The sequence below is a fragment of the Panthera leo genome, chromosome E2 (genome assembly GCF_018350215.1).
Source record: "Panthera leo isolate Ple1 chromosome E2, P.leo_Ple1_pat1.1, whole genome shotgun sequence".
Taxonomy (NCBI): Eukaryota; Metazoa; Chordata; class Mammalia; order Carnivora; family Felidae; genus Panthera; species Panthera leo.
Window position 1 is genome coordinate 14,600,301 of NC_056693.1, and position 251,667 is coordinate 14,851,967.

At 51.3% G+C, this 251,667-nt stretch overlaps 17 protein-coding genes, 2 long non-coding RNA genes and 1 other non-coding gene across 46 annotated transcripts; 8 read left to right on the top strand and 12 right to left on the bottom strand.

Moving 5' to 3' along the window:
• Positions 1 to 6,862: 6,862 nt before the first annotated feature.
• On the top strand, positions 6,863 to 18,835 carry LOC122208710. Its single transcript, XR_006197335.1, has 2 exons — positions 6,863 to 6,927; positions 18,473 to 18,835. It is a non-coding gene; the product is annotated as an uncharacterized LOC122208710 (long non-coding RNA).
• Positions 18,836 to 22,688: 3,853 nt separating this feature from the next.
• Positions 22,689 to 26,858, bottom strand: LEUTX (leucine twenty homeobox). The gene is made up of 3 exons (XM_042920367.1): positions 26,852 to 26,858; positions 23,878 to 24,194; positions 22,689 to 23,154 (listed from the first exon to the last, which is right to left on the bottom strand). The coding sequence occupies exons 1-3, from the start codon at positions 26,856 to 26,858 to the stop codon at positions 22,708 to 22,710; spliced, it is 771 nt and encodes a 256-aa protein (XP_042776301.1). The 3' UTR covers positions 22,689 to 22,707.
• Positions 26,859 to 27,081: 223 nt separating this feature from the next.
• On the top strand, positions 27,082 to 35,552 carry LOC122208709. Its single transcript, XR_006197334.1, has 3 exons — positions 27,082 to 27,241; positions 34,086 to 34,385; positions 35,120 to 35,552. It is a non-coding gene; the product is annotated as an uncharacterized LOC122208709 (long non-coding RNA).
• Positions 35,553 to 46,261: 10,709 nt separating this feature from the next.
• On the bottom strand, positions 46,262 to 47,324 carry LOC122208538 (ferritin light chain-like). Its single transcript, XM_042919701.1, has one exon. It carries the CDS (start codon positions 47,167 to 47,169, stop codon positions 46,423 to 46,425), a length of 747 nt encoding a protein of 248 aa, XP_042775635.1. The 5' UTR covers positions 47,170 to 47,324; the 3' UTR covers positions 46,262 to 46,422.
• A 22-nt stretch (positions 47,325 to 47,346) lies between these two features.
• LOC122208539 (EP300-interacting inhibitor of differentiation 2-like) lies at positions 47,347 to 48,681 on the top strand. Of its 2 annotated transcripts, XM_042919703.1 has the most exons (2): positions 47,347 to 47,640; positions 47,878 to 48,681. In XM_042919703.1, exons 1-2 carry the CDS (start codon positions 47,563 to 47,565, stop codon positions 48,124 to 48,126), a joined length of 327 nt encoding a protein of 108 aa, XP_042775637.1. In that variant the 5' UTR covers positions 47,347 to 47,562; the 3' UTR covers positions 48,127 to 48,681. The 2 variants fall into 2 exon arrangements, with proteins under 2 accessions (XP_042775637.1, XP_042775636.1); XM_042919702.1 differs by having other exon boundaries at positions 47,347 to 48,681.
• Positions 48,682 to 58,196: 9,515 nt separating this feature from the next.
• SELENOV (selenoprotein V) lies at positions 58,197 to 65,584 on the bottom strand. 2 transcript variants are annotated; one of them, XM_042919698.1, is made up of 7 exons: positions 64,545 to 65,584; positions 62,620 to 62,644; positions 62,437 to 62,490; positions 62,244 to 62,318; positions 62,035 to 62,129; positions 61,657 to 61,704; positions 58,197 to 58,319 (listed from the first exon to the last, which is right to left on the bottom strand). In XM_042919698.1, exons 1-5 carry the CDS (start codon positions 65,561 to 65,563, stop codon positions 62,052 to 62,054), a joined length of 1,251 nt encoding a protein of 416 aa, XP_042775632.1. In that variant the 5' UTR covers positions 65,564 to 65,584; the 3' UTR covers positions 58,197 to 58,319; positions 61,657 to 61,704; positions 62,035 to 62,051. The 2 variants fall into 2 exon arrangements, with proteins under 2 accessions (XP_042775632.1, XP_042775633.1); XM_042919699.1 differs by having other exon boundaries at positions 62,030 to 62,129.
• Positions 65,585 to 71,535: 5,951 nt separating this feature from the next.
• DLL3 (delta like canonical Notch ligand 3) lies at positions 71,536 to 79,595 on the bottom strand. Its single transcript, XM_042918968.1, has 9 exons — positions 79,523 to 79,595; positions 79,112 to 79,393; positions 78,204 to 78,258; positions 76,825 to 77,067; positions 75,552 to 75,766; positions 74,445 to 74,667; positions 72,424 to 73,015; positions 72,098 to 72,182; positions 71,536 to 71,753 (listed from the first exon to the last, which is right to left on the bottom strand). The coding sequence occupies exons 1-9, from the start codon at positions 79,589 to 79,591 to the stop codon at positions 71,748 to 71,750; spliced, it is 1,770 nt and encodes a 589-aa protein (XP_042774902.1). The 5' UTR covers positions 79,592 to 79,595; the 3' UTR covers positions 71,536 to 71,747.
• Positions 79,596 to 84,543: 4,948 nt separating this feature from the next.
• Positions 84,544 to 91,801, bottom strand: TIMM50 (translocase of inner mitochondrial membrane 50). Of its 2 annotated transcripts, XM_042920254.1 has the most exons (11): positions 91,659 to 91,801; positions 90,632 to 90,788; positions 90,061 to 90,092; positions 89,825 to 89,846; positions 87,470 to 87,528; positions 87,259 to 87,378; positions 86,765 to 86,869; positions 86,567 to 86,665; positions 86,056 to 86,212; positions 85,638 to 85,744; positions 84,544 to 84,754 (listed from the first exon to the last, which is right to left on the bottom strand). In XM_042920254.1, the coding sequence occupies exons 1-11, from the start codon at positions 91,764 to 91,766 to the stop codon at positions 84,653 to 84,655; spliced, it is 1,068 nt and encodes a 355-aa protein (XP_042776188.1). In that variant the 5' UTR covers positions 91,767 to 91,801; the 3' UTR covers positions 84,544 to 84,652. The 2 variants fall into 2 exon arrangements, with proteins under 2 accessions (XP_042776188.1, XP_042776189.1); XM_042920255.1 differs by lacking the exons at positions 87,470 to 87,528; positions 91,659 to 91,801 and having other exon boundaries at positions 90,632 to 90,719.
• A 1,458-nt stretch (positions 91,802 to 93,259) lies between these two features.
• On the bottom strand, positions 93,260 to 118,709 carry SUPT5H (SPT5 homolog, DSIF elongation factor subunit). 3 transcript variants are annotated; one of them, XM_042918560.1, is made up of 30 exons: positions 118,623 to 118,709; positions 118,288 to 118,365; positions 113,706 to 113,871; positions 110,152 to 110,217; positions 109,603 to 109,614; positions 109,042 to 109,111; positions 108,845 to 108,913; positions 108,681 to 108,746; positions 108,404 to 108,434; positions 107,983 to 108,051; positions 104,598 to 104,849; positions 103,398 to 103,487; positions 103,212 to 103,282; positions 101,599 to 101,704; positions 101,290 to 101,383; positions 101,062 to 101,198; positions 100,496 to 100,651; positions 100,253 to 100,399; positions 99,274 to 99,420; positions 99,061 to 99,186; positions 98,136 to 98,220; positions 97,676 to 97,795; positions 97,491 to 97,593; positions 97,281 to 97,408; positions 97,061 to 97,166; positions 96,222 to 96,380; positions 95,936 to 96,104; positions 95,620 to 95,823; positions 93,765 to 93,860; positions 93,260 to 93,690 (listed from the first exon to the last, which is right to left on the bottom strand). In XM_042918560.1, exons 2-30 carry the CDS (start codon positions 118,360 to 118,362, stop codon positions 93,547 to 93,549), a joined length of 3,264 nt encoding a protein of 1,087 aa, XP_042774494.1. In that variant the 5' UTR covers positions 118,363 to 118,365; positions 118,623 to 118,709; the 3' UTR covers positions 93,260 to 93,546. The 3 variants fall into 3 exon arrangements, with proteins under 3 accessions (XP_042774494.1, XP_042774495.1, XP_042774496.1); XM_042918561.1 differs by having other exon boundaries at positions 118,630 to 118,694; XM_042918562.1 differs by lacking the exon at positions 109,603 to 109,614 and having other exon boundaries at positions 118,623 to 118,658.
• Positions 118,710 to 119,531: 822 nt separating this feature from the next.
• Positions 119,532 to 124,746, bottom strand: LOC122208593. 8 transcript variants are annotated; one of them, XM_042919811.1, is made up of 6 exons: positions 123,708 to 124,746; positions 123,411 to 123,584; positions 122,318 to 122,476; positions 122,150 to 122,194; positions 121,097 to 121,224; positions 119,532 to 120,698 (listed from the first exon to the last, which is right to left on the bottom strand). In XM_042919811.1, the coding sequence occupies exons 1-6, from the start codon at positions 123,726 to 123,728 to the stop codon at positions 120,605 to 120,607; spliced, it is 621 nt and encodes a 206-aa protein (XP_042775745.1). In that variant the 5' UTR covers positions 123,729 to 124,746; the 3' UTR covers positions 119,532 to 120,604. The 8 variants fall into 8 exon arrangements, with proteins under 8 accessions (XP_042775745.1, XP_042775743.1, XP_042775744.1 ...); XM_042919809.1 differs by having other exon boundaries at positions 121,093 to 121,224; XM_042919810.1 differs by lacking the exon at positions 121,097 to 121,224 and adding an exon at positions 121,775 to 121,832.
• A 180-nt stretch (positions 124,747 to 124,926) lies between these two features.
• Positions 124,927 to 127,806, top strand: RPS16 (ribosomal protein S16). Of its 2 annotated transcripts, none has more exons than XM_042919816.1 (5): positions 124,927 to 125,037; positions 125,174 to 125,275; positions 127,217 to 127,313; positions 127,420 to 127,467; positions 127,597 to 127,806. In XM_042919816.1, the coding sequence occupies exons 1-5, from the start codon at positions 124,990 to 124,992 to the stop codon at positions 127,740 to 127,742; spliced, it is 441 nt and encodes a 146-aa protein (XP_042775750.1). In that variant the 5' UTR covers positions 124,927 to 124,989; the 3' UTR covers positions 127,743 to 127,806. The 2 variants fall into 2 exon arrangements, with proteins under 2 accessions (XP_042775750.1, XP_042775751.1); XM_042919817.1 differs by having other exon boundaries at positions 127,217 to 127,331; positions 127,364 to 127,467; positions 127,597 to 127,665.
• Positions 127,807 to 131,606: 3,800 nt separating this feature from the next.
• PLEKHG2 (pleckstrin homology and RhoGEF domain containing G2) lies at positions 131,607 to 144,929 on the bottom strand. Of its 6 annotated transcripts, none has more exons than XM_042919503.1 (19): positions 141,327 to 142,275; positions 140,590 to 140,677; positions 139,457 to 139,725; positions 139,275 to 139,375; positions 138,422 to 138,488; positions 138,269 to 138,315; positions 137,878 to 138,028; positions 137,441 to 137,578; positions 137,073 to 137,273; positions 136,521 to 136,613; positions 136,347 to 136,433; positions 135,502 to 135,535; positions 135,308 to 135,409; positions 135,142 to 135,189; positions 135,024 to 135,062; positions 134,843 to 134,859; positions 134,559 to 134,735; positions 133,528 to 134,452; positions 131,607 to 133,448 (listed from the first exon to the last, which is right to left on the bottom strand). In XM_042919503.1, the coding sequence occupies exons 2-19, from the start codon at positions 140,654 to 140,656 to the stop codon at positions 131,824 to 131,826; spliced, it is 4,188 nt and encodes a 1,395-aa protein (XP_042775437.1). In that variant the 5' UTR covers positions 140,657 to 140,677; positions 141,327 to 142,275; the 3' UTR covers positions 131,607 to 131,823. The 6 variants fall into 6 exon arrangements, with proteins under 6 accessions (XP_042775437.1, XP_042775436.1, XP_042775435.1 ...); XM_042919502.1 differs by having other exon boundaries at positions 140,548 to 140,677; XM_042919501.1 differs by lacking the exon at positions 141,327 to 142,275 and adding an exon at positions 144,861 to 144,929 and having other exon boundaries at positions 136,347 to 136,613; positions 140,548 to 140,677.
• On the top strand, positions 142,494 to 142,586 carry TRNAI-UAU. Its single transcript is given in 2 exon segments — positions 142,494 to 142,531; positions 142,551 to 142,586. It is a non-coding gene; the product is annotated as a tRNA-Ile (tRNA).
• Positions 144,930 to 145,636: 707 nt separating the features above from the next.
• On the bottom strand, positions 145,637 to 148,117 carry ZFP36 (ZFP36 ring finger protein). The gene is given in 3 exon segments (XM_042918421.1): positions 145,637 to 146,298; positions 146,301 to 147,204; positions 148,035 to 148,117. Coding segments are annotated over 3 exon segments (975 nt in total). The 5' UTR covers positions 148,059 to 148,117; the 3' UTR covers positions 145,637 to 146,251.
• Positions 148,118 to 153,731: 5,614 nt separating this feature from the next.
• MED29 (mediator complex subunit 29) lies at positions 153,732 to 156,951 on the bottom strand. Its single transcript, XM_042920527.1, has 4 exons — positions 156,637 to 156,951; positions 156,045 to 156,103; positions 155,697 to 155,781; positions 153,732 to 154,047 (listed from the first exon to the last, which is right to left on the bottom strand). Exons 1-4 carry the CDS (start codon positions 156,850 to 156,852, stop codon positions 153,805 to 153,807), a joined length of 603 nt encoding a protein of 200 aa, XP_042776461.1. The 5' UTR covers positions 156,853 to 156,951; the 3' UTR covers positions 153,732 to 153,804.
• A 422-nt stretch (positions 156,952 to 157,373) lies between these two features.
• On the top strand, positions 157,374 to 161,952 carry PAF1 (PAF1 homolog, Paf1/RNA polymerase II complex component). The gene is made up of 14 exons (XM_042920526.1): positions 157,374 to 157,456; positions 158,048 to 158,077; positions 158,175 to 158,267; positions 158,600 to 158,721; positions 158,810 to 158,876; positions 158,969 to 159,070; positions 159,152 to 159,257; positions 159,358 to 159,426; positions 159,511 to 159,614; positions 159,699 to 159,815; positions 159,906 to 160,034; positions 160,999 to 161,104; positions 161,213 to 161,303; positions 161,390 to 161,952. Exons 1-14 carry the CDS (start codon positions 157,410 to 157,412, stop codon positions 161,791 to 161,793), a joined length of 1,587 nt encoding a protein of 528 aa, XP_042776460.1. The 5' UTR covers positions 157,374 to 157,409; the 3' UTR covers positions 161,794 to 161,952.
• On the bottom strand, positions 157,512 to 199,425 carry SAMD4B (sterile alpha motif domain containing 4B). Of its 3 annotated transcripts, XM_042920521.1 has the most exons (13): positions 199,376 to 199,425; positions 185,339 to 185,741; positions 175,758 to 176,228; positions 171,144 to 171,383; positions 170,472 to 170,581; positions 170,246 to 170,332; positions 169,198 to 169,540; positions 168,472 to 168,557; positions 167,865 to 167,983; positions 167,103 to 167,301; positions 166,788 to 166,911; positions 164,523 to 164,606; positions 157,512 to 157,672 (listed from the first exon to the last, which is right to left on the bottom strand). In XM_042920521.1, the coding sequence occupies exons 2-13, from the start codon at positions 185,532 to 185,534 to the stop codon at positions 157,605 to 157,607; spliced, it is 2,127 nt and encodes a 708-aa protein (XP_042776455.1). In that variant the 5' UTR covers positions 185,535 to 185,741; positions 199,376 to 199,425; the 3' UTR covers positions 157,512 to 157,604. The 3 variants fall into 3 exon arrangements, with proteins under 3 accessions (XP_042776455.1, XP_042776452.1, XP_042776453.1); XM_042920518.1 differs by lacking the exons at positions 157,512 to 157,672; positions 199,376 to 199,425 and adding an exon at positions 160,935 to 161,246; XM_042920519.1 differs by lacking the exons at positions 157,512 to 157,672; positions 199,376 to 199,425 and adding an exon at positions 164,156 to 164,313.
• Positions 196,200 to 209,009, top strand: GMFG (glia maturation factor gamma). Of its 4 annotated transcripts, none has more exons than XM_042920528.1 (7): positions 196,200 to 196,337; positions 204,865 to 204,961; positions 205,084 to 205,133; positions 205,972 to 206,021; positions 207,925 to 208,007; positions 208,517 to 208,590; positions 208,774 to 209,009. In XM_042920528.1, exons 1-7 carry the CDS (start codon positions 196,215 to 196,217, stop codon positions 208,843 to 208,845), a joined length of 549 nt encoding a protein of 182 aa, XP_042776462.1. In that variant the 5' UTR covers positions 196,200 to 196,214; the 3' UTR covers positions 208,846 to 209,009. The 4 variants fall into 4 exon arrangements, with proteins under 4 accessions (XP_042776462.1, XP_042776465.1, XP_042776463.1 ...); XM_042920531.1 differs by lacking the exon at positions 196,200 to 196,337 and adding an exon at positions 199,964 to 200,252; XM_042920529.1 differs by lacking the exon at positions 196,200 to 196,337 and adding an exon at positions 204,336 to 204,440.
• Positions 209,010 to 209,087: 78 nt separating this feature from the next.
• Positions 209,088 to 227,429, top strand: LRFN1 (leucine rich repeat and fibronectin type III domain containing 1). 4 transcript variants are annotated; one of them, XM_042920522.1, is made up of 5 exons: positions 209,088 to 210,067; positions 212,058 to 212,248; positions 216,724 to 216,756; positions 219,172 to 221,088; positions 224,250 to 227,429. In XM_042920522.1, exons 4-5 carry the CDS (start codon positions 219,683 to 219,685, stop codon positions 225,157 to 225,159), a joined length of 2,316 nt encoding a protein of 771 aa, XP_042776456.1. In that variant the 5' UTR covers positions 209,088 to 210,067; positions 212,058 to 212,248; positions 216,724 to 216,756; positions 219,172 to 219,682; the 3' UTR covers positions 225,160 to 227,429. The 4 variants fall into 4 exon arrangements, with proteins under 4 accessions (XP_042776456.1, XP_042776458.1, XP_042776457.1 ...); XM_042920524.1 differs by lacking the exon at positions 209,088 to 210,067 and adding an exon at positions 210,177 to 211,009; XM_042920523.1 differs by lacking the exon at positions 209,088 to 210,067 and having other exon boundaries at positions 211,505 to 212,248.
• Positions 227,430 to 233,443: 6,014 nt separating this feature from the next.
• LOC122208532 (interferon lambda-1-like) lies at positions 233,444 to 235,056 on the bottom strand. The gene is made up of 5 exons (XM_042919684.1): positions 234,886 to 235,056; positions 234,617 to 234,688; positions 233,913 to 234,056; positions 233,724 to 233,807; positions 233,444 to 233,629 (listed from the first exon to the last, which is right to left on the bottom strand). The coding sequence occupies exons 1-5, from the start codon at positions 235,054 to 235,056 to the stop codon at positions 233,531 to 233,533; spliced, it is 570 nt and encodes a 189-aa protein (XP_042775618.1). The 3' UTR covers positions 233,444 to 233,530.
• Positions 235,057 to 251,667: the final 16,611 nt, after the last annotated feature.

Sequence of the window (251,667 nt, forward strand, 5' to 3'; positions counted from 1 at the left end):
TAGTGATTCACCAACAGCAAATTGGAAACCTGATGTCCATTAAAAGGAGAATGGTTAGGGGCGCCTGGGTGGCCCAGTTGGTTAAGCGTCCGACTCTTGATTTCAGCTCAGGTCATGATCTCATGGTCGTGAGATCGAACCCCGTGTCAGACTCCACACTAAGCATGGAGCCTGCTTGAGATTCTCCCTCTCTCTCTCAGAATGAATAAATGAATAAATAATAAAATACATGAGAATGGATGAATTGTGGTATATTCGCACAGAAGAGTATAATGTAGCAGGACAGACCTACAAAGGCATGAGGATAACATTGAGTGAATAGACCCCCACCAAAGAACTTTGCTTGCTTGCTTTTTTTTTTTTTTTTTTTTTTAATTTACATCCAAGTTAGTTAGCCCATAGTGCAACAGTGATTTCAGGAGTAGATTCCTTAGTGCCCCTTACCCATTTAGCCCATCCCCTCTCCCACAACCTCTCCAGTAACCCTCTGTTTGTGCTCCATATTTAAGAGTCTCTTATGTTTTGTCCCCCTCCCTGTTTTTATATTAGTTTCCCTTCCCTTATGTTCATCTGTTTTGTCTCTTAAAGTCTTCATATGAGTGAAGTCATATGATATTTGTCTTTCTCTGACTGACTAATTTCACTTAGCATAATACCCTCCAGTTCCATCCACGTAGTTGCAAATGGCAAGATTTCATTCTTTTTGATTCCCGAGTAATACTCCATTGTGTATACATACCACATCTTCCTTATCCATTCATCCATCGATGGACATTTGGGCTCTTTCCATACTTTGGCTATTGTTGATGGTGCTGCTATAAACATGGGGGTTCATGTGTCCCTTCGAAACAGCACACCTGTATGTATCCCTTGGATAGATACCTAATAGTGCAATTGCTGGGTCATAGGGTAGTTCTATTTTTAGTTTTTTGAGGAACCTCCATACTGTTTTCCAGAGTGGCTGCACCAGCTTGCATTCCCGAGGACTTTGCTCTCTTTGCTATTTATTTTTATTTTTTAAACGTTTATTTATTTTTGAGACAGAGAGAGACAGAGCATGAACGGGGGTGGGTCAGAGAGAGGGAGACACAGAATCTGAAACAGGCTCCAGGCTCTGAGCTGTCAGCACAGAGCCCGACGCGGGGCTCGAACTCACGGACCGCGAGATCATGACCTGAGCCCAAGTCGGACGCTTAACCGACTGAGCCACCCAGGCGCCCCTCTCTTTGCTTTTTATCTCCAGCTTCTAGAACGGTGCCTGGCAATTAGTTGGCATTCAATAAACGTGCAATTTTAAGTAAAATTTGTATTGAAGTATAATTTAATTAAATTTGATCTTAAATGATTGAATTTCACAACCCTGGGACACCTTACCCCTGGCTTTCTTGCTCTGTGAAATAATGCATTTCCTTCTGATTCAAGCCCTTTCAATTTGGGTCCTCTTACGTGCAACCAAATGCATCATAACAGGTGACGCACATGGTGAATGAGTTACCGCTAACATTTTAGGGGGTCCTGCTATGTGTCAGGCACTGTGTCGAGGGCTTTACCTGCATGACTTCTTTGAATTTTCACAACACCCCTGTGAGGTTAGTTTTGGGTCCTCCATTTAACTGAGTGCGTCCTAAAAGGACTGCAGATGGTCGTGCTTGGTCTTGCCATCCATTGGATGCCTCCTGGGTCTAGACACACTGCTGTGCCCACCATCACCTTCAAGGAGTTCTAACATTTCAGTCACATATTTAAGATCAAAGGAAAGTTTTCTGTATTCACCTTATAAGAGCCACTGGAGGCATCCCAGTGGTTCCCGTTATCTACAACATAACAAACCACCCCAAATCTTAGCGGCTTGAAACAATTTATTATTATGTCGCTTGCTTCTGTGGGTTGACTGGGCTCCACTGGGCAGTTCTTGCTTAAGGACACTCCTGCCATTGCAGTTGGACATCAGCTGGGTCTGCAGTTACCTGAGTCCTGACTGGCTGGATGTCAAGATGGCTCGCTCACATGGCTGGCAGTTGACATTGACTGTGGCCGTGGGCTGTGGCTGGAGTGCCCATATGTGGCTCTGTTGGGCTTCTCAGCATGGTGGCTCCAAGAGGCAGCATTCCAGGAGTGAGCTTTCCAAAAGACCCAATCAGAAACTGGAAGGCTTCTTACAATCTAGCCTCAGAGGCCCAGAGGGTCATTTCCTCTGTATTCGTTTGGTAAATCTGGAAGGGCAGGCTGGATCCAGGGAGAGGGCACCTGATCATCTCTCTCTCTCTCTCTCTTTCTCTAAATGTTTATTCATTTTTGAGAGAGAGAGAGAGAGACAGAGGGCAAGTGGGAGAGGGTCAGAGAGAAAGGAAGACACAGAATCTGCAGCAGGCTCCAGGCTCTAAGCTGTCAGCACAGAGCCCAATGCGGGGCTCGAACTCACAAACTGAGATCATGACCTGAGCCAAAGTCAGACGCTTAACTGACTGAACCACCCAAGTGCACCTCTCTCTCTCTCTTTTTAAATGTTGATTTATTTTTGAGAGAGAGAGAGTAGGGGAGAGGCAGAGAGACAGAGGATCCAAAGCGGGCTCTGTGCTGATAGCAGAGCCCAATTCAGGGCTCGAACTCATGAACCACAAAATCCTGACCTGAGCCGAAGTCAGACGCTTAACTGACTGAGCCACCCAGGTACCCCCCCCTCCCCCGCTGCCTCCCGCCAATCATCTCTTGATGGGAGAAGACACTCCAGGTGTCTGCTTACATTGACATTTTACAGTTTGTTATGACTCATCACCAGGAATGGCCAAGCATTGAGCCGCATCCTTTCTTCCTTCCCTCTCTCTCCATGGTGCCACTATCTCCAGGGCTTCCAGCCAGAACCTTCACCTGGCATCAGGCCTTCTGTTGGGAGGGCCAGAGGCGGTTTAAGGTTTCACTCGATCGGACTTTTCTCTGATGTCCTTCAGCTTTGAAAATTTTACCTTTTCATTGTTAAGTATTTTTTTTTTTTTTACTAGAGCATAATAATACATGCTATAAAGTGCACAGATCTTAAGTTTAGTGTAGGTGAATACATTTCCACATCCAGCTCCATGGCTGGGACTACTGAGGTGTGCGAGACAGATCATCACCTGTCCTTGTGACGCTCACGGTCAAGTTACTGGTCTCTGAGGAGCGGCCTGGTTCTCTGGGGGTTTTCTAGACAAACCTTCTGGGTGTAGGAAAACAGAAAGCCTATTCAGAACTGCTTTTATCTCCTCCTTCAAATATTTGTATTTTAGTGCATGTCTTATATTGTACATATTAGTATAGTGCAACTTGTCGATTACACACATATAGTGGAGATGCGAACGGGAAACTTCTGGGGGGTATGTGGTCAGAAGGTCAGAGGTCTTCTGGTCTAGAGTTAGGGGGAGACACAAACGTGACAACTGAAGGTAAGGTGGTATTATAGTCGAGGCATCACTAGCCCCCATGGCATTGAAAGGACTGGGGATTGGAAGGGGTGAGGGATGGGGGATGTCGTTGCTGGTTTTCTGGAGGAGAGGACAGTAAAGCTGAGATATGAAGGATGAGAAAAATCTCAAACTTTATGTACAGAGACTCCAGAAATGACATTGTGGTGCAGTTAAAAAAAAAAAATGCAACTTGGGGTGAGTGGGTGGCTCAAGTGGGTGACTGTCTGACTCTTGATTTCAGCTCAGGTCATGTTCTCATGGTTCGTGGGTTCAAGCCCTGCATCGGGCTCCGTGCTGGCAGTGCAGAGCCTGCTTAGGATTCTCTCTCTCTGCCCTTACCCCACTTACGTTCTCTCTCTCTCTCTCTCTCTCTCTCTCTCTCTCTCTCTCTCGTTCTCTCTCTATCTCTCTCAACAAATAAACTTTTTAAAAAAGATATTTTAAAATATGCAACTGGTTGTAAACAGCATCCAGGGTTTTTTTTAATGTTTATTTATTTTTGAGACAGAGAGAGAGACGGAGCATGAATGGGGGAGGGTCAGAGAGAGAGGGAGACACAGAATCTAAAGCAGGCTCCAGGCTCTGAGCTGTCAGCACAGAGCCCGACGCGGGCTCGAACTCATGGACCGTGAGATCATGGCCGAGCCAAAGTCGGATGCTTAACCGACTGAGCCACCCAGGCGCCCCAACAGCATCCAGATTAAGAAACAGTGTGGGTAGAGCACCTGGGTGGCTTAGTCGGTTAAGCGTTCGACTCTTGATTTGGGCTCAGGTCATGATCTCATGGTTTGTGAGTTCGAGCCCCGTCGAGCTCTGTGCTGGCAGCGAGGTGGAGCCTCCTTGGGATTCTGTCTCCCTCTCTGCCCCTCCCCCACTTGCTCTCCCTCTCTCAAAATAAATAAAAATAAACTTAAAAAAAAAAAAAAAAAACAAAAAGAAACAGTGTAGCTAGGTCCCAGAAGCCCCCCCAGCCCTTACCTCCCTGTGGCATATTATAGTTTCTAGAAATGTTTATACCCACGTCTCCTGCTCCACATGCTCTTTGCACAACATGCCACATGAAGAGATGACCACTCCTCTTGATCCTGGGCAGACATTTATGACCAAGAGAGTATGGCAGAAATGACACTATGTGACATCTGACGCCATAAAAAACAGCGCAGTTCCTGCCTGGTTCTCTCGGAATGCTTACCTTTGGAACCCAGCCGGCATGTGAGGGAGACCAGGGTACGTGGATGGCAAATGTGGGAGCCTTCTGGCCAATAGTCGGCATCAACTGCCAAACCTGTGAATGAGGGAGCCTTCAAGATGACCCCAGCTCTGGGGCGCCTGGGTGGCTCAGTCAGTTAAGCGTCCGACTTCAGCTCAGGTCATGATCTCACAGTTTGTGGGTTTGAGACCTGCATCGGGCTCAGAGCTGACAGCTCAGAGCCTGGAGCCTGCTTCAGATTCTCTGTTTGCCTCTCTCTCTGCCCCTCCCCCGCTCATTCTCTCTCTCTCTCTCTCTCTCTCTCTCTCTCTCTCTCTCTCTCTCTCTCCTTCTCCTTCTCAAAACTAAATAAACTTTAAAAAAGAAAAGAAAAGAAAAGATGACCCCAGCTCTGACCACCGTCTGACTATAACCACATGAGAAACCCCAAGCAAAAACTACTTGGCTGAGCTCAGCTAACTTCCAGAAACATGAGTGGTACCAGTGATCCATTATCATTGTCTTATGTCACTAAGTTGAGGGAAGCTTGTTATGTAGGAAAAATAACTGATACACCCCCCCCCCCCCACCGATAACCACTCTGCTGATTGCTAACATCATAGGTTTTTTGTTTTTTGGTGTTTTTTTTGTTTTGTTTTGTTTTGTTTTTGCCTGATTCTTTATATAAATGAAATAGTAAAGTGCATCAACTTCTGGGTTTTCTCTTTTACCACGATCTCTGTGCTTGGGCCCATCTTAAGGGAGTTTTAAGGAGTAGGTACACATTTTGGCTTTCCGGCACCCTGTCCTTTGAGGGTGGTGTAGTAGACATTGGTTATATTGGTCTGTCCAGCCTCCATTCCCTTTTCTGGTTACCCCGAATTCTCATAGACACACACACACACACACACACACACACACACACACACGCTGTCGGTCTATGTTTTGGATGCAGCTGAGCCCATCTCTCTGGGGACGAGCCCGTAACCCAGGCCTGATCGTGAGAATCTTCCACCTCCCTGCCCACAATGATTGTTCAGCAGTGGGTTGGTGGCCCTGGCCTGGCCGGTGAGAGCCCGGGGGGGGGCTGAGATAGGAAGAAAGGGGATCTATCTCCTTTTGTGATGTGGTTCCTGCTGTGGAATCTAAGGCTAGAGCAGCTGGGCGCCAGTGTGAGAGGCAAGCTCGCCTGCAAATGAAGACAACACAGGAAGGCAGAGTGAGTGCTGGAGAGAGTAAGAGAGAATCCAGACCACCTACCTCCTTGGCCCCGGGTCCACGGCAAACTTAACCCGTTTCAGTTACGTGAGCCTATAAGTATCTTTCATACTTAAGCCAGTTTGAATTGGGGTTTTCTGTCATTTGTGGCCAAAAGAGTCCCGGCAAAAGCGGCTGCGCACGTCATTTTCTCACGGAGCCCCGGTGGACATTTCCATTTGCTGGACTCCGCCCTCACGTGGGAAAGGCAGTACCCTCGCTTTTCCTAGTGTGGAATCTGGACCAGGAGCCTCAGCATCGCCCAGGGCCTCGTGAGAAGTGCACATTCTTGGATCCGTCTTTAGGGAACCACCAGCTCTGGAGTGGGCTCCAGCAAGTGTCTTAGAAGCCCTCCAGGGGCTGCGTGCTGAAGCGGGTGGAGCAGAGAGGGCCCCCGCTTGAGGTTCAAGCTGCGTCTCTACCTCTGGCTCTGAGTTTACGGGAAATACGGCGATGATCCTGCTTCACCTTTTCCACCTGTAAAATGATGCACCTCCTATTTTTTTAATGTTTATTTTATTTTAGAGAGAGAGTGTGTGAACAGGGGAGGTATGGGGGGGGGGGGGGGATGGGGAGGACAGAAGATCCAAAGCCAGGCTCTGCGCTGACAGCGATGAAGCAGTGGAGCCCGGTGTGGGGCTCGAACTCACGAACCGTGAGATTATGACCTGAGCCGAAGTCCAGTGCTCAACCGACTGAGCCACGCAGGCACCCCAAGATAATTCTCAGCCTCCTTTAATGATCTGGATCAGTCATTCCTAAGTGAGGATCCACCGGTCACTCTTTTTTTATTTTTTTAATATTTGTTTATTTTTGAGAGAGAGAGCACAGGCAGGGGAGGGGCGGGGAGGGCGGGGGGGGGGGGGGTGGGAGGCAGAGATTCCAAAGCGGGCTCTATGATGACAGCAGCGAGCCTGACGCGGGGCTCGAACTCACCAGCCGTGAGATCACGACCTGAGCCGAAGTTGGACGCTTAACCGAGCCACCCAGGCGCCCCTCCGATTTTGTAATGCTGTTGTGTGGACCGGTGTGTTACTAGAGGTAAGTCACCCGGAAGAATGCCTGGCACCCCGTCCATGCTCGTTAAAGTGAGATCGGTGGTTTTCAGACTTGGTCGCGCATTAGAATCACCTTGGCGGGCTTGTTGAGACATCGATTGCTGGGCCTTCCCCTCCCCTCGGAGTTTCTTGCCTCTCGTTAAAGGGAGCCTGGGAATTTGCATTTTGAACGAGTTCTCAGGCCGAACTGATGCTGCCGGTCCCGGGGACCCTACTTTGAGAACCGCTGACTTAGATGTCACCGTTGCCGGTCTCCAGCTCCCTCTCTGGTGCTTCTGCAGTCACCTCAGGTGCTCTGGAATCGCTCTTTCCGCTGACTCAGGCCTCTGTCCCCCCCTCTCCCTCCCCTCTGGCACCAGTCTGGACAGTTGGATTCTCTGTGCTGGTAATTGGAGCTCCGAGCCCAGCTTTCCGCTGAGAGTGGCCCCAGGCTCCACCTGTTCAGGGCACCTGATTGATGGTTCCATCCACCACAACTGTTCCTTTTTTGGCGGCCTTCAGAACAGTCTCCAGCTTTCTTACATAAGCAGACACCTTTCCTCCCAACCCCGGGGAAGGGGCCACATCACTCCTGACAGCTGTCCGGCTGTCTGTCCACGCCAGCCTCGACCACTCCCACTCACCCAACCCCCATCACAGACATTTCTTTGCTTTGCCAACACAAAGGGCTTTCAAGGCAGCGCCGGGGGCGCCCGGGTGGCTCGGTTGGTTGGGCATCTGACTTCGGCTCAGGTCATGAGCTCACGGTTCCTGAGTTCAAGCCCCACATGGGGCTCGCTGCTGTCAGCGCGGAGCCCGCTTTGGACCCTCTCCCTCTCCCTCTCTCTCTCTCTGCCCCTCCCCTCGCTTGCGCTCTCTCCGCCTCTGGCAAAACTAAACATCGAAAAATAACTAAATTTTAAAAAATAAAGGCAGGGCCAGGCACCTGAGACTAATGTCACATTGTGTGTCAGCTGTACTCAAATTTTTACAGAATTAAAAATTACAAAATAAAGACAGGACCAATCGAGCCCCCTCGGCCAAACTCCTCCGTAACGTGGCCTGCTAGCTGGAGAAAGGAGGTCAGTGCCGCTGGAGCTGAGCACGAAGGGGAGGGTGGCAGATCAGGGCAGAGAGAGACCGATCGTACAAGGCTTTATGTCATGAGAAGAGCTAACAGTTGTAAAATTTTTAAATCATTTTTTAAATTGTATATATTGTATACATAGTACTATATATATACACTATACATATATAAACACATATACATATGTATACTGTATTTACATTATATATAATACTACATAGGATATCGTATATCTTTGTACACACATACTTGCACATTTATACATATCTATATCTATATATAGTTGAAAAAATTATACAGTGAGCACACACGTAGCCACTACACAGGTAAGAAATGGGACATAGCCGGTCAAAATCATCCCTGACACTTGTCAATCCTGGACCAAAAGTACAAATGGAGGCACATGGGTTCACACCCATCTCTTCCCACTTCTGTCCACATCCTGAATCCTTGAGGGGTCATCCATGCATTTATGTGGACACCCTCATCTCCATATGAAAATGTGGTCCATCTCCCAGACCACCTCTTGCCCACCCCTTGGATCTAGAGGCGTGCAGACCAGCATGACCTGGCCTGGGTGTCAGGGGCCAGGTGGGCTGGGAAGAGGCACATACAGGTGCTGGAAGGTTCAGGAACACTTGGCTAGGGGATTCTAGAGAATTGGGTACTCAGCATGGTCTAGAACTTCCCTGTCCAAGAAGGTAGCCACTAGTCACATACGGCTATTTAGATTTAAATTAATAAAATGAAATAAAATTTTAAAATTCATTTCCTCAAAAAAGAAAAAGAAAAATTCAATTCCTCAGTAACACTGGCCACATTTTAAGTGCTCGGTGGCTACGTTAGGCTGGTGTGTATCATACTGGACAGTGCACGTAGAGAACATGTCTATTATTGCAGAATGTTCTATGGGACAGTGCTAGTTAGGAAGGAAGCGTGGTAAGGGTTCTGTAAGACAGGGAAGTATGACCCCTAAACAGCAGGCAACAGAAACTGCCTATGAGAATAAACAGAAATTGGATTTAACAGACAAAGCCTTCAAAATAGCATATGTTCAAATAACCAAGAGGAATCATGATTTTAAAAGTAAAGGGAAGTTAGACAATAATGACTTACCAAATTGAAAATATCAGTTAAGAGTTAGACATTACAGGGGCGCCTGGGTGGCTCAGTTAAGTGTCCAACTTCGGCTCAGGTCATGATCTCACGGTCCGTGAGTTCGAGTCCCGCATCAGGCTCTGTGCTGATAGATAGCTCAGAGCTGGGAGCCTGCTTTGGATTCTGTGTCTCCCTCTCTCTCTGCCCCTCTCCTGCTCACTCTCTCGCTCTCAAAAATAAACATTAAAAAAAAAAAGAGTTGGGCATTATAAAATAGAGCCAAATGGAAACCTGGAGCTGATGGGGCGCCTGGGTGGCGCAGTCGGTTAAGCGTCCGACTTCAGCCAGGTCATGATCTCGCGGTCCGTGAGTTCGAGCCCCGCGTCAGGCTCTGGGCTGATGGCTCGGAGCCTGGAGCCTGTTTCCGATTCTGTGTCTCCCTCTCTCTCTGCCCCTCCCCCGTTCATGCTCTGTCTCTCTCTGTCCCAAAAATAAAAAAATTAAAAAAAAAAAAAAAAAAAAAAAGAAACCTGGAGCTGAAAAGTACAATAACTGAAATGAAAACTCACTAGAGGGGCTCACCAGTAGATCTGAACTGACAGAAGAAAGAATTAGCAAATGAAGATAGATATCATGCATTTCAAAGAATGGAGAGAAAAAAGAATGAAAAAAAAATGAACAGAGAGCCCCAGAAAAATGCAGGACACCATTAAGTCAAGCAATATACACATAATGGGAGCACCAAGAGGAGAGGAGAATAAGGAGAAAAATTACTCTAAGAACTATGTTAAGAAATATATTCTAGGGGCATCTGGGTGGCTCAGTTGGTTAAGCATTCGACTCTTGATTTCAGCTCAGGCCATGATCTGACAGTTCGTGAGTTCGAGCCCCGCAGTGGAGCTGACAGCACAGAGCCTGGAGCCCACTTCGAGTTCTGTGGCTCCCTCTCTCCCTCTGCCCCTCCCCTGCTCATGCTCTGTCTGTCTCTCAAAAACAAATAAACATTGGAAATTTTATTAAAATTAACACAATGTAAGAGAAAGCAGTTGAGGAAGAATAGAGGAGGAAAAAGGATGTGAGACACATCGAATATAAAAAGTGAGAAATACCAGTAGGGGTGAATACTTGCTTTACATTTGTGTGACTAAGGAGTCATTCTCATGACCTCCAGAAGACAGAAGTTCTGTTCCAAGAGAGCTGGATATTTCCACTATCCAGAAACAGAAATAGGCAGGATTTAATTTTTTTTAATAAGACAAAACAAAAAAATGGCAAAAATTTTAAGGTACTGAAGAATATAATGAAAAGCAAAACCAATGAATATATATGTATATGAATATATATGTATATTCATTCTCAATATATGTGTATATATATATATATATATATATATATATATATATATATACACATATATATTCATTCTCAAGTTAGTTAACATACCGTGTAGTCTTGGATTCAGGAATAGAATACAGTGATTCATAACTTACATATGACACCCAGTGCTTATCTCAAAACCAACAATTTTTAACCTCATCTCAAGATCTCAGCCCTGGGTGTACTTGTTGCTACTGGGTTTAACATTTGTTTTGATTACAAAATAATATGCCGTATTTGATCAAACTGAAGATGCCTTGTATTATAAAATACAGCATTGCCCTATTTACCACTAGGAAAGAAAAATTGCTAGCAGTTATGCTGACACAATGCGTTGTTATCACCTACAGTATTTAGCATATATTTACTAAAAGAGCACTTTTAGATTTATTTAGAAAAAATTTTTTTAAGATTTTACTTTTTTAAGTAATCTCCACACCCAACACGGGGCTCGAACTCACAACCCCAAGATCAAGAGTCGCAAGCTCCACCGGCGGAGCCAGCCAGGCACCCCCTAGAAAAAGATTTTTGGGGGGGGGGGGGCGCCTGGGTGGCTCAGTCGGTTAAGCGTCCGACTTCAGCTCAGGTCACGATCTCGCAGTCCGTGAGTTCGAGCGCCGCGTCGGGCTCTGGGCTGATGGCTCAGAGCCTGGAGCCTGCTTCCGATTCTGTGTTTCCCTCTCTCTCTGCCCCTCCCCCGTTCATGCTCTGTCTCTCTCTGTCTCAAAAATAAATAAACGTAAAAAAAAAAAAATTAAAAAAAAAGAAAAAGATTTTTTATTTTTTAAATTATTTATTTATTTTTGAGAAACAGAGTGAGACAAAGCATGAGCGGCGGAGGGGCAGAGAGAGAAGGATATACAGAATCTGAAGAAGGCTCCAGGCCCTGAGCAAGCCGTCAGCACAGAGCCTGATGCGGGGCTGGAACCCACGGACTGTGAGATCATGACCTGAGCCGAAGTCAGACGCTCAACCGACTGAGCCACCCAGATGCCCCGAAAAAGATTTTTTTTAACAGATCGCTCTTTGTTGTCTACAATGGAAAATACAAGCATAATTAATTGGTTAAGGTATATCTACAACTTCCTCATGCTCAGAATCTGATTTCTCCATCATTTTCCCCCAAAATTTTACTGTGAAAATTGTTAAACATACAGTGAATTTGAAAGAATTTTTAAAAAAAATTTTTTAACGTTTATTTATTTTTGAGACAGAGAGAGAGCATGAACAGGGGAGGGGCAGAGAGAGAGGGAGACACAGAATCTGAAACAGGCTCCAGGCTCTGAGCTGTCAGCACAGAGCCCGACGCGGGGCTCAAACTCACGGACCGTGAGATCATGACCTGAGCCGAAGTCGGATGCTTAACCGACCAAGCCACCCAGGCGCCCCTGAAAGAATTTTATAGGGAACATAATATCAACCTAGATTTACCATTCATATGTGTATATATTTTTTTACACCTGATTTATACACAGCTATCCATCTATCCGTCCATCAATGCAGACATTTTGACTCATTTTCTCATCTTCTGACTTATTTTCTGACTTAAGAGTTCTTGATGTTTGTGCTTCCCCGTAAACATCGTCCTTGTGAAATCAAGAGTGTTGTTGACGGAGCATTTCTTAGAAAAGCGCTCAACTTTCTTCCTTTCACTGTGTCAATGACAGGGCTACTGGACAAGAACTGGGATTTGTATTCCTTTTTCAAATGGTTTTTAAGTGATATGTGCTGAAACATTATGGGATACATCAGGACTGCTGTCCAGTGGAGAGCAACTAACTATAAGATGCTCTCAATTACAGGATTAAACCCGATTTGTAGAGATCTTGCAAGGTGAAAAAACAGAGGGGCTCAGAATTAATAAAATCATGTAGACACCACTGATTGAACTCTTAACCGAGTTCACCACTGATTGAACATCACTGTGATGGTTTTCAAACTTTTAATTCTTCTTAATGTTTATTTTTGAGAGAGAGAGAGAGAGAGAGAGAGAGAGAAAGAGAGAGAGAGAAACAGAACATAGGCAGGGGAGGGGCAGAGAGAGAGGGGGGAGACACAGAATCCAAAGCAGGCTCCAGGCCCTGAGCCATCAGCACAGAACTCAATACAGGGCTCAAACTCACGAACCCACGAGATCATGATCTGAGCTGAAGTTGGATGCTTAACCGACTGAGGCACCCAGGTGCCCCACTGTGATGGTTTTCAGATGAGGAAATGTCTCTAAGGTTCTCTGCCCCTCAGTCTCCCTCCATCTAACCCTCATCTCCCCGCCCCCCCGTCTCTATATTTCCCTCTCTGCCTCAATCACTTTCCCAGTGTCCCCCCACCCCCACTTCTCTCCACCTCCCTCTTTCTCTCTCTCCCTTGTCTCCCATCTCTGCAGCTCTCCCTGTTTTGCAGGCTGCCCTTAAGGTAGTTGAGGGTTCTGACTCTCCTCACTGTTCTAGCTCTTTCTTCTCCACGCTGTAAGGAATGGTGAATTTGTGCTCCGGCTTCCTGGCTGGAGGAAGCTGGAGGAAAGGCAGAGGGAGGAAGTGCTAGGATGGTGGGCTTGTCCCATGAATTTGCAACATTTCTATGCCTTTTGAGATGATCACATATTATTTCATCTTTAACCTGTGAGTGAGCCGGGATGCACTAGCACAGTTTGTAATGTTGAGATATTTCTGTATTTCTGACAGCATCCCTATCATTTCTTATGAATTACTGTCTTAAAACATCGCTGAGTTCAATTGGTTCATATTTGACTTGGAATTTTTCCTTCTGTTTTATGAGTGCCATTTGCCTAGTTTTTTATTGTTTCTCTAGGTTTGCTAAGGGAATTGTGCCAACCATTCAAAAGATTTTTTGTAATTTTTAAAAAATTTTTTTTAATTTATTTTTGAGAGAGAGAGCAGGGGAGGGGCAGAGAGAGAGGAAGACACAGAATCCGAAGCAGGCTCCAGGCTCCAAGCTGTCAGCACAGAGCCTGACACGGGACTTGAACCCACAAACCACAGGACCATGACCTGAGCCAAAGTTGGACGCTTAACCAACTGAGCCACCCAGGCACCCCAAAAGATTTTTTTTAGTTTATTTATTTCTTTTGAGACCGTGTGTGTGTGTGTGTGTGTGTGTGTGCGCGCGCGCAGGGGGGGGGGGGGGGGGCAGGGAGAGGGAGAAAAATCCCAAGCAGGCTCTGCACTGTCAGCACAGAGCCCATCGCGGGGCTCCATGTGACCGACCATGAGATCATGACCTAAGCAGAGATCAGTAATGGAAAGCCAACCAACTGAACCACCTGGGTGCCCCTCAAAAGATTTTGGTAGCGTTCCTTCCTTTTTCTATTCTCTGGACCACTTTCTAATCCTAGCAATTCTTTGTCTCACTATATGGTAGAACTGGCTATAAATCATCTAATGTCAATCTTAGAGTGTAGACCTTTTACTTCCTCTGTTACTTCTTTGGTTATTGGTAATTCAGACTTTCTACTTATTTTCATTAATATTTCCATGGAGAAACCCTATTTTCATTTGTTTGCTTGTGTATATTTTGGGGAGTATAAAATATCCTCTGCTCTGTTGGTGCCTGTAAGGAGCCAGCTGTTGTCGATCCTGATTGGGCGGCAAGGATAAGGGGTGGGGTCTTAAGTCCTGATTGACATTGCTGGAAACACTCCCGTAAACTTGGAGAGAACGTCCTCAGGCAAAGCGGGTCGCAGTGGCTAAACACACGCCCACTTGGGTTGACCGACCAGTTCGTAGACCTGGGAAGCAGCGGTCCCTGTAAATGGGGTGGAGGAGTGCTGCCCGCCCGCAGAGGGAATGGAGGACCGCACCATCACGGAGCACCATCTGGCATGTTATGTGCGTCTGGCGCCCTCTGGAGCTCAAATGTGGGTAGTGACCCTAGAGTTAGGCAACGCGGCCTCCACCCAGGCGGCGCCCAAATCTTGGCTACACCTATTATCTCAAACTCTCAGGACCTTGCTCGGTGCCCTCCAGGGTCACACTACCGAGTCAGGGTTCCACCACCAGGACCTCTGCTTGCCCGCGGTATAAGACGCAGCTTCCAATTCGTCCAAGGACAGACACCCCCGTCACACGCAGGGAATTGGTTAAAGGTCTCTCCCCACCACCCCCCGCCCCCACTTTTTAATGTTTTATTTTTCTTCACTGTTCTTACAGCAGAATAATAAGACGAACACGCGTGTATCACCACCCAGTTTAAAAAATACCTTGGGTTTTTGCTTAACCTTAAAAAATTGTTCGTGGGCGCCTGAGTGGGTTGAGCGTCCGACTGCAGCTCGGGTCATAATCTCAGGGTTGGTGAGTTCAAGCTCGGCATCGGGCTCGCTGCTGTCAGCACGGAGCCCGCTTCGGTGTAAGTCTTTCACCTGTTTGGTTAAGTGTATTCCTAAACGTTTTATTCTTTTGTTGCTGTTGTGAGTGGGGTTGCTTTCTTACGTTCTTTTCAGATAGTGCCCTGCCTGTGTGTAGAAACGTGACTAATTTCTGTGTGTTGATGTTCTATCCCGCAACTCGACTGAATTTGTTTATTAATTCTAAACATTTGTCGCTGGGTTATTTTCTACATAGATGATAGCGAAGAAAAACTCTTCTGTTTCTCCTCTGCTCTCAATACTCCGCGTCTGACCCCAGATGTATGTGGGTTTTCCCACACCGAGCACTTCTCAGACCCCGGCCGGGTGTCCTACAATTTAACACAGTTCGGACATTATCTACCTGTCGTAGCATCAGATCCCACAGGGAAAGGTCTCGGTCCTACAAGACTGTCCCCCACGTCCAGCTCCAACTTCAAGTACAAATTGTCACCTGTGCTTCTGACCAACCAGCTAGAAGTCAGGGATTCCCAGTCTCCCTCCGTGGGTTCGATTATTTGCTAGAACTGCTCACAAAACCCAGGTCAACGGTTTACTTATTAGATTACCATTTATTAAAAAGGTTATTGGGGCCCCTGGCTGGCTTAGTCGGTAGAGCATGTGACTCTTGATCTCATGGTTGTGAGGTCAAGCCCCACGTTGGGCGTAGAGTTTACTTTAAAAAAAAAGGGGGGGGAGGGGGAAGAATTAAATGGTTATTAAAGATGTGAATGAACAGTAAATGAAGAGACACATAGGGCCACGTCCAGAAGGGTCCTGACACAGGAGCTGCTGTCCCTGTGGAGTTTGGGATGCTTCATCCTTCTGGCACACGGATGTGTTGTTGTTAACCAACCCAGAAGCTCTCCGAACCCTGTCATTTAGGATTTTTATAGAAGCTTCATTATGTAGGCATGATTGGTGAACTCACTGACCATTAGCAATCAACTTAACCTCCAGCCCCTCTCCACCCGCTAGACGTCAAGTTGTGGGGCTGGAAATTCCAACCCTCTGATCCCAGGATTGGTTCCCTGGCAACCGTCCCTTCCCCACCCCCCAGTTTCCCAAAAGTCACCTCATTAACATAAACTCAGTCTGGTTGAAAAGAAAAGGGCTTTTTAAAAAAATGTTTATTTTTGAGAGAGAGAGCATGCAGGGGAGGGGCAGAGAGAGAAGGGAACAGAGGATCCGAAGCGGGCTCTGCGCTGACAGCGGGGAGCCCCATGTGGGGCTCAAACTCACAAACCATGAGATCATGACCTGAGCTAAAGTCGGAGGCTCAACCGACTGAGCCGCTCAGGTGAAAAGGGCTTGTTTTGAACAAAACACTCATTTCACCTTCAGTGCACTGGGGCTGTATCAGGAACCAAGCACAAAATCCAAATATTAGGACAAAAGACGTGCCCCTAAGGCTCTAACCACTGGTGAAATTACAGGATTTTGAATGCTGTGAGCCAGGAACTGAGGGGGAAGGCTAACATATACAGTTGCCCCTTGAATAACCTGGTTTTGATCTGCGTGGATCCACTTATAAGCTGATTTTTTCATAAAATATATGTCCAGTGCTGTAAATGCCTTTTCTCTTCATTATGATTTTCTTTTTTTTTTTAATTTTTGTTTTAACATTTATTTATTTTTGAGACAGAGAGAGACAGGGCATGAACGGGGCAGGGGCAGAGAGAGAGGCCATCAGCCCAGAGCCTGACGCAGGGCTCGAACTCACAGACCGCGAGATCGTGACCTGAGCCGAAGTCGGACACTCAACCGACTGAGCCACCCAGGCGCCCCATTATGATTTTCTTAATAACACTTTCTTTTTTTTCCAGTTTACTTTATTGTAAGAATACAGTATATTCCACATATACAGAATACGTGTTAACAAAGGGTTTATGTTATACGTAAGGCTTCCGGTCAACAGTAGGTTATTACTAGTTACATTTTGGAGGGAGTCAAAAATTATACACAGGTTTTCAACTGCGTGGGGGTTGGCACCGCTAAGGCCCGTATCGTCCAGGGGTCAACTGTACTTTCTTATTGTACTTTTCACAGGTATCACAATATCACAGTCTACCCCCTGACCTTCGGATACAGATCTCTTAAAGCAAATTGATTATAAAAGTCAAAGGATACTAGCACATTACTAGGGTCCCATTTCAGCCATTAATCCAGTCGAATATATATATGTGTGTGTGTGTGTGTGTGTGTGTGTGTGTGTGTGTGTCAGGGCACCTGGGTAGCTCGGTTGAGCATCTGATTTTTTATTTTGGCTCAGGTCATGATCCCAAGGTCATGGGATCGAGCCCTGCATCGAGCCTGCTTGAGATTCTCTCTCTCTCAAAAAAAAAAAACAAAAAACAAAAAAAAACAGGATATATATATATATATATACATATATATATATATATATATATATATATATATATATGTGTGTGTGTCTCCAGGGCAAAGCTACTCAGGTTTGAAGCTGCCATTTGGTCTTGTCAAGGTTCCAAAAGCAGACACACTCTTGGCTTCACCCAGTCAGGCATCTGGTACAGTTGAGCTAAGAGACAGTATCCTCTCTCGTGCTGAGCCTCTTCCAAGGTGTTAATGCAACGTTGAGTCTCTCCCTCATTGCATAACCTGTGTATTCACTCCTTTACCCTCAGCTGCTATTCCTTCTTTTTCCTTTTATGCCCAAACTTTTCCACCCTTGGAAGGCACCTTGAGTTTGGCCACCATACTGGTCTGGACTGCAGGCAGAAGAACGAGTCCCTTCCCCAAGCCCACCCCTCCAGCGGGCGGTCTCCCCCACCAGGCAATACAGTTGCGTCTGCTGTTAACCCCAGTCTTGCCAGATGCCGTGAGGGCACAACCCATCTCATCAGGCCCTTGGGAATTCTGACATAAGGTTTAAAAATACAGAGGTTCTTAGCGAGGAATCATCCTCTTCCCGGCTTCTGGTGTGGTAGCCCAGGTCCTGTGACTGCGGCGTCAGGTAGGGTACAAACCGTAGAGGTGATATAGAGAAGAAAGTACATCAGTCCCCTCCCCCACCCCCTTTCCCCAGATCCACAGAAAAGCGGAGGGCTCCATCCAGTGGGGACGCTCCTTTAGCCCAGCTCATGTGGAGTCTGAGAACACACTCATGAAGGCGTGCGAACCAGTTTTTCATGCTTTTATGGAAAGCATGCACCTCCGAATTTTGGACAACCAGTGTCCAAATTGCTCATTCCAATTCTCCATCCCGCTAGTGCTCTGGGGAAGAGCTCTCTCTGCACATTGTCAGACACTGTGGGCTGTAGAGTGTGTCCCTCATCTGAAGAAATGACAGTCATCTGTCCACACTGGTGCAATCTTCTAGTTCTCTACGGTGCCCTGAGGGTTAGCCTGCTTCAAGTTAAAGCACTCCTTGCTTGCCGACTTAAGGCCCTTGATTTGTGACAGAATTAATTTGCTTTCTTTGAGATATGCAGACCGCTGGCCTTGGGGAATAAAGGGCCAAAATGTCCCCAGGCCACAGAGGCCAAGCAAGTCGATTTGAAGTCCCCTTAGCTTTCTGATGAGCCCAGCAATCTTTTAGCAAAATGTTTTTCTTTTTCAAGGTCACACGAATGACTTTACTGACCTCCCTCTGCTCCCCTGTAGACTTTGCCCTCCTTTTCGGAAAGAGCAGAGTATTCTCCAATGACCCCCAGGTACCAGAGAACCAAACCTTCTTGCACAACCCGCCCAAACTCCAGGCACCAAGGAACTCGAACTTCTTGCACAACTTCCAAGCTCTGAGATAACTCTGTAGCTGGCATCATCGAGTCCACATGTAATCAAGAAATGTCACAGACCGCTGCATTCCCTTAACCCCTTTAAAAATCTCTGGGCCAGGCGGAAACCTGGGAGTTGGCCTTTGGACAAGAGTCTGCCTTCTCCCCAGGTGGCCAGCCTCCCGAATAAAGCTCATATTCCTTTCCAATAAAAGCTCATCTCTTGATGGGCAGCCGAACTTGGGTTTCAGGAACATGAGCGTGTCCTTCTGCCACGGGGTAGGCAAACCCGGTCCAGAGGCAGTGTCTATTCCTGTCAGATCTCATCTGTAGTCCCCCTCCCCGACCTCCTCAGGGCTCCCAGCATCAGTCTCACTTGCCAGCTACCACCAGGTCCGGACCACCAGGGAATCTGCCATATAAACATCTGCAGGCTCTTGTAGGCAGATAAAACAGCTCTTATTGGCGTTTTGTGCCCAGAGGGTACAAGGGGAATGGGTCTAGATCTAGCCCACATCGGCATTGTTGTAGAAATATCCATTCATCCAGGCGCCCTGGGTGGCTCGGTCGGTTGAGTGCCCAACGCTTGATTTTGGCTCAGGTCATGATCTCACAGTTTGTGGGATCAAGTCCCACGTAGAGCTCTGCGCTCACAGCAGGGAGCCTGCTTGGGCTTCTCTCTCTCCCTCTCTCTCTCTGCCCTTCCCCTGGTATCTAAATAAATAAATAAATAAATAAATAAATAAATAAACATTTAAAAAGAAAAAGAAAAAAGAAATATCCACTTATTGCATGACCACTAGAAGCAAGCATACAGCAATATTCGCTTGTTGAATCCGATCACCTTCCAAATCTGGAAAGGGATTCTTCTGATGCACAACAACGTGTCCTACTTTTATGAACCCCTCAGATTCCCATAGTGATTTCTCTAGGCCGTTCCCCCTATGGGCATCCCTTGATTAGGGGAGGTTTCCATTGCTCTTCTGACTGTACGGCCAAGCCATTGGCCACTGCCCATGGGCAGGGGCCTATTCTACCGTTCAAATCTTCCGTCATGCTAGGAAAACACCATGCAGTTCAGCCCAGTGAGCTGACTTTTTTTTAACTTTCTTCAGTCAGAGAGGCTGTCTTCCAAACAGGATGCTCTCCACTCACCTTGGAACTTTGGTCCACAGTTGAGAGCTGTTCACAGGCACTGTCCAAGTGACACTAGAGTCCGGTGGCTCCTCTCATGGCTCCAAAGTCTCTCCTAGAAGAAAAGAGGCTCTCTCATGTCCCCCAGGCAGCAAGATCCCGTATAAATTATTTCCATTTTATTATGGAACTCTTGTGGGTACTGACATCCCCAGTAAAACATCTCTCCAACATCACCCAAGACATTATGGGTATTTCTGGTTTCTAGAAACCAGAAGGTCCATTAGTGAGAAGGACAGTTTCCGCTGTTCCAATAGCAAACTCATAGGGATAGCAAGCTTTCTTCTGAAATGGGAATCCTCTGGTCCAGAGCCCCAGTTGTCATTACTGAGAGATGCTCACAGGCTTTTGCCAGGAGGTCCAGTCTACACTCCACATAGGGCAATTGCACAGAGAATTTGTACTACCGGCACTCAGCCTTCCATTCCTCACTGTGTGGTCTCGGGCAATCTTACTGGTTCCGGATTTACCACATCCAGTGAATATTGTGGCTGGAAGGGCAGACTCACATGCTTTCTGGTTTACAGTATGAGGTAGGAGAATCATTCCCCGCTCAGACACAACGTCCACCCCATAACACAACCAGGTGAGAAACACCACCATTGTGGAGGAATCCTGTTGAAACATTTCGACGACCATAATCCCACCAACCCTTGTATCTTCACGTTCTCTCAGTCTGATTGTAGCCTGCATCGGATGGATTTTCGTACCCATGTCAACGAGGTCTGGGAACTCCTCCACCCCCCTAACCATTTTAACTTTGGGCTTCCAGGAAGAGGTTGAGCCAAGAGACCTTTTTGTCAATCTTCATCTTGATTAATCTGCCTAATTATTGCCTGAGGCGATTGCAAGGCAGGTTTCTCATTATCATCTTTGACTCTTGGCTTTTAAAATTTCTCCAAACTAAGGTAAATAGAACAAACTTGTTTGGGGCTCTTTAATGTTGGGAGGCCAGTAGGGGGTCCTTTTGGCCTGCCCAATCTTGGGTAGTACTATACTAAAATCTTTGTTTGAACTCCATCAATATCCATTTTATTCATCCCATTTCTTTTTCTTTTTTTTAATGTTTATTTTTGAGAGACAGAAAGCAAGTGGGGCAGGGGCAGAAAGAGAAGGGGACAAAGGATCTGAAGCAGGCTCCATTGCTGACAACAGAGAGCCTGATGGGGCTCGAACTCACGATCTGTGAGATCATGACCTGAGCCAAAGTCGGACGCTCGACTGACTGAGCCACGCAGGCGCCCCTCATCGCATTTCTTAATAAGCACCTAACCAGCAAGGATGTGGGTGTTCATGTGGTAGGTCAGGGCCAGTGTGGATGGGGCTGAAGTGTCAGCTCCTGTTCCAGGGGTTGTTGGTTTGCAAGCTACCCAGGAGCTTGCCAGATATGATTTGAAACCGGCCACCGTACAGAGGGCAAGGAAAGACAGAAGAGGCAGACTACTCCAGATTGGTAAATAGCAGGTTTAATAATGAGGGAATTTACACTGGCTGTGGGGAAAGTCAAGTGGAATGCATGTTCCAGGGACAGGGGAGGGGGTAAGGAGCCTCTGATTGTCAATGTCCAGCTCATGGGTCAACCAGCAGTCTTATCCTTTCTATAACCTCTTCCAACACGGGCTTGGGGGCACGGACTCTAGGCAACTCCATCAGCTGGGATCAGCATGGGTGAACACTGGGTGAGTCCTCAGTAGCAAAATTTGCAGGTGTCCCTGAGGGCCACACGGGCCACTTGAATCCTCGTGGTGAAAGCTGCTGGAGTCTCCCTACTCTCTTTTTCTTCTGAAGTGGGATGGGTGGAGAGGGTCAGGGGTAAGTGCATCACAGCCAAGGAGATGCCTCTTTGGCAACAAACTCTGTAGAACTGGGGATGAGATAAGGTAAAATGCCTCCTATGCTTTTCTATGAGGCCTCAGGTTTTATGTTCCCCTGGGTTGCTGTGCTTCTTGCTTATACTCCAGAGCCCTCTCTGAGATATTTTCATCAGTGAGTAGTTAGTTGTTAAATCATTGTTTTGTGGAGACACAAGTGCTGCGACCTCCTAGTCCACCACCTTGCTAATGTCCCTGTGACTTTTTTAAAGAGATAAAGATGGTCCATGGGGAACAGGTGCAAGAGAGCTTCGTCTATATGGCATTGACTTTAGTTGGAGTGCTTTCATGGAGCTAGGTCAGTTGCAACAAGCTAGCACCCAAGAAAAACTAACTGGTTTCTACTACCATTCTAAAGGCACCTATGACTGCCCTTAATACTGAAATTTGGTTGAGACGGTACTCAGAGTACAGAAGTTACACAGGCAATGATAAGAGGTAGATTGTTGGGGCGCCTGGGTGTCTCAGTCAGTTAAGCGTCTGACTTCTGCTCAGGTCACGATGTCTCAGTTCACGAGTTTGAGCCCTGCATCAGGCTCTCTGTTGTCAGCAATGGAGCCTCAGGTTCCTCTCAGCAATGGAGCATCAGGTTCTGTGCTGACAGCTCAGAGCCCGGAGCCTGCCTCAGATTCTGTATCTCCCTCTCTCTCTGCCCTTCCCCTGCTCATGCTCTGTCTCTCTCTCCCTCTCTCTCTCAAAAATAAACACTAAAAAAATTTTTAAAGGTAGATTCTTTTTTTTTAAGTTGATTTATTTTGAGAAAAAGAGAGAGAGAGAGAGAGAGAGAGCGCATGAGGGGGAAGGGGCAGAGAGAGAAAGAGAGGGAGAAAGAGAATCCCAAGCTAGCTCCATGCTGTCAGCACAGAGTCCAATGCAGGGCTTGAACTCACGATGATGACCTGAGCCAAGATCAACAGACACTTGACTGAACCACCCAGGCTATCCTAGATTTCCTTCGTCTCACAGAGAAAGGCAAATTCCTGGGCTCTGGTCCATTTAGACTTCGTTGACCCATGAAAGGCCTTTGGAAACGTCTCTCAGTTGGTCAGGATTTGGTTCATAGATCTTTCCCAATAAGGGTGGGTATGTCAGCCATATCTCCTGAACTGGGACACCTGGGGGAGAGGTACTGATCTAGATCATCATCCCCAGGTAAGGCATATAGTTGTATAAGTTGATCTATGTCATAGGGAATGGAGGCCCAAGGAGGATCAGGGTCCCCCAGACATATCTGTTGGAGATCATGAGGTGGAGAATCCCAAGACGAATTCCACTTGGAGGGACCAGCGCCTGCAGATTGCTCGCTATCAGGAGACTGAGGTAGTTCATGGTCACAGGCATCCAAAATGCTGGGACTCCCGGGATGAGTGTTTGCTGAAGTTACAGGTAAGGGAGGTTGCTCCTCTTTGATTGAAATCGTCTGGCTTGAGGATTTTAGTGACGAATTTGAATCAGTTTGTTGCTGCTCTTTCTTCCTTTTCACGCGCTGGTTCTTAAACCAAGTCTGGGGAGAGAGGAGGTGAGCAGGTTAATAAGGGGGGGTGGGGGGGCAGGTCTAAAGGGAAATCCTCATGTTTCTCAGGAATTAGCTTCTTTTGGCATGAGAAGGCTAGTGTCTCATCTCTTCATAGTTATCTGAACAAGGGACATTTCCTTCTATCCTCTGCTGTCCTGAGTTCCAGAAGGCAAAGGGAGTGTAAGATCATGACAGAGCACTCAAACCCTAGATCAGGAGGGGTTAAGGCAAGGTGCTTCTGTCTTGGTGGATGCTCAGCATTTTCAGACAGACTTCTGAAGACCAAGGATTTGGAGTGGGAGTCTAGCTTGGGGTGTCTTTGGGATTCATTCGGGGGTTCTCATACCCCGAATACTCTGTGGCAACTTAGTTGCAAGGCATCTAAATGACCGAATGGTCTGATTAGGGAGAATCTAGACATAAACAGGAGCTGACTCCAATGGGCTTATCTGAGATCCATCGCTGTGTAGCATTATGGGTCTGGAGTCAGAAAGGTCTGGGCTCAAATTCTAGCTCTTATGTTTATAATCCTTGGAGGATTCTCTGCGAGCTTAGTGTTCCCTAATAAAATGGATGGTCATAAGAATAAAACCATAAGACATCTGTCTGCGCACATACCAGTTGTTCAATAAATAGGAATTACATGATGACTAAAGTGTATATGAAGCTCTGGGTTAGGTGTGCTGTGTAGACACACACTCAGGGACATACCTTTATCACGGATTCGTCTAGCTGAGTAGATGAAATAAGTTCCATCATGGTAACCCAGTCTGGGTACATGGTCTCTTCGAACACTTGTTTCAGTGCTTGAAGCTGTTCTGCACTAAAGTGTGTGCGCCTCCGGCGAGCATACCTTTGCTCTTCTGCAAAAGGAATAGACACAAGGCTTTCATTAAAAAAAATATATATACATTCAAAGATAAACTTCTTACCTGAGCCTGACCCGAGAGCCAAGAGCTTGGTCTTAAAAGTTGACTCAAATGGATAAAGAAGATGTGGTTTATAGATACAATGAAATACTACTTGGCAATGAGAAAGAATGAAATCTGGCCATTTGTAGCAACGGGGATGGAACGGGAGAGTGTTATGCTAAGTGAAATAAGTCAGGCAGAGAAAGACAGATACCGGATGTTTTCACTCATATGTGGATCCTGGGAAACTTAACAGAAGACCATGGGGGAAGGGAAGGGGGAAAAAAAAGACACAAACAGAGAGGGAGGGAGGAAAACCATAAGAGACTCTTAAATACAGAGAACAAACTGAGGGTTGATGGGGGACAGGGGGAGAGGGGAAAGTGGGTGATGGGCATTGAAGAGGGCACCTGTTGGGATGAGCACTGGGTGTTATATGGAAACCAATTTGACAATAAATTTCATTTAAAAAATTCAAGAGGTAAAAATATAGGGAAAACTCCAATTAATTAATTAATTAATTATTTAAAAGTTGACTCATGGAACCCACTCTTCACCATCTTGCTGGGATTGCTCTGCACCACTGAAATTGTTTCCCCTATGCGAAAATGGTTCAAGCCTGGTTTAAGAGCAAGTAACTGTCCTAACTGTCCACTTGTTCTAGAGGAATATACTAGTTCTGGAAAGCAGTGTGGAGGTTCCCCAAAAAATTAAAAATAGAACTACCCTACAAGCCAGCAATTGCACTACTGGGTATTTACCCAAGGGATACAGGTGTGCTGTTTCGAAGGGACACATGCACCCCCATGTTTATAGCAGCACTATCAACAATAGCCAAAGTATGGAAAGAGCTCAAATGTCCATCTAAGGATGAATGGATAAAGGAGATGTGGTATATATACACAATGGAGTATTACTCGGGAATCAAAAAGAATGAAATCTTGCCCTTTACAACTGCGTGGATGGAACTAGAGGCTGTTATGCTAAGTGAAATTAGTCAGTCGGAGAAAGACAAATATCCTATGACTTGACTCATATGAGGAATTTAAGATACAAAACAGATGAACATATGGAAGGGAAGCAAAAATAATATAAAAACAAGGAGGGGGACAAAACATAAGAGACTCTTAAACATAGAGAACAAACAGAGGGTTGCTGAAGGGGTTGTGGGAGGGGGGATGATCTAAATGGGTAAAGGGCATTAAGGAATCTACTCCTGAAATCATTGTTGCACCATATGCTAACTAACTTGGATGTAAATTAACCAATAAGTAACAATGAATAAATAAAAACAATAAATAAATTAAAATGAATAAATAAATAAATAAACCTACGCTAAAAAAAAAAAAAAAAAAGAATATACTAGAAACTCATAGCCTAGAAAAATGAACCAGACTAGTGGGAGAAAATATATCTTTCCTCGGGGTGCCTGGCTGGCTCAGTTGGTTGAGCTTCGGCTCAACTTCGGCTCAGGTCATGATCTCACAGTTTGTGAGTTCAAGCCCTGCGTCGGGCTCTGTGCTGACAGCTCAGAGCCTGGAGCCTGTTTCAGATTCTGTCTCCTTCTGTCTCTGCCCCTCCCCACTTGTGCTCTGTCTCTGTCTCTCAAAAATAAAGAAATGTAAAAAAATAAAAAAAAAAAGAAAATATATCTGTGAGGACAGTTGGAATTACATAGGGTAGTGACATGATTATCAACGTTAGATTCATTTGAGTTCATATGATTCATAGAGTATTTGAGACTCTGTTGCCCTAATCAGCCATAGACTCAGGGTCACTGCCATCTACACCGGTCAGCATGTGAGATCTTGAAGCTGATTTGGCCATTTATCAATGAGGCCAGTGAGAGGAGCAGGTATGGAGCTCAGTGACCTGAGAATGAATGTTGATTCTCCCATTTATTAGCTCTCTCACTCTGGGAGTATCACTACACTTATATTATTTGCCCCTTTTCTCTACCAGTAAAATGGTCCCATAGTTCACTTGCTTTGGGGAAGAACTGAGTATCCAGAAAGCAAGTCTGTTAATTACAGCCTCTGTGTATAATAGGTGCAGAGCGGGAGTTGTTTTATTGTTTAAAATATAAATGTAAAACCATGGCATCTAGCAATATTCGATCCATTTTCCATAGGAGATTCTGTTTATGTAGGGGGCCCTTATTCTTCATATATATATATATATATTATATATATATATATATATATTCATACATAAAAAAATTAATAAAATAGAGCAAAGAGTCTCAATTTCACTATTAGGTAATAAAGAAATGGAATATGGATCAAATATTAAGTACTATCTTGTATCCACTGCTGAAAATAGGACAGTGGGGTGTACCTGGGTGGCTCAGTTGGTTAAGCATCTGACTTCGGCTCAAGTCATCATCTCACATTTCATGAGTTTGAGCCCCACGTCAGGCTCTGTGCAGAGAGCTCAGTACCTGGGGCCTCCTTCGGATTCTGTCTCCCTCTCTCTCTGCCCCTGCCCCCCTTGTGCTCTCTGTCTCTCTCTCTCTCTCAAAAATAAACACTTTAAAAAAATTTTTTTAAAAGAACATGGAAAAACAAAAACTCACGGTACACAGTAATGGTGGAATCCAGTTACAAAATGTGTTCCAATGCTTCCTGTTGGTATAACCCAGTGGTTCCCAAAACTGACCACTTGGTGTTGGCAAGATGCTACCACAAAGTCTCACCATCTTGCCTCGGCCTGTCCACAGCCCAACTGCTCAACCTCTAGCACTGCAAGCATTTGTTGCCCTTGCCCCAGCTTACCTGCCATAATATCCTTTTGAAATGCAAGGACTCCTTCTGTCGTGTGTTTGCTGAACTTCTGAATTCGGTCTATGTATCTGCTGGGTTTGAGGACTCCCATTTATACAAAATTTTGACGTAGTATAGCCCCTGCCCTACCCCGCCCTAATGTCACACCCTCTGGTAATCCATTCAACACGTGCTCCTTGAGAACCTGTTCTGTGCCCCATGCTGTGCAGGGCCCTGGGATAAAGCGGTGATTCCAGACTTCATCTCTGACCTCAAATGGTGGAGGAAAACAAATGGAAGTCAAAATGGATAAAACGTTCAAAAATTTCACTCTGGGAAAAAGAGAAAACACGCAGGATACAGAGAGAAACAGTAAACTGGGAAGGCAATTGAATCCAGAAGGTGAAGGATGGGCTCTGTGCGTTGGGCAGCTACTGGTGAGACCTCGCAGGGTGGGGATGAGGTTCCGGGGATGGGAGGTGCATGGGGAAGCCCCTCAAACAAAGCAGCAGCAGACAAGGGTCAAGATCTTGGCAGAGCCTAAATGGTAGACATTCTTGTAACTTCTGTTAGAGTTTGGATTTGGGATGGTTGAAAGACCAGGGAGAATTCTGAGCAAGGGAACTTAACCGATACATTGCATTTTTAAAAAACTTATGCCTCCTGGGGTGCCTAGGTGGCTCAGTTGGCTAAGCATCTGACTCTTGATTTGGGCTCAGGTCATAATCTCACAGTCCATGGGTTTGAGCCCCGCATCCATCAGTGCAGTTGAAGCTGTTAGCGCAGAGCCTGCTTGGGATTCTCTCTCCCCTGCCCCACCCTCTCTCTCTGCCCCTCCCTGATCTCTATCTCTCTCTAAAAACAAATAAACTTTAAAAATATCATGCCTCCCTCTTCCCTCTTACCTTCCCTTTCCCTGTTTCTCGGTTCTGCATTTTCTCCACCTCTCAGGTGACCTATTTGCTCATTTATTTATTCCTCCCCATGGTGTTCTTCTCCAAGACAGGCCTTATTCATAGGGGGGGTCTCACTTGATAGGCGAATTGGCTCTAGTTCCTAGTCATCCGCCCTGGAGGCCCCGCACCCATTGTGGACCCAACATCTCTGAAGTGGAGCTGGGACTCTGGCCCTGGCCCATCTCACCTGCCCCCCACTCCACCCTCATCCCTCATCTCCACATGCTCGTCAGCCTGGCTTGGAGAGGTCTTGAAAGAGCCCAAGAACATTGACTCTGGAAACATTGTCGGTAGCCCAAAACGATTGAAGCACCCAACTGTGTCTCATACAAGAAGAAAATTCAGGGAACTTTTTGAAGTGATCAATGGTAGAAACACCTTCCAAATATCTATTCAAAAGGGTAAAAGCAGGCCTTGAATTTTCCATGTAAATTTTAGAATTGATCCCCAGAATCTCCTTGAGAAGCCAATGAGGATAAAAGAGCGTGATGTATTCAAAGGGTATGAATGTCAAAATAGCAGAGGATTTTGCAGGTATTTATGTTTAAAAACAGGAGTGCCTAGACGGCTCGGTTAGTTGGGCATCCGACTTCAGCTCAGGTCATGATCTTGAGGTCCATAAGTTTGAGCCCCGCATTGGGCTCTGTGCTGCCAGCTCAGAGCCTGGAGCCCGCTCGGATTCTGTGTCTCCCTCTCTCTTCCCCTTCCTGTCTTTCTCTCTCTCTCAAAAATAAATAAACATTAAACATTAAAAATAAATAAATAGTAAAAACAGGGGCACCTGGGTGACTCAGTTGGTTAGGCATCCAACTCTTGATTTCGGCTCAGGTCATGGTCTCACAGTTTGTGAGTTGAAGCCCCATATCAGGCTCCATGCTGACAGCGCAGAGCCTGCTTGGATCCTATCTCTCTGACCCTCCTGTGCTCTCTCTCTCTCTCTCTGTCTCAAAATAAGTAAAATAAGCTTTCAAAAAATAAAAAATAAAATCCTGCCCCTTCTTTATTTGTTTACCTAATAGTTATTCAAGTGACTACTCTGCCATGTCTTGTTCTCGTGAATAGAAAAATCAGGATTTGGAGAAATAGAGCTTGTCCTGCCCTCAAAGCACTGGCACCCTAGGGAGGGAAGCAGAAAATAAATGAGCAAACAAACCAATAAATAGTTTCTGGTCGTGATAGATACTGGTATTATGGAGGCCACCAGCGGCACTGGTTAGAGCACATTAGATTGGCGACCCAAGCAAGACAGCTCTGATGAAGTGTCTTTTTTACTGAAGGATAAGGAAGAGCATTCTAAGCAAATGGAACAGCAAACTCGAAGGCTCAGACACATGGAAAACCTGTTGATGTCTGGGTTGGGGGGGGCGGGCAGAAGGGCGCTGTGGAGACAGGGGTCATGGGAGAAGATGAAGCTGGAGAGGCAGACCAAGGCCAGGTCACGGTGAAGGAGTTTGGACTTTATTCCGGGAAGTAGAACACCATTTAAGGGGCCTCTGGAGATCAAGAAGACACCAGTCCACGCTCTTACCATGAGGTACTTGAGAAGTGAGAGACAAAGTAACCTCAATTTGACAGGGCCACACAGGTGCCAGGGGTTCACCTGATAGGCTGGGTCGAGTTGGGGCTGGAAAGAGTTTGAAGTTCACGTCCCTCCCTCAAGATGTTCTCTTCGTGTTCCATCTGCTTTGAGCATCAGCTCCCCTGACCCCGTTCACTAATTTCTCATAAAACCCTCTCTGACCCCCCGGGCCAGGTCAGGACCTCTGTTTTATGCTGCCAACATTCTTGTTCTTCATTATAAACTTGATGGGTTGATTTGCATGGGTTCTGATAACTCCTTCTCTCCCCAGAGATCCTCAAAGCCATGCAGAGGACCCAGCCCATGGTCAGCCCAAAGTCAGGCACTTAACCGACTAAGCCACCCAGGTGCCCCTAATTTAATTTTTAAATTTTATTTATTTAAGTAATCTCTACACCCAATATAGGGCTTGAACTCACAACCCGAAGATCAAGAGTTGCAGCTCTTCTGACTAAGCCAGCCAGGTGCCCCTAGATATAATTTCATTTAAAAATTATTTTATTTTATTTTTGAGAGAGTGAGAGAGAGAGAGACAATGAGAGCAGGGAGGGGCAGAGAGATATGGAGACAGAATCCAAAGCAGGCTCCAGGCTCTGAGCTGTCAGCACAGAGCCTGACGTGGGGCTCAAACTCACGAACTGTGAGATCATGACCTGAGCCAAAGTCAGACACCCAACTGACTGAGCCACCCAGGCACCCCTAGATTTAATTTAATTTTTAATGTTTTCTGAAATTGTGTTCTTTCCATAATTTGGAGCGAATTTGGTTTAATAGAGGTCATTTGTAATCCTGTAAAAATTACAGATGAGTCACACCACGGGAGAGGATAGCTAGATCTTCACCCATTGTATTTACTCTTTCCCAAGCATGTAGAAAAAATACATGGGCATGGGGGACTCGTGGCTGGCTCAGTCAGTAAAGCCTGCAACTCTTGATCTTGGGGTTGTGAGTTCAAGCCCTGTTGGGTATAGGGATTACTTAAAAGATAAAATCTGTGGGGAATTAAGCTTAGGAATTCCCTGAGCCTGCACTGATGGGTTAACAAGGCATAAAGAATCACAAAGCCATAGAATGCTCATACCCAAGTTTGGGTAAACAAGTATAGATAAATAGGTGGGGGTGGGGGTGGGGGAGGGCAAAGGCCCCCAAGATGGAGGGGGTACAAAGGCCTCCAGGATAGAGAGGGTGGGGCAAAGGCCCCAGCACAAAGGTATATGAGGTAAATAAGATTAGGTATTCAGGGCACATACACCCCCTAACTTAGTACTATAGTAGAAAGCTGTTTTCACAGGAAGGAAGGAAGGACCAAATTAGATAAACAGGCAAATAGGGCTATAGACCAATGCGGGTGAAGCTGCCCAGAGTGGAGCTAATTAGCAAAAGAAAGGTGCCTTGTTAATCCTGAGGTTACATGCTCTATCTGTCTTATCCCCTAGGCTGGCTAAGATAAACAGACATGGCCATTAACATCCATCTACCCAGTGCCAGGATTTTGGTTTATATTGACCCAAACCCCTAACACCATATATCTTCAAACCCCCTTTCCCTCATGCCAATGAGTTTATGTTCACAGATCCATTGTCTCTTTGTGCACGTCCATCACGTTTGTAAGCCTTCTGATCTTAATAAATACAGAGCAAGGATCCTTATTCGGGGCTCTTATCTTTTCCCAGACATTAGCCATCTCTCACATTTTAATCCTGCGTCTGCTTTTTTGCTGGACAAGAAAGAACTTTAGACCCAGAGTCTATGACAAAAATCTTGAAAGAAGAAAAAGAAAGAAAGAAAGAAAGAAAGAAAGAAAGAAAGAAAGAAAGAAAGAAAGAACACATGGGGATACTGATCTATACCTTTCCTTTTTTGTGATATCTTTATCTGGCTTTGGTAGCAGGGTCATGGCCTGAAAAAATGTTTTGTAGAATTCAGCAACAAAGCCATCTGGTCTAGGGTTTTTCCTTGTTGGGAGATGACTGATTCAATCTCTTTACTTTTATGGGTTTATTCATATTTTATATTTCTTTTTGAGCCTGTTTTGGTAATTTGTACATTTCTAGGAATTATACATTTCCCCTGGCTTATCTAATATAGCCATATAATTGTTTATAATATTCTGGTATAACCTTACTTATTTTGTTAAAGCTGGTAGTAATGTCACCATTTTTATTTCTGATCTTAGAAATTTGAGTCTTTATTCAAAGTCGGTCCAGCCAACAGTTGGTCAATTTTTTCAATTTTTTAAAAATGTTTACTTATTTTTGAGAGAGAGAGAGAGAGAGAGCATGCAGGGGGAGGAGCAGAGAGAGAGGGGGACAGAGGATCCTAAATAGGTTCCACGCTGACAGCTGCGAACCCAATGTGGGGCTGGAACTCACAAACCGTGAGATCATGACCTGAGCCGAAGTAAGACGCTCAACTGCCTGAGCCACACAGCTGCCCCTGTCAATCTTATTAAAGAACGAACTTTTGGTTTCATTGACGCTATTCTTTTTTGTTGTCTCTATTTCATTGATCTCTGCTCTAATCTTGTCTCCTTCCTTCTGCTAGCTTTGGGTTTAGTGTGCTCTTCTTTTTTTATTTCCCCTTAGCATAAAGCAAGGTTATTGATTTGAGTCAATAAACACAGATAAGAATGCTTAGGGGGCATCTGGGTGGCTCACTCGGTTGAGCGTTCAACTTTGGCTCAGGTCACAATCTTGAGGGTTTGTGAGTTCGAGCCCCGCATCGAGCTCTCTGATGTCAGGGTGGAGTCTGCTTCAGATCCTCTGTCCTCTTCGCTCTCTGTTCCTCTAGCGCTCGTGCTCTCTTTCAAAACTAAACATTAAAAAAAAAAAAAAAATGCTTACTAATGTGATGCTATGTCATGGGTTTTCACTACCCCACTTACCACTAGCAATGGGTCTTTATTGTGACCAGAGCAATAAAATTTCCCATAATAAGGGTCCAGCTGCCTTTTAGGATTTTTCCAGCATCTGCTTGGTTTCCACCCTTCCCTCTTAGCTGTGCAGTGTTTCTTCATACTCTCTGCCTAGGAAAGAAAAGAAAGTATTTTTTCATCTTCTCTCATCCCTCATGTTAAGAAGCCACCCTCTTGGGGTGCCTGGGTGGCTCAGTCTGTTAAGCATGTCAGCTAAGTCTGTCAGCTCAGGTCATGATCTCACAGTCTGTGGGTTCGAGCCCCACCTAGGGCTCTGCACTGACAGCTTGGAGCCTGCCTGGGATTCTCTCTCTCCCTCTCTCTCTGCCCCTCCCCCACATGTTCTCTCTCTCTCTCTCTCTCTCTCTCAAAAATAAATAAATAAACTTAAAAAAAAAAAAGCCACCCTCTTGGCATTAATTTCCCTGCAGTGAGGGTTTGCGAGTGTATGGGTGCTGAGAGGGCTTCGCGGGGGTGTTGGGCCAAAAGTCAAAGACGCCCAGTGGCAGGCAGAGAAAGGTCCCGAGGAAAGGGCTGTGGGCTCACACCCACTTGAAGCCAGCAGGAAATCTGTGCGGCCCTGGTCGCCTCAGTAAAGCAGTAACGGTGCTGTAAAGGTGAGCCTGAGGTTATAACGGGATGCAGATAAAGCCTGATATACTGGCTTCCTTTCAGTTCCTACTCACACCAAGCTCATTCCTGTGCTTGGAGCCCTTCCCATGACAACTGTCCTGGAAACTTCCCAAAATGACATTAACAAGGCAGGGAGAATGTTCTAGATTAAAAGAGACTAAAGAGAGCAACCCTACGGAATGCCCGGCACTTGATTGGATTCTGGGTTTTAAAACTGCTATAAAAGGGGGGCTCCTGGGTGGCTCAGTTAAGCATCTGACTCCGGGTTTCAGCTCAGGTCGTGATCTCATGCTTCGTGGAATCCAGCCCCGAATAGGCTCCATGTGCCGACAGCGTGGAGCCTGGTTGGGATTCCCTCTCTCTCCCTTGATCTCTGCCACTCCCCTGCTCATGTTCAAGCACTCGCTCCCTCGCGCTCTCTCTCTCTCTTAAAATAAATAAACTTTAAATTTTTGTTAAAAATAAAACTGCTATAAAGGACATGCTTTTGGATGATTGGAGACATTAAAAAAATTTTGTTTAATGTTTATTTATTTTTAACAGAGAGAGACAGAGCACGAGTGGGGGAGGGGCAGAGAGAGAGGGAGACACAGAATCCAAAACAGGCTCCAGGCTTCCAGCTGTCAGCACAGAGCCTGACGAGGGGCTCAAACGCACAGACCTCGAGGTCATGACCTGGGCCAAAGTCGGAAGCTCAACCAGCCAAGCCACCCAGGTGCTGACAATTGGGGACATTTAAATGCAGACTGTGTATTCGTCTCTAATTCTTCAGCAGCCTCAGAGCAGAAACGCTAGGGAAGATACAACAATGGGAGCTTAGTGCCGGCCAAGGGGAGGGGATCTGGTTAACACCTTCAGCTAAAGTCGGAGCCCCAGAGGGATACACCCTAGGGGAAGGGGTGTACCAATCAGCTCTCAAAGGAACCAAAGACTGAGCCTGATCAGCTCAGACACTATTTGGATTAAAAGAATCTGCCTCCCCCACCCCCACCCCCCCATTCTCACTGTGTGAGAACCTGATCCACTTGAGACAAAGATAATACCTTTTCAAGTTGGAACTATGCCTCCAGCTCCATGACAAGAGTTAACACCCATTGGGTATTTACTTCATGCCAGATATGGTTCTAAGGTGCTTTCGTATATTATTTCCTTTAATCTCCACAGAAACCCTGTAATGCAGGTCTGGCACTGGTTTTACAGATGACGACCATAAGGGACAGACGTCTCAAGGAACTGGTTCCTACCCCTGAGCTAACAAGTGGCAGAATCAGGTTCTGAATCCAGCCGATGCGGGTCCAACATTTCCCGCCTTAATTGCAATGCTAGTCATGGTTATCAGCCTCTCATCTGATCTTGAGGCTTGTGCATCTTGACTTCTGATCTCATCGTGACTATCGCAAAGGATCACTAAATCTCCAAAGTCAAAGTCCCGCTTGCTCAGGGAACCAGTCCCCTTCCCTCCAGGTAGGTCAGGCGTGGCCTTTCCCCATCTCTGTCAGATCCTAGACCCAGTTCTCAACGTCTCCCAGTGGTGGGAGCCAGGACTCAGTGCCCTGCCCCCCAACACCCCATTCTCCAGGATGTGGTAAGAGGTTTTCTTTCAAATGCACATCGAAGCACGTCACAACCTCTCGTCACACCCTCTCATCACACGCCAGTGTGATATTTCCTTGCTTTATCAGCTCAGAGGACCTAAAAGTAGCAACGGTCACACCCACCACCCAGATCAGACACAAGGAGTGAGTGACAGGGTCACATCTTAAAAGACATTTGTAACAATATCCTTACATAGTACTTACTACATGGCCAAAACCCTTTCCCAATTTCAGACAGCTAAACCAAAGATGTCGGGTATCTGTCAACTGCCGCAGAATTATAATGGTGGCTGTGGGGGAAGGGAGGGTTACTTTGTAATTTGAGGAACGTCGGGTGAAGAGTTGCCCTCAAAGAATGCCTTTTCCTTCCCGTAGGCAAAGATTTATTTGCGAGACTTTTCCAGTTTCTGTGGGCAGACACAAGTCTGGAAATGAATTGTCAGGGTTTTAGACCAAGGAGGATAGCATTTGTTAGAACAAGCAACTCATACACATGGATGACAGTGACCAGACTCCTGTCTTGCTGTTGTTCGAGATAACAAAACAGCAAAGCGTCCCAAAATGTATTGGCTTCAAACAGTAATTTATGATTCCCTCGTCCAGTTTTGCAGGTGTAATACAGCCATGGGTCGTGCACCGCGTGGTTTTTATCAGATCACAGTGGGGACTCAAGTTTTCGGAAGGATACACCAGGCTGGGCTTCCACATGGATGTGTTTGCTCACGTCTCACACTTCACTTGGTATGGCTAGAACACGGCCGTCTTAGACTTCCTCAAATCCCAAGGATCTCATGGTTTCTGGACTTAATGGTGACTGGCTTCTACCACAGTGAGCCTATATGCTATCCAGTCTCCTCCATTTTTCTTGCTTCTTCCAGCTGACTAACCCCCACAGGGAAGTGGGGTTAACACAAATGAAATGTCTGGGTTTTTGTTTTTTTTAAATGGTGCTTTTGTGAATTATCACAGTTTCTTTCTTGAAGCTTGAAACGCCTGGAAATAAAGTAACAGTATATTCCGCGGGGGTTCCCAGTAATACAGTGCCATCATTGACAAAGCACAGCAATCCAGGCACATTAGTTGCTAAACGTCTTCATATTTTCCCAGGACACAAATACAGAGAGAAATGGACAAATCCACCATCACTGTGAACAATTTTAACACATCTCTCTTATAAATTGATAGCTCAAACATGTAAAAGTATAAAATGATTAAGCAAAACAACTAAGGAAATTGGCCTAAGAAAGTTACACAGAATACTGTTCTATCCAACCAGTCTACAGAGAGAAGATAGAATATGTGTTATTTTCAGACGTACACAGAATAGTCACAAAAATTGGCATATGCTATATGCTATAAAGCATATATATGCTTTGCTATATGCTATAAAGCATATATATGATATATGCTATATGCTATAAAGCATATATCAACAAATTTCAAAGTAACAAAATGATTTAGAGTCTAAATTTTTATTTTTTTAATGTTTATTTATTTATTTATTTATTTATTTATTTATGAGAGAGAGAGAGAGAACACAAGTGGGGCAGGGGCAAAGAGAGAGGGAGACACAGGATCTGAAGCAGGCTCCAGGCTCTGTGCTGTCAGCAGAAAGCCCGACGCGGGGCTCAAACTCACCATCTCAAGAACTAGGAGATCGTGATATGAGCCAAAGTCAGACACTTAACCAACTGAGCCACCCAGGCCCCCCTAGAGTCTAAAGTTTTAGAGCATACTCTCTCCCCCCAAATGTATAAATAATGCATGAGTTAGGGAAGAAACATACATTGAAATTAGAAAATAGTTTTAATCAAACTACAAAAATTCTACATATCAAAACTTGCGGGGTGCCAAAAAAGGATTCGTGTGTAGGATATTTTTTTATAACTCCTACAAATCAATAATAAAGTCAGACGACCCCACAAAAATTGAGAAAAGACTGAAGCAAACATTTCACAAAAAAAGTATATCAAAAAACACTGTTCAACCTTAGTAATCCTTGAAATAGAAGTTAAAATGCAACGACATAATATTACACCCCACAACTAGAAAAAAATTAAACTCAGGAAACAAATTGTTGGCACGTGAAGAAATGAAACACTCTAGAGGGGGCGTAAGTGGATACAACTACTTTAGAAAACTTTGACATCAGCTAGTAAAGTTGAAGGTATGTATTCCTTTTGACCCCCAAATTCCATCCTTAGATGTCCCTAGGGAATTTTTAACATGTTCATACAAATATCATTCATAATGGCCCAAAACTAGAAATAACCCAAATATCAAAAAGAAGGGTCACTCCCCATTGCCTCCCACTTACTGATCTTCCCAAGCAAACTACACCCTGAATTTATCAGGATATTTTTATTTAGAGTGTTCCTACCTATGTCTGCAAAACAATGATAAAGAAAATTATAAAACTCATGTAATAGAAGACGTGAATAAGTGGACACACATAGCACATTAGGGGAGGAGAAGAATCCGTTTTAAAGATGCCAGTTCTCCCGCTAAATTCATCCAAGAATATGCATTTCTAAACAAAATCCCAATAGGATTTTTATGGAAATTCTCAAACTGACTCAAAAATTCACACACAGTATGAAAGGCCAGGAACAGTTAAGACCATCTGGAAGAAGAACGAGGGAAAAGGACTCAGCCTTCTCAGATGTCAACAAAGCATATGTGTATAAGTGCCTGATATAATTATAGTAAGATCATTTGCATTGGGGTAGGTAAGCAAATACATTAATACAAGAGAACACAGGGTCCGAACAGACCAAGCAGAGGGGTGGCATTACAAATGGGCCTGGAAGACAGATCCCCTAGAAGCAGCCGGGGCTGGAACTTTGGGGGGGGGGGGGGGCATTACAACAGGAGGTTAGGCAGAGAAGTCTGCTAGAGATTTAGAGTTAAGAGGGAGGGCAAGGGAAGGAGGAAATAGATAAAAGAAAGGAGGGAGGCTGGGAGAAGAAGAGAGGATGAACAGAGGGGCAGAGAGGGAGAGGAGGAGGTGGAAGTGGTTGGAGGAGGGGATGCTAGGGGAGGAGAGGAAGGATCAGGGAAAGAGGGTGGAAGGGAAGGAGGGAAGGGAAAGAGAAAAGCAGGAGGAGAACGGGAAGAGGGGGAGAGCATGTCACAACAGTAGCCATGGAGGGACACTTTTAGGTTTCCAGCATGGAAAGTTACAGAGCTTTCTAAACCAAGCTAGGGACTGAGATCCCATCGTGTAGGTATGTCTTACAAAGAATTAACTTGGCTAGGTTTTAAAATACGAAGCGACTTTTGTCCTTCCTTGGGGGCTGGGGACAACTAGAGCCTGGCCGGAATGTCATCCACGTGCGGATTCGTCTCCCAGGCATGGTCTCCAGGAGGGCGCAAGGGTTAAACACGCACGCGCGCGCAGGCGCACAGGCACGCGCTAACGTGTTCCCACGCACCATGGCGCTGTGGCGTTTTTCTGGTCTTCCCGGGAGCTGCCCAGCGGACCCAGCGGCCTGAGGTGCCCCAGCTGCCCGCGGACAACAGTGTCCCGCGGACAAATGCAGCAAAGGATGACTGCGACGTCCTGCAGGCAGAGGTCCCGATCTTGCTCTGCTGCCCTCTCTCGGGAGACCCCCAGGCAAGCGCAGCTTCTGTTTGGGGAAAAGACGCCCAACACCCGCGGCAACCAGTTAAGAGGGTTTGACCAACCCCGCTGAGTGTTCCTGGGTGTGTGCAGAGAAAGGAAGCAGCCCAGGATGCCAGCTGGCAAACGCGTTTTCCCAGCATCTATCTGGATTATTTTACATTTATCGAAGGTCTCTTTGCATCTGTGGCTTAGTTTCTGGCTGCAGAACTCGGCTGTGATAGGCTCAAAGATAGGGAATAGTCACATGCGAGGCCCTTTACATCATCAGGGAAGGAAGCTACCTTCCGGGAACCTTGCCATTTTCTTTTAGATTCAAGACCATCTCTCTCTCTTTTTTTAAATGTTTGTTTATTTTTGAGAGAAAGACAGAGCGTGAGTGGGGGAGGGGCAGAGAGAGAGAGGGAGACAGAATCCGAAGCAGGCTCCAGGCTCCAAGCTGTCAGCACAGAGCCCCACGCGGGGCTTGACCCCACAGACTGCAGATCATGACCCCAGCGGAAGTGGGTCGCCCAACCCACTGAGCCACCCAGGTGCCCCCAGCTTTTGCCAGGGGCTCCTGGCCGGCTCAGTCAGTTGAGCACCCAACTCTTGATCTTGGGGTCATGAGTTCAAGCCCCATGTTGGAGATAGAACTTATTTTAAAAAGAAAAAGAAAAAGATAGTTGCTTGCCAGTCCTACAACTAGAACGCTTTTATTGGGCGGGTGGGGGTGGGGGGGATATTTTCGATTAAGGGAGAACAATTTTTACACAACTGAAGAAGAGTAGCATCAGAAACGACAGAAAACAGTGGAATACTCGTGGGTCTTTTGAAGCCTGTTTTCAGAAAAATCCTGAGTGATGCAGATTCTTTGCATTGCAGGAAGTATCTCTCCTGTTTGCCTCCCTGCAAAGCAGCTTGGCTTTGTGAGACTAAAACTTAACTCAACAACTTGCCATGTGATATTAACCAAGATGAGGAAAGAAGTGACTACAAGCCCCAACTTTCTAAACTTTTATCTGGAAAATGAGGACTGGAAGGCTTTTGAGAAACCTCCGAAATTTCAGAATTTGTAATCTCTTCGTGTCATAGTCAACAAAGATAATTGCTTCGTGGAAGATTAATTTGATGTTTTCAAGGTATTTAAGACGACAGGTAAAATAAAAATACAACAAAGCATGTATCACATATATTATGTGTTAGTGTTTTCAGGAACATGAAATATGGGAAGGACGTGTTTTTATTTAACTTTTTTTTTTTAAGATTTTATTTTTGGCGGGTGCCTGGGTGGCTCAGTGGGTTGAGTGTCTGACTTCAGCTCAGGTCATGATGTCACTGTTCGTGAGTTCGAGCCCCGCGTCGGGCTCTGTGCTGACGGCTCAGAGCCTAGAGCCTGCTTCAGATTCTGTGTCTCCCTCTCTCCCTGCCCTTCCCCCACTCATGCTCTGTCTGTCTCTCTCTCTGTCTCTCTCAAAAATCAATAAACATTAAAAAAAAAAATTTAAGAAAAAAATTCTTGTCCTCCCTTCATACAAAGAATTTAGATGTTCCATTAATTTTTTAATGCTCTGAAACAGCTTAAAATGCATTGGGGAGGCAAGTTATATTATGGGTCCCAAGAGAGGAATAGACTTGCCATCCACTGACCTCAGGCTTGGCCAGTTTGACTTAATTTGACCAGTGAAGTGTGAGCACTAATGGTGAATGTCACTTCTGAACAGAAGTTTGGGGGCACCCGGGTGGCTCAGTCGGTTGAGTGACCGACTTCGGCTCAGGTCATGACCTCGAGGTTCGTGGGTTTGAGCCCCGCGTCGAGCTCTGTGCTGACAGCTCGGAGCCACAGCGGGCCCAGGGCAAGTGGGCCCTAAACTTCGTAAACCGGCCTAAACAATTGAGCTTGTGGTGATGTACATTACCAGCAAAAGCTGATGGACAGAGAGAGACAAAGTCCTTTTGGGAGGACTTAGTAGGATTTCCCTTTGGAACCCTTTGGAATGGTTCTTTTGGAAGGTGAGCTCTTTGCTTCAGGAAAAATATTTACACGCTGATTGAGAACATCGCACTGTCTGAATTGTTTATGTCGAACTTACTCGTTCCATGCCTGTCTCAGCCTTAGGGTAGCAGCAGGCTTTGCTAACCTAGCTGAATCATCAGGTAATGTGTAGATCTTTTTTTTTTTTTAATATTTATTTATTTTTGAGACAGAGAGAGACAGAGTGCAAGTGGGGGAGGGGCAGAGAGAGAGGGAGACACAGAATCCGAAACAGGCTCCAGGCTCCGAGCTGTCAGCACAGAGCCCGACACGGGGCTCGAACCCACGAACCGTGAGATCATGACCCGAGCCGAAGTCGGACGCTCAACTGACTGAGCCACCCAGGCGCCCCAGCCTATTTTTTTTTTTAATGGGTAATGTGTAGATCTTAACGTTACATGCATTTTTAAAATGTATTTATTTTGAGAGTGAGAGAGAGAGAACGAGTTGCAGAGGGGCAGAGAGAGGGGGAGAGAGAGAATCCTAAGCAAGCTCCAAGCTGTCAGTGCAGAGCCCGACTCGGGGCTCAAACTCGTGAACCTTTAGATCATGACCTGAGCTGAAATCAAGGGTTGTACGCTCAACCGGCCAAACCACCCGGGTGCCCCTGCCTTAAAAGCATTTGAACAGTCGCTCCCGTAAGTTCAATTTGCACGTCACAGTTTCCTGCTCCGACAGTGCAGGTGGACATCTAAAGGTTCGTGGCGTTTCCTTGAATTTCCTCAGATTTCAGAAACCTGCCGGGAATCTTCCTTCACCAGGGCTGCCGAGGGACCCCGGGGGCCACGTGCACTGGAGAGGCGTATCTGCCCCCTAGTGAGGGGCCAAGCTGGAGAAGGAGGTCCTGGCTGCCCAACAACAAGGATGGTGAGAATTTGATGCCCCCGGCTCGCCCACAGCTTTGTCACTCCCTGGGTCACGTGAATTGATTGCTCAGGAGGGACTAGAAGTGAATGTGAAGTCGTCCCGGGTCTGTCTGACTGCTCTCTGCACGGCCCTCCGTAGCATGCCGTCCTCGGGTGGCGTCAGCCCTCGAGAGGACAAAGCAGTCAAGTCAGGGGCACAGAGTAGAGCAGAGGGGTCAAGGGCACGGCCTCTAGAGTCCGATTGCGTGGGCTCACACCCCGATGCTGACATTGGCAAAAGCATGAACCTGGCCATATTTCTGGCCCCTTGGGTGCCTCACAGGTGTATCCTAAACCCTCTCTCCATTTTTTTTTTTTCTCTCCTCTGCTTTATCACCGATGCAGGATTAGATGGGGGCTGGCAGGGGGTGGGGGTGGCGGGTACAGGCCTTTGAGATCCGCGAGAGAAGGAACGAAAGAACCCGGGGCTCCTAGACTCACACACGGGTTCAGGGAATTCATGCCAACGGGAAGGTTCTCAGCTCCCCTGGTGGTGATGGTGACCGTCCACTCACATCTGAGCTCCGGGCTCAGCGGATTTTGGAGAGATGCCCAGCCCCGCCCCGCACAGAGGCCCGTGCAGGAGAAGAGCTTCCGTGGAGAAGGCAGCCGACAGCCAGCTCCAGACGGGACCGACAAGAACACACTAGGGAAAGGGAAGAGTAGACGGAAAAGAGAGAAAAGGATGTTCTTTCATCCCCTTGGCTAATAAAAAAATTAGCTAAAAGGTTCTCATTTCCTCCCACATCTCCGGCAAGAAAAACAACACAGGCCTCCACCTCTCCTGGAATGGGTAGGTCTCAGGGCATTGACTGCGAGAAAAGGGGAAACATCCCCAGGGGAAAACGCTGTTGTTGTTGTTGCCGTTGTCTTTAAATGGTCTTATTCTTTTTCTTAATGGTTATTTATCTGTTGGGGGGGGGGGGAGCAGAGAGAGAGGGAGAGAGAGAATCCCCAGCAGGCTCCACACTGTGAGTGCACAGGCAGATGCGGGACTCAGTCTCCTGAGCCGTGGGATCCCGACCTGAGCCAAAATCAAGAGTCAGACGCTTAACCAACCGAGTCACCCAGGCGCCCCCAACCCAGTTTTGAAACAAGAGAATGTCCTGATTTTTAAAAAGACGGTAGCAGCCCCCCAACTTATCTGCGAGGAAATACGTTCCAAGACCCGCTCCCCCCACCCCCCACCGTGGATGCCTGAAACAGTGAATACCAAACCCAACACGTACGCTGTATGTTTTCCTATGTATGCATACCTCCGAGAAAAATCTGTAAATTAGGCACAGAGACAACAGCATATAATAAAAAAGGACAGGGGTGCCTGGGTGGCTCAGTTAAGCATCCGACTTCGGCTCGGGTCACGATCTCGTGGTCCGTGAGTTCGAGCTCCGCGTCGGGCTCTGTGTTGACAGCTCAGAGCCTGGAGCCTGCTTCGGATTCTGTGTCTCCCTCTCTCTCTCCGCCCCTCCCCACCTCGCGCGCTGTCTCCTTCTGTCTCAAAAATCAACATTAAAAAAAATTACAGTAAGAAAAAAACTTGTTTTAATATTTGAAAACTAAATAATTAAAAACGAATTACCCTCCTGCAATTTTAATGCGACATAAAATTTCACAGCCCGGTATCGTGCCCTTGAGTATTTTCTACATGATTTGTAATCGCTGCAAACAAGCACCTGTCATTTAGATGAACTATGACCAATTTATCCAAGCCCCTGTGTGAGGCATTTTTGTTGAACGGCCCCCAAAAGGGGATGATACAGACCCCAGGCCATGCCCAGGAGAAGCTGGAGATTAAGACGACCTTCATGTTTCTGGCTAACAGGACAAGCGTCCTGTATAGACAACTGTCTTAGGCCATCCAGCTGCATTCCAGAAAGCTGTAGGTTCGGGTCATTTGGAGCCGTGCGGGTATTCTTAGACTAAGGATGAAGAAAATGAAGCGTTTGTGTCACCACCTGGCACCAGAAGGAGGCTCCCGAGAAAGTCTTCGGTTACGGAGGGGAAAGGCTCTGAAAACAGAGCAAGTGTCTGGGGCGGTCGCATGAAAACCCCCCACCAGATACCCCCTTGAAAAAGTCTCTCCTCATGGGGTGCCTGGGGGGCTCAGTCGGTTAGGCATCTGACTCTTGGTTTGGGCTCAGGTCGTGACCTCATGTTTGTGAAATTGAGCCCTGCATCGGGCTCTGTGCCGACAGCACGGAGCCTGCTTGGGATTCGCTGTCTCCCTCCCTCTTTGCCCCTCCCCTGCCCCTGTTCCCTCTCTCTCAACATAAATAAACATTTTTACATTTGTTTCTGTAGGGGCGCCTGGGTGGCTCAGTCAGTTAAGCACCTGACTTCTGGTTTTGGCTCAGGTCATGACCTCACCGTTTGTGAGTTCGAGCCCCACATTGGGCTCCACACCACTGACGGTACAAAGCTCTCTCTCTGCCCCTTCCCTGCTCGTGCGTGTCCTCTCTCACTCTCTCTCTCTCTCTCTCTCTCTCGGTATAAGTAAACTTAAAAATGTGTTTTTAATTTTTAAATCTCCTTTAAAAAACATTCTCTTTATTTTTGTCCTGTAAAAAAACAAAAAAAAAACAAAAAACAAAACTGTGAATCCCCTAATATGAGCTCCTTTAATTGTTTAGTCTGTGGCATGATTGACACTGTCCTCAAATGATCCAGAAATAGTGGCAGCAAGTCAGAGACAAAGATGCTTCAGCCACTGGAAGTACAGTCTTGGGAGCACGAGCCAACCCGGAATCTACCTCAAAGTTTTGCTTTTATCTCCCCACGTGAGCACTTCTGTTCAAGACACTATAATTTTGTTTATAGCCATTCCTGTGCCCAGATAATAGGAAGGATTTTCAACTTCTGCTGTAAGGTCATTTGGGGCCTCAGAGGGCAGGATTATACGTGCCTCCATAGGATTATAGCAAAATTACTACAATTTCTAGTTCCTCCCCTAATAATATATGTTGTTACCTACGTCTGGGAACTCTTTTGTTAAGTATTTGTGATTTTCTGGGCAGCCTGAGAGTGGGAGCACGGACCTGTGGGTCTCCAGCCCAGCCTGGGAGCTGCCTTGAAGGAGCCCCACGTGGGGTGTCTGTCTGGCTAGGTCACTGGAGCACACAACTCTTGATCTCGAGGTTGTGGGTTCAAGCCCCACACTGGCTGTAGAGATGAGCCACACCTAGAGTGATGGCAGAGATTCTGGTGAAGAGCTGTGTTTGAAGCAGCAAGGAGGCCGAATGTTGTGTTTTATAAATGCGATGCTCGGACCAGGAAAATTAAATGAGAACATATAGCTACTCCTTTAAAAAAAAATTTTTTTTAAGTTTCATTTGTTTAAGAAATCTCTACACCCAACGTGGGGCTCGAACTCATGACCCAGAGATCAAGAGTCACATACTCTCCTGACTGAGCCAGTCAAGCGCCCCCAGAATAGCTACTCCTGATAGGGCAGAGAGCAGTGAGTCATTAACGTTACTTGCTGATGCCCGGGAATCACAGCCATCATGATGGGAGTCACCACCAGCAAAATCAAAGAGAGAATTTCCTGGGGCGCCTGAGTGGCCCAGTAGGTTAAGTGTCCGACTTTGGCTCAGGTCATGATCTCAAGGTTCATGAGTTCAAGTCCTGCACTGGGCTCTGTGCTGACAGCTCAGAGCCTGGAGCCTGCTTCAGATTCTGTGTCTCCCTCTCTCCTCTGACCCTGTTACCCTCTGTCTCTCTCTCTCAAAAATAAACATTAAAAAAATAAATTGAGGGGCGCCTGGGTGGCTCAGCCGGTTAAGCGGCCGACTTCGGCTCAGGTCACGATCTCGCGGTCCGTGAGTTCGAGCCCCGCGTCGGGCTCTGTGCTGACAGCTCGGAGCCTGGAGCCTGTTTCAGATTCTGTGTCTCCCTCTCTCTCTGTCCCTCCCCTGTTCATGCTCTGTCTCTCTCTGTCTCAAAAATAAATAAACATTAAAAAAAAATTAAAAATAAATAAATAAATAAATAAATAAATAAATTGAAAAAAAGAATTTCCCTCTCTGAAGTCTTTCCATTAATTAGAATAAAGAGAATGTAATTGGAGAACCAATATTTAAGATGTTGTAATATTATGAGACACATAACAAAAATAGCAATGACTATGTACCTATCAAGAAAATGACCTACTGGGGTGCCTCACTGGCTCCGTCCACGGAGCATGTGTCTCTTGATCTCCACTTGGTGAGTTCGAGCCCCACATTGGGCTTAGAGTTTACTTAAAATTTTAAAAAATGTTTAAAGAAAATTAGCTATTTATAACCACAGTGGAAAACATGGGTGAATCTCATAAAAATAGTGCGTGAAAGAAACCAGACACAAGGGTATACAATTTCAAAAAGTAAGCGAAACTGGCAGGTCTGGGTGGCTCAGTCAGTTAATTCACCGGATTTCTGCTCAGGTCGTGAGTTCTAATTCCTCATCGGGGCTCTGCACTGAGGGGGCGAGTCTGGTTGGGATTCTCTATCTCAAAAATAAACTTAAAAAAATTTTTTAATGAGCAAAACTAAAACACAGGAATGCACCCCCAGGAATAGAACAAAAAGCAAAGCAAGTAAACAATGACCATGAATACCAGGCTAGTAGTTACCTCCCGGTAGAGAGGAGATTCTTGTGAAGGGGGAAGGGTTCGGGAATATGGGGAGTCAATTTCCAGCGGTGGTTACATGGCTGTTCACTTTCTGATAAATCATTCCGCTGTGTACTTTTGTATACAGGTTCTGCATATAGGTTATGTCACACAAATAAGATTTAGAAGAACATAACCGTCCAAGAGTAGCTAAAGAAGTTTTAAAGATAACAAGGGGGTATTATTATAAAGCTTTAATTGTTAAGAGGATTGTTATGGGGGGGGGGGGGGCACCTGGGTGGCTCAGTCCCTTAAGTCTCCGACTTCACAGTTCCTGGGCCCCATGTCCAGCTCTGTGCTGACAGCTCAGAGCCTGGAGCCTGCTTGGGACTTTGTGTCTCCCTGTCTCTCTGCCCCTCCCCCACTCGTGCGTGCACGCGCGCGCGCTCTCTCTCCTTCAAAAATAAACATTAAAAATGTAAAAAAAAAAAAAAAAAGAGAGAGGATTGCTATGGATAAATGGAAAATAAAGAACATCCTCCCCACCCACCCACCCCCAAAACAAACAAAAAACCAAGAATCTAGAATATCTTGGTGTATAATACAGGCAGCGTTTCTGTTTTTCATTGCAAAAAGCTTTATTGTTTCCATTGGGTCGACAGTTTGGGAGAGGGCTCCGTCGTGGTTAAAAAGCTGTTCAGACAAGCCCAGGCAGAAGCCCTGGCACTAAGGGGATGCCAGAGGGGCCCCTCCAAGGTTGCTGGGCTCCAGAGGCTGCTAGTCGAGCTTGAAGGTGAGCCTTTCGAAGAGATAGTCGCCCAGCGCGGCCTGAGGGCCGGCCAGCCTGCGGAGGTTAGTCAGGTGGCTGCCCATCTGCTTGATGAGTTTCACCTCCTCGCCCAGGAAGTGGTTCTCCAGGAAGTCACAGAGATGAGCGTCGGCACGGGCAGAACCCAGGGCACGCAGATCCAAAATTGCCTCGTTCAGGTTCTTCTCCAGGACTAGAGCCGTTTCCATGGCGTCCAGGGCTTTACCCCACTCATCGTGCGACGGCTTCTGCACGTCCTGGAAGAGCGCGCTGCCGCTCCGCTGGTTTTGCAACTTCAAGAGCCGCTGGGCACCCTCGCGCTTCTTCAGGGCTAACTCGCGGAAGAAGTGGCCCAAGCCCTGCAGAGCCACATCGCTGCTGTCGAAATAGAAGCCCAGAGAGAGGTAGGTGTTGGAGGCCCGCAGATGCATGTTGACCAGGCAGTTGACGGAGGCCTCCACCTCGGGGGAATAATTCTGACGCCCCTGAGAGCTCATGATTGGTCGGCAACAAGGCGCTAAGCTCAAAAAACGGTGTTGGTTGGCCCCAGGGGCAGAGGGTGGCTGAGAAGGTGGTTCCGGGGGTTGAGACTGTAAAGGCGGCTGGAGGGTGGTCTGAGGCTGGAATAAGGGGTGCCCCTGGGTCTGGTCAGTCCAAGCTCTGTTGAAGCACGAGGCAGATCCAGCGGACCGCCGGGCGCACTGCAGATGTGGCATTATAATCACCGGAGAACAAGAAGCGTAGAGAGGAGCATGTTGGGTGGAACCTGGGGAAAGCCAACAAGAAGCAACCTTGTAAGACTCTCCTGGGGTAAACGTTAAACTGACTCAAACGGAAAATAGGGACGCGCCCTTCGACGTTCCGTTGCCCGCTCGGGGCCGTTTCGGCTGTGATGACGCTTCTGGCCGCGAGGTGGCGCCTGGCGGGGCACGGGCGCCGGGAATGACGCGTGCGCAGCGCTCCTAGGTGTATCCGTAGGATAAACGCACGCGCCGCGTTCACCGGTGCGCACAGCGCTCGCGCACACGCACTTACGCGCCCGCCCGTAGTCGCGACGTCCCGTTTTTCCAATTTTTCTGGGAGCGGCCGAGCTGACCCCGGGGTCCGAGATGTCCGAGCTGCCCCCCGACAGCGGTGTCCGGCAGACGGACGCGGCGAATGGCCACCGCGACGCCCCGCGGGCGGAGGTAGGCGGCGGGAGGCGGGAGCCGGCCCCGGCGGGGCCTGCGGAGCCCGGGGAAGGTCCGGTGGCGGCGCCCGGGGAGGCCCGCGACGCACAGGTAGCCCGAGTGTTGGCGGAGCCAGCGGAGGAAGAGGGTGCGCAGGCCAGACCCCGATCCCGGCCCGGGAACGGCCCGGGGCTGGCTGCGTTGCCGTACCTCCGCCTCCGCCACCCACTTAGCGTTTTAGGAATCAATTACCAGCAGTTCCTGCGCCACTACCTGGAACACTACCCGATCGCTCCGGGCAGAATTCAGGAGCTGGGAGAACGCCGCAGGAGGTTTGTGGAGGCCTGCAGAGCCCGGGAAGCAGCGTTTGATGCCGAGTACCAGCGGAATCCCCAGAGGATGGATTTTGACATTTTGACATTTACGGTAGCCCTCACTGCGTCCGAGGTCATCAATCCTCTGATAGAGGAACTTGGTTGTGACAAGTACATAAGTAGAGAATAGTCTGGTGGCGAAACTACTGCAGAGGGGAGCCTCTGTTTTCAAGTCTCGCGCCAGTCCTGTCCCTCGATTTTAGAAGGTCAAAGTGTATGAGATAAGGCGAGGCAGAGTTGCGGGGGGAAGGGTGTTTATCGCGACAAAGCCTCAGAAAAGAAATTCAAAGCCTTGTGACTCCTGTAACTGTTGAGTTTGGGGTTGATACAGAGCCTTCTCCCTGTGTTGTGGAAATGACTTTCAAAATTGCTTCACTGAAAAGTGAAGGATAGTTTTCAGGACATTGAGACCCGATGAAGTACTGTGGCCAGTATCGGAGCCCGTGATGACGAAAGAAACTCTCAAATCGTGATGGGGAGGAATAAGGAGCCACGGCGGAGTTATCCCGTGGAGAGACTGGAAGCCTATGGCGAGAACTTGACATTGTCCGAATATGTGCTCTGTTCACGTCAGGTTCAACAGAAGGTTTTAGCACAAGATCGACTTTGTGTTTTGTGAAGCATTTCAAACGGCAAGCAGTGTAACTTGTTGTATATATTACCTGATAAACCTTGTATTCGAGAATATCTGAAGATTCTGGAATTTTTTTTTCTTTCATTTTTAATGTGTTTTAGCTTTTTTTTTTTTTTTTTTTTTTGGTAAACCTATTCAGAAAACCCCCAAAATGTGAAATATACACCGAAAGTTCTTCCATCCCTGTCCCCTCCATCCAGTCCCCCCCACAACCCACATCTGCAAGGTGCCTCTCCTGTCCTTGCCTTGTGTACACACAAGCAAATGCAAATTTGGGTTTTTTTTTTTCATTTCTTCACAAAAGTGGGCATACTTACTGATGTACACGTTGCTTATTCAGTAAGAACGTACCTTGAAGATCCTTCCAAACCACTGCATTGCCTCGTTCTTTCTTCTTTTTCAGAGCTGTGTTCTGTTTCATTCTGTGGTTGATTATGTTGTAATTTACTTACCCAGGAACATATCGATGGGCATTCACGTTCTCCATCTTTGTCTTTAGATTTTTTTATGTCAGAAATTCATTTATTTTAGAAGATAATTCTTAGTAAAATCTAATTTTTGATCCGACAAATTTTCCTTTTTTTTTTTTTAACCTTTTATCGCTTCACCCATTTTCTGTTGGCAAAAAAAAAAAAAAAAAAAAATGGCTGTGAAAGGTAACCTTGTATGCATATCACAGGGCCTGTGCGCAAAAGCTTTGATGGAAATGCCCTGGTCGTGTTTTGCCATCTGTGCAATGGGGCATAGCGTAACCTTTGATGGTGTAATACGGCATTTTTCCTTGGGGCATCTTCTAATCAGCAGCTTCTTAGATTCTTTGTTATGTGTAACATCCATAGTGTGAATTTCCAGAAGTGAGAATTCTGGGCCAGGGTACTCATTGGAAATTGTATCTATATTCCCTTTTCTGTGAACCCTGTGTTCGTATCTTTTATCCATTTCTCCCCTGAAGAATTGTTGTTCTTTGTTGATTCCAGTAGCTGGCGATGTAATATGTGAGATAAGGATAATAGCTTGTAATGTGAGTTATGGACGTCTTTCCCCAGTTGGTCATTTGTGTCTGGTTTTCCTGAAAGCCTTTGGGCAGGCAGGTTTTTGCTTTTGTTTTTGTTTGCTGTTTTCTTTTAAACCAGTAAGGTATCGGATCTCAAGATTTTCTTGGGGGCTGTGTGTGCGTGTGTGTCGTTTCTTTGTGCATATTTGAGTCTCTGAACACTTGGAATTTATCCTGATGTACAGTAAGAATTCAAAATTTATTTTTCAGGGGCTACTGGTTGCCCCAGCACCAGTTACCAACTAGTCCTTCTTTTCCCTGCTCACTTTGTTTAAAGATGCCTCTTCGTCATATACTAAGCTGTGTTTTCGATTTTCTGACTACGTAGTTTTAAGTCTGGTGGTTTTTGATGTTTGTTTTTGAGAGAGCGCGCGAGCAGGGGAGGGGCAGAAAGAGGGAGACCCAAAATCTGAAACAGGCTCCAGGCTCTGAGCTGTCAGCACAGAGCCCCATGCGAGGCTCGAGCTCACAAACTGTGAAATCATGACCTGAGCCGAAGTTAGAAGTCAGATGCTTAACCGACGGAGCCCCCCAGGCGCTTCTCAAGCAAAGCTTTTTTTTTTTTTTTTTTTTTTTTTTTTTTTAGAATCACATGACAGTTAATTTATCATTACGATACTGAGTCTTCCTATCCCAATGGTCTATTTTCCCTTTAAAAAAAATTTTTTTTAAGTAATCTCTACACCCAATATGGGGCTCAAACTCACAACCCTGAGATCAAGAGTCACGTGCTCTGCAGACTGAGCCAGCCAGGCACCCCTATTTTCCCATTTTTTAAAAGACTCACCCCCCCCCCAAAAAAAAAAAATGCAGCACCCAGGTGGCTCAGTTGAGCACCTGACTCTTGATTTAGGCTCAGGTGGTGATCCCAGGGTCCTGGGATGAAGCCTCATGAGCCTGCTTGAGCTATTATCTCTCTCTCTCTCTCTCTCTCTCTCTCTCTCTCTCAATTAAAAGAACAAACAAACTTCCTTTGTGTCCTTCAGAAGAGTGTTAGGAGCGCCTGGGTGGCTCAGTCGGTTCAGCGTCCCAACTTCAGCTCAGGTTATAATCTCCCGGTTCGTGAGTTCAAGCCCACATCCGGCTGGTGGCTGTCAGCACGGAGCCTGCTTCAGATCTGTCCCTTTCTCTCTCTCTGCTCTTTCCCTGCTGGTTCTCTCTCTCTCTCTCAAAACAAATAAGTAAACTTTAAAAACATAACCCTAGGATCACTGAAGATTCCGCAAAGGCCTTTGACAAAATTCAGTAATCATTCTTGATCAAACACCCACCGAGCAACAGACACATATGTGAAGAACTTCCACAAAATCAGGAACAAGGCAAGGGTGCTTGACTATCATTCACATTGTTTTACAGGAGACAGAAGGCACCGGCTCAGGAATTAATAAGGAGAAAGAAATTCAAGGTAGAAAAGTTGTAAAGAGGCATTACTTTCACTGTTTGGTATGACCTGTTCTTCAACCTAAGAACCACAGGAAAAACTATAAACAAGAGAATTCAGTGTGTTAACAGGCTATCAAATAAATATGGACACATTACATTTTTTTTTTAAATCAATTATCCTCTTTCTATTTGAGAGAGCGAGAGCGAGAGAGAGAGAGAGAGAGTGCTAACAGGGGAGAGGGGCAGCGGGAGAAAGAGAATCCCAAGCAGGCTCCACTCTCGGCGCTGAGCCCGATCCCGCAACCCTGGGATCACCACCTGAGCCGATGTCAAGAGTTGGGCGCTCAACCGACTGAGCTACCCGGGTGCCTGGAAATGCATTATTTTCAAACACACAGGCGAACTTTTAGAACAAATGTAACAGAATCCTCATTTATGTAGAAAAAACAGGAAAGATAAAGTAGCTAGGAATAAATAGATCTGCCAGAGATCTACTTTGGGAACATTCATTTTGGGGCAAACAATATTCTTTTGGTTTAAATATTTATTTTTTTGAGGGCGAGCACGCGCGAGCCAGCGTGAGCAGGGGAGGGGCCGAAGAGAGGGAGGTGGAGGTTTTGAAGTGGGCTCTGTGCTGACGGGAGATCAGGACCTGAGCGGAAGTTGGACCTTAACCCACTGAGCCACCCGGACGCCCTCCTACGGTTATTTTTATAGTCCCCACCATGATGAAGTAGTTACTGGTAATGCACGATCTTCGTGTGCCTCGAGTGATCCTTATTTACAAATGAGGTATAAGCCTTTTGATGTGCTTCTGGATGTCTGTCTTTTTTGTTTTTTCTTTCAGTAGGCTTCCCGCCCAGCACAGAGCCCACCTGAGCTGAGGAGTGGCCGGGTGGCTCCATCAGGGTCCCAGCTCCTGATTTCAGATCAGGTCATGATCCCAGGGTTGGGGGCTCGAGCCCCACATCGGGCTCTGAGCTGAGCAAGGAATCTGCTTGGGATTTTCTCTCTCTCTTCCCGCCTCCACCCCCTCCTCAGCCTCTCACCCTCTTCAAAACAAATAAACAAACTTAAAAAAAAAAAAAGGCCTGAGCTGAGACAGAGAGTCTGACACTTAACTGACTGAACCACTCAGGCACTGCCCCACCCCCGGCTTTTATTTAAGGTTGTTCGTATAAGTGTTCCCTAAGTGTCATTTTCTTGTGCACTATTTGTTAGTTTTAGAGTTTAAATTTTTTTTATGTTTATTTTCGAGAGAGAGAGGCAGAGCGTGAGCAGGGGAGGGGCAGAGAGAGGGAGACACAGAATCCAAAGCAGGCTCCAGACTCTGAGCTGTCAGAGCCCAACTCGGGACTTGAACTCACGAACTGGGAGATCACGACCTGGGCCAAAGTCGGACGCTTAACCGACTGAGCCACCCAGGCGGCCCTGTTACTTTTACATTTTAATGTTATTATAACATCATTTAAATAATTTGGAAGTTTTTCCTTTCCTAAGTTCTGGAACACCTTAAAATCCACTGGAATTGTCCTGGTAAGGTTTGATAACATTTCCTTTGGGACTGTCCAGGCTGGTGATTGGGGACAGTGAGGGTGAGAGTCCTGATGTCCCTTTCCCTACTTTCCCCGGTGGTAAGAGCGGTAGATTTTGAGGTACTTAGAATTACAAAAGTGTCCACACTGAGTCAGAATGTAGCATTTTTCCTGACTTTATTTTAATGTAAGTTTTTTTTCTTTTTTTTAATGTTCATTTATTTATTTTGAGAGAGGGCACGTGCCAGGGGAGGGGCAGAGAGAATCCCAAGCAGGCTCCACGCCATCAGCTCAGAGCCCAACAAGGGGCTCGATCCCACGAATGGTGAGATCATGACCTGAGCCGAAACCAAGAGTCGGATGCTTAACGGACTAAGCCACCCAGGGGCCCCTTTCCTGACCTTGATTAAATGCCTTGATTAAATACACTCAGTGGTAACAGAGGGGAGTTGCTGAACTTGGAGAGTGTTGTGCAATAAATAGAAGCGCGTGACCTGTGAAACTGCAAAATAGTCTTCGAGAAGCATGGTTTTCACTTTTTCTGATGTGGTGGGATCGCAAGGTCGGAACCGTCGCTCTGGGTTCAGAGTGGAGTCACTCAGAAGTCAGCCTGGAGTTTCTGCTTATCAGGTTACCCACAGAGGCTGCTTATTCTCCCGAGTTCTTCCAGGGTCTGGCCTGAGACAGAAATTGCAGGTTTCTGCCCCGCAGGGAAGCTGGACTGGGGTTTAGAGAAAAACGAGGTTTGTTGCCCAAACGGTAAGCATTGTGATAACGCAGGCTTCCACAGTTCTAAGCTGCTTCGTCAGACGTTGTGTCCCTTGGTTTGCCCAGAAAAGGACGCTGAGGCTTAGAAGGTCAGATTGTTTTCCCAGATCCATCTGACTCCAAATCGCACCAAGGGGCAGTGACCTAACCGGGCGTTAGCCTCTCAGGAGGGCAGGGAGTGGGACCGGGGGCAGGAGGGTGAACATGAAGAGCATCACTCGTGGTGCCAGGTGTCTTGGGTCAAATTCCGATTTTGACCTCCATCTGTGAGGCCCCAGGCTCATTACTCAATGCCCGGTTTCCCGTAAGTTTATGCCACCCTGTTCCTTCTACATCTTTCTGACTGATGGAATCTTATAATAGAGGTGAAATATATAAGCTTTTGGAATTTCTGAGGAGGGGAACACAAGAATCTAGAGTCCTAGACCAACGCACATCCTTAGAATACGTAAATATTGTCATGGAAACCAAATTAAGATTTTTTTAATGAAAATCTGAATACATGGGGTGCCTGGCTGGGTCAGTCGGAACAGCATGGGACTCTTGATCTCAGGGTCATGAGTTCAAGCCCCATGTTGGGTGTAGAGATCACTAAAAAGAAATAAACCTAAAGAGGCACCTGGGTGGCTCAGTCGGTTGAGCAACTGACTTCGGCTCAGGTCATGATCTCGCGGTCCGTGAGTTCAAGCCCCGCGTGGGGCTCTGTGCTGACAGCTCGGAGCCTGGAACCTGCTTCGGATTCTGTGTCCCCCTCTCTCTCTGCCCCTCCCCAGCACTCTCTCTCTCTCTCTCACTCTTTCTCAAAGGTAAATAAACATTAAAAAATTTTAAATTACAAAAAAAAAAAAGCTTAGAACTTTCAGCCCCACCCCCAACCTCTGGGGAAGAGGGACGGGCTGGAGGGTGTTAATCACCCAAGGCAGGCGATTTGATCAGTCATGTCTACATAATGAAACCTCCATAAAACCCCTAAACAACAGTTTGGGGAGAGTCCAAGTTGGTGAGCACATTGACTTACTGGGAGCGGTGCACCCAGCGAGAGCGGGGACGTGGCGCCCCCCTTCCCGCAGGCTGGGCCCTATGTCTCTCTCCCATGTGGCTGTTCTTGTGTCTTTAATAATAAACCAGTAATGGTAAAGTGCTTTCCTGGGTTCTGAGAGTCATTCTAATGAATTCGCAAACTCGAAGAGGGGGCTGCGAGAACCCCTGAGTTGATAGCTCCTTGGTCAGAAGCGCGGCGACAACCGGGGATTTTGAGTGGCATCTGAGGTGGAGGCAGGTCTCGCGGGGCTGAGCCCTTACTTGTGGGAGCTGACGCTAACTCCAGGGCAGAGTGGCAACACTGAATTGTAGGACAGCCACCCAGTGTCCAGGGAGTTGGTTACTGGTGTAGATAAAACCCACACATTTGTTGTCAGGCTCATTCAGGATTATCTTCAGTTTGATTCATTGAAAGCCCGTGCAAAATCCTTTTTTGTCATTTAATGTGACGTAGCCATGGGAGTGCTACCCCAGCATATTCACATGTCCCACCCACACTCAAGGGAAGGGGGATCATATGAACGTGTGGGTCATTGGGGGTCACCTTAGGATTCTACCTACCATAAAAAGTAAATAATTTTAAGTAGTTACTACCTTATTATGCTTTATCATATTATGACATAGTTAAGAAAAAAAAAAAAAAAAACAAACGTTAAAGCCTCTGGCTCACTCACTGCTCTCACCCACTCACTCATCACATCCTCCCAATCCTGGGGTATTTGTTATGATTTGGGTTTGACGGCACATGACGGAGACCCAAGATAACAGCATCTTAAACAGGGAAGCTTGCTTTTCCCTCCTGTCCATTTCTGGCAGTTCTACCGAAGGACCCCAGGCCCCTTCCCTATTGTTGCCCCATCCTCCCTACTCAACCCCCACGGAATCATTCTGTCTCGTACCAAGATGGCGCACCATCAAATCCCACTTCCCGACACCAGGATGGACGGCACAACCCCCCAAACTGCAGGCGTCACTTTTGCTCACGTCCTATCGGCCATATCTAGCGGCCAAGGAGCCTGGGAAATGTAGTCTTCAGCTGGGGACTGCCATGAAGTAGTGCCTCTGCCCCAGCGGCCAAGCCTGTGTCTTCATTTTGCAGATGGAGACACCAAGCTCAGAGTGCCGACGTCACCAGAAGGCGATGGATAAATCAAGGGCGGAAAGAGGCGAGGAGAACCTCCTTGTATCATAGCCCAAGACCAGGGCTTTTACCAGCTCCGAAGAGCTGATATCTCATCACTGATGCGGTAAGAGGCATTTAATGAAGGTGGGGAGATGCATACATTTGACGGACCAGTGCTGGGGGGGATCTGGCGTCCGGGTGTGAGATTGTGGACGGCGTGAGAAAATACCGAAGCACCAATCCTGAACCCTGCCTTCCTCCCGTGCCCCTGCCCGGGCCACGCGGTGTGGCGGGGAAACTGGGGCTCTGCAGACAGACCGCGCCTGGATTCTCTGGTTCAAAGTGGAAATAGCCTCGGCGACGTAATGAGATATTGGGTCCTTGCACGGCTTCCATTCCAGCGAGCAGATGTGCCCTAAGAAGTTTAACGTTCACGCAGCTCCTGGGCTATGAAAGCCCTTTCCCGAGACTCTCACAGACTTAACTTCTTTACTCTTTTCAGCAGCCCCGAGTGAAGTGCTATTACGTTCCGCATGTTACAGAGGGAGCAACTGAGGCACAGAGCGGTAGAGTCGCTTGCCAGAGCTGGGCAGTGGCAAAACCGGGAGTGGAATCCCGGCAGGGATTTGGCTCCAGGCTCTGCGCTCTCAGTCGGTAGGTTCTAGGGTCTGCCCCGTTATCTGCACCTGCTCCTCGTCGTCAGGAACAGAAAGAGAGTCCAGGCTCTTGGCAAACGTGCAGAGCTTGGCTTTGGAAGCCCGGGCAGCGTGTCTGATCTCGCTCTCCAACGATCACGTAGCACCCACTGTGCCACCTGCATGATACCCATCACCTTCTTCCGCTGAGCCCAACACGAGCCCTCGTCCTCCCCACCTCGACCCCCGACATCCCCTCCCCAGGAGGAAGACAGATCCACCCAGGCTGCAGGGGAGTTTGAAGCGTTTGTGAATGGACAGCTGGTCCGTTTGAAGAAGGTGCTGGGACCCTGGGGGTGGGGTGGGGAGACCGACAGACAGACTGTGCCCAGAAAGGTGACGGCTTTGTGGGTGAGGCCAGGCTGCAGAAAACTGTGAGCATCATCGGCGAGGAGAGCAGGTAACAGGCAGCGGGCCGGCGAGCTGGAGGCGAGGTGAAGGGGGTGGGGGGGGGGGGGCAGGGGGCAGGGCGCGGGCTTGGCATCACAGCGGAAGACAGGGTAGAGGCTGCCAGGAAAATCTTGCCTCCCTAGCAAAAAGAGAGAGACCCAGCAGGCAGGTCCTTCCTCACGGAACCCTCTTCCGCCTGCAATAAGGACTCCAGGGGTGGAGGTGCAACAATGAAACGGCGTGTGTTAACCATGGCAGGAAAGCAATACTGAAAAACTCGGGTCTCCCCCAGGTTACTGACACCCGCCTCCCGACACTGCGAGTCTAAATTTTGTTTTTAATGTTTCTTTTTGAGAGAGGGAGAGAGCGAGCGAGCAGGGGAGGGGCAGAGAGAGGGGGAGACACAATTCGAAGCAGGCTCCAGGCGCCGAGCTGTCAGCACGGAGCCGGTCGTGAGGCTGGAACCCACAAACCGTGAGATCATGACCTGAGCTGAGGTCGGACGCTCAACCGACTGAGCCACCCAGGCGCCCCCAACACTGGGATTCTAGGACCTGTGGGTTTAGAAAGTGGGCTCCAGGGTGTAATGAAATTTGGGTTGTCAAGGGTTGGAGACTTGCCACAGTCCGTATTTCCGTCCCACCCCCTAAAACTGCCAATAAAACGAGAAACTGTCAAAACGTATCCTGGGGCCCCCCGGGTGGCTCAGTTGGTTGAGCAACCAACTCTTGATTTCGGCTCAGGTCATGATCTCACTGTTATGAGATCAGGCCCTGCATTGGGTTCCATGCTGAGCCTGCTTGGGATTCTCTCTCTCTCTCTCTCTCTCTCTCTCTGCCCCCCTCCCTCACACTCTCTCTAAAAATTAAATTTTTAAATTGAAAAAAAAAAAAAAAAGTATCCCAAACCAGGGCATAGGAAATGAAGATGCCACAAAAGAAAGAAAGAAAGTGGGGCACCTGAGTGGCTCAGTCTGTTAAGCGTCCAACGTCAGCTCAGGTCATGACCTTGCAGTTTGTGGGTTCGAGCCCTGCCTGGGGTTCTGTGCTGACAGCTCAGAGTCTGGAGCCTGCTTCGGATTCTGTCTCCCTCTCTCTCTGCCCCTCCCCCACTCCTGCTCTGTCTCTCTCAGTCTCTCAAAAATAAACAAACATTAAAAAGAAAGTGACTCAACAGCACCAGGAATTGAGGCTAGCCAACCAGGAGCAAACCTGGGGAGCAACAGGAAAACAGGACTAGGCTTCTCTTCAAGAGTGTTCTTCTTCTTTTTTTAATGTTTATTTTTGAGAGAGGGAGCGAGACAGTGGGTGAGCAGGGGAGGGACAGAGAGAGAGGGAGACACAGAATTCGAAGCAGGCTCCAGGCTCCGAGCTGTCAGCACAGAGCCCCATGCGGGGCTCGAACCCACGGACCGCGAGATCAGGACCTGAGCCGAAGCTGGACACTTGAACTGACTGAGCCACCCTGGTGCCCAGGATTAGCCTTCTCTTCAAACCTGCCCTTCCTTCCCCTCCCCACCGCCTCCCCTCTCACCTCAGGAGACCGTGTGGCAACATTAGACCAGGTCAGGCCAGAACAGAGAGGCAGATTGTATTTATTTCCGTTTTCACCCCTCCCCGACTCGCCCCAGCCCCAGCTACCATCAGAAAAGGACCTGACTTGGCAACGTTTCAGCCCTTCTCGGCATCCTGCTGAGGCTCCTGAAATGGAGAGGAGAGAGAAAATACTTTAAAACATCAAGAACGATGACAACAACACTATAAAAATAAAAGCATTTATACAGTGTTTACTATGTGTCAGGCACCATCCCAACGCTCCCCACTCTAGTCTCCTTGCCATTTCTCAAACACGCCAGACACATTCCTACCCCAGGGCCTTTGCACTTGCTGCTCCCTCTGCCGGCTATATTTTCCATAGATAACCCCAGATATCCGCACGACTCAACCCCTTCCTTCTTTCAACTGTTTACTTAGCATCTTCCCAATAAAGTCTTCTCCGACCACTCAAGTTAGGATTGCAAAAAACTCCCAGCACTACCCACCCCCACTCCTTTCCTGCTTTATTTTCTTCTCAGCACTTATTTCCACCTTCTATTTGCCTATGTGTCTTGTTCTTGTCCGTCCCCACCACTAGAATGTCAGCTTCACCAGGGCAGGAGTTCGCATCTGTTTTGTTCATGGCCGTATCATCCCCAGGACCCAGAACAGTATCCAACACAGAGTAAGTACTCAGCAAATATTTGTTGGATAAAGTGAAATCCAAGGAGGTAACGGCGATCATGGTTTCTGCTTGACAGAAGAGAAGACCAAGGCAGAGAGAGGTGAAGGCATTTGCCTGAAGTCACACAGCCAGTAAAATAGGGATTTGAAGCCAGACAATACTGACGTAACTATTGTCTATCCTCCCGTTTTTTAATACAGTTGATTGTCGTTCTTGTCCACCCAAAGCTCTCTCCCCATCATCCCTCCCCATGGGCTTAGGGAGAACAACTCCATTCCGAGTTGGAATGGCCACATGACTCAAGACTGGCCAATGAGAGCTCTGTGTTCCCTTGGGCCTCAGTGATTGGTTCAGGGATGAACATGTGACCTAATCCAGGCCAATAGGAATTTATGCCACCAAGATAGGAAGCCTCTCTGAGAATAAAGTTAGCCCAGGGAAAAAGCAGAACACAGAGTAAGGGAGGGTCAGATTCTCAATGACAACATTTTGCTGCGTGGATCAAGCCATTCCTGAAGCTAATTAGCCCCTAGACTTTTATTCTCATGAGCCAACTTTTTTGTTGTTGTTAAGCCAATTTGAACTGGGTTCTCTGCTGCAATAAGAACATTCATGACTTATTCCAATAACAACTGCTGTTCACTTACTGAAGAAGGGTTTTGACAAGCTCTTAATTCACATCTAACATCACCAGCTTCAGCCTTGTGTGGCTGGCTGGTGGATCCAGGATTTGAACCGAAGTTCCTGTGACCCTGGAAGCTGCATGCATAACTACTCTGGTATTCTGCGCATTGGCAGGTGTGAGAAACAGACGTCTCCTCTGCCTCCCCTGCCCCCATCCCCAGCATGGCTGCTTGAAAACAGACCTAGTAAGTGCCTGGCACATAGCAGGCATTCCAAAAATACTGTCTGTAATTTTTTCAAAACAACTAATATAACGTGGACATTGTCTGGATCCTAATTCCCAACCTACCTCTAAAAAGATATTTTTGAGACACTTGAGTAGATCTTAGATGCCATTAAGACATTTTAAAATTTTTGTCGGGGGTGGGGGCGCCTGATGGCTCAGGTGATGCAGCATGCAACTCTTGGTCTCAGGATTGTGAATTCAAGCCCCACATTGGGTGTGAGCCTACTTTAAAAAAAAATCAATAAAATAAAATTTTTGTTGGGGGTGAAAATGCTCTTGTACTTCTTTTAAAAACTTAATTTGTTGGGGCACCTGGGTGGCTCAGTCAGTTAAGCATCCAACTCTTGATTTCAGCTCAGGTCATGATCCCACTGTTTGTGAGTTCAAGCCCCATGTCAGGCTCTAGGCTGGCAGTGTGGAGGCTGCTTGGGATTCTCTCTCTCCCCCTCTCTCTCTGCCCCTCCCATGCTGTCTCTCTCAAAATAAACTTTAAAAATAAGAGATGCCTGTGTGGCTCAGGTCATGATCTCACAGTTTGTGAGTTTGAGCCCCGCATCAGGCTCTGTGCTGACACTCGGAGCCTGGAGCCTGTTTCAGATTCTGTGTCTCCCTCTCTCTGCCCCTCCCCCGCTTACACTTTCTCCCTCTTTCTCTCAAAACTAAACATTAAAAATTTTTTTTAATAAAATAAAAACTTATTTATTAGAGACGCATACTGAAGTATTTACAGGTGCAATAACGTGAGGTCTGGAATGTACCTTCAAACGCTCACATGCCAAAAAAACAAAAAAAAGTGGAGAGGAAAATAGATGGACTAGGAGAAAGTCGGTAATATTAGTTGACCTGGTTGACGAGCACATGGGGCTCACTGTACGGGCTCGCAACTAGTGTGCGTGTCTAAAGTTTTCCACCAAACAAGCGTGAAAAAAATCATAGCTTCCATTTATGTAAACGTCTAGAAAGTGCAAACTAATCTAGGAGGACAGAAAGCAGATGAGGGGTGGCCGGGGACAGGGCAGAGGGCAGGAGAAATTGCTGAAGGCGCCCTCTCAGTGGTCTTAAAAATCCAGTATCTGGGGCACCTGGCGGGCTCAATCAGAAGAGCACGTGACTCTTGAGCTCGGGGTTGTAAGTTCGAGCCCCACGCTGGGTGTGGGGATGACATAAACACATTCACGAAATGAAAATGCAAACTAAGGGGCGCCTGGGTGGCTCAGTCTGTTAAACGGCCGATTCTTGGTTTCGGCTCAGGTTGTGATCTCGAGGTTCTCATGGGATCGGTCCCGAGTCACGCTCTGTGCTCCAAGCACAGTCCTCCCTGATCTTAACAAGGAGGACTCACTGAGCTAGGCAGGAGTGGGAGTAGGATGTTTCTGACTCTAAGTACAGAGCCTGCTTGGGATTCTGTCTCTCTCTTTCTCTCTCTCTCCTCTCTCGGCCCTTCCCTCCCTCTCTCTCTCTCTCTCAAATTAAGTAAATATTTAAAAAATTAAAAATCCAGGGGCTCCTGGGCAGCTCAGTTAGTTGAGTGGTTGACTCTTGACTTCAGCTCAGGTCATGATCCCGTGGGACCGAGCACCCAGGCAGGCTCCGTGCTGAGCACGGAGTCTGCTTGAGATTCATTCTCTCTCTCCCTCTGCCCCTCTTCCCCACTCACCCTCTCTCTTCTCTCTAAACAAATAAATAAAAAGAAAAGAAATAAAAAATAAGAATCCAGTATCGGTGGCCAATAAATGGTTGTGCATATGCTTTAATACCTTAAGACAACGTTAGCAATGGAACTTTCTGCAGTAACGGGTTCTATGTCCTACATCTGCACTGCTCAACATGTGGCTATAGAGCTCTTGAAATGTGGCCAGTGTAGCTAACAAGTGAATTTTTATTGTATTTAATTTTAATGAACTTACCGTAAGTTGAAAAGCTGTAGGCTGTTATTGGGTGGCACAGCTTTACAACTGAAAGTGAAAGGAAGGGAGGGAGGGAGGAAGAAATTTAAAGCTCTTTTGAAAAAAATTTCATTGACATACACTGAGCCTTTCTTTGAGCCATGTACATTTACTACCTTAGATGAGGCATCTCCTGGAATCATCTCAACAACCCCATTTTACAGATGAGAAAACTGAGGTTCAGAAAAGGGTGTGGGTGACCTGTCCCGATCTTAACAGGGAGGACTGGCTGAGCTAGGTTGTGAGTAGGTTGTTTCTGACTCCTAGACAGAAACTCCCTTCGTGCTGCCCACCCTCAGCCCCGCCTCCGCCCCGCCCACCTCGCCTCCCTCACCTCACCTTCGGCCGGTCGCCTGCTACCTTTTCCTAATTTCCTCATCGATAATGCTCACAATCTTCTGCAGCCTGGCCTCATCCACAAAGCCATCGCCTTTCTGGGCACAGAGGGGAAAGAGCAGAGACATGTATGTCTCCCACGCCCCTCCACCGCCGCCCCCCCAACCCAGCACCGCCCTCCCTCCCGGTCCCGGACACACAATCACAATCACCTTCTTTGAATGGACCAGTTTTCCATCCACAAACACTTCAAACTCCCCCGTAGCCTGGGCAGATCTTTCCTCCTCCTGGGGAGGGAATGTTGGGGGTGGAGGGGAAGGTGAGAGCTCCTCTCCAAGCCCCTGGGGTCTCGGGACCCTAACTACCCCCCCCCCCCCCACTCCTCCAGGCCACCGGCACACTCACAAAGCGTAGACAATCTGGAAATTGCAGCTCCAGACTCTTTCTCAGTAGAATGTACTGCAGGGAGGAGATGGGATCATGGGTTCACAGGATCAGAGGGTCATGGGGTCAGGGGAGGGGAAACAGGACCTCCTTCCAGACTTCCTGTCCAGCACTCCCCCCACCTCCAAAGTCAAAACTACTCACCCGAAGGCTGTAGCTTCAGAGGCCGCTGGACGCCGAGGGAAAGAGAAGGGACACAAGAGAGAGATGGAGAGAAGATACTGAACCAGTATCTCCCCAGGCCCAGAGGGAGCCTGTGAACACCGGACTCCGATTCCATCCCACACTGCTAGCTCACCCAAGGCAAAAAAAACCACAACAGTCCTCTGTATGGTCCACAAGCCCCCACGGTATCTGCCCCGTTGCCTCCATTCACTCCCTGGCCCACTGCTCCAGCAAAGGAGGGAGGGAGGAAGTTCTTTTGAAAAAAATTTCATTGACATACACTGAGCCCTTCTTTGAGCCATGTACATTTATTACCTTAGATGAGGCATCTCATGGAATCATCTCAACAACCCCATTTTACAGATGAGAAAACTGAGGTTGAGAAAAGGGTGTGGATGACCTGTCCCGATCTTAACGGGGAGGACTGACTGAACTAGGACTGGGACTACCCTCAGCCCCGCCTCCACCCCTCCTACCTCGGAACTCCTCCTCCAACACTGCATGCCTCACCACAGGGCCTTTGCACTGGCTGTTCCCTCTGCAGAATGCTCTTATCTACATGGTTCCCTCTCTCCCCTCCTTCAGGTCTTTACTCATGTATCACCTTCTCAAGGAGCCCTTTCTGACTACCCCATAAAATTGTGAACCCCCCCCCCCCATTCCTTCTGCCGTTGGCACTGATCGCCTTTTTTTCCTTTAGTTTACTTATTTGAGAGAGAGAGAGAGAGAGAGAACACAAGCCGGGGAGAGTCAGAGAGAAGGAGACAGAATCCCAAGCAGGCTCTGCACCATTAGTGCAGAGCCCAATGTGGGGCTGGAACCCACAAACTGCAAGATCATGACCCGAGCCAAGATCAAGAGTCGGAAGCCTAACCGACTGCACCACCCAGGTGCTCCAGCACTGATCACCTTCTACGATGCGAGATAATGTACTGTGTGCCATATTTATTGTTCATTCCAGCCCCCTCCACACCAGAACGTGAGTGCCACAAGGGACAGAGATCTCTGTCTTACGCACTCCTGTGTCCCTGGTGCCAAGGACAGGGCCTGGCACAAGGTAGGTGCTTAATAAATAGTGGTTGAATGAATGAATTAATGAATCCATGGAGTCAAAGAAAGCTAGAAAGGAGGAGAAGGGCAGAGAAAGAGGGGAAGATGAGGAAGTGGGGAGAAGGGGAGAGAGGCATTTACATCGGGAAAGGAAAGAGACAGTGAGTTGGGGAGAGAGACAGAGCAGGAGAGACCACCTGGGCAGAAAAAATGGGGGGTGGGGGGATTGAGACTGGGAGAGATAAGGGGGAGAGAATGTTCTAAAGCAGGAGAGAGACATGGGGATTGGGGGAGGTCCCTGCTGTTACTGTTGTCGTGGACCCAGAAGACCCAGCTCTGGGACCACCCAAGAGAACGGAAGCCAGCCTCCTTCCGCCTCTGCCCTTGCGGTTCCTCCTCCCCTTGCCACCTCGATTGCCCTCCCAACACCCAGCTCTTCACGTGGAGGCCCCCTTCTCAACACCGCCTGAGAAAGGCCATCCCTGACCACCCAGTCTGGCATTCCCCCACCCCTCCCGGGCCTGGCTTTGGGTCGGCCTGGCCCAGCCTGGCCTGGCGAGAAAAGCAGGTGGCGCTGTTCAGCACTCCATCCATCCTCAGAGCAGGCCTGGCCCTCGGGGGGGCAGCACACTCCAAAATGAGTAAATGAGACTGAATGAATGAAGCTCAGAGCAGAGATCTGAAGCCAACAGTTCCCCAGCCCCAGAGAAAATGACAGGTGGAGCCAAGTTTCCAACTGGGAGTGGGGACTCCCTCCCCTCACCCTATCTTCAAATCCCGGAAGCCCCAGCGCCCACCCCCTCTGGGCTTTCCCCAAGGGGAGGAAGGCAGGTGTGGGCGGGGACGCCCCTCACCAGTAGATCACTCGAATCAGGATCTTGCTGTCCTCCGGTAAGTTCTCGAAGGTGGAGGTGAAAGCGGTGGCGAAGGAGTCGGTCTCCAGGATGGGCGCCGGAATAGAATCGGGAGTGGAATCCATCAACTTGGTGGCTGATGAGTCTGCCCTCGAGGTTGACCCAAGGGTGGGCCCCAGGAAATCAGCGGCCGTTGGAGTGAGGGCAGGAAGGGACTCTTGGGTGATAGAGCCGAATCCATTGGCGACTGATGGGAAGTGCTTCACACTGGGTGTCGGTGAAAGATCCCTGTCCGGCCACACAGGGGGCTCCGGAGCAGATTCTGAGGGTGGATCCAAAGGTGGGGCTGAGTTCCCTAAGGATTCCGACGCAGGGGCAACGGCCGTGATCGGGACCCCGACTGGGAATGAGGCTGGGGCTGGGATCCGGGCCAGAGTCGGGGTCCTGATCGGAGTGGGCGTCCGGACCCGGGTCGGGATCTGTACCGGAGTCAGGGTCCGGACCCGGGTCGGGATCTGTACTGGAGTCAGTGTCTGGACCCGGGTCGGAGTCCCGACGGCAGTCGGGGTCTGGACAGGAGTCTCAGTCCAGACTGGGGTTGGGGTTTGGACCGGAGTCGGGGTCTGGACGAGAGTGGGGGTCCAGGCTGAGGCCGGGGTCTGGACAGGAGTCGGGGTCTGAGCGGGACTCTGGGCCCGGGCCGGGGCCGAGATCCGGACGGGATTCGGGGCCCGGCCCGGGGTCGAGGTCTGGGGGGGATCTGGGGTCCGGGCCGGGATCTGGACGGGACGCGGGGCCCGGACAAGGGTCTGGGCGGGATTCGGGGCCCGGGCCGAGATCTGGACGGGATTCGGGGCCCGGACCGGGGTCTGGGTGGGATTCCGGGTGCGGGCTGGGGTCGAGGCCCGGGCAGGAGTTGGGATGCGGACCGGGATCGAGGACCCGACCGGGGTCGAAGCCCGGACCAAGGCCAAGACCCGGGCCGGGGAGGGGTTTGGGGCCCGCGCCTGGTTGTTCATGGGCAGCAGGGGGCCGGGGGGGGGGGGTGGGGGCGGCGGGGTTGGGATCCCGCCCGGTCCTCCTTCCTTGGGGCGGGGAGAGCCTCACGCACACCAGGGTTCTAAAATGGGAGAAACCACAAGGGGGCACTGTTACATGGTGTTCCACGCTGTACACAGGTTCCACTGCGCTGGGCCTCCAGCGCCCTGATCAGCAAACCCCTGGTCCAGTGATCAGTTTCCCTGTCCAGTGGGGGAAACAGCCATCAACAACCAACAACAGCCCAGTGTGGCCGGGGCTGGAGTAGGGGAGGCACAGGCAGAGGGGTCAGAGACAAGGCGAGAGAGGCACAGGAGCCTGCAGAATCCCAAAAGGTGCTAGAACCAGCCTGGGGCGGAGGGGGCTCCCTGAAAAAATAACTGGGTGGTCAGGAGAAAACTAAAAATAACTAGCAAAAATAACAAGAGTTTGCAGTTACACAGTGCTAAGTGCTACACATATAAATAACCACAGCTGGTAAGTGGCACAGCCAGGATTCAAATGGAAACTGTCAGGCTCCAGAATGCTGGTACTTAACCACTCTGCAAATGGCCCCATCGCACTGTGAGCTCCTCGGGGGGGGGGGGGTGGGGGGGGGATTACTTGCCTCGTTCGCTGCTGAGTCCCCTGCTCCCAGAATAAGAGCTGGCATGTTCATGGGAGGTCCACAGTAGGTGTTTCATAAATATTTACCTTTTTAAAAACAAGTTTTAACACTCACATGAAATTGGAAAAACAGTGTATGGAATCCTGTAGGGGTCTCTGGGTGGCTCAGTCGGTTAAGCATCTGACTCTTCATTTCGGCTCAGGTCACAATCTCGCGGTTCGTGAGAGCCTGCATTGCACTCTCGAGTGGAACCTACTTTGGACTCTCTCTCTGCCCCTGCCCTGCTCTCTCTCTCTCTCTCTCTCTCTCTAAAAATAAGTAAGCTATAAAAATTTTTTTTTTTTTTTAAGAATCCTGTATTAACTTCCATCCAGCTTTCCCCAATAATAGCATCACATGTAACTACAGTCCCTTGTCAAAACCAGGACTCTGACATTGGTCCAATACTATTAGGTCAGGTACAGACCTTATGTTGAATCATGGAAGAGTTTTAAAAGGAGAGTCATGGGGCACCTGGGTGGCTCAGTCGGTTGTGCGTCCAGCTCTTGATTTTGGCTCCGTTCATAACGCCAGGGTCCTGGGATAAAGCCCCATGCTCAGCAGAGCCCCTTGGAATTCTCTCTCCCTCTCCCCCTGCCCTTCTCCCCTGCTCACCCTCTCTCTCCCTCTCTCAAAATTAAAAGTTTTTTAAATTTTAAATAGGAAAATCTTGAGAGACATCGAATTTTTTGTGTGATTCTATCTAAGCAAGTTTCTACCCCTCTCTGGGCTTCAGTTTGCCTCCCTGTGAAAAGGGCTTTCCTCTTATCACATAATATTGAGAACACTGAGCATCTATTATCTGACAGCCTCTGATACAAAATGCTTTGTACATATTTAAAACGTGTCTCCAAGTCGCCATTCATTTTTCATTTCTTTCCCTCTCTAGTTCAAGACTCTTGAAGCTTGTGAATTCTTTCTTCTGACAATTCAAATCTACTATTGAGCTCTTCTGGAGGATTTTTCATTTTAGATAGCCTCCTTTTCGGCCCCAGAATTTCCATTTCTTTTTTATTTTTTTTTAACATTTATTTATTTTTGAGACAGAGAGAGAGCATGAACAGGGGAGGGTCAGAGAAAGAGGGAGACACAGAATCTGAAACAGGCTCCAGGCTCTGTGCTAACAGCTCAGAGCTCAGCTCTGTTAGCACAGAGCCCGACACGGGGCTCGAACCCACAGACCGCGAGATCATGACCTGAGCCGAAGTCGGACACTTAAGCAACTGAGCCACCCAGGCGCCCCTCCATTTCTTTTTAAAATAACTTCTTTCTCTGTTGATAGTCTCTATTTGGTGCCACATGGTTTATTGCTTTTAGTTTAGTTTTTTTTTTTTTTTAAGCTTTATTTATTTTTGAGAGAGAGAGAGTGCAAGCAGGGAAGGGGCAGAGAGATGGGGACAGAACATCCCAAGCGGGCTCTGTGCTGACAGCAGGGAGCCCGATGCAAGGCTGGAACTCAGAAGTCTTGAGATCATGACCTGAGCCAAAGTCGGATGCTCAACCGACTGAACCACCCAGGCGCCCCTGCTTTTACTTCTTTAATCACAGTTGCCTTTTGCTCTCCAAACATATTTGTAATGGCTGCTTTGAAGGCTTTGTTCATTCCAACATGTGGTCACTCTCCCCAGGGTGGGCAGTTTCTCTTGCCTCCCTCCCCCTCCAGTATGCCGTTCTTACTTCCACACCTATCTCGTATTTTTTTGTTGGGAACCGGACATTTCAGATAGCACATTATGGCAACTCTGGGCACTGGCCCCGACTCCCTGGGGTTTGTTTCCCTGGTTAGTGACTGGCTAGGCGATTTAAGTCTATTCTCCTTTCTCCAGCAAGTGTAGAGCATGGGGGAGGGTGGATGGGGACACAGACTCAGATATGCCCAGTCATCCGGGGCTGGTGGGTTTGGGCAGGTTCTCTGGGTCTTTCTGACTGTGCCGGGCAGGTAAGCTCCACCAACTGTCAGCTGTTTGCTCTACAGTCCTCATTGTTTTCAACACCACGGGGGCATCAACTTTTTCAGAGACAGATCCAATCAAATTAGGGATCCTTTGAATGGTTAGCTCCCGGAGTCAGTTTGAGATTAGTTCTGACCCCAGGAAGGCTCCTCCCAGCTGTCTCTTTCCTTGGCTCTCCAGCAAACTAGCCAGAACCTACCCATCTCCTTCCATCGCTTTCCAGCACAACTTCCGCTGTTTTTGAGGCACCTTTAGGCTTGAACTCCACACTGTTGTGAACAGTCTGTTCCTTTGAGAAAAGACTTGGGAGCTCTCTGTTCTGCAGCCTGCCTTCCCAACAGACAAAATCTCTGAGCCACAGCTCTGATACTGGGGAGGGGGACAATGGTAGGCTTGGCTCAGAGTAACCCCACTTTAGGAGCGGAGTCCTCAGCGGGGTGAGGCGGCAGCCCCAGGTCTCTTAGCTTGCCCTCTGGATGTGAACCCCCTGCCCCAGGAGCCAGGGAGGGACAGTCAGGGCTCCGGCATTCTTGGCCACAACACATCGAACACAGAGTCCCCCAAGTACGGGCTGGGCTGGAGAAGGGAGCCCCGACCTCTCGGTGGTGCTCCCCCAGAACTCAGCCTCAACAACAAGTAGCTGGTGGCAGGACGAGAGAGACTGACGCTCTGCCCCTCCCCTGAGGACAGCCTCCAGCTTGCAGCTGGGGGCTGGGAGGGAGCCCAGGCAGGAATGGAGGAGGGGGGTGTTACTCGAGCAGGGGGGGAGGGGGTGGGGGGGGGGAGGGTATTGGTTTACTTGTTACTGATTCTCCCTGTTCTCACCAAACGTTTAGATTTTCTCGAATGAACGGTTATTAATTTGCTATGTGCCTTCAGGATCATTCCCAGAGGCTTTAAACAGTTGATCTGTCATTTTGTTTTTATAATTTGCACCAGTTTGCCGGCAAGCGGGTCTGCCGAGCTCCTCCTGAGGTGAATGCCAGGTGAACTCCATACAGTCCATTTTTAAAACACAAATGGCAGCACCCTATACATTCCTTTGCACCTTGTCCCTTCCCCCCCAGTCTTGCACAAAATGCATAGATGGTAATTTCATATTAGCACATCGATATCTGCCTCGTCCTGTTAACAATTGTGTAATATCCTGTTTATAAATGGCCCCTAATTAATGTAACCAGTCCCCTCTCATCAGACACTTAGGGTGTTCACAGCCTTTCGCTATTATAAACAACCACTGCAGGGGCGCCTGGGTGGTTCAGTCGGTTAAGCATCCAACTTCGGCCCAGGTCATGATCTCACAGTTTATGGGTTTGATCCCCACATCAGGCTGTGAGCTGTCAGCACAGAGCCTGGAGCCTGCTTCAGATTCTGTGTCTCCCTCTCTCTGTGCCCCTTCCCCGCTCGTGCTCTCTCTCTCTAAAATAAATAAAAACACTACAAACAACCACTGCAATACAGACACCTTTGTGCACAAGTGAAAGTTTACGTGTAATTCGTATCCTAGACACGAAACCACCAAATTGAAGGGAATGTGAATTTTTCATTTCATTCTTTTAATGTCACATATTTATTTTAAGGGAGAAAGAGAGAGGAAACAAGCAGGGGAGGGGCAGGGGTAGAGGGAGAGAAAGAATCCCAAGCAGGCTCCACGCTGTCCGCACAGAGCCTGACACCGGGCTCGAACTCATGAACCGAACCATGAGAGCACAACCTGAGCCGAAATCCTGAGTTGGAAGCTTCAGTGACTGAGCCACACAGGCGCCCGTGAATTTTTCATTTTAGAAATTATATTAAATTACCCTTCTGATGTTTTGTGTGATGCCTCATAAACATCAGGGTGTTGAGGCAGCCGACACAGCTGCATTTTTGGTGTTTAGAAACAAGGCAGCACAACCACGTCCACACAAACCCTATCGCTCTTCAGCACCGAGGCGTCAGGAAGGACAGCTGCATCCCAAACCCCGCACTCGCCGGCTCTGTCTCCGCAGTAGTTACTTCCCTCTTTGAGCCTCAACTTTCTCTTCTATAAAGTGGATCCCTTCTCCTCTCACTGACTGGTTCTGTTGTGTTAAAAAAGAAAGCGCAGGGTGGGGGGGCGCTGGGTGGCTCAGTCGGTTAAGTGTCCGACTTCGGCTCAGGCCATGATCTCATGGTTTGTGAGTTTGAGTCCTGCGTGGGGCTCTGTGCTGACAGCTCAGAGCCTGGAGCCTGCTTTGGATTCTGTGCGTCCCCCCTCTCTCTCTCTGCCCTCCCCTGCTTGCACTCTCTTTCTCAAAAATGTAAAAAATTAAAATTAAAAAAAGAAAAAGAAAAGAAAGCACAGGCTGGAGGGGGCGGGTGCTGGCTGGCTCAGTAGATGGAGTGTATGACTTATGATCTCAGGGCTGTGAGTTAGAGCCCCACGTTGGGTGTAGAGATTACTTAAAAATAAAATCTTAAAAAAACAAAAAGTACAGGCTCAAAATGACATCACTTGGGCGAAGTCACCAAACTGGGGCTTAATACCCAACCAATTTGCAGTTTCAACTCCGCCGAAAAAAATGTAAGTCTTAACAGGTCAGTCAGGAATTTTCTGGTCAGCACCCATAAGGTGATCAGTCACATGGACCCCCTCCATCCCCCAAAGCAAGCTGAGGTTAAGTCCCCAGTAAGACCCCCTGCCCTTCCCCTAGAGGAAGGTGACAGTGCCTGGAACAATCCTTTCTTTGATAACTTCCTTGCCCCCCTCTCTTTCCTATAAAAACCTTCCACTTTGTGCAACTCCTGGGAGCGTCCCTCTACTCACCAGACAGGAGGCTGCCCAACTCACGAATCCCTTCATAAAGCCAATTAGCTCTTCAAACTTACTCAGCTGTTTTGCCTGCCTGATACAATACTCTCAGGTCTGGTAACAAACCCCGATTTGAGGCAGAGGGAGGGACACTGGTCTAGCCACATTTCCCACCTGATTTGGACAGCCTGACTCACTTCACTTCCCGCCGCACGCTAGACAAATAACCAGGACTGACGAATCACAATAAAACATACTGGGGGGGGGGGGAGGAGGCAAGGCCACGTGACACGCCAGAGCCAATGAAAGCCCGTTTGCAAATGAAGTCGTTCCCAGACACAACTGGAGAAAGGGGGGGGGGGGGGGGGGGGGGACTCCCGGTTCTGAATCCAGCTCTGCTGAAACTACACCCACTACAAGATTCATCTTTATGAACTAATACATTCTCCTCCTTATTTAAGCCACTTTGAGTTGTTTCTGATCCCTCCAGCAGGGTCGTAACTGGTATGCTTCCCAGGAGACACGATCTCTCCCCTCAGTCCCAACACGGAGTACAAAGCACTTAGCCCAGTGAGTCAAAGCTGATCAAAGTAAGAGCCTTTATAGAGGTCTCTGGAGAGATGGAGAGAGGAGAAAATAGGATATAAATAACCATTATGTACAACTCCCAACAGTAAAATTCTCCCAGCCACCCCCTCCAGCTCCAAAGTGTCTAAGGCAGAACACTGGGCACCACCAAGTAAATACAAAAATATCCGGGTTCTGTCTCCAGGCGCTGATGGAGAAGGGGCAGGTCAGGCCTAGAAATGAAATGAGTAGGTGGCATTAGAAAGGGCTGCCCCTCTGCCTCCTCTCCCTCTCCCCAGGGAGGGGAAAACAGTGAAGCTCTGGCTGAGGTTCCCACTGTGACCTCACGAAGGCCACAGGTCTGCCAAAGAGAAGATGGCAAATAGCTCCAAACGACAGCAAAAGGGCTGCAAACTAGAATTAAATTAAGCCGTAACTGAGGGGTGGCTTAAGGACCTTCCAGAGACTCTACCCTCCTCAGCTTACAGATAGGGTAAAGGAGGGCTACGGGAAATGCAGGGGCTGCCTCCGCCCAGCGTGCCCAAAGTGCGCGGAGCGGGTAGAGGTGGGTAGCTACCTCCCGGGCATAGACGGAAGGCGCAGATATGACGTAAATCGCACGAGAGTCTCCATCTTCGGGGTGACTCCAGTCCGCGGGCTGGCTGCGGGAGGAAAAGAATAAGATCTCGACCCTTCAAATTCTCAGTTCTTGTTTCCCCCACCCACCATGGAGAGAACCCAAGGCCAACTAAGGGGGCTAAGGAACCTCCCAATCAAAGAGGCCTCGGGCAGGTAAGAGGAAGGAACCAATCAAGAAGGTGTATCGAGGAATCAAGCCAATTGCACTATGGAGGCTGAGGTAAGCAGCCAGGAGAGACAAGGCGAACGTCTGCGGTCCCTCACCTCGGGGCATCCTCGGAACCCTCCTGCGTTCTCCGGTTGTTGAGTGCGTCTGGTAGCGCATGCACCGATGGCTCCGGGGTCCCCGCCAGCAAGCGAGACCCAGTATCCCTGACAGGACCACGGCGTCGCACGTGGACCAGCAAGAGCGCAGTGCCTGCCAAGCCCGCGGCCACCAGCAGTCCCAAAGCCGGGGGCAAAAGGAAGCGCTGGGGATCCCCCTGCCTCAGGCCTGGTAGGGCCGCGGGCAACGCGCCTGTGCCGTCGTCCACGCCGACGGGGTGAACCGGAAACTCGCAGCGCGCGCCCATGTAGCCGGGCGCGCAGGCGCAGACGAGGCCGGAGAAGTGGGCGTAGCAGCGGCCGCCGTGGGCGCAGGGGCGCGCGGCACACGGGTCGGCGCGCTCGCGGCAGTCACGGCCGCCGAAGCCCAGTGCGCAGGAGCAGCGTCGCGCGCCACCACCCTCCAGGCACGTGCCGCCGTTGGCGCAGGCGCGGCCGGTGCAGTCGTCCAGGTCGTGCTCGCAACGCGGCCCCGCGAAGCCGGCGCGGCAGCGGCAGCGCAGGGCGTGGCCCAGGTCCAGGCAGAGCCCGCCTGTGGGGAAGGGGCGTCAGCAGCAAGGCCCGGACGCGTCTGCTCCTCGGCTCTGTAACCCCTGCCCGCCCTTTCCTCTGGGTCCCCACTCCCTCCATCTAACTCTAGGGCCAGCCTCTGGGAAAGCAAGCCCGCTTTTCTCCCGATGAAGTCTTGGATTAAGTCGGCCTCGCCTCTTCGGCGCCCTGTGTCCCTGTATCTTTCTCTCGGCTTCAACAATACTCCAATGGCAGTTGCAGAACATGTTTTAGCCAGCTGGCCTTTGCCGGTGCCTTCTGCCTGGGATGCCCCTTCCCTTTTCACTTCCTCCTTTCCTCCCATTCTTTTCACCTCTTCTCTTCCTGAGCTCACCCTTCAGGTCTCTGCTGTCTCCTCCAGGAAGCCTTCCCTGACTCCATCCCAGCCCTGCGCTCCCCCATCACAACCCTGACAACTCTGGGCTCCGAGGACAAGTGTGCCCTCCCCCACTGGACTGGTACCCCCATGAGGGCGGGGCCCAGAGCTGCTCTGGTCACTGCCACGTCCCTAGTACCACTCAGCCCAGAGTGAACACTCAGGGTTTTGGAGAGTTTTTACACTCATGATCTTCTAACACCTATATCAGATCAGGTCTCTCCACTGCTCAGAAGACTCCTGTGGCTCCATCTCCCGCGGGGAAAACCAAAACTCCTCATCATAGCCCATGAAGTCCCACCGGGTCTGTCACCTCCCTGACCTCATCTCTCACCACTCTCCCTGCTCCTTCTGCACCAGCTTCCCTGGGACCCTTAACCAGCCAGGTACATTCCGACCTCAGGGCCTCTGCACTTGCTGTTCCCTCTACCTGGAACATACTCTTCCCCCAGATCCCCGCATGGCTTCCTCCTTCACTACCTTCAGCAAGCTTTTCCCTAACCACTTTGGCTCAAGTGTCAACCTTCCAGCTCATACACACCCCCCTCTGACTTTATTTTTCTTCTTAGTTTTTATCACCATCTAACGTCCCATATAATTTATTTATTTATTTTGTTTATCAGCTCTATGAGGGTAGGGATTTTTGTCTATCTCATTCCCTGCTGTTTCCCTAGTGCCTAGAACAGGACCTGGAACACTGTAGATACTCTTTTTTTTTTTAAGTAATCTCTACACCCAAAATGGGGCTTGAACTTACAACCCCGAGATCGAAAGTTACATGCTCCACCGACTGAGCCAGCCACGTGCCCCCTACTCCAATATTTTTGAGACAGGAATACCACCTTGTGCATTTTACAGAACAGGCTGGGCAGAGGGGGAGGGTCACTTCCCCAGGCCACAGGCTAGAGAGAGCAGAGCTAGGATTCCCACCCAGGACTGTCTGAGCCAAGCCCTGCTTTTGCCCACTGACCATGCAGGGGACCCCCCCCAGATCCCCCCCACACACCATCCCTCACCATCTGTCCTCCCACCTCACCGTTCCGGCACGGTTTCAGGCTGCACCGGTCCACTCTCTTCTCACAGTTGGAGCCTTGGAAACCGGGTGGACAGTGGCAGACGTAGGCAGAGTCAGGGTCTGCGCCTCCCACACACAAGCCGCCATTGAAGCAAGGTCCATCCGCACACGTCACCCCGCTCACCTCACACCGCAATCCGTAGAACCCGCGGGGACAGGCGCATTCGAAGGATCCTGATGTCTCCTGGGTAGCAGCAAGAGGGCTTCAGAACGGGGTCTCCTGGGAGCAAAATCCCATCCCCCCCCTCCTACCTCGAACATGGGGGGCTGCTCATTGTCCCGTCCTGCCTCACCTGGGAGGATCTGGATCCACCCATCCAAGCCCACAGAGGGGAGGCTCTGGAGGCCCGGAGAGCCCCCATTCCCACTTCTACACCTTCACCTACAAATGCTGCCAGCCTGGTCTGCCCTCCCGATTTTGTCCGCAGAGCCAAATCCCACTTCCAGGTCCTAGCCCTAAGACCACCTCCCCCGTGAAGCCTTCTCTGATCTCCCCTTCTCAGGCCCTCCCCCTACCTTGAACCCTGACTGTTCTCACCGTCCGTTGGTGGCACCGTTCAGGTGGCCCACGCTGGGCTCCACTTTATCCCAGTACACCCCAGCTTCATGCCCACTGCCACATGTTTGCTTTCCCCAGGCCACCCAGCTGGTCTACCCACTCCACTGCCCCTCAGCCAAATTGGACGTCAGAAGCCCCCAGCCCTGGGCCCATCTCTAGGAAGCCTTCTCTAATGCTCCCTCATCCTAAATTCCCAACTCGCCTGGCCCCACTGCTGGCCACTTTGAGCCCTCAGGTTGTTCTCTATTCTGGGGGTGGGGGGAAAGTTGGTAGCCCCATAGGACTCATCATCCACGTGCCTGCACCTTTAGGTGCCACCCACTGGGCCTGTTCTTCCCAATCCTATTCCCATCACCTAATTCCACCTCGTGGCCCCAGATGCAGGTTGGACAGCCCCAGGAAGCCCTCCCCTGACAGCTACCCCCAGCCCTTCCCGGGGTGTGATCTCAAACAGCCCCAGATGGGGGTAAAGTACGGATCAGGATGACGTAGGAGGGGGTGATACTGACACTGCAGCTGCCCCCGTTGGCACATGGGTTCCCATCACAGGGCCCAGGCCTGGGTACAAGGCATCCAGTGGCAGCAGAGGATGGGCCCCTGGGAGTGAGGCAGCTGCTGGAGACAGGGATGGTGCAGAGGGGCCCAGTCCAGCCCTCCAGGCATCGACATTCATTGGGCTGCTCACAGAAGCCGTGGTCTGGACTGCAGCCGGCCCGACATGCCGCTACGGGGGAAGAAGAGGCAGAGGGAAGAGTAACATTGATGAGAGCAGGGTCAGGAAGATAGGAATCGGACAAGTGTCTGGGCGCTCTGTGTGCACCACCTCGTTTCATCCTTGTGACAGACAACCCTCTGGGCTATATGGTATTGTAACTTCCCCCTTGGTTCCCAAACAGGGAAACTGAGGCCCAGAAAGGAAGACAGGAAGTACCAGACAGAGAATGTGAACCCAGGCCACTGAGCTCCAGAGTCTGTGTTCTCAGAAGGAGAATGGAGTGGGGGCTCCAGGGTCTGAGCCTGGAGAGAGGAGAGTGAGAGAAGGGGCTTGGGGCTTGGGGAAGGGCCCCTGGCCTTTCAGGGGGAATTGGGAAGGTCTTGAATTTGGGCAGGTCTGGGAGAATCTGGATAAGCCTGGGAGTCCTACGGGCTTCCGTGGGGCTCAGACGTTTGGGGAGGGGGTCTGAGAGTACCCATAATGGAAGTCAGGGATCCAAGCTTTAGAAAGCAATGGTATCTGGCCCGCAATTGCAAGGAGAGAGGATAAAGAATCCTTTAATGAGGGGGTTGTGGGAAACTGCGAGGAGTTTCCAAAGCTCCTGGGTGGGGGTAAGAAGAGCCCCAAGCGTTAGAAGAGTTTAGAGGGTCCTAGCATCCGGAAAGGGGTGTGGCATGGGTTAGAGGTGGAACCGGGCGTGAGTACCGGCATGGGAAATGGGTGTGGGTTCCTATTAGGGAAGACAAAAGCGTTAGGAAGAGAGAAGCGGGTGGAGTGCCCAGGCGGGGCTAGAGAGAAGTCTAGGATCCTCAGTTTCCCCGAAGGTGGTAGCTGGATCGTGGGGAGGGGGCTGAACCGCGAGTGGGGCTGGAGCGGGCCGTGGGGTACTTGGCCAGCGGTCAGCAGCATTCCCTAGTTTCCTGGAGAGGGATGTCTGCGGTCCCCGGGCTGAGCTCTTGGGTCCCCAGTTCCCTGAAGACGGTAAGGAGGTTGTGCAAGGGGCCTGGGGGCCGCGAGTGCAGCTAAGGAAGGGCCGGGGATGGGGTGGGGTGGAACGCAGGACTCACGCGCTGCCTCGCACTCGTCCTCGACCGGCGCGCAGGGGCGCAATTCTGGGCCGCACCGCGAGGGGGCGCTGCGCGAGCGGCAGAGGCGCGCGCATGCGGCCCCGACGGCGGGCGGCTCGCAGCGCGCGCGGTAGGAGAAACGTAGTTCCCAGGCGCCTGCGCGCTGCACATCCCGCGCCCACGGGCCCCCGGCCGCTAGGCGGCGCCGGCCGGCCACGCGCGCCAGAAGGCTCCAGGCGGGCCCTGCGGGAAGAAGGGAGCCACGTTGGGGTGGGAGGCCGGGCCGGAGCCGACCCGACTCAGTCTCGCAGTACAGATGGAGCTTGCACTCTCCCGGCTTGTACTCTCCCTGCCCCTCTTAGCGAGGCCCAAACACCGCCTTGAGAGCCCTGAGAATGGCGGTTCAACCCTTAGCAAGGCTGTAAACGCCTATAATGTGCCCTGGGACCTTTGATGTCGCGATCCCGTTAGTACCCTATGACCATCATGATGAGAACAGTTCTCCCACAGAAGCCGAAATAACCCTATATTTTGCACCAGAATCTGTGTATATTAAGGCAGTAATGAGACCTCTTAACACCCTGTGACAACTGCTATCTCTATATGACCAAGGGGCAACGGCAGGTCTTTTGAAGTTGTAACATCCCCAAATTGTGTCTCAGGATCTTCCTAGAGCAAAATGGTGACAGAGATCCCAATTACTAGACCATAAATGACCCTCATTGCCTGAAGCCTTGGGATACCGAGACAGTGGCATTTTCTCCCCAGCAAAACTGTCACCCCCCCCAACACTGTGCCACAGCTTTCTATATCTACACGGTGACAGCACACCCCCACTGTGGGCCTTACATGGTACCCAAATCCCCCTCAAATTAAGGATAAAATACCATATCCCTCCCTGAAACCTTTGCTCAATATTCTCTCTGGTGAAACTGTGACATCCCATTAGAGCTCTGGGGACCTCTATAGGGACACCATGACAGAACTCTGAATGGAGAACAGGAAGTAACCCATATTGAACCCCAGGGTTATCATATTCAGATGGCGATAGAGCAGAACTGTGAGATGCTATATCCTGCTCTGGTGGCTTCGATTCTAAGATAGTACGAGAGCTTCCCTCTGGCATACTTCACCTGGGATCCGGCCAGAGACTCCTACATCCAGAACCAGGACATTTCTACACTGACATGCCACGAGCCCCGGGGCTACTAACACCCAGCACCACACTCTGGGAGCTGTGGGGACCTCCTGGGTCCGGCGATCCCGTGAATGCTCCACTCTACAGATAGCCCCGTGTCACTATCTTGGAACTTACATCGGGCCCAATTCCCTGGAGCCCCCACACTCTACACTTCAGTCTGATGACTAAAGACACTCACCGCCAATCTGTTCTAACTCTTCTCTCCAGGTTTCGATGATGAGAGAGAAGGTGCCCTGGTTGGGTGGAGGAAGGAGGAAAGGATGGAAGACAGTGGTCAGGGTGGGGAGGAGGGTACTTGATGAAGGCCAGATTTTAGGGGTGATGGTCATTCCAGGGACCAAGCAGACAAGGGACAATTCTGAGAGGGACTGGCCCAGGGAAGGAATGACAGTTTGGGCTTCCTTTATTGAGCCCTTACTGCAGATAAAAACTATACTGGAAATACCTGGTTGAATCCCTCAAAAGGGACCCCTGTGAGGTATCATGATGATCCCATTTTATAGATGAGGAAACTGAGGCTGGAAAAGGGAAAGTCACCTTGCCCAAAAGGCCAAGGGGTCTAGAATACACAGGTCTGTTCACCTCTCCACTTTTGGGGCTGTGGGATGGGAGATAGGATTTTGAAGGTAAAATTCATGCATATGGGCCCCAACCGGAATAGCTGAGAAGGGATAAAGTGAGAGGAGATTGGGGTCCCAAAGACAGGGTATGGGAAGGTCCCAAGTGCATGGAGATTTGGAGATAAAGGTAAGGAGTCAAGTGTTTAGGGATCCCCAAGGAAGAGAGGTAGTATTCTGTGAATTGAAGATTTACAGAAGTAAGTTTGGGGTTCTGGGAATTTGGGGTCTCAAGCATGCAGGGCGGGGGTCAGAACATTTGGGATCTCCATAGGGGAAGTTGGAGTCAGAAGTTTCTGGTACCTTGTGAGTAGGATTTACGGGTCTAAGAATGTGGGATTCCAGATGATAGTTACTGGTCTGGAAATCTGGGGTCCCTAGGTGGCAAGGTTGGGGTCTTGGAAGTTGGCGGGCAGAAGGCCTCCAAGCACGGGGGTTGGGGAGGGGGTGCCCTGGGGCGGGTTCTCACCGGCCAGGCTTCCCGGAAGGGCACGCGCATGAAGCCGTCGGGCAGCGGCAGGTCAGGTGCCTGCGCTCCAGGCTGCTGGGTATAGACCGGTCCGCGCGCACTCAGCGCCGCGCCTAGGGCGCACGGAGATTCGCCGGCCTCTTCGGAGACCCCTGGCTTCAGGCAGACCCTAAAGAAGAGGCGGCACGGGCCCTGGGCGCTGCAGGGGGACCGCGGGGCCCCCGGGCCTGGTCCCGGCCCAAAAGAGTGGATCTGCAGCTCGAAGACGCCTGCCGGCCCTGCCTGGGGCGGGAAAGGAGTACCGGGTGAGGGGGCGTGGGGGCCCAGGCGTCCCGTCTGTCCCGTGCCCCCGCCGCACGACTCCTGCGTCCCACCCCTTCCCATCCCACCCCTTTCTATTCCTGCTCTGACCTGGGGAAGGAAAAGAAGCGCCAGGATCACCGTCCGGGACAGGAGCTGGGCCATCTGCGGGCTGACCATGGCCTTTCGGGGGTGCCGGGAGCCGCAGCTGCTGGCTCCCGAGCCTTATATCTGAGGGGACGGCTCCGCCCCTTCAGGCAGCAGCCCGGCTCCAGGAGACCCTAGGGGAGGAGATCGCAGGGGAAGGGGGTCTTGCTGGAGCAACCGTGAGATTGTAATATGGGCAGAAGCAATGTAGTGAGCGTGTGATCTTGTGTGTGGCTGAAGATGAGGTGGGGTTAGGTGCAGCCAGTGTGTAAAGTTATATACGATTTTAAATTCTGTGCCTGTGTGGTGTGATCAAGAGTTACCGGATGGAGGCTGCACGTGACTGTGTGCCTAAAATTGTATATGGTGAAGACAGGTTGTGAGGCTGTAATTCTAAGATTCTGTGGGGTGTGTGTGTGTGTGTGTGTGTATAAGCGTGTGCACCAGCGTGGGAAAACAGGGGTGTACCTGATTATCCTGTGTGACTTCTTGAGATTGGCTGTTGTGGATGTGCGTAACATTGCGTAAATGTGAGATCCTGAACACTGTGTGTAGCCATATGAACCTTTAAATCTCTGCTCTGTGCAGGCACCTCTGGGTGGCCGCGTGGGGGGGAGGGTCTGCGTAAGCCGCGAATAACCGAGCGTCCCTGTGTGAAAGAGGTTAGGTGTGGGAAGTCCGTGGCCGTAGCCCTGCGTGGACGCGACGAAGATCCAGCGTTCTTTGTGGACCCCCACGTGCGTGTACACGCGCGGTGTGTGCTCCCCTCCCGAAGACAAAGCCACCCTTCCAACCCCCGCTTCGCGGACGCACCAGACGCCGGGGTGAGGAGCCCCCGCCCGAGAGGGGGCTCCAGCTGTATGTAAATGCCGCCATCTGCCGGACGGCCGCGCCCCTCCCCCGCTGGGCCGCAGCTGGGCCGCCCGTTTGGCCTCCGGAAGGTGTGAGGAGCAAATGGGCAGGAAATTCCGTCTTCACAAATCAGGGGCCCGCTCCCTCACAGTGGGGGGGAGGGGGCACCCCCGGGCCCTCCAGAAGCCCCTTAGTATTCCCGGACCACGGCAAGGGAAGCCCAGTGAGGAGCAGATGCTCCGGCTTCTCTGGCCGTAATCGTTCCGTGCCAGGTGCCGAGTGAAGCGCTTAGATGACGTGAACTCCCCGCAAATAAGACGTTTTAATAGTTGGAGGCTAATAATTATGGGGGGGGGGGGGGCGGGCAGAATACAGGTTCCATTTACAAATTTTTCTTTTGGAGAAGACAGAATGACCAACAAAGCATAGTCCAGCAGAACGGGGCACACACAAGCGCGCAGCAATTTTTAATGAAGGAGAGTTCAACGGAGTAGTTTGTTCTTAGGGGCGCCTGGCTGGCTCAGTCGGTGGAGCGATTGGCTCCTGAGCTCAGGGTGGTGAGCTCGAGCCCCACGTTGGGTGGAGAGAGAGATTAAAAATAAAATCTGAAAAAAATTTTTTTTTTTCCTGAGGCCTGGGGTCTTAGAAGGATTGTGAGCAAGGGGAGCCGTGGTCACTGTGCACACTACCCAGATTCCTTTGTACAGGTCTTCCCTCTAGTTGTGTCTTTTCCACTCCCTCCTCTATTTCATTGTCCTCACCAGATTTCCCCTCCTGCAGGCCTTCCCTCACATCCACCAAGGTGGCCAGGCACCTCCTCTGAGCCCCAGAGCCCCCTGATTACTCTCTCCCAGCTGTGACCACTCTGGCTCGGGGGGCCTAAGCACAAATCTGACCCGTGTCCCTCTCCTGCAGGCTCTTACATGGCTCTCCTGTGCCTTCAAAATACAGAGACTCTAAGGTTGACACGTGAGGCCCTCCTTCCACATACCCTCCCCCTACTCAGACTGGCTCTGTAGCCCTAAACACAGAGCCAGACCTCATGGACTGATTACCAGGAGGCAAATTAGACCCTTTACTGGGGCAGGTGGAGGAGTGAGCTTCCCATCAAAGGAGACATTCAAATGGAATTTGGACAGTCCTTAAAAACTGCTGTGGGAAAAGGCAGATTCCTATCCTGGATAATAACTTGGGAAGATAACAGATTCCAGGTCTGAGATATCTCATTTTGAAGATCATAAAAAAAACCAGACTTTATTGAAGGCTTGTGCCAGACAGGATAGTGTTTCAGGTGAATTCTGTCATGTCTGTGTGTAAAGTATACTTTAAGAGATTTCCATGAGTCTCTTTGGCTATTCAGAACTTTTCCTTATTTGCCAACCTTAGGGCCCACAGGTCATGCTGAGGTGACATCCAAGCAAAGACATAAGGTGGGGGGGGTGGATAAGTAGGGGGAAGAGAGGGAAGTGATAAGGATCCTGGGGAAATATTCCTGGCAGAGGATACAGCAAGCGCAAAGGTCCTGAGGTGACTGCACCTGACACACCCAGATGTCCCCATGGCTTTTCTCATTTCATTATGGTCTGTCAAATATACCTTCCCAGGAGGCCTTCCTTGACTGTTCCATTCAATCCAAAACAGCACCTCAGGGGCGCCTGGGTCGCTCGATTGGTTAAGTACCCAACTTCAGCTCAGGTCATCATCTCACAGTTCATAAGTTCGAGCCCTGCATCAGACTCTGCGCTGACAGCTTGGAGCCTTGAGCATGCTTTGGATTCTGTCTCCCTCTCTCTCTCTCTCTCTCTCTGCCCCTCCCCCATTTGTGCTCATTCTCTCAAAAATAAGCATTAAAAAACAAAAATAGAGGCACCTGGGTGGTTCAGTCGGTTAAGCATCTGACTTTGGCTCAGGTCCTGATCTCACGGTTTGTGGGTTTGAGCGCCACCCTGGGCTCTGCGCTGACAGTGTGGAGCCTGCTTGGGATTCTCTCTCTCCTCTGCTCATGCACTCGCACACACTCTCTCAAAAACAGATAAACATTAAAAAAAATAATAAAACAGCACCTCAAGTCTCCAAACCGCTCTATCTCCTTAGTATACCCACTCCCCTTATTTTTCTTTATGCATTTATTGAGAAATATCTGACCATTATCTCCTCTGTAAGAACATGTCTGAGAACATGAGAGCTCTAGGTCTAATTTGCTCACTGATGCACCCTAGTGTCTAGAACAAGGCTGGGCAGTCAGCACTTAGGAAACACTTGCTGAGTAAGTGAATGAATGAGGGAAGTACTACTATTAACCTCCTATGAATGAGTAAACCAAGACCCCTGAGACTTTGCTGGGGTTACAGATACTACACCTTGGGGCTGGGGGGGGGTCATGAAAATTTTAATACTTCTTCATAGACATCTGTGAGCCTTTAAAAAAAACCTATAGTTCAGGGGTTCAATCTGGCCCACACAGTTACATTTTAATTACTGTAACACCAGCAGACGTCTTTTGAAAATATTGAACTGGTACTAGCACTAAATGCTGGCTGGAGGAAAGGCTGGGACAGCCGGGGCTGGGCGCCACCAAATCGGCCCAGGACACTTTCATCTGTGAAGAGTCAGTATGGGCACCTGGTAAGAAGCACCACAGGAATACAGATGCAGCCTGAGCACGGCCTGTCCTGTTTACGCCTCCCAGCTGCTCTAAGACAGCTCCTACCATCACCCCCATCCGAGAGATGAGAAAGTGGAGGCACAAAGATGCCTTGCCCAAGGGACACAGCTACCATCTGGGCGCCTCCGGGGAGCGTCTCGCTCAGCCCTCAAGCCCCGCCGACAACGAGGTAGGTACCGTGATCTTTACAGATGGAGAAACGGAGGCATGCGAGGTGAAGTAACTTGCCTGAGACCACACAAGGCAGGAAGTGGTAAAGCTGGGATGTGAACTTGGGACAGACAGTCTGGGACTTACACCGTGGAATGATACACAACCGCACTGTCCGCTGCAGGAGCCAGGAGCCACGAGCCACGTGTGGCTGCTTGAATTCAAATTAAAATGAAACAAGGAGAAACTCCATTCCTCAGTCACTGTCATCACAATTCAGGGAATCCATAGCTCCATATGGCCACTGGCTGCTGTGCTGGCCAGTGCAGATCCGGAGCACAGAATAAACATCACAGAAAGCCCCACTGCAGAGAAGCATTACATAGTCTGCCTGTCCTAGTTAGGGGCACACATTTAAGAACTGGGAGATTTGGGGGCGCCTGGGTGGTTCAGTCCATTAAGCATTGGACTCCCGATTTCGGCTCAGGTCATGATCTCACAGTTCATGAGTTTGAGCCCCATGTGGGGCTCCACACAGACAGTGTGGGAGCCTGCTTGGGTTTCTCTCTCTCCCCCTCTCTCTCTACCCCTCCCCTGCTCGTGTGCGCTCACACTGTGTGCTCGCTCTCTCAAACAAACATTAAAAAGAAAAAAATCCCAATTTCTGGCTAATTCTTTTTTTTTTTTTTTTTTTTTTTGGAGAGAGAGTGCAAGTGTGCAAGCAGAAGAGAGGCAGAGGGAGAGAATCTTAAGCAGGTTTCAAGCCCAACGTAGGGCTTGATTTCATCACCCTAAGATCATGACTTGAGCTGACGTCATGACAAGAGTCAGATCCTTAACTGACTGAACCACCCAGGCACCCAACTTCTGGCTTCTATTGAGAAAGCAGTTCAAGCAACTCCAGGCCCACCTTCCCCGAGGGCCACAGCTGGCAGAGGGAACACCAGCTGCCCTCCTGAGACAGGAGGGTCTCCGGGCTCCCAGAGCCCCACTGAGCCCACACTCGGCACATACACACAGCAGCCTGGCATCGACCTGTCTCTAAAAGCCCCAGTGCCGCCCTCTCTTCCCTTTTCCACAGATGAGGAATCTGAGGTCAAAGAGGCAGATGCTCTTTTTGTGGGTCACACAGCACATAGGAAGACATGGCCAGAGGGACCCAAGTTTTCAGATTCCCAGGCCAGGATTCAAAACCAGTCCTGATCCACCAGAGAACCTACTCCGTGCTCTGCAGCCGATCAGCCCCCATGGGACGATGACCCAAGAGTCCCGGACCTCACCCTGATGCCCCCATCTGAAGACTCTCCGGACACAGGACTGTGGCATCTGGGATGGACTTTATTGGATGTGGCTGCCCGAGCCATGGTCTGGGAGCACTGGGGCCTAGGGCTCAGGACCTAGGCAGTGAGTCTGCAGAGGCTCAGAAGTCAGGGCTGTTTGGAGCGAGGCCATAAGCGGTTGGTCAGAGAGCCAAAGAAAAGGTTCTGCTTGCTGGACTTGGAGAGCTCGGCCAGGCGCTGCTGTTCCTCCTGGGGTGAGGGACAGAGAGCAAGGTCAGCCTGGGGCCGGCAGTCTCGTCCCAGGCTCCGCCAGCCGAGAGGCCACCTTCCTTAAATCTCTACCCAGCCCAAACCCCTTCCCCAACCCCCTAGAACACCCAGCCCAGACTCAAATCGCAGGGATTGTCATGATCCCCTTCCCCAGGTCCCAGGAAGCCCCTCCCTTGAACCCTGCGAACCTATCCCAGATCCTATTTATCCTAACCTGGATGCTGCCGAGACCCTAGGCCCTTCACCAGACTGCACCGTCCTGCTCCCCAGGCCCCCAGTGCCCAGCCCTCAGCTGTACGAGCCCTGCCTGGATGCTGAAGGATCCCAGGACCGAATCTCCAGGGCCTTGTCCTCTGGACACTCAGGAGCTCCAGCCCTACTCCCGGGCACTCAACCCGAAATCTGGTCAACTTCCATCTAGACCCCTGAGAATCTCTTTCCCAAACTCCATCCGTATTCTTAGTCTCACTTCCAAACTACCAGGATCACATCAAGACCACCAGAACGCCTTGCCCCATCCCTTCCACCAAGTGTCCGGGGATCCCTCTCCCCAGGCTTGACTCAAACCCTCTGTCCACACCAAACCTGGGCCCTCAGATCTGCTCAAAGCTATCACAAACTACCCTTCTCCAAGACCCACGCTTGGCATCTCCTGCCTCCTGTTCTCAAGCAGGCTGTGGAATCTACCAGCCCCTCCCCATGACAAGAGCCCTCCCAGACAGGTTGTGTGGAAGACAAGGTCCACACTCAAGGTCTTACAGCCAGACAGAGACAGGCTGCTCCACGGCTCCTCCCCTGGGAGCTTCGGGAACTGACGTGATGCCCCCCTCCCCCACCCGCAACTGCAGATCTGAGCACCCACCTGCTCTAGCCGGCTCTGCCGCTGTTTGAAAGCCTCCAGTGGGTCATCCTCCAGGGCGTAATGCTCTAGCACAGTCCGGACATCTTCTACGCGGTTCAGTGCAATGGCTGTGGGCACAGAAGGCAGGGGTCAGCCAGGCAGAAAGGCCGCAGGGAAGGATAAAGATCAGAGCTACCTGGAACATCTCTCAACACTCTAAAAGGGCTCCCTTGAACACCCCCTAAGTACCCCAGAGCACCTCTAAACCTTCTCAGAAGCTTCTAAAGACTGCAAGATGCTTGCGAACCTCCACACCTCAAATATAGCCAATTTTACATGGAAAAGTAAATAAATAAAAGCCAGAATTAAGCATCTATCAGTCCTCTTGAGAGTCATGGGCTCCAGGGTCAGAGGCCAGGAGGTCAGGGGTCAGCCTCACTCTTGAGGAAGGCAGACAGGTCCAATAAGACCCGGTCATCAGAGTTGCCATCCCAGGGCCGCAGAGCAACGCCATTGTAGGGCTGCAGGCGGAAGGCTTCCTTCTTGCAGTCCACGACTACTACGCGGGCAGGGTCCCGATTCAAACACGAAATGTCCTGGAAATGCAAACGAGGCTGAGTCTCATATAATATAATGGTTACAATTACACAGTCCCCAAAACACTCACTTCTGAATACAGAGACAAGAGACGGCTTCCAAACCTTATATCCATATACTACCCCCAACTGTCTTCTTTGGAGAGGTCCTATCTACCCCCACTCCCATTCCCAGATTCAGGCGGAAGGGAGAAGAGCCTAGAGGCCCAGCCTGTGCTGGGGGAAAGCTGAAGTCCTGTCAGAACCAGACCTGGGGCCGAAGCAGGATTGAGGCTGGGGTCAGAGCTCTCTCCCTCAGGAAGTGCCAGCCCCCTACCAAGTCCCAGAAGACTGCCCACAGCCCCCACATGGCACCTTGACATGGTGCCCATCCATGTATCTTGTGGCATCCCGGAACAGGCGGTAGGAGATGAAGCCATGAGGGTCCACGCTGTCGATGAGTGGGAATGCAGTCTAGGGGTGGGGATGGGAGGGAGAACAAGGTCAGGCTGAGCCCTGACCCTCCCCATCTCCCACCTCACTGACCATCCCTCCCCTGTCCTGAGGCCTTACCATGCCAGTCTCTGACGTAAAGATGACGATTTCATACAAAGGGGCGAGCTGCTGGAATAAGGTCTCGATGCCCGGACGCTTCTTAAACCTCCAGCCAGTGGCCAGCTGGGGAGGCAGTGAGGACAGTGAAACCCCAAGACCCAGAAGCCCCCAACAGGATAAAGCTCCAGCCTGGGGGGATTCCCAGAACTGGAGGGCTCTTCCCCATCTCTGTAGTTCTTGGGGGCTCAGGAGTACATGGCTGTGACCGAGGGTCTGGGTCCCAGAGTAACAGCACACTCCTCCGTAGCACACACTGGGTGCCGAGGCACACTTACAACAACCTACAGGGTGGGGAGTCTCGCAGTTGAGAAAAGCGAGGCAATGAGAGTGACACCTTCTTCCCTGGTGACAGTGGAGCTGGTTGCGGAGTCTCTGCTCCTGACCACGCCATCACAACGCAGCCACCCATGTCTATCTAGTGTCCCCAGCCCGCTGCCTTCCCCGGGACACACCGACCACTCAGGGTGCAGGAGGACGCCAGTTAGCTCCAAGACCAGCGTGTAGGGTGGCTGGTAGTATGGCTCCTTCAGAGGGTCAGGGAGGAGACAGGGACTGGTGGGCTCAATGATCATCTGTGGAAGAAGGACAGAATGGGAACACTCAGACAAGGAGGCAGGAGCCGGTGCCGGAGGGATGGGGACCGGGCTCAGGACTCCTGCTCACCTGTCTATAGTCTTTGAAATATTTGTAAGTCCGGCGCAACTGCTGTATCAGAATTGGATCTAGGAGGACACCGGGGCACAAAGGGATTCCAAGATGAGCCACTGCTCAACCTCCTGGACACACCAGAGCTTTATTTCCCTACCAGACACAAACAGGTCTACATACCCACCTGGTATGAATGAGTTCATTTCTAAGTCCGAAGGTAGAAGGCAATGACGTGACCGCCAGGCAGGAACAAATACATTTATTCACCTGCCCAGTTTCAACGTGAATACTTATCCCCACACACCACCCCAAATATAAAACAGAATGTTTATACATCTGCCCGCTTAAAACTCACAAATGGGGCACCTGGGTGGCTTAGTCTGTAAAGCATCCAACTCTTGGTTTCAAGTCAGGTCACGATCTCACGGTTCATGAGTCTGAGCCCTGCATCGGGCTCCATGCCGATAGTGCTTGGGATTCTCTCTTGCTCTCTCTCTGTCCCTCCCCTGCTCACTTTCTCTCTCTCTCAAAATAAATAAACTTAAAAAAAAAAAAAATTACTCCTTTTAGGAAGAAAAAAAACACCCACATACAACTGTGCTGACGTTACGCCGTCATGTGTTTAGCTCATTTTGAACCACTAGGTTTCCAGGTACGCCTGCTTTTAGTGAGTACGCTGAGCCTATCTAAACTACCCTAAGTATATACATACAGCTATACATATTAACTAATGGTTTTCAACTTGGAGCCATCTCGTCTGCCACTTTCCAGGAAACTCTGGCAATGTCTGAAGACCTGTGTGCTTGTCAACATACTGACATCCAGTGGACAGAGGCCCAGGATGATGCTAAACATCCTTCAATGCATAGGGGACTCCCCCACAACAAAGAACTACCTGCTCCAAAGTACCAATTAAAAAAAATCCTGTTGTTTTTTTTTTTTGGTTTTTTTTTTTCAAACTTTTGTTTATTTAAGTAATCTCTGCACCCAACACGGGGCTTGAACTCACAACACCAAGATCAAGAGCTGCATGCTCTTCTGACTGAGCCAGCCAGGTGCCCCGAAAAACCCTGGTTCAAACGAATATACTGAATCCGGTTTAAAGCAGGAAACTTACATGACTGCCTGCTTTATTATAGCATTTTTACTCTAATTAAACCACTATCTATGGACCTGCCTTTTCAAAACCAAAATACCAGGGTGCCTGGGTGGCTTAGTCAGTTGAGCATCCAATTTCAGTTCAGGTCATTATCTCAGGGATTCTGGGTATGAGCCCTGCATCAGGCTCACTGTTGTCAGCCCAGAGCCTGCTTTGGATCCTCTGTCCCCCTACTCTCTCTGCCCCTCCCCCGCTTGTGCGCACACACGTGCACGCTCTCTCTCTCTCAAACATTAAAAAAAACACAAAAAACATGGGGCGCCTGGGTGGCTCAGTCGGTTGGGTGTCCGACTTTGGCTCGGGTCATGATCTCGCGGTTCGTGAGTTCGAGCCCCGCGTCAGGCTCTGTGCTGATGGCTCGGAGCCTGGAGCCTGTTTCAGATTCTGTGTCTCCCTCTCTCTCTGACCCTCCCCCGTTCATGCTCTGTCTCTCTCTGTCTCAAAAATAAATAAACAAACAAACAAAAAAAATTAAAAAAAAAACAAAACACAAAAAACCAAAAATACTGAAACCAGTTATGTTAATAAACACACACAATGCATGTTCACCTGCTCAATTTAAATCAGTACGCTAATCTGTTTAATCCAGGAAGACTACCCACTTAAAATTTCATACTTACCCACCTGCCCAGCTTAAATAATCAATGTGTTAACATGTGGGTTTGCAAACTTCCCCAGCACAAACAGGTGGCTTTCTGGACCTACCAATTCTATTTTTCTCCGGGAAAGGGCCAAGTGTGACAGAACTGACAACTACTCTCTACTATCCAATTTGTTAGAAACTCTTCACCGAAAGCTGGTTAACTAAAAGAGGGAGGGAGGAAAGAGACATTGTTTTGGAAATGAGGAGCCTGATGGGGTGGGGGACTGGGAGGAACAAGAGGCTGTCATAAAGAGGAAGGGATTAAGGGTGCAGACACTCAGATCTAAGGCACAGGAAGCCATGTGTTTGGTGGCAGACAGGCCCCTCTTCCCAAGCATTCCCACCATGGACTCCCCTCCCCCATCTGTCCCTGACCATCTGCTCCTGGGCCAGCCAAGAGGACTGGGGCTTTGTAATGCCCCTCCCCCCAAAGCCATCCAGCTGCTGACTCCCCTACCCCCCAATGGAAGGAGGTGGAGCAGGAGGGCACCAGATGGGAAGGGCAACATCCCTATAAATGGCAGAGTAGAAAGGTTCAGGGGACCTCAGAATCTGTGCTTTTACTCACCATTGTCGAATTCATCGGGAATCTGGAAGGTAGAGACAAAAATGTAGCATTTGGGATGGCAGGAGCAGAACCCCATCAAACCCAAAAAAGGAATCTCCGGGACCTTGGGAGTAGGCAAAGGTCCCTGGGAGGGAGAGGCTCACCCCCAGACAAGAAATGAGCCCGAACAGACCAAAGGGGAGAGGACACACAGGATGGGACCCCTGGCAAAGCCTCTGGGTCTCTCTCCCTCTCACCTTGGCGCCAGTTTCATCCACAGAGTTGTTTCCTGCAAGGAAGACAGGGAGGAATGAGTGAAATCAGGGCTCAGTCTCCTGGGTCTTGAGGGAGGAAGAGGGCAGGGGGCCTAGACTCCTGGGTCTGAGGAAAGAAGAAAGAGGCATGGTCTCTTAAGATCAAGAGAGAAAGGGGGCTGGTAGTCAGGATTCTGGGTTCCTGAGAGAAGAGGGACTGGGGCAGGGCCTCCTAAGTCTCTGAAGGAAGAAGGGACTAGAGGGAGGGCTGGAGTTTTGGGTGCTAAAGGAACAGGTTGCTTGGAGGCTGGTCCAGTCCTCTCCTTCTCATCTTTCCCTCTTGCAACTGACTCTCTATATCCTAGTGCAGAACTAAGAGTAGAACCTTCAGCAGAGTGGGTAGAAGGAGAAGAAAGGTCACTTCTCCCATTTCCAAGGTAGATGATGTTCTAGTTGGCTGCCTTATGCAGGGAGGAGCCAGGGGATGAAGGTGGGTGAAACCCTCAGGGGAAAGAGGTTCTACAGAAAAGAGGGCCAAGGGAACAAAATTAGGGAACAGGCATATGCCCCTCACCGAAGATATAGATGACGCTCACAGTCCCACCGGCCCCGAGCAGCCCAGCAAGCCAGAGTGCGACTTTTTTGGCGTAGCTGGGACCCTCTGTGCCTCGCTGCTGCTGTGGACCCTGAGCCTGGGCCTTAGTGCCCGTGCGGCTCCCAATCTCTGTGGCCTGCAATTGAGAAAGAGGTAGGTTAGCTGAAAGAGAAGAAAGGTCAGGATGATTGGGGCACCCTGGTTGCAGAAGAATCAAGGTCGGAAGCCAGGAAGCAGACAACCACACAGCCTCGGGGTGTGGTGTCTCTGGAGGCGCAACCAGGAGCCTGGATCTCTTAGAATAGTCAAAAACTAGACTGCCCCGGGCCAGGCCCCAGGGATTCAAGAGTTGATAGGCCGGGTGTCCAGGATCCTGTAGGGCAGGGAAACGAGATCAGGGAGTCTGGCATGACACTGGGCTTCCAGGAGCAAGGCAACAGAGGGCACAAAAAGGGATAGGACGGGTAGGTATGGCATTTGGATGCCCGGGGCTCACAGCAGTAGGGTACAGAAGGGAAGGGATGAAAGCGAGGGCAGAGGGGCCATCGGAGTTGTAAGGGCACGAAGTGATCAGCCTGGAGGTCAGAATGGCTGGATCTCTGTCAGTGCAGAGGCAGGTTGAATCAAAAGCGCAAACATCACCCCCACCACCACCAGCGCGGGGAAAATACCCCCAAGGCCGCAGTGGCACCCCAGCATCCCGGGCCCCTCCCCCTCAAGCATTACCTGGGCGGTCACTGAAACAGGGAACAGGTGACCTCCCCTCCCCTGGCGCCCACGTGGGGTCCAGAGGAGGTGGTGTTCTGAGGACGCACTTGAGCCCACAGCATCTAGCTCGGGGGCGCAAGCGTTGCCCACCCCGGGAGGCAGGAAACTCCCCAAAACGCGGGCGGCGTTCCATTCAGCACCCTGAGGTGCTGCGTCCCGGAACCCCCGTGCGGCGGCGGTCCGCCCAGAACTCCACGAAAGGGCTCCCGGACTCGGGGCCCACCTCGGTCCGGCTCACCTGGTCCGGGGTCCGAGGGGGCGGCGTCGCTAGCCTCGCGCACAGCCCCCGCGCGCCGAGCCGCAGCTCGCTCCACAAGCGCAGGAACAGCGCCGCCGAGGCCGCCATCTTGCGCTGACGCCACGCGGCCCCGCCCACTCGCTCCCTCCTCTCCCGTCCCCGGCTGGGGCCGCGGCCAATGGGGGCGCGGGGGACGGACGGGCGGACGGGAGCCCGAGAGAGACAAAGGCCTGCGGGCGGGGAGCCGCGGGCGTGCTACCCTGGGGCCCGCAGGGCACGCCAACCGGGAGGCGGTCCGCGGTCCTCCCTGAGTCTCCCTCGGGCCTTGGGGCGCTCCCCCGCCTCTGCAGCAGCACGGAGCGGGGCACCCAGTGCCCGGGGGGTAAAGCTGAGGCCACCGTGAAGGAACCTTGAAGCCGCGAGCTAGACGGTCTCGCCTCGAGAGGGTCCGCCCAGAAAGCGGGCTGCCCGCCAGCCCTCCCAGACTCTCCCTCCCCTCACGTGGAGCCAGGAGGCCGAATCTGCCTTCTCTCCCGTCCTCAGAGTCCTTTCTTGTTCCTCCTCTGGTGACCTTCTAAGGAAGCGCCTGGAACGCCAGCCATTTCACCGAGGGCTCAGCCAAAGGAATGGCGGCCGGCTCTCTGGGGTCAGGCTTATTGGGACAGAAATCAATGAATAAGGGGCTACGGGTGAAGTAAAAGAGTCCATAGGGCGTCTGGGTGGCCCAGTCAGTTGAACGTCCGACTTCAGCTCAGGTCAGAATCTCAGGGTTCAAGCCCTACCTCAGGCTCACCGTGGTCAGCCCAGAGCCTGCTTCGTATCCTCTGTCCCCCATTCTGTCCTTTCCCTCGCTTTCTTCCTCCCTCCCTAGTGCTTTCTCAAAAATAAAATTTTTAAAAATCTCTTTAAAACGAGGGGAAAAAGTCTATGTAAGCTTTCAAAATGTGGAGAACGACCTTCTAACGTTTAGGGATAAATACTAAGGTAGTAAAAGTACAAAGGCAAAAAGACTCGGAATCCAGGATTATGGTCACCTTTGGAGGGGAATGGTCTGGGGCTGCTGCTTAAAGTGGGGCCTATCTGGTACATACTGTTCCTGAAGCTGGGTGCTGGGGACATGGGCGTTCAGGGTGTCCTAAGACCTTTTTGAACATGGGTAACATTTTAGAATACATTTCATAACACATTTATTACAAAAAAGACGTATCAAGTGATACAAGCCCCCTTCTCTCTCCCCCTCTCCACCCCCAAGCCACCAGACAAGCCACAGCAATTCTGGGGTCATTGCTCTGTGGGCTCAAGAGAAAGGACCATCAACAGCTATATCCCGCACCACAGGAGGAATTTAGGTTTTCCAGGCGGTTTACAGATTTTCACTTCACATAACTCGAGCAACAGTACAACGTGACTAATCACGTGGCAGGCTCTGTTCTAATAATCTTGTGTCTTCTCATACATTCATCCCGAGAACCCTCCGTCTGGAATAGACAGCATCATTTTCCAGATGGGGGATTGGAGGCTTAGGTATCATCCAGTTATTTGCCCAGGAAGTAGGTGGGGTCTGCAAATGACCCCAGCTTAGAAAACACAGACACACACACTTTTGACCAAACAGCTTTTTATTGAAAGACCGTAACACAAAAGCAAGCTGGGGAAGAGAGGGTACAAGAAGGTGGGGACCCTCCCCAGACTCTACTCTGATTCCCATGAACATCAGGGAGGGAAATAGGAACCCAGAAAGGAAAATAAAGGAAATCCTGAACAATCAGATTAGCCCTGCTCCAGGCCCCAAACCTGGCCCAGACCTGTCAGAGCCAAGGGCCAGAGAAGGAAAGAGGACACTCTCCATCTGCCAGATATCTGCCAAAGTCCACCCGCCCTGCGTTCCTTAGGCCTCCAGGAGCTTCCCCAGGAAGCGGAGGTTGAGGATCTTGAGCTGCTCATCAAGATCCATGCGGACAATGCCATCCTCACCATCGATGCTCAACAGGACGCCTGTGGCTTCCCGATCCTCACCCAGGATCACCTTCACCTGGGATGGGGGGGCACAGGGTCAGGGTCTGTGTCAGCAGCCCAAGGCTCCCACGTCCCCTTGGCCCCCCTTACCTTGTTGTTCTTGGTGGGGGTGATGGGCTCCAGGTGCTCACTGGAGATGCTGACAACCTTCTCACTGTCCTTCAGGTACACAGAGCACATGCCGCCCTGTGGGTAGGGACAGCCTGGTCAGCCTGGCCTGTTTCCAATATAGGACTGATGCCCGCACTCAAGGACCATAGGCTCAGGGCTCATTCTAAAAAATCACCTTCCCAAGGTGACACAGGGGCAGGAAAGGCCAAAAGCTGGGCCTAGTTCCTGGGCCTGTGGTATGTGGGGGCAGGGTGATCAGATCAGCATGGGAAACATTAGAATGAAGCCAACTTAGGCCAAAAGAGAGACCGCTGCTCAGACACTTGACCCTTCATGTCCCAAGTGGGCCTCATCATCTTTCTCACACTTGCTCCTCCTCCTAGGCCCGCCCAGATCTGAGGGATGGCCCCACAGCCCCCAGGCCCCGGCCAGAGCTCTGACCTCAGGTTGGCCAGCTCTTTCACTGAAAATCTCCAGCTCTGAGGTGTGTTCACTGGCCTCCCGAGAGTCTCTGCCACCTCCCCCTCTCTCCTCTCTTCCCTACAGCCTTATAGTGAAGCCTGACCTCCCCTAGGCTCCCAGCCCCCAGTCTCCCCACCTTAATCCATCCCTGCTAGAGCAACATAGTGAATTAATCCCAAACCACAGACCTGATGCCACCACCACCCTGCCTGCTCAGATTCCTTAGGACATAGTCCAAGTTCCCCAGGCGGCCATGTGACCTGGCCCAGCCACTTCTCTTGCCTTGTCACTCACCCTCCCCCCTGGCTCTTTGTGTTCCAGCCACAATGAACATACTTCATCTCCCCAGATGTGCCAGCCTTTTCCTCACCCCCAGGCCTTTGCAAGTCCCCTCTTTCTGGAACACACTTAACCCTTTCCCCAACCATTTCTCTTGGCTTACTCCTATTCATTCTTCAGAACTTGGTGCAGATACCTCCTTCTCCAGGAAGCACCCCCCTGAACCCTCCTCCAAAGTTGAGTAAGATGCCTCCTCTAGGTTCCCAGAGCTCCTCTTGCCCTTGGGACTTCCTGTACCCCAGCTCTGGCCACTCAGGCTGTTCCTGTCTGGGGACATGTCTGCCTCCCTCACTAGAATGCGAGATCTGTGAAGGCAGGGCCGGGAGCTGTTTTGGTCTCTGGTATTTTCAAGTAATGTTTACTACAAGGCCAACAAGGTGCTGGTCCCTCATCTAGGGACTAGGGCTACTTAGGAAGGAAATACAGGCTTAGTAATCAAAGGATCACACCAGAATAAACTTTAAGCTTTTAGACACCAGGTAGGTAACATGAAAAAAAGTTACATGGGCTTACAAGAGACAGATCTGAGACAGCTTAGGTGTTTCCCTGTAGGATGAATAGCAGTTTACTAGACAAAGGATGGAAGGAAGAGAATCCTAGAAAAAGGAAAGCGATGAGCAAAGGTCCAGAGGCTGGAGGGAACTTGGTGACCGTGAAGAACAGAGAGGCTGGTAATGCTGGAACAGGGGGAGCACTAAGGGTAGTGGTGCCCGGCACTAAGCCGAAGCTTGGCACAGAGGAGCGCTCAGTCCATGTCACTGAACTGATCTCAGAGGAGTATATTAAAATGTAACCAGCTCCTGGGTACCAGTCACTGCTCCAGGCCAGGGGCCCCAGCCATGCACAGGACAGGCAGAAACCCCCGCCTTGTGGAGCCTACAGGCCACACCTTCTGTACCTGCTTTTCTGGGGACAAACAGGCACTGGAAAATGTGGTTAGACGGTTAAAAAGAAAAAAACCAGTAACAACAGAGAGACTGGGGACCCCAAAGGAGAGGATGCCTGCCCACCCACCAGCCTGGGCTCCACTTACCGTGACGCTGCGGATGACTCCCGTCTGCCCCACCACCTGTGTATCCAGGTAGGTGTCCCGCACCTTCACCTGGATGTCAGTGGTTACCCAGTCGCTAGAGTTCTGCTCAATTCCTGAGCCTGGTGTGTGCGGGTTATAGCCACCAGGGGAGGGGGCTCCAGGTGTCATCGGACTGTAGCCAACAGGACTCGGGCTGGGGCTGGCCTGTAAGTGAAAGAGAGTGTTGTTGGAAACATGTCATCAAGCTTGGCTGTCCCTATAGACCCAAGGCCCATTCTAGCCCACCGCCCTTAAGGGCATGCAAGCTCACCAATACCTGATAGGCCATGGGGGAGGGTGTGGGGTGGTAGCTGGCTGGAGAGTGGGTGTTCTGGTAGCCCGCTGGGCTTGGCGCCACCTGGTGGTAGCTTTGGGGGCTGGGGCTGGGCTGGTAGGAGCCTTGCGGGGAGGGGGCGGCATAGGGGGAGAACTGGTCTGTGTTGTACCTGCAGAGTCAAAGACAGAAAGGAGCACTTGCTGGGGATGATGGAGAAGAGGAGAAGGTAGTGGCAGTGGAGAAGGTCTGGGCAAGGGTTGATCAGGGCCGGCCACAGTGGACTCACATGGCTGGCGTCCCTGGCGTCTGTGGGTTGTACTGCGGGTTGACCTGTGGGGATGAGGGATCGGGATAGCCAGGTGTCTGGGGATTGGGGGTGCCCCCATAGGCCTGTGGGGACGGGGTGGGCTCGTCGTCGAAAGCATACTCGTATTCTTCCTCAGCCCTGTTGGACAGAGAAGTCTGTTAAGAACAACTCTGTGGTAATCACAACAACGTAACAAATGCTTCCCGAGCTACACTGAACACCTCACAACAGCCCCATCAGAGACCTCCATTTCACAGTTGAGACTGGGAGGCAGAGATGAGGCTGCCTGCCCAAGGTCACACACTTGTCATATGACCTAGATCACAAAAATCTGTCTCTGAGCCCAGGTCTTTTCTTTCTCTCTTTTTCTTTAAAGTTTATCTTGAGAGAGCGTGCATGCGTGCACCACTCCCCCACCCTCGCCCCCCCCCCCCCCCCCCCCCCCAACACACATGAGAGCAGGGAGGGAAAGAGAGAGAATCCCAAGCAGGTTCCCCACTGAGCCTGACTCAGGGCTCAATTTCACAACTGTGAGATCATGACCTGAACTGAAATCAACTATCAGATGCCGAACTGACTTGAGTCACCCAAGCGCCTCTCCAAGCCCAAGTCTTAACCACAGCCTACTACTATGGTGGGGACTGGAGAGACCATTTTATCGCCAGCCCAGCCCCACCTGCCCTTGGCACGTGACCAGCCTGGGGCTAGGAGCAGAGAATTCAGGGAGGGCCACACAGACCCCTCTATCCCGCAGACACCCAGCATAACCACCCATACATGCAGACTCAGGGAACCCTGTCCTCCACCCCAGTTCTCACCGTGATGGCGTGTTAGGGTTGTTGGGGTCCCAAGCACCACTCTGAGCAGGAGTGCGGCTGCCATCATGCAAAGGTGTCTGGGAACCGTAATGCGGGGTACGGCTGCCTGAAATGGGAGAGTAGGAGAGGTGTGTCTGTCTGTCAGCTCTGTCCTGTCAGCTCTGTCCTATCTGCAGCTCCCCCACATCGCCCCTCATCCCTGTCCCCTGGGCACACTCACCATCCTGGAGAGGTGTCTGAGAGCCATACATGGGTGTGCGGGAGCCAGAGCCATACATGGGCGTCTGGGAGCCATACATGGGTGTCCGCCCATAGGTTGAGGTCATGCCACCTGGGCGCCGTGAGCCCCTGTGGACGCAGAGAACTAGATGGGTGAGAAGGACCCTCTCACCACCCAACAACCCCCCTCCTGCCCCGGCCCAGCCCGTACACCGTAGTGAGCCGCTGACGGTCCACAGAGATGGTCTGGCAGGTGGAGTGCAGCTCCACGCGGGCCGTGGACTCCGTGGCATCCTTCACCACACCGATGTAGCCTGGTGAGGAGGCAGGAGGTCAGGCTGGGTAGGGTTCTCTACCATGCCCCTCCCCAGGCCTCCAAATGGCCTCAAAGCTCACCTTTGTAGGGCCCTTGGGAGATGCGCACGGTCTGGCCTATGAGTTCGTTGTCTCTCCGCCCTCGGCCCCTGCTCATGCCGCCGCTGCCGCCACCAGGGCTGCCAAAGCCACCACGCTGACCTGGGGAGAAAGGAGAAGATCACCAGTCCCCAGGGCCATGCCCTCCCCTCCCATGCTGCGTCCACAGACAGAGCAACCTCAAGCCCCTTCTTCACCTGCTTGACTCCCCCACACACCCACACTGGTTTAGAAGCTTCCTCTGGGTGGCCTGCACCAGAGCTCGGGCACAGCTGTGACCACTGCCGGCTGCCACCGGGAGCAGTGACGGGGGAGGGTCCTGGTCTTCATGGGCTCGGAGCCCCATCAGGGCCAGGCCAGCCGAGCAGGCACTCAGGAAGTATGGGCTGAATAACCTCCCTCCTCCATCCCCCAGACACATCCCCGCCCAACTTCCCCTCACCTCCAGCGCTGGGGTGCATGGGGCTGCTGATCCGGGGACTCATAGGGGCAAAGCCACCCACTGTGAAGTTGGTCACATCTCGGGGCTAGGAAAGGGACAGGATGTCAATCAGCAGGCAGGGCCTGGAGGACCGGCTCCTGGCCCCCATGCCACTGCCTGCCTCCATTTGGGAACAGTTCCTGCCTGAACTGGCCTAGCAGCTATCCCTCTCTCCTTCTGGTGACAATGCCTCCACTTCCCTTTGAGAAAACTGTCACCCCAACACCACTGTGGGCCTGTCAATCAAGAGGCCTGGTCCTCTCCTGGCCAGGACTTTATAACCCTGCATAGCTGGGAGAATTCATCACCCCCACCTTCAGGACCATAAGGAAATCACCTCCTGGTCCCAGCTACCCAGATCCTGGGCCCGATTTCCCTTCTGATACGTGGTTCTATACAGCTTTCCTACAAGTCCTAGGACCTCTGCGTCTGCTGTTCCCTTGAGCTAGTCACAGAGCTCTGCGTTCCTTCATTCAGGTCTCTGCTCAAGTGTCACCTCAAGGAAACCTTTCCTTAACCTTCTGCATCTAAATCAGCAGCTCCCATTATTCTCTATTTCCCAGTCCTGTTTTACTTTTTTTTCGTAGTGCCTTCTTTCATAGTGTCACTTCACACTGTGCTGTGTTTATCTGTCTGTCTTCTAGCAGCTCTAGGACAGAAATTTGCATCTTGCTCGCTGTCGTACCTCCAGTGTCAGAGACCCAACAGGTGCACAATAAAACCAAGTGGGTGAATGATTTGGTGAAAAGCTCTGAATCCCAATAAACTCTGCCAAGGACCCGACACTGACATCCGCCATCCTAATCCTCCACGAGCCCACTGTTGTCGCTCCCAGGGCCGGGGAAGGCCGGGGAGCTGAGCCAGGGCGCCACCACACCCACCTCACCTTCGAGCCCCCCGCCAGGACGAGGTGGCGGGTCTTGCAGACAAACATGCCCCCATTCTCCACCAGTTTCTTGCAATGCAGGAAGGCGAAGCTGCGGAAGAGATGGCGAATTTCGCCCTCCCGGCCCTGGATGAGGAAAGGATGATCACTCTTGTGGCCAGGCCGCACCCCGGCAATTTCAGGCGTGGCCGATGGGCAGGAGCTTATACTCACTGAGTGGGGGCCGTCAATGACCTTCACGATGTCTTTCACGTGGATGTTATTCTGTTCTGAGTCCAGGGCCACGGCAAAGCGGTTGTCCTTCTTCCGGGTCACAGCCTGGTGCCTGACAGTCACCACCTTCCCATACATGTTCAGTACCTATGGAGGGAGGGGAGGGATGCTGAGGGGTGAGAGTAGAAAGGGGTGACGTGGAGCAGGACTTTCCTAAAGTGGGACGATCCTTCCTTGTGGGAGGTTGTCCCAAGTTCTGCAGGAAGTCTAGATTCCCCGGCCCCGGGGCACACAGTCTCAGGGCACCACCCTGTAGGCACTGGATCAAACAAAAATGTTCCCAATCATTCCAAAACACCCTTCAGGAGGAGACTCCATCCTGACTGAGGAACCTGAGGAATGGGTAGAGTAGATATTAACATAATAGCTGATGTCTACCCATCACTCTGTGCCAGGCTCCATGCTAAATTCTTCACACAAGATTTCACTGAAGCCTCAAAACTTCCCTCTGAGATGAATGCTGTCATGATTCCCATTTTACACAAAGGGAATCTCAGGCCCAGAGAGGGCAAGTCACTAGCCCAGGGTCACACGGCATGGAATAACAGGGCCAAGATATAATTCCAGAGTCCAGGGTCCTAAGCATTAGGCTCTGACTCTCCCATCACCAGGTAGGGGTGAAGGCGAGGAGGGCACCCGCCGCACCCAGCCCCTGAGCAAGCACCTGGGTCTACATATTTGATCTCAGGGCTTCAATCACAATTATTAAAGTAGATGCTACCATTATCTCCATCTTAGAGGATACAAAATAGGCACAGAAAGGGTAAACAATAGGTCACTTGTCCAACACCACACAGCCAACCATGGCTCACAGAGCCAGATCTGCCACCCAGAGCAGTCTGGGTTCTTAGCCACCTCCCAGGATGAGGAGCTCGAGGGAGAGAAAGACCCCTACACGGAAGCCCCGCCACACACACACCTGGAAGGTCTCCCGCTCCAGCCGCACGATGACACCCACGGTCTGGGGGTCTAGCTGCACCAGCTCCCCCCATTCATGCTGGCCCCCCACATCCACACCCGATGCCGTCTCTGAGCAGAGCTGCAGGTCCCGGGGGAGCACCTTCAGCTGTGGGAAATGGAAAGAAGGTGAAGCAGGGTCCTGGTGGCTCATCGGCCTGGGTCTCTGTTCTGGCATGCTCCCCCCCTCCCCCCCACCACCTACCTCATGCATGGTGAGGTCAGAGAACAGAATAACAAAGTTCTCCTCCACTCGCACAATGAGGCCTGTGTCACCCTCAAATCGGCCAGCAATCACCTTCACGTGGTCCCCCATCTTAAAGTACTTCCGAAGTTCCTGGGCCGGGAACTCCAACATGTCCTGGGGATTGGGTGTGGGGACACTGAGCACGGGAAGGGAAGCCACCACAACCCACCTGCTTCCCCATCTCCAGAAGCCACTCACGTCCTCAGAAAAGACTCCTGCCAAAACCCACCCAGGCTCACACCACCCAACCACAGATCCTTTAGGCCACCTGCCCTGGAGACAGCTGACCTCAGACTCAAGGCATTAGTCAGGATACCCCTTTACTCTACACACACAAAGCCTGTCCCCAAGATGTAGAATGCCAGACTAGACACTCTTCCTCAGACCTAGCTGGAGACAGCCTCACCCCAGACACATCATGGTAGCCTGGACAAACCCTCAGACAGACGTACACACCCTTAAAGCAAACGAAAACCAGGCAGCCATCTTAGATTATCCACAGGTATGGGCAGTACGGTACCCACCTTGAGGTCCTCGTGCTTGGGCATGATGGTGATCTTGTTGCCATCCACGCTGAGGATCTTGCCCTGCAGGTTGATGAGCTCGCCCTCACACACCTCCACATTGTCCCCAGGCTGGAAGTTGTGTTCCCGCTCCTTCCCTACAGGGACAGATGCAGGGCTGACTTGGGAGCTGCCTGCCAAGAGCCACCCCCTCTTCTTTGGGCTGAGTTACTGACAGGGACCAAATACCTGTGCTCTCAGTCACCACCTCAAGGTCAATGCCCTCTGGCTGGTCCTCAAACTTCTCCAGCTCAGAGAGTGTGGGCTTCACACCCTCCGTGATCTGAGACAAGGAGAGAGGAGAAAGGTCAGTGTCACAGCCCAGCTGAATGGGCTGGAGAGGTAGAGTGACTGCCCTGGGGATACTCCTGACTTGGAAGGCAATCCAGCAAAGATCCAGATAACCCACCACTCTGGGGCCTGGACTGAAGGAGGGAGAGAAAGCTTGCCCTCCCTGCTCCCCACCGTCATAAGCAAGAGGCCCTCCAGGACCCTCACCACAGCAGACATGGCAAAGCTCTTGAACAGAAAGCCCTTCCGGCTGTAACGGTTCCCCTCGAAGATGAGGAAGTCACCATCAGAGGCAACATCGCCGCCCAGGGACCTGGGATTTTGGGGGAAAGAGAAGATTAGAAGGGGGATGAAGAAGAGAGTCTCAGTGAATCTCAGGCTCCTCTGCTGGCGAGGGGGGAAGAGGATCACAAGACGACTGACCCGTCCCGTTCCGCCGCGCCCTGCTGGTCAAGCAACCCATCCCAAGCTGAAAGGCTCCTCCCTGCACTCTGCTGCTCTCTCCCCTGCTTTATTGTTCGCCACAGCCCACATCACCCTCTGAAAATGAGCCACCGTTTGATCCGTCTCCCTGACCAATGGCAACTCCCAAAGAGCAGTTTTTCACTCACTGCTATGTCCCCTAGAGCAGCGAGCATCTCGCACCCCAGAGGCACGCGGTGAACATTAGCTGGACAAAGTATTGAACCACGCCAAACCTTCACATGCACGGAGGCCTGGTCTGCACCTGCCCTGGCCACACACCTCCACAACTCCTCCCCAAAGCCTAGGACATCACTAATATGACCTATGTTTCCTAGCGAAGTGAGGGAGTGAGGCTCGCATGAGCACATCTCCCAGGTAGAGTGGTCTGAGTCAGGACTCAAAGGGGGGGGTGGTGGGACTCCCAAACCTGTGCCTTAACTCTACTGGCCCTGCCTGTGGGGCAGGAGAACACTCTGTCCCTGCCCACGCTTCTAGAGAGAAGAGGGAAAGCCCACCCCACTCTCAAAAAAGGGAGCATAGGCGAGCAGGCAGAGCTCCCCCTGCCACTCACTCAATCCTCTTCTCACTCAAGTGCTGAGTTTGGTGGAGGCCCAAACAAGCTCTACAGGCCGGGTCAGGGCACTCAGTAAAAGGAGGTCCAGTCAAGTGGACAACAGTGGGATGAGTGGGTCCAATCTAGGCATGTGAAGTATTAGCCAAGTCCTGGGATGCAGTTCAAAAGGAGTTCTGTGATCCCCCTTTAACAGAACTGAAAACAGGCTGGCGGCTCACAGTGGGTTCTAGAACAGGACCAGTGGCAAAGGGTCACTGCACCTCTTGTTTCTCCCCCTCCTCTCCTGCCTTTCCCATCAGGAGCCCTCTGGCTAGCCCTGAAATGCTGGGGTTACTGGGCAGAGCTCCAGAGCTCCCTCCAGCGGGGAGGGTGAGGGACACATCCTAATGGGAAGGGCTCTGTACTCCCACCTCAGGTGCCCAGGCACCAGAAGATCAGTGAAAGAGACCTTGTAAGGCCTGACATGTCGAGAACTCCCATTTCAGCGTGTGATACCACTAATCACACTTACTAGGAGTCAAGTGCTATTCTAGGTCCACACGCTTATTAAGTCATTTGATTCTCCCTACAGTCCCAGCAGGCAGGTGTTGTTCTTTACAGCACAGGAAACAGAGGTCCAGGGATGTTAAGTAACTTGGCTGAGGCACTGCTGGCAGGCTAACCACTCATAAAGTAGACCATGGATGGGTCGGGGGACCCACTCCTATGGGGGGAACCTGCAGAAGGCACTCTACATCACAGCTGTGGGGACCCAGCCCAGCCAGTCCCCAAGGACGTGCACCTGATCTTCTCAGCATCAAACAGCCTCTGTGGAGGTCGCTTAAACTTCTTCCTTTTGGCAAACCAGTCTTTCTGTGGAGGAAAGGCGGCACGGGTGGGAAGGGTGAAGGAGGAGGGCCCAGCTACCCGCAAGGATCAAAGGATCAGGCATCCGCCCACCCGTGAGTAGCGGCGTGCCCCCTCGTACCAAGCTCATACGGGCCTTGATGCGGTCGTAGTCGATGCGTGGGATCATCTTCAAGGAGATGGTGTTTTGGCTGGGCTCCACATAATCCACCTGAGGAGATGGGGGTGGTCAGGAGGGCCCTGACACAGGAAGGGCATGGAGGTGGCAGGGACAGGGGGTGATGGGAAAGAAATCACACTGATGACAATCCCCCAAGTTCTCTCTGTCCCGTTTCCCCTCAACCCCGAAGCAGACTGTCCATCTCTCCTCGGATGTCTAAAAGGCCCCTCAAACCTAGTGCAACCACAACTAACCTTAGTCACCCCCCCACACCTGCTCCCTGCCAGCCTTCTCCCACTCCATCATTCCTTCTGGTCTGGCACACGAACTGGCAATTGTTCTGGACTCCCTCCCTACTCTTCCGCCCATCTCCGGTGTGTTAGCAACTCCCATGGGCTCTGCCTTCGAAACCCCTCGTCCCCCCTCTGACCTCGTCCCCCTCCTCTCTCCTACAACCCTGGGCAACCCAGGACTATGGTGGCACAGTCCCCTCGCTGGTCTCTGTAGCCCCATCTGGTCCAGTCTGGGGTTTGGCAGCCAGGTCCTTCTTTGTTGTGGGGGGCTGTCCCCTACACTGTAGGGTGCTAGCAGCATCCCCGGCCTCTATCCACTAGATGCTAGAGCAACTCCCCACTCAGTTGACAGAACCAAGAAAAGGGACCACACTGTCCCTGCTTGAGAACGAGGAGTCTATCCTCGATGAAGCTCCCAGAGTAATCCTATTAAAATCCACATCACACCGTGTCCCTCCACCTCACTCCGGAAGAAGCCAAAGCCTTACGACAGGCCACAGGTGCAGTCCCCTCCCTGAGCCCACTCCCGGCCACTCTCACCCTCACACACTCTGCTTCAGCCGGGGCAGCCCTGTTCACATGCTGTTCCTTCCGCTGCAACACTCTTCCCCAAGATTTCCACAAAGCCCCCTCGCTCACCGCCTTCAGATCTTTACTGTGTTTTGAACTCTCACAGGAGATGCTCATCCATTCCCCTGGATGTGTGCTCCCAACAAAATCTAGGCTCTGCATCACCTAATCTGCCCTCTGCACTAGGAAAGGGCTGGGAATGACAAAAGGAAAAGGGAGGAGGACAGAACAGGGGAGCAGGGGCGTGAACACAGGCCCTGGCCCCTCAGCCACCCTGCCATATCCCCACCCCCGGCACCTGGGCGATGTCGTCCTTATAGATGCCCCTCTTGAGGCGGACCCAGGACTTCGGCTTCAGGTTGGCCACCTCCTTTACGACTTTGAGCACATCTGTCATTTCCTTGATGGGCACCATCTGCTGGTTCCAGTAGCCAAGCCGCAGGTTGCCCACGCCCTCGATGGCCTGCTTCACGTGCGTCTGCTTATAGGCCTCCACGTAGATGTAGCCCTTCACGTGCTCTGGTGCCACCACTGACTTAATCTGCAGGGGCTGTGGGGCCACGCCAGCAGAGGGAAACAGTGAGACGCGACTGCTACTAATGGCAATGGCCGCCACTACAGTGCTCTCTCTTCTAGGAATTCATCCCACAGTGTGTGCAACGACCCCAGGGATAAGGATGTCCACTGCAGGGTTATTGATTACAGCAAAAAACAAGACCGCAAATTTGTAAATGCCCCCAAAAGGGATTTGTTGTGTCACAAATGTTCTGTGAAATATAGTGTACCGCTTAAAAAGGAATGAATCTCTATGTAGTGACACAGACAGGTAGCCAACACGCACTAAGTGTAAAAAGCAACAAGAGTGAAGAGAAATGGAACAATGACACTAAAAGCAAACAGAACGCGCTTTAAGACAAAACCTGTCACTGGAGACAAACAAGGGCACCCTAGAATGCTAAAAGGGTCAATCATTCAAGATGTCAGAATTACAGACATACATGAATGTAACAACAGAACCTCAAGGTACACGAGGCAAAACCCAACAGAAGAAACTAGAAAAGGAAAGAAAACTACACACAAAACAAGCAGAAGGAAAGAAATAATAAAGATCAGAATGGAAACAAGTAAAAGAGGGAGAATAGAGAAGTCCATCAAAACAAAAGCTCGTTCTTTGAAAAGATTAACAAATTTGACAAACCTATAGCTAGACTGACCCAGCAAAAGACAAAAGACTCAAGTTGCTAAAGACTCAAAAAGAAAGGACATTGCTACCAATCTTACAGGGTTACAAAACAATACTACAAATAAGTGCACACCGACAGATAAGATCACCTCAAAGAAATGAACGTTTCCCGTAGAAAAACAGAAACTACCAAAACTGACTTTTCAAAAAGAAATACAACACCTGAATGGACCTACAAGAAGATATTGAATTAGTAATGGAAAAATACCCGCCCCCCCCCCCCCCCCACACACACAGTGTCAGGACTAGACAGTCTCACTGGTGAATTCTACCCAACATCTTACACCCAGCACGGAGCCCAACATGGGGCTTGAACTCACAACCCTGAAATCAAGACCTGAGTTGATGCTTAACCGACTGAACCACCCAGGCACCTCACTATCCAACATTTTAACAACACTGATCCTTCACAAACTCTTTTTAGAAGAGGAGGTAACATTTTCCATCTCATTCTGTCGATCCAGTATTAACCTGACACTAAAAACAGACATCTTTAAGAAACTACAGTTCAATATTGCTTATGAATACAGATGTAAGTACAGTATCTCCAATTAAATAGAACTGGATCCAGCAACATATCAGAAGGATCATACACCATGACCTTGAATTTTATGTTATGTGAGTTATAGCTCAGTTAAAAAAAAAAAAAACTACTCATTTGTTTCAGCATTGCCTGTGATACCAAAAAATGGAAACAATCTTGTATTTACTGGGCATGGAAAGATAATTAAGGTCTTGGCAAAAAGCTCACTGCAGAATAACACATGTACGGCATAACGCCATTTTGTTTTAAAAACAGGGCAAAGTTTTCAACGTGCAGACGATGATCTGGAAAGACATAAACCAACAAGAATTCCTTCTGAAAAATGGGACTTAGGAGAAGTCCCATTTGGGAGATTTGGGCTTCTACAATACACATGTACTATTCTGGTCATTAAAAATAATAATCAGTCATAACTCAAGTGATCACCAGAATTTTGCCCAGGACACATGACTGAGGTCTGAGTACACTTGAAATGATTTGCAAATCCAACTGTCCACTTGGGCCCACTGACATACACCCACTGCTTCAGCAGGTACAAGCAATGTACTCAGCCTGACACGGACTATATTAAGTAAGAACATTACCGGCTAGCACAGAGTCAGCCGTAGCCCCATGTTTCGTGAATTTTGAGCGTACCTTTCATTGGGTTTGCCCTTGTTCCAAAACTGACAATTATACCTCTGACAATAACTATATTTACTGAACACAAGCTGCAGGCCAAGTCCCAGATGAAAGCTGGACATGTCCAAAGCTACTTAATCCTAGCAATGCTGAGGAGCAAGCAAGGCACCCAGAAAGGGGAAGCAGCCTGAACAAGGTCAGAGGTAGGAAGCAGCAGGGACAGGATTCAAACTCCAGCTGTCTAAAGAAATATCTGTGAACTTAATGTTTATTTTTAAGAGAGACAAACGGGGAGGAGGATCAGAGAGAGGAGACACAGAATCGGAAGCAGGCTCCAGGCTCTGAGCTGTCAGCACAGAGCCTGACGTGGGGCTCAATCTCACGAAATGTGAGATCATGACCTGAGCAGAAGTCAGCCACTTAACCCACTGAGCCTACCCAGGTGCCCCAAGAAAGATCTGTGAACTTAAAGCAGCACCTTCATGCTTTGTGTGTTGTGAGTGAGCCCTGAAGGGACAGGACCAGCCCTGGCATAGTCACTGCTGTATCCTCAGCATCTCCCAGTGCAGAGACCTGACCACGGGAAGGGTTCAGCAGATGTGTGAAAACTGCACGGAAGAAGGAAGGAAGGAATTCTCCCCCTGACAGGCCTGTCCCCTGACACACTCAGCCACACTGTCCTATCCCAGGACTCCTCCCAAACAGTAAAAGGGGGACAGCTGCCCAACAGGGCTGGTGAACAGGCAAAACTCACTCAGGCAGAAAAGGTTCAGGAAGCTAAAGGCTGGGGTGCCTGGGTGGCTCAGTCGGTTAAGCGTCCAACTTCCACTCAGGTCATGATCACATGGTCTGTGAGTTCAAGCCCTGCTTCAGGCTCTGTGCTGACAGCTCAGAGCCTGGAGCCTGCTTCAGATTCTATGTCTCTTTCTCTCTCTGGGCCCCTCCCCCACTCCCCCCCCCCCCCAATAAACATTATCAAAAAAAAAAAAAGATGTTTAAAACAAACAAAAAAGGAAGCTAAAGGCTGACTTCTGGAGGGCTACAGGGGGCTGCTGAACCCTGTTAGGAATGCAGAAAGAACGAAGACAATACCTCTGTCAGGCACAGAAGAATGCTTCAATCCAGGGAGTGGTTGTTTTCTAGCTAAAGCAGCTCACGTAACGGACAATGCTGTTGACCGTAAGGAGCACCTGGTACCCTTGAACCTATACTGTCCCTCCCTCTGGGCTTTTGCTCTGTTATCTCATTTCCCAGGTGCCTGCCTATCTGACTTACCGTGTCTGTGAACTGGTAGGCAATGAACTTGCGCATCAAGGAAATGGCCGTGGCCCGTTCCTCCCCAATCTGGAAGAGAGACAGACTTCAGATGGAGATGACAAGGTGAAGGATGGACACAGATAAGGGGACAGAAGACAACAGCAATGCAGAGTAATCAGGCAAGAAAGATAAAATGGAAGACAGAGAGGAACAAGAAAGATGGACAGATACAGAGAAAGAGGAATGGACGGTAAGAAAGACAAAGGTAGGAGACAGTGAATTAAGTGACGGAGGAGTGAGGAGGGGCCAGGGGCCGGGGGATGAAGAAGCAGAGACAGGACTAAGAGACTGATTATGCCAAGGAGACCCAGGACAGAAAGCTGGGAGCTCTCCCTGACAAGGTCATTTCCCCCATTCCCCTGCATCCTGGAGCACACACCTTACATTTGACAGTCCACAGATTTGGATCCCTAGATAGGAGAAGAAAAGGAAACCCTTCAGGGAAATGGCCTCATCACGAAAGACCCGAATCCCCACACCCATCTTTCTTGCTCTCCCTCCACACCCTCTCCTCCTCCATCCCTCCTTCCAGAAGCAGAAGAGGGCAAGCGCCAACATGCCACCTGTTCCCACTATCCACCACTCTGTGTCTGCATAGGCCCATCACCCCAATACAAGATTCCCCCATCTCAGCCCGTCCATCCCAACCCCCTTACTTGACTCCCGGAAGCAGCTGCTGCTGAGTGATGTCATCAGAGAGCTCATCAGATCCTCCATACACCCTGGAGAGAGGACAGCAATTGGGAAGGAGGGGTGATGCTCTGTCAGAAGCCTGACCCTTCCCAAGAAGGGACCACCTGCCCCCACCCCATGCCCTTACGTCTCTCCCACAGACGACTTGGCATATTTCTTCATGTAGTACTCGCCCAGTTCTTCCTCTCGCTGGTCCCTGGGGTGTGAAGGGGAAAGTAAACGTGAATGAAAGGCTGTGGAGAGGAGGGTGGGCTGACTTGCTCCCAAGTCCCCCCCTGGAAGCCAGTCTCACCCTTTCACCCACCCCCACCCCCCGCCGCTTACCTCCAGAGGTTTTGTAGGCGGCGAGCCCCAGAACGGTCTTCATCCAGGACGACATTATCGATGTTGGAGGCTGCGAAAAAATGAGCAGATGGGGTAAGTGAGGGGAGGTGAAGGGCAAGGGCGTGGAGGAAGTGATGGGGGCTGAGAGGGCCGGAGCTGGGCCCTGGGGCAGGAGACACCTCACTGAGGAACCCCCAACCCTCACCCTCTACTCTGTCCTGCTCAGCATCTTGCTTCTCATGAAGAAGACTTGGGGACAGGGTCCAACAGGTGGGGACATCCAGCCGTTCCCCATCTCACAGCCGTTAAGTATGCCCTGAACTCCACCCCCCACCACTTATCCCTGCTGCCACAACGCTCACACGCATACATAAACACACACACTTCCCCAGGCCGACGGCTGGATACCTGGCCTCAGAACCCCCTGAACTCTGGACCCTATGTGAGTCAGAGCCCCCAGGGCCAGACAGGGGTCAGGGGTGGAAGGAGGGTACTGTGGGCAGGAAGGAGATGTCAGGATATGGGAGGAAGGTCGGGAAATCACAGTTTTCAGATTCTTACCTTCAATCTCTTCTACTTGGAGGAAGAGGAGGTGGTGGTGGTGGTGGTGGTGGTGGTGGTGGGCGAGGGCAGACAAAGTATGAGCCAAATTATAGCAGCGAAATCAACCAATGGGTTGGGGGAAGGGGAAGGGAGGGACACAGGAAGGTTGAAAATCAAAAGTAAAGGCCAGGCACCAGGTGGTTGGGGGAGAAGCCGAAATGTATGAGGCGCACAAAACGGAAAATAACAGGGAAGTGGGGGCACTGGCCCAGGAAGTGGGGGGTTATCTTGGGACAGAGCCCACCCACACTACAACCCCCATAAGGGATTCCCGGGGGCCCTGGGACCCCAGAGTCCTCTTCCCACAACCCCCACCACCCACAACCCCCACCCCCCAACTCATGGGCCTAAAAGGAAAAGGGTACAGAGCTGGTCTCTCTGGCAACGACAGAAAGAAGCGAGGTGAGGAGGGTGGGAGTTGGGGTGGTGCAGGGCATGGGGGTTGGGGATGGGCTCTCAAGACCCAAGACCCCAAAGTGGGCTTGCAGAGGTGGGGCCCACACACACCTTTCTCTAAAATGTCCTCTGCTCCGTCCTCCCACTGGTCCTCATCCTCATACTCATCGTCCACATCTGCAACAAGAAAGCCACGTGGTCAGGGAGGCAGCTGCAGCAAAGGTGACGTCGCGACAGTGGTTCCTAGGAAACATCTCTGGGGGGACAGGCACTACGAATATCCACCCTGCAGATCAGGACTCAGGGCTAGACAGGTGAGGCTCTCACCTGCTGCCCTGGAGCTGTTCCGAGCCACAGGATCGAGTCTCCTCGCTGCCACCTGGCTCTAAAAGCCATCCCTCCCCTAACCCCATCCAGGAGCCCATTTCAAAAATCAGATCAGGGGCGCCTGGCTGGCTCAGTGAGTAGAACACGTAACTCCTGATCTTGGAGTCCTGAGTTCAATCCCCATGCTGGGCGTAAAAATAAAAAATAAACTTGAAAAAAAAAAAAAAATCAGATGGGGTGCTGGGTGGCTCAGTCGGTTAAGCATCCAACTCTTGATTTTGGCTTAGGTCATGATCTCACAGTTCGTGGGTTCAAGCCCCGTGTCAGGCTCTATGCTGGGATTTTCTCTCCCTCTCTTTGTCCTTCCCTCGTACTCACTCGCACACATTCACACACTCTCTCTCAAAAGAAAAAAGATCAGATCAAATTAAGCAAGCAGAAAAGTTCCCTCCAAACTATCAAAACCAATATATAGTTTAAAAAAATTTTTTTTAACATTTATTTTTGAGAGAGACACACACAGCATGAGCAGGGGAGGGGCAGAGAGAGAAGGAAACACAGAATCCAAAGCAGGCTCCAGGCTCTGAGCTGTCAGCACAGAGCCAGATGTGGGGCCCCAACTCGTGAACAGCGAGATCACGAACTAAGCTGAAGTCGGACGCTCAACCAACCGAGACAGCCAGAGCCCCATTAAAGACACAATTCGTGATCTGTTCGTTTTGTTTATTGTTCCCTTCGGTTTATAACACTATTGCTTACCGAGTGTACCGTATGCCCTGCTCTGTTGTGAGTTCTTGCCACAGATTCCTCATTAATCCTCCTGGTGACCCTGAAGGAGGTAACACCACCGTTCTGATTTTACAGTGAGGGCCCTGAGGCCCAGAGAGGTGATTTCACTGGCCCAGACTCTCAGCTAGTACCTGACAAACAATCTGGCTTCGGGGTCCATGCACCTAATCTCTTCACTACATTACATATCCTCTTTTGTATGTAGCCAATGTTACACTAAAAACTGAAAAGTGGTATCTGTACGTGATGAAAAATGCAAAGTGTTCAGAGGATGTATGGGTACAGGTAAGTCTCCCTCCCATTTCTAACCCTAGCTCAGTTCCCTTTACCAAAGGCAAGTCTATGACCAGTTTCTTGTCTAGAAATAATCTGTACTTAAAGAAGAAATGCATATAACCTCCCCACTACCTGCCCCATTTTTTTTTTTTTTCCAATGCAACTTTTTAGCACACTGTTCTGTACCTTCTGCTTTTTCTAAGCAATGATACTACCTTGGAACTCTTTCATAGCAGCACATGCTTCATTTACTATTATCCGACTATCTGCCTCATAACTCATTTTACCAGGCTATTACCATCAACGGACATTTAGATCACCGACCACTTGCAACTGCAAACAGGACTGCAGCAACTATCTTTGGCCTCATATCTTTATGCACCTATTCGAGTTTAACTGTCAGATGAACTCCTAAAAAAGAACTGCTGGATCAAAGGGTCCCTGCATGTTAAATATCAATGGGCCCTGCCACATAGCCTTGCCACAGGCAGTGCCCAATGACACCCCAGAAAACACATGGCTGTCCCCAGCAGTCCACGTCCATGTCACACGGCATGTTATCCATTCTCTTGATCTGGGCACTTCTGCTACCTAAGATCTTTTCTCTAAGAAAGGACTCGCTTCCCTCAGCTGTTAGGAAAAGGGCCAAAGCTCTCCAAGAACAGGAGTGTTCTGAGCATTTCCTGCCCCTCCGCTCCCTGGTTTTCCCCCAGGTAAGAGGGTCCTAAGAAAGGGAGGATGGCATTCCAAGTAGCTCTCCCTTACATGCATGTGGGGAACAGGCACTGTTGAGTATGGCTGGAGGGAGTATCTGGTATGATCTTTTCAGGGGCCAGTATTCGGCCACAGACATCAAAAGGCTTTCAAATCATATACATTCCCTTTGCCCAGTAATATGACCTATACGGATTTGCCACATAAAAAATCTTCAGGGTCCATGTCAGATAAAATACCACATCTTCGGGGCACCTGGGTGGCTCAGTTGGTTAAGCGTCCAACTTTGGCTCAGGTCATGATCTCACGGTTCATGAGTTTGAGCCCCACGTCAGGCTCTGTGCTGATAGCTCAGAGCCCACTTTGGATCCTCTGTCCCCCTCTCTCTGCCCCTCCCCCACTCATCCTTCTTTCTCTCTCTCCCTCAAAATAAAAAAACTTAAAAATATTACATCTTCATTTTCACTAATCTCTAACTGAAATTTAGTATTTACATCAATTACGAACGATGGAAGCAAATCACGGCAATGTTAGCAGTGAACTCTGATATTTTCATGGCACGTTATACAGCTGAAGATATCTCAAAATATCATTTGCACTCATTGCTACTTCAAAATTAGATTCTTATCAGACCCTCCACTAAATCTTGTTATTTCAGCGCATTCCTAACGAAACACACATGTTCTTTGAGTATTTAGGTACCGTGTTTCAGTATAATTGTTCTCTCTGGAATCCTATGTATTTTTTCCTTAAGCACTTCAGAACACAGTTCTAAGAAGGGGCCCACAGACTTCACCAGACACCAAAGAAGCCACAGCACAAAAAAGGTTAAGAACCCCTGGTCTAGGCAATACCTTGTGTCTATAAGTCTAAACACGTATGAGTGTTCCCAGCAGTGCTACTTGTAATAATGAAAAACGCGAACTCCAATGTCCAACAAGAGATTGGTTACATAAAACAGATTATGGAAAAAATACTATGCAGCCATTGGGAAACAAATGGGTATTTCAAGGATGAGGATGATGACAGCATGAGCACTTAAGTGCCATACGTTGCTGAGGAAACTTTCTTTGAGAAACCAAACAGCAACTCACCCAGGGCCGCATGGAGAAGAGAGCAGAGCCAGGCCACAAGGGACCCAGGCCAACAGGCCTCCACCACCCTGTCCTGCCTACATCGAGGTCGTCTCAGCTTCCCACGAAAAGCACAGACTTCAGTTTTTTAAAGGATGATAATACTACTGTAACTGTTTTAAAAGGATTGATGTTTGGGGAATATACAAAGAAATATTTGGGGGTAAAATCATGTATTTGGGATTTGCCACATCATCCAATAGTGGGTAGGAATGAAGAGGAAGAAGCAAAACGATCGGTACTAAGGTGTTAAGTGTTGACACAAGGTGACGGGACATGGAGGTTCCATACACTATCCTCCTACCGTGTGTGGTCGACATTTACCAAAAAAAAAAAAAAAAAACTTTTTGGAAAAACTCATTCAAGAAATAGAACCGAAGGTACAAGTCCGGCCAACGCTCAGCACCTGCCAGCCCTGTGACATACCAGCCTCGTCCAGAATGAAGCCGCCATGGCGGGGTTTCTTGGGAGGCCTGTCATCATCTTCCTCTTCCTCTTCTTCATCGTATTCTTCCTCCTCTTCCTCCTCCTCTTCTTCCTCAGGCTCTTCCTCCTTCTCGCTGCCTGCTACACTCCGCCGCTCTTCTTCTACCTGCAGGGTTACAAAAGGTTGGGGCACCAGGGTTCTGTACCCCAAAATCCAGATACCAAGCTCCCAACCCCAGGTCTGACCTTAATTCTGGCTGGCTAGTCATAAGCTCCTCTGCTCTGCATGCCCTCCCTTCCACCCCAGCCTCTCTGGGAGCCATCCTACCTCAGTGATAGCACTGCCACCCAGTCAACCAATACCTGGGAGCTGACCCACACTCCCTGCTCCACTAGACCTCCTTGCTAGCCTCCACCTGGCCCGTAAATGTTGTAGCTCCATGAGGGCGGTCCTTGGCCCTCGTCTCTTTCCACTCTACAACTCCCCAGGCCGCCTCATCCACTCCCTCAGCTGGTGGGCCTCTCTGTGACTATGATTCCTAGATCTCCGGTTCCAGTCTACACTGCTCCCCAAGGTCATCGCCTGCCTCTTGTTGCTAATTCCGAGGACAATCTTCAGTTGTTACGTACGAGACACTTCACACCACTGCCTACTCCCTCCCTAAAGAAATGCTCTTCCCTTGATATCTGTCACATCACATTCTCCCGGCTTTTCTCCAACTTCTCTGGCTGCCCCTCTGCAGTCCCCTCTTCCTCTCTCACCCCTCAAGTGCTGGCTTCAGTCCCCAGGGTTCAGCCAGGGGCCCGCTCTGCTTCTCCCTGCATACACTCTCCCACTGGGCCACTTTACCTTCCAGTCCCAGTTCCTGTCTCTGCAGGTGATACCTCATCTGTCTCCAGCTCCCCACTTTCTTCCAGAACTAGAGGCCCCCCATATGTCAGCAGCCTCCACAGATGCCTCCCTTAGATGTCTTCTGAACCCTTCACGCCCACCGTGTCCCACACTGACCTCAACGTCTTCCCCTAGACCTGTGCTGGCTCCCTCTAGCTCTCATCGGGCACCAAACTCTTGACATTTCTGCTTTTGGAACATTGTCCCTCCAAGCTGTCCCTTCTCCCCCATCCCTACAGCCCTAGCCTAGGCCAGATCACTGCCCTCTAAAACCTAGCCCCTTGCCCAGCCTCCTTTCTGGTCTCTTGGCCTCCAAACCAGTCACAAAAGGAAATGACCCAGACAAAACAGTATTCCCCAAACTTCAATCTTTTCCGCACTAACTTCACGTCTTCTTGCCAAGTTCACATCAGTTCAACCTGTTTATTTGGTATTTTAAATTCACTCATGTTTTTATTTAACTTAACAAAGAAACTTTTCCAAACTTTGGAGTATTTCAGAAACAAAAACATTTTTAAAATTAGCTTGCTACAAATAAAAAGTAACCATAAAGATAAAAGCAAAACAGGGGCGCCTGGGTGGCTCAGTTGGTTAAGCGTCTGACTTCGGCTCAGGTCATGATCGCACGGTTCACAAGTTTGAGCCCCGTGTCGGGCTCTGTGCTGACAGCTCAGAGCCTGGAGCCTGCTTCGGATTCTGTGTCTCCCTCTCTCTCTGCCCCTCCCCACCTCTCAAAAATAAATAAAAACATCCAAAAATTATGATCTAAAATATGAAACTGATCATTTGGTCCCCTGCTTAAAACAGGGCCAGGGCTCCCCACTCCCCCAGGTAAAGAACCAGCTGCTTAACAGCTTAGACAAGAAGCACACACTCTGCTACTGCCTCTCCTTCTTATCCTGCCTCTTCGGGCTCCCCCTCCCAAGTGCTAGGTCCCAGCCACACTGAACCACTCGTTCCATGCTCTCTCAGTGCTAGTATCATCCGTGCTGGTCCTCTGCAAAAAAACCCAAAAACGTTCTTTTGCCTCTCACTCATACTTCAATCAAAATACTCCCCCTTCTAGGAAGTCATGCCTACCCCCTGCCCCAGCAAAGTCAGGCACATCCTCTGAGCTTCCTCCATCACAGCCCCGACCACCGTGAGCTCTCTCAGGCTATCTCAGGCATTGCTGGGTCCCCAACATTACCCAGTTCAGGGATGGGAACAGAAGACAACTTAAACATTTGTTTAGTACATACTCCTGACTCATCCACAATGTCCCGCCTTTTAACAACTCAAACTACTCTGAGTAGCCTGATTTCAAGGAACCCTGTCTTCATTCCCCTGGCTCAGTCCCAGCAAAGCCTTCTTTCCAAACCTGGCTCCCTGATCCCTGAGGAAAAGAGCTCCCATTACTATTTGTGTTATCTTGGGGCTGGAACGTGCTCTTACACTGTCTGTCCTCAGCATCCCCTGAAATAACCGCTGGTTTATAAAACTATCTCCCCTCCAGGACAGAGAGCTCCATGAAGGAGCCTGTGATCCCAGCCTGATAGGAACACTTGCTGAATGAATGAATGAATGAATGTGCAGGTTACTGTGGCTGAGAATGGGGAAACCGCTGACTCCCCCAACAGTGGCTCATCATCTGCCATCCCAACCTTCTATCCACAGGACCTGGTCCTTCAAGGACCATGCTAACCTTTGGCTATCCAAAAAGCCTATCCAGTCCTATCTCTAGCTGGCCTCTCACTGTCCTCCTGCCTCATCTAGTGACGGGAGACAAGTGAGCAGGCGAGTCAAGAGCCTGGTGTAGTGTTGGGAAGTGAGATTTGCACAGAGCAAACCAGATGTCCCAGCCAGGAAAAGGACCCAGGGATCCTGGCCTCATTACCACCAGGCTTTAACCACAAGCAAAGTGCCTTGAAGCCATGAGTCAGGGAGACCAAGAACCCAGTACTGCTGCTCGAAGAAAAACCCTTCCTAGCATCCTCCCATTTGCCTCACCCCCACCATGGCTTCCTGACTCTTCCAACTCTTCACTGGAAGCTGAGGACTCCCCACAGGGCACAAGGATTGACAATCAAATGCCTACCGAGGGCAAGCAGAGAACAAAAATAAATGGGGCAGCTCAAAGGAAACCCATGGCACTCTCCATCTACCTGATGTTTCCTAGGACACAAGTAAAGGAAAACTTCCTTTTACCTAAATCTTCTGCCACAAGGCAGGCATCATGATAAATGGCAACTGATATATCCCAGGAATTGGAGAAAATTCCCCATTTTAAAGCAGGCTGCCACTTCTTGAGCAAAGAGCTGCTTGCTGGCTCCTCTAATTTTCCCAGAAAAGCAGAAAAATCATGATTTTTACATGAAATCGCCCTTGCAAGTGTTGGCAACTACCTTTAAAAAACTGATTTATGTTTCTGTAGGTTAAAGGAGACATCTATAATCATCCAGTCATCTCTGTTAGTTTGTAACTGTTGCCTACTAAGTGTAAACTCCCTGAAAGCAAAAATTTGCCTTGTTCTATTCTCTCCAACACCTAGGAAGAACCTGGAACAAAGTTATAGATGCTCAAACATTCATTTGCTCAATAAATAAGTTAGAAATAAATAGACAAGGAAAATAGCTAAAAGGAGACTATTTAAAGTCAGTTATGTCCCAGGAAATGTTTATTTGATTCCTGAAACAGTGATCCTTTTAAAGCATTAGATCACATCCCTTCTTTGCTCAAAACCTCAAGACTCTGTCGCACTCAATCAGGACAAATTCCTCACCAGAGGCTTCAAGATCCTATATGATCTGGCTCCCGTCACTTTCTTGTGGCGCTCACTCTGATCCAGCCAAACTTGACTCCTTGTTACTTTTTGAACACGCAGACATGCTCCCAACTTGGCACTTGCTGTTCCCCCCTTACTGGAACACTTTTCTTCCACACATGACTCACTTTCTCACCTCCAACACATCTTTTTTTCAAATATCACTCTCTCAGACTCACCCTATTTAAAACTGACCCAAGGCTCCCTATTCCCCTTCCCTGCTCTTCTCCAAAGTACTTTCTGCTTTACTAAATGATACACACATCAGTCACGTTTGTTTATGTTCACGGGGGCAAAGACTTTCAAAATGTTTTACTAGTGCAGCTCAAGGGCAAAAAAGTGTGCCTAGTACACAGTAGGCACTAAAAATATATTTCTGAAATGACCGTGCATACTCCAAAATAAAAGCTAACAGTGGGTGCTTCCTACATGCCAGGTCCTTTAAACACATCACCTGTGGGGCTCCTGGTTTGCTCAGTCGGTTAAGCCTCTGATTTCTGCGCATGTCATGATCCGATGGTTCATAAGTTTGAGCCCCGCGTCAGGCTCTGTGCTGACAGCCCGGAGCCAGAGCCTGCTTCAGATTGTGTGTCTCCCTCTTTCTGCCCCTCCCTAGCTCATGCTCGCTCTCTCTCTCTTAAAGATGAATAAACATTTTAAAAATTAAACACATCACGTGTTATTTCACTGTATTTGGAGCATCCCTGGCCTCTCGCACCTGTCCTTCTGCTTGACTTAGGCTTGCCTACTTCTCTGTCACTACCAACAATCTGGAGGCTCCCAGAGGCCAGAGCTCGTTCTGATACCCTCCGAGCTCCAACAGGAGCCTTTCTGTCCCAGTCCTGTCCCCAGGCTCAATGCCTCCCCACAACGTCCCAGCCACACACCTCGGCCTCCTCGCCGTCACTGCTGCGCTCGCTGTCCTCCTCCTCGGAGAAGTTGCTGTCCTCACTGTCCGACATCTTCTGCTCTTGCAGGAAAAGACGGCCTCAGTGCGTCCCCCAAACAGCAGCCCCACCCCTGCCTCGGTTTCCCCGCCGGTTCCCGGAGAGAAAAAAAAAAATCCCTCAGCGCACTTCCGGCAGCCTGGTTCTGGCAAGGGTGAACCCGAAAGGCTACCCCTTAAGCTATCTGCTACACCTTCCGTGTCCCGGAATCCGGTCTCTAAAGCCTCCCTATGCCCCGGCGACCCCCGGTCCTGCCACCACGGCGTCCTACCCACCCCTCACCGCTCCGGTTCCACCTCAACCTTCGGTACCAGCAGCTGTTCACACGACGCCTGGCACGGACTGATGTGCCCTCTCGCGAGAACCTACGCGTCGACCTCGCATAACGCGAGATTTCCGGGGCTTGTCCCCGGCGACGCACTTCCATGACGCCATCTTGAAAGTGGCAGATCCGGCTCAATGTAGAGCATGGAGTCGACATCTTGGGAGGGTCAAAGAGGAAGGCTGGTTACTCCCCTTCTAGACGGCACTTCCAACCGGGAATTCGTGTTTGAATTTAATAGTGTGGTGTGCCAAGCCGTGAAGAGGCAGGGAATGACCAAATAACAATGAGTTAGCAAATAAATCAGACTTTATCTCCTACCTCCAAAACATTCCTCGGAGGTAAGTACCCCCATTTTGCTGACAAGGAAACTGAAACTCAGAAAATAAACTGGACAGGGGCAGACCTAAGACTCCTTCCCCCAAGTTTGAGTGACTCTTAAAACTCTTGTTTTCCTTTACAAATCCCAAAGTTTAAATCAATGTGAATTTACATATTAGTAATTATTTGTCAGACAGATGGCAAAGAGGACCAGGCATGATGAGACAAGGGTAAGAAAAATTCACTTGATGAAGAGGGAAAAAATGAGAAACTTTTTTAAAAAGTGTTTTTATTTTGACAGAGCGCAAGCGAGCATGAGTGGGGGAGGGGCAGGGAGAGGGAGACACAAAATGTGAAGCAGGCTCCAGGCCCTGAGCTGTCAGCACAGAGCCGGATGCAGGGCTCGAACTCACTGACCAGGAGATCATGACCTGAGCCAAAGTTGGACGCTCAACCGACTGAGCCACCCAGGCACCGAACCCCACCCCCCCGCCCAAATCAGAAACTTTTAAAACACATTGCTAAAATTTCTTGCATAAGCATTGAGACACCTGGATTCAGTTTACAGAAATTTAATATGCACCTGGTTACAGAGTAAGATGGTGTGGTCAGGCCAACAGTGGGCTCACAAGACGCTATCAGGGAACGAATACACCACAGGTGTGTCTGTGTGAGCACACACTCCTTGATCCAACAATCTCAGCCTGAACCCAAGACAGACGGGAGGGGCTGGTCATTCTATAAAAATGTTTTCCCTTCTATGAGCTTGGTCCCCACATGTTTATACATACTTAATAATTAGGCTTCATGCGTCTAGTGGAGCCCAATGCAGGGCTTGAACTCGTGACCCTGAGATCAACAGTTGGACGTGCAACTGACTGAGCCACCCAGGTGCCCCCAGGTTTGATTCTTTTACACACCAGCTCTTTAAAATAGGATCCCACATGTAAAATGCCTATTGACACTGCTGCAGAAAGCTATTTACTCCAGGAAAGTGAGGGAGCAGTAATTTTCTCCTCATAGAAGGTTCTTCCTTGGTGTCTCAGTGGTTCTCAACCCTACCACTATGTAAGGATACGTAAGAAGATAGAAGAGAGATGTGCGATAGCCCCAAAGTGGAAACAACCCAATGTCCACCATGAGGAGAATGGATAAACCAATTCGGGTGCGTTCATACCATGGAATAGTAACAAACTGCTGATACGCACATGAGTGAATCTCAAAAACATCATGCTGAGTGAAAGAAGCCAGACACTAGAATATGTATAGTATGATTCCGTTCATATGAATCTCTAGAGGCGGCAAAGCTAATTCTATACGGACAGGAAGCAGATTAATGGATGTCTACGACTGGACGTGAAGACTGGGAAGGCGCATAAGGGATGATGCTTTGGGGTGATGGAAATGTGGCTGTGTGTATATATTTGTCAGAACTCATTGAAATGCACGTTTAAAACGTATGCTTTTTACTGTATACAAATTACATACACATCAATAAAGTTGTATTTTCAATAAAGTTGATTTTCAAACTATAGCTGTTCAGGATGCACCAGAGACCAATTATCAACATCTAGCCTAACCATCAGTGTCACCCGAAAGCTCTCCAGATGGTAATTATTTGCAGCCAGGGACATGAGGCACAAGACTCTCCCTGTCCTGTAGGGGTGGGGTGAGGTTGGAAGACACCTGTGCAATGCTTTGTCCCTTCCTGGAAGAGGAGAGAGGAGGGAGTACCTCAGATGGAGAAGAGGGGCAGGTGGGGGCCAATTTACCTAACCCCCTACCCCTGTAGGTCAGAGACTTCAGGCTTCAGATTTTCCTCCTTCTCTCTTCCCCTTGGTTCCATGGGCTCCAGATGGGGGCCTCTGGCCCAGAAGGAGAAGGCTTTGGATTGGCAGCTGGGGCTGGAGACCAAGTGCCCTCTGTCTCACACCTCCCAGGCCCTCCAGCAGTACTAGGGCGTCTGTGTCCTCCCAGGCTCATGCTGAGGGCAGGTGCCTAGCACAAGCCCCCTGTAATAACTCCAAGAGCTTGGCCAGAAAGAGGGGGACGGGTCTCTGGGGATGTCCTTCACAGGGTGGACAAGGACCCTGGCCAGTCACCCACAGCCGGGACCCCAATGCATCCAGCAGACGCTGTAGCCGGAACACAGCAATCCCCATGGATCGGCCCTCTTCGAACTGGATCACAGAAAGCTCCAGCCGGAAGCATCCCAGAGTCTCAGCAGGACAAACCTGTGGGGACAGAGTGACTTGGTGTCTCTGGGCAAGGGTCTGATCCCAAATCCCCAAACCCAGGGTTTCTGAATTACGTCCTGGCATAAGCCCCTTCACCTCTTTGGGCCTCAGTTTCCTCATCTGTAAAACAGAACTCTGAATAATCCCTATCTTCAGGGATGATGCTAGCCTATACTGTCTGTGCCTGTGTAAGTTAGAAAATGACACTTCTTGGGGCACATGGGTGGCTCAGTCGGTTAAGCATTCAACTTCGGCTCAGGTCCATGACCTTGTGGTCCGTGAGTTCGAGCCCTGCCTTAGGCTCTATGCTGACTGCTCAGAGCCTGGAGCCTGCTTCAGATTCTGTGTGTCTCTTTCTCTGCCCCTCCCCCACTCGTGCTCTGTCTCTCAAGACAGAATAAACGTTAAAAAAAATTAAAAACAATAAATTTTAAAAAAATAAAACAGTACTCCTTAAAACACTTCCAAGTGCTGATTTTGTCGGAACAAGATATTTCATTGCCATCAACCAGAAATTGACAAAAATATCCAGGATGTGGATGCTGACCTTGTTGTGGGATTCTTGTGCAGTGTACATCCTTCACATCCATACATGGTGGCCGTATCTACCTCATAGGGTCAGGTCAGTGTGAAGACTAAGTAAGCTAATATAGTTAAAGCGTTTAGACCAGTACCTGGCAGAGTGAGCACTATTAAAAATGTCGCTATCATCATCAGTATCTGTTGTTAGGTGCCAGCTGCTGTTCTTGGGGTGGGAGACAGCAGTGAACAAAATGTATTTGTGATGGCCGGGAGCTGGGTCAGCAGCTGGACAGCAAGAACACCAGCCTGCTGCCTCCTGCCCCAAACATACATGTGTTCTCAGCCTAGTGGAATTTCCCTAAATTTCCAACTCCAAGTAAAAAGCTAATGAAATACTCACCGAGAGATCATCAGGGGTGTAGAGAGTGCCATCATTTTTGTTTCCCTACAATTGGGGGCAGGGAACAGAATCAGATCTTGGAAGGGAGAGCCTGACCTTTCCTCAAACGTGCCCCACACCCTACCGCCTCCCTGCCTGTCTGCTGGCTCTCCCCTCCGTCTTCCTCACCAGCATCTTCATGATGGCAACAAGGAAGTAGAAAGGCTCCCGAGGGCAGAGGGGTGATCCTAGGCCTCCCAAGGGCCATACCAGCAGAAGGATGGTCCAGAGAGGCCACATGGGCACCCTGCCCACCCCCCAGGCCTTTTCTGGTCCCAGCCCAGGGTCCTGGAAGCAAGAAGTACAGGAACACTTGAGTGGCTCTGTCGGTTAAGTGTCCGGCTCTTGGTTTTGGCTCAGGTCATGATCTCACAGTTCACGGAACAGAGCCAGTGTTGGGTTGTATGCTGACAAGCTCGGAACCTGCTTGGGATTCTCTCTCTCTCCCTCTCCCTCTGCCCCTCCCCCACCACGCACGTGCGCACAGGCAGTCTCTCTCAAAATAGATAAACTTAAAAAAAAAAAGAAGTACAGAGAGATAAAGAAAGCTGGAAGACTGAAGTGTCCTGTCCCCTTCGTGTCCATCTCCACTCAACCCACAGATACTCAGGGAATGTTCTTCAAGAGGCCAGGGAAGATGGTGACCCTAGAGTAGGCCCCAGGTCACAGGCCTGCCTGACACCTCTCCCCCACCCCCCACAGGAAGATATAAGACTGAGTAAGGGTGTGAGGATCAGCCTAGAGAAATTGGAGGGTTGGGAAGATCCGTCCCCACCCTCCCCACCGCCCCAAGAGATCTATCAGGCAGTACGGCGTGTGAGTGCGTGTGAATCCTGTGGCCTGTCTTCTCAGTGGGAAACACCTATGCTAGGCTTTAGACATATTTGCAGGTGTATATTTGGGGGGGGGGTGCTTGCTCTCTTTTCTACTTCTAGTTCTTTTTTCTTTTTTAAATGTTTATTCATTTTTGGGAAAGAGGAGAGAGAATGAGAGGGGGAGGGGCAGAGAGAAAGAGGGGGGGACAGAGAATCTGAAGCGGGTTCTGTGCTGACAGCCACAAGCCTGATGGAGGGCTCAAACGCAGGAACCGTGAGATCATGACCTGAGCTGAAGTCAGACACTCAACCAACTGAGCCACCCAGTGCCCCTCTACTTCTATTTCTGTATCAAGTACTGTATTTCTGTATTTCAAATATCTTGAAATCTCCATGCTTGTCTGTACCTGTCTGTCTTCTTTCTCCGAGGACTGGTCTCTCTGCCTCCGAATCGCCGTCACTTGTGTTTTCTGGATCCATCTGTAATTGATCTTCTGTCTGTCCTCTTTCTCCTCTTCTCCATCGGCCCCTTCTTTGTCTTTCTCCTTCATGTGTGCCCGTCTCTCTCTTGTGCTGTGTATCTGCGTGTGTGTCCTCCCAGGTCAGCCTCTGGATGCTCCCTTCCTTCACCTCTCCCCTCTCCCACCCTTTTGGAGCTGGACTCTGGGCTGGAGGATCCTCCCTCCTGCCACAGACCCACCTACCAATCTCCACCCTGTCTCCATTTTCCAGGCACCAGGTAAGCGACCACACCCCTTTGAACCTTGAACCTCGGATTCTGCTGCCAGGGACACTGAAGAAACTGTGGGCTCTCTGCAGCCCTGATAAAGAACCCTTTTGACTGGGAAAGGAGTATCCTGTGTGTGGGGGAGCCAAGGGGAACCCAATCCTGAGATTCCTCAGATGGGATTGGGGGGACTGGGGATGGAGAATACTATGGGGAAGGAGCCTGGAGAGTTGGGTGATTTGGGGGAGTGAAGAGATGATTTGAAGGACCCCAGAGAAAGAGGGATTTTAGGGTAGAGACCTTGAAGAGGGGGAATCTGGAGGGAGGGTCTCTAAGAAGTGGCGAATTCTGGGAGAGGGAAATTCCAGGGGAGGCAGTTGCTGGTTAGAGGACGCTCTGAAGGAAACGGAATTCTTAGGAAAGGTAGATTCTGAAGGAGGGAGCTCTGAAAGGGAGAGAAAACTTGTGAAAGGAGATTCTGGCGGGGACGTTCTGGGAAAAGTGGACTGCGGGCAGTGGGAGATTCTGGGGCCCTTGAGTGAAGGAAGATTCAGAGAAAGAGGGGCGGGTCTCGTTGAGGGCTCTGAAGAGGAGAGTTCTGGGGGGCGCAAACTGAAACCGGAAGGAAATTCTGGTGAAAGGTAGATTCTGGGGGAAGGGCTCTAAAAGGATTAAAAACATTCTGGGAGAGAATTCTCGAAGGAGGTGGGTTCTGAATCCTGAATCTGGGAATCCTGGCTGATTTCCTGCTGTGGGTTCCGTAGGTGAGATTCCGATGGAGGAGGATTTGGGGAGAAGAGTGTCTAGAGGGCAGGATGGAGTGTACAGGGGAGGATGATTGCTAGAGATGAGGGGCTAAGAAGGGCCCTTTCCAGAGGGTGAAAAGCGACATTTTGGGTGGAGGAAGGGGAGGGAGAGTATTAAAGAGCCGAAATGCAAATGAACCGGCCGCTACCAATGAGGACCGAGAATAGGAAGAACAGCCTCTCCTCGCTCTACTTCCGCGACTGCACGCGGCACATTTCAGGCCCCGCCCCTTCCACTCACGGGTCCCTCCTCCTCCGCTTGGGGGCCCACCTTCCCGCCGCGAATCCGAAGTCCCGCCCCTGGCTACAATAGGAGCCGTAAAGCTCTCTCCCGTCGCGACGCAGCACCCAGAGCGCCTGCGCAGACCCTGAAAAGCGGCCCGGGTGGCCCCGCACTTTCCTTTTCCGGTTGCGGCGCCGCGCGGTGAGGATCTCTTGTCTACGTTTGCAGCCATGCCGTCCAAGGGTCCTTTGCAGTCTGTGCAGGTCTTCGGCCGCAAGGTGGGCCGGGCGCCCGATGGGAGGGGCGGAGGGAGGCCGGGGTCTGCAGAGGTCTGTGGGCAGGGTTCTGGGGTCCACATGGGAGCCGGGGGCCGAAGCTCACGTGGTTCCGCCGTTTCGCCCTCGCTTTCCACAGAAGACGGCTACAGCCGTGGCGCATTGCAAACGGGGCAACGGCCTCATCAAGGTGAATGGACGGCCCTTGGAGATGATCGAGCCGCGCACGCTGCAATACAAGGTGCTGGGATTGAGGGTGGGCGTTTGGGTTGAGTAGGGGGGCTCTGGAGAGAGATATTTAAGTGGATTCCTGGAAGTGATCTTGGGAGGCTGAGGGATCTGGTATCAACAACGGGGTGTATAGAAGGGGGAGTTGGGGGCAGAGAAAATGGGGCATTTGGAGATGGAGCTGTTTTCGGAGATTTCAGATATTGTGCTAAAAGCTTGAGTTGAGAGTGAAAACGTGGATGTTGCAGATTAAGAGGATGGTTTCAAAAGTGGGATATGGAAGCTCAGTGACACTTGGGGACCCAATGGCAAGAGGAGTTTGTGTGGCAAGTTGATGGGGTCGTGTATCCTGTATACAGTAACGTTTGTTTTAACTGGTAGAGTGTGTATACATTTTTTGAGAACAGTAATTAGTTTGTTAATAGATATGGTCTAAAGGTAGGGTTTAGACATTGTAGGTGCTTAAAAAGCATTGGGAGAACAGGACCAGAATTTCTGTTTGTTGTGCTTTGCTGTGAAAGGGGTTCCTTGTCTGCTTGTTTCTGTTTTGGCCTCGGTTTTTTCAGCTCAGAATGGAACGAGTGGAGTCTGTTTTTTGCTTCTCTTACCTGTGTTGTTAATTTGAGGCATGTAACCTCGGTTTTTTTTTTTCCCTTGGGTCATCCATAAAATGGGTATCGTTTCTCCCTTGAATGGTTGCTGTGAGGGTAAGTTAGATTGTCCGGGTAAACTTCTTGGCATGTATGAGAATGCATTTGTTTCTTCTTTAAACTCTGTTGCTTTGTATTTCAGTTTTATTTTAATTTTTTTTGATGTTTTATTTATTTTTGAGAGTGCAGGAGGGGGAGGGGCAGAGAGGGGGACAGAAGATCTGAAGCAGGCTCTGCCCTGACAGGAGAGAGCACGATGTGGGACTCAAACTCAGCAACTGTGAGATCATGACCTGAGCCAAAGTCTGACACAACCGACTGAGCCACTCAGGCACCCTCTAATTTAATTTTTTAAATTTTAGTGTAGTTGACACGCAATGATATGTTTCTGGTGTACAACGTAGTGATAAGAGTGTCACTTTTAAACGTGAAAGATAATACGTGTTCCAGGCTTAGTTAGAATGGCATATGATAGTGTCTGAGATCTTTCTGTGTAGCAGATATCAAGTGCTGTGGTTTACTCTTCTCGATTGTCAGTTTTATGAAGGTTTTGTTGTGTAACCGGTGTTGGGTGTTGGGGACCCAGCAGTGATCCAGGTGACCCCAGGCCCTGCCCTTATAAAGCTCCGAGTCTAGTGGAGGAGGCAGACTGGTCCCAGTATCAGACCCTGCTCCAGGGTAGTCAGGGCTAGGATGGGGGAGCCCAGAGAAGGCATCTGGCTCGAACCTGGGTGGGAGGATAAGTACAGGCTTCGTGGGGGGGGGGGGGGTCGGTCGGAGGGACGGGCAGGGGGAGATGGAGATGGGAATCTGTGAGCTGAGAGCTAAGACCTAAAGTATAGGTAAAATAAAAGCTTCCAGGCACGTGCAAAAGGTGTAGAACTGGCAAGGGGAGAGCAGAGCACACAGGTAGTGTAGTTGTAATTTGGAAATGTGAGGCTCAAAGGGCTGGGTGGAGAGCCCAAGGGAGGGAAATCCAGAGAAAGCACCTGACATGGCCCAGGAGTGGTTTTTCACTGTTCCAGGCAGGTATGGTGGCTGTAGGGGTTTTCCTTGTTGAGCTAAAGTGCCAGAACTGGTCCCGGAGATGGGGACTCTGAGGCCCAGAGGGACACAGATGGGAGGGCCCAGCTCGGGTTCCCTTCAGCAGTCTGTCATCTGTCTTCAAATCGTCCCTGCTCTCCTAGCCGTGCAGAGAGGTCAGCGATGGCAGAAGCTACTTGGAGAGAAGTAGGGTGCTCAGTGCGGTGGCTCAGCTGCCCACCCTGTGATCTAAAATCCTGTCATGTCCCTTGTTCCTCCAGCTACTGGAACCTGTTCTGCTTCTGGGCAAGGAGCGGTTTGCTGGGGTGGACATCCGAGTCCGAGTGAAGGGTGGCGGTCACGTAGCCCAGATTTATGGTGAGTCGCCGGAATGGGGCATACGGTGGGAGGTGGCTCTGAGAGCAAAGCCCTACTCTCGGGGCTTCCCAAAGCTGATACGTCCTTTTGTGTATCTTCTTCACAGCAATTCGCCAGTCCATCTCCAAAGCCCTGGTGGCCTATTACCAGAAATGTGAGTAAGAATGGCTCCTTCCCATCGGGTGGGTGGCAGGCAAGTGGAGGACCAGCCCCGCATTTAGCCCCAGAGACCAGGAGGGTGCTTCCAGGGTTGTCTCAATCTTCACTCTTCTCTCATCCCCAGATGTGGATGAGGCTTCCAAGAAGGAGATCAAAGACATCCTCATCCAGTACGACCGGACCCTGCTGGTAGCTGATCCCCGGCGCTGCGAATCTAAAAAGTTTGGTGGTCCTGGTGCCCGTGCTCGTTACCAGAAATCCTACCGATAAGCCGATTGTGAGGATTAGGGTTCACCTTTATAATAAACAATTGTCATGGGACTTGAGGTTTCAAGGACTGTGCTGTGGTCGTTTTGTGGTGGGTCTTTGACTAAAAGAAATGCGAGAAACAGCCCGGCTCACTGCCGGTCTGGATTGTAAGGCTTTCCAGCGTTTTCAGAAGACACCACGCCTGGGTTAGTGTGGGTGGGTGGGGAGGCGGGGGGGCAAGCTTGAGACCCAGTCTCCCGCGCTTCTAGTAGAGTCCAGCGTGCGGGCACCGTGGAGGCGGGGTGGTTCTAGGCCATTGGTTGTGTGGGGTGTCCTCTTGAGTTGTTTTTTTTTTAGTCCTTTTGCTGCTGTTGTGATGGTGTGTCAGGGAATAGCGGGGGAAATGTGTAAGATCAGTAAACATTAATAGAAACTTGGGTGCAGCCTGAAGTCAACTAGTAGGGCCGTAATTGGATTGGGAAGGGATCTTTCCTAATGCCAGTCTGTAGGTAGATAGACTGGAGATGTGGGAGGGGTGGGATCCTTCTGACTGGCTCCATCCTTCAGGATGTCAATACTACCTCCCGGGGAAGGGCCCCCTGTGGCCTCTTGAAAGCAGGTCCCGATTACACTCATTGCAGCAACTGTCTTTACTGGGCTCAGAATGTGGGTCTGAGGACTTGTTCATCTGTTGTGCCTGCCACGTAGTAAGAGCCAACATATCGTAGGCTCTCCATTGCTACCACTGGGCTACACGGTATTTCCGTTGTCGAAAGTTCTGTGGACAGCACTGGTGTATGTTTAAGGAAGCAAAATGTTGCTTGTGGATTCAGTTACTTTTGGTTTTCCCTCCCCATTTTTACAGTGAAGCTAATGAGCTTCATTGGGTGGGAAGGGCATCTCTGCCCCCATCAGCCCTTGCAGCCAGCCTGGACACCTCCGCCATCTGTCCCCAGGCAGGGTCCCACAGGCTCCCCCTGCTGGGGGTACTGGCGAGAACAGCGTATGGCATCTGGACATTGATGGAGAGGGGAAAATTTTAACAATTTTTTCATGAAAGAAGGAACTTGAAATTTATTGACCGGTTGTCTTTTCGGTATGTGCCCCACTCACTCTAGTAGTCACGTGCAGCTGGCAAACTGGGCAGCGCAGATGAGAGAACGTTGCCGTCGTTGAGGAACATTGGACTGGACACGGCACTGATGTGTGGGGAGCGTATGCAAATAGCGTTTCTTACAGATGGACGGTGGGGTTGATTGGTACCAACCAAGCGCCAGGCTAAGCATTGTTAGGTATACTTGACGTTCCTCGTGAGGTGGCTGACAGGCTGGTGTCTAAATGTTAGGTAAGAAGATTAGCCTAGTGGCCATGTAACTGCAGCTCAAGTTTAAATTGCAGCTGTAGTTAACGGGTTTGGATGGCATTAACCTAAATGTCCCGGAGAGGGCAGGAGGCCACTACCCTTGCACTTTGAGCCTGATCGGTAGCTCTGAAGACGGCTGGGCTTGCAGTGGACGAGCAAGGAAGGTGTTCCTGAGGAGGTGTCGGAGCTGGGGCTGTGAAGCAGGTGGGAGTAATGGAGTGGGGGGGGGGGGTCAGGGGTCAGGTGGGGCTTAAGCCAGCCTGGTGTCCCTGGTTTCCTACAGGGTTCAGAGACCCCCTTACAAGACTCTTGGCTCCCTGCCAGAGGCACAGCTGGGATGCATCTTGCATCTGAAAATGCTAAGGGGGCTCGCCTCTCTTTCCCCTCTTCAGGCTTTGGAGGAGACGGCCCCTTTCTCCCTCCCTGCCGCCTCCTCAAATACCGGGAATTCCGGCGCCACTGGGAGCCCAGGCCAGGCTGAGAACTTTCCTTCAGCTGGGAATGTGCAGCTGGGGGTGGAGGAGGGGAGGGCCGCAGTCCTGACCCTGGCGAGGCTGCGGTGCAGTAGGCCCAGGCCACTCAGCCCAGGCCCTAGTGTATGGCCCAGTAACCATCTAATAAATACCAGAAGCCAGCAGCTAATACTGAGCCAGGCTTTGTTTGGGATACTTGACTCTGCCAAGAATCACCTAGAGCCCCTGGTGCACTAGGCTGCAAGCCCTGTTCTGGTAGGGAAGGGTTTTCTTGAACCAGGCCTGGCACAGGATAGACACTCAACAGCTCAGAGCATGGACTCGGGCTACGTGGTGTGGATTTGAGTTCCAACTCTGTCCCTTAGCAATGTGACTGAGCAAATCCCTTATTCTCTATGCCTCTGTTTCCTCATCTCCACAATGAGGATCAAAAACCATCCTTGTGGCACACGGGCAGCTCACTTGGTTAAGCATGTGACTCTTGATCTCAGCTCAGGTCATGATCTGGTTCATCGGTTCGAGACCCGCGTCGGGGTCTGCAATGACAGTGCGGAACCGGCTTGGGACTCTCTGACGCTCCTCCGCTCTCTCTCAAAATAAAAAAATATATATAAAAACTTCAAGAAACCATCCTCATGTGCCTTTTAGAGATGAGGATTCAGAGTGAATGAGTTCACATAAAGTGACTAATGCCTGAGCTATGCAGTTAGCACTCCATAAGTTTCCACTTTTTTTGTTAGCTGATTGTTAAAACTTCCGATTCCTAGGCTCCTGCCCTGGAGGTTCTGATTCCATAGGTTGGGACTATTGGGGGATCTGTTAATTTGAACAATGCCCCGATGAGTCAGGCTCAGATACATCTGGGAAATGAGGATATGCTCACTGTATCTTTCCAATGATCTTACAAGGCAGGTACTGTTGTCCTCATACAATTGAGAAAACCCAGACTCCCAAGGGAAGTTATACACCAACTAGAAAAGTCAGGACTTGGAACTCAGGACACTGAAGCCGTAGGGAATTCCAGGAAAAAATAAATAAGACAATGTGCTAAAAGCACAAGAGGTTTAGCATTCAATGAACAAAGCTAGTATTCCAAAGAAACTGCTTAACTTAGGCAGCTCGCTGGGCATGCCATTGCTGGGAGGGGGCCGAAGGATTCTAACATAAAAGTCTTTTGTCTCTGACCTGAATTTCTTTTTTGGGGGGCGTGGGGGCACGCCGGGGCACTCTAGAGGCCCCAAACTAGAGCGAGGGGGTGAAGAGATCCAGTGTGTGTAGGTGGGCACAAGAATTGGAACATTCATGACGTCGGGGAGTGGTTGTCCAGAGAACTCAGATGTGGAACAGACTTCCAGAATCCCAAACACATTCATTCTGGTGTCCGCATGGACTGGTCTCTGAAATTCTGTAGTCCCAAGACCCAGTATGATCTAAGGAGGGATGGGCTGGCGATAGAGAACGTTGGATGGCTGCCCTGCCGGATTAGATGGTTGGGTGAATGAGACGTAGGAGCGGCTGGAGGTGACATTGGGAAGGGACAGATGGATGGAGAGGGCTGGTTGGAGAAAACAGGTGGGATAATGGAGGAATGGATTGGTGTTAGAAAGGATACTAGATGGGGTAGGGGTAGGGTGATGATGGATGCATCGGATAGAGATGGCTAAATAAAGCATGCTGTATGGATTGGGAGATGGACAGGCAGACGGGAGGAGAGGGCTGGGGAGACAACCGGATGGATAGGCCCAGGGATAGCTGAGCAGAAGAGATGACAACACATGAACTGGATAAATCGCGGAGGGAACGGACTTCCACGTCTGCCTGGGACAGAGCTGCTTAACTTGGCTTTCCTGGATGGCATCAAGCCGTTCATAAACTCTGAAACAGCACACACCAAAACTCTAATGGGTGGTTGTCAGCAACGCTCAAAGAAGTTGGAGATTCCCCCCACCCCGTACTGAGCCACGGATTCGTGCTGTGTCAGCCCTTCCCATTCGTTGTCTGGTCCTCCCCCACTGCCTCCGGAATGGGAAAAGATACAGAACTTCAAAATATGAATGAACAAAATATTAATGACAGCCCCTTCCCCCATCCCTGTTGAGTTAATCAAGGTAAGTAAGGAGAGCCATTTGCCAAAGCAGATCCCAGTTGCTGGAAAGCTGCGGCAATTTTTACACCTTTGTTCAGTGTCTGGACACCTGGGTGAAGTTCTGAGGGTCTGTGGCGTCTGGTTGAAGTCCTTGCTTTTCAAGAAGTCTGATATCCTGGCTCACATGTGGAAAGGGGCATCAGGAGCTCCCTGGGCCCTACGAAGGCCCACGGATTCCTGGGTGGGGGCCAAGAGAGCAGGATGGTTTAACCTGACCTGGGCCTTGGCTGGCCGTAGCCGCCCACCGCCCCCGACATGGATGTTGACCGTGGTGGCATAGCTGAGCCTCCTGGCTGGGGGTGGTGGGGGCTGAGGCTGGGGTGGTGGTGAAGGTGCCCGCGATGCCGGGGCAGAGGAGGACCAGGGACCCCGGGAGGCTGGGGGAACTTCTCCCCCAGGCCCTTGTCTCCGAGCGAGGCTTTGGCTGATGTAGGACGCTGCCAGGTATCTTGAGAGGGCAGCTGCACTGGGACCCAGGAGCTGACGGGTTGGAGGAGGGGGACTGTGGGGTGGGGTCAACTCTGAAGACTCTGACTGGGCGACATGAGACACCGGGTGGCCTCCTGGTTTGGAGAAAACCACGGTGGTTGGAACCGGGATGGGTAACAGGCCCTGACTGTCCCGAGAGCCTTCCTGCTCAGGCAAAGCGGTCGCAGCTGGAACATGAGTGTCCGTGAGGCTCTTCTGCTCCAACAAAGGTGTAACTTTTTGGACGTGGAGGTCTGTGAAGCTTTGTTCCTGAAGCAGAGGTGCAGCAGATAGCCCCTGGATGTCTGGGAGGCCTCCCTGCTTGGGCAAAGGCGGGAGGGCTTGGAGGGCTTGGGCCTGGGTGTCCGTGAGGCCTTGTTGCCGGGGCAAAGGTGCGGCAGCTGGGACGTTCGGGTTCTGGGGCAAGGACAGTGGGGCGTCGGCTGGGATCTGACGGTCTAGGCAGCTTCCGTGTGCAGGCACAGGTGAGGTACCCGGAACCTGAATGTCTGAGAGGTCTTGGGGCAGAGGCAGCGGGCCGTTGGCTGGGGTCTGGTGGCTTAGGCGGCCTCCGTACGCAGGCCCAGGTGAAGTACCTGGGACCTGAACGTCTGGGAGGTCACGCTGCAAGGGCAGTGGAGTGTTGCCTGGGAGCTGACGGTCCGGGCTGCTTCCGGGCGTAAGCAAAGTGTTGACGGCTTGCTCACAAACAGCAGCTGGGAACTGAACATCCCCGGAACCGCCTTGCTTCGTTGACAGGGTGGTGGTTGGGCTCTGGCTCTGTAGGTGGCCTTCTTTCTTGAGCACAGGAGTGGTGGCTAAACCCATGGCATCAGAACCACGTCCCTGCTTGGGTACAGCTGGGCTGGTTGGAACCTCGATGTCCACGTGGCCTCTGTGCTCAGGCAAAGGCGTGGTAGCTGGAACTTGGGTTTCCAGGTGGCCTTCTTGATCAGGTAAAGTTGTAGCTGGAACCTGATCGTGTGGGGGGTCTTCTTGCTCGGGCAAGGGTGTGGGGGCTCCAGCCACACTCTGTATATTCCAGAGGCCTCCTTGCCCAGGCAAAGGGGTAGCAGCTGGAACCTGGATGCTCAGACGGTCTTGCTCAGGCAAATTTGAAACGTTTAGACCCTGGCCACCCAGGCAGCCTCCCTGCTTAGACAAAGGTGTGGCAGCTTGAACCCGGGTGGCAGGACCCAGAGGGACAGATTCCTGGGCACACGTCAGCGGGAAGGCCAGCTCACATACCAGCACGTGTCCAAAGGCAGGCAGGGGCCCTGTGTGCACAGCAAGAACGGAGTCAGGACCGCGATCTCAGTGTGGGCCGTCTCTGCTGACCACACACCCGGACCTCACCTGGCTCGGCCTGCTCACGGGGCAGGGAGGGGGACAGCTGCGGCTGGGCCAGAGCACGGGGCCGGCGGCGGGGCGCGTTGGCCGACGCCCGGGTCTCCGCCCGCTGCATCTGCTGGATCCGCTCGCTGTAAAGCCGGGCCAGCTCGCGCACTCGGGAAGCTGTCCTCTCCGAACTCGGGGCTCCTGCCTTCCCACTCCCGCCACCTCCACCCAGATCCGAGTCTTCCAGGATGAGCAGTGGCTCTGGGAACCCGGGCCGGGTCAGCTGCCCCTGCTCCAGTGCCTGCCAGGCGCTCCGGATTTCTGAACAGGAGCGGAATCCCAGCTCATCTGAGAATCCCTGGTCTCGGGTGACCTCCTGGGACTGGAAATCTGGGAAGGATTCCCCTTCCTCAGGATCCTGCTGCCCTACCCTGCCCCCAGAGGACCGCTCTCCTTTGGTGGAACTGCTTCCAGGAAACAGTTCTCTCCTCGTGGCTAGAGCCTCATCGGGCTCCCGCAGAGCTCCCTGAAGCCAGGAATCACAGGGAAGGGCGGGAGTGCTGGGAAGGCTAGGAATGTCAGGGACACTAGGGATGGATGGAAGGCAGGGCATTTCAAAAACATTGGAGATGTCAGGGAGGCTGGGAAGGTGGGGAATCTTGGGAATTTCAGACAGGCTGGGAATTTCAGGGAGGTTGGGTACGTCTGGACTTTTGGTACGGCTGGGAACGTCGGGAATTTCAGCCGCACTGGAACTTTCGAGCCCTTCTAGCACATGGAGTGGGGAAGGCTCCCGTTCATCCAACTCCAGCTCTTCCTCCTCCTCCTCTTCTGAAGAGTCCCGGCTGGGAAGGGCTTGGAATGTGAGGGCTTCACTGTCGCCTGGCACCTGCGAGTCTCCAGGGAACGCGGTGATGTCGTGGGGGGGCGGCTGTAGTGGGCACTGGGAAAGAGGCCAAAGATACCATGGTGGGCTGGCCCTCCGGCCCCCCGGACTGTGCCTGACCGAGCTAAATCCCAAGGACGCCCTGATGTGACACCCAGCTCACCCCTGGATCCCGGAGGCCTCTTTGGCTCAGCAGTTCTAGGATCTCCTCCGTGATCGAGGTCCCGGAGGGTTCCAGCGTGGGGGGGCCAGGGTCCTCTAGGTCCTCAGGGGGTCCGGAAGCTGGAACTGGTGGCTGAGGCTCCAAGGGGGGGTAGAGCTCCCCCTCACTGCCAGCATGCTGTGAGCAAGGAAAGAGGGCGGAGGGCAAGAGTCGAGGGCCGCCCATCTCTTCCTCCCAGACTCAGGAGTCCGGGTCCCCAGACCCTGTGCTAGGGTATTTCTTACCTTGAGTCTAGGCTTAGCTGGGATGGAGAGATGAGAAAGAGAAGAGTGAGATGCAGAATCTGGATGATTCCTTACAGCCGATCCGCTGCCCCTATCAGCCCTCCCCCACGCACACGGGGCATCTCTCGGGAAGAGATCGACAGAGAGGCACGGACCCGGCCGGGCTAGGGTGGCCACTTACCATTCTGTGCAAACATAACATATGGGTCCTTTACTGGCTCTGGGGAGAGGACACAGGGACGTCAGGGGCCCAGCTCCCCCCGCGTTCTCTCGTCAACTTTCAGGTGGAGGACACTCACCAGACTGTCTGCGGCCACGGCGGGTAGCAGAGGGTCCTGGAGACGGAGCTGTGGGAGAGGCAGAGGAGAACCCCACGATGAGCCCAGCCCCAGGCTGGAGGGGACAGGCCGGGGGTACAATTCCTGGGGGAGAAGCGGGGGAACCTCAGGGTTTCATCTTCTTTACCTGTGTTCCTTCGTCCAGGGGTGAAATTTCTAGCATCCCGAGGTCGGGGAGACCCAAGAGGGGGCGTCGGGGGCTCTGGGATGGGCTTACTTTTAGGAGCACCTGCGGGGAGACATCGGGAACCCCGTGATCTACTTTTCCTTGGAAGTCATCCTCCTACTTCCACATCCTCCCAACCCAAGGCCCCAACTCACCGTGCAGGCTGTTTTCAAGGAGAACTTGTTTTGCCTGAAAGAGACCAGGGTGTGGGGCTGCGTCGCCGGGGGGCTGCCTCCGAGCGCCCCAGTCACAGTCCTATTAACGGGTGCTACTCTGTATGAGGCACGTCACACGACTGGTGATTATTAGTAGTCACCACAGGTGTGCGAACTCGGTGCTCTGACTCCTCCAGGTGAGGAAACCGAGGCCAGAAAGGTAGCGTCCCGATGTGGTGGAGCTGGGATTCAAACCCAGGCAGGAATTTATTTTTATCTACTTGTTTTTTTAAAGAGTTGGCATCGTCTTACTTATTTTTTTAACGTTTTATTTATTTTTGAGAGAGGGGCGCCTGGGTGGCTCAGTCGGCTGAGCAACCGACTTCCGGCTCAGGTCACGATCGCGTGGTTTGTGAGTTCGAGCCCCGCGTCGGGCTCTGTGCTGACAGCTCGGAGCCTGGAGCCCGTTTCGGATGCTGTGTCTCCCTCGCTCTCTGCCCCTCCCCCACTCGTGCCCTGTCTCGGAAATAAGTGAACGTTAAAAAAAAATACTTTTGAGAGAGTGCAAGTGGGGGAGGGGCAGAGAGACGGGGACAGAGGATCCCGTGAAGGCTCTGTCTTGACTGCAGCGAGCTCAATGTGGGGCTCACACTCATGAACCGGGAGATCTGAAGTCAGATGCTTAACCGACTGAGCCACCCAGGTGCCCCCCTCCTTTTCTTTTTAAAATGCAACTTATTGATCACGGTCTAAGCGAGCCCCCTACTCTCAGGGTCTCGTAGCACTACGGGAGGGGGGTGGTCCTCCAGCATTCCGAAGCCCCTTGGATATGGCAGGAGCTGTACCTTGGCGGGGATGGAGGCGGGGTGGTTCTCAAAGAAAAGGCGCTGGAGACAGTGAATCCACAGCCTCTTCTCTTCTTGGTTCTTGGCCTGGGGGTGGGATAGGGAGTCGGGAGCCAGGGGGAAGGTCTGGGGGCTGAGGGGAACCCTGACCGCCCAGCCCCACCTTGCACTCACCTGGAGCAGGTGCCTGTGTTTGGGAATGGTCAGGTCGGACACCTTGAACCCTAGAGGATCTCGAGGACTCTCGCTCACACTCAGGTTGCAGCACTGGGTAAGGGGGACAGAACGGGGCAGGGAGCTCAGAGCCCCCGAGACTCAGTGTGTATCTGGGTTCCTACCTCCTAGAAAGATGTGCCCCATGAGGTTGTGTGGCGGGTCCCCTTACCCCCTGTGGAGCACCCCCCCCCCACCAGGCTGGGCTCTGCTCTCCCTCACCAGTCCCTCGCCCTCATCTGGGTCCAGATGTGCTCCCCTCATGAAGATGCTTGCCTGGTGGGCGAATCCAGCCCCTCCACCGGCCCTCACCCGTATCCTGATGCCCTCACCCTTCATTAAACTTCACCCCCATCCTTGGACTCAAGAAAATACGGCCCTCAAATTGAGGCTGGGTTGTTCCTCCTTTGCAGACCCCGCCTGCCCCCAGCTATCCCGTAGGTACACAGGTGTAGGTATCCAGAATACACCTTGCAGGTGACATCCTGGTCCTGCCCCCAACCCTGAACTCACGAAGATATGGCCCTTGTAGGTGTACTCCGGACCCCGGCGTTTGGCCACGAGCAGCATCCGTGAGAAGAGAAAGAGCAGCCTCTCGCCCCCTCGAAGTCGGGGGCCGCCCCCTCCGCCACCTCGGAACGCGCCCTCTAGCACCAGCTCCCCGAAAGCACTGAGCTCCGGGCCAGTCCAGCCGCCAAGCCGCCGCTGCACTTCCTGCCGGGCCCGCCAGGTGCGCAGGGCACAGGGGCGCGCACACACACCAAGACCAGGAGGTTAGCAACAAGGCTGCACTACCCCAGCCCGTCCTCCGAGGCCACCCCCGCCAAAGGCCCTCGTGCCCACTGCCCCCATCCAGCAGCCCCAGCCCACCCTGGGGTCACCTGGAGGCGCGCAGCATGCTCCTGCTTGCGTTTCATGTCATTGATGTACCAGGCGACCGCTGTCATGGACACAATGGCCTCCTCCACCATCTCACGGCCCCCGGCGCCCGGGCCCTCTGCCCAGTGCTTGCCTAGCTCCTGCCAGGCAGGCACCCAGGGAGGGAACAGAAACAAGAGAAAAGGATGGTAATGATAGGAGACAGACAGATACCAAGGCAGCGACAGAGGTGGCGACCCAGAGGACGACAGAGACAAACAGGCAGAGACAGAAAGAGGAATCAGCTGGAGCCAGTCCCCACTGGTGGCAAGAACTTGCCCCCGACTGCTGGCCCAGTTTCTAGGGACTTGTCCTGGGTCCACCCTGCAGCTGTACCACCAGGCGGTCAACGGCCAGGACCTTGCCCTCCCCGAGCAGCACCCCCAGGGCCACGCCTGACCTGCAACAGCAGATGGTACTTGAGGATGCGCTGAACAGGCTTCAGCAGGAAGCTCTGCAGGGGCAGCGAGTGGCGGAGCTGGGCCTGGCGCTCCTGCAGCCACAGGGCTGCGGGCGGGGACAGCGACAGCTCCCGGAGCAGGGCTAGGGAGCTGGGGGCGGGGCACAGGTCAGGGGGCTGGCAGCCCCCAGCGGGGAGGGCGCGGCGGGGCGTGGCCAGGGTTTCAGGGGCTGGCAGGGGTCAGGGGCAGCTTAGGGAGAGCTCGGTTAAGGTCATAGGCTGGCAGGGGCTGGAGCTGGATGGGTCGAGGTGGAGGGAGGTTGGCTGGCACATCAACTCAGCGGGCAAAGGCCTGGGGCCCAGCGGGGGCTCCTCACTCCTCACCCCTCACCTCGGGTAGTTCATGCAGTACAATGTGTAGATGTCAAAATCCTCACTCTGTGGGTGACACAGCAGTTAGGGAGACCTGAGGTCCCAACTCCCTGGGACCCCCCCCGCCTTACCCCAGCCCCATCCCGGACTGAGAGCCCCCACCCTGACTCACCCTTTGCACGAAGCACTCGGCAATGCCCCCTGCGCTGCTGCTGCCCTCCAGGTCCTCCAGGAGCTCACTGTGGGGGAGAGGGCGAGGTCAGGGACTGCCCTGTCCCCACAGCCCCCCGTGGGACGACTCCAGGAGGCTGGGGACTTGGTGGCTGCCAGGATCTCTCAAGGGGCTATCGTATCCGAAGGGAGTCTTCTGATTGCTACGTGGGGAGATCACAACCCCGCTCAGACTTTGTCCGTGGACAGCGTCCCGTTCCTCAGCCCCAAATCTTGTCACAGCTGCCATGAACCTAGGGGTCTCGTGATATGACCCAGGGAGAGGGGTGTCATGGCCCTCAAAGCTGGGATCGTCTTAAGAGGCTGCTGTGATCTCGACATCTTGTCATGTCATCTCAGAGCTCCTGCAATAACGTTGAGATCGATCTCATCAAGACGCTCAGAGGGGTCAGGATCCTCGGACGCCAGCATCTTCCTCACTGGGTCCAGGCCAACCATCTGATTTGTCTGGGACCGAGGGGCTTCTCGGGACGACGTGGTCACGCGAATGCTCACGCTACCATGATCTTTAGGCCCCCCACCTGAGCCGTGGGTTCACCGTGATCTCAGACCTGACCTAGTGCTGAGACCCATCCCCGTACTTAGATCTCATCTGGGTCCTCGGGCTCCTATCCAACTCCGCCTCCACCACTCTGGTTCCTTCACTCCCCATCATGATCCCTGCCCAGTGTCACTACCTCCCCATGTGCCAGCCTGGAGAGGGGGTCATGGGACTCCAAGGTTTAGGTTAGGATACAGCCCGCCTCCCCTAGCCCTACCAGCTGGTGCCCCTGCCCGTCCCTCCCGCCTCTGACCTGCTGAACTCGTAGATGTCCTCGATGTTGGCAAATAGTATGCCCACCTGCTCCGTGCTCAGCCCTAAGACCCCGCCATCCAGCAGAGGACCCAGGTAGTCCTGTGGGGATGACTGGGGTTATGGGGGGCGGTGGAGGGCTGGCCCGGGTCCCCACTGTGCTCGGGTACCCGCCTGCCTCACCTCCACAATGCTGCGAAGGTCCCGGACATAGGCCCGCTCTGTCTCCACGATCTCGCGAGCCACTCGCTCTAGCCTCGAGGGTTTGGCGGAACCCGGAGTCCCCACCGGTGACAGATGCAGGCGGATGGGGGGTCCTGGAAGGGGCTCTGGCCTAGAGGCCGAGCAGGCTGGGGCGGGCCCTGGAGCCGGGTCCCCCTCGGAGCCCACCGTGCTCAGGGATGTGGAGCTCCCAGAACCTCGGGGGGAGGCCATGGCAGGGGTTGCAGGGGCTGCCAGGGGTGAGAAGCAGGAGGTCAGGCCGTCTCCCCAGCTGAATGAGTGCAGCCCTACACTCACCCACCCCAGGTCAGCATCTGCCCCTCCCCTCCTCCCGGGGCTCCCTCCTCCTCTTGCCACTGCACTGCCTTGGTCCTGTCCTGTTCTCTCCCATCAGGAGCTTCTCTGGGCTTCGACCTCCACTTTTCTAATCCACCTCCGTGTGTCAGCCTGGGAGATCTTTATTAATTTGCCCGTTTGACCCTGTCACTTTAAGTATAACCCCTTCATGCCCTCAGGAGAAAGTCCAAACTCCTCAGATCCACACTGCCCTACGCAACGTGGCCACCAGAGACTTTTCCAGTCTGTTCTCTTCCCACAGACACACCACTTCTCACACTCCAGACTCCAGTCGTATTCGGCTGCCTTCAGTTACTTAAAAACACAGCCTTCTCTCACCTCTACACATACTTTTCCCTCTGTGTGGAATACTCTTCCTTGCTTTTCCCAACTCATTGCTCCTTATCTTTTAATTCTATTATGTCTCCTCCTCCAGGAAGCCTCCATTGAGTTCCCATACTGGGCTCCCACAGGGAGAGGAAAGGGCAATCACCCCCACCCCCACCCCCGCCCAGGCTTGACCGCTGGACTCTGGGTGTCAGCCTCCGGACTGTCACCATCTAGGGATGGTTCCATCTGCCCCACCAGACTTGGGAACTCTGTGTAGGCAGAGCTGGGACTGTCTTGGTCACCCTATGTGGCCAGCACTGGGCCAGCCAGTGTCTTGAATGAAGGAACAAATGCCCAGCAAGCTCCACCCTCCCTTGGACTCTCACCTGTCTGGGTCTCACACACAGCTGCGCAGTCACACACTTCACCTGTGGGGCCACCGCCAAGGCTAGGGCTGGGTTTGGACAGGCTCGGTCCGCGGGCTCCCTCGGGCATGGCTGAGTGGCTCAGCGGCTTCTGCGGAAAGACCCCCTTCTCGGATATCAGGACCCCATCGGCTTCCCCGCCGCCCACACTCACAGATTAGGCCAGAGAATTAGGAGTGTGATCTAAGTCCAGGAGGCACCGGAGAGTAAATAATGGGGCAGACAGAGGCATAGTGATAGAAAGAGGGGCACCAGGAGAGATAACACAGAGAAAAAGATGGAAAGGTTGAGACAAAGAAGAGTGAAGCTAGGAGTCTGGTCTGTCTGGGGCCGGAGGCTCAGGGATCCTGGGAACGTTTGGGCTCTGGCTGGAGCCGAGGGCGAGGGGCAGGGCTGGGAAAAGCCGTGGGCGGGAGGCCGGGAGGTCCCTGGGGAGGGCGGAGGAGGCTGGGGGACCGGATGCCAGGGTCCTGCAGACGGCTCCCTCCCCCGCCCAGGGCTGCGAGTTGGGGCGCTGGCCCTGAGCCCTCGACCCACTCCCCTCTCCAGCCAGTCCCTCCGCGATCCGCTTACTGTCCCCACCGCCTCAGCGAGGGTCCCCAGCGCCTTCCCACACCCTTTCAGACCCAAACTCCCGCCGGCGCCTCCGCTCGCCCCCGCCGGCACGCCCCCTCATTGTTCAGCGGCAGCGGCGCCGCCCCCTCCCCCAGCCCGTCGGGGCCCCTCGCCTCCCCCCTCACCTCCCAGGGAGTCTCCAGCCCCGAGCCGAGGCTGCCGGATTCCTATTCAACCCTAGCACGGTCCCCGGGGAGACGCAAAGCCGGACTCCTGGGTCTCTGCAAGTCAGGGGCGTGAACTTCGGGCTCTCAGCCTCCGGGAACCAGAATCCGAAGTCTCTCGGAGAGTGGGATGCAGCGGTCCGAATTTCCTGGTCCTCTCAATGGGGGATGCTGGGAGTCTCGACTCTTGGGTCTCAGATGGGGTGCTGGGGACCCAAGTTCCTGAGTCTTCTAGATAAGGCCGTGGGGCGACCGGATTCCTGAATTCCCCTAACTCTAGGAGCAGGGATTAAACCATCTCCAGGCGGGAGCGCAGGGGAGTCCCCAGTTCCTGGGTCCCCTGGAAGGAGTGGGCGTTTCAGCACCAAACAGACTGGCCGGGGCGCTGGGAGTCCGTTTGCCAAGTTTGGATGCTGGGCTCGGATACCTGGGAACCGTTGGAGGTAATCACCGATCTGGGATCCTAAGTTCTTTAAAACGGGGTGCAGAAAGCTCGGCCTCCAGGAACGCGCGGGGCTGACGTCCCGGACTCCCGGCTCCTCCAGGAGGGGGCGCTGGGCACCTGGATATCTGGGGTCCTTTAGCCTGGACGCGGGGTCCCGGGCTTCGGGGTCTCTCAGGGAGCGGTGCACAGACTCGCGACGCCAGAGTCCACGACTTTGGACCCTTCGGGTTCTGGGATGAGTACCACGGGGCTCCGGCGGCGGCAGCGCCACATCTGTAGCGGGAGAGTCCGGTCCCAGCTGTGAGGCGGGGGGCGGTCGCCTAGGGCTTCCCCTCCCCCCCGAGCCGCCCCGGCGCACATCCTGTTCCCGCCCGCGGGGGGGAGGGGCTGCCTTCCGGCCAGCCAGCCGGTAAAGGGTTAAGACCCCTCCCCCTGATTCTGAATATTCATGAGAAGGCGAGTCCCAGAAAGGCTACACCCCCACATTCCAAAAGCTTCTGACTTTTCCCTTTTACAGCAAGGGCCTTCAGGGCGTGAGAATCCGGAACTGGTAACGCACTTTCTCCCATTGGTCAACCGAACAATTCTTATTTGCATATGCAGTAAAGGCGGAGCTGTCCAGCGGGGAGGGTCACGTGTCCAAAAGCGACTGAAGGACCTCGCGGCGCGAGGGTGCGGCCGGAGCTCCAGTGGCGCAATCGGTTAGCGCGCGGTACTTATACGACAGTGCGAGCGGAGCGATGCCGAGGTTGTGAGTTCGATCCTCACCTGGAGCACCTTTTTTTCTGTTACCAGCATTTTACAAATGTACACGTCTCGTAAGTGAACTGAAACATCTACATCACCACTGAGGGGAGCGAGCATTCGATCTTCGGAGTTTTTGGGTTAGAAAGACTCCTGGAACTAAGGCAGCTGCCCGGGAGTGTTCTGTACTGTGGGGAGGTGCCCTTTCCATCCTGGCCGCCAGAGGGTGGTATCGTCTCTTATATGCCTGCGAATTCAATTGGGTCTGCAAATCTCAGTTTAAGACTTCTGTAGATGTGTCGGGTTCTCCTCCGCAAACTGTCCAAGGCATTGCTTTTTTTTTCTCCATCTTCTCTCTTTTTTTCCCAGTTTCATTGAGATGTAATTGCCATATAACATTGTATTAGTCCAAAGTGTACATGATTCGATATATGTATAAATTGAGAAAAAGAGTTTAGCTGACATCAGTCACGTCACATATTTTTTTTCTCCTGTGTCTTGGATTTTTCACTTTCCCTTTTCCTCCCTTTTTCTGAGTTGGTTTGTTCCTTTCAACAAATACTAAACATGCACTATGTGACCGACTCCTGTTTAGGGTTTAGGTGTGAGTGATAGCGCAGTGAACAAGACAAAGTCCCTGCCGTTGAGGATTTGACATTCTTAGCTGGAGAGACACGTTTCTATAAACATGAAAACTAAGTATATTTTATATGTTAGGTGGTGGTGAATGTCATGGAGAAAGCAGAGCATATGAGAAAGAGGATGGGGTGTTGGAGGTTCGGTGTGGGCTGCAGTAATAGTCAAACACCATCTCACTGAGAAGGCCTTTGAGCAGGAACCTAATGGAGGGGAGTAAGCCATAGGGATAACTGGGGAATATTTCAGGTAGCCATAGCAGCCTGTGCAAAGGCCCTGTGGCTGAAGCGGGTCAGGTATAACGGTGGAGCAGCCAGGAAGCCAGTGTGACTAGAGCAAGAGTAGCCAAAGGTAAGAGTCAGGCCACGTAGGCTGGTGAGGTCTTAGGACTTTGCCTTTTATGTGATGGGACTCTGACTCAGGTGTCAGGACAAGTTCCCTGTGGTTGTTTTGCTGGGGAGTGGGGAGAGACTGAGGTCAGGTCCTGGGCCAGGAAAGCGGGAAGGGACTGCTATGAAGGTTCAGGTGGGAGATGATGCTGGATAGGACCACGGTGGGGGCCACAGGAGGAGGCAGGTAGATCTATTTAGAAGGTGAATCAGAGAGAATTGCTGTTGGACTGGGGTGTGAGTTTGACAACGAAGAGTCAAGGGGACTCCCAGGTGTTTGGTACCGGTAGCCGCTGGTTAGGGACCATTTTCTCAAATGAGGTTCGCTTTTGTTTTTACCAGCAGAGACTTTTTGCTAAGGCAGGGGCCAGAGATGTCAGTTTCTTGTACCTCAAGTGTCTGTAAATGTCTCCTCATGGCTTGTTCTTGCTCTCTGCCTCCCCACTGTCTTTGGGTCTCCGCATTTCTATATATTTTTTTCCAACCCTCAGTTCTAAGTTTGGGGATCTGAGCCCTTTCCCAAAACTGAGGCGGGGGGGGGGGGGCAGCTTCCTGGAAGAGGAGATCAATGGTCAGGGCCTGCCAGTGTGCAAGGAGAGCGAGCCAAAGAGGAGGGCAGGAGGAGGGGAGGGGAGAAGGCAGAGGAGGGGAAGCGTCTGGAGAGGGAGAACCCCGACAGGAGACAGCAGAGGGGTGGGGAGGATAGGTGGAACCGAGGCGACAAGGAGTGAGAGGCAGGGGGGGAAAGGGTGGAGAGGGCAGGAAGAGGGGAGAAGGGAGAGGAAGAGAACTGAAGGAAAGAGAAAAGGGGGTAAGGGACAGGGGGTGGGGGCTGGAAGGGGAACACAATAAAAAGGGGAGAGGAAGAGTTGGAGAGGGTGAGGGGGGGAAGGGTGGCGCAGGAGGGTAAGGGAGGAGGAACTGACGGGGGGAGGGCGGGAGAGGAGAGGGAAGTGGGGACGGGGAGAGGAAAGCGGGGGGAGGGGGGCGGGGGGGAAGGGGTAGGGGGGGCGGAGGCGGCGGCGGAAGGGGGGCGGGGCGCCGGCGCTGACGCGGGGCGGCTTCCGGGCTCGGGGCGGCCGGCTCCCCCGCCCCAGGGTGGTTCCCGCCGCCTGTTGCCTTGTATGGTCCGAGGACGCCGCTGTCCTCGGGGCCCCGCCCGACGCGGCCGCGACCCACACTCTTGGCCCGGCGAGCCCGACCCCCGGCTCGGCCCCGCCTGGAGCGCGGAACCTCGAGCTTCCGAGGACCCCCAAATGCCGAGATCCCGCAATACCGAACTTTTCGGGCCCCGCCGGGCCAAGACTCTGCAATTCCGAGGACTTGGGGGCCCGGAAAGCCAGAATGCTGCATTCTGGGATCCCGGAAAGTTTTCTGAGACACCCAAGGGCCTCGAATTCTAAGTCGCCCAGACTACCTCTGAGATTCTGGAATCCTGAGGCTTTCAAGCTGCCTCCCCCAGGGGGTTCCGAAAGGCTGAGTCCCCCAGGCTCTCACGTCCTGGAACGCCGGGAAGTGGGCTCCCAGGACGCCCCGACTTTCGGGACGCCCCCTCCCCCACTCGCCGCGCCCGGCCGCCCCCGTCCGCCCTGGGCTCGCGCCCCGGCACATTCCGTCCTCTCCGCCCCGCCCTCCTCCCTCGGCCCCGTGGGGACGGAAACATGCCCTCCCCGCCCGCGCCCGGCCGAGAGCTGGGTCGAGGAGCCCGGCTAGACGGGAACGCCTGCACCCCCGCGCGCCGGGAACTGGCTCTCCGAGTTCTTGAGGTGACCTCACCTGGCCCCGCCCTCTCAGGTGGACGGCCGGGCCAGGTGACGTCACTTCCTGCCAGGTAAGCGCCGCTGGCTGCTCAGTCGGCCGGGGTTTCGGTTGACCCTGTCTATCCCTAAAAAAGGTGCCCCGCCACCCTCCCCGCCCCTCTTACTGCTTCGAGACCGCACAAAATCCAGGATTCAAGTTTACACACAGATTCCTTTTATTTAAAAATTCCAAAAAACACAAAAATAAACTTTTAACAATATATATTACTTAATATATTATTATAGTATACTTATAACAATAATTATTCCATCTTTTCCAATATTACAAAAATGAAGAAGAAAAACACAAGGGAAGCAGACGACCCAATATATATAAATACTATAAAATCTATTAGAATAAATAAAGTCGTCATAAATAAAGGGCCCAATGGCTGGGGGGATGGGGCAGGGTGGGTGTTTGGCAATGGCTTTGGCAACTTGCTTTTGGAGGGAAATTTTGAGCACCAGGATTCCCCCTCAGGGGGAGGCTCCAGTCACCATCAGACACTGGAACCTCAGGGTCTAGGAGAAATGGGGAGGGGGGGGGGCAGTAGGAGCCTATTATTCACAGCATTGGGAAAGAGGGGCGGGTAGAGGGCTCACTGCCTTCCTCAAATCTGCTACATTTTTTTTTTACAGGACCCCAGAAAACACTCCTGCCCCCAACACCATGAACACCGAGCTTGCACACTGGGGACCTGCCCCAGCGTGGGGTCAGGGGAGTGGGTTAATGCACTTTGGACGTTGGGGGAGGGGGGAGGCTACTTGACTGAGTCCCCCAGTTCCCCACAGCCCCAGGGCCCCTGTGGAGCCCACAGCAAAACAGAAATGGCCCCCTTGAGATCCAGCTGATCTGTACCGGGCAGGCACTTATCACTCAGAAACAGAGATTCGATTGAAGATGGGGAGGCGCCGGGGGCTGCAGGTGGCTGAGGTGGCCCAAAAACCCCAGCCTCGAAGACGGGCGAGTCGGATCCCCCCAGGCTGCTGCCACTGCTGGCATATTCATCAGGATCAGATCCCAGGGAGTGTGCAGAGGGGCTCCGAGCCAGGCCACCCAAGGGCCCCCAGACGCTACCCGGCGTAGCCCTTCGGCAGGAGGGGCAACAGGCTGGGGTGGGGTCCCTTCGGGCCACAGGGGTCCCAGGGGCAGCAGAGAAAGCAGAGGGTGAAAGCGGAAGGTCCCCAGGTGGTGGTGGTGGGGAGCTGGAGGGAGAGAAGGAGCATGAGGACAGGGAAGGGCCTGCCAGGCCCGCTGGTGGTGGTGATGGTCTGCGGCCGGAGGGCAGGCCTGAGAAGCTGATGCTCTGGCGAAGCACATGGGGGTGGCCTGGGACAGCCAGATCCTCGCTGGGGTTGTGGATGAAGTGGCAGCGTGAGCCGTAGGGGCAGCGGCCCTGGAGGTAGAACTTGTGGCAGAGTTCTGTCTTGTACTTGGGGTGGCGACTGGCCTGGCGCAGCTCGCCCAGACCGTGGGCAAACTGGCACTTAGCCCCATAGCGGCAGCGCCCGCTCTCTGAGAAGGTCCGACATAGCTCAGTCTTGTAGCGGGATGAGGTGGTGGGGGTCGCAGTAGGTGAGGTGGGTGAGGGTGACAGTTCAGGGCCTGGGCGGGGAGCCAGGGGTGCGAAGCCTGGGGGTGGCGGGACCCAGCCACAGCTTCGACCCTCCACCAGGCTGGTGGAGCGGCCAGGCAGACGGGCACCGACCCCAGCCGGGCTGTTGTCGGGCGAGCTGAGGCTCCAGAGCCCGGAGGAGGCCCAGCCTGGGCTGGACTCAGTCTCTCCGTGGTCAGATGGCAGGTCAGGGCTCAGCGACAGGAGGCTCTGTGGGAACAGGGACCGGTTAAGACACCGAAAATGCTGGGTGACGCCCCACCACAGCTGCAGGGCACCTAAGAGCTTGCCAGTCCGGTTTGTGGGCTCCCGGCCCGAGCCCCACCTGCCCACGTTAAAACATGGGCTCCCGATTTGGAGGTTCTGAGTTTACTCGCGACGGAAGCCCCTCCCGAGGCACCCAGGCACTCCGGCTCCCCCGGCTGGATCGAGAGGAGACCCCAGCCTTCCCGAAGAGGACAGGCACGCCACTGTCCTCTCAGTTTTGAGCCTCTGGGCCTCTCGGGATCTGACCCCCGCGCCTCGGGTTCTCCAGTTTCACAACTGGAGGAGCAGGCAAACTTCACCCAGGCAGGGGCCGGGATCTCGTCGCTTTTCGAGTTCCCAGAGTTCCCCGCTGGGTCAAGGGGTGGAGAGACAGAAGTCGGCTTCCCCTCACCCCGAGACTCCAGCCCCAGAAACGCCTCCGCGCAAAACCGCGCCCTCAGCAACTACTAAGGGGGTGAAACCAGGTGTGGGGCCATTTCCGCCTCCAGACAGCCCTAGTCTGAGAAAAGTCTTCCACTCTTCCACCTCCAAGGGCCACCCCACCAATGTCTGGGCCGAGACCCGAAAGTCGCAGGCTCCATTTCACCTCTAGAGGATCGCACAGGTCGGAGAAGGGAGGCAGGGCCCCCGGGCTGAAGTGTGAGGCTCCATGGAGCTCCAGTTTGAGAAAGGAGCCGGAGGTCCCGGGCCAGAGTTTTCGGCGCTGGAGAGCCCTAGCTTAAGAAGGGGGTCAGGCATGCGGACACCGGGGGTGCCGGTCGGCGGGGGCTCACCTCGTAGATGGCGGCGAGATCCATGGCGGCGCGAACGGCCGATGGGCTGAGAAGTCGGCCAAAAGTGGGAGCGCTGAAGTCAGGCTGCGGTTGGCTGCTGGAGCCCGTGTTTTTATAGAGACGAAGTGAGGAGGCGGGGCCAGCGGGGCCCGCCCGGGTGGGTGGGGCCAGGAGGGGCGCTTCCCGGACGCGCGCCCCCAGCAGGGCCCGCCCGGCACCCCGCCGGGACGCGCGGGGAGGCGGGCCCGCGACCGGGCGGGGAGTGCCCACGGTGGGGGGCGGGGGGAGGGGTGTCGGCCCAGTTTTCAAGGCTGGAGACTGAGGCGCGGAGAATCGAACCGAGCCGTGGTGGGGGCAGGGCTCCTGGGGGAATTGACCTGGGCAGGGGCCAAGAGGGCGTGCGCGGGAGAGACGGCCGGGGGGGGGGGGGGGGGGGGGGAGGCGGAGAGAGACGCAGAGCGAGAAAGAGACAGAAATGAAGAGACCCGAAGAGAAAAACATAGAGACAGGGAGGGAGAGACACACACTGGGAGACGGACACTGACAGGGTGAAACAGGGCAGGGAGAGGAGGATAAGTTGGGAGACAGAAAAGACATGGTAGAGCGTCCCAAAGAGACAAACTCAAGGAGACAAGCGAGAGGGAGGGTCACAAAAAGAAATAGAAAAAGAGGGAGAAAAACAAGCAGAAACAAACACCTACATACAGAAATCCGTAGGGAACGGAGAGGGGACCAACAGGCCAGGTGGGGGATTCTGAGACCTGCCCGCCTGGTTCGGTCTCCCTCCCAAACAGCCCAGATTCAGAGAGCTTGATCGCCGTCCCCTCCACCCCGACTCGCGGGGGCGAGGGTCCCGGATACCTGGCGAGGCAGGAAAGGAGCCTCTCCTGCTCCCGCAGAGCATGGCACTTCCGATCGTTTCCTCTGGGCTAAGCACCGTTCTATGAAAGTGCTTTACAGACGGCAACTCAAGAAGGTTATACACCCGTTTTGCACACGAGGAAACCCAGGCACAGAGAGGCCAAGTTACTGTCCCAAGTGCGTGTTAGTAAGTGGCAACAGTCTAACATCAGGGGCTGGAATTATGTAAAGAGTGTGCCGCCTGAGAAGACTCCAGATTGGAAAGGAGGTCTTTTATTGTGGTGGAGGGTTGCCTCGACGGAAAGGAAAGCTGTTTTGAGGTGGAAGAAACGGGTCATCCCCCAACTGATGGTCGGATGGGTCTCTTTTGAATGGGTGTGCCTTGAGAGAATTCTTAATTTGCGAGGATTCCTCCCCACATTGGCAAGTGTTTGATGGTCAGGAGGGTGCCCTGAGTGACAATCAGTTAAGACCTGGGAAGAAAACATTCTTAAAGGGGGTCTTGGTGAGCTGGCCGCCCTGAGTGAAAACAAGGGGGTAGAAATCATAGCCATAGCGTGCAGTCATGAGGGTGGCAAGCTGATTGTTGCAGGCTGTGGCCGCGGGCTTGTGTTGAGGTGGGAAGAGTCTGCCAGGCACACCGACTTGCCTCGTCGGACCCAGCTCGGGGGAATCCCTGGTGCGGCGCTTTCTGGGGCTGAGGGGCCTTCCCGGCCAGTCCCGTGAGCCGGGCGGCTGCGGGCGGCTTTGGCACGGTTGCAGCCTCCCGCTTGCCCGTGACTCACTCGCAAGGGGCGGGGGAGGGGGGCTTCCTGGAAGCCGTGACGAGGAGGCTCGACCCGGACGCCCGGGTTCCTCTCTCGTAACCAGGGCTTCTGTCGCCTGTAAACACAGCCTGGAGGACAACGGGGAAAAGGGAAAGGGGAGGTGCCTGGCACCCACCTCCCCGCTGGGCTCCAAATCCCAGTGCCGCTAGTAGGACGGAGGCGGCGGGAAAACGGGAGGTGGGGGATACCCTGGGGTCCCCGGAGTCTGGCTCGGCTCTGGCCGCGATCCTGGAGGAGTTTCGATTCCCTGGAGACAGGGAGCATTTCCCATCCCTGAGTCAGACGGACCCCCCCTCCGCTCCCCTATCTGCTGAGTCATCGGCCCCGAGAGCCAGGACGCTAGGGATTGGAAGACGCTCAAAGAGGCCGGAGAGGGGGCTTTGCGCGGGGAAGGGCCGACCATCCACCGAAACACGGACGGGTGGGAGCCAAGGGCTCGGGCCTCGGCCCCTCCTTTTTCAGATTTAGGGGTCCGGGTCTCCGAACCACCTCTTCGCTCAGATCCAGACCAGGCCCCCCAGGCCCTCCTACAACAGACCCACAAGTTCGGGCGCCTAGCCCTCCGTTCTCTCAAGCCTGAGTCTGAGCCCCCAGCCCCTCCTTCCTCCGATTTGGGAGTCTGGCTCCCATCCCCCTTTCCACCCCGTCCAGGCCCCAGTCGCCCCAGATGCCCCAGCCCGGGAGGAAGTTCAGGGCAGGCCTCCTCCCAGCTCCCCACGTAGCCAACGGGAAAATCCGTGGCCCCAGCGGCGGCCGGGAATCCCCTCTGGAATGACGGTGGGGAAGGGGATGGCCGGGGTCCCCCGCGGGGTGCAGGGGGGCAGGTCCTGGGCGGGCAGAGGGAGGAGGGAAGGGGCGGAAACCAGCGAGGCTAAAAATACGGCGAGCACTTCCGGCCTAGGGGGAGGGGAACGGAGAGCAGAGTTTCCAGAAAAACAAGCGGGGACGGGAAACGCGGGGGTGTGAGAGCCGGTGCGAGTGCGCGGGCGAGCAGGGGTGCGTGTACCCGCGGCACGTGTGCGCGCCTGGTGTGACTGGGCGTGAGCGGGGCGGCCGTGCGTGCAAGTGCGCGGGCCAGCCGGTGGGCGGACCGTGGCCGTCGCAGCGTGACGGTGTGTGCACTGCGGGCGCGAACGTGCGTGCCCTGATGTGCCCGGGGACGCAATTAGAAGTAGGTGTGGGACACGAGAGTGTGCGCCCCTTTTCCTGTGTGAGGGCTGTGTACTTACGGCTCCGCCTGCCACGGCTGTGTGTATAAAGGTGCGAAACCACCCGTGCCTTTGTGGTCGACGACGCTGTTGACTTTAATGGCCTCTGGCTCTAGGGAGTGTGTACTCCGCTGCGGCCGTCCTCGAGGTGCATTCGCAAGAACGTGTGACCCACACACCCACCTGCACATCTGTATGTCGTCGCTCTGAACCACAGCGGGGTCTGGAGTCACCAAGGGTGTGTAACTCCTTGAGGAGTGCACCTGAAAGCCGTGTGTGTGTGTGTGTGTGTGTGTGTGTGTGTGTGTGTGTGTGTGTGTGTAAGCCACCTGTGTGTCACCGTAGGTGGCCGTGGCTGTGTGCCAGCTCCCTGTAGCTCTTTTGTGTAGTGGATGGTGTTCCCAGGTGTCTGTGTCCTTTTTTGGGGGTGAGGCTGAGAACAGGGGAGGCCAGAATCTGGATGAGGTTCCTCTGAGGCCCAGTCACAAGGCAGTGGCGCTGGTGAACTTTGGTTCCTGACGTCTGTATCGCACATCATGGGGAGGGTGGCTGGTCACTGTTTGCCACATCCGGGGGCACAGCAGACACACACACACACAGACACACACACACACCCCTTCTCTACCTGAGAAGCATGATCTATCCCCAGCTAAGGCTGCTTTTGATAACATTGAGCTAAGTGTAGGGCTGACTCAGCCTGTGATGGGCAAAGTCTGCGATGGGGTGAAAGATAGTGGGTTAAGTGGTGATTAGAGAGTTGTTTATATATTCATGTGGTTGGATTGTTCCTTTAGAGTGTGTTTGTGGGAGTGTCACTGGGTCGGAGAGCCTGGGGACACTATGATTGTAGGATGGTGGGTTTTGCTGTTCTCTGCTCTGGAGGGGTGTCATGTGCACCCGTGTCCCCACGGTCTGTTTTGCTCTGTGTGGCTGTGCATCTCACGTACACCCTTCCCTGGAGTGTGTGGTTGTGCACCAGCCTCTATAATCTCCCTTTGGGTCTAATAATCTGGTAAAAATCTCCATGAAGGTCCTTCGTGACCTGCCTCAACTTCTGTCCGTGCCCTGTGGTCAAGGCCTCCACATTGTTCCATAAACACATCAGCACATTCCTGCCTCATGGCCTTTGCACTTGCCGTTCTTCTCCTGGTGCTGCTCTCTCTCCAAATGCCCACATGCCTATTCCCTCTCCTTCAAGTCCGCTCCAATACCACCTTCTCAGCGAGGCCTTCGTGAGCTCTGTCAAGGACTTTTTAAGTAAGTCTTATCATCTATTTAACAAATAATACATATAACATCTATTTATAGGCTATAATAATGATGAGTACCCATGACCCACCACCCAATCTAAGCTCTAATGTCTTACTAATGTCTTTTAGTAAAGTAACATAATTCTCCATATGCAAATCTTGCATTTGTGTTAGATTTATTCCTGTAGATAGCATCATCAACTAGTGCCCAAGACCTCCACTGCCCTTCCTGAGGGTCAGCCCGACATGCCAGGCACTTCAAGAAAGGAACTTTCTAGGATGTGTTCACACACACACACACACACACACACACACACACACACACACAGGGCTGGCCATTTCCCAGGACTCTAGTGTGGGGACTTGGGCTCTGGGTGAATCACAGGTCTTCACAGTCCCAGGGTTTCCTTGCAGATGTGGGGTCTAGGACACATCTGGGCAGTGACACAAGAACCAGGGCACAGAAGGTGTTGGGTGGGGCAGTCCCACAACCCGGCTGACTCACTTGGGCCTTTCACACCCCAACAGCTGAGCTTGGGCTTGCCCAGGCCTGAAAGCCATGGCTGAGCTCTTGAAGCTCTCGTTCTTGGGGAAGTGGAGAGCCTGGTGGGTTCCTCCCTCCCTGAAGCCCCCTCCCCAAGGCCTGCTTCCCGGAGCTGGGGCCCAGGCGCCTGGGTTCTTCCCCAGGACTGATGATTCACCCCTACTGGGCCCTTTTCACTTCTCCTTTGGGGCTAAAAATACAAGGACCCAGGCATCCAGCTGGACCAGGCTTCACCACGGATTGCACAACGCCCCTAGTTTGAGTGCTGCTGACGCAGGCTCCAGGTTCGGGTGGGGGAGTGAGTTGCTCCCAGACCAGGCATGCTGAGGTCAGGGCCTAGAACCCTTTCACTTCCCCTTTCCTTGGCTGAGGACCCTGGGGGCTGGGTTGACACTGGAAGTGTTGGGGATCCCTGGACTTGGTTGTGGCCCCTGGAAATGAAACTGCTTCCCCTAGCCCCAGTTAACCTAGGGCTCCCAGAATCTGGCCTCCTTCATAATAGACAGAGTCCCAGTTAGGAATTGGGAGCAGAAGACAGCAAAAGGGGGCTAGGACAGAGAAGGTCAGAGACAGGGAGACAGGAACACAGAAGCGCAGAGAGAGAGAGAGAAAGTGACCAAAAGAGAGAAAGTGAAAAAATAAGACAGAGGGGGAGAGAGGGAGAGAGAGAGAGAGAGAGAGAGAGAGAGAGAGGACAGACACATGCCTCAGAAACATACAGGACAGCTAGAAAAGGGAACAAAATCAGAGAGACCACCCCCAAACTGGGACAGAAGCAGGAAGGATTGAAGGAGAAGGACAGGTCAGGGATCCTCACCCAGGCCAAGCTGGGGGAGAGCCCCTGGAAGAGGTCATCAACAAGCAGTCCAAAGTGCATCCTGGGCTAGGGAGGACAGCAGGCCCCGGGCTGAGCAAGGCCCCGCCCTGCAAACTCCCTGCTAGCCTCTGCTGCCCCCTGCTGGCTGTGGCCACAGTGCTCCAGCGGGAAGAAAAGTCAAAGACAAGGCGGCTTTGAGGTCACTCTTCATTCCCTCCCGGTCCCCTTCCCCTACTGCCTGCCCCACTCCCAGCCCTGCCAGCTCACAGGGTGCCCCCAGGGCCTGTAGGTGGTGCAGGTGTCTTGCCCGTGACCTTGTTGGCACAGTCCAGCAGAGCGGTGTGAATGTCCTTGGCACAGGCAATCTGGGCTTTGATGACTGCCAGGTACTGCGGGTAGGGCAGGCTGTCAGGCTGCACAGCGTCCGGTTTGGTGGCTGTGGGCACCAGCGTTGGAGAGTGCTTGGCGCTGTCGCAACTCTGGGACAGGCACTCATGTGCCAGGCGCTGTGGGCAGGTGGGCAAGGTACGGCATCAGTGTCGCTCACCCTGCCTACTCCCAACCCCACCCCACGGGCCAGCCTGGGGTAGCTTGCTCAGCCTCTGGACTCCCAGGGTCTTGGGGTCAGAGCCTGGCCCCCCTGCCAATCACTTGCTGGGTGACTTCCGGTGTGCAGCTGCTCCTCTAGGAGCCTGTTTCCTTCGCTACCTCATCAGGCAAGGACGAGAACGCGTGTGTGAACAGAGAACACGAGAACAGTGTGAGAGCCACGGGCACTAGCACGTCACCTTAAGTGCTAACTGATGAATGTCGGCCAGCTATTACTGTGACTGTCCTAACTGCGGCCTTTGGCACTGGCAGTGACTTCTCCGATGACACCTGCTCCTGGGTTTCCTCCTTCTTCTCTGGCTGCTCTCTCTAGACACTTCTTAGTCTACACAAGCCTTAAATGGGGGTAATTCCCAGGTCCCGTCTCCTCTCCCACCCTCAGGCACCACTCAGTTCTCACCTCTGCGCTGACACCACACCTGTGTCCCCGGCCTCCCCTGGAATTCCAGAGCTCTCATACCCTCCCCACCAAAATGTTCCTCTTCCTGGGTCCCTGTCTCAGGAGCCTGTCTTGGTGCGGCCTAGCCTCCTTGAATCCTGCCATGGTTGCCTCCTGGGGCTCCCAGCCTCCACTCTTGGCTCCTCGAACCCATCCTTCGTTGGGCAGCCAGAGGCATATTCCTAAAGAAGCCAGCAAGCAGGTCGACGGTCTTCTCTGCTTAAAACCCTCCATGGCTCCCCAGCGCCCACAGGGCTATATTCAAAACCCAACAAGCCCTAATGCCTCCTACACCTCAGCAAAACTGAGTTTCATGACATTCCTAAAGGAGAGTTAAAGCAACAGCCTGTTCCTTCTGGCTGGAACACCTTTCTACCACCACCAGGCTTCTCAAATTCTGGTTTTTCTTTCAAAACCTAGTTCAAAATGATGATGACGACACTACGGGAAACATTTGCCACGTGCTTAGTACCACGTTCAGCTTTTTAAATACGTGATCTTGCTATCTTTCCCCAAAGTTAATTTCTCAAAGGAGAAACCCAAGGCTCACAGGTGGGAATTGGTGGTCCATCTGATTCCAGAGGCTGTGCTCTTAGCCACCCACTTTCCCCAAAACTCCTATGCCTCTTCCATTTATGTCTCAGCCTCAGCTCAGATGTGCTTTCCACCAGTAGCCCTCCCTGAGCCCCCTCTCCCTACCCTACCTTAGGCAGAGTCAGGTTCCTTCTGTGGCCTTCTACACTCCCCTGAGCTTCCATCACTTTACTTTTTTGTTTTTTCTCTCATTTTAATCCTGACACCTCCCCTATCATATCAGGCTATGTGCCTCCCCCATCACAGCCCTGACTTGTGTGGGCTGGGCGTTTCCTATCACAGACCTGACCACCCTGAGCTGTCATTGTTTGAGGACACATGTCACCCCAGTGAACTGGAAGCTTTGTGAAGGCAAGGATCAGGACAACACTGTGTCCCCAGCATCAGCTGATGCACACGTCTGGCCCACAGGAGGTGCTCAGTGTGTGTGTGACGACTGACTGAATGAGGGTTCCTGACGACCTGGGGACTGAGGCAGGATTGTGGTGCCCCAGTGTCTAGAAGGCCCCTTACCAGGCAGAGCTCCAGCTGGTCACAGAGTGCGTAGAACTCCTCCAGACACTTGTCAAAGCGCTGTATAGGTCCGTCACTGCTCTTTCTGTAGTCCAGGAGAAGAAGGTGACTGGAGAATGGATTTCCAATCTCTGGCATGTCAGTGTCTACCCAACCAAGTATCCATCAGGAAACCAAGTTTAGGCCCAGAAGCCCCAAGGCAGGGCCTCAGGGACTGTTTTAGAAGAAGCAAAAAGAGCAAGGCCAGACGCTAAGGAGTGGGGCTTGAAAATAGAAGGAAGGTGGGGGGGAGGTGGATGGGAATCCGGGTATGAGTTTCTAAGACTAGGAAAAGGGGACTATACTCACTGTCCGTTGTCAATGTTAGTGTTCTGAATCAAGTTCTGGGCTGCGACTTTCATCAAGGTCTAGTTTATAAAAAAATAAAAATGTACGAAATGGAAAGACAGAGAGGGATGCTTTTGGTAGATCTACAGTCTTAAGATCTATTCAATTTCAAGCCTTCTCTTCACTTGGCACGTCTCCTGTCAATCCAGGGTAGCACCTGTATTTTCCCAGAAGCCCGCTCTCATCCAGGGTTCTCGCCAGTAATCTCCCCGACAGATCTTAGATCCTCCCTCACCCACCAATCACGGGCAGAATCTCTGTACAGGCTGGTCCCTTCCTCAGGCTTTAACAACCAGAGCCTTTTTGCCCCTTCGAACTCACTCCCACTCGAGTTCCGGCCATTCCCAGGCCTAACATTCGCGCTTATCCCGCTCACACTGTAAATCAGCAGAGCTTCGCTTTGGCCTCATCAAAAGGGCCAACTCATATTCCCGTTCCCTGCCTAACGCTCCTTTGCTCTCTCCCACACTACAGAGTCCCTCTGCCCTCCCCTGTACCCCTTGGAGTCAGAGAACCAAACCCCGCAATCTTCTCGCCGTTCCTAGCCAATCACCTGCAGGCTCTCCTTCAACTGCGGGATGAGCATCTTATAACGCTGCACTGGATCGAAGTCCTGTTGCTGTTGCTGCAAAAGCCCGCTCTGGGCAGGCCCCACTAGCTGTGCTGGTGGTTGCGGCTGCTGCTGGGGACCCGGGCCACCAGACGAACCCGGACCCGACACACCTGCAGCGGACGAAGCCGCAGCAGCCTGCTGCTGGGACGCAGCCATCTTCCTCGCTTAGCGCGCCGGAAATACGCCACAGGCGTGTCTCTCCCGGTTTCTTTCTAGCTTCTGTGTTTCCAGGCCCTGTTTGCTAGTTAGCTGCTCCTCCCAAGCAAGTCAGCCAATGGGGGGAAAGAATGACTACCCGCACTTGACGCTCAAATAAAACGTCATATGGAGATACCGATTCACCAATCACAAGAGGTTTTTCCTCCTTCGCTCCGCCCTTTACCCAGCTATTTACCAATCCGGGTGTGGGTCTAATACGGACTCTATTTCCCAGAAGGCCTCGCAGCTTGAGGCTACTTGTCGGGTCCTCAGCGTCTTGGCGGCAGTTGGTGGAGACGGAGCTGCGAGTCCGTCTTTGGCGCTGCCTGCGCGTTTACCTGAGTCTCTACAGGAACTCTTCTCACCAGCCCACATCATTCCGACCCTGCTTCCTCAGAGAGCGGCGCCAACCCGAGCCTTCCCTCGGATTAGGCGTCCGCCGACGTCGGTACACCCTTCCGCCTCTCCCCGCGGCTCAGCAAGGACCCCGTCCGGGCTTCCTTCGCCTTGTCGCCATGGCGCCCACCATCCAGACCCAGGCCCAGCGGGAGGATGGCCACAGGTAGGCGCCACGCCACCTGGCTGCACCGCTTTCCTCTGGGTCTATTCAGGTTTCGGCGAGGCGGGGGGTCGGGCTCGGGTATCCTACAACGTCAACAGCCCCCTAGGTCTGTCCGTGATGTCATACCCCTCCCGCGAACGCCGTGACGTCACCGAGCGCTCACCTTTGACATAGGGGGGTAGGTTCCTTCAGGGGTGGGGTGCTGCTCCCTTCTCCCTGCCATGGAGTTCAGGGATTAGACTCTTGGGAGGCTAAGTAGAAGGGATTGTGCTTTTAAGATTCCAGTCAAGCGTTTGGAGACCCCCTTTTCCAAAATCAATTGAGTACGTAGTTGTATTAAAGCACTTGAAGACATCCCCTCCAAAAGGGATTGAGCAGTTGGCTTCATTCATGGAAGCATCTGCAGACACTTGTTTTTAAAAGGAGTTAAAATACTACACTCCCTCCATTAAAGTACTTGGAGCACCCCTCCCAAAAGGGATTAGCATTTGTCACCCCCTTCTCCCCTCTTTTAAAAGCTTGGAGCCCCCCCCCCCCCTTCTGTAAATCCTGTTCATTTTTCTGTCAATGTCTTTCTCTCTTACCTACCAGACCCAATTCTCACCGGACTCTGCCTGAGAGGTGAGCCCCATTGTGTTATCTCAGAGGGATGGGCCCGTGGGGGCTGGGAGCAGAGGTGGGGCAGCAGGGGCTAGGTTTTAAGCTACTGTATTCCCAGGTCTGGAGTGGTCTGCCGAGTCAAGTACTGCAATAGCCTCCCTGACATCCCCTTCGACCCCAAGTTCATCACCTACCCCTTTGACCAGAACAGGTGAGAGTGACATGGAGGATGGTGAAATAACCCACTTTGAACAGGAGTTCCTTGAGAGAGAGAATTGCTTCTCTTGTTGGCCGCTTTTTTCAGAGCCTAGAACAGTATCTGGCATATGGTAGTAGGTGCTCTATAAATATTTAATGAATAAAACCATCGGTGTCTAAGTCTTTACCCATTGAAGAGCCAGCCTTCTCACTCTAACATGGGGGGGGGGGGGGGAGACACTGCATTTTGAGTTCTTCCCTGGAGAAGTTTGGGCTCTGGGAAACAGGGATATGAAGGGTAAAGCTGGAATCAGGAAACCATAATGGGTATGTTTCCCCACCCAGGTTCGTCCAGTACAAAGCAACTTCCTTGGAAAAACAGCACAAACACGACCTCTTGACTGAGCCAGACCTGGGGGTCACCATTGACCTTATCAACCCTGACACCTACCGCATTGACCCAAATGGTGTGTGAGAAGGCAGGGAGGGCTTGCACTAGGCCAGCAAAGGCTAGGACCTCCCTCATAGTCTTCCTGGCCCCTTGTTCTCCTCTAGTACTCCTAGATCCAGCTGATGAGAAGCTTTTGGAAGAGGAGATTCAAGCTCCCACAAGCTCCAAGAGGTGAGTGTGTGTGTGGAGGGGGGACTGGAGATACGGGGGATCTATGATGGGAGGAGGGTGATGGGTCCTTGGTGCCTAATACTCCACCCCAGATCCCAGCAGCATGCGAAGGTGGTGCCGTGGATGCGGAAGACAGAGTACATCTCCACCGAGTTCAATCGTTATGGCATCTCCAATGAGAAGCCTGAGGTCAAGTAAGTTGTGGTGGGTAGGAAGGGAAAAGTGGAGATTTCAGGTGTGTTCAGTGACTCCTAAAAGCCTCTCTTTACTCCTAGGATTGGGGTTTCTGTGAAGCAACAGTTCACTGAAGAAGAAATATACAAAGACAGAGATAGCCAGATCACAGCCATCGAGAAGACTTTTGAGGACGCCCAGAAATCAGTTAACTGAGGGACCGGGATGGGATGGGGGTGGGAGGCAGACCAAGGTGCAGCTCCAGAGCTCCGCATCCTCCTCCTCACCCTGTTTTTGACCCCACCAGATCTCCCAGCATTACAGCAAGCCCCGAGTGACACCGGTGGAGGTCATGCCTGTCTTCCCAGATTTTAAGGTCAGATCCAGGGCAGGAGGCAGAGAGAGGTAGCCTGCCATCTCTGCTCGTCCCAGTCTGATCCCAGTGCTCTCCGTCCCCCAGATGTGGATCAACCCATGCGCTCAGGTAATTTTTGACTCAGACCCAGCCCCCAAGGACACAAGTGGCGCAGCTGCGTTGGAGATGATGTCTCAGGCCATGATCAGGTAAGTAAGTGGCCCCACTGCCCACCTTGACCTGCTTCTCATTGCCCCTTTGTCCTCACTCTTCACTGCTCTTCTCCCAACCAGAGGCATGATGGATGAGGAAGGGAACCAGTTTGTGGCCTATTTCCTGCCCGTGGAAGAGACACTGAAGAAGCGAAAGCGGGACCAGGAGGAGGAGATGGACTATGCACCAGATGATGTGTGCGTGGGGTGTGGGGTTTTGGGGACTGAGAATTGGGTCTTTTCTCCTCCATAAGGAAGAAATGGAGCTGACCTTGTTCCCCTCACCAGGTATGACTACAAGATTGCTCGGGAGTACAACTGGAACGTGAAGAACAAAGCTAGCAAGGGCTACGAAGAAAACTACTTCTTCATCTTCCGGGAGGGTGACGGGGTTTACTACAATGAGTTGGAGACCAGGTACTTGGCACACTCCTCCCTCGGATTAGCCTGGGCCTGTGCTTTAGAATCAAGGTCCTGGGGTATGTGGGAACTACCTTGGAGGTCATTTGTACGTAAGGATTGGTCGTGTGCATTTTCAGTAAGAGCAGCAGAAGCCTGCTCAAGCATGTGACCCGGGCCTGGTTTTAACATGAGAGCCCAGAAAGAAATCTCAAGATTGAGCTTTTTTGTAGGGTAGATAGCCAAGTTTCTTCTGATGTCAATAAGAGACTTCACGTGAAAGTAAACGTAGGCAAAATACAGAGTAATGTGTAAAATTAGCATAAATAGTTTAAATGAAATCTTAGATACCCAAATTAAAAATGTGACCTCCTGCCCAACTCCCCCGAGAGCTAAGTTTATTCCTGTGCTAGAGCCCTTGGTATAATTTGAGGGTTGGGAAAGAAAGTGTGATCCTGGGTTTGTTGAAAGCAGAGGTCACAAATTCTGATCCTATGTAAAAGGTGGCACAGTGGGCTGGGTGGGCTCTGGGTGACCTGGAGCTCTTGGCAACCTCCAAGAGGCACCATGACCTAGCCCGGCAAAGGGCTCCAACCTGTTGTTACTATGCTATGGGGGTTGGGGGAGGGGAAGTCCCAGTGGGGCCATAGATTAACATTTTCCAGAAGCCAGCAATCTAGATTCTGTGCTTTAAGTGTTGGTAACTAATTCGCCTTAAAAATCTCTTATGGATACTCCTATATGTGTATGCGTGCGTGCGTGCATAGACGCTTTATAAGTACAGGAGATTATGGAACTATTATCCTTCCTTTCCCTTGTATCCAACCCCTAAGTTTAGTCCCCTTATCGAACTCGCATTTATTCTGGTCTGTTCTGGAGTAAGCAGCGGTAAGGAAGTAAAAACCAAGTCAGACTAGATACCAGAGTGGGGTCTTCAGATGCATTTTCTACACACACCTCTCCACCACCGTGCCCGCTGCAGGGTCCGCCTGAGTAAACGCCGGGCAAAGGCTGGGGTTCAGTCGGGTACCAATGCCCTGCTTGTGGTCAAGCACCGGGACATGAACGAGAAGGAGTTAGAAGCCCAGGTAACAAACATCACTGGCCCAGGGCACCCGTAGAGAGTGGTGGTGGGTAGGGAGAGACGCAGAGGCCTGACAGAACACCCTCCTTCCCCTCAACCATGCTGCTTCCAGGAAGCACGGAAGGCCCAACTGGAGAACCATGAACCTGAGGAGGAAGAGGAAGAAGAGATGGAGACAGAAGAGAAAGAAGCTGGGGGCTCAGGTAAAGCTGGACAGGCCGAACCCCAGGAGCCCTGGGAAGGGTGGGAAACTGGGAACTGGGTCTCACGTCTCTCTGCTCCTTTACAGATGAGGAGAGAGAGAAGGGCAGCAGCAGTGAGAAGGAAGGCAGCGAGGATGAGCGCTCAGGCAGTGAGAGCGAACGGGAAGAGGGTGACAGGGACGAGGCAAGTGACAAGAGTGGTAGCGGCGAGGACGAGAGCAGTGAGGATGAGGCCCGGGCCGCTCGGGACAAAGAGGAGATCTTTGGCAGCGATGCGGATTCAGAAGACGATGCGGATTCTGATGATGAGGACAGAGGCCAGGCCCGTGGCAGTGATAATGATTCGGACAGCGGCAGTGACGGGGGTGGCCAGCGGAGCCGGAGCCGCAGCGCCAGTCCCTTCCCCAGTGGCAGCGAGCACTCAGCCCAGGAGGATGGCAGTGAAGCAGCAGCTTCTGATTCCAGTGAAGCCGACAGTGACAGTGACTGAGTCCCAGGTCCTTCAGGGTTGATGCAGACACGATTACAATGCGATTATTATGCGCAGGAAGGCACTTTTCTTCGGGTGGTCTATTTGCGAGCCCTTCGCTTTGTTCATTTCCCTCCTCTGCAAGCCTTGCTGTTAATAAAGCCAATGTCTTTCCCTTTACTCCCCCATCCAGCCCTATGGTCTCATTCGGCTTACACCTCTCCTTCCCCCCACCCCAGGAGCTCCAAGGCCTCAGGTCAAGGCCACTAGGTTTTCCATGAAATGTAGCATAACAAAGGTCAGAATCCTTTTTTTTGTTTTGTTTTTGTTTCTTGTTTTTTTTTTTTTTTTTTTTCCAAAATAAGCCCAGACCATTAAACAAGTGAAACTCCAACAAGTAAGTCTTCTCCAACAGCGAGAAAAACTGTACAGTTACTCAAAGCTGATTCTGCCAGTGGGGCTGGGGATAGGAGGGAGGGTGAAATCATGGTGGTGGGGTGGGGGAGGGGGGAGGCATAGAGGCCTGGGGAGGGGCTGGAGCAGAAGAGGGTCAGGGTCCTGCCCATCAGAGTGGGGCCGCCTGCGTCCTGCACACTCTGCTGTCAGGTGGGGGGGGGGGGGAGGGGGCAGCTCTTGCCTCCCGCTGGGTGTGGGGGGGGTGTCCCTCACCACCTCCCAGTGCCAGGCAGAACCTGCTCACCCTGATGGGTAGCAAAGAAGACAGGACTTGGCTGGGAGGCGGTGAGGGTCCTGTAAGAGGGACACCCTGCTGATTCCAAACGAGGTGGCCCCTGTCCATCCCACTTCCCGGGGCTATTGGGAGGGGGACTGGAGAAGCCCTGGGAGCTTGAGGGGAATGAGCAAAGGCACAGAAACATGGCGGGGCCGGGGTGGGGACTTGCATAGGTTGATGAGTGTGCAAGAGGTACATAAATAAACCTGACACCCCACCCAGCCCGGCACTGGGAGAGGAGGTGGGGACCTCAGCAGATCCCCAGGGCCACCCTCCCCCCTGGCTTCCTCCCCCTCCCTGGGCTCAGAGCTGAGGGAGGGCCAGACCAGGAGGGCAGAGGCAAGAAGGTCTGGGGAATGGGGTGAGAGTGCAGGGAGGGCGGTGGTTTTAAAATTTTTTTTTTTTTGGTTTTTTGTTTTTTCCCAACATTTTGTATCTTTAATAACATACACAATGGTTACCAGCCATATTCATAACAAAAGTTATTCATAAAATGTATCTAAAAATAACATTTTTTTTTTCCTTTTCGGTGTGAAAAGCTTGAGAATGTCCCAGTGAGGGGGGTGGGGTGGGTTGAGTAGGAAGAGGGGGTTGGAATAGGGGACCCTGGCTTCCCCACAGCCTGAACCCCCAAATCCCCTCCCTCCACCTGGGCCCCAGCACAACCCCTCAGCAGGAACAGAGACCAGAGGGTTTGTATGATTCCACGGCTGGGACAAATCTCTGGGTTATGATATAGTGTTCCACTTAAGTGAGGTCATGACAGAATGGGGGGTAGGGGAAGGATGAAAGAAAAAGCGGGGTGGGGAAAGAAACCAAAAACCAAACAATCCCCTTTCCCTTATTCCCTACCCCCAAGTCTTTAGCAACCAGACCCGGGAGTGGACAAGGGTGTGTTGGTTGCGGGAAGGGGATGTTAAGGCAACAGACTTCCTGACCTCACTCGCTGCCCTGGCTCCCGGCCTTCAACCACTGCATCTGGGGAGCCCGGGCTGGGGGGAAGTGGGGAAGGGCTAGGGGGTCTGGAGGAGGGGGCTCTGCCCTCTCCCCTTGTAAAATTCAGGCTCCCCCTGCCACTTTCTTGGCTCAGAGGCCTGGGGATTCTAAAAATGAGAGGGAATGATCAGAGAGAAAAACCGTTAAGAACTATATAAATATGCATCTTAAATAGGCCTAAGAAATTAATTGTAGAGAACCTCTGATAAACAGGGCAAAAGGAAGTGAGGGAAAGGAGGGTGGCTCCTGTCCTTGCGAATGACGAGAATGGGGAAGAAGGTGGAGAGGAGAGGAAAAGAGGCTCCTCCACTCATCCACCACCTTCACCTCAGCCCCTCCCAAATAACATCCAGGAGAGCAGGTTATGTACCCCACTTCTCTCTCCACAAATGTCAGATGGTTCTGAGCAGGCCCCACAAGATAGGGGGGAGCTGCTCCCCTGGGAGGGGCAGGGGGCCGGCAGTCTGGAGGAGGCAGGGGTGGGACGGGGCCGGGTGGGGGAACGAGGGAGGGAAGGAAGGGCAGTCGGGCTGGCCAGTCCCTGCCCCTTTATCCTGGCTGCCCCCTACCTCCCTGAGCCTCAGCAGAGACCCCTTGACGGGCCTGGGAGTGAGCAAGGCGTGTGCCAATGTTAAACAAAAGTTAAAAGGGTGAGAGAGTAGAAAAATACTAGAATGTATAGCTGAGCCAGCCCACCCTCTCGCTGTCGCGGAGAAGCCCGTTGGGGGTTGGCCCCCGCCCGCCGCCCAGGGAGCCTATGGGTGCGCTGGGCTGTGGGTCCCGTCAGATGGTGGAGGTTTTGTCTGTCCCATCTGTGATAAGAAAGGGAGGAAGGGAGGAAGATCAGGAACTGGCGGGAGGCCCAAGAAAAGGCGCTCGGGTAGCCTGTCATCCCAGTCAGGCCCTCCCTGGAGGCTGGCCTCCCCTAGGGACCCCTCAGGTTGCTCTGAGTTGCTCAGTTCAGAGGTGGAGACGCTGCTGGGTAGGTGGGAGCTGGGTCAGGGAAAGAGGAAATGCTCACCACCCAAGGCGTGTTCTGTCATGCTCAGACATAGAGACTCCAGAGTGGGATTGATCTCCAGGTCAGGCCCAGGGACCGGGCAGTCTGAGGGCGAGAGAGAAGGGAGGCGTGAGGACTGAACTGAGGTGGGAAGCAGAACCCAGGAGACAAAGGACTGGATGGGCTGGCATGGGGGAGGGGCTGACACCGATAAGAGGGAAAGGAGGGAGGGAGAGAGTGGCAAGAGACCGAAAAATTGTGCGTGAGACATGGCACACACCAGACGGAAAGTATGACCGAGCAGAGATGAAGGACCCAGACGGGCCTGGGTGCGTCATGGCGCAGGCAGAGGCTTAGCAATGCCGACAAAGCCTGATCAGCCGACCGAGGAAGTGATGTGAAGCTGAGGGAGCTTCCTGGAGGCCACACGCTACATGTTGCCTCGGGCACAGTCTGGGCATCTGCCCCAGGCACTGGGCAGCCCCGGGCTCCTGGACTCTGTATTTGGTGCAGAAGCTTCATTAGAACCCTTCCCATCCCCACCTGGACTTGCTTCTCTGGGCTGGATGTCATCTGGGCAGGCCCAGCAGGCGGGACAAATCAGGACAGCAGCCATGGGGCTTGTCCTCAAACCACCTCTCAAAAGGGTCTCCTGCTCTGGTGAAACAACCCACCTCCCTGAGCTGCCCTGACCCCACCCCGCAGTGCTTAAAACCCTTCCCTTGGCTCCTCACTGCTACAGGGAGGAAGCCTGAGCTTTCTGCCTGAGTTCAGAGGACCTGCTCCCCTCTCCAGCCTCACCTGTCGTCACATTCCCAATGAACCCTGAGCTCAGACCGTGTAAAGACACCTGTCTCTCCTTAACAAAAAAATGTTTTGACCTTGGGCAAGTCACCTGAGTGTCAGATTCACGACTGATCTGATGGGAATGACACCGGCGCCCTCATGTGTGCAGCCGGGAGGCTCTGATTTGCCAGCGCAGGAGAGCTGCTGGACACACAGCGCAGCACACAGCACGCCCGTAAAAAGAACGGTTTCAATGTTTTGCTCGTGCACTTCATCCATCCAGCCATTTAGCACCAGTTACAGAGGCCCACCACGTGCCAAGTCCTAGGCTAAGATGAACACAATGGCAGGGCCTCTGCCTGTGACAGATGGCACTTCGTGTAATCTCCTAAATTAAAAATCTCCACCGATTTAGCAGTTTATGACACAAAGAGCTTAGGGTCACCTGCAAATCTAATTAAAAAAATTTGCGGGGGGCGCCTGGGTGGCTCAGTTGGTTAAGTGTCCGACTTTGGCTCAGGTCATGATCTCACAAACTCTAAGTTTGTGAGTTTGAGCCCCTAATCAGGCTCTGTGCCGACAGCTCAGAGCCTGGAGCCTGCTTCGGATTCTGTGTCTCCCTCTCTCTCTGCCCCTCCCCTGCTCATGCTCTCTCTCTGTCTCAAAAATAAATAAAACATTTAAAAAAAAATTTTTTTTTTTGAGCAAACTCTACCTCCAATGTGGAGGGTCGAACTCACAACCACAACGTCAAGTGTTGCATGCTCTACTGATGAGCCAGCCAGGCGCCACCCTCGGCCGCAAATGTAAGATCTCTCCAGAGGCAGCCCTTTCCAGACCAGCCGCATCTGCCTCTGCGGCCTCGATGGCCGGCAGCAGGCCCAGCACGGCCCAGGGCGGGGTCACCCCCCCTTGACGAGCAAGGCGAGGCTAGCGTTCCTCTAACCTCCCTTTGCCCACTTCACCTCATTCTGCTCTCTCACCTCTCGGCTGGCCTGTGAACAGAGGGAAAACCGCTCTCTTACATCATCCTTTAGTGTAGACCTGAACCAAGAACTGACTCTTGCCTGGTTCTTGCCTGAAAGAATTCCCACTGGTTCCCAGTGCACTGACAGGCAGGACTCCTCTCCACAGAGGCCTTGACGCTCTGTCTCATCCCCTCCACCCCTTCCAGACTGAGTATTTAATGAACTTCTAAAGAGATGGTGATAGAGACCAAGAAGGACCTTAAGACTGCAACACAGGGAGGGAGAGGTGAGGAGATGCAGGGCTGGGAGTAGGGGAGAGAAAGACTGAGAGAAAGCAGACAGGATCTGAGAAAGAAAATTGAAGTGGGATGGGGGAGGGTACAGGAAAACCCACGACGTGGGAAGATGGGTGCAGAGTGGCGGGAGGTATAAGGAGAGGTGAGCAGATGAGAAAGGATAGTGGGAATCGGACTGAGAGAAAGGCCACCTAGGGTGTCACTGAGGCAGAGCCCCATGGGTAGGGGCAGTTTACCTGGAGGGAACATGAGAATGGCCTGGGGCGACGAATGGACCGGAAGGGAGTGGGTGCGCTGCACAGAGCTGCGGCTCTGGCTGGGCATGCTGTTGCTGCCTCCGGGGTTGGCAAACCACAGGTTCTGCACGGGGCACGGGAAAAGAGAAAGCGGTGAGCTGAGAGGGAAGAGTCCCAGGCCCAGGCGCCATGAAGCTGGCAAAGGAGCCTCTCCCTTCCAAGCCGGGCCCGGATGCAGAGATATGGACACACACAGCCCAGGCACCACCACCCCAAACCCAGAAGTGCCACGTCCTCTGCTTCCAACCGGCTCACCTGTCGGCCCTGGCCCCCAAGACTGGGGCTAGTGAGGGCATGTCGCGGGGAGATGCCCCCAATGCCCGAAGGGCTCAGAAGGCCCATCCTGCCGGGCGGGAGGGCCCGGGGAGGCATGGGGAACTGCCGCTGGGTCCGCCGGGCTACCCCCATCCCCACAGAGCCAGCTATGGGAAGCGAGTTGGAGCCGAACGCCCAGCTGTGAGAGAGAAGGCAGGGTGTCAGTTTAGGTGGACGGGGATGGGGCCCCTCTGTCCGTCCCTTCCTCACCTCCCCCCACAATCCCCATGGGAAGGACAGAACACAGACCTGCTCCGAGCAAGGACTCCCCGTCCAAGCCCTTGCATCACACACGCTCTCTTCTCCTGCCCCAAGGTACCCCCAGGATGGAGACAGGAGCAAACAAAGGTCTCCTCACATCCACTCACAGCACTTCTCCTAACTTCAACTCTCAAATGCGATATTTACTATTTGGGGTGCGAAGGGACCTCAGAGCCCCCTGCACGCAGGTGAGAACAAGGGACAGGCAAAGGGACGGGTGCTTTTTGCCAGCTCGGCACCCTGTTCTGGTGGTCAGAACACACCCTGATTTTCTTCTGGGAGAGTCTTCACTGGGTGACTCGTATAAGGCCGCTCAGCGGACTGAATGAGGACAACCAATTCCCGGCCCGCCACGCCAGTGACCCTCTCCGCGCTCTCCATCCACCAACGAGGGCCCAGGGAAGGAAGGTCCCTGTGCCCCCGCCCCCACCCCCCGCTCACCCTTTCTGCTGCCGGTAGCTCTGCATCTCTAGTGCGGCTTTGCGCGGGAAGGTCCGCAGGAGCTTCAGCACTTGCTGTTTCCAGGACAGCAGCCGTTTCTTCTGCGTCTCCGTGAACGCCTAGGATTGGGAGGGCGAGGCAGGGAGGGTACGCTTTCAGATCTGCCTTCCACTCACCCACTCATTTACTGACTGCCTGCTCGGTGCCAGGCAATGCTGGGACGCAGGGGTGACCTGTGCACACAGAGCTCACAGTTTAGTTGAGAAGATAATACACACGTGATCTAAACTGTGACGAGCCCTGTGAGGGAGAAGCCCAGGAGCAGAAGACTGATCTGCCGCGGAGGCCCAGTGAAGGCGTTCCTGAGGTGTATACGCTGGAAGTGAGAGCCGAGGGACCAGCAGCAGGGAGGGGAAACTGGCTCCCAAAGAAGGAATAGGTATTAAGGCTCTGAGAAGGAGAGCACAGGGTACCCACTGAAGCCAACACTGGTGAGAGACGAGGGTGGGTGCCAGCCGGGCAGGGCCCTGAGGACCACATGAGGGATGTGGACCCTGAGAGGGACAGGGCAGCCCTTCCCTTCTTGGGACTCTAGAGAAGGCCTCACCTCATGAGTCAGGCACTTTTCAATGAGCTGGAGGTAACTGGTGATGTTCTCCTCGTCTGGTCGGGACACCAGCAGCTGGGTGCACACTGTGGGACAGGGGAGAGGAAGGTCGGCCCCAGCACGTCCCCTGCCATAGTCTAGCTCCCCTGGTCCCTGCCGGCCAGCATCGGAGGAAGAGGAAACTCAGGCTGGATGAGCTCTAGCTATGTGCCAAGCACGGCACCTGGCTATCGTTAGGATATAAAAGCCCACCAAAGTGGTACAGCGAAGTTGAATCATTTGCCCCAGGTCACACAGCTAAAATGATATGGACCCAAGTGTAAAATCTGCTATGCCATGCTGCCTTAGGAAAGGCTGAGCCCGTTATGAGTTTCAACATATCCATCTGTGGACTTTAGTTCCTTGTGAAAGAAGCCGTGGGTTTGCCTCGCACCGACCGTACACCACTTCCACCGACACACTGTCCGGTCTTCTGCTCGGGCTGGAGACACTCTGAAGGTAAGTAAAAGTTGTCTCGTACCATCAACCTGGACACACCTGAGGGCAGACGTTCCGCTCTGGACACACTTGCTACTTTGAGTCTCAGCTACTCTCTGAAGGGATCTAGTTCCCAGGGTACTCTAAAAAAGCTGTTCCCACCATTTAACTTGGATTGGATCCCTGACGACTGGTTCACTTGGCTCCCTGTCCCCGAACTTCTTGAGGGGCCTCGGGGGGGGGTCTCACCTTTGCCCATCACCCGTGTAAACTGGCTGGGGATGTCTCCGTCGGCGACGGGAGCCGGGGCTGGCTCACTGCCATCAGTGGGAGCTGGAGCTGGTGGAGGGGGGTAGCTCTCTGCAGCTGGAGGGTCCTTGGCCTCAGTGCCCTTGTCTGTGCCGGGGTGAGCCAGGGGAGGCTCAGCACCTGGCAGTGGTGGCTCCCCCCGGCTCCCATCCTTGGCAGTAGGGGTGGCGGCAGCGGCAGCAGCCACGGTGGCTTGGAGGACGCTGTAGGCCTTGATGGGGGTGATAATTATCTGCTGCAGCTCCTGCAGAGCGTTTCGCAGATTCCCTCCTTCCAGCACATCCTGAGTAGGGAGGACACAGACAGGGTCACATGCTGACCCCCACAGCTACGTAGAAGGACTATACAAGCGAGGTCAGACAGAGATCGGAGAGGGCTGGTGGAACCCTGGGTCCCAGCACTTAGAGAAAGGAAGTAAGGGCACTACACGCTCACACGTACGTACACATCTGTATATGCATACCCTTCTTCCCCCCTCGAGGTGACGTTCCATGGGGCTCAAGGAGGTCTGATGCTGGGGTCTCAGGGTCCCGCCAAGAATGGGACCAGATTCAGACCCAGAGATTCAGATCAAGACACTGGGGGTGGGGGTGGGAAGCAGAAGTCAAGTGGCAGGAAAAGGGGACAAGGAATGCAAACTGAGGCAGATACGGAAGGGGAGCGAGTGGATGAGAACCAAACGGAAAGAGAGATCATGCACACAGGGAGACATTCAGACATCAGACACCAGAAATACCACTAAGAAATGGAAAAGAGAGGGAACAGAAGGGACTGAGTTAACAAAGTCTGGAGACAAAGACCAGGACAAAAAGGGGAGCCTCTCAGCCACAAGCAAGTGACCCCTGTGATCTGACTTGCTCCTGGCCTCCCTCCCTAGGGCTGGGGCCACTGGACATCAGACCTGAGGGCTGTGAAGGCCCCAAGGGGAGGCTACCCAGAGCCAGTGGGCAGCCGGCTGGCCTTGAAGATGGGGATACCAGGTCCTCACCTTTTCCAGGGACTTGAGGACGCTCTGCCTCTCACGCAGCTTCTGGATGCTGAGGGCTATCTTGTGGCGGGCACCTTTGGTGACATTCTGTGGTAGGGGCAGAAGGGGATAGATACTTTGGGGTGCCCCAACAAGGCCTGAGGACATGCAAGAGGCTTGGGCTTCAAGGGTACTGTCAAAATGGTGTCACCCCCAACACCTTCCCTGATGGTCCCCTTGGCTTCACCTGAGACTCCAGGTGCTGCTCAGTCAGTGTCATCATCTCCTCGTAGCTCATCTGTGAGAAGAGGGCTGCGTACTTGTGCAAGCGGAGGCTCTTGAGCCATGAGGGTACATCTGTGGAAAAGGAGAGCAAGAGGTCAGGAGTCCGGCCCTTGTGACCAGGGCAGAGGGAGGGCTGTGGGGAGGAACCAGGAATAAACCAGAGGCAACATTAAAGATGCAGAAAACTGGGAGGAGTAAGGGGAAGCCAAGGGTCCAAAAGCCACTTCTTCTGCCCAGCCACACCCTTGTAGGTGGCCTTCCCTGACAGCAGGACATCTGACCCTCCTGAGCTGTTCGACTGGATATGTACTAGGATGGCCTCATCGATGTCCCTAAAAGTCTTCCTAGAAGCTCTGTTCCATCGGCTACCACTGCGTCCTGGCTTCCTTGTCAGGCCAGGGTGTCTGAGGGCACGGATTTCTCCCACATCAGACTAGGGCCTGTGGGGATCTCTCTGCTCAGTCTTGAGCCTTAAGGGCAGGGACTCTCTCCTCCCCTCAGACCTGTCCCTGCCTAGGGCAGGGTAGAGGGTGACAGGAAGGTGAAAGTTGGAAGCTTCCAGCTCCCTTCTGTCCTCTAAGCCATGCAGAGGCCTCTCTTCAGAGGGTCCTAGTGCTGCCCTCCCCTGTCATACCTTTCATGCCACTGCCGTCCTCCTGGAAGGTGTTCCGGCTGGAGCCCTGCTCCTCCGTCTGCTCACTGCCAGAGGAGGCCACGCTGCTCTGGGGTGAGAGGGGTGCGTGGTCGGGCGCGGTGAAAGCAGCCCGGGCCCCGAGCTCCTCCGGACTCGGCCACTCACCAGGGGCCTGGGGGCTCGTGGGGATGAGAGACATGGAGCGCTTCAGCGGGCTGGGGTGAATTTGGCAGGGGAGACCTGGCCAGAGGGGGAGAGGCAAGAGGTCAGGCTTGGAGATCTGACCACAGGAGATTGTGCCCCCCTGGTTGGTGCCACGGATGGCCGCTCAGCCCCAGAATCCAACAAGGGGAAGGGACCCTGGGGTGTGAGGGGAACCACCTCCCAGATAGTGCTCGTTCCCTCACTCCCCACACTCAACCCATCGGCAAGCTCTCCGCCACATCTCTGAATCTCTCTACTTCCTCTTCCAGCACCCTGGTCCTAGTCACTGGTGTCCCTTGTTGGAATTACTGCCACAGCCTCCTTATTGGTTTCTTGCCTTCCTTCTTGCCTCCTACAGCCCCATTCACCTCACAGAAGCCATGTTGATCCTTCTAAAAATGCAAATCTGACCAAGTCAATCCCTTCCCTTCACGCTGAGCATAAAATTCAAACTCTTCCACATGCCTACAAGGAAGGCCTGGCAGGACCTGGACCCTTTGACCTCTCACCTCCCACAGCTCACCTTTCAGTTCAAGCCTTTTTAGCTTTTACTCCCCCACCCCCACCCCCCATTTGTTCTTGGAACACTCAAGCTGTCCAACCTCAGACTTGTGCACTTGCTTTCTTCTTGTCTTCCTGATCTTGGCAGTTGGCTTCCTCAAATCTCATCTCAGGCAAGCATGACATCTCTTCCAAGGCCTTCCTTGACTAGCTGCCCACCACCAATCTTGGTTACTCCATCATAGGACACTTACTTATCTTCTTTACAGCACCCATGACAAACTGAAGTGATCTTACCTAGTTACTTGTTTACCTGCTTATTAACTGTACACCCCCCTGCTACGATACAAGATCTGTGACGGCATCATTGTATCGTCAGTAATTACAGTGGAGCCTGCCCCAGAGGAGCTGCTTCATTAGTATTTGTACAGTAAGTGAATGAACGAAATAAATAAACTGCTTCCTCAACATCCCTGTCATTGGGTCTTACCACCTGCCAAAGTTTTTTTCTGGTACTGAGCTAAAATCAGCCACCCATGAGGCCCAGTGACTCAGGGTGAATCGAGGCCTTCTTCCACAGGATGTTTCACACCCTCCATCCATCCCATTCCTGAGGTAGAAAAAGGGATTCAACTTGATTTGAACCATTCTCAGGACAGGGCAGGTTTCCACGAGCATCCAGACCTTCACATGGAGCTATTCCCCCTGCCTAGCTCACTGCTCTTCCACCCTGCCCTGACAGCCACTTCAGCCTTCGCTCCTCGCTCAAGTGTTACCTCTTCTACGACTCCTTCCTCTGCATTCCCTGGGGCCCTGTATTACTGCCTCAAGCCTAGCATTTACTGCCTCCATCACTAGCCTGCGTCTTGCACTGGACTCTGGGCTCATGTAGAACGGCAACCCCACCCACGCATTTCTGTACTGCCATGACCAGGTGCAGGGTTATGATACGCAAGAGCCCTCAGTTTCACAAAAGCCAAAAAGAGGGCACCTATGGACCTGAGGGTGCCTCTAAGCTTGGCATAGGGAATCCAAAAGTACCCAAAGTCAAAAAAAAAAAAAAAAAAAAGACAAGGAAACGAAGCCAAAAAACCTCACCCTGGGTAGGTGAGAACATCAAGGCTCAGGGAACAGAAGCCCTTTGCCCCAGTTCCCAGAGCAAGTTTGGGAGGCACAGACCTAAGAACCCTAGCCTTGTTTCTGATGGAAAGGCTGGAATTCCTGCCAGTCCTCCACTGAAACTCAGCCCAGGAAGGACAACCAGCCTGGTACAGGCTCCAAAGCACCTTCCCTCATCTATGACAATATCTATGTTCCTAGCCAGGAAACCACCTGAGGGAAAGGGCAGTGCACTGATAGCCCCCTAAGGCTAGCCTCCACCTCTGCTGTGACCTCTGGGGTCCTCTGCTCAGGGCTCCTTCCAAGGCTCTGGCCTTCCAGAAAATGGCACCTTCTAGGCCCTAGGGGACTTGGTATAGGTTTTTCTTTTTTTCTGTGGCCTGTCTTGGTGCCTATGGCTTCCTCCTCCTTCCCTCTCAGCCAAGAAGAAGGCAGGCAAGGCTGAGAGGGCAGGAAATTATCTTGATTGGAATGATCGTGCAGTTCCCGAGGAGTGCTGCTTGGCCAGGCACTGGGGTGGAGGCCGGCCACAGCATGAGGGCTATAAAAACAGGAATGCCGGCCGGAGATCCAGGGCCTCACGCTCTCCGAGAAACCCTGGTCTGTCCTTGGCAGCACCCCAAACCCACCCTGCCTGCCCTTACAGGCCAGTCCTTGCTGCTCCCCACTCAAAAATATTTTAATGGTTTCCTGTTTCCTGCAACTGCTTGAAATTGAAAAGCTTCACCCTATCCTTCAAGGCCCCCCAGAATGTGGCCCTAATATACTGAGATCTGGGAGTCAAGACAGATCTGCATTGAAATTCTGGCTCTGCCACCTATTAACTTTATGATCCTGGGCAAGTCACTTTATTTGCCCCCTCTGCCTCCGTTTCCAAGTAATGTCCTTGGCACAGGGGCAGGCACATAGTAAACATGGATGTTGGCTACGGCAATTACTCATTTAAATCCCTGCACCTCTCCATCCCAGCCAGACATGTCTGAATACTCCAATTTGCCACCCCGTGCCTTCCTTTCATGCTATGTCCTCTACCTGGAATGCCCAATTCCTTTCTCTCTTCTGGTTCACACCCCCTTTCTGACAATGTTCTCGCTTAGTCCTTTCATAGCTGCTATTCCTATTGGGGGGAGGAAGAAATGTATGGGCACCCTGCATGGTAACCCCTCCCATTGATGAGGTCTGAGCATCTACGGGAGGGTCACTTTTAGGTGGAGGCAATGTAGCAGAGTAGTTACAAGTATGAGCTGTGGAGCCACACTGCATGGATTTCAATGCTGGCTATACCACCTGGGGCAAGTGACTCTTCTGTGACTCAGCCAAAGAATCTGTATGTATAAAGTTCTCAGAACGGCTTTTGGAAAAGACCGAATGCTCAATAATCTTAGCTAGAATGATCATTATTAGTATATTTTCTCCATTTGGACCCAGAAACTATGATGCTCTGAGACTATAAAACAAGGTCTAACACCCTCTGGGTTGCCAGAGTTGCCAGAAATGCCCTCCATCCCTGTTTTCCCTGATTCTTACCAACACCTAGGAGGGAGGCAGGTGGCCAGGACATCCGTATTAAATTGGGGAAAGAAAGATACTCAGGGGACAGAAGGTGTGTACCAGGTGCCACAGAGCTGGGTACCAGAGACCCAGGGTTCACCCCGCCCACTGGCATGGATGACATTTCACTGCCACTCTCTTGACTTGCTTTAGCCAGTACCAGCCAGCCAAAGGGGACCAGCCATCTTGAGGTGAAATCTTGGAAACCTCTCACCTGGAGTCAGGTAATATTATCTCACCAAGTCTTGGAAATCCCGCTTTCCCTTACCTTGTTCATTTCCACTAGTATTTCAAAAACTCACTAGAATACCAGCTCCTACTGCTCACCCCAGCCTCTGGGGTGCTTACCAAGATAGCCCTTTCTAGACCACTTGGTTGGAGAACAGCATTGTGGCCAGAGGTAGGCTCTGGTGTCAGACTTCCCAAGTCTGAACCGTGGCCAGCTCTACTACTTGTTATGTGTGTAACTTTGAATACATGACTTCTCCTCTTTGAATCTCAGTGTTCTCATCTATCGAATGAGGCCGATGATAAGGTTGTGACCAGGATTAAACGAGATCATGTCAGAAAAGTGCTCACAGCACAGTCAATGCTCAACACTACCTACCGTTACTACTACCATATAGAGTGAATTACATCTTATATATAAACAGGCTTACAAACACAGATTTCTCAGAAACGATGCTATTAGCTGAAACCACATCCACAAATCCACCATGTCTAAGCTGGAATGGACCTTAGATTTTGGCCATTAGCTCAATACTTTCAGAGGCCAAGCAGGTGTCAGACATGCCCAAAGGGAGGTGGTGGGGCCAGAGGCCAACTGGGGTACATGTGCAGGGTCTGAAGGGGGTGGACAATATTTAATCCTTCAACCCCATCTTACTGCTGCTATAGGAATACAAGCCTTGAGTTTTCAGATTTTTTTTTTTTTTTTCCCTTTTTAAGAGAAGCTGAAATCTGGAGTTTTAGGGGAAAATTCTCAATTTCTTATGTCACCAAATTTATTTTAAAGCATAAGACAAAACCAAAGTTTCAATGTGTTTGGGCTCAACAAAACAAGTCTGTAGGTCAGATATGGCTTCTGGAATGTCAGTTCACAACCTCTGCACTGCCTCATAAAGCTGAGGCCCAGATAAGTTATGAGACTTGCCCAGGACCAAAGAGCAAGTAAAGAGAGAGAGCCCAGTTTGACCTTTTTCAAGTAGGTATGGCCTCCTGGGACCCCCACTCCCTCACCTGTGTTCGCATTGCTCCCAATACTGTTGATGGCTGGCGGCACTGAGCTGGATGGGTGGAAGGGCACGTGTCCATTTTCCCGGGGTGGTTTGTCCTGCCAGCCTGGCCCTGCCTCCCCAGGGCCCAGCTCTGCAGGGCCCCCCCATTCATCTGAGCCTTGGCGTGAGTGGTAGGTAGGCTCAGGCCGGGTGCGGAAGCCGCTGGCCAGCCGCTCTTCCAGGTGGCTCAGCCAGAGGGCCAGTGCATTGCGGTCCTCCAGTGTGGTGGCCGGGTGGATGAGGGCGTAAGAGAGCAGCTGGCGGCTCTCCTCGATGAAGGCATTGCTCTCGATCGAGTAGGCCAGCACCTTCTGCAGCAGTCTCATGTACTCCGACTTGGCCTCCGTGTTGCCTGGCTGAAGCAGGGGCAGGTGGGACAGCAGGAGGGATACCACCTTCTCTTTGGACTCCTGCTGCCACTGGCTGACGATGGCTACAGAGGGAACAAAAGGGAATGTCAGAGAAGCCAGGGTAGGGGACTCCCTCAGCCTGCTCCCTCGGCTCCAATCTCCTTTCCCTTCTCCCTTCATGACCCCTTGACCTCTGAGCTTGTCCTTCATACAGGTGAGACCAAATGCACTCACCCTACTTCCAGAGTAATTTTTCCTGGTTCCAACACTCCTACTCTCCAATACCTGCTGTGGCCCCCCAATCAGCCAAACTTGCTACTCTGGAATCTGAGCTCCTCCTGCTGTCCCCAGGCCTGCCCTTCTCGTTGTATCCCTGTTCTTTATCTCCATGGCCTCTATCTCCTTTCCCCTATCAGAAGAGCCTCCTCCCTGACAGTGGATGACAATGGAATACGATGGTTAAAAGTCTGGGCTCTGGAATCAGACAGTTTGGACTCCAACTTACTAGCTAGATCTTGGGCAAGTCATCTTGAACCTCACTGCACGCAGATTTCCTAACCTGAACAGTTTTGGGGATAATTACAGTACCCAATTCACAGTGTTCCTCTGAGATCCAATAAGCTAATAAAGAATGGAAAGTGGCCAGGCATATAAAAGAATGTATTTACTAAATGCTTGCTGTTTAAGTGGTAGAGACCAGCCTCTAGATTTTCCTCTTCCAATTGGTCCCATTCACGCAGACGGATTTGTCTTCTCAAAAGCACACCAAATGTCATGTTCCTGACCAGGAGCTTCCAATGGCAACCAACAGACTCACGTTCAGGAACTCCTAGCCAACAGCACCTTCATTTTTAGGGCACTCGCCACCTCCTATTCCTCCAGATAAAGATGTGGGATACCCCCACATTCCCCGGGGCTCTCTCCACATCACATGCATCCAAGTTTCCACACTTACACTGAGATCCAAGGCTTGAACCTACAATAATATCTTTCCTCCCATTTGAATTCTGTCTTTTAACGGACTGCCTAAACCTGCCCTCCTCCAGGAAGCCTCACTGGCCAGTCCATGCCACAGTGATCATCTGGTGACATCTCCTTCCCATCCCACAGTGTGAGGGCCTAGATCTGTCTCATGGAGATGAGCCAGGTTTCCCCTTTTGACCCAGAAGGTCACTCCCTAAGTAATAAGGCCCCAGACCAGCCACATAAAGGCGGCCTTGGAAAAGAGCTATTACAGGTCTTCCTTGAAAACCTTGTTACCACTTCTGTGACTAGCTCAATGGACTGCAGGATGGGAGAAAATGCTACAGGGCAAAGGAAACACTTAACATCTGTAGCCCTAAGAAAATGAATCATACACAACTCCCAACTCACCATATAACCGCACATTCTCTTGGCCTGGGACTCTCTGCTCTAAGCTGCCTAAAGAACCTCTGTTTAAGTGCCCAGGGATTCATCTATTCATTCAGAGTCATCAATTCCTGCTATGCCCATAGTACTGGCCAAAATAGAACAGTAATACTACACAATAATAATGATAATGAATAGCATTTATTGAGCACTTACTATATTCCAGACACTATGCTAAGAACCTCACCTCAACTCTTTTTAACATTGCCATCTTATGTCTGCCCCTCCCCCGCTCATGCTCTTTCTCTCTCTCAAATATAAACAAACATTAAAAAAAATTAAAAAACAAAAAAAGGGGCACCTGGGTGGCTCAGTCAGTTAAGCGTCTGACTTCGGCTCAGGTCATGATCTCGCAGTTTGTGAGTTCGAGGCCCACATCAAGCTCTGTGCTGACAGCTCAGAGCCTAGAGCCTGCTTCAGATTCTAGTCTCCCTCTCTCTCTGCCCCTCCCCTGCTCATGCTCTGTCTTTCTCTCTCTTTCTCTCAAATATAAATAAACATTAAACAAACAAAAAACATTGCCATCTTATGGATGAGGGACTAAATTTCAGGAGGTGGAATCACTTTCCCAAACAGACAGAGCCAAGATCTGAGCCCAGGTCTGTCAGCTTCCAGAACTGGGAGAAACGTTTACCAACAACACTATACTAGTTCTTCAATGCCAAATCTCTTGTTCTCCACCCCCTTCCCCCTCCGCCATCCTTGGCTTTCCTGATCTCATGCAGGACCTACCACTCAAGGCTAGGAAACCTTGTTGAACCAGCTTCCCATGACTACAAGGCTGTCTCTTAGGTCATCTCCATATCTAAGGATGTTTCCAAGGTGGGACAGGCCTTCCTGACTTGAGGAAGCCTTCACTTTTCCCACCCTCCCACCTCCACATGGCACTAGATCATATAGGAATGAATACCCTGGTACCCCATTCCCCTGGCTTAATCCCTGAGTTTTTGGCTCTTGATGAGAAGAAATAGCGTGATGAAGATTAAGGACAGAAAGTCAAAGACTTATATCCCAGCTGTGTTATGCAGTTGCCTGGGCAATACATTTCCTCCTCTGGAAAGGAGGGATTACAGGTCTGCTGAGAGGATTTAGGGAGACAGTGCATGTAAAGCACCTGACAGAGTCTGCCCACAGTAAGCACTCAGTATGACTCAGTGATTGGTGTTTTTCTCCCTTCTCCTCCAACAGTCAGCCTACTCCTTCCAGCCCTACCCTGACGTTCTCAATCGCTGTTGTTTAGGCCTTACAGAGTAGCCAGAGGCATCTGGGACAGAGAGAAGCCTTGTCTAGTCCCTCCCCCACCCCAGGATACTGCCAGGACCCCAGGGCTAAGGGACACAGCTTCTCCTCTGGTACTGCCAGGGGACGTGACAGAACAGCCCCAAGGGTTGGGCTCAATGAAGGACCTTGTTCTACCATGGAGAAAGGAGAGAGTGGTTTTGGACGACTGGAGGCTGACCCTGGGGAAATGTGTGCTCATGTGTCTGTGTAGCGGTGTGGTGGGGAGGGCGGGCCTCCCATGACTGGGAAGCATCAGTGAGCACTGGATCTGGTCCAAGGAATTTGCGCAGCCTCAGGCCCCTTGGGGTGAGCCCAGCTGGGGCTGCAGATGACGGGTGGGGATGAAACTTCGTTTCCTGCTCAGATCAGAAAAGTCTGGCCCAGAGTTGGGGCACAGTGGGGGCCCAATGAATACCTGCAGAATTGAACCCAGATGGTCTCCTAGAAGGTAGTGGTGTCTATGTGTGTATAGCGTGCCCTCTCGAGGATCCCCTGACCTCAGGTGACCCTGTTTCATATCCTAGCAGAGTATACTGAGTAAGGGCACAAGTTCAACAGGCAAACTTGTCTGGATTCAAAATCTACCTCTGCTTCTATGAGCTAGGTCAACATATTTGTGGGCCAGTCCTTTAACCTCTCGGAGCCTGGTCTCCTTTTCTGTACAGTGGGGGTAGTAAAAGCCACTATGTCACAGGGTTGTTGTAAAGGTTCAATGAGACAATCATGCAAAGCACCTGACATGTGTTAAGTACTCCTGTCATTTTAAATGTTATTGTCATCGCTTTTGGTTGAAGATCTAGAGCCCACGCTGTTTCAGGGCTGTGGGGAGCAAGTAATATGGGAGGGCACATCTGGGACTCCCCCTTAAGATTCCCAACAGGGGTGGGGGATTTCGTGCAGTTATTTACCAAAAACAGACATATCTCTGGTTCCTCTGAGCTAGACGTACAACAAGCAATGATGAAATTCTGGAGGTGGGCGGATGGGGGAGGGGGCTGGGAATGCCATGATGCCAATGGCTGCTTCTCACCAAGCTGCAAACCTGGATTCTGCAGGCACGGAGAGGACCAGAGACACTGTGCATGAGTACCCTCCTTGGCCAGGTGACCAGAACTAAATAGGTCATGACCCTGGGTCCTGGCAAATCATAGGAGCCAAATATATCTTGGAGACTGCCACAGAGCAAATCCATTTTTACGTGCTGGGCTGTTGCAATAATCGTGGCAGCCTCAGGCACTAGTCACAGGGGCTGGGGTTTGGCTGCAAACATGCCCTTCTCTATCTCACCCCAGCTCACACAAACATGGGGGAGGGCCAGGGGGCTCACATTTTTGTTTGATGAACTGTGTCAGTAGAGCTTTAAAGGGAGGGTGGAGGCATGAGAGTTGAGCTCTGGTGACTCATTCAGCCACGGCCCCCTCCTGACCTCAGTTTCCCCACCCAGATTCAGTAAGCCAGATAGGGAGGAGCTTAAACCTGCTGGATACAGGGACTCTGACTCAGAGGACAGGAGGAGGAAAGAAATGCAGGAAATGTGGCCTAGGAAGCTGAAGGACCTGGGAGGGAAGGGGATTTCAGCTTCTCTGGCTCTATTCTTTTGGTCCAAGTCAGCATCAGGAGGAAAGAGAGGACTAGCATTACTGTTACAGCTCCAAACAGGCAGGGAAGACAGCACTGGGAGAAGCAACAGGGATGACAACAAGGGGTAACCTGGGGCCTCTCTTTCCTGTTCCACAGACCCTTAGGGTATTGCTTTTCTGTTCCTGGGTATTGTTTCAGATTCTGCTTCTATGAAACCAATGCTGGCTGCCTGGGTTTGGGGGACTTCCTTAAACCCTCCCAACTGCTTGAGAGGAAGAGCCCAGACCAGATTCCCCTTCTACAGCCCCAACTCCCCACTCCCAGCAGGCCACCACCTTCCTGGTCAGTATCAGCGTCAGTATCAAGACAAGTGGTTCTCCACTGGATGCACGCAAGAGCCAACTAGGGAGCTTAAAAAATATTAGACTCGCTGGGGATAGGACCCAGGCCTCAGATTATTTTTATAGAGTCCCTGAGTGATTCTGACATGAAGCCAGGGTTGGGACTCACTTGCCTAGATCAAGCCGTCTGTACTCCCTGCCTTTTTTTTTTTTTAAAGTTTATTTTATTTGAGAGGGAGGGAGAGAAAGAGTGTGCAACATGCAATGAGCAGGAGAGGGGCAGAGAGAGAGAGAGAATCCCAAGTAGGCTCTGTGCTGTGCTGTCAGCACAGAGCCTGATGCAAGCCTCAATCACACAAACTGTGAGATCATAACCTGAGCCGAAATCCAGAGTCAGATGCTTATCGAACTAGCCACCAGGTGTCCTATCTGCCCATTTCTTTCTTTCCTTCCTTCCTCCCTCCGCCCCTCCCCCACTTTTTTCTTTTCAAAAGAGAGTGAGCGCAGGGGAGAGGGGCAGAGAGAGAGAAAGAGAGAATCTTAATCAGGCTGTACACTAAGTGTGGAGCCTGACACAGGGCTCGATCCCACAACCCTGGGATCATGACCTGAGCCAAAATCAAGAGTTGGAACACTCAACTGACTGAGTCACCCAGGCACCCCCATCTCATAAAATATTAAGAGCTATTCCTTTAGAAAAATGTGCTGAGCCCCCAAAGTTATATGCTTGGCTGTGGCTCTACCTTCTTTGGTACATTATTTCAGAGCCCAAGAGGCACTTGGAGAGTATCTAGAACAACCCTCTCACTGTCCAGATATGGATCCTCAGGCTCAAGAGGGGTGGAACTGGTCCAATGCACAAGAGGTTTTAGTGGCAGAGTTGGATCTAGAACTCCTGGATGTTCTGATTCCTATTCTCGTGTCCTGTAACAAATGAATCATCCAGCAGAGCATCATCTCTCAAACTGTCTAGTCAGCAGAAGAACTTGTATACGTGTTCCCAGGCCCATCCCCTCAGGATTCTGATTTCAGGGGTGGAGTCAGGGTTGGGGGGGTGGGGAGGCTGGATTTTAAGAGTCACTTCCCTCCCACCAGGTGATGTGGACAATGACGCAAGTTTGGGAAACACAAGGGAATGGGAAGCCCATAACAAACAAGGGAAGAGATAAAGTCAGAGGGTGCACAGTTCCTCCCACAAAGTAGGCCTCTAGGCCCAGGAAGAAGCTACTTCCTTCACAAATAAGGCAAGGGGGCTGTTCTACTTGAGGGAGGGACCGAGACAGGAGACACAGGCCTCCTTAGTCTTGGAGCCCCCATGTATATTATTATTATTATTATTATTATTATTATTATTATTTTAATGTTTATTTATTTTTGAGAGAGAGCAAGCAAGTGTGCACGCAAGCAGTGCAGGGGCAAAGAGAGGTGGGCAGAGGATCCAAAGCAGGCTCTGTGCTGACACCAGTGAGCCCAGTGTGGGGCCTGAACTCAGAAACTCCAAGATCATGACCTGAGCTGAAGTCGGATGCTCAACGACTGAGCCACCCAGGTGCCCAGGAGTCCCCATGTCCATTAAGAGTCATTTAACGGTCTGTAGAATTTGCCTCTGTGACCACTTCTCTCTCTAGTCATGCTCTGCTCTAGTCCTGGCAGGTTTCCTGCTGACTCTGATATACACCATAGCCCTTCTAAGTTTTCCCTACCTCTCCATCTAAGTACCAGCTTGTTATATATTCTCGCCATCTGACCTGGGGCTGCGGCTGAAGACCTTGATTCCTATTTTCATTCATCAGTGAATTCGTTCCACATCAATTCTCAACCCTGGCTAGGCATTACCCCCAAATCCCAGTGCAAACCATCTGGGATGAGCATCAGGTTCTTGGTATAAAGGGTGCCGTGTCTTTTTAAGGCGATGTGGTAACAAGGCATCTTTCACATCCACATCACTTCAAACTAGCAGTTCCACAGAATTCTAGGAATTTATCTTAGAGATGCTTAAAGGGTACTCATCGCAGCACTGTTTGTATGAGCGAGACCAAACAGACCATAAAGTAGAGCCTACTGGTCAGGAGCAAGAGCTCTAAAATCAAATTCCAGTTCCACCTGTGACCAGTGGTATGACCCAGGGCAAGTCACTAAACCTCTCCAGACCTCAGTCTACTCATCTATAAAATGAGGGAACAGTAAGACTACCTTACAGAGCTGTTGTGAAGACTAAATGAGTAATAAACGTAAAGAATTGTTTGATTCCCAGGTAGGCCTCTATAAATACCTATTCTTCCTATTATGCAGCCATTAACAATGAGGCATATACATGTGTGCTGAATATGAAATGATCTTCAAATTACACTGTTAAATGAAATTGGTTAATATACACAGTGTTCTACTCCATATATTAAAATGATCTGGGCGCCTGGGTGGCTCAGCTGGTTAAGCAGCCAACTCTTGGTTTCAGGGCTTTGCGCCGACAGCGTGGAGCCTGCTTAGGATTCTCCCTCTCCCTCTCCCTCTCTCTGCCCCTTCCCTTACACATGCTCTTTCTCTCTCAAAATAAATAACTAAATAAACTTAAAAAAAAAAAAGATCAAAACAGGGGTGCCTGGGTGGCTCAGTCAGTTAAGCATCCAACTTCAGCTCAGGTCATGATCTCCAGGCTCGTGGGTTCGAGCCCCATGTCAGGCTCTGTGCTGACAGCTCAGAGCCTGGAGCCTGCTTCGGATTCTGTGTGTCCCTCTCTTTCTGCCCCTCCCAAACTCGTACTCTCTCTCTCTCAAAAACAAATAAAACATTAAAACATTTTAAAGAAATGATCAAAATAATGAAAAAGCTGAAGGGAGACTATGTGCATACTCATACATCACAGAATCTCTCACAAAACATACACCAATTGGGAAGATGGAAGTATGGAAGGGAGGAGATCTCACTTTTTACTTTTCATAGGGTTTGATTTTACAAGTTTTGAAAACAAATGCAAAAATTAAACACGCTCTAATAAATAGAATAAACACCACTGGTGATTCTGAGATACAGACAAGATTGGTACTTAGTGCTCATCCAACTGCCTTCACAGGATGGGGTGGCAGGGAAGTGTGACAAAGCTACATAAGAAAACGGCCTGTCCCACAGGAGCCCTACTTGGGGGCACAGCCATACCACAACCAAGAACTCCTGCCACCGATGTCAGAGCAGAGATGAGCCCTCCCTGGTGTGGAGGAGTGTGAGGCTGCTGAGCTCTGAGCCTGCTGTAGTCTTGCTAGATTCTTGCTCTCACTGTCTGCCAGACTGGGACTTAAAGCCGGTGTGAGTCCTGGCCCGAGGAGCCACCTCACCCTATAACCATGGTGCTTCTCTGACTTATACGTAAATATTCGGAAAAATAAAGGGGATTGTTACGAAGGCAATGGGCCTGGGGAGATGAGGGAAGCCAGGCAACTCTGTGGCTCCTAGCAGCCCATGTGGATTTCCTTACCTATGAAATGGGGAAAATAACAGTACCAATTTCATGGGGTTGTGAGGACTAAATGAGTTATTCACAATAAAAACAATTGACATTTACTGAGTGTTTACTACATGCCAGGCACTGTTCTCAAAGCTCACAATGACCCTAAGATGTAAGCATAGTTACTATCTTGGTTTTAGAGAGGAAGAAACCAAGACTCAGAAAGTTACTTTGTTATATTGCAAATGACAGACCTGGGATCTAACCCTAGACAGTCTGACCCTAGAGACACTAAAAAACACTGCTTTCCAAGTTAGTATATAAGTACAGCCAGTACTTGGTGTGTTGTAAGGGCTTAATGTGAGCTATTATTATGGGGGAGAAGGTGGGAAGGGTTTGGATGCACTGACACGGAGCCCCTGCGTCCCCTTTCCAGTTAGCTTCAAGTACGCACGAAATGTCCTCTTCTCTGGCCTCCATCTCTCTCACCCATCACTGAGGTCAACAGCTCTCCATCCCGCCCTGTGGAAGCCTACAGGCCAGAATGGCTTCAGCAGTGTGCCCTGAGAGCGTTCTCTGGCCTGACTCCTGTCTATGACTGGAGCCCCTGAGAGAGTTCTAGAGAAGCCTGGCTCACCAGGCTCCTGGTACACACTCTACTGAGTGCTTAGGGAACTGATACGGACTATACCTAAATTCAAAATTCTCTTGAAGCTATTTATGCCTTAAGTCCAACCTACCTTTGTGCCTACAGAACAGTTTAAGATTACTTGTGAATTTCTAAAATTCTCTCCTAGCTCTGGTGTCCCAGAGCTTGAGAAATGACTTATTTGTTCAGCTTCCAATCCACTTTCATAAGTAATGACCTTAGTCCCTTCCTCTCAGTCGCCCAGACAAGCCACCCTACATAGCTCTTCCTCTGCTATAGGTTGTTTCCAGTTTGCACTGCCATCCGCCAGTAGCCCCTCATTTCATGCCTGAGGATATCTGGCAACAAAGCCCCAGGAGACTAATGATGATGACTTGGGAGGTCAGGGACTCCCCCTCCACCAACAAGCTGAGAACCCACATTTCTCAGCACATTGTGGGGTGGGCCTCCTCAGCCCTCCGATATCTGCTCCTGTTCCGGGTGGAGACTCACCGGCACTGTTGGCCTCCGACTCTAGCAGGTGGATGTCATTGCAGTCCGCCAGCGAGTGCTCCAGGCAGAGCTGCAGGAACCGGGCCTGGGTGCGAGTGACCCGCTTCAGAAGTGATAGCAGGGCCACCGTCTGCTCACACTCATTCCAGCCCTTGAACCAGCCAGCGAGGATGCCCACCTGGTCGCGGAACATCATGGTGCCGGGCCTGGGGCCAGGGTGGGGGGGACGGCGGTGGCGAGGGCCAGCGCCGTCACATGGTCTCGGCTCAGAGCTCCTGTTACCTCTCCCCTGAGGGCCAGGGCTTGAGGACGTTCCCTGGCGTGGTGGCAACGGGTGGTAGGGGGAGGAGGAAACCTGCTCACATCGGGGGAGGTCTTGGTCCAGCCACACCTCTCCAGGCTCCTAGAAAAGGAAGGAAGGTGGTCAGACAGAATGAAAGGGCTGGAACTGGTCTGGTGAATGCAGGTTGAGAGGGTAAGGAGGCTTTATGCCTTCCTCTCCTAGGGTGTCTGCTCTGCTGAGCTCCTGGGAGAAAGAGGAAGCCAACACCAGACACTAAACCAACTTTCCCACCAATCTCCAGATGTAGAAAAAACACCTGATTGGGACTCAGCAAGACTAAGGAGAAGAGGTTGCCCCTCAGTCCTAGCTATCAAAGGGCCAAAGGAAGCAGAATTAAGTTGGTAGGATTTTCCAGCAATGGGAAATAGGAGAGGCTGCACACTACAGGGAAAGATCTGAATTAATGGAAACCTGGCCTTATGTGACATGTGACCCCCAGCACATGCCCTGACCTACCTCTTCTGAGAGTGGGAAAGAGTGGTTGCTCACCTGCTAAGAGGACTCCATGGAGTTTATGTATGTCAATCTAAGACTCAATAAAGCTAGGATGTGAGTGGGTGGTGACCTCAGTGGAGATCTCGAGTATGCAGATAGCTAAGTGATCAGTAACTGCCTGGGTGCCCAAAGGTAGGGGCATGGACAAAGGCTTTTTCAAAGATTTGGGGGAATCTTACCTCCTTCAACCCAGCTCTGCCACTCTGGAAAAGGTGCAGCTCTGATCTCTAAGATCCCACTCATCTCTGCTCTGAGGTGAGTCTCCCCCAGACCTCTTCTTCATTCCTCTGAAGGCTACTCCTGACCCAAGTCCCCTGGCTTCCAAAGATGCCTGTCATCCAGACTCCTAAGAGCACGGAGGATGCCAACTTGAGAAGGGTCACATCCAAAGTAAAAAACTCCCAAGCTAGAAAGTGTTCAAATTCCTCTCTTGGATGGGAACGACACAGGAGCTGTGTTAACTGGGCAGACAACAGGACTATTCTTCAGTGGACTGATTTCTGGACACTACTCTGAAGCCTTTTTTTAAGTGTCTCGAGCTCCAGGTCTCTACTCGCATTTCCTGGTCTGTCCCACAACCAGTGCCTTGGCTCTATCCCCAAACCACATTTGGCTCCACGGACTGAGAACTCCACACAAAGACCCACTGAACTTGCTGGGCTCATGTCTTGCCACCTCCCTGAACTTCCATCCTCTTGCTGAAGAGCGCTGTGAGGTGCATCTGACAACGGCTATGACTCACCTGGCAGATCCTCTCTGGGACACCTGAACAAAGCAAACTGACCCAGATGTCAATCCCTTTGCATATAAGGGCAAGTGTAGGGGAAAACGAAATCTTTTTAAGTTTATTTACTTTTTTGATTAATCTCTACACCCAACGCGGGGCTTGAACTCAAGACTGTGAGATCGAGTTGCATGCTCTTCTAACTGAGCCAGCCAGGTGCCCCAGAAATCTTTTTATTATTTTTTATTTTTTTAAATTTATTTTGAGAGAGAGAGATGGAAAGAGAGAGTGAGCATGCATGTGCAGAGTAGGGGCTGAGAGAAAGGGAGAGAGAATCCCAGGCAGGCTAGGCTCCCGCAGCACAGAGTCCAATGCGGGGCTCGATCTCACAAACTGCGAGATCATGACCTGAGCTGAAATCAAGAGTTGGACGCTTAACAGACTGAGACACCCAGGCGCGCCAAGACATCTTTAAAAAGGAATCAAATGTTGCTCCTGGCTTAAAATCCTCCAATGATTTCCTAAACTAAACCTAAACTAAAACTGAATGGATCTTGGTCTACAGGTCCCTGGAAGACTCCTGTGGCCTCTCCAATTTCATCTGGTACAAGTTTTCTATTCACTAGAACTCTTTCTTCAGACCTATTTATGGTTGGCCCCTACTTGTCACTCAGGTCTCAGCTCAATGTTACTTCCTCAGAGAGAGCTTCCCTGACTATCGGATTTAAGGGGTCTGTCACACTATTTAGGCTATTTCTGCTATATAATTTGACACCCTCAGATATTATTTATGTTTGTTATTTCTCTTTCCACCAAAAAGCAAGCTATATGGTTACCCAGTGCCCAGAATGGTGACTGGCATACAGACGGTTTTCAGTATGTATTTGCTGAAAGAATGAATAAATAAGGTGAGCATGGAAGCCACAATTGGGATTTCTACAGCCCCGGAGAAGATGACAGAAGGAATGGCCCATAGGATGGGAAACAGACTTGGAAACTCTGTCCTAAGAGAAGTTTGAAGGCACTGAGGAAATTTCCCCGGTGGAAGAGAAGACTTAGAAGGAATGATATAGCTGACTTTGAATATCTGAAGGGGTAGCACACAGGAGAGGAATTAGATTTGTTCTTTTACTCCAGAGGAGAACCAGGGTGGATGGCTCTAAGTGAGAGGGGACACGGGAAATGTTGAGAGTCAAGAAAATTCAGTTCTAGTCTTGCCCTAGACACTGATTCACTTTGACCTGGAGCTAGTCCGCTTCCCTTCTCTACAATGTGTAAGATAAGGAGTCAGACTGGATCAGACACGACAAATGGGTTTTACCTCACAGGCTAACTCCCAACGACTGGTAGTGGCTGGTTGGGGCACTATGGTGTGAAGGATCCAGAAGAAATGAAGCAACAGGAGTATCCATCAAAGGGCAAGGATTAATCAACTGGGGCACACCTCATACAAAGAGATATTACATAGCTATTAAAAACATGCTTGATTCTGATAGCATACAAAAAACATAGCACGTTTACATCTATATATAGTGTTTGATCTTTCGCCACCAACCTGCAGGGCTGATCATAAGCTCCATGGTAATACATACAATACAATGCCATTTTCATAAAAAGAAGATAAAAAGCCATACAAAAATCCTTACACACCTCATTATATCTACATGTGTATGTGTATAGAGAAATGTGTATAAAGACACACCCTAGGCCGTTCGCATTGGTTTACCTCGGAGAGGAGGAATTATTAACAGTCTCTTTATGTAACTTTGTAGCACGTCACTAGTTGCAAGTAAACACGTATTACTTCTATAATTTTTAAAGAATTAAAAAAAAATTTTTTTTTAAGGCTGCATTCTACTATCTGGCTCAGTGAGAAAGAATACTGTGACTGATTATCAATGTTTGCCCTGGATGCAGGATGGATGAGTGGTAGTTCACATGCCTGAAAAATCAGTTTCTCTTCCTACCTCCAACATTTTGTGGATTTCAGCCCTAAGGAGACAGCATCTGCCTTAACATAAGGAAGAATTTTAAAATAATATATCTATCCAAGAATGGAACTGGCTGCCACGTGAGGAGGTAATAGCTCCCTGGCTGCTGGAAGTGGTCAAGTGGAGGCTACATGAACATCCCTTGGGAGTGGGAGGGATTCCTTCACTGGGTGGCAACTCATAGGATAGAAGGACATGTTACTATTTCAGACAGAACATTTGTGACGAGAGGTTTGATATGCCAACAACATGTACGGCAAAAAGATGACCAAATCCACAAAGAGACCAAAGTTGTGCACACTCTTTCCCATAAACTTTTTCTGGGTTGTTAGTTTTCCAAAGCAACAGCACTGTGCTTCCCAAATAAGCTGACGACCAGAATCTTCTCCCAAGCCAAATGCTATAAGCAAAGGTTTGGGACAGAGCGGGGTCTCAAATATGACACTTATTAAGTCCAGGTTTTGAATGAAGCAGGCTGGGGAGGACTATGGTGAGGTAGAAAGCACATACCCTATCTAAAGGGAGAAGTCATGATTTTAGCTCTGATCAACTGCTACCATGTGGGAATGTGGGTCCAGTGTTGTTAGGTTTTAGATTTTTTTTTTTTTTAAGGGGAACCGAAAATCTGGATTTTTAAATAAAATTTCCCCTATTTTTAAATATTGGAAACTAATTCACATTAAAATAGCAACAGTGAACCACCATGAGGAACAAACAAAGCACGTGGCCTGCAGTCCTTGGACCAGATGGACACACACTGGGAAAAGACCAGAAGTCTGTGAACTGTCCTTCCCTCAGGCCTCTCTGGTTTATACCTTCAAGCTGCCCAGTTGTTCAGGGAACATGACTGGCAGAGAGGATCTAGTGCCCAACAATGGCTGTGACAGTCCTCAGTAAACACTGGGGGCTTCAGAGAAACAAACAGTTGCTTTTAGGACAGGAGAAGGATGCTGGGTATTTGTTCTGGATGGTGACTAGAGAGGAGAGTGATATGGCTTCTTCCGTCAAAGGGCCAGAGGTCCCCGGCTACCTCTTTTCCTGGGTGGTTGGCAGCAATGAGAAGGGGAGACCTCGGTTAGTGACATGGGCCAGGAAAGAGGCATCACGCTGACTATTCCAAGGCACCTTACACTGTGAGGGATTTTGGTGGATCTGCTGCCAACCATCCATGCCCATCTTCTGATACCAGCCCCTGAGTTCCCTTTGGAAAATTAACTGTCTTCCTTGGCTCCAGAAGTAGACATGGCAAGTCCACTGGTCAAGGAAAGTCTTCACTGGACTTCTGCTGGAACCATTGAGGAAAAGAAGTTCTCCATTGGGGTTGCTGAGATTATACATCTCCTGATGTTACTGGCTGCCCCTTCGGCTACCTCAGTGAGAGTCTGCCTCAGAATGAAGCCAACACAGATGAAAGCAGAGTCAAGAGATGAGGGGACAAAGAGGGAGACCTGTTCACATCTGAAGATCTGGATCCAACCTAGTCAGACTGAAGCCACCTCACTCCAGACTTTTCAGTTATATGGACCAATAAATTCCTTTTGGGCTGATGCCAATTTGTGTTTCTATCACTTGAAGTTGGAAGAGCCTTGACTGCTCCCATACAAAAACAGAATTCACCACTGCTCTGATCTCTTTGTCTTTGTGCGACAAAAAAAATGACTCCCTGCCTTTGAGGAAAGACACTAGAGGGGAATTCCAACGGAAAAGTTCTCAAACAGCCCAACTTACTGCTGTCATATTTGCTCTCTAAGGGACCAAGTAAGCTTCTGTGGAAGCATCTACCAATCCTGGAGGGTGGAAAATAAAGCCAACATTGGCTAAGAGGTTTTAGGAAAAATTACTCACTAGGCTCCCTTCATTGGCTTCAAACAAGAAGCAGCCCACAGATAGGAGGTGCCTCTGGAGCCAGCTCTCCTCACTTGGAACCAGCACCGTGGAGTCAGATGTAGCTGAAAACGGGGCTCTCCTGCTGACACTTACTTGCTGTGTTGACCTTTGGCAGGTAACTCAGTTTCTTCCTCAGTGAGGCTGGTTATAAGAATGAGGTGAAACAATGTACGTAAAAATACCTACCATGATGCTTGGCATGTCTTCATATACCATATACCGTGTCATGTGCCAGGCCCTATGCGAACAGCTTTCTGTGGGTGAGTTCATTTAATTCTGAAAATAATACATACGCTATACCTTACACATATACGTGACATACGCGTATATTACACGCACACATGCACATATACATGTATAACACTATTCTCATTTTATAAATGAAGAAACTGACACACAGAAAAGGTTAAGTCACTTGTCCAAGGCTACACACAGCTAAGCTGAGATTTTCAAGGCCAAACAGTCTGGTTTTAGAACCCTTGCTTGTTCCTAAGAATATTATAGCCTCCTGTAAATTCCCTTCCATTGCCTAGAAAAGTTGGGTAACAGGTACACCCATTAATGCCAACATCTCTGGATGAATAAGGGGGTTCTATTAGCCTTCCTACCCATTCCTAGCCCTTCTACAGCACACGCCTAGGCCTTTGAGAAACTCATACTTCATGAACAAGGTAATAGGTTAGTTACCTAAGATTAACTCACCATCCTGACCTGAGCAAGAACAAGAGAATGTCAGATGCCAAGGGAGCTCAACTTCTCTTTTGTAAAAACTAACCATTATTTTCCGAAACTCCTGAAATATGTACACAAAATATGCATACTATTGCCTCAGCTAAGAATGAGGCTTTTGTATGAACAGTCCTGGGGAAGGGAGGGAGAGGAGTGGAGAAGTCAGGGGGGCCTCCCGGAAGATAAGCATAGCCTAGGAAGCTGTGGGAAACCCTGGAGTAGAGAAGCTGGTTCCCTCTCCCCTTGCCCCCATGTATTGCTCCCTTTCACTCATCCCATGCTTATAGGTGTTGACCCTTCCCCACTAAAACTCTATCTTTAGCTCTTCCCTTTCTCTATACTTGTATCCTCTCACTTGGATGTAATCAACTCCTATAGATTCAACTATCATCTCTCTGTGGACAACAAAGAATTTCTTAAGTCATCTTTGACTCCTTTTTCTTCCATACGTTCTAGTCATCTGGTCTCGATAATTCTTTTTTCTTAACGTTGGCTAAACATGCTATCCTTTTTCTTTCCCAAAACTCAAGTGGCTCTGGGACCAGACTGTCTGGGTTGGAAACAGAATCCTTCCACTTACTACCTGTGTAACTTTGGGCAAATGATTTCACCATGCTGTGTCTGTTTTCATTTGTAAAATGGTTTTAATAACACTACCGACTTTCATAGAGTTGTTAGCTATTATCATCATCTTGTCACCAATCCCATCAAGTCCTGTTTTCTCTATACACCAAACATATCTATTTCTCTTATTTTTTACTACCATCACCATATTCAAGTCACTATCCTTTCTCATCTGGACCAATGTAATGCCTCCTAATCCACCTCCTGCTTCCATTCTTACCCTTGTTCTCCTTGCAGAAACCAGTGAACATTCTTAAACAAACAAAAAAACCCAAAAAACAAAAAAAATCCAATCATGTCACTGTCTTGCTTTAAAAACCCTTTAACAGGGGCGCCTGGGTGGCTCAGTTGGTTGAGCATCTGACTTAGGCTCAGGTCATGATCTCGCAGTCTGTGAGTTCGAGCCCTGCGTTGGGCTCTGTGCTGACAGCTCAGAGCCTGGAGCCTGCTTCAGATTCTGTGTCTCCCTCTCTCTCTGCCCCTCCCCCGCTCATGCTCTGTCTCTCTCTGTGTCAAAAATAAATAAACATTAAAAAAAAATTAAAAACCCTTTAACAGCTTCCCAAGTCTCTTAAGTGAAAATATAAATTCCTTACCATGGCCTACAAGGCCCTACATGATCTAGCCTCTGTCCCCTCTCCCTCACACTTGTCTCCTTGTTGTTCCTTGAACACATCTCAGGGCTTCTGCCCTTGTTGACCCCCCTACCTGAAGTTCTTCCCCAGATCATCACATGGCTGGTTCCCTGTCTTCAATTAAATCTGGATTCCCGTGTGCCCCAATCTTCCTCATCTCCCCAGTAAAGAGTTTTTGGTCTGAAACACTGAAATCAAAGGCTGCAGCTCTTCCAGAAACGCTTAGATTTTAAGATCCATGGGGGAAGGAAAGACTGTGACTGTATTATTCACTGCCATATATTTAAAAAATTTTTTTTTATTTTATTTTAGAGAAAGAAAGAGAGAGCACATGAGTAGGGGTGAGAGGGAGAGAATCCCAAGCAGGTTCCATGCTCAGCGTGGGGCCTGGAGCTCAATCCCATGATCTTGGGATCATGACCTGAGCTGAAATCAAGAGTCAGATGCTCAACCGACTGAGCCACCCAGGTGCCCCATTACATTTTCAATTCCTAACCTAGCACCTGGCACATAGCACATCCTGAATAAAATATCTGTGAAAAAATTTTCCACCTTGCAGCAGTCCTTTCTCCACCTAAAACAATGTTTAGATTAAAATGCCTTACTCCAAGATCGTCCCACAACTTGGTGCCTTCTCATCTTTCAGGTCATCAGTCTCGATTGTCACCTCCTCAAAGGCCAATTCTGACCTTGAGTATAGTGGCCATAGGCACCCTCTCTTCCATACTATTGTTTTAATTCCTTCATAGCATGTATCACTGATTTCTTTTGTGTATCCTCTCCACCCACCCCCATCAGAAGGTAAGGGCCATGAGTCCAAGACCTTGACTGTTTCAGTCACTGCTCTATGTCCAGAACTTAAAAAAGTGCCTCCATAAATTGTTTAACTGCTGGAGTTGAGACTTGCATACTCTATATACTGTTGTTCTGTAACTTGCTCTCAATCAGACTGTATTCAACAAATTTACACTAAAATAAAACAAAACAAAACTCTACCCAAAGTAATTTACTTAAGTGTCTCAAAGTTCAGAGTCCTGAAAACCCAAAGCTGAGGTACAGGATTGAATACCACTACTCCTGGATTCCATTACCCTACCCTGAGGCTACCACCAAACCTGGCCAGTCACCTCTTCCCTGTCTCTCTCTCTCAGTGAGATCCCAAAGGAAAGTCTGGTTGGATGGGATTAGCCATAAACTCTCTCTGGATCCAAACGACCACAGACTGGAGAATGATTGAGGCTAGAGAACAAGCAAGGAGGGGAACGGCCACCAATATCAGAAAGCTCATGGGATGGAATCACAGCAACCTGAGTTAGCAAGAGAATTAATTCCAGGGTACAGAACTCCAAACATGTCCCTGAGGATCTTCTGTTAGTATTTCACACTTATTCAGGGAAGAAATTGTTTTCAAACTGGGGCTTTCAGGAAAGAGTTCTCTTTCCGCTAAGGGTGTTGAGGTAGGATTAAAGCGTAGGGTTGCTGAAGGCCATCTCTGTCACCACAAAGTAGAAACTTGTTGAGGATGAAGACACTCCTTGTAAAAATGGGCAGAGATTACTGAGAAGATTGTTTTAACTCCTGGATGAAGCTAAGACTGAAGTCATCCTAGCTCTGGACTTTTTAATAACACAAGTCAATTACTTCATTTTTTGATTAAACTAGCTTGAACTAAGGTTCTGTCATTTATGTCTTTAGAGTCCTGGCTGACGTGAACCATTTATTTTTTTTATTAAAAAAAAATTTTTTTAATGTTTATTTATTATTGAGAGACAGACAGACACAGAGCGTGAGCAGGGGAGGGGTAGAGAGAAGGGGAGACATAGAATCTGAAGTAGGCTCCAGGCTCTGAGCTGTCGGCACAGAGCCCGACACGGGGCTCGAACTCACAGACTGCGAGATCATGACCCGAGCCGAAGTCGGTCGCTTAACCAACTGAGCCACCTAGGTGCCCCGAACCATTCATTTTTGATAACACCGAGCACTTATAAGCAGGACATTGTTTTAGCTACTTCATGTGTTAACTTATGTAATTCTTATAATAACTCTAGAACATAAGTTACCATTATTACTTTCATTTTTTAGCTGTGAAAACTAAGAGCCAGGGAAGTTAAGTAGTTGTCTAGGTCACAAAACTGGTAAGTGACAATGCGGGACACAAATCTTGTCTGGCCCCAGAGTCTGCATACTTAACTTATACTATGCTATAATGCCTCCTCATTGCACCCAACCCTACCTGAACAGAAAATCCAACTCTATGACTCATGGCACTATCATCTTGGGATGGACAGGGTCCAGAAACCTTCTATTTGTGCCACCTGTCCTCAACATTTATGAGATTAGTTGTAGTTTACCTAGCTCGTAGGATTCCCTATGAGGAGCATGAGATGAGAATACATGTGAAGCATTTAAACAGTAACTGGCAAATAATTACTCAATAAACAGTAATCATCGATATTATCACTCTACGGGTCACAAGAGTATAGCTGGCAAATATAATAAAGATGGAAGGGATCTGTTTTCTTTCATCTCTGTCCTTTAAGTGAAGAGAAGAGATGCCATGAGTGGGAGATGAGAAGCCCTTCTTATCTTTGACCTATTGCAAAGCTGTTACCTCTGCCTGGAAGACCACTCATCATTGTCCCAACTCCTGTGGAACACCACCGAGCCCAAATACCACCTTTTCCATGACGTGTCTTTCCAGATAAAGGGCTCCTTCTTTCCCTGCCAAATTTCCACAGCATATAATTTGTACCTCATGTTCTGCCCTGTGTACCTGCCCAACCCCTCTAATGTACTGTGAGCTCACTGAAGGCAGGCCCCAGTGTGTATCCTGTGATCTCCATTTCCCCTTCTTGACCCCAGAGAGAAACAGAATCCCTTGGAGAAAGCCGAGAGCTCCAGACTTATAAAGACTTATAAAGGCTGAGGGAGGCTGACAGGCCACTGAGGATGGGGTGAGGCAGGTCACCAAGCACAGGACCTCAGGTAGCTCAGAATCAGGAGGGAGCACAAAGAAAAGTCCCTCAGATAGCAGTGGGTGGGGCACAGAGCTTCTTCTAGGAGGAGAGGCAATGTGCGCTGGGTACAGGAAGAAGACAGGAGAGGGTGGGGAAGGTGTATACAGCCTGAATGGGGAGTGAGATCTGAAAAACTTAGAGATTTCTGGCCAAATGCAGAAGAAAGAGCTACCCTTCTCTAATGATTCCCAATAACTTACAGAAGGCAGATCCCACTTTGTGGGATTCAGAGAGAAACAAGACACATCCCAGTACTTTCTAAACTTGCAGCCCAATGAGGGTGAGTGGACGAGTACATGAACAACTAAAGGGAGAAGGTGAGTGGTGCTCTAGAAGGGAGGGCTCCGGACAGTAAGACACAGAATGCAAAGAACCGAAAGTGCCTTTAAGGGAAGGTGCCTATGTGGTGAGGAACAGATGGAAGATTGGAGATGGACACATGTGTTGAAGGAGACAGCAGTCTGAAGCGAGAACACCAAAGGCTGGGGTATGGTGTGCAGGGGAAGCCAGAAGGTGAAAGTGCCGAGGAAGACCTGAAAGGAAACTATTCAAAGGTAGAATATGCAGTAATTGCTCAGAGGATGGGGTAACCTTTCAGGGTAGCCAGAATCCTTCCAAGGAGGGGAAGAAGACTTCCTGGACGGCGGATATTTCCCATAGGCGACTCTTGGGAAAATGAGGATGGGCAGCGGTTCGGAGGCACACCCGGAAGCCTCTTTCAGGGGGCTTTCTGTGGGGGAAAGGGAAATCCTCTCACAGGACAATCATTCTCAAACTTGAGCATGCAGCAGAATCACCAGGAGGGTTCCTGAAAACATTGCTGGGTCCTACGTTCAAGTTTTCTGATTCTGTAGGTCTGGGCTGGACCCGAGAATGTGCGTTTCTAACCAGTTCCCAAGTGATATCGGTGCTGCTGGTCCAAGAACCACACTTTTAGAACCACTGCTATAGGGAAAGGGTTTTTTTTTTTTTTTTTAATGTTTATTTTGGGAGAGAGAGAGAGAGACAGAGAAAGTACAAGTAGGGGAGGGGCAGAGAGAGTGGGAAAGAGAGACTTCCAAGCAAGCTCTGTGCTGTCAGCGTGGAGCCCGACGTGGGGCTTATCTCACAAACAGAGGATCATGACCTGAGCCGATATCAAGAGTCAGAGGCTTAACTGACTAAGCCACCCGGGCGCCCCTAGGGGAAGGGATTCTTTAGCGAGGAGGCCCTCAAAGGGGGAAAGGAAGGAGAAGGCTGCTGAAAGGAAAATGGGACGAGTCCTCAGGAAGTCTCTAAGGAGGGTGTTAAGGGTCGCTCAGTCTCCAAAAGGAGGAGTCTGTGAGGAGGAAACCTAAGAAAAAAGGTCTCTGCAGGTTGGCATTTCAAGACCTGAGGCTGTCTTTGAGGATGTTTTTATTAAAAGGAGACATGGAGGCTCCTGGAGGGGAGAGGACTGGAGGATGTTGGTGGCCTCTGAGGAGACAAGGAGGCTCAGATCTGAGAGGGACCTCTAAGTTGATTTCAGAGGAAAGAGAACGGAGGAGATGAGAGGATGCAAACAGGGATTCTAAAAATGGTAAATCGGATAGGGTCCTGAATGGCGATGCCACAGAAGGAAAATGAAGGGATGTTCCAAAGAAGTGTGAAGAAAGTGCTGGGGATAAGGTTGCTAATACAGGGCAATTTCGACGAAAATTCTCTAAAGGGCCTCTGCGGGAGGTGTGGCTTTCTCAGAGAGATCTTGGATGTACTGGAGCACGATGACAGGGGTCTTTTCAGGAACTCCTCAGAGAACTCAGATGAGGAGAAACCTCTGAGTAAAGTCTTCGAAAGGGTATAATATGGGAAAGGTGGGCCTTCTGAGTGGAATGGGCGACTGTCCGGGCAGAGAGCTTTTCAGAAAGAATTCTGGGACTTTCTAAGAGCAGGAGCTCAGTTATTTTGAGGGAAGACTGAACGGGGAGGGGGCTTCTAAAGGACCTGAGAGAACCTGTGAGGAAGAGTTCAGGGAGGGAAATCTCTAGGAAAAGTGTCTTAGTAGAAGGCAGGGGGTCTTGGAGCAGTGATTCAAGGGCTTCTGAGGGGGGTGCTAGAAGGGTCTCTGGGAGGGATTCCAAGGGCTTATCTCAATAGGAGGGCTTGAGGGGCTGCTGAGGTCTCTGAGAAGATGTGAGGAGGTCTTGAAAAACTGCATCTCACAGAGGTCATGAAGAGGGTCTTAAGGTTTAAGGGGCTCAAGGAGGTCGCGGGGGGGATTTTTAAGGGTTCTCTAAGGAGGATTCTAGAGAATATCAGAAACTACAAGGGACTTTTTGAGAATCCTGAAGAAACCTCTGCAACATGTGGTATAGTTTACTGGGAAAGATTTGGGATACATAAAAGGGGTTGGTGGAAAAGGCTTTTGGAACATGGGATCGAAATTCTCCACAGAGATTTCAGTGAACCTCTGGAGGAGATATTTGGGATAAGCGAGGGAGGTCTGCGGGGAAGATTCGTAGGGTATGTGAGGGTGATCTCTAGGGCATTTCGGGGTGGTGAGACTTGGGGGAACAGAGGTCTTTGGGAGAAACCCTTGGGATCTGTGGAAGGATCCTAAGGGACGACTCCATAAAGGGGGAGTGTGTCTGAGAGGTGGCTGGTGTGTGTGTGTGGGTGTGTGTGTGTGTGTGTGTGTGTGTGTGTGCGCGCGCGCATGTCGGGGGAGTCGTCTGGGTGACTTTTGGGGACCTGAGGACATCTCAGGGAGTCTCTGAGGAAGTCTTTCAAAGGTACACTGGGGACATTCCAAAGGACATGGTGGCGGGGAAGGGGGCTCAGAGATTTGGGGGGCCACGAGAGGCACGTCTCCCAGGCGATTTCTGGTACGGGGGTAGGTAGGAGGGAAAATTCTCGGGGACGTGTGACAGGGAAGTCCGGGCAGATTGTGGGGATATGCGAAGTAGGTGTCTGGGGGAGATTTCTGGAATGTGCGGGGTCTGGAGGGGCTCTCCGGGAGACTGCAGGAGATTTTTAGGGCTTACGAGGGAGGCTCGGGGAGGAGATATGACACACATTGTTGGAATAGACGAGGAGTGGCCTCCGGGGAATATTTCTGGACGGAGGAGGAGGATGGGGGATCTGGGGCCAGAGGAGGGGTTCGCTGAGGAAGATTTCCAAGACCTGCGCCGGTGTGTGGACAGGACTGTGGGGAGGTAAGGGGGGGGGTCTCTCGGAAAGATTCCGGGCCGGAGGAGGGGTGCGGGTTTCCAGGGGGCTCGGGGGCAGGTTTCGGGGCGCCGTGGGAACGCCCTCCTGGGAGGTGTCCGAGGCAGACCTGCGGGGGGTGGGGGTCGCGGGGAAGGTCCCCTGGCCCGGCCCCTCGCGGTCCCCAGGGTGTGAGGAGGGTTTCGGAGGGAAGCGTCCCAAGCGGCCCCGGCGGGCGACTCGAGGGTCGGGGCTGGGGGATTCTCTCGAGGGCCGGGACCCCCGAGGCCCGCGCTCGCCGCCGCCCCGCGGCTCGGGGTCCCTGAGGGGGCGGGGCCGCCCGCGCGGCCTGGGGCGCCCTGAGGTGAGCCCGGCGCGCCCCGACCCGCCGCCGCCCCGCCGCCGCCCGGCCCTGCCCGCGACTCACCGCCTCGGCCTCAGCCGCCGCTGCCGCCGTTCGGGCCTCGTCGGGCCCCCGCCGCCGCCGTCGCCCCCTCTCCGGCCCGCGAGCTCCCCTCCCTCCTCCCGCACCGACCACCGCCGCCGCCGCCGCCGCCGCCGCCGTCGCGCTGCGTCACCGCGCCGTGCGTCACCGCCCCTGGCCCCGCCCCGCCGGGGCCGCCGCGCGCCGGCATTAGCTCACGCCGCGGTGACGAGCGGCGCGCCCGCCAACGGGCGGCGAGGGCAGCCCGAAGGGCGGGAGGTGTGCGCGGAGAAAGGCGGGGTCCCGGCGGAGAGGGGAGCGCCGGGGGTTGAGCGAGGCCCAAGAGGCCCGCCCCCTGCGCGGTGGGATTGGCTGGCCGCGGGGCTGACGGGCAGGCGGCCCCGCCGGGGCCTCGGGGCCGGCGGGCGGGGAGGGGGCGGGGCGCGCGCGGCGTTGCCACGGGCAACGGGCGCGGCGGAGCCGGGGATTGGGCCTCCCGGCCCGCAGGGGGCAGTCTCGCGCGCGTCTCCCTCGGCAGCCGCTAGCTAAGTCACAATTCCTGAACCTGGTGATCGGGCGGGCCTCCCCGCCGCTCTTGCACGCCCTGCCTGAGGCCTGGGCCCAGCTGGGCCGAGCCGCCAGGTTACGAGTTGGCGCTCAGGTTTCTGGAGTCTCGGCTTTTACCACCGCAGCCCTCTCTGAGCCTGTTGCTTCGTCTTTCAATTGGGACTAGGATTGAAAGAGACGATGCGTAGAAAGCGCTTGGCACAATGGAGGCCGTCAACAAATGGGAGTTGTTGCTTTGACTATTGTAATCTGTTCATTCCACAAACTTTCCTGGATCTGGTGACTAAGCGGAGCGGGGGCCCTCACCCAGAAGGTGACAGAGAAATGGCTTGTTAGAGGAACTCAAAGAAAATGCGGTCGGGGTGGATGGAGTGTAGAGCTCCAGGCAAGGAGCGGTGGGAAATGAGCTGTGGCCAGGTGTTTGGCCGCTTGAGGGAGTTTGTCTTGAGGACACTAGGGAGCCATGGAAGGGCTTCAAGCCAGGGAGAGTCATGGTGAGTTGCGGGTTTGGAAAGATGGCTCTGGCTTTCATATGGAGCATGGATTGGAGGAAGTAGAAAACTGGGGGCCTTCAGTCTCGGGAGGCCTTTGGGGTGGGACTGGGGCTTTGCACCAGGGGGGACTTTAGGAAAGGGAGGGGGTGTGGACGTGGGCGGGGGGGGGGGGGGGGGGGGGATGCCCAGGAGGCTGAGTGAACCTGCCCTGGGACTGGCTGGCTGCAGATGGGGAGAGAGGGTGAAATCCAAGAAAAGGTCCCTGGCTGGGGCATTGGGGGTTGGTGGTGCCTCCCAAAACAGGTCTGGAAGATTCTGAGCCCAGTGCGGGCCACCCAACAGCAGGGGCCAGGAGGCTGCATAGCCCTGGGTCTGGAGCTTAAGAGAGAAATTGGGGCTGGGAACCAAGATTTGAGGATCACCAGAGGTGGTGACTGAAGTTGTGGGTGTTAGCGATCTAGCCTGGAGAGGGCATGAGGGTGAATGGAGACAAGGACCCAACAGAACCCTGACAGAAGGGGACACCTAAGGTTTAAGCAAAGGAATCGAGAGTCTCGAAGATTGGAAAGGAGCAGCCAGACAGAAAGGAAGGCGTGAGAAAAGGTCATTTCATGCCAGGGTAGGGGATATCACAAACCCCATCCACTACCCTTACATTTAAGCAAAAACGTTCACACCCTATAGAGTAGTTGTGCTTGAAACACACACAAAGACTCATTTATTCATCCAACAATACTTAGGTACCTAATATGTACGTGTCAGGTGCTGTTCAAGGTTCTAGAAATTCAACAGTGGAACAAAGCACACAAATATCTCCGCCCCACACTTACGTTCTGGTTGAGGGGACACAAACAATAAATAAATAAATACAATGTGACTCAGTGATAGTACTATGGAGTAAAATAAAGCAAGCTGAGGGGATGGAGTGATGAGGTCAGCACTCTTTTCGATGGGGAAAGACCTCTTGGATCAGATGAGATTGGAACAGGTATCTGAAGAAATGAAGGGGTTCGGGCACCCAGGTGGCTCAGTTGGTTAAGCGTCTGACTTTTTTTTTTTTTTTAATGTTTGTTTATTTTTGAGAGAGAGAGACATGGCGGAGCAGGGGAGGAGCAGAGAGAGAGGGAGACACAGAATCTGAAGCAGGCTCCAGGCTCTGAGCTGTCAGCACAGAGATCCGGGAGATCTCTGACCTGAGATGAACCGTGAGATCCATGACCTGAGCCGAAGTCGGCTGCTTCACCGACTGAGCCACCCAGGCACCCCAGCATCTGACTCTTGATTCTGGCATGGGTCATGATCTCACGGTTCATGGGTTTGAGCCCCGCATTGGGCTCTGCACTGACAGTGTAGAGCCTTCTTGGGATTCTCTCTCTGCCCCTCCCCTAATCTCTCTCTCTCTCAAAAATAAATAAGTAAACATTAAAAAAAAAAAAAAAAAAAAAAAGGAAACGAAAGGATAAACCATAAGGGGAAGAGGGTTCCAGGGAGAAGGAACAGCAAATGCAAAGGTACAGTGGCAGGATTATTTGCAGAACCACAAAGAGGCTAACGTGGCTGGAGTGGGGTGAGCAAAGAGGACGGTAATAGAAGACAAGGTCCAAGTGGTAATTGAAGAGGGGTGGTGGCAGATAAAGGCCACCGTAAGGACTTTAGCTTTTACCCAAATAATATGGAACCATAGGGGGATTTTGACAGAGGAAGTATGTCGTATGCCTTGGGTTTTATTAGGATCCCTCTAGCAGTCCTAGAGAGTACTCTAGAAGAGTAGACTGTGTGAGGGGAAGCAGGGGGACAGTGAGGAGGCTGCTGGGAGAGTGAGGACAGGGAGGAGGCTGCTGGGCAGGACCAGAGTACAGGCCATGGTGGTGGTGGGGAGGGTGGGAAGTGGGCAGGTTCTGGTTACATTTTGAATTTCAGAACCAGGAAGTTCTGATGTATGATGAGCTGGGTTAAAGATGACTGAGATCCATGGGGCGCCTGGGTGGCTCAGTCGGGTGGGCGGCCGACTACAGCTCAGGTCATGATCTCGTGGTCTGTGACTTCGAGCCCCGCATCGGGCTCTGTGCTGACAGCTCAGAGCCTGGAGCCTACTTCCGATTCTGTGTCTCCCTCTCTCTCTGCCCCTTCCCTGCTTGCTCTCTCTCTCTCTCTCCCAAATAATAAACATTTTTAAAAAATTTAAAGATGACTGAGATCCAGGTGGACACATCCGCTGGGCAGCTGCATGTAGGAGTCTAGAGTTCAGGGAGAGGGCCAGGCTGGAGAAATACTTAGGGTGTCCCCTTTGAAAGCTGAGAAACGATGAGATCAGGAGGCGAGGAAGGTAAATAGAAAAGAGAAAGGGACAAAGGACTGAGCCCCTAGAACACCCCACTGTCAAAAGGAAAAATCAGCAAGAGAAGCCACGAAGGAGCAGCTAGAGGACTCGGAGGAAAACCAGGCCAGGGTGTTGTTCTGAAAGCCAAGGGAAGAAAGTGTATCAGGGCACAGGGAGTGATGGAAGGTGTCACATGCAGCCGACAGCACATGACAGATGAAGACTGAGAATTGACCTTTAGGTCATTGGTGGCCCTGACAAGGGTATGTCAGGGAATGGGGACAGGAGTGACCATCTGCTGGGAGAGAGTTGAAGAGAAAATTGGGAGGAGGAACTGCAGGCAGTGAGCGTAGACGATTCCTTCTAGAAGTTTTGCTAAAAGGGAAGGAAATGAATGGGCAGTGGCTGGATGGAAGATAGGATTCTTAGTGTTTAAAAAGGAAGACATAACCCCACACGGAGGCCGAGAGGAAAGATCCAGTGGGGGTGGGAACATTGGTGATGCAGAGAGAGGGAGGACAGCCACAGTGAGACCCGTAAGCAGATGGGACAGGGTGGGAACCAGTGCCCAGGGAAGGGCTTGAGGAAAGCTTGTTCACTACACTTGTCCATGGGGCCAGCACAGCGGGCCAGCCATTGTGGAGCTGGGACCTGTGAAGATTCTTTTTTTTAAATGATTATTTATTTTTGAGAGAGGCAGCAAGTGGAGGGAGAGGACAGAGAGAGAGAATCTCAAGCAGGCTAAGCGCTGTCAACACAGAGCCTGATGCAGGGCTCGAACCCATGAACTGAGAAATCATGACCTGAGATGAAACCAAGAGTCCGGCACTTAACCGACTGAACCCCCCCCCCCCCCCGCAGGTACCCCTATGAAGAGTCTCTTTGGTTTGCTTATATTTTCTCACTGAAATACATGGAATTTTCCCATACATTACATTCCCTTTTATTTCTCCTTTGTATGACGGGACATTATATTGATTTGGGGGGAGGAATTTATGTACATAAGTAGGTTACATAACCCAGGAATTTCATTTCAGAGTGGGAAAGGGGCAACACAAAATGCACTTAAGAAAAAAGGGGGGTACCGGTCTGACAGAATTGAACACCACTGTTGTAGGGCCGATTATTAGGCCCCCGAGGTTGAATGGCAGGCAAAAAATTCACCATCACCTGGGCTCTGTGGAGCCTCCCATTTCCCCATCAGCACAACAAATGACAGTTTGATTAGCAAACCTCCCTAAGTTCCCCCTTTTCTGCTCCAGAATTAAAATATTCCAGATGGGAGAGATCCAGGAAAGCTTCCTGGGGGAGGGGAGGAGTTAAAGAGCTCACTGTTATCTACTCTGTATTGAGTGTGCCCACCATACCAGGAGGTATGCGAAGCTATCTTATCCTCACAAGAAGCCTGAACCAGAGGGGCGAAGTTATTTAGCTAGGACCACACAGCAAGGCAGCATTCGAACCCAGGTCTAGGTGATTGCAAAGCCTGGGAGGTCCTGGCAGATGAGGGGAAGGAAGGAAGGGGAGGGGCCTTCTGAGACAGTTGTCCCAGAATGGGCATAAACAGGATGTGGTGGTGGATGAAACCTTTCCCCTGCCCCACACCCCGCCCCCTGAAGCCTTGGTCCCCACCCCTAGAAGACAGCGGAACTGAGAAAAGAAGAGGCCTGTGGACAGAAAAGTCATGGTCAGGGGGCCGGGGGTTGTATGGGAAGGGCTGGGGGCTGGGAGAGTGCCTGGGTGAAGGTCAGGCTGGGGGATAGAGGTCAGGGGCTAGGAGAGTGACCCCTGTGGCAAAGGGCCTGGCTGGGGGGAAGAGAGATGCCATTTCCGGGTTTAGCCCCAGGCAGGCAGATCCTTGGGTCCCCTTGACCGTTCCCCAAGTGTGCTTGCTGAGAGGGCTGGAGTCCAGCCTCTACTCTGCACCCCAAGGGTGTGCATGGTAAGGGACAGCGTCTGCCCTAAGGAAAGGGCACTTTTTCCTAATGTTCACAGAAGCATCCTATGAGCCGTCAGGGCCCTCCTCTTTACTAGTGGAGAAACTGAGGTTTGGGGAAGGGGACAGGGGCTGGGTCCAGGTCAGCTCATCTATTCTTGGGCTTCTCTGGCAGTCTGATTCCCTCGTGGTGTGCGAGGTGGACCCAGAGCTAAAGGAAAAGCTGAGGCAATTTCGCTTCCGAAAAGAGACGGACAACGCAGCCATAATAAGTGAGTGTCATCTTCTCCCCTGGAAGGATGGGTGAAGGGGTGGGGACAAACGAAGTCTGCGCCAGTGTCACGGGCTGGCGGATGGAAGGGGCGTCTAACCCCTGTGTGCCATCCCTCCCCAGTGAAGGTGGACAAGGACCGGCAGATGGTGGTGCTGGAGGAAGAATTTCAGGTGAGGGGCTGGGAGGGATGGGACCCCCCCCCAGAAGTGCAGGGTGGGACTGCAGGTGGGAGAGCCAGGGGGCTGGAGCTGATGCTCAGAGCTTGACACTGGGGGCCAGAAAGGCCTGGGGGTCAAGTTCCCGCTCAGTTGTGACTCGAGGCAAGAGATTTCACCTGCATGGGTCTGTTTCCTCATCTGTGAAATGGGGACACCGGTCCCTCTCACTCAGGGTTGTCTATGGATTCAATGATTTAATCCTTGTAGTGGGTTTAGAAGAAGGCCTGGCTCAGTGAAATGATGATGATGACGGTGACGATATTTTATTGGCACTTAAATGAAAGTTTCCAGAGAAGTAAAAAAAAAAACAAAAACAAAAAAAAACGAGTGGAAATCCTGTAAAAGGGTAGAGCCCACCCTTTCTTTCCTCGCTGTCTTTATCAGTAACATGGGGATGATAATAAAGCTTACTTCATAGTATCGCGGTAAGAATTTGGGGGAGGGTGGCCCTTGGAGGCTGACGCTGGGGCTGATCGACGGGAGGGGGATTGGCCAGGAGCTGGGCTCTCTCAGGTCCTCTGAAAGGCAGTGCAGCAAATGGTTACGATTTGAACCCAGGTTCAAATCTGAATCCTGCTGCTCGCTGTCTGCAACCTTGAACAGGTGTCGTAACAACTCTGGGCCTCAGTTTGCTTACCTGTAACGTGGGGGTAATAACAGAACCTACCCCCACAGCATTGTGGGAAAGGTCAATGAGTTGATCTATGTGTGTTTCTTAGACCAGTGTCTTGGCAAGTGCTTGGAAGTGCTTATTTAATGTCAGTCTTTTCTCCCCACCCCCCCCCCCCAGAACATTTCTCCAGAGGAACTAAAAACAGAGCTGCCAGAGAGACAGCCGAGGTATTGTGGGGGAAGGAAGGGGAGGGTCAGGCCAGGGGGAGAGGGGTGATGATGAAGGAACAGACAGAGGGGCCCCTTGGATTCCTGTCTCAATCACGGGTCCTGATCCGTGTTTGAGGCCACGAATTCACACCCCAGGACCTTTTGTTTATTGCAGAGTTTTAGACTGACAGTCACGTGACATTAGAGCTGGATTATTTTTTTCTTTGGGTACAAACTTTGTTAGATTTTGGTCTCCTTATTGCATTTCATTAAACAAAAAATGAAAAAAATTTTCCTTTTTCAACGCACGAGAATATCTGGGGCGGCAGAGGAGTTATTTGACCCTTAACGATTGGAGGGAATCCTGTGCGAAGCCACACGAGGCTGGTGCTTTTTGTATGGAGGAGCTCTTTGACCCTTCTATGAAATCTAGTCCGTTTAGAGTTTTCATCTCCACTGGGGTGAATTTTGGGTGCCCCGGGATTGCAACCCTCAATCTCAGGCTCTAGATCTCAGCCAGGATCAGCTCCCTAGGTATCTGACAAGTATAGTCACATTGGGCCTCATCCACAGAAGGGAAGGCTCAAACACAGGGCTTTTTTTTTTTTTTTTAAGTTTATTTACTTTGAGAGAGAGAGAGAGAGAGCAAGAGTAGACAAGGGACAGAGAGAAAGGGGGAGAGAGAGAGAATCCCAAGCAGGCTCCACACTGTCAATGCAGAGCTCGATGTGGGGCTCGAACTCACAAACTGTGAGATTATGACTTGAGCCAAGATCAAGAGTTGGATGCTTAGCTGACTGAGCCACCTAGGTGCCCCTCGAACACAGGGCTTAATGCTCTGCGGCTGCCTGCCGTCTGGAAATTTTTTATGGTTTTACCTTTGAATTTGTGTTTTGTGTAAGGGTCTGATAGGACAATGGAGCATGTGCTGGAGACTCGGAGCCTCCTCTGGCTCACACATGGTCCCTCCTCCAGCCCTGGACAGCTTCTCCCCTGGTCACTGCCACCCAGTGAGTGCTGCTGCCCTCTGCCCCAGTCAGGGGCCTGAGTGCACATGTCGGGGGCGGGTCAGAGTCAGGGTCAAGGTTGGCACACGCCCCCTGCATGGCAAGTTCCAGGATTTGTCTGCAAGCATCTGTACTTCCCCTGCGTGTGTGCTCATGCCCAAGAGAGCCTGACTTTATGTAGCAAACGTGAAAAGACTGTAATCACGGGGCGCCCAGGTGGCTCAGTCTGTTAAGCATCCAACTCCAGATCAGCTCATGATCTCCCAGTTTGTGGGTTCGAGTCCCGCATCGGGCTCTGTGCTGACAGCTCAGAGCCTGGAGCCTGCTTCGGATCCTGTGTCTCCTTGTCTCTCTGCCCCTCTCCCATTCACACATGCTTTCTCTCTCTCAAAAAAAAGTAAACTTAAAAAAAACAGAAAGACCACAGTCAGTCTGGAGACAGACTGCAGAAGAAGAACAGCCTTTCTCCTGCCTTTAGAACAACAGGCCCCATGTTTGCACTGGGCTTGGCAAGTTATGTGGCTGGCCCTAGTCTCAGGCCAGAGATCTAGAGCTCTGGACAGTACTGCATAGTGCTTGAGCCCTTACACTCCGACACTGAATTTCCTGGGCTCAAATCTTTCCTCTGTCCACAGAACCTCGGGTAAGTGACCTTCCCTCTCTGGGCCTCAGTTTTCCCATCTGTAGTATGGGGATAATAATAGCACTTATGTCATCGGTTATTGTGAATCGAACAAGCACCTCCTATTTGATTTTCATTTTGCATTTGAGGCCAGTGTCCTGGGTCTCATCTGTTAACCCTAGGCTCTCAGACTCAGGCAAGATTTCAAGATTGTGGGCTCCGGCAGGCAATGGGCCCTGGACCCGGGCGCCAGGCCGAAGTATTGAATTTGAATCCCCTTTCACTGGTGTAGGTTCGTGGTTTACAGCTACAAGTATGTGCACGAGGACGGCCGAGTGTCCTACCCCTTGTGTTTCATCTTCTCCAGCCCCGTGGGTGAGACACAGCTGACACCTGTCCTGATAAGGGGGGGTCTTAGATGCTGTGTGTGCGGCATGTGAGAGTGTGTATGTGGGTGCAGGTACGTGTGAGCGGGCACTGTGTGAATGTGCGTATACGTGACTTTGTGAGTACGGGAGCGTGTGGCGCATGTGGTGTGTGCGTGTGTGTGGTGTGTGGGTGTTGGGAGGGCAGCGGGGTGGGGGTGGGGGTGGGGGCTCAGATTCTTTAAGAATCCACCCATACTCCTCAGTCCCAAGGTGTATAAGCAAGTTAGCCTCTTCCTTTTCCTTAGAAGCCCTGTCTGGCCTCTAAACCATCTCCAGGAACCCTCGGATTAGCAAGCCCCCAAACAAGTCCCCAAGCTCTGAGTAGAGCTTCAAGAGACCACCTTGGAACAGCTCCCAAGACCCTTAGAAAAACTTCAGGGCCTGTATGACGTTGCTAGGGCCTCAGTGATAACCCGGGTCCCCCAGTTATGCTCCCTTCTCCTTTTTCCCATGCAGGCTGCAAGCCTGAGCAACAAATGATGTATGCGGGGAGTAAAAACAGATTGGTGCAGACGGCGGAGCTCACGAAGGTCTGGGCCTGGGGCTGGGGCTCCCCAGTGTTAGGGAGGAGGAGGGGGAGGGTCTGGGCTTCCAGGTCTGAGGGAGGATGGGCTGAGGGTCCGGGACTCCCAATTCTGAGGGAGGAAGGGGCCAGCGTGCTCGCCCTCTGAGTTCCTGATTGGATCTCAACGCTGAGACCTCTCCCCGCCCAGGTGTTTGAAATCCGCACCACTGAAGACCTCACCGAGGCCTGGCTCCAAGAGAAGTTGTCTTTCTTTCGTTGACCTCTGGGTTGGGGAACTGAAATCCTCATGTCTGAATTCCTGAAGAGACGGGGGACTCGGACCCCTAAGGACCTGAACATCCGAAACCCTAAAGAAATTAAAACGCAAGAACTCCTCAGCAGGAGGAGTTTAATTTAAAGAAATTAAAATTCAAGAGATCCTCAGCTCTCAGTTTGTTTCTCATTGTGGGCCCTAGCCGACAGTCCCTGCAGTACCGGCCTTTGGCCAGCAGAGGGCAGGCAGACCAAGTGGATGGCCGTGAGTCCCAGGAGGAAAAGAGGATCCCGATTTCTCAGAAAGGGAGGGGCCTGTAGGTTTTTCTAGGGTGTGTGGGTGTGTGGCTGGGTGGGAGGATGGAAGGGGGGCTAGGTTTCCTGGAGGAATGGGAAAATATCTGAATCCAGGAGGGGCCACTCCCAAGGGGAATAAGGACACCTGGATTCCTGAGAGGAAAAACGAGGCCGAGTGCCCATTTCCCCTCCTCCCACTTTCCCACCCCCGGCTCTAGGGGCATCAGACATTAGCCTGCACCGAATGCTACTTTCCTCAGTGAGCCCCCAGGCAGGAAGAATTTAAAGGCAGAAAAGTTGTTAAAGGATCAAATGTAATTGCTTCAAGGGAGTTGCTGGGGTGAGTGGTTTGTGTGCGTAGGTAGGCCTGGGGGCCCCAGACTGGGGTAGGGGAGAGGATCCCGGACTTTCAGGGGACCCCTGAGGGGTATGAGGTTGAAGGGCAGGAAAGGGACACCCTACCTGCCCCAGTCTGGAGAGTTTTCTTTCTTCTGGCATCTCTGAGCCTTTGACTCTCTCAGGCTCTCTTTGTCCCTGAGGGACATTTATTGAGCACCCACGGTGTACCAGGCTCCGAGAGTTCTGAGATGGGCAGGTCTTCACAGAGATAAATCACCCTTTCTTTCTCTTTGCTTCTCCTCCTGGTCTCTGTTCCTCCCTCTGTCCCCAAATCCAGGGACCTGGGAGCTCCCTCCCCACCCCCCCTTCCAGGTTCCCTGTTGAGAGGTGTTCGTTGCCATGGAAACAATGACACAATGACCTTGGGTTTGGGCAGCCCCTCCCCCAGCCCTGTCATTCCTGGGGGAGGGTCCACAAGCCCAGCTCCAAGCCCTCCCCAGCCCTCCCCGCCAGAGCACACCATCCCCCTCACCACTCCGCTCAACTCAACACTTGCCCCCCTTGTTTCCAGACTGGACCAGCCCTTTGCAAAGGTAAGTCGCTCCCCTTTCTCCGCCCCCTGCCAGCATTTGGGGGAGGGGCGGATTTGAGCTCCTCTCTGACACCCGTCCTGGTGCCCTCCCCACCCCATCTCTGGCCAGGCACGTCTCTACTTCTCCCTCTGATCATAGCCTCTGTCTCTGATGGCTAGAGATGGAAGAAGAGGGCTGGGGATAGGAGGGGCCGTTCAATTAAGAGGCCAAGCAACTGCCCTCCTGCAGAGGTCTGAGAGGCAAAAGAACGTGTCCAAGGTCATGCACTTACGTGATCAAATTAATAACAGTTAACGCTCTGATTGAGGGCTTCCTATGTGCCAGGTACTTCCATAAGCACTTTATAAGTATTAACTCATTTAATCCTTACAATACCCTATGAAGATGGCATCCTTATTATCCCCAATTTACAGATGAGTAAACTGAGGCAAAAATTTTGGCAAAGCCAAAAGTAATTGCCTGAAGTCCCACTGGTAGTGGTTTGTACAGTTAAAACTTCCAACCCAAGGCTATCTGGTGGTCAATGGCCACTCCCTTTCTCAGGCAGGGGGTTTAGGGAATCAGCTCTTCCTCCTTCCCACGTAGTTGAACTTCTGTCGGCATCCAGGCTCATGATTGCAAACAATCCAATCAGAAAGAAGCATGTACGAGGAGTTGCCCAATCAGGAGCAGGGAGTTTGGAAAGCAAGGACCAATCAGAGAGGGTGGCTCTAGGGACTGCCCAATGCAGAGTAGGTTTGGCTAGAGGGATTGTGGGGGAACCAATCAGAGAGGCCATAACAGAATACACTATCCAATGGAGAGTCAGCACAATGGGGCGTGGCTCTAGCTTTGGGGCCACTCCTTCAAGGGGCCCCCAAACAAACTAGGGACCACTTTCTCTCCACCAACCTTCTCCTGGGCTTCCGCAGATCCAGGCTCCGTAATTTTTAAATCCAGGCTGTAGGTTTTCCCTGGGGGCACTTCTCCTTGCTAACCTTCAAGGAAAGTAGGGCTTATGTTGGAGAGGAAGAAACGGGATTTAGGGCAGAACTGAGAATGGCAAAAGGACTAGGCAAAAGGGACCAGTGCCTGGCCTGAAAGCTAGATGCTTTTGGGGTGGAGTTTAAGGTGCAGGGGGGGAGTGCAGGGGCTAAGTGTGGGGGGATTGGTGGGCGGACCTAGGCCTGAGGGGCAAACTTAGGTCAGAAAGGGCTGGGGAGTTTTGCTTTGGGCGGAGTCTTGGAGACAGGGTGGACCTAGGCTTGGGGGCGGGGCCGAACTGTGGAAGTGTGAGAATGGTTTTGGGTCTCTATTAGAAAATCTGGGTCAGGAATCAAGGCAGAGGGAAACTTCTACCTGTTGTCCTCTTTTCAGGCCAATTCACATTCCCTGACCTTAGGGGACATTCTCTACCCGCCCCCCCCCCCCACCCCGGGGTATCCCCCTTCCCTTCCAGTGACCCGAGGCTGGGACATTATGTTTATTGCTGAGTGTGGCCCCTGCAGTGAGTCTGGAGTGGGCCCAGCTCCCAGGCCTTCTCCTAAGAGGCATTCAAGAACACGTCTTTACTGAGCACCTCCTGGGTGCCGTTCATTGTTGTGGACACCGGAGAAAAGTGGTGCCCATGCCACTCCCCTCAGGAGGCTTATAGATCAATGACTAGACAATAGGCAATAAGCAGATAAGTAACACAGTAAAGAGGCGAAGAAGCAAACACGATGATTAACAAGCCATGTAGGAAATAAAATGAGGTGATGTGATAGATAGAAATAGTGGGACCTGTTGGGACTGTGCTTTTGCTGCCTCCTTAGTCTCTAGGAGAGTCCTCTGGCTCACGTCCCAACATCTATTATGAAAGATTTCAAACAGGCAGCAAAGTTGAAAATAATTTTACAGTGAACACCCATATACCCACCACCTAAATTCTACCATTAATGTTTTACTTGCTTTATCATAAACCCATCCATCAACCCTTCCGTCAATCCATCTTATTTTTTATGTATTTCAGAGTAACCTGCAGACATGAGGACAATTGGTAGGGGTGCAGGTGTGAACTGGGGCTGGGAAAGGAAGGCCTCTCTGAAGCGACTGCATTTGAGTTCAGACTTGGATGAAAAGGAGGAATCACTACAGTGGGGAAAGAGTGCAAGGACCCCAGGAGCTGTGATGAACTGATACTGGAGAAGTAGAAAGATCATGGTTGGTTGGGACAGGGAAACCAGAGCTCTGGGAAGAGGTCAAGAGGTGGGCGGGGCCAGAGTTTCAGTCTGTGGGGTGGGGGTGGGGCTCTCTGCTTGGGCTCAGGCTCTTTGTTTCCCTATCTCTGAGGATCTCGGTCTCTCTAATTTTCATCTATCTTCTCATCCTGTCTTTTCCCCTCCTGTCCATCCCAGGTCCGCCCTCCCCTTCCTTTCCCTTATCTGTGTGACTTGAGGCAAGTTACCTAACCTCTCTGTGGTTTTATTTTCCTCATCTGTAAAATCAGGATGTGATGGGGCCTCCTCGTCTGGCTCCTGGAAGGATTAACTGAAGTCATGTATGTGAAGCCCATAGAACCATTCCTGGCGCACAACAGTGCTGGACATGTGTCCACTTTTGCTGTTGTTACTATTCTCTCTCCGTGCTCCCAGCCCTGGACCTCCGTATCCCATCAGGGAGCGCCAGGAACCAGGGTGGGAGGTGGCAGTGGTGGTAGTGGTGGTGATGCTGGAATCTGAAGACTGAGGGGGGGATTGTGAGTGTCCTTCGGGGGGGCATCTAATGGTTGTGAGTGGGGTCAAGGTTTACTAGAGGGGAGGCTCTGCAGAGGTGCCCTTGATCTGGGGGTGGGGGGCAGGCAGGCTTTGTGCCATGACGTGACTAGGAAGAACTTAGGGAAGGGGTTTGGCAGAGGACCTTGATACAGTAGGATCCAAAATTGGAAGGGGTTGAGCTGCCAGGGAGCCAGGGACTGCAATAAGGTGGATTTGGAGGGGAGGCCTTGCTGGGTTTGGGGGTCTGGTGAGTATCTCAGAAAGAGGTGGAGAGTGGCCAGAGACAGTGGGATTTGGGGGAGGGGCTAGGGGTCAGCTATTGAATAGGAGTTGGGCAAGAAAGGAGTCTAACCAAGGAGGGAGTAAGGAATCCTGGTATCCATGGAAGTCACAGGGAAGGGGAAGGGTCTCCCGGGTCCAAAAGAGAGAATAGGAACAGGAAGGATGCAGGGAAAGAATCTGGGGCAAATCAGGGGTTCTGGAAACCAAGGGGTGCCTTAGAGGGGAGCATGGTCTGGGGTCTAACTGGGGGTAATGAGGAAAGTTAGGGGGGATAAGAGACATTTTGGGGTCCTCCTAGAAACTAGACATGGTCTGGAGTCCCTATTGGGGGTCAAGGAATGGTGTGTGGAAGGACACTGCTGGGGTCTCCAAGAAGCAGTAGGATATGGTTTGGGTCCCCAGAGGGAGTAAGACATGATCTGGTGTCTCCCTAGATATTGATATATGGTTTGGGTCCTCTCTGGGGCGTGGTAACATTCATATCTGAATGTTATGGTATGATTTAGGGTCCCTGATGGGGGTGCTCCGGGTCCCCTTAGGTGCTGGGATATGGTCTGGGGTCCCCGATGGAGTATGGGGCAGAGTCTGAGGTCACCAAGGTGAGTAGGACATGGTTTGTGGTCCTGGGTGGCTGTAGGACATGGTCTGGGTCCTCCAAGGAGGTAAGGCATGGCCTGAGGTTCCCCTGGGTATTGGGACACGTTCCCGAGATCTCCGCCGAGTCCCCACGCCAGCTGGGGCGTGGTCTGGGGGTCTCTGGGGAAGCCGGCAGGGCTGGGGGTGGGACTGGGGAGGGGTCGGGGGCGGGTCGGCGGCTCCGCAGTGGAGAGGGGTCTGCGGCGGGCCCCGGAGCGGGGGTCTGGGCTGCGCGGCCGCCCCGCCCGCCCCCTCCGGTCGGCGCCCCCTCCCCCCTTGCGGCGGTGGTGGCGGCTGGGCTCCGGCGGCGGGCGGCGCGGAGGGCGGAGCTCGGCGGCGGCTCGGGAGGGAGGGCGGGAGGCGGGAGGGAGGCGGCCCCGCGGCACCGCGCCCCCTCCCCCGGCCCTCCCCCCACCATGGCGCGGAGCGAGGCGGCGGCGGCGGCGGGGCCGGGCCCGGGGCCCCCCCGGGCTGGGTGAGCGCGGCCCGCAGCGGCCGGGGAGGCGGCGGGCGGGGGCGCCGGTGGGAGCGCGGGTGTGAGCGTGCGAGCGTGTGAGTGTGTGTCCGCGGCGCTGCGGCGGGCCCGGCGTGCGCTCGCGCGGCCCTGTGTGTGCCCGGCGCCGGCGTGTGCGGCGCCCTGCTTGTGTGGCCATCCGGGTGTGTGCTGGGTGTCGAGCCGAGGTGCTGTGTCCGGCCGCGCGCGTGTGTCCCCCGAGCGGCTGCTCCTCTGGCTGTGTGTCTGGGGGGCTGTCGCGCGCCCATCGGAGGGGCTGTGTGCAGGTGTGTGTGCGTGGGTTGTGTGCCCAGGTGTGGGTCCCCCCCCCCCCCCCCCCCACGAGTGTGTGCGCGGGGCTGGCTGCGCTGGGTGTTTGTGTCCAGGTTGGATGTCCATCCGAGGGTTTGTGTAGCCGGGTGTGCCCGTCCTGGTGTCCATTTGTGTGTGTGTATGTGTGTGTCTGCGGGTTGTGTGTCTCCGAGGGTGTGTGTCTGTGCGTCCACGTCAGGTTCCCGGCCGGGGGCTGGGGCTCGTTCCTTGTGGGACCAGGCCTCTGTGTGGCTTTGGGGGATGGGGAGTTTGCCGCTCCCTCGGTCTATGTCAATTGGGGGGTCCTCAGCGGTCCTTGGGGGAGACGGCCATGTCTTCCCCTTCCCGGTGGCTGGGGGTGGGGGGGATGGGCGGCCGGTAGGTGGACAGATGGAGGGATGAGAGGCCGAGGGATGGACAGATGGGCCCGAGGGGAGGGGCACAGACCCAGCCCTTCCCCACCCACCCCACCCCAATCCCCCCCGCCCGCCAGATCTCCGCAGATGGGGCCGGACTTGCCGGCATACAGATGGCCAGGCCCGGGGACCTCTGGGCTGCCTTGTGGCGGGGGCTCTGGGACTCAGTCCCCCAACCCTTTGAGACTCCACCTGCCGAACTCTGACCTCAGGCCCTGGCTTGTGCCTTGGTTGGGGGTTGGGGATGTGCTGGGAGGGAAGGATGCTAGGATTTCTTTGGCCTGGGAAGTAGGTGGGGTTGGGGCACCTCAGGGCCAGGAGGGATGTGTGTTCATGACTGTATGTGAGTGTGAATCTATGCCTATCTGTTGACTATGCTACCGTGGTTCAATATTTTGTATGCATTTTGGAAGTGTGTAAATCCCTCACAGGGCTGTTGTGTGAGCATGTGTCTTATGAGTGAACATCTCAGAATGTCTGTGCAAGGTGAATCTTTTTGTGCCTGTGTGCTTGTGTATCAGTTTTGTGTGTCTGTGTGTGCTTGTAGTTCTGTGTCATGTGTATGAGGTGTGTATCAGCTAGGGTGTGCATTTGGGCATCTGTTGGTGTGGGGATATATCAGTTTTGTGACCATGCTCATGGGGATATGTGAAGTTGTATGAGTGTGTATGAGTGTGTTTGGACGTTTAAAAGCATGCACCTGTGTATCTTTGATTGTGCAAGTGAGTATATGTTATATGTGTGTGCCCCTGTGTGTTGGCTAGTGTGCACGTGTTTCTCTCTTATAGGTGCATGTATCCGATTGTCTGCAAGAAGGCACATGGGTTTCTCTGTTGTGTGTGTGCATATGTATATATGAATGTGCAAGGGAAAGTCAATGTTGTACATGTGTGGTTGTGTGCAGGTTGTGTGCAGGTTGTGTCAGCCTTGAGGGTGTGGGTCTATGTTGTGAGTCCATTTATGTGTCAGTGTTGGTCTCTGGGGATTGGTCTATGTGCCGGGCGTATGCACACATGTGCCTGTCTTCCTGGCATAAGGCTGACCCCACTTCTTGGCCCAGTGAGATCTGGGCCCATGTGGTGTGACCCGTGGTATGCTGGGGTCCATCCAGGGGGTCCAAGGACACAAGTGCGTCCACATGTTGGGCTAAGAGGCCATGGAGGGTGGGGGGCACACATCATGCTGGTGGGTCCATGGAAATCCAGACGTAGAGACTTGGGCCCATGTGGGTTTTGGCATGTCCACACATGTTGGTGTGACAATGGTGTAATGGCAAGGATGGGGACCGCTGGTTCTTTTCCTACCCCCAGTACCATTCAGCTCTTTGAAGTTGGAGGACTAGGATGTGAACTCTGGAAGGAGGAGACTGGAAGCCTGGAATCCTGAATCTGAGAAGGCTGCTGGGAGGCCAGATTCCTGGGTCTTGAGAAAGGAAGAAACTGAGACCTTGACTCTGGAGTTTGAAGGAGGAGGAAGCTGGGGTTGTACACACCAGGGTGGAAGGAAGGGGAAGGGGCTGGGGTTCCTGGCCTCTTGAGCCCACAGAGGACAAAGAGTTAAAGTCCTGGACTCCTGGGTTTTGGAGGGTGAACAGTCCTGAGACCCAGACTCCCTGGATTCCAGAAACAACTCACTGGGTCTGTCTGAGCCTATGCAGAGCCTGCAGCAGGAGGGCTGAGAGAATGATCACACCAGGGACTTCCTTGGCTGAGATGGTCTCTGAGGCAGGTCTTCAAAGAGGAGCCAGAAGGATGCTAATAAGGTCATTTTGTTCCTTTGCAGGTACCGGCCCAGGCCCTAACTCCCTGCAGAGAGGTGAGTGGGGTCCCTCAGGCTGGGGAGAGAGATGTGGAGTGATTGGGCCTGTTCTGAGCCAGCTGGAGGCCTGGAGCCCTGCCTGGTATGGATTTCAGGGCAGGGTATGGCAGTGTCGAAAGGGCCCCGGGGTGGGGGGGGGGGGGGGGGAGGGGGCGGCCATGACAACAAGATCAGGAGCATCATGTTTGGATCAGGGCTCGTGGTGGAGCCAGGGCATGGGTGGTAGGTGGGGGTTTCGGGCCTGGAAGCATCTCCTCTCTGGGTGGGTCAGGTGGTTGGGACAAGGAAGTCTCCTGATGATATCAGTAGGGGGTACAGAGAGTTTCGTGACATGAAGTGAACCTTGCATTTGGAGAGCGACATGGTTTACCATTTTGTGTGTGTGTGTGCATGCATGTGGGAAGATCTCCTGGTAGACTGATCGACTAGTGGCTGGGAGAGAGGCAGAGAAAATGATACAATAATGATGATGATGATGATGATGATGATGATGGTGATAATGTTAATAATAGGTGCTAACACTTATGTAGTGTTTAGTCTGTCAGAAACTATTCTGAACATGTTACAGTGTATTATACTTCGTCACAACCCCGTGAGGTAGGTGCCATCATTATCCCCATTTTACAGAGGAGCACACTGAGGCACAAAGAGGGGAAGTCACTGGATTCAAGTCGCGCAACGGGGAACTGGGGTGTGAACCTGAGCGGCCAGGCCCAGATTCTTTCTTGCAATGCTGCACTACCTCTCAAGAAATGTTAGCTATTTTCATTGCTGTTATTATCCCTTCGACTCGAGTCCCACCCCAGCTGTGGGAGGCCAAACCAGGCACTTCTGCTTCATAGATCGGGGTTCTGAGCCTTAGAGACCCCACAGGCAGGCAGGTGCAGAGCTGGGCCTCCCAACTCAGGAGTTCCGCCTTTCAGGTTTTCCATTCGATACAGAGCTTTATCCCAGGAGGATCGCAAGACAAATTAATAGGGGGTGCTCAGAGATGGTGGGATGCCCTGCCTCTGCCTCTTTTTCTCTCTCCAGCCCGGGCGCTGTCCCTCTGTCTCTAGCTCTTCCTCCATTTTGGTCTCTCTGTAATCTCTTAGGATCACTTCCCGCCTCTCCCTCACTCTTCCTCTCCCCATCTCTTGGGCTCAACGCCCTTCTCTGCCTGTTTCCTCCTTTCTTAGTGCTCCAGCCTGTCTTGGTTTCAGGCTGGCTCTTTGCCTCTGCACCTTTCTTTCAGAGTCTTTCTCTTTTCCTTATTTATTTATTTATTTATTTATTTATTTATTTAAGCTCTTTGCCCAATGTGGGCTCGAACTCGCCACACTGCAATCAAGGGTCACATGCTCTACTGACTGAGCCAGCCAGGCGCCCCTCAGATTCTTTTTCTTTTTGTCCCTTTGTCTCTCTCTCTCTGACTCTGTGTCTCTGTGTCTGCCAGTGCATCTCCCCCCTTGCCCACTTGTCTCTCCCTGTCTCTTTGCCCCTCTCTCTCTGACTCTCTTGGTCCCCCTCCCCACAGGCTGAAGGATCAGGGCCACAGCAGGCCACAGCCCCAAACTGCAGATCCCTAGGAGGTGGGCCAGCAAGGGACTGGGTGCGGGGTAGGGTGAAAACAGTTTCAGGGACGCCCCCTTCCCATCCTTCCCTCTTCACCCCCCCACCCACCTGGTGTTGTGATGGGAACTGACATGTCGTGGGCTGCAGCCGCCGCAGGGGAATCCCTGCCGGAAGGTTTTGCCTGGAGCAGAGGCATAGCGTGAGTGTGTGAGGGTGTGTGTGAGTGTGGGCATGTATGGGGCCTTGTATGTGCCCGCTGATGTGAGCGTGGAAGTCTGCCCGCTGTTTGGGAGCTCACCAGAGCCCAGGATGAAGCCAGGTTCAGAGAAGGACTTCCCAAGACTGGGAAGGAGACTGCTGTGTTTTTCTCAGCGCCTCCTAACTTCAGATTCCCTCTGCCACTCCCAAGGGTGTGTGTGTGGGGGGTGGTGGTGGTAGTGGTTCCCCTTAACATTTACTGGATACTTACTGTGTGTCAGGCCCTGTGCTCAGTGGCCCCAGTGAATGAGCTCACTGAACCCTTGCAACAACCCAACAAAGCTGGTATGATTGTCATCCCGTTGTACAAATTAGGAAATTATGGCCTAGTTAGGGGAAATCATTGGTTTGCGGTCACAGAACCAGCTAGTGGGGAGCCAGGACTGAACCTGAGTCTGTTTGATTTCAGAGCACTTACTCTTAATAATAGTGCACACTTCTGTACCTGGCATATATTGGGCCCTCAGTGATCATGATGAGAATAATTACCAACATGTATTGGACACATTTTATGTTCCAGGCACGGTTCTAAGTACACTATGTTCATTGATCCCGTTAATCCTCACAGAGGTAAGGCCTGTTTTTATCTCCATTTTACAGATGAAGAAACGGAGATTCAGAGAGGTTCAGACACTTGCCCGAGGTCACACAGCTAGTAAGTGTCAGAGCTGGAATTTGAACCCAGGGACTATGGCTTTGAAATCCACAACCTTAAACCCTAGTCAACCCTGATTTTTAAAAATATTTAGTGGGTACTGGAAGGCCCAGACTGGGCCAGGTGTCACCGCACCCCTCTGGTTGGAAAATCATGAGAGGTCTGGGCCTCCTAGAGGAAGGTCAGAGTTGGGATTAGGACCCTGGGGGTGGGGGGTGGAGGGCCGTGTAATTTACTAACCAGCATGGAAATATTGTCTGTTAACAACAAATGCATGCCAGGTGATGATCAGTCCTGCCTCTGTTCAGACTGGATGTCAGGAAGGCAGGGACCTGAGGCAGACTTCTAGTAGGACATCGTGGGTGGCCAGGCTGGTGGTCAAGCCCTGTGCCTGGATAACCCGTCTCGTTCCCTTGCAGGTCTCCCGCCCCACTCCTCCCGCCTTCCCTCTGCACCATGGCTCCGGGCCCCTTCTCCTCGGCGCTCCCCTCGCCGCCACCTGCCGCCCTGCCCTTTCTGCTGCTGCTCTGGGCCGGGGCATCCCGTGGGCAGCCCTGCCCCGGCCGCTGCATCTGCCAGAACGTGGCGCCCACGCTGACCATGCTGTGCGCCAAGACCGGCTTGCTCTTCGTGCCGCCGGCCATCGACCGGCGTGTGGTGGAGCTGCGGCTCACTGACAACTTCATCGCGGCCGTCCGCCGCAGAGACTTCGCCAACATGACCAGCCTGGTGCACCTCACCCTGTCCCGTAACACCATCGGCCAGGTGGCCGCCGGCGCCTTCGCTGACCTCCGCGCCCTCCGCGCCCTGCACCTCGACAGCAACCGCCTGGCCGAGGTGCGTGGCGACCAGCTCCGCGGCTTGGGCAACCTTCGCCACCTGATCCTCGGCAACAACCAGATCCGCCGGGTCGAGTCAGCTGCCTTCGACGCCTTCCTGTCCACCGTGGAGGACCTGGATCTGTCCTACAACAATCTCGAGGCCCTGCCGTGGGAGGCTGTGGGCCAGATGGTGAACCTGAACACCCTCACGCTGGACCACAATCTCATCGACCATATCGCTGAAGGTACCTTTGTGCAGCTGCACAAACTGGTTCGCCTGGACATGACCTCCAACCGCCTCCATAAACTGCCCCCCGATGGGCTCTTTCTGAGGTCCCAAGGTTCGGGGCCGAAGCCGCCCACGCCGCTCACGGTCAGCTTCGGCGGCAACCCTCTGCACTGCAACTGCGAGCTGCTGTGGCTGCGGCGGCTGACCCGAGAGGACGACCTGGAGACGTGCGCCACCCCGGAGCACCTCACCGACCGCTACTTCTGGTCCATTCCCGAGGAGGAGTTCCTGTGTGAACCCCCGCTGATTACACGGCAGGCGGGGGGCCGGGCCCTGGTGGTGGAGGGCCAGGCGGTCAGCCTGCGGTGCCGCGCTGTGGGTGACCCTGAGCCCGTGGTGCATTGGGTCGCACCCGATGGGCGGTTGCTGGGGAACTCGAGCCGGACCCGGGTTCGGGGGGATGGGACACTGGATGTAACCATCACCACCTTAAGGGACAGTGGCACCTTCACGTGCATCGCCTCCAACGCCGCTGGGGAAGCGACGGCCCCCGTGGAGGTGTGCGTGGTACCCCTGCCTCTGATGGCGCCCCCGCCGGCCGCCCCGCCGCCCCTCACCGAGCCCGGCTCCTCAGACATCGCCACGCCCGGCCGACCCGGTGCCAACGAATCGGCCGCCGAGCGCCGGCTCGTGGCGGCCGAGCTCACCTCGAACTCGGTGCTCATCCGCTGGCCGGCCCAGAGGCCCGTGCCCGGCATCCGCATGTACCAGGTCCAGTACAACAGCTCCGCAGATGACTCCCTTGTCTACAGGTGGGTGCTGCAGTCCCAGGACCTCTACCTCCTCCAGGGGCCCACCCTCCCATCTGCCCACTCCGTTGGCCTTCTTGCTCAGCTGTGGTTCTCTGGATGGACATGCGGAGTTGTCTTGGGCCCTCACCCGCCCTGTCTCCTCCTCTCTAGTTCTGTCTCCCTATCTCTTTCTGGTTTTCCTGTGTTTAGTAAATCTTCGTCGAGGACCCACACGAGCCAGACTAGGGCCGGGCACTGGAGTTATAATAGTGAACGTGCCCAGCAGCATCCCTGCTCTCTGGGGTTCATGGTCTAGGTCACTGCTGGCCGAGGGTGCTTGATTCTGCACCTTGTCAGTTAAACATTTTGGAACATGAAATATTCTCACACACTTAGATTAACCCATACCAGTGTCACTGTTAGCAACACATCAGGTACATTATAGAACAGGGAACGAAAAGTATGAGAAAAATATATAAATGACCATTTGATCCTCCCTACTTTGTTGTGAAGCAATGATGATACCCCCTCCCATTTTATAGACACACCTGAGTTATTTCCACCATCCACTGGGTTAGCAGCCCTTGCCCTGGTGTGGACAGATCTGTACAGCATAGACAGGCATTAAAGGGCTACTTTCTCCCATCAATTCTCTTGCTTGTGCCTCTGTCTGTCCCGTCTCTCCCTCCTGTCCTCATGAGGCACCAAGCCCCTGCTCCGTGCTAGGCCCTGTGCTATCTCATTTGAGCTTCCCAACTCTGCCGTGAAGCAGTCATGATCCCCCTTCCCTTTTTATAGACAGGGAAACTGAGACTCAGTGGGGGGAATCACGTGCTCAAGGTCACAGAGGAAGTGACCAGGATTCCAGCCCTAAGCCTTCTAACTCCTAATCTTGCCCTTTATACATTGAACACACATTTATCGAGCCCCTACTTTTTGCCAGGCAGGGATTAGGGGAGAAGGATAATACATTTCTGTCAATAGCTTTTAGTTTCTGTGTCTCTCCACCTCTCTGTTTCTCTTCTTCTCTAACTCTTAGCCTCTGTGTGGTGCGGTGAGGGGAGGTTCACAGACCCTCGGACCGTGCATGTATGCAGATGTTGGTGGCCCTGTGTCCCCAGCAGGGCAACAAACCCCTGTTCTCTTCCTTTCCCCTCAAGGCCACAGTTCAGTCCTCTGTCCCCCATTGCAGATGCCTGTGCTACGGTGCTGCAGGGGTTAACCTCCTCACTGCTGCCACGGGGCGGAGGTGACATCCAACCAGAAGCCTGCTCTGCTGCTTGCTTGCGTCTTGCAGCCAATTAGAGACACATGGGCTGAAGCTTTCTTAAGGAGCCAGCCTCTGTCCTTGAAAAGTGGGGAGCCCCTAGCAACTGGTTACTTTGGGGGAAAGGAGCAAGACGAATCCAATGCTCTTTGGGAGAGGAGATGAGAAGAGGAGGAAGACTTGCAGCCAGGGGCCCAGGGCTGGAAGGGGTGGGGGGCAGTGTGTGAAATGGCAGGCAGGGGGTGAGTTGGAAAAGCGGGTAGGCCTTTATGGGTGGGGGGGGGGGAATGGGGACCATACTTGAAATCTTTTGGTTTGAAGGGTGGCTCTGGCTATAAGGGAGCTGAGGTGGGCTTCAGGACCAGAGATGGCAGAGGTGGCTTGTTAGAGAGAATGTGAAGTTGCTGAGGGGCTAGAGACCTGTGGGGGGGGGGGGGGGGGGGGCGTGGCCTTTCAGAGGAGATGGAGCTCCTGCCACATGGTCTTGGGCAACAGTCCTTGTCTCTGGTGACCCACTATGAGATTTTTAGGTGAGGGGAGCTTGTGAGGTTGAGTGCTGGGCATACAAATCCATGTGGATGTGGCAGTCCTGGCTTAGCCAAGGCTGGATGTGGCCAACAGCACAGAAGAGATGTGCCCAACAGGAGAGGGTCAAGGCCTAGTGGGAATGCTCTTCCAGCTGGGGAAGAGTGCCATTGGCAGTAAAGTGTGAGCCACGGTGAGGGTGACTGGCCAGCACTGGGTGGGATCCAAGCTAATCATGGTGAAATTATCCAGTGCCAGGCTTTAGGTAGGTGAACTCATTCATACTTCACACTTTCTCTATGAAGAAGACAGAAGAATTCTTACTGTCTCCATTTTGGGGAAATGAGGCACAGAGATGTTAAGAAACTTGCCTAAGGTCACAGAGCTAGCAAGGGGCAGCAGAGAGACTCAAACACAGGCCCCCAGGCTTTGTCGGCATAACCACTTCTTTGCACTGCCCTCATTAGAAGGCAGGGGCCTATAGCAAGAGAGTGGCATGCTTGCTTGGTTACCTTTGACCCGATTGTGGATGAAATTTACCCTGGGGGCATGATTTCACGACCTCTGGTGGTATGGGGCACAGCATGAACACAAGGTGATCGATATTGCAGGACACGCAAAGAGCGGACATGGTCCCAGGCACAGTAGGGAAACCATCTGTAGTAGGCCCTGTGGAGTGTGGCTTGGAAGTGATTGGTCAACCAGAAGTGGAGTGGCCTATAGCCAGGTCCCCTTGGTGGGTGGGAATATGTAGTTGAGGGGCTTGGAAATAGACAGAGGAGGCTAGATGTATGTACCCAAGGTGGGAGGTGCAGATGAGGGGCGTGGCCTGTATCATGGTTTCCCGGAAAGGATGGGAATACGAAGAAAAAAGAAACTAGAAGAGCATCTGTTGTCCCAGTAGGAGTAAGACAGGGGGTGTGAGTTGACTTCGGTGTCCACTTGAGGGAGGATGGGACGTGCAGGAAATAGTATTGGGGCCCCTTCAAGGATGGAAATCTATAGATCAGAGACTCTGAATGGCAGTTGACCCACATTGAAGGCATGTTCCTTAAGGGCAGGATTTAAAAGCTATAGTACTCCTCCCAGGCAGGGTCCAGGATATGTAGACGAGGGAACACGAATGGCAGATATTATCGTAGCAGGTGATGAAACACCACAGGGAGTGGTTCTGAGGTCTGGGCTTGCAGATGAGGGGCGTGGCCTGTAGCAGTGGTCCTGAGAGGATGTACATTTGCTGCTTGAATGGCTGCTGTTGTCCCATAGAGAGTGAAATATCGGTAGGAATGCATGGTTTGTTCCCTGTTGGTCACCACGGAGGGGACACGCAAATGAAGCGGTACCGTTCATAGTGGAGCTAACCCAGTGCTGATGCCGTCCCCTCCTGCAGGATGATCCCATCCACCAGCCAGACCTTCCTGGTGAATGATCTGGCAGCAGGCCGCGCCTACGACCTGTGCGTGCTGGCAGTCTACGACGACGGGGCCACTGCACTGCCGGCCACGCGAGTGGTGGGCTGTGTGCAGTTTACCACTGCCGGGGATCCCGCGCCCTGCCGCCCACTGAGGGCCCATTTCTTGGGTGGCACCATGATCATCGCCATTGGGGGCGTCATCGTCGCCTCGGTCCTCGTCTTCATCGTTCTGCTCATGATCCGCTATAAGGTCTACGGCGACGGAGATGGCCGCCGCGTCAAGGGTACCTCCAGGTCGCCTCCGCGGGTCAGCCATGTGTGCTCGCAGACCAACGGCGCAGGCGCATCGCAGGCCCCGCCCCCGCCGGCGCAAGACCGTTACGAGGCGCTGCGCGAGGTGACGTCCCCAGCTGCTGCAGCTTTGGCGGTCGAGGCGAAGGCCGCCGCCGCCGCCGAGATGGATTCCACCGAGCCAGAGGCCGTCCTTGGACGCTCCCTGGGCGGCTCAGCCACCTCGCTGTGCCTGCTGCCGTCTGAGGAAATCTCTGGGGAGGAGTCTCGGGCCACGGCGGGCCCTCGGAGGAGCCGTTCCGGGGCCCTGGGGCCGCCGGCTTCGGCGCCCCCCACTCTAGCTCTGGTTCCTGGGGGGGCCCCGGCCCGGCCGAGGCCGCAGCAGCGCTATTCGTTCGACGGGGACTACGGGGCACTCTTCCAGAGCCACAGTTACCCGCGCCGCGCCCGGCGGACAAAGCGCCACCGGTCCACGCCGCACCTGGACGGGGCCGGAGGGGGCGCGGCCGGGGAGGACGGAGACCTGGGGCTGGGCTCCGCCAGGGCACGCCTGGCCTTTACCAGCACCGAGTGGATGCTGGAGAGTACCGTCTGAGCGGCGGGCGGGCGCCGGGAAGCCTGGGTGCCGCGGACAAACGCCCAGCCACCCGGACGCTGGGGCAGGACTCGGGGGAGAAAGCACGGCGCCTAGTGGTCAGACTGGAGGGGGAGACGCGCCCTTCTCCTCCCTGAAGGGGGCGAGGCTGCCTCGTCTGCAGCTCTTGGCCACGCCCCCGGGCCCGGGGGAGTTAGGGGGCGGGCAGCCGGGCCCCCCTCCTCCAAGGACTCCTCGTCCCCCTCCTGCCCCTCCCCCCGCGCGCTCGCGGACCTCGCTGGAGCCGGTGCCTTACACAGCGAAGCGCGGGGAGGGGCAGGGCCCCCCCGACACTGCAGCACTGAGACACGAGCCCCCTCCCCCCGCCCGGGACCGGGGCAGGGGCGAGGGGCCCATTTCTTGTATCTGGCTGGACTAGATCCTATTCTGTCCCGCGGCGGCCTCCAAAGCCCCCACTCCCACCCCATTCACCTCCCTGGTCCCGTCGGGTCTGGCTTGGGGTCCCCCTTTGTTCCCTTCCTCTCTGTCCCGCCCTATGTCGTCTTTGTCTTATGTCTCTGTCCTTCCCTATTTGTCTCTCTCTGTCCCGCCGTCTCTTCTCCCTCCCATATCTTGTCCAGTCTCCCTCTCTCTCCTGATTACCTCTTCCCACTACACACTCTCCCGGGCAGGTCCCACTGGAAGGACCAGAGTCTCCCCTATCCCTCCTTCTTTCCCCAAATAAACCCCCACATGAACAAGATCCAAAACCAAATCCTCCCCTCCCTGCCGGAGCCGGGACCCTCCGCCGCAGCAGAATTAAACTTTTTTCTGTGTCTGAGGCCGCTCTGCTGACCTCTGTGTGTCCGTGTGTTTGGGGGGATATGTGTGTGTGATCTGAATTACAGCGTGCCGACTCAAGTGAGACTGGAGGAAGGATGGCTAGTTGGGACCAGGGATACTTGCAGATAGTTTCCCGTCCTCTGACTTAGAGGTGGGGAATAATAAAAATGATAACAGCTAACATTTAGTGAGCGCTTACTATGTGCCAAGCACTTAAGACATTTAATCCTCTGAACAACCCTAGTACACCTGCACTGTTATCCTGTTTTGCAGATGAGGAAATTGAGCCCAGAAAAGTTAAGTAACTTACCCAAGGTCACATAGCCAGAACAGAAGGTAGCAAAATTGGGATTGAAAAAGGCAGGCAGCCTGACTTCTGAGTCTGTATTCTTAACCATAGAACTCGACTGCTGAGCAGCTTGGTGGATGTTCATTCTGCACATGGGCTAAGCACAGCTCAGCTCTCTGAGGTCAGACCGCTAGCTGTTTGAAGTGGATATGTTTAATCCCATTTTACAGTCAGGAATCTGAACCAGGGAGAAATGAAAGGCACTATCCCAAGGCCCCCAGATGAGGAAATAGGGTAGCTGGCAGTTTGACCTCAGTATCGACTCCTCTCTACTACACTATATTGCCTCTGGCATCCATCTGGAGGCCAGGGAATGGCCCCAAAGACCTTGGTTAGCTGAGCGTATCCAAAGTCAACCTGGGGGAGGGGATGAGGGAAAATGCTCATTGGTCACTGTCTGGAATGTGAGGGATTCTAGGTGCTAGAGTTTGCTGGGAACACAGAGAACGGTGTGTGGGGAAAAGTTTCTCAGGGGAGGCTGAGGGCTATGGCTGGGGAAGGAAAGTTGGTCCGATGGGGGTGCCCCAGCCCTTGGGGAGAAAGGCTTGGCCTGCGGTGAAAACTACTCCTTGATCCTGGAGAAGGAGGAAAAAGGCTTCTTGCCAGCCAGGGGCCCCCTGAGGCCCGGAGAGGAGGAGAGAAAGACGGAAATAGAAACGAAGCAGGAGGGAGGGGGATGAAGCTGGGCAGACAGGGTGGGAAGCAGCAAGGACAGAAGCACCAGCGACTCACATGCCATGAGGCTCCCTCACCCAGTGGCCCAGCCACACTTCTCTCAGTCATCACGACTCCTGGCTACTGAGGGCTTCCCACATGCCAGGCGCTGTGCTCACAGACCCTCCCTGATGCAAGCAGAGAGCATGCAAGCCAGTGCCCAGCAAAATGGGAGTTACTCAGCACGATTGCATTTATGCTCTGCAACAGATGTGTGTAGCGTGTGCATCCGATTCTCTAGAGGAGGAAACTGAAGTTGAGAGAGGTTAAGGGAGCTGGCCCAAGACCATACAACCACCTAAGGGCAGAGCCACGATCGGAAAGCTTACTGCCTCCAAATCCTGCACACCTAACCAGCTGACTATATTGTCTCTGATTCACCCAATAAAGCTTTCTCGAGCATGTACTGTGTACCTGGCTCTGTGCAGGGGATACAACAGTGAACAAAATAGTTAAATAAGACAAAACAAGAAACCCCTGCCCCATGGAGCTTATATGCCCCAGGGGAGGGAGGGTGTGACAGTAAACGCCTTGTCCGGTGGTAAATAAATGTCGCATAAAGAATGAAAATGGAAGAGGACAAGGACTGATGGGGGTGGGGGGGTGGGGAGGCCTACTTCAGATCAGAGGGTCAAGGAGTGTGGTGGCGGAGCTGAAGAAATCCATTGTAGGAAGAGCCAGGGAAAAGCATTTTAGGCAAAGTGAATGGCACATGCAAAGCCCTTAAGGGAAGCAGGTGCTCAGTGTGCTGGAGGTACTATGTCTGGGCTGGAGTGAGTGGGAGAGTGGGAGGGGAGGAGGCGGGAGAGGTGAGCAGGAGGAGATTCTGAAGAGCCTTGTGGACTGGGGTCAAGAGTCAAGATTTTATTCTCAGAGCTACGGGAAGCCAATGGAGGGATTTCTGTAGAGGCAGTATATGGTCTGATTTTTGTGGAGACCCCAGCTTTGGGGTGGGGTGTGCGTGCCTTAGAAACCGAATCAGCAACTGCCATCTCAGAGTTTGGCATCTACCCGTTGACACATTTGGGGCCAACATGATCCCCGGTTCGGCCCTTTGGATGACACTCCATCCACCTTCCTTCACCTGTAACCTCTTCATTTTAGTAGAGATGTATTTATCAATGCCAATGCCATGCTTGGTTTTCAAAATTGAGAGCTTTAAGGGGCACCTGGGTGTCTCGGTCAGTTATGCGTCCGACTCTCGGTTTCGGCTCAAGTCGTGATCTCACAGTTCGTGAGTTTGAGCCCTACCTTGGGCTCTGTGCTGACAGCTCGAAGCCTGCTTGGGATTTCTCTCTCCTTCTATTGCTGCCCCCTCCCTGGATCTCTCTCTCTTTCTCTCAAAAAATAGATAAATAAACATAAAAAGGTCGAGAGCTTTAAAACCAAGGAACAGGTACACTAGGCGAGAGAGGGCATAGTATCATCCAAGGGAAATGATTATCCCTTCTGTGCCTGGCCCTGTGCTGGGCACTGGAGACCCAGCAGCAACTAAGACAGACCCAGTCTCTGCCCTCCTGGGGCTCAGGGCAACTGCAGTCATATTGCTGTAAGAAGCACAGGAGACTGTGGGAGCCCAGCGGAGCTGACCCTGACCAGAGGTTCAAGGACATGTGTATTAGTCTGAGTCTTTGGGTAGCAAGTGACGGGAGCTCAGCTTCCCTGGACTAGACATAAAAAGTGGGCATTGTTGGCTTATATATGTGGGAAGCAGACGATGAAGGGTAGAGCTACAAGGAACTTGGCCTTAGAGACTGGAACCCAGGTTCAATTCCACCCAGACGCTTTTCTCACTCATTTCTCCTCTCTGCTTCTCCCAGCTCAGATTCATCCTCTTCAACCACATGTGGTGGGGGCAATGGCCATTTATTTACAGACACAGACTGGATGCTTAAAATGGCAAAAATCTCCTCCAATCCTAAATGAAAAAAAAAAAAAACAATCAGGGAAGGGCTCTGATTGGTCTGACCAGAGTCACGTACCACCCCAGCACTGACTGTAGCATCCAAGGGACTATAATTTTTAAAGTTTATTTATTTATTTTGAGAGAGACAGAGAGAGAGAGAGAGAGAGAGAGAGAGAGAGAGAGAACAAGCAGGGGAGGACCAGAGAGAGAGAAAGAAAGACAGAATCCCAAGCAAGTGCTGCATTAACAGCATGGAGCCCAATGTGGGGCTTGAACTCACCAACAGTGAGATCATGGCCTGAGCTGAAACCAGGATTCAGATGCTTAACCGACTGAGCCACCCAGACACCCCAGAAATGTAATGTTTTGGCTGGCCAGGTGGGGGTTGTGGGTCTGGGTTGTGTGACCTGGGGGTTACCAAAATAATAATTAGGTTGAACCATATGGAATCGCCAGTTTTGTAGGTTAGAAATGGCAGAGCATTGGCAATTTCACATGGTTGAACCTAAATAGTCACCAGAAAAATAGGATGGGGACGTTTTTACACAGATAAAAGCAATAGGATGCCCAGTGCACCATGCAGAAGGGTGTTTGAAGGAGAAGGTGATATTAGGTGAAACGTAAGGGATGAATGGGAACTGGCCAGGTGAAGACTTTGTGATGGCAGGAAAGTAATAGCATGTCCCAGGCGCAGGGAACAGCTGATTCAGAGGCTCTCATGATGGTGGGGAGGGGATGAAGGGAAGGCTTGCCACTGTGCTTTGGAGATGATTGAGCAAACCTGAGTCCTGTGTCCAGGCAAATGAAGGAATCAGAAGACGGGGCCATTCCCCAAAGGAAAACCGAGGAGTTTTACCAGGAGAAATGGATGCTGAACAGGGCAAAACCAAAATACGTCCAGGTCAAAAATTTTTGTTAGGCCTTGGCATTTCCGAGAAAGGATTTGCAACCTTATTTCCATTGCAGCACTGAGGAGGGTCATATGTCAGAATTTAGGTATCTCCTATACGATCCAAATGTCTATGTAAGCTTTAGGGCCAACATGGGGCTTGAACTCATGACCTCGAGATTAAGAGTCGCGTGCTCCACCAACTGAGCCAGCCAGTCACCCCATGGTATTAAATATTAATTGACTACCTTCTCTAGGTTCTATGGTGGGCATACAGAGATGGATTTGTGAGGGTATATTTGGCTGCGGAAGACAGAAAACCCAATTAATACGACTGAAGACATTTGGTGATCTCATTTAATAAGAAGTCTCGAGTTAGGAGGTTTGGGGATTTGACGCAATGGCTCCTTGATATCACCAAGGACCCAATTTCCTACTCTTCCATTCTACCTTCCTTAGAAGAATAGCTTCATATGCTAGGTTTGTTGCCTCTTGGTCACAAAATAGCCACCACAGCTCCAGACATCACGTCCTCATACTAGTGAATTAAGCAGGAAGGAAGGGAACAAATGGAAGAGTTTTCTTTGTTTCAGGGAAGAAAAAAAAATCTAAAATAACAAAAGTAAAAGCAATAAACACTTATATGGGGCTTAACCTGTGCCAAGAACTGCTTTAAATTCTTCACATAAATTAAATAATTTAAGAAGCCCTTCAGTCGGAGGGCCATTCCAAACTGCAAGGAAGTCCTGGGAAGTAGGTGTCAGGCAAGGGGAAAGAAATTCATGCCATGGGCTGGGCAACTTGCTGCCCCCTCCCAAACTGGAGCACTGTCACTCATACACTGTATAATGCAGTAGAAGTGGCTAAGGGGTTGTGTATAATTTCTGGTAGATGGCTGTACTCAAGCCCTTTGTCTCCTGAGAAAATCCTTGAGCACAGAAAGAAGTAAGAGTTAGAAATTATGGGGATAATTCTGAAACCCCTGTAATGTGATAAAAACTCAACCAGTCGGAAACCTCAGTGAGTTACGCTTGGTAAGAAATTTCTTGTAACACACCTCACAATGATTGTGATGGGCCGGTGGCCGTCGCACTGTTCCAACGATCTGTTGCTTCACAAAAAACCAAACTTAGTGGCACAAAACAAAAACTATTTTGTTATGCTCCCAGATTGGGTGGGTCAGGGGCTTGATCGTGGGACAGTGGGGATCAGGGATGGCTTGTCTCTGCCCCAGCTGGGAGCTGAAATCATCTGGATGCTTCTCCACTCGCATGTCTGGTTCCTGAGCTGGGATGACTTCAAAGCTGAGCTGAGCTGGGACTGTCAGCCAGAGTATGTACATGTGGCCTCTTCATGTGGTTGGGGCTTCTTGCGTCGTGGCAGTTGGGTTCCAATGGGTTCCAAAGGGGGAGAGTCTGAGAACTCATGATCCAAGAGTGCTAAGTGGACTCGGTGTTGGAAGTCACTCGTCTTGACTTCCACTGTACTTTATTGGTTGAAGAAGTCACAAGTCCAAGTTCAATGAGGGGGGAGCATTGACTCCACCTCTTGAAGGGAGGAACGTCAAAGAATTTGTGGCCACTTTTTAAAAGTCACAGCACATACCATGCACAAATTGGAGATGCCAGTGAACTAGTTAATATCTGGCATTATTGGAATCAAAATGCATGTTGGCCACACATTGGAGCAGATCCTGGAACCGCCCCCTCATCCCTTCTGCAGCAGGTACTAATTCTTTTTTTTTTTTAAGTTTTTAAATTTATTTTGAGAGAGAGCACATGCATGAATGCCCAAGTGGGGGAGGGGAAGAGAGACAGAGAGAGGGAGAGAGAGAAAAATCTCTCAAGCAGGCTCTGTACTATCAGCTCGAAGCCTGATGGGGGGCTTGAACTCACGAACCTTGAGATCATGACCCGAGCCAAAGTCGGACGCTTAGCCGGCTGAGCCTCCCAGGTGCCCCTAATTCTTTTGGTTCTGAATTGTGGAGAGGTTTAGGGATTCCAGGGGCCAGCCTGGGATGGAATGGATGGGGCTGGTTTGTTTAGGGGGATCTCGGGGAAATAGCTACTTGCCAACTGGTTTGAAAGTGTTTTCAATATTTTCCACAACAGAAGGAGTGCTACCACTGGGGACCCACTGAGTATTAGTCCCGCAAGAGATTCACGACTTGGAACCTCCATGTGCCATTATAGGCTGCTACCTGGTTCCATCTCCTACCTTCTTCCTGCTGGTCGAGCTCTAAGTTTGTTCTGGTATCCCCTCTCCATGGGGCATGTTTTCAGGGAAAGGCCTTCTTTCTAGTATCAGGGGTGAATCTTGATTAGTCTGACACCATCTTTTTTTTTTTTAAGTTTATTTATTTTGTTTTAGTAATCTCTACACCCAATGTGGGGCTCGAATTCATGACCCTGAGATCAAGAGTCACATGCTCTTCTGACTGAGTCAGCCAGACCCCCACCCCCCAACCCAACGCTATCTTTGTAATTGTATCTTTCTTGCCACCGATTGCTGTAGGCTTGGGCATGTGACTGAATTCTAGCCAAGGAGACAAGCATGCACATCCAACAGGGAGTTTCTCTGGAAGGCTTTCCTTGCTTTTAAAAACTGTGGGAGAACAGTGAAGGCCCCAGACATTGTGGAGCAGAGGCAAGCTGTCCACACTGGGCCGTGTCCAAATTCGTGACCCACAGAATCTGTGAGCAGGATAAAATGGTTGTTGTTTTACTCCATTAAGCTTGAGGCGGTTGGTTAGGAGTTGGAGGATATTGTTTGTGTGTGACAGCTGGGGCTGTGGCTGCCGTCTTGAGACCATGAGGTAGCCAGAGTAAGAATCGGCCAACAGAGGCACCTGGGTGGCTCAGTCGGTTAAGCGTCCGACTTTGGCTCATGTCATGCTCTCACGGTTCATGAGTTTGAGCCCCACATCGGGTTCTGTGCTGATAGTGCAGAGCCTGCTTGGGATTCTCTCTCTCCCTCTCTCTGCCCCGCGCACACGCGCACATTCTCTCTCTCAAAATAAATAAATAAACTTTAAAAAAAGAAACGGAAAGAATTTGGTTCCCCAATAACATTATTGAATATTAAGTAATCAACCAGTCCTAGAACTGCCCTGCCAGCTGACTTTTTGTTATGTATGATAATAAACTCATTTTTGCTTTCCCCATTTGAGTTAGCTTTCTGATACTTATTATAGGATAAAGCATCTTGATTGAGCTGGACCTCCAACTGTCCTCAGTACCCATGGACGAGAGGGATGCCCAGTTCACACAGACAGGGATAGACAGAGAGACATATAAACATGCGCTTAAATGCACACACCCCTGCACGCGTGGGCATGAACCGTTGTACATCTTCAGTCAGACTCAGGTTCAGGCAGATACTCGCTTAGATCCACACACGCACACAGTCGCAGAAGTCACGCATTTCACCTGCACCACACAGACGTCCACATGCAGCCACAGACTCAGTCACACGCGCGCTCAAGGATCCACTCTCACAGAAGGGTCCCACTGTTTGCTTTATTTGTGCATATTGTATAAAAGTAGAAAACCAAGCATTGCTTTTGGATCTAGGTCAACTCCACGGCTCCATAAATAAGGGGTGAGAGGAAATAACTTAAGGCAGGGTTGGGGCTTCTTCGTGCATAAATAAGGTCTGGGGTCCCACATGAGCTGGGGGTGGGTCTGCGTCCTCAGACACACAGGTCTCCACTGGCGACACATTCCAGGTCCTTTTTGAGGAGGCGGAAGAGGTTGAACAGGACAGAGGCCTCGAGGCAGCCTTGAGACTCCTGCGAGAGGAAGAACATGGTTGCCCTTGCTGGGGTGTCCAACCTCCTCCCTTACACAGGGCCCGGGCATCCGTCCCCGTCTCGGGTCACTCACCTTCCTCGAGGCCTCTTGGAGCCGGTGCAGCCAGTGGTGGAGGCGGCCTTGGGGCTGGGGGCCTGCTGTGGGCTGAGCCGAGACCTGGGGGCAGAGGAGGGTGGCACGTGAGGCAGGGCCCGCGGCAGAAAGGAGAGGTCCCATAAGCGGAGAGCCCACATACACGGCTTCGGTACCCCGAGCACTCACACAGGCCTGGAGCTCGGAGTGCATGTGGCGCAGTGTGTGAAGGGGCTGGTCCAGGATGTCCCCCTGGGACGCGTCAGCCATGGTGCCCAGGACCTTCAACGTCAGGGCCAGCTCAGCCTCCAAGGCCACGGGGCGCTCCCACACCTGCGGAGAGGTGAGAAAGAATACGCTAGGAAGCGTAGGCAAGAGGGCCTAGTTAAGTGGGGACAGGTCCGGGAGTGCAGAGAGGGAAGGCAGGTGGTTTGTGACTCAGGTTGGGGATCAGGGACGGGCCAGGTGAGAGGGAGGCAGGAGAAGGATGCAGATGAAGAGAGGACACGGGTGAAGGCAGAAACATAAGGGAAGATACTGGTGAAAAAGTGAAATGGGACAAGTGAAAGGTGACCTCATGGGGGTCACAGAAGCTTGAGGAGATGGGAGTGAAAAGAAGAGAGAAATGAGAAGAAATTGGGTAAGAGTGAAAGTGATGGGGACGGGTGAAGGAGATAGGGACGTGGGGACAGGCAGAGAGGTGATAGAAAGAGACCCAAGGGAGGGACGGGGTCAAGGGAGCAGTTGAAGCAGAAGGGTGGGGGGAGGCACAGGACAGGTGAGGAGAGACCAGAGACAGGGAAGGACAGGTGAGATAAAGGAGGTGAGGGGCCCCTTGAGGAGTCAGGGAGAGGGGCCAGGTGCCCGTAAGGGTGGCCTCACTTTCAACTCACCTGTAGCTGTCTCAGGTCCCGGTTTCTAGGGAAGGGGCGGGTGGTGCAACTCCAGCTTTTCAGCGAATTTTCCTAGAGAATAAGAGCAGAGATTAGCCTCCAGTAGGAGGGCTGGCGGCTAGCCCGAAGCAGCAAGGATGAAGGCTGGCCCCGCAGGAAGGCTGCAGTTTAATCCATAGCGGAAAGGACAGTGGTTAACCATGGCTGGAAAGTGAGAGGCTAGCCCATAGCGGGAGGCTGGAGGTTAGCCCACAACAATGAGGACTCACCAAGGCATCCCTGGCCTTCTTGAAGGCCTCCAGCTCCCTTGGTGACAGAGATTTGAACCTGCCAAAGTCACAGTCCGTCCAGGCTGTGGTGGGCTTGGAAGTGGGGACGGGGCCCGCGCTGGCCAAGCTCAGCCCTGCCGCCACCAGCACCAGGACCCATGCCGCGGCCATGGCCAAATTGTGACTGCTTCCCTGACTGCATGGCTCTGCTTTTGAGCCAGGCTAAGTGAGCAATCATGCTGATGTGTGTAAAGTGAAAAGGCAAATGGAAATTGCGATTCGCAATGGCTTAAAAGGGATGAGTGGGTGGGGCCGGCTGTGGGGCCAGGTGAGCTCACAGGTGTGGGTGGGGCCAGGTGAGCGCCCAGAGTTAAGCTAAGATGGAAACAGAAACTGAAATTCAATATCAAGAGGAACCTAAGGAGTTCCCGAGCCTAGTAGAGGAATTCCTGGAGCTTTGAGAATGCCCCCGATTGAGGCCCAGGCAGGTAGAGGGACAGGAAGCCGGCACAGCAGGGCAGGGGCTTGGGCAGGGTGTGTGCAGGGAGACTGCTGGAGCGGTAGGGAGGGAGCTTTGCCCATTCAAGCTTGTTCTGGGAACTCACTGTATGCTCTGAACATTCCTATGAGTCGTTACACTTATGATCATCCCCATTTTACTGGTGAGGAAACTGAGGCACAGCTGGGGTTTGAACAGCGCCTCATGAGCTCACCCTCTATTCTACATACAACCAAAGACGATGGGAATCTTTGGGACTCACAGCCAGCCAGCTCTCCTTTCTCTCCCTCTAGGTAGCATGAAAGGGTAGGGAGCTCCTCTTTTACTAAGGGCAAGAGAACTTGCTGGGGACTGGAGGGGCTGCCTGGGGAGAAGGCTGCCTGGGGAGAAGGCAGCGAGGAGGGCTTCCAGAAGGCAGGCAGAGTCTGGTTGCTTTGTTATCCTCATCCCCCTGCGGTAATAATAATTGTGTAGCAGGTAGGGAATTGCTTTGATGTGCAGATACTTCATATTTTTCATTCCTTTGTTTTTTTTTTTTTCTCTTGGCCCTTAGGTGCAGAAAGTTATTAATCATACTCCTCAGATCATAACACAGAATCACAATTGGCCCATGAAAGACTCTCTAAGGTTTTACCCCCCTTCCCCTACTCTATCCCCACTCCCACCTCACCCGCTCCCAGGTACCCACTTTAATGCACTTGATATATGGCTGCAAAGATGTATCTTTATAATTTGTGATTTTGTGTGTGTATCTGTATTTCCAATTTGCATAAATGGGATGGTGCTATAAATTTCATTCTATTTCTCTCCCCCCCACTTTTTTTTTTTAAACGTAACTGTTTCTGAAATCTCTCCATATAGAGGTATACACCAAGTTCTCCATCTCTAACTGCCACGTTGTATTCCGTGACTTGCCCACGACACTTTTACTTATCTGCTCCCCTAGGGGTGGACACTTAGGTTATCTCTAGCTCCCTATCACTATAAGGCTCATACAGATCCTCTCTGTGGGAGGTTTTCTAGGATATCCCATAACATCCCAGCTGGTGCGCCCCACCATATCCCTTCAGTTAATTTTTTCACTCACTCGGAGACCTGGCGGGCAGTTCTCGAACACCTTGACAGCTTCCCACCTCATATGACTGTGCCTTTCTTCCCCATCTGAGGACTTTCTCCTGTCTGCATGGAGAATACACCTGGAAGGGCCAGGATTAATTTCCAGGGCAATCTTCCGCCAGCGAGGGTTGGGAGGCAGTGAGTAAATACTTTTGCTTCCCTTTTCCTCAGTGGGTCGATTCTGAGGTGCGTTCTGCGTGACTCTTCATGTCCTTGGAGGGTCCCCGGTTAGGAAGGAGCTTGAGTTGCCCACAGCAGTCACCCTTTCAGAGCTGGCACTAGGGCTGGGGAAGCAAGGCAGCTGGGGTACAAACTTAGGGAGGGACTCACTCTCAGATTCAGGCAAGTGCCCTGGGTGCCTTACTTGCCTCACTGTAGTCCAGATTCTTCGTCACTTTGGCTTTTTTTCTCCCCCAGCCCCAATTTCCCCACTCACTTGTGTTTTCTGGGGATACCTCCCAACTAAGTCACCTGTCTCTTTGGCTCAAGCCATGCTTTTGGGAGACTCCAGATTAAGACATATATTCAGGAGTAGGATTTCTGGGGCACAGGGTATACCTGAACTTATAATGTCTAGTCAACACTGTTCGATAGAACTTTCTTCAAGGGAGGAAGTGTTCCATGGCTGTGCTGTCCAATGCAGTATCCGCTAGCCACATGCAGCTATTGAGTGCTTAAAATCTGGCCAGGGCAGGGGCTCCTGGATGGCTCAGTTGGTTGAATTTCCAACTCTTGATTTTGGCTTGGGTCGTGATCCCAGTGTTGAGTTCTAGCCCTGTGTTGGGCTTCATGCTGAGCATGGAGCCTGCTTGAGATTCTCTCTCTCTCTTCCTGTGCCCCTCTTGCGCTGCTTGTGCTCTCTCTCTCTCTCTCTCTGTCAAAAAAAAAAATTGGCTAGTGCAATGGAGGAACTGAATTTTCCAGGCCTTTTCATTTTTACTGAAATTAAATTTAATTGATGTATGTGACTGGTGGCTACCATAACAGGCAACGCGGTCCTAAATACTCGTCTATTGCTTTCCCAAATAGTTGCACCAGCTTCCCTCCCTCAAGAAGTACCCCAGACTTCCAGAATCCTGGCAGTAGTGTGACCTTCGCAACACCTGGATCTGATCTAGAGAATGTGATTGTGGACCTTGACTATGAGCCTGATGCAAAATAGATGAGAGATTTGAGGTTGTAGAAAGAGTGAATTTTGCATGTGGAAGGAATGTAAATACCTTGCAACCAGAAGGAAGACCGTAGTAGTTTTTTATTTTATTTTATTAAAAAAATGTTTTTAATGTTTTACTTATTTGCTTTAGAGAGAGACAAACAGAGTGCAAGTTGGGAGTGGGCAGAGAGAGAGAGGGAGGCACAGAATCTGAAGCAGGCTCCAGGCTCTGAGCTGTCAGCACAGAGCCTCCCGTGGGGCTCGAACCCATGAACTGTGAGATCATGACCTGGCTGAAGTTGGACGCTTAACCGACTGAGCCACCAGGTGCCCCAAGACTGTAGTAGTTTTAAAACACATATTTAAAGCCTTGGAAGGGATTCAGTTTCTTTCCCTTCAATCTGGGTTGGCCTTAGTAGCTTGTGTATAACCATAGGTGCTGCATGGCTTCTGAGGCTAAGTCAGAAAAGGACAGGAGGCTTCTACTTGGTTCTCCTGAGACTCTCACTCAGGAAGAAGGCTAGCTGCCATGTGAGAAGGATGACCACCTTGTGACCACACTCATTAGACACCAGCTGTCGGTCATGCGAATGGGCCATCTCAGACATCTAGCCCAGTTCTCAGTTCTCTAAAACTATGGTTAGAAAGTCATATGCTTAACTGACTGAGCCAGCTAGGTGCCCCTGGAAGTAACACTTTTTAAAAAGGAATTATAGGGGCACCTGGCTGGCTCAGTCAGAGCATGAGACTCTTGATCTTGGGGTCATGAGTTCAAGCCTCATGTTGGGTATAGAGATTACTTAAAAATAAAATCTTAAAAAAAAAAGGAATTGTAGTTTCATAATACCCTAAACGTTCAGGGTACAAGAGAAAATAACTCATTATACTCAATATTTCAAGAATCAAGAAAATCTTTTTTTTTTTTAACGTTTATTTATTTTTCAGACAGAGAGAGACATAGCATGAATGGGGGAGGGGCAGAGAGAGAGGGAAACACAGAATCGGAAGCAGGCTCCAGGCTCTGAGCCATCAGCCCAGAGCCCGACGCGGGGCTCAAACCCGCGGACCGCGAGACTGCGACCTGAGCCGAAGTCGGCGCTCAACCGACTGAGCCACCCAGGCGCCCCCAGAATCAAGAAAATCTTAAAGAGAATGGGAAAAGCAAATAAATAGATACCAACACCAAGATGACACAGATATTGGAATTATCTAACAAGAATTTTAAAATAACTTGTAAAAATGCTTTAAGGAGCACTCATGAACCCTCTTGAAACAAATTAAAATATAGAATCTTGGGGAATCTGGGTGGCTTGGTTGAGCATCTGACTTTTTATTTTGGGCTCAGGTCATGATCTCATGGTTAGTGAGATTGAGCCCCATGTTAGGCTCTGTGCTGATAGCAAGGAGCCTGCTTGGGATTCTCTCTCTCTCTCTTTCTCTCTCTCTCTCTCCCCCTCTCTTTCTCTCTCCCTCTCTTTCTGCCCCTCTCCCACTCACTCTTGCTCACTTGCTCTCTCTCTCAAAATAAATAAATATTAAAAAAAATATAGAGTCTCAGCAAAGAAATAGAGGACATAAAGAACCAGACAGAAAATTAAGAACTGAAAATACAGTAACTGAAATAAAACTCAGTGGAAGAAACTCAATCTTCTCCATGGAAGATGGAGATGAGAGAGGAAAGAGTCAGTGATCTTGATAATAGACCAATAGAAATTATCCTCTCTGAACAACAGAGAGTAAATAGATTGAATTCTACACAAAATAAAAGTAGTTTTTTTTCTTAATTAAAAGGTACCTGTTGAGACAAAAGGAGCTTCAGGGACTTTTGGGACAATAACAAAACATCTAACATTCATATCATTGATGTTCCAGAAGAAAAGCAGAAAGAAACTTTGGGTCTGAAAAAAAATTTTGAAGAAATAATGGCTGAAATATCACATATTTGGTAAACGACATAAACCTATAGATTCAAGAAGCTGAGTAAACCCCAAATGTGATAAATGCAAAGAAAGCCATATCCAGGCACATCATAATCAAACTTTGGAAAACTAAGGACAAAGAATCTTGAAAGTAAACAGCCTTCCGCCTCAGGAGCCACTGAGGAGCAGCTGCCACGGCTCTGTGATACGTTATGACTGGAGGCCTCAACAAGGGACATAAGCTGATTAAGACCGTAAGCAAGCTGAGGCACAGCCACCGCTGCAGGCATCCCACCAAGCACACCAAGTTTGTGACATGATCTGACATGATCCAACATAACCTGACATGATCCGACAGTTGTGTGGCTTCACGCCATAGGAGCCACAAGCCATGGAGTTACTCATGGTCTCTAAAGACAAGCACGTCCTCAAGTTCATCAAGAAAAGGATGGAGGCACACATCCATGGGGACAGAGAGAGAGAGGAGTTGAGCAATATTTTGGTAGTCATGAGGAAAGAGGCAGTCAAAAAGGACTGAACCCCTCCCCTCTGTATATAATAAAGCCTTTTTGGAACCTGGGGAAGGAAAGAAAGAAAGAAAGAAAGAAAGAAAGAAAGAAAGAAAGAAAGAAAGAAAGAAAGAAACAAGTAGGAAGGAAGGGAAAGAAGGAAAGAAAGAAAGAAAGAAAGAAAGAGGGAAAGAAAGAAGAAAAAAAGAAAGGAAAAGAAAAACCAAAGAGAAATGACGCATTACATTTTATGGGGCAACAATAATTTGACTGACAGCATATTTCTCTTCAGAATCCATGGAGGTCAGGAGAAAGTGGTACATTTTTCAAATGCTGTAGGAAAAGAACAACCATCCCAGACTTCTTTATCCAGTGAAAATCTTTTTTTTAGTTTATTTATTTATTTTGAGAGAGAGACAAAGATAGCACAAGTGGGGGAGGGGCAGAGAGAGAGACTCTTAAGCAGAGCCCTACGTGGGGCTCAGACTCACAAAACTATGAGATCATGACCTGAGCTGAAACGAAGAGTTGGATGCTTAACCAACTGAGCCACCTAGGTGCCTCGAAAATATTCTTTTGGGAAGAAGCTGAAATAAAGGCATTTTTAAGTGAAGAAAATTAAGAAAACTTGTTACCAGCAGACCTGTGTTAAAAGAATTACTGAAATTCTTTAAACAAAAAGCAAAGGAAAACCAAAGTAACTTAGAACATGAGGAATTAAGAAATGAGTATAGAATGAGTAAATATGTAGGTAAATATGATAGACTATCCTCTTCAGAAGTTTAAAAATAATGTTAGGTGTTTGAAAGCAAAGTACACTTTACTTTGTCTGACATTATTCTCAATGTATTTTAAAAGATTTTTAAGGTATGGATGTAATTATAAAGCAGAGAGGGTAAAGGGACCTAAACAGCAATGAGGTTTCTGTATTTCATTTGAAGTGGTAAAATGTCAGTAGTATTACACTGTGATAAGTTACATTTATATGTATATTGAAATCAGAGAGCAACCACAAAAAAAAAAAAGCCGACACAAAGAGATATATGCAAAATCACCATTGATAAAACAAATGAAACACTGAAAAATATTCAGATAAGTCACAGGAAAGAAGGAGAAAGGAAAGCAAGTATTGAAAAATAAAAAGAACAGAAAAAAAGATGGCAGACTTAAGTGTTACCATATTAATAATTACACTAAATGTAAATGGTCTATATGTAGGTTAGGCAGAATTCTTAGACTTGACACCAAAAGCATAATCCTTAAAAAAAACCCAAAAAGGATAGGGGTGCCTTGGTGGCTCAGGGCATTAAGCATCTGACTTTGGCTCAGGTCATGATCCCACATTCATGAGTTCAAACCCTGTATCAGGCTCTTCACTCTGAGTGGAGAGGAGAGCTTCCTTCAAATCCTCTGTCCCCCTCTCTCTGCCCCTTCCCTGCTCTGGCACACGTGCTCTCTCTCTCTCACAAAAAAAAGGATCAATTGGACTTTATCAAAATTAAAAACTTACTCTGTGAAAGACTCTGTTAAGAGGAAAAGAAAATAAGTAACCAACTAGAAGATATTTGCAAATCATATATCTGACAAGGACTAGTCTCTAGAATATTTTTTAAAACTCTCAAAACTCATCAATTAAAAATAAGATGAAAATCCACTTAGAAAATTGGCAGAAGACATTGACATTTCACTAAAGAGAATATTCAGATGGCACATGAACACAAGAAAAGACGTCAGTATTGCTTACCATTAGGGAAAAACAAATTGAATGATGAAATACCACCACACACCTATTAGGATGGCTAATTATAATAATACTGATTAGAGCGAATGCTGGCGAGGATTCAAAGAAACTGGAACTCTCATACATTGCTGGTAGGAATGCAAAATGGTATAGCCACTCTAGAAAACAGTTGGCAGTTTCTTAAAAAGTTAAACATACACTTACATCATATGATGCTATAATCATACTCAGGGGCATTTTATCATGGAGGAATAAAAATGCATGTTGACACAAAAATTTGATATGAATATTCATGGAACTCTTTTTAAGTAGGCTCCACACCTAATATGGAGCTTGAATGCATGAACCTGAGATCAAGAGTTGAAGACTCTTCCAGCTGAGCCAACCAGGTGCCCCTTATGGCATTTTTTAATAGCCCATTAAACTATTAGTACTAGCTAAACTACTTAATATTAATAATTTGTAGTAATCCCAAACTAGAAACATCCACATGTCCTTCAACAGGTGAATGGTTAAATATTCCATTATTGGTGGAGCCATTCCATTGTATACAATGGAATAGTACTCAGCAATAAAAACGAAGGAACTAGTGAGGCACACAATTGGATGGCTTTTAAGGACATTGTGCTGAATGAAGAAAACCAATCTCAAAATGTTACATACTATATGATTCCATTTATATAACATTCTTGCAATGACAAAATTATAGAGATGGAGAACAGATTGGTAGTTGTCTAAGGTAACAGCAGAGGGATGGTGTGACGGTAAAGTGGTGGCCCTTGGGTCTTTCTTTGGGATAAGGAGACAATTTTGTATCTTTGATTATGGTGTTTATTTATACATGTGATAAAATGTCACTGAATCATGCACAAAGACATACAAAAAAAAAAAAAAAATGAATGCATTTGAAAGTCGGTGAAATCCCAGTAAGGTCTGTAGTCTAGTCATTTGTATTGCGATGGTGTCAATTTCCTAGTTTTGAGAAGGTGCTATAGTTTTGTAATGATGGGTATGGGAAACTTCTCTGAAGTATTTTTGCAACTTCTTGTAAGTTTCTAGTATTTTAAAACAAAAAAAATGGAAGTTAAAGTTGATTAAAATGTACTAAAAGGAAAAAATGATCCCATGCTTATTTTTTTCATTCAGCTTATATTATTCCCCTTTCATTCTTAACTCCCTCTCTACCTCTCCCTTTCCCACTCTAACCCCCTAAGAGAATCATTGTTAACTCAGCTTTCTCTATACTTATATCAAATGCAGGTTCGTGGCACATATTCTTGTCATTAGTTTTACAAAAGTAGAGTCAATCATATGGAATACATTTTTCTGAAATTTGCTTTTCTTGCTTTGCAATGGTCCTGAAAATGGCCAAACTTGTGCTGGGTGGTCTGGGTAGGTCTGGGTGAAGGTTCTAGTTACCAGGCACAGGTTCCAGGTGGGGTGGGCAGAACTGCACCAGGGGACCCTCAGTGGGATCCCAGCTCCACTTCCACTGCCCATCCCTCACACAGTGCCCCCTTGGATTCTCTGGTATGTCTCTCAGGGACCCCACTGCAGCGTCAGGGGAACCCTCCTTGGGGGCAGAGGGTGGGAAATGTGCAGAAAAGGGCACTTTGGGTCACCTACGGGTAGAGGAGGTGGGCTGGCTCCCCGGCTTTCAGCTTTTGCTGCAGAACCTCAGATTCCACCCCCAGATCCCAATCCCAGAGGACCTCCATCTTTTACACAGCCTTTTCTATACCCTCCTCCCCACCTCTTGCCCATTCCTCCCATGCAAGTCTGAGACATCCTGCTGCCTCCCAAGTCCCTTCCCCGCTCTGAGGTCCACAGCCCCAACCCCTACTTAGCTTACTGGGTGATCTCTGTCTCCTGTTTGGACCGGGACTGACACAGCAAGCTATCCATGTTGGGCAGACACAAATGACACGCCCTCTGGCCACCTCAGGGCCTTTGCACTTCCAATTCCTGCTGCCTGAAGTGTTCTTTCCCCAGATGTTTGCATGACTTGCTTCCTCACTTCGTCCTGTTTAAATGAGCATTTCCACCATTCTGTCCCTTTTCCCTCGACATAAACCAAGAGTTTGTACTATTCACTTCCTGACATTATATATTTATTTGTATGTCTGTTTATTTTCTTTTCCCTCCTCCTCCACTAGAGTGCAAGTTCTTGGTTTATGTTGGATCCCCAGCACTTAAAACCGTGCCTAGCATTTTTAATCATAATTTCAAATTTTATTTCAACAGAGACTAGTAGCTATTTTTTCATTTATATATATTTCTTAGATTTTTTTTTTTTACATTTATCAAGTGTGTCATTCAGGGTTCTACCAGAGAAACAGAATCAATAGGATATATATCTTTATATCTCTATATCTATCTATCTATCTGTCTATTTATCTATCATCTATCATCTAGAGATTGATGCATTACAAGTAACTGGCTCATACAGGAGGTGATGCTGCGGTCCACAGGCAGAATTCCTTTTTCCTCGTGGGAGAATTTTTCTCCCCACTTAGTTTTGCTCTTAAGGCCTTTCATCTATCGGATGAGGCCCACTGAGACTATTGAGGATTATCTCCTAGATCAACTGCTTGCAGACTTTAACCACATCTACAAAATGCCTTCACAAAGACACCTAGATTAGTGCTTAATCAAATAACTGGAAACTATAGTCTAGCCAAGTTGACACATAGAAATAACCATCACGTCCAGGAATAATTTGCATACGGTGAACTGCACACATTTAAAATGTTTTGATGCGTCCTGACATCTGTATACACCTGTACACTCCCTTCCCCAGGCATCGAGAGACCTGCTTTCTGTCATTATAGGTTAGCTTGCGTTTTCCAGGGTTTAATAATGGGTATTTGTGGATGAATGGATAATGCCCAGTGAGGTGAAATAACTTGCAAAGCTCATATAACTGGGAAGTGGTGACGCCAAGATCCAAACCCACACTCACAGGCTCCTGAGCCCCGTAACCAATCTATACTGTCTCTTGTGTGAAGGAGCCTTCTGGGACCAGAGAATGTCAGCTCCTTGAGGGCAGGGACTGTCTGATCCTCTGATTTCTTTTTTCCCTCTCCCTGGCTTCCCCTGGGACCTACGGGACATGGGGCTTTAATAAATAGCTGATGAATCGAATTGCCTCTTCTCTATGCGTTTCCTCAGGTCACTTCCTATGTCTGTCTGCCTGTTTCGGTTATCTACTGATACATGACAAATGATCCCCAAACTTGGTGGATAAAAACAACAATGACTTAGGGGCACCTGGGGGGCTCAGTTGCTTCAGCGGCCGACTTTGGCTCAGGTCACGATCTCATGGTTCATGAGTTCGAGCCCGAATCAGGCTCTCTGCTGTCAGGGCAGAGCCTGCTTCAGATCCTCTGTCCCCCCCGCCCCTCTGTCCCTACTATGCTCTCTCTCTCTCTCTCTCTCTCTCTCTCAAATAAATAAATATTAAACGAAAACAACAGCGACTTATTATTTCTCAAGATTCTAAGAGTCAGCTGAGTGGTTTTCTCTTGTACTCACTCACGAGACTGTAGTCAGCTTGTGGGCTGGCTCGGGGCTGGGGTCGGCTGAGACGCTCCTCTGCGTGGGTCTTTCTTCCATGGGGGTGGGGCAGGTCTTTCATGTTCCAGGAGTCCAGACTGGGCTTCCTGGCAAGGTGGCAAGACCGTTTCCAATAGGCAAGCGCGTAGCCAGCCTCTGCGTTAATGCCCCAGTGGCCAAAGCCAGTCACGTGACCAAGCCACGGTCAGCGTGGGAGGGGACCGCACAGGGGCCCCGGTGTGGTGGGTTGCCGCTCAGGTCAGTCCAGTGCCCTGCCTTGGGAGTCCCCCTCGCTTACAGGGCAGCAAAATTTGCTGTAAGAGAATGGGCTCAGGCTCCAGATGGCCAGGTTCGTAGCCTGGCTCCATTTGTTAAACAGTGTGACCTTGGGCCAGTGACTCAACTGCTCTGTGCCCCACTGTCCTCACCTGTAAAACGGGCCAATGTTCATCCATTTCACAGGGTTGTTGTGAGGACTAGGTAAGTGAATGCCTGCAAAATACTTAGTCAACGCCTGGGCACTGAGTGCTGACGGACAGCACTCAGTGCCATCACCCCGCTTTCCCCCGTCCCCTGTGGCTGGTGTGTTGACGTTCCTGTTTGCTCTCGCATCAGTTGTGAGTTATGTTTGACTACTAGAACGGAGACCACCTGCAGGACAGAGCGTTGTTTCTCTCCCACGTGAGACAAAGAGGGTTCCTGCTCCACGGGGTCGTCGGGGATGCGACGCCTTCCAGCCTCCTGCTCTGCCCGTCTCAGCACGTGGATTCCGTTCTACACGTCACCACTTGGCTCCCTGTGGCTACTGGAGCCCAGGCCATATTCAAAGCAAAAATGACATGGGAGGAGTAAAGGGGATGAAGGTCACCTGCCAGCTGCCTGTCCCCTTCAGGAAACTTTCCTGGAAGTCCCACCCACTGACTGGAGGGTTTTTGGTCTCGGCCATCCCAACTTCAAGGAAGGCTGGCAAATACCTTCCAGCTGGGTGCGTCGCCACCGGCAATGAAATCAGTGTTTTGTTATTAAATAAGCGAAGAATGGAGGCAGCCTGGGCCACTAGGCGGTCTTTGCCACACACCTATGGCCGGATGGTGAGGGCGCCAGTGTGGAGAATAGCAGAAATGGCACGTTGAGACGCACTTTCCGCTAAAATATCAGTTCTATGAAAGCAAAGATTAAAAAAAAAATTTCAATGTTTTATTTATTTTTGAGAGAGACAGACCGCGAGTGGGGGAGGGGCAGAGAGAGATGGAGAGGCAGAATCTGAAGCAGGCTCCAGGCTCTGAGCTGTCAGCACAGAGCCCGATGCGGGGCTTGAACCTGTGAATCGTGAGATCATGACCTGAGCTGAAGTCGGATGCTTAACTGACTGAGCCACCCAGCCCCTGAGAGCAAGGACTTTTGTGTTTGGTTCAGCACTGCTTACCCAGTGCCTAAGACGATGCCTGGCATATAGTAGGTACTCAATAACTTTTGGATGAATGTACCTCTAGCTACTTCAAGGGGCAGAGAAAAAGTTATAATTGTTTGAAACTATGGCAGAAATTTTTATTTGTTTTGAGAGAGACCGTAAGTGGGGGAGGGGCAGGAGGGGTGGGGAGAGAGAGAGAGAATCCCAAGCAGGCTCTGTGCATGGTCAGCATGCAGAGCCTGATGTGGGGCTCAAACCCACGAATTGCAAGATCATGACCTGAGCCGAAATCAAGAGTTGGTTGCTCAACCAACTGAGCCATGCAGGTGCCCTGAAACATGGTAGACATTTTAAAAAGAAATACTTATTGATTTGCCTCCAATATTTTATTTTGAAAATTTTCACTCTTACAGAAAAGTAGTGATAGTAACACAATGACATTCCTATGCCCTTCACCTAGATTTGCCAGTGTTAACATTTTGTCTCCCTTTCTCTCTGTCTCCCACTTGAAAGTAGATATCACGATACCTTATACCTAAATACTGTACCTCCTATGAATCTTCTCAAAAGAAGGACATTCTCTGACGTGAATCACAATCCTCCAAAATGTTAACATTATGGGAACAGGATCAACACTATATCATTCAGTATGCATTCCATATTCAAATTTATCCAGTTATATCAATAATATCTTTGTTCTTTAAAAAGAATACATAGTTTCAAATCCAGGACCAATATAACCAAGGACCATGTATTGCATTTAGATGTCAATGACATGTCTCTTTCTGTCTCTTGATCTGGAGCATCTCCCCAGCCTTTTTGTTTTGTTTTATTCTTTTATGATATTGATGTTTTTGAAGAGTCCAGAGCTAGTTGTTGTATAGAATATTTTGGTTTGGATTTGTCTGATTGTTTTTTCATGATTTAAATTCAGGTTCAACGTTTCTGCCAAGATTGACTCAGAGATGACATTGTATACTCAGTATGCCACATCATGAGGAACATGATTTCAGTTTGTCTCCTTTCTGATGATTGGGTTAAGGTGGAGTCTGTCAGATTTTGCCCTTGTAAAGATTTCTTTCCTTCCTTCTAGTTTAAGAAGTCATCTGTGGGATGATACTGAAGACTGTGTGAATATCTTCCTCAACAACTTTTCACCCAAAGGTTGCAAATTGATTGATGATCCTCATTTGAATCAATTATTCCATTGGTATTCCCAAATGTCTTGAAGATTTTGAAATATCAATTACGGTTCTAGTATAAACAAAGGATTTTCACTGATAGAAAAATTTTCTGCTCTCTGGTGTTCTTTGACAGCGATGTAGAAATATATTTCTCTTGCTTTTTTTTTTCTTGAAATAGTTTTGTAGCTAGATCCCCCCACAGCCTGAATCTATTTGTCTGTTTGTCTCTGTTTCCTACCTTATTCCTATTTTCCCTCCCCTGACTCAGAAGTCTTTGGAAACACTGGCCAAGAGTCCCTGTATCCTAGTGTTTGGGGAAATCATTAAGCTTAAGTGGGTGATGAAGCTTCAGGGCTGCAGAAAAGTGAGGAGCAGGAGTGGGAGGAGGAGGAGGATGGGGAGGAGGAGGGGGAGGAGGAACAGGATAGCTAATATTTATTGAGCACTGATGATGTGGCAAGAATTATTCTAAGTGGTTTATATATATTAAATACCTATATTTTCAATAACCTTACGAGCTAGGACTATTTTCTACCTATCCTTATTTCAAAGGAAAGTGAGGTACAGAGAAGTGAGATGATTTGATCAAAGTCACATATACCTAGTAAGTGGCAGATCTGGGACCTGGATCCAAGTGATCTCACACCAGGTTATCTTTCTGACTCTCTTCAACTTCAACAAAGAGACTGTGCAATGGGAAAGACTTTGAAGTGGCTAACAGATATCTTGCGAAAAGACCAATATTTTTATCAGTCAGGGTTCATTTGCAGGAGGAATAAACCACTCTAGCTGTTATAAACAAAAGGGGTTTAATAGTAAGACTTAGGCACTTACTGTGACGGTTAATTTTACATGTCAGCTTGGCTGGGCCATGGTGCCCAGACATTTGGCCAAATGTGATTCTTGATGTTTCTGTGAGGGCGTTTTTGGATGAGATTAACATTTAAATTTGCGGACTTTGAGTAAAGCAGATTGTTCTTCATAACGTGGGTGGGCTTCATTCACTCAAAGGCCTGAATAGAACAAAAGACCGACCTCCCCTGAGCAAGAGAAAATTCTTCCAGCAGATAGTTTTTGGACTTGAACTGCAACCTGGTCTCTTCCCAGGGTATCCAGTTTTCCAGTCCACCCTGCAGATTTTGGATTGGCCAGCTTCCATAATTATGTGAGCCAATTCCTTAAAATAAATCTCTCTCCATATATGATAGTTTATATTATATATTATATATATTAAATACCTCTATATCTATATCTATATCTATATCTATATCTATATATCTCCTATTGGTTCTGTTTCTCTGGAGAACCCTGACTAGTTCACTTATAAAATCAGTCAAAGGCTTGGAGGAGAAAGCTGTAGGCTTGGTCTCCAGGAATGACCCTCAAACAATGCCGCAGAACTTGCCCACAAGGGAGCTGCTATTTCTCCCACAACCAGGGAATTCAGGAGACTACTGTGGGGCTGTTGAATTCAGTAGCAAATCGGGAGGACTAATCATTCATCTATAGTCTCAGCCCCAAGCTCATTTGTCTCTACCCTGCCCCATGATTATAGGGCTGAAAGCCTACAAACTACATTTTCCTGGACTCCTTTGCCATCTTCTGATTAAGGTCTGCCAATGAGAGAAGAAGGGAGCTTTCTTTCTGCTTTTAGATCAGATCACCTTCTTTCCAGTAGCAGTGTGTCATAGCTGAGGTTCCCAGAAAGAAGACCAGGGGAGGCTCTCAGGATTGATACCTGTAGAAGGGAGGGGAATGTCGCAGGATTCGGTAGGGGGAAGCAGAGCTTTAATGTATTCCCAACAAAGACCTCCCTGTACCCTGTGGGAGCTCTGGATGGCCCTTCAGAATTGTCTTGAGTTGGGGTGAGCGATCTGGGTCTTTAGACCTCCACATTTATCAATCGTTGGATGCAGGCTGCCCCTGGAGGGAGGTGTGAATTTAGACAAAGCAGTTTTCTTCAACTCAGGCAATTCCCAAAGACAGCTGACAGCTAAGCCCTTCCAGCACCTAGAGAACTAACTTCTTCATTCTTGAATGAGGATCTGGGCCATTTATCATAGCATCCACTACACAATGGACAGCTCGAGCTCCGGCTGGAAAACGACAGTATTCCCAGTACTAATTGCTCTGTAGCCCCTAAAGTATACCAGTAGGCCAATGTGCCATGCACCCTGGATGGTCAAAGACCCAGCGCCACGGAATGTAGCTTTGGTGATCAGAGAATCAGCTTCACAGTTCTCTATTCAGAGCCTGGACACCTGCTGCAGGGAACTCCCTTCAGAAGCTGAGCATGGAGCACCTGGGTGGCTCAGTTGGTTGAGCGTCCTACTCTTAATTTTGGCTCAGGTCATGATCTCACGGTTCGTGAGTTTGAGCCCCACGGCAGGCTCGGTGCTGACAGCATGGAGCCTGTTGGGATTCTCAATCTCCCTCTCTTTGCCCCTCCTCTGTGCATGCACTCTCTCTCTCTCCCTCTCAAAATAAAAAAATAAACTTAAAAAAAAGAAGAAGAAGAAGAAGTTGAGCATGAGCTGCCATGGTGCCTTCTTGGAGGTTTGGAGTTTCCAGCACCAGCTCTTGATAGTCTGAGAGCCCCATCAAGTGGGGCTTTATCTTGAAGATCCTAGATTCTGGGAACACCAACTGTCTTGTTTCTTCAGTCCCAGAGGTGGTAGCTGATTTATTCCATTACTGATATTTGGGTTACTCTAATATTCCTTTTTTTGCTTATTTAGTCTTCCAAACACCTATGCAACCAAATCTCTGAATTTAAACTCTGTTACTTGAAATACCTAGAGTGGTTCTCTCTTCCTGACTGTACTCTGATGAGTAACATTGCCAAAAGTAAAAGAAGAGGCAGAGTCATGAGTTTATCACCGGAACTGTTGACTTCAGGAACGTACCCTGTGATTGGCGCTCAGCGATTATAAAGTTGTCCCCCCGTTTCTTGACATCTGTGAATCTTGAAACCTGAGATGCTGCTGTAGAAGAAAATCAAAGCAGTGGATAGAAGGTTTACACTTCACTTCTCCCTTTCAAAGCTCTGTGAATGCACCTAGTTGGCAGAACCTCATCTGCATCCAGAACTAACAGAAAGGGAGTTAGGGAAATGTTTTTGGCATTCCAGCTTCTATAATATAGCATGAAGCAGTACAAGGAGGTTGGAAAGGATACTGCTTCACCAATTATCTCTCCTCCTCATCCCATCAAATAAAAGGCTCCCCAAACTTTACCACTGGCAGTCGTGGTGGGCTGGGGAGGCTGGGCGCCAGATTGCAGGGGTTGAGCAAAGGACTGGGGCAAATGTAGGAGACTGAGAGGCTGAGGTAAGTTTCAGCAAATCCAGGTTCCCCGGAAGGGGTAGCAGGTTGTTGGGTAGATGAGAAGACAGAGGTGGGATGCCCTGCCTTTTCTGATACTAGGAGGAAGGGTGGGTGTGGCAGTCCACCCTAGAGTTTCCCAGAGAAAACAATCCACGTGTACCCAGAATAAGTTAATGTTTGCATCTCTCTCTTTTTAAATGTTATTTATTTATTTATTTTGAGAGAAAGAGAGAGGGATAGAGAGCAAGTGGGGGCGGGGGGCAGAGAGAGAGAAAGAGAGAGAATCCCAAGCAGACTCTGCACTGTCAGCACAGAGCCTGACTTGGGGCTCAAACCCACGAACTGTGAGATCATGACCTGAGCTGAAAC

Bases quoted from the DNA above. Each gene is read 5' to 3' on its own strand.
- LEUTX (XM_042920367.1), bottom strand. The intron at 23,155-23,877 runs GTATGTCCCTGA...CTCTCTCCCCAG, and splicing joins TAGACGAATCCGTGATAAAG to ACTTGGTTTAAGAACCAGCG.
- LOC122208538 (XM_042919701.1), bottom strand. From the start codon at position 47,169: ATGCCACATCTGCAGTGCGCCCGGCGGTCCGCTGGATCTGCCTCGTGC.
- LOC122208539 (XM_042919702.1), top strand. From the start codon at position 47,563: ATGTCCGAGCTGCCCCCCGACAGCGGTGTCCGGCAGACGGACGCGGCG.
- DLL3 (XM_042918968.1), bottom strand. From the start codon at position 79,591: ATGGTCAGCCCGCAGATGGCCCAGCTCCTGTCCCGGACGGTGATCCTG. The intron at 74,668-75,551 runs GTCAGTATCACC...GCTGCTACCCAG, and splicing joins CCAACGGGGGCAGCTGCAGT to GAGACATCAGGATCCTTCGA. The intron at 73,016-74,444 runs GTGAGGTGGGAG...CCTTCCCCACAG, and splicing joins CCTGAAACCGTGCCGGAACG to GCGGGCTCTGCCTGGACCTG.
- TIMM50 (XM_042920254.1), bottom strand. From the start codon at position 91,766: ATGGCGGCCTCGGCGGCGCTGTTCCTGCGCTTGTGGAGCGAGCTGCGG. The intron at 89,847-90,060 runs GTGAGAGGGAGA...TCTACCTTCCAG, and splicing joins TGGATGAAACTGGCGCCAAG to ATTCCCGATGAATTCGACAA. The intron at 87,379-87,469 runs GTGAGCAGGAGT...CTTCTTCCACAG, and splicing joins ATTTCAAAGACTATAGACAG to ATGATCATTGAGCCCACCAG.
- SUPT5H (XM_042918560.1), bottom strand. From the start codon at position 118,362: ATGTCGGACAGTGAGGACAGCAACTTCTCCGAGGAGGAGGACAGCGAG. The intron at 101,705-103,211 runs GTGCACGTCCTT...CCAAAATCCCAG, and splicing joins TTTGATGCTGAGAAGATCAG to GTCCCTGGGCGGCGATGTTG. The intron at 93,691-93,764 runs GTAAGGGGGGCC...CCCCCATCCCAG, and splicing joins CCCCCACCAAGAACAACAAG to GTGAAGGTGATCCTGGGTGA.
- LOC122208593 (XM_042919807.1), bottom strand. From the start codon at position 123,728: ATGGAGACAGGGTGGAGATTG. The intron at 122,195-122,317 runs GTGAGGAAGACG...CCCCAATTGTAG, and splicing joins TTGCCATCATGAAGATGCTG to GGAAACAAAAATGATGGCAC. The intron at 121,225-122,149 runs GTGAGTATTTCA...CTGTCCCCACAG, and splicing joins ACACCCCTGATGATCTCTCG to GTTTGTCCTGCTGAGACTCT.
- RPS16 (XM_042919816.1), top strand. From the start codon at position 124,990: ATGCCGTCCAAGGGTCCTTTGCAGTCTGTGCAGGTCTTCGGCCGCAAG. The intron at 125,038-125,173 runs GTGGGCCGGGCG...CGCTTTCCACAG, and splicing joins TGCAGGTCTTCGGCCGCAAG to AAGACGGCTACAGCCGTGGC. The intron at 127,314-127,419 runs GTGAGTCGCCGG...TCTTCTTCACAG, and splicing joins TCACGTAGCCCAGATTTATG to CAATTCGCCAGTCCATCTCC.
- PLEKHG2 (XM_042919501.1), bottom strand. From the start codon at position 140,656: ATGCCCGAGGGAGCCCGCGGACCGAGCCTGTCCAAACCCAGCCCTAGC. The intron at 137,579-137,877 runs GTCAGGCGTGGC...CCTGCCTGGCAG, and splicing joins AGTACCATCTGCTGTTGCAG to GAGCTAGGCAAGCACTGGGC. The intron at 135,063-135,141 runs GTGAGTGTCCTC...TCCTCTCCCCAG, and splicing joins CCGTGGCCGCAGACAGTCTG to AGCCAGTAAAGGACCCATAT.
- MED29 (XM_042920527.1), bottom strand. From the start codon at position 156,852: ATGGCTGCGTCCCAGCAGCAGGCTGCTGCGGCTTCGTCCGCTGCAGGT. The intron at 156,104-156,636 runs GTGATTGGCTAG...TTTATAAACTAG, and splicing joins AGTTGAAGGAGAGCCTGCAG to ACCTTGATGAAAGTCGCAGC. The intron at 155,782-156,044 runs GTGAGTATAGTC...CCTGGACTACAG, and splicing joins ACTAACATTGACAACGGACA to AAAGAGCAGTGACGGACCTA.
- PAF1 (XM_042920526.1), top strand. From the start codon at position 157,410: ATGGCGCCCACCATCCAGACCCAGGCCCAGCGGGAGGATGGCCACAG. The intron at 158,268-158,599 runs GTGAGAGTGACA...TTCCCCACCCAG, and splicing joins TACCCCTTTGACCAGAACAG to GTTCGTCCAGTACAAAGCAA. The intron at 158,877-158,968 runs GTGAGTGTGTGT...ACTCCACCCCAG, and splicing joins GCTCCCACAAGCTCCAAGAG to ATCCCAGCAGCATGCGAAGG.
- SAMD4B (XM_042920521.1), bottom strand. From the start codon at position 185,534: ATGATGTTCCGCGACCAGGTGGGCATCCTCGCTGGCTGGTTCAAGGGC. The intron at 169,541-170,245 runs GTGAGGACCTGG...CTCCCTACTCAG, and splicing joins TCCTCAAGTCCCTGGAAAAG to GATGTGCTGGAAGGAGGGAA. The intron at 157,673-164,522 runs GTGAGCATTTCC...ACTCCATGGCAG, and splicing joins GACAGAACACGCCTTGGGTG to GGAGAAGGGAGCAGCACCCC.
- GMFG (XM_042920528.1), top strand. From the start codon at position 196,215: ATGGACACATGTGTTGAAGGAGACAGCAGTCTGAAGCGAGAACACCAA. The intron at 205,134-205,971 runs GTGAGGGGCTGG...CCCCCCCCCCAG, and splicing joins TGCTGGAGGAAGAATTTCAG to AACATTTCTCCAGAGGAACT. The intron at 208,008-208,516 runs GTGAGACACAGC...TTTCCCATGCAG, and splicing joins CATCTTCTCCAGCCCCGTGG to GCTGCAAGCCTGAGCAACAA.
- LRFN1 (XM_042920522.1), top strand. From the start codon at position 219,683: ATGGCTCCGGGCCCCTTCTCCTCGGCGCTCCCCTCGCCGCCACCTGCC. The intron at 221,089-224,249 runs GTGGGTGCTGCA...CCCCTCCTGCAG, and splicing joins GATGACTCCCTTGTCTACAG to GATGATCCCATCCACCAGCC.
- LOC122208532 (XM_042919684.1), bottom strand. From the start codon at position 235,056: ATGGCCGCGGCATGGGTCCTGGTGCTGGTGGCGGCAGGGCTGAGCTTG. The intron at 234,689-234,885 runs GTGAGTCCTCAT...CTTATTCTCTAG, and splicing joins AGAAGGCCAGGGATGCCTTG to GAAAATTCGCTGAAAAGCTG. The intron at 234,057-234,616 runs GTGAGTTGAAAG...ACCTCTCCGCAG, and splicing joins GGGACCTGAGACAGCTACAG to GTGTGGGAGCGCCCCGTGGC.